General features: G+C 43.1%; 5 protein-coding genes across 13 annotated transcripts; 2 read left to right on the top strand and 3 right to left on the bottom strand.

The window, feature by feature from the left end:
* The first annotated feature begins 35,257 nt into the window (after positions 1 to 35,257).
* On the top strand, positions 35,258 to 48,723 carry LOC118119941 (insulin-like growth factor-binding protein 5). The gene is made up of 4 exons (XM_035174439.2): positions 35,258 to 36,078; positions 44,531 to 44,745; positions 44,921 to 45,040; positions 45,320 to 48,723. Exons 1-4 carry the CDS (start codon positions 35,745 to 35,747, stop codon positions 45,452 to 45,454), a joined length of 804 nt encoding a protein of 267 aa, XP_035030330.1. The 5' UTR covers positions 35,258 to 35,744; the 3' UTR covers positions 45,455 to 48,723.
* A 3,980-nt stretch (positions 48,724 to 52,703) lies between these two features.
* LOC118120091 (insulin-like growth factor-binding protein 2-B) lies at positions 52,704 to 67,968 on the bottom strand. Its single transcript, XM_035174785.2, has 4 exons — positions 67,541 to 67,968; positions 58,916 to 59,067; positions 56,077 to 56,217; positions 52,704 to 52,966 (listed from the first exon to the last, which is right to left on the bottom strand). The coding sequence occupies exons 1-4, from the start codon at positions 67,902 to 67,904 to the stop codon at positions 52,805 to 52,807; spliced, it is 819 nt and encodes a 272-aa protein (XP_035030676.1). The 5' UTR covers positions 67,905 to 67,968; the 3' UTR covers positions 52,704 to 52,804.
* A 7,416-nt stretch (positions 67,969 to 75,384) lies between these two features.
* On the bottom strand, positions 75,385 to 107,833 carry slc4a3 (solute carrier family 4 member 3). 3 transcript variants are annotated; one of them, XR_004698207.2, is made up of 24 exons: positions 107,724 to 107,833; positions 102,693 to 103,028; positions 98,031 to 98,199; positions 97,269 to 97,525; positions 96,907 to 97,097; positions 94,350 to 94,576; positions 88,854 to 88,999; positions 88,554 to 88,734; positions 88,320 to 88,455; positions 85,376 to 85,559; positions 84,561 to 84,666; positions 84,166 to 84,350; positions 83,865 to 84,084; positions 83,364 to 83,579; positions 83,129 to 83,277; positions 82,847 to 83,041; positions 82,521 to 82,712; positions 81,930 to 82,019; positions 81,675 to 81,841; positions 81,302 to 81,555; positions 80,806 to 80,975; positions 79,999 to 80,172; positions 78,705 to 78,892; positions 75,385 to 78,429 (listed from the first exon to the last, which is right to left on the bottom strand). XR_004698207.2 is itself a non-coding variant. In XM_035175231.2 (23 exons), the coding sequence occupies exons 2-23, from the start codon at positions 102,744 to 102,746 to the stop codon at positions 78,815 to 78,817; spliced, it is 3,741 nt and encodes a 1,246-aa protein (XP_035031122.1). In that variant the 5' UTR covers positions 102,747 to 103,028; positions 107,724 to 107,833; the 3' UTR covers positions 75,385 to 78,814. The 3 variants fall into 3 exon arrangements, 2 of the variants coding, with proteins under 2 accessions (XP_035031122.1, XP_035031125.1); XM_035175231.2 differs by having other exon boundaries at positions 75,385 to 78,892; XM_035175234.2 differs by lacking the exons at positions 94,350 to 94,576; positions 96,907 to 97,097; positions 97,269 to 97,525; ... (1 more) ...; positions 102,693 to 103,028; positions 107,724 to 107,833 and adding an exon at positions 92,320 to 92,992 and having other exon boundaries at positions 75,385 to 78,892.
* Positions 107,834 to 128,502: 20,669 nt separating this feature from the next.
* Positions 128,503 to 164,602, top strand: col5a2a (collagen, type V, alpha 2a). Its single transcript, XM_035175186.2, has 54 exons — positions 128,503 to 128,765; positions 145,569 to 145,805; positions 146,250 to 146,269; positions 146,394 to 146,426; positions 146,535 to 146,567; positions 146,760 to 146,813; positions 147,637 to 147,729; positions 148,134 to 148,205; positions 149,651 to 149,695; positions 149,807 to 149,860; positions 149,940 to 149,993; positions 150,525 to 150,578; positions 150,690 to 150,743; positions 150,872 to 150,925; positions 151,044 to 151,088; positions 151,373 to 151,426; positions 151,581 to 151,625; positions 151,827 to 151,880; positions 152,105 to 152,203; positions 152,342 to 152,386; positions 152,466 to 152,564; positions 152,661 to 152,714; positions 152,885 to 152,992; positions 153,561 to 153,614; positions 153,730 to 153,828; positions 153,936 to 153,989; positions 154,127 to 154,225; positions 154,320 to 154,373; positions 154,561 to 154,614; positions 154,706 to 154,759; positions 154,870 to 154,923; positions 155,073 to 155,117; positions 155,202 to 155,300; positions 155,390 to 155,497; positions 155,623 to 155,676; positions 155,900 to 155,953; positions 156,210 to 156,263; positions 156,370 to 156,423; positions 156,520 to 156,627; positions 156,779 to 156,832; positions 156,919 to 156,972; positions 157,711 to 157,872; positions 158,590 to 158,697; positions 158,809 to 158,916; positions 159,005 to 159,058; positions 159,134 to 159,241; positions 159,492 to 159,545; positions 159,730 to 159,837; positions 160,480 to 160,533; positions 160,658 to 160,765; positions 160,945 to 161,251; positions 161,557 to 161,738; positions 161,835 to 162,077; positions 163,338 to 164,602. The coding sequence occupies exons 1-54, from the start codon at positions 128,678 to 128,680 to the stop codon at positions 163,482 to 163,484; spliced, it is 4,497 nt and encodes a 1,498-aa protein (XP_035031077.2). The 5' UTR covers positions 128,503 to 128,677; the 3' UTR covers positions 163,485 to 164,602.
* An 873-nt stretch (positions 164,603 to 165,475) lies between these two features.
* On the bottom strand, positions 165,476 to 224,495 carry gulp1a (GULP PTB domain containing engulfment adaptor 1a). Of its 7 annotated transcripts, XM_035175191.2 has the most exons (14): positions 224,290 to 224,495; positions 200,503 to 200,589; positions 185,294 to 185,375; positions 177,698 to 177,759; positions 173,464 to 173,535; positions 171,093 to 171,191; positions 170,863 to 171,000; positions 170,586 to 170,702; positions 169,544 to 169,630; positions 168,622 to 168,852; positions 168,290 to 168,431; positions 168,093 to 168,187; positions 166,800 to 166,810; positions 165,476 to 166,321 (listed from the first exon to the last, which is right to left on the bottom strand). In XM_035175191.2, the coding sequence occupies exons 3-14, from the start codon at positions 185,319 to 185,321 to the stop codon at positions 166,300 to 166,302; spliced, it is 1,104 nt and encodes a 367-aa protein (XP_035031082.1). In that variant the 5' UTR covers positions 185,322 to 185,375; positions 200,503 to 200,589; positions 224,290 to 224,495; the 3' UTR covers positions 165,476 to 166,299. The 7 variants fall into 7 exon arrangements, with proteins under 7 accessions (XP_035031082.1, XP_035031078.1, XP_035031084.1 ...); XM_035175187.2 differs by lacking the exon at positions 166,800 to 166,810; XM_035175193.2 differs by lacking the exon at positions 168,622 to 168,852 and having other exon boundaries at positions 224,290 to 224,492.
* Positions 224,496 to 270,227: the final 45,732 nt, after the last annotated feature.

Genomic DNA, 270,227 nt, shown 5'->3' on the forward strand with positions numbered 1-270,227 from the left:
TATCGAGCACCTGAATAGTTTCCTATGAGAGAAAAAAGAAAAAGTCTGTACAGTCACATATGATATTTGTCATGTTTTTAAGGGCTCTGGTGTGAAACGTATCAACAGGCGTGTGCATTTATTTAAACTTTATTAACTTTCGAGTGCACCTTCATCTGAAATGACGTAACTGTGAAGTGCAATCAGAGCTGAAGTAGAAACCACATCAGTTCAAAGTCAAAAAGGTCACTTGTGTTTTGCAGTTTGTTTAATTCAGTGCAACTAAAACCCAAAGCGGGACTGAAATGCAGCATCAGAATAAATCAAATGTTAAACAAAGCCAAACACTTCATATATAACTTAATTCTGAAGCTTTTCACTTCCTACAAACCTGTATATTTACAGTTTTCTAGCAATCAAGCCTGCGTGCCTCCAGTCACAAGAGGCGCCCGGTCCCGAGGGGAGATTTCTGATTTAATCCAGGTGAGACTGCGAGTGAACATCCACAGTACATCTGTCTCGGTGTGAGTTTCTGTGTCCAAACGTGGGGGGAGAATGAGATGGAGAGATGGAGGGGAAGAGACCAGCATGAGGTTCCTATTACCGCGCACCTCTTAGCACGGAGTGGCCGCGCCACGTCACGGAGCCGTTGTCGTGCAGCGGGTCAGGATCCCTGGCCCGTCTCCAGCCTCCTGACAGCCCGTCTCCAGGCCTGCACTGGCTCCCTGCCCACCAGCTCACTTTTAATTATCTCTTAAGTCAAACACACTCTGAGGAAGTCCAGGAGCACACCACCAAAATCTCGTGGAGGTTTTGTCCCTTAACACATTCCCCCCCGTCGGTCCCTTCACACGAATCCCACAAGCCGTCTTTCTGACACTCTGCTCCGCGTTAAGTTCAGGATTAAGAGACAGTTTTTCATCCTCATGGCCTCTCAGCTGTCTGAAGTTGGATGGACATTATGTGGCTGTGGAAGAAGAATGTTGGAGTTAAACTTGTACGTTGATTTACGAGGTGATATGAAAGTTGACATTTTTACCATAGTGCTACTGTCAGGACGCCACGGTCATTAGGCAACAAATTCAGTTCAGTCAGGCAGGCTTGCGACACTCCTCTGTCTCCCTCTGCTATCGAGCTACGTCAAACAGACAACGCCATCTGTTGTGTTTTATGTAGCCCGGGCAAGATCCAAGTTCGTAGAATCTGTAGGTGATTAAAAACATTTTGAATCGGGGGCAAACACGTCTGCGTTCGGGGCGAAGCTGTGCAGATGCTCTACGTTGGAGGAGTATTTGTTTTGTTATGTGTCTGTGGCTTCAATCTAGGTGACAGAATAAATTCTTGGGATTAATACCTTTCAGAGAGACACCTCTAATGAGGCCTGACACAGGAGGAGAGGCAGGGCTGCTGAAATACTGACAGCACGAAACCAGAAATGACTGCGGGTAAATCCACAAGACTTTGTGTTGACTCAGGATTATGGCCTATTGCTTACTGAGTCAGACACTTTGTCGTGCCATTAGTAAATATTTCTTTCCACTCGCTTCCAGACATACAAACACATACACACACTCTTTACCTCATTTGTAAAAATGATGAGATTATAAGCGAGTCTTGACATGCGAGAGGGTTTTTTTTTTTTTTAACAACAGGAGACAAAAAGGCAAAACACTAACAACCTCCAGGGCAGAGAGTTCTCTATTGTTAGTACATGCTTCCAATCGAGAGAAAAACACATTATTAATAACTCCCCATATAGTTTTGTTGACAGCAAAGAGCCCTGAGAAGCGAACACTATTTAAAGTGCTTTGGTATGCGGTCGGAAGGCCAATTGGACTGCATGTATCATATGCTGAAATCAAGCAGCTGCAAAATTACAGTAGCGTGCCCTCACCGCAACCGACTGGAGCTGTGCAATTAATCAGAGGTTAACCCCACAACCCCACAAAACTTGTGCATAATCTCTAATTTACGTACCTTCTCCCCTTCCATGCACAAACGCACGCACACGCACACACAAACACGACAAAGATTGAGACAGTTAAGCCTCAAATGTACACACAGACTGGAAGTTCCTCCAGAGCGAGTGTGGGTAAACATGTCCCATAAGTAGATGTCATATATCCTATAAGTAGACGTCAGTGCACCGAGACATCTGATAAACATGTTTTGGAGTACGTCATGCAAACGATAATAACTCTGAGGAGGATGCTACATTCTCCCACAACTCATATTGACTAAAGAAACGCTAAGAAAGAGATTTTCAGTTTCCCAAAAGCAGGGTTAGAATCATAGCGTCTTCTCCCTGCGTCGCTCCTCAGACTCCCCTCACGACGCATCCCACCATTAATCATTCCTAAATGCTTCGTCATCTTAGTCTCACCTTCCTGTTTTCTTAGCCCCCGTCACTAAGAGGCAGGAAAATACCACATCGCTGCAAACAAAGCCTCTGAAATTACCATTAACACGTGTGGAGTGCGCTGCGAGGAGGGAGCCGGGCACTGGGAACGGATCCCGGTTCAGGTCTGGGTCAAAAGCCGCGCTAGCTATTAATAATGAGAGGTGATTAAAAGGGCCCTCGCAGGGAGACAAGGTTTTAATCATAAAGATTAGAATTCAGATGTGCGTGTCTGGAAATCAAGCTAGCACTTGCAGGAGACTTGACAGCGCTCCAGTCCGCCCTGCCCTTCAATTACATCCCTGTTGTGTTTGCTGTCTCAGCTAACACAGGAGTCAGGGGGTGTGCGGCACCTCGACAAATCAAAAAAGGAGCTCGGTATCGAATAGGATTCCCCCCGATGTGAGGGACAACTGAATTATTAATACCCTGAAGACTTATCACAGGACTATCTGTGTCTCTCTCCTTGTTCACGCTTTCTCTCGGGTCGGCCGCCGGCGCCAACGCAACAGGTGCAGCGCAGCAGCCTAAATGCATCACAGGCAGCGTTTCCTGTGGCTTCGGGAGGTTGTTTCATTACTTTTATTTATTCTCTGTAAATCGGGATGTTTGCTGAAGCGAGGATCCTTCTTCATTTTCCTCTGACATCTCTGTCTTTCGGCTCAGCTCGCTCTGGGACAGGATCTGTGTGCCTACATGAGTATTTACCTAATTTCCCCTTGCTTCTCTCCTGTTGCCATGGTTTCATTTGCTTTTAGCGATTCCACTTATTTGACCAATTCATGAAAGCTGAAAAGAATGGTTTGAATTGCATGGTTTGACTTGTTTGTCTAGTTCAGATCATTGTGTTGTTGGTTTGCTTATTTGTGCAGAACAGAGCATTCCATTATAATCTGCTGTAGGAATAACTTACTACTATTAAAGTTTTAGTCATAGCTGAAAATCTGACGTGACGTTGGAGCAGGATGAAATGTCAGGTGTCCAAAGTGGTGGAATTCCTGCAGTAAATCTACAGTCTTATGGTAATAAATACTAATGGACTGGTTAGTGAGCAGGGCTTTTCTAGTAAATGCCTGCTGGGCCACCAGGCTGACAGGAGTCCCTGCCAGGCCAAATAAAGTTTTTTAATGACAAAACCAAAAATAACACCAGTGATATGACGAGAAAATGCCAAATATCCATTAGTTTAGAGGTAATGATAATAATCACGAGTGCAGCGCTGTGTGGGGCTGTTCCAAGAGGTGAGTCAACATCTGTGCCGTTGTCTGGACGACTTCTGACAAGTTACCAGTGTTTCCCATTAATTACCTCGACTGTGGAGGCCCACAGTAGTTTTATAATGAACTATATATATATTTGTGCACGCTCATAATAACATATACACTAATACTTAGTGTTTTGCATGTGTGTCTTCCATGTGGAGCATGTGTGACGTGCTTGTTGCCTCACCCTCTCCCTGTCTGTCTCGGTCTCTCACTCACCCTGACCTTCCCTCTCGCCCTTCGCAGCACTGGGAGAAATCCTCCTGTGTTGGTGGGATGTGAAAACATCCACAACGTTTTCCCCATCCTCGCAGGCAGGTTTCACCTGAAGACATTCTAGTCACTTTTGGAGGAACTGCCTTTAATTAAAGAACGTAAAAACAGACCCCAGTATTAGATGCGAGGAGAGCACTTGGCGATTTGCGTGAAGATTTCGATTAATGGGCCTCTAGTGGCAACTTTTCTATTTCATGAGGCCATGTTGAAATTTTTCTCCGAGCCAAGGAAGATAAAATGCAGCAATGAATCGTGCTCGCTGTGTTCATCATGTGCCATTTTTGCAAAGGTCCTTAGTTACACGGCTTATTTCTTTTCCACAATAAAATATTTCTGTTATTTTGTTTTCAATTAGTCTGAAGTTTTTTGTTTGCTGCTTTTGCGTTTCTGGGCAACTTGGATTTTTCCACACTGTGCGCCTCAATATTTGGTAACACCGGGCCCCCGAAAAACTTCTAGAGGTGAAACACCGGTGAGCAATAAGCTTGTATTGTTTGAAGAAACTTTGATTGAGGTGCTCGGTGCTACGCGGCTGTGTTTGTATGGAATTCAGTCCTTGTCCTCAGAAGTAACCTTGTTTGAGTCGAGGATCCTCGGAGCAGTTCGTTTCAGTTCATCCTGCTCTGAAGAAATCTTAATCTCTCGGTTTCAGTGATGGCTCCTGATCGTTGTATTCTATTGCAGAGGCAGGAGGAGGGGAAGATCCTTCAACATCCTGGTCATGGATTAGCTTCAAAGTGGATGACATCATCTTCTGGGGCTTTACCCTGCTATATAGTATTGTGCTGCCCCTGAATAAGGGGGGAGCTCTGGCAGGGACACATGCAGGGACACATGCAGTTCACGAACAATATCAGTCTGGAACAGAGAATGCCACCTCTCAAATTTTCCTTTCAACCTAGGGGGACTGGCCAGCAGGTTGTAAAAGCATATTAATTTTCCTCAAATGACTTTTTCTCCTGAAACTAATAGAGTTTCCTGATGTTTTTTTAGTATACGCTATATTTTTCACCGCATCACTATTCAGGGTGGTGACCGTTTGAGTTTTCGTGGGTTTCTTGATTACCAGAGGATTAGTTCCAAGGTGGATGATGCATTCAAAGACCTCTGAGATGAAACTCAGAGGTTAACGTACAAGAGGTTAAAAGAGCAATCACCTATCCATCACTGAATAGAGCAAGTGTAGGGACGTCATCAGTGAGAAGATAAATGAGTAGAAGATGAAATGAGCATATTGGGTAAGGTTTGCATATTTCTTCTTTGTACAATTTCAGACCTTAGTTACCTTGTTAGGTTTCAAACATTGTTAGGAAAGACCAATTGATGCAAAGTTTAAAAAATACTCTAAAACCTTGGGTCAACAATGAGGCTCCTGTAACCAGCTGCCTAGCACTGGTGGCCACAAAGGAGGAGAAGGGGCCCCGAGAAGATAACAAAGCAATTTCCTCAGTTCGTAAGGAAATAAAGAAAATGGCAGGTAACAGGAACAGTGGAGGTCAGGTTGAGGTCTTCAGAGAACGTTCGGGGAGAACTGCTCGTAGGATTCCTAGAAATACAAATCAAACCTCCTGGTTGACTGCAGTGGCCCTTCAGGAAGATTTATCAGACTCTGGAGTTCCACTGTGAAGCTACACCTGCACAAATATGGCCTTCATGGAAGAGTCATCAGAGGAGAAGCTCTCCTGTGTCCCCACCACCAACGTCTGTGTTTCAGACGTTTGCAAAGAGACGTCCTAACAAAACTTTTTGCAGGACGAATGGGTAGAAATCTCTCAATCTAGAACTGAGACTGCAGCTACAAAAAGAGCTTAACTGCTGTGATACTTGCCAAAGACAGGGGGACTCCTGTCCAGGGCCATTTTCCCTTTTGCTATTTTAAAACTATTAAAGATGGAAAAGAAAAGTAATCTTACTTAAAATATTGAATAAACGTGTCACCTTTTAGAGATTCATATATATGTGTGTGTGTGTGTGTGAGGGAGAAACCGGTAACTGGTTTCACGCAGCACCTGTGACATGCCTGTGCACATGCATCACAGACACGGAGATCTACTGACTTCTGCTTTCTCACTTCAGGGAGCGCATGGATTTCACCGGAGGAAGAGCAAAATCAGGATATCTGCAATTGCAGGATTACTTTTAAGCCGTTAGTGAAATCCAGTTGGCCGGAGCCCTGCGTGTTTCCCTGTGAGTGCAGCAAGAAGTAGCTAATGAGATAACACTCCCATGTGAAATTAACTTCTCAACCTGCAGATGGTGAGTCAGGAGTTGGACTTGGAGTTTGAGCCACTGGTCGATGATGTCATTTCAAAGTTTACGTTACTTTGGGTTTGCATTTAGTCGCACGATCTAATGCTGTATGCGTACATATATGTCATCTTCACAACATTAAAACCATTATATTAAGAAGTGCATTCATAAAGATACGGTGCCAACACCAAATTAGGAATGAACAGTCTCATATCAGCAATATCTTTCCTTCATGTTTACTTTTCAATTTTCACTCTAAACATGAAGCAGATGGAGAAACTCTGACTTTGAACAGGGACATGTCGAGTTGTGCAGAAGCCCCTTAAGCCTCCGCTGAGTCTGAGTGATACTGTTTGAAATCAGTGGAGGAGGCAGAGACCAAGGTGGAAAATAATAAGTGTCAGAGGCAGAGCCAAAGGACTTAGTGAGCTCCGATGCCCACGTAGCTCAGCCTCAGCCTCTGTTCTGTTGCACATGAGGCTCCAGCCTTCGACTGGATACAGGATCGTGGTTGTGCGGCAGCAGATCAGCTCCCAGCCTACATACTGGTTCATGTTAGTTTGCCCATTGTAGACCTGGTGAAGCCTGATGACTGTTTCAGTGGCCTCTGCTAGTTCCAATCACATGGTTAAGAAAGTCCGCTGCAGGTCGGAGCTGCTCCGGCCGAGCTGTGGTTCCTCCCTGACATGACACTTGAGCTATGAGTCAAAACCACAAGATCTGCGGTTGTATTTCTTTTCCCTATTGTTTATTTTTTGGGGTCAGATTTTCTTTACAGAGCTGATTAGACGTCAGCCTGATATTCAAACTTCAAATTAAAACATTGAATTTATCTTTTATTAAATGCCGTATCATGCAGATCCCGGTGAGTACAGAACTCCCGGCAGCTGTAATAATGAATTCTGCATATGTTAAAAAAGAATGTCAAAGTGAATCAAATCAGAAGTTTCAAGAGTTTTCGGAAATGAAGGTTTAATATGAGGTATCAGACTTGCCCCCAGTTAAAGTGGAACTTTTTTCAAGCCCAGAAGTGCAACACTGCCATATTTTAAAGGAGCCAAGTCAAACCGCAAAGCTCGTGGTCGAAAACATCTGCATTCGTTTGCATACGGGTGCTATTTATAACCATTTATTTGATACACTGCAGTATACTTAAGGATTTACATTCAGCCAATTCTGGATTAATCTCTGTTGCAAAAAAAGCACTGAGTGAGGCTCATTCAAACAAGGGGGGGGGGAGAGACTCCTGGACTTGTAATTGCATGTGTGCTGCGCCTGAGCGAACACATAGGAACGCGTATATACATTTGAAAATGAAGCCCAACACGTGGCAGACGGAGAACTTCCAAATCCACCTTCATTACACAAATGATCGCCGTGTTTGATTCCGGGCAGGAACACGACAACGTGACTCTTCCAGGCTCTCGCCGCTGCATTTGGCAAAAAGCTCCTGAGCTGGAAAACGCTGCCCTGGAGACTCGTATGTAACAGGTTAGAGTCCAGGCCGCTGTGGTAGAGCGGGGACGGGGACGGGAGGAGCAAGTTTTGAGGTTGAGGAGAGAGGAGTGCATCTGTGTTTTTGTGCAAGGGGGAGGCTGTGCAGAAAGCAGTGTGTGTGTCTGCATGTGTGCTCCTGTTTGTGCCTGCGTGTACATGTGTGTGCCTGCGTGTGTGCGTCTGTGTGAGACGGAGACAGAAAGAACAGACAACGCTCGCTGAGGTCACAGATGTGAGGGGAGAAAGTGCACATTCAACAGTTCCCAGTGAGGAGGGGGATGAGCGGTGAGACAGTGGGAGAGTCAGAAGATGCAGGTGGTGCTGCCCGAATGTGCTGGTGAGCAGCAAACCTGACAAGTCTAATCAGGTCTTATCTGTCTCTCGTACAATTTCATGGCTGTTTGAACCAAGTGGGCCATGTTCCTCAAATCTTCGGTGGAGGATTTTTATCTCACGCGGAAAAAAAAAGGTTTCGACAGAGCATCTTCAAGCTATGTGGAGAGAATGGGTGATTATCATTTCTCCAACAATGAGAACAGAGCAGAGCAGTGATTTAAAACAAAGTCTAAACACCAGAGACACTGACTGTGTGATAAAGTGGATGTGTGATGTGAAGTGACGTCAGGAGGGCACATTGCTTTTATTCTTAAAAGATAATTTAACACTTAATCTTTTCAGTTTTTGTAAAATTCTTGGAAGTGGGCGACTGTAAACTGTCAGTTACATCTGTGTGAAAGAGGTTTCATAGTTTCACAATGAGATTGGTTCAAGAGTTTGGATGGAAATGTATTATTGTAAAAAATACGACTTTATTCGCGTTTCATCTCAAAATCTCTTTCTTCATTAACGTGACCCTAACACTCTGCTGTAGGTTTAACGCATTGCATTTTAAAACTGATCAACAAAAATCCAAACACTCAACCGAAGGCTGAACTTATCCATCGTCTCCAGCTCTGGAGGCACCAAATAGAACCCCCCTTCGAGACCACCGATGAAATAACAATCTCAGCGTTTTCAACTTATTCAATTTCTTACCACTGCAAGAAAGAAACTGCACTTAACACAACATATAGTTCTCTTCTGTTTGTTTTTTCAAACCAAATTCGAACCTCCGAATGATAACTTCTTGGAACAATCTGCGTCCGTCCACACACAAAGTCCGATTCCTGGTATCGTGCGGTCGGCAGAGGGTCACAAGCCTCTGCATTGTGAGCTCTAAAGAGACCTGAATGATGAGCTCTGCATGTTTGCTGTTATTAACTTGATTCGACCACTTTGGATTATTGTTGTGGTTTATCTGCTCATTTTTCAAGTGGAGTGTGCGCACAAACCAACCCCCCCCGACAACATGAACCGGTTGACTTCCACTCTTCAAGAGGCCTTTTGTTTTGTCTGACAAGCCACATTCATATCTGGAGGTCAGCTTAATAAATATTACACACATTCAGATACTCCCTGAATTTCGGCGAACCAGACGAGGGAATTTATCCGTCTGCTTGTGCAGCACTCGCCTTGCTATAAAATATTCCGAGTCTCTGATGAGTGCATAAGTGAGTGCATAAGTCCTCTCCTCATGTGTTTGCACTAAAGTTTCATGACCTCGCCTCCCCCATGTAATCTGCTGACAACCTTCTGACAACCTTGATAAAACAAGTTCACGTGGGATTGAATGTGTCTGGACTCCGAGGCCCTGCTTTCATTGCTGCCTCCTCCAAGCGGGACTCGTATCCACGCCCCAGATCCACAACGCTGTGAACATTACGTTCGTGGAGACTAAGTGAAATAGAGGTGCAAGTAGCAGGTGCTTCTCGAGAGAAGCATTGGGCTCCTTCTTGGGGAAATAGTTTAGCAATCTTGCAATATTTTCCTGACGTGTCGAATAATGATGCTCACACAACGTAGCTAAGAGCTCACAGGAGGCTCGTAGTAAAGGTACGCTGTGCTCTCGGATAAATCCTGATCTCAATAACAAATAACTCTCTCCCTGTAGATGTTCTGCCAGAGAAAGGTTTGCTATGATGTCACAAATCGGGGTTTGGGAGAACATTCGAGCTATTAGAAGAAACAACTACAGCGGACACATTATTCATGAGAATCGCAGCCTTGTCCGTGTTGATGAGTTTCTATCCATCACCAGACTTTGTGTTCTTAGTCTGAACCGAAGAACGTGACCTGATTAATCGACCTGCAGGTTCCACGCCTGTTTCCAAGTTTTAACTTGGATGCTCTGTTAATGTCACGGTTGCAAACACCGAGCCTTTCAGATGCTTGGCTATGAGGTCACGTTGGGGGATTGGAGGTAATGTGGCCTTATGTGACTCCTCCCTGAAACACTGTTAGAACAGAACCAGCTGTGAAATGGTACAAATGATTCATTTGGTTTTAAATAATCAGGATTCTTGGCAACCTAATGATATCAATAAGGTAGTTTATTTGATTGGCTAGAGGCGATTTTGGAATATGACACATTCCCACAGGTTAGCTCGGTTGCACTCCTCTAAATCACAGCCCATATCTTCAGTTTAGAAATTGGCAGCTTATTTACCTGGAGAAACAAATTCCCACATCGCTATAGCTACCTCGATAAATCCACGACCTATGGTGACGTGACACTGGCCCCGACGAAGGTGAAAAACCAGACTGACTCTGCCGGTGAGGTGAACAGAACGCAGCTCGTCTGTGCTGTTTTGTTTCCTCACTTGCTTTTGTCTGTTGTGCTGTCTGTGTTTTCTTTGAACCACCACATCCTATAAAATTTGATGACACAGCTGCGTAATCCTGGATCTCGGGCTCACGGCTCCAATTAAACCGAAAAACAGAACGACGTCTGCTATGGGAGAGTAACAATAAATAATACACCGCGTCGGTGGTCTCCTTTCAATCCAAATTTGTGTGATCTTTGCTTTGTGTAAAAAAAAAACTTCAAACCTCCAACAGTCAGTGCTGCGGCTGAAGGTGACATCATTATGTAAAGAGCTGCAGGAAGTTACTCATTAATGTCGGAGAAACCGCACGATGCTCCAAAAAGGATGGGACTTGTTTTACAAGGCAGAGGAGGGAGCCTGTTAAAATGTGACTCGTCCAGATAAGTAATCGCTGCTGATTTTGCCAAAAGACATAACATCATAAAAACAGCATCCATTTAAAATTCACACACACACACTCCCTAATGTGAACAATATGAACAAGTCAAATCTGGTTTATCAGCGCTTTAATATATAGACCTGTGGGTCTCTTTAAAATCAGAACGAGAATAATAAATGGATGTGTGCAGCCAGGCCGTTCTCTTCAACATGCGTGGAGATTACACAATGTTTACACGCTTACGCATGACAGGGCCTTCAGGCGTTCAGGATCTTTAAAACATTTTCCCAAATTAATTTGTTTAATCGTGATATCACACGGCAGGTCTGGTGCGTTGTCATGTCACAAAAAACATATATTTGAGTAGGAGTTGATGAAGTAATGCAAAGTTTTGAATGAACCTCTGTCTGTCAGAACACTAATAACCTCTGTGTGAACACTGATACTCTGCTGCCTCCAGCACAGAGATAAGATATTTAATGGGGCAATAAATTTCTGTTACACTGGGGGGGATTTTTTTTTACTTGTAGTTTTGATATGATGAGGAATCTTCCATTTGTTTTTTTTTGCAGAGCTCAGAAAAAGATAGATTTACCGTCTCGTTTATTTCGCTTTCACGCTCGTTTCTCATCCACGTGACTCCAGAGCTGTCACGGAGCAAGGTCACGTTGTTATCTGCTGCCAGCGATCTGTCAGGGGCTTCATGTTCTGTCACATCCATCCAGCCTTCCTGAAGGGGCCGATGATGGATGGGAGCTAACAGCATAAACGGACAGAACACCTCACGCAGTCTGTATCTAGTAAAAGCTTTATGATCCTCTCCGCCCCCTCCTGTTGATGTTCTGTCCAGTGACTCAATACAGAAAAAAAAGCAGAAATCAGTCATGTGACACCTACGCAGGAAAGCGGGCCTGGGCTATAAAGCTGACAGGTTTGATACATATGCAAAAATTTGAAGTAAGAAAATCACGGTGGAGATTGATGCTACACAGATTACATTTTACGAGCAGTCTGGGATATATCATTTGGGTTCTTCCTTCCAAGTAAGAAAAAAAGAAAAGCACAAATAAAATGAGTCACATCTGACAGCGTCGTGTTACACGAACAGCTGGAGGAAAGGAAAACCAACCAGCAGCTCCAGAGATGAAACTAAATTGTCTCTGTTCAGTAAACATTTCAATGGAAAAATGTTGACCTCGGTATTAGTGAGGACTTAACGACTAGAAAACAAGAGTACAGTCACAGCTGACGATTATGTGGAAATCATACAGCGCTCCTGTAATGAAGGGTTGTTTGGTAAAGCGGGAGGCCTTTGATTCGGTTTTGCCTTTTTGTTGCCGGGGATTAGAAAAGAATGACTGTGGAATTTGAGGAACTTTAACTGCTTTTCAATGAGCTGGTTCAACGTTCAAACGCCCTGTCCATGTGTGTTTTAAGTCTGATTCCAAAATGAGTGGGTAGCTGTCTATTAACACAGAAAGGGTGGATCAGAAGACACTGCACAGCCGTGTCCTCACCACACAGCAAACCAGACTTTTTAACTGGGACACCACTGTTTCACTGAAGAGGAGCCGTCAGAGTCCAAGGGGTCTTAACATGGTCCCCGGTTCACAACGATGGGACACATGCAGAATATTTGACTTCGGCCGCTCCCCTGCTGTCCCCCGAGCTTTGTGTCCCCCGAACTCCTCCCTCGGCGAGAGCTTGTTAATTCCTGCAGGCTGGTTCCACATTGCCACACCGCCGGTCCGGCATAAAAACAGCCGGGGGTTTTGTTCAATCTGAGGGACATGATGTTCTGTGTGTGGCCCGGTGAGCCATCACACTGCTTTCTCTCTCCAGCCATTTACAAATGATCAGCAGCATTTTACAACCGACCGTCACCGTGTTCATTAATCATTTGTTTTGTAGCTCCGAAAAAGAAAAGCGAGGCCATGACGTTTGTCTTAATGACCAAACTGTAGCCATGACGTTTGTCTTAATGACCAAACTGTAGCCATGGCGTTTGCCGGTGGCTTTGTCAGGCTCCATTGCCACATTGTGGTGAGGCAGAAGTGTCTAACAATAGCCCCTTTTTTTCAATCGCATCCCCAGAATTGTAAACCTATGAATCACTGTGGCTTTGCCTTGTGCTTGGAGGCGTCATTCGGGCACAAGGAATCCACTTCTTGGCAGCTCATGGTTCCCTTTTTTTTCCCTCTTTCTTAACAAAAGCTGACGGGTTTTAGTTTAGGTCTGCATTACCATTTGTGGTCGTCACAATGCCACCTTCCCAAACGCACACTCAGACCTTTGTGGACGCTTGATAGTGATGATCCTGTCTTCACCTGTTTATCTTTGCTCCATCACTTGATTTTGCTCTCGGTCTGGAATGCACAATGCGTCGTTGTGCGCACAGCGGGCCCGGCAATCAGGACACAGCCTCTATCCAGCGGATGCCAAGACAAATTCCCACTCAAAGATGTCAGCTCTAAATTTTATTTACTGCCTGTTATTCTAATGACACATACTCTTACCTTTTTTTGGCTTCTTTTCAAGGACTTGCCGTATAGGCAGTCGACCCAGAAATAAAGGAACGCCTTATTCATACTTACAGTTATTAGCTTGAAGAGTGAATATAAACTCTCCAAACTGAACAGTCATTTAAGAAATACGCTGACACCCTAACAGATAATTGAGCAGAAGCTTTAAACTGATTCTACTGAGAAATATTATCCGTGTGTAGACGAAGCCTGATCTTATATCTTACATCAGCTAGTTTGAGTAACTTTTGCTGGAAAGTACAGTGACATCTAAGTTTATTTGGGACCTATTCTTTTGGACAAATATCCCTAAGGCATTTATTCAAGTGAGCAGACTGTGATTCTCATCAAATCCACTCTCACGTTTCCATATTTAGTGAGTCTATATGAGTTCCAACACGGACCCATACAGACAGGATAACTACATCAAGTACCTGCCAGTGTTTTAGAAGAAATGGTCTAACATTACATTACTTCTGTTTGTTTACTGCCAGGATTCATTCATCATACAGTTACTATGTACTCTTGTGTTTTTCTGTGAAATGTGATTGTAGCAGAATGAAGTAAATCACGTTTGCTGAATTCCTAAAGGGAGACGATGGGCCTTGGCTGTGTGTTTCGCAGCAGTTTATCCCCCAACCCCCCCCAGGGAAGAGATGTGAGAACGCCCAACTTGACTTCAAGGAAAGACAACATGGCTTCTCGCACCGCTTCGGCGGGTCGCACACGCGTGCTCTCCTAAAACAATACCGAGGAGCCGTCAGCTTCATTTACCGTGATAAAGAAAAACACAGCTTTTTCTCTTGAGCTCCGGTGGGTGAGCACGTCTCAGAGAACGTGGTAGTAGATGTTTCCACTCAGTGTTTCCATTACTAGTTCTAATGACTAACAGTGGTTCGAGGGTGTCGGTGCTGTCATCTGCTTGGAGCTGACAGAGAACTGCGGCTTATCAATGCACGACTCTGACTCCGTGTTGTCCAAGTATCCATTCCTCTCCTACTACCTCTCGTTGTTTTTATTCGCTCGTAATGTTTCCTCGTTTTGCCGTCCGCCTTCCTCATCTCCGGCACGGTGTCTCTGCTCGTCATCACGCCCACGGGGAGTATCGAGCTTCTAACCTCATTGAGGTGTAACTTCTCCCTTAACCGAGAAAAACCCTGGGTCCTGTCAGGAGGAAGCAAAAGTGTTAGTGTCATAAACAAGAGAGCCATTAAGGGAAGTGCTGTTTAACAGTGAGTAAGCCCTTGGATCAGGGTGGTGGAATGTGCGGCCTCTGGACAGCATATGGATCCAGCCCGCGAGAATATGAAGTATAGAAGTAGAAAGGAAAGAAACTCTGAAATACAAAAATTAAAGAAATAAAACAGAAAATCTGATGATAGCAATTTTCTTTTTTGTGTGATGATGTTTTTCCTATTGTCAACAAATCCCCTTGATCCACAAGTATTTCCTGCAAAGCCTGATACCTCGGAGCTTCATTGTTACCTATTCAAAACACATCAGTGAGACACTATTTACACAACTTAGTGAAGTTTGCTAAAAAATCCACTGTGTAAACTTACTGTATTTGTTTTAAAAATGTCCGTATACAAACTAAAGAGCAGCTTTTAAAGACTAATGTCTCCAAATTGAATAAATGGACTTAGTGCGGAGTTTTGCAGATAAGGTGGAGGTTAGGAAGTAGTGAAAGACTGAACACCACTGTTGTCTGAACAATGGCTTTCTTCTCTCTCCATTGGAATTGTTGACAATAACAAAAGTCTAGAATAGCGCCAGTCTTGTCGTTTAAGGTTAGTGGGACAGCGAAGCCAAGGACCGTGACGCTGCACGCTGACACAATATTTCTCTGAACAGCCCAGAGGATATAATAAAACCCAAAACAACTGTGGCTACTAAGAGCTCTCGTTGCTTTTTCATAGGAGAAGTCTCCCTTTCAAACATACATGGAACTAATCAGAATACTTTCATGATTTGAATATATACAAACAACAAAATTGTTTAAAAGAGCCGGTGCACTTTTACGCAATTCAGTTTTTTTGTACTTTTGTTGTGTTTCCGAGCTTCTGAGAGGGTTTCACAGATCGGTACATGTGTCACATAAAATACTATAAAAGGTCCTAATGTGTCTGAGAAGTATTTCAGGCTTTTAGTTCGTTTTGAGAACTCAGACAGTTTGGGGAGTTACAGCATCTGTCTAACCCCAAGTTTGATGTGATGTGCTAATGAAAAATGTGGACTGAAAAACATGTGTAATATATATATATCCATGTGCATAATAAAGTCTGCATGCAGCCCCTCACTGGTTCACTGCTCTCCAGTTTGTAATTGTCACTTGCATCGATCAGACACAACATTAAAACCACTTATAATGTAATGACCCTGAATGCAAATTAAAATAAAAAAACATTCTGTATATTTGAAGCTGTTTATTGATGATTTCCAATGCAATAGCTTTTATTGCAGAGGAGGAGAAATACTGAAGATTAGTTGAGATATAGAAATAAAGTGTAAATAAATGAGTGCAGTGTATCGCATGTCTTTCAATGACCTCTACCTTCTAGTAACTTTCAAATGACACGTCAGTCCTGACTTGTGATGACTTGAAAACCCCTGCATTGTTTTCATAAATCTGTCGATGTGTGTGACACGATAAAACAATAATGAGTGGGGGAGAAACAAGGAAAAAGAAAACCTTTGTCTTGCAGCGTTGTGTTCCCCGCTCTCTTGAATACAATGTGTATCATGTTCTTGCATGATTGTGACATTTAGCGCCGCACAATGAGAGACTGGTGTGCGCAGACAGATTCGCCTTCAGACACAGAAACATAATCCTGGAATGTCTGACCAGGAGAAAGGAGCAGAGAGACAGAACATGTACGTATTGTGTTCAACTTCAGGTTTCTACTACCACTAATGTTTGCTCTTTTCCAAGAATCTGCAGCAGCTTCTCTGTATTAACAATAAAAGACGTGACGATAAACATGATTTTTCTCTTCTGGGTGTGTTCGTGTATGACCATACTCTGCATGTCAGGGAAGCGTACAGTGTGAGGGCAGGCAATGAAAACCAGATATGGAAAAAGGGAGTGGAGTCCTTGGCATCACGTTTTACCTTTGTGTGCACAGTTGCACGGTGCATGTGCATTATCAGATGGGAGATTATCATCCACCCCCAACTGTTCCCTTTCACACTGGCCCCGCACTCCACTTACTATCAACCTTACTGCAACCGACCATCCCGTTCCTCTCTGTTCTTTACCTTAACTGAGAAGCAGAACGGGCCAGTGTTGTCATGTGTTGACTTCTCCTCATGGCTCAATCACAGCGTCCTCACAACACAGCACACCGATGGTATCCAGAGCATGTTTTGGCCTGTTTTCACACACTGTTCTACTTCCTCGAATCATTTGAGCTCTCACTACTTTGTATCGTACAGCATAGAGGGAACTGCTGACCTCGCACGTGAGCTCTCTCCTCCACAATGTTATGGTACCCCTGCGTCGATGATATGTCGAAGAAAGCAGCTGTGTTTGTGTTTCTCAAATCAAGGACAAATGGTTGTTTCTGGGTTGTTTCCCCGATGTTTTTCGGGGGGCATTTTCATTTGAAGAACTTTGGAGTCTTGAATCGTCTGAACACAGGATGACTCTCTGGTCCCAAGACGACAGTTACATCTCACTCTGAGACCGTTGGAAACCTGGAAAACTGTGGATTAGCCCCATTTCCTTCCCCATGTGAGGAGGAGTTCTGGAGGTCGTTGCAAGGATCGTGGTAGAAAAAGGCAAAGAGGGAGCTGAGCATGGAGAAGACGCTCATGATTTACCAGTTGATTTTCCCCAAGGACCATGAGCATTAAATAATGAACAAAAGAATGACATATCAGATACAACCACAGTGTTTGGGTATGTTGGACATACAGAGGGACCCTGGAGCAGAATTGTTGCTCGCTCACACCGAATGGAGCCGATTGAGGTGGTTTGAAGTTTTGTTTTGAAAACCCCATCGATGCTTCTCTGTGAAGTTATTTCAGGCATCTCCAACTGTACAGAGACCCTGGGGGGGTCAGATTACTCATGATGAACTCCATTAAACTCCCATCACATGGAAACTTCTTACCATACAGACGCCCACATTCAAAATGGTGTAATATGCTTTTATATTTTGCAGGCATACAATACTAGTATTACCTCATGCAGGTTTTCACACACACACACACTTCAACCCTCACACAGACACCAGTTGTAGTTATTAATACAAGTTACAGTATTTGACGTTATCAATGAAATACACTTTTATTTTAATTTTTCCCCCTATACTGCAATACTGTTTTCTTCAAAGAACAAAAACATTTACAATTTATATGTATTTCTTCTTGTTTCGTGTCCTCTGTGAAAAAACAGAAGCTGAAGCAATTTAAAAACAATATAATTTCCTGAATAAACATCAGGAAACGGCGAAATGAACAGTCAACACAAAGTAACTCGTAGAAAAAAAGTCTATTTCGTCTTCTCGAACGAACTCAGGCTGGGATAAGTAAGCGTGTCAGCACTTTTTGTTAGAGTGGCTCATCACTTCTTGTCGTGGCTTGCCAACAGCGCAGCGCCTGAGGTGCCTGAGGTGCTGCGAGTCTGTCACGAGAGGAGCGGATCGCGGCTCACATGTGTAAATGGATCTGCGTGGCACAGAATCGGCATAGTGCTGCTGCTGCTGCTGCTCGGGGGAAAACATGCATCTGCAGCAGCGTGTTTGTTAACACGGACTAAATAATAGCTTGATGCCCAGAAACTATCAATACATTAAGAGTTTAAACAGGTTGAACAACTCGTACCTGTTGTTTTGAATGCAGCATTTGCTTAACATCTGTTTGCTGTATGTGAGGGGTGCAATTTGTGACCTACTTCATACATACCACTGCTTCTTTTGCTTCACCCACCAAATATATGTCAATATCTGTTAAAATATTATGACAAGACCCGAAGATTTGTAGACCGGAGCTCTGTATCGACTTAGGCATGGCACGTAGAAACATCTGGATCATATACAACAACAGTAACTCTACATTTGAAGATTGCATTAAGTGCAAACTCACAAACGTCACTCCTTTTTAAATGCACGGCAAAGAAAAAAATGGAAAAAACCTTACCTCACTCAACCATGCGGGCCGAGGCCCGGAGCCAACTTTGTGACTCTGCAGGACCGAGCTGCCGTATATCATCCAGATCTCAGGGTTCTCAAAAGCAGAACAATAGTTTAATGGTGCGTGCAGGGCAGCCCTCGTCCACTCGTAAAGTTGGAAAAACATCACATGACAGAGTTGAGGTGGTCGTCGGTCACTGGTAAATACATCACATTAACTGGACCAATGAAAACACCACTGCAAGACGTTAATAACGCAGCTTGGATGTGCTGTTAAATGCTAAATAGAATAAACGTTGTAGTCACTAACAAGAAACTTTGACAGCTGTGTATTATACTGTACGTTGAAGTGAGTGTAGAAACTAGGCACATAAACCGGACTATCGCAGAGCGTGTCTCAGCTCACCACTTAACACTTTTACCAGATGTTTTTGGGCACAGTCCAAGAGAGCTTGAGAGTTTTTTTTAGACTTGTCAAGGACCTGCAGGATTAGCTTTTTGTTTCCGTGTGGCTCAATTCAGGCTCGAAGGATAATTATACGGGGAATCCTCTTATTTAGACATATCGTACAGGTCCGAGGCCTCGTGGGTTTGTTGGCGGGTTCGTCCTGATCCAGCAGGAAAAAAAAAGCACAGATTTTTCTTTGCCAGAATCAGTGAAGTCCCAGCAGTATTTTACTGAGGAAGAAGGTACATAACCACTGAGGAATGCACTAAATATTTACTGTTAAATCCTCCGCACACCCACACGTGTGCTTTTAATTACTCTGGCTGATTAGAACCTGGTCGGGTGGGAAATACTTGGAAACCTGATGGGAAATATATATGATGTTATAAAACTCTACGCACCAATAACAACAATACGGGGTCAATACAAGTCATTCCAGCCAATCGGGTGCTACAAGATTAACACGAGAGCGGATCCAGTTTTTCCACACGCACACACAGTCCTGAGAAGAGGTGTGTGATCGGAGAACGCCTCTGAGGCGGGAACATAGGTGTGCAGAGGCTTTCACCGAATTAGAGCACAATGCTCCTCGGGCACAATCAAATCATGACTAATACAACTGTCAAACGAGCGCGTGCCCGTCAATTCGATTCCACCACAGAACAAGAGGAATTAAATAAAGCAGGACAACGTAAATATGAAATTGTTGAGTTCGGCAAGAGATAAATCAAAACGAAAAGCCACCAGGTTATTTTCATTATGATTATTGATAAGTTATTACTGAGGTAACCTTCTGTCTCTCTGTGAAACACAAGACCCCAACATCATATTATCAGTGCTCAGTTGTTAATAAGAAATATTTGATGAATATGAAGTAGTGTCCTTCTGCCACCATGATTACAGAGCGCTCAGGTTTTCAATGTAACAAGAGAAAATTCTTATCTTGGCAAAATCTTTTTCTCATTATCACAAAATACAAGACACACTCTTCTACATAAAACTTGTAAAGAAAACATAAAACATTTACAGCAGTGTTTACATCAATTGTAATAACTGAACACAGTACATGGCATTATACTGGAGGTGAACTTCCTTTTGTTCATCCGAGAGGAATGCAGAAAAGTACTATCTTACAGCTGCTCATCATCATCATCATCATCATCATCATCATCATCATCATCATCATCATCATCTTCACTACTTTCTGACACCTTGCCAGAGAACCATTTCCAGCCATTGTGAAATAGAGGTTAGTGTAATATATGAGTTTAATGATTTAGTTTGGCTCTTGGATGTTATAAGATATACAAACATCCAAATGGTGCTCGTGGGAAAACAGTTTATAGTAAATACATACATTATGTACAAATATATTGTGAGTTTTTCAACATAAAGAAAGGAAAAAACTGATTCCAAATTTTCATCATATGCATTGCGCCTCAGGCCGAGGCTCCATTAAACCATTTATTGGTCAAATAACTTTTCTAACAGATGGAAAAATACAAAGATGATCCAAAGCTTGGAAAAAAGGTTTCTCCTGAACTGACTTATGTCCACATCTTCAGTTCATGTACATATCAGATATCAATCATGTGTACAAACAGCATGGGAATAAACACTATGTGCACAGTGTTGGACATGAATCACATTCAAATTTACATTTTGAACATTTTACACCTCAAACTCAACGTCCTCAACGTCTGGTCCTTTTTCCCATCAGCCTAAAGAAAAGATAAATGTTTCTGATAAAGCAGCTTCTCCTGCCAACTCGCTCCCGAGCTGCTGATCTGTGGTCGGCTCCAGACCCCAGAAACAGATGTTCTACAGGTTGCCCGGCTCTGAATGCCTCCTATTGTTGGGGATTAAAACCGAGCAAGTGTCCACACCGGGTCAAAGGTCGGGCCGGGCAAAAGGCTCCAAGTTCCATGAGTCTCGACCTTTTTTAAATGAGTGCAGTGTGATGAAATGCGTGGGTCAGCAGTCACATGCTGAAAGCAGGCCCACATGTTGACGGAGACCCTCTGACCCCGCCGCCTCAGTCCGGCTCCTGCCACGGCCGTGACGTGTGGCCACCGGGTCTCTGCAGGGAATACAAACCCCCGAGGCTTCTGGGTAATTAGGAGACCCAATCACGCAAGCCGGGGACCTGGAATGAGGATTGTGAGGAGGCTAATTTGAGCCAGGGACTTCTAATTAATCTCTGAAACTGGACTTGCTGTAGTTCTACTTTTGAGACATAAAGGAGGATAGAAACTAGACCAATCCAGTCCTCATTACGTTTGACAAATAGTTAAAGAGCCAAAACCACTTCCCAGCAAACATAACTTCATAATAGACGTACTCTGGATGCCTCATGATATTTCAATAGAGAAATCACTTTGGCTTCCACACATTAAAACTTGTCGTAATACTCTATTCCCAGTTGTAATTCCTTTCGTTGTTTGGTTGACAATATAAAACTTCCTTTCTCATTTGCATCCCTTAAAGTGGAAATTAGATTTACCACTAATTTGGGGCCTGTGAGCTGACGTATGGTAAATGGTTCGGTATCCTGGGATAGATCCATTGCGTTGGTTTAAGGCTGAAGTAGAGCAGATGCACCGCGGACAGTCCAGAATAGCCACACCACACTGGAGGCTTTTCTGACTTAATAATGTCAACACCAGAGTCCTCACAAAACCAGATGGAGCCACTTTATTTGTTGGACTGATTGCAACCTACTCGAGTTTATCTGCAGCCGTTCACATGCTGGAGAGAGTACGAGGGGAGAGATGTCTGGTCCAGTCAGCGCTGCAATTTATGAAGTGCTGTTAAACCCGGGGTTGCCACAACGCTGTGAGTAACAAAGCGCATAAACGCATGATAACAACATCAGAGGACACCGGGTAAATTTCAACACACGAGGCCAGATCGCTCCCTCCTCCTCCTCCTCCTCCTCCTCCTCCTCCCCCTCCTCCTCCTCTCCCTCTGAGTGGAAACACGTGAAAGAATAACGATTAACATGCACAGAGATCAAGGCGAGGTTGAAACGGTGAGATTCACTAAGAATAAAGGTCGGGGCCGTATCAACCTGCAGTATAACTCTGAACTGAAGACTTTTTGAATCAGCTGCATTTGTCTCTCAGGCTGTTCCAGTTACTTTTCAATTTAACATTGTGCATAAAAAAAACAAGCTTTTTAAAATGCAATGCGGCTCTGACATTATTTAGGTTTCACATGTCTAATGATCTTGTAATAGCTCGACCAAAAGAGACGTTTTCCAACTCCTCTCATGTGATTTCATTTAAACAGTTTACAGCACAAAAGAAGTAAAACTATACAGTATTTCACAAAAAGCACAGATTTGAGTTTACCTTCAACGTGGAGCTTGTGTTTTAACTCCTGTCCATTGGTTTGTATGTTTTTTGTAAACAAGATCACACAAAAACAACACAACAGATTTCCATGAAACGTGGTAGAAGGGTGTGAGATGGGTCAGTGAAGAACCAGTTAAATGTCGGAGCGGATCTGGATCAGGGGGCAGATCCAGGTTTTTTTTTTTTTCTCTTTCTTTAACATTGCAAAATCTGGTGTTTTTCAACATTTCCACAGTTTTCCCAGAGAGTAACTGACGGAGCTTGATAAAAAAAAAATCTGACACGTTGAGGGAACTGAATATCTGTGAGTGTGTGAAGTGTAGTGCAGCTTGACAGCTGGGCCTTGGCGGAGGTAGACGATCTACCAAGAGCCATCGTAGCTTTTTACAGTGATAGCTGATGTTTGTTTGGCCCAGGTTCTCCAGCTACATCGATGCTAACGATTTAATAATGAAGTAAATGATTATTTATAACGTAATAGTTTATTATTTATTGGTCACTGGAGCCAAGGGCATTTACTTTTGATGCTTTAAGTAAATTTATCTGACTGACATTCTGTACTTACTTTACAAAGTACACATGCTTACTCATAGTGGAGAAGTTTTATGTTGCAACTCTGGTGCTGAACTTTGAGATAACTGAAGTTTTTCAGTTCTTTCCGATAAGTGAGTTCTGAGAAACGGAGCGACGTGGCCCCTCAAGGAGCAATATACACATTTTTTGATGAATCTAAGCTGACTCAAATAAAGACCATGAAAATACTCCAGTCAATCGTAAAGCTAATGAGAGCGTGATATCATGCAACGCTGAGGGGAGAGTGGGACTCACTTTCAGCTCGTAAAACAAATTTAGACAGGCCTGTCAACGGAGGGGGGTCAGGGAAAGGATTTGGGTGCGGTAGGAGGGGCCGGCCTGTGATACAACGGACACTTCCTCTCTATACTTTAGATGCAAGCACAAACAATATATTGTATTTAATACGACTGAAGATGAATTCACGATTGAAATCAGTCTCAGAACAAGGAGCCTGTCGAGCTGTCTCTGATCTGAGGTCTCGATAAACAGAAACTCCGATATTTAAAACACGACTTGTTACAATACCAAAGTCAAAAAGGTGATAAAAACCACCTTGTACTGAACATTTCTTTAATTTACAGATGTGTGTGTGTGTGTGTTTATCTGACAGACAGAGAGCGCAGAGCAAACCGATGCAGTGGTGGCCACAAATAATCCCATGTATGTGAAACACTGGGATGTGTAACAATACTTTGGGTTCATTATGAAACTGTAGCCGCTCTGACGACATCCGCTGACGTCCATCTCCTGTTGAAGAAGCTTCTTATATCCACAGACAGCCGACCTGGCTCGTTGACTTCGCTTGCAAGCTTCGCTCAGATGCAAACTCAGACTCGTAATTGCTGCCTCTCTCTCTCTCTCTCTGTGTGTGATTGAATGACAGACAGAGAAGCCAAAAGCTACTTGTATTGTTATATTATTTTCCAAGATCTTTAATGCATGACTGAAATGGCTAGATGAATAGATCCAGGGCTGTTCATAAAGAATTCAGGGCCGGAGCCTTTAATGCTCAGGGCTAACGACGCTGATGCTGCTCATCCACCACATGTGCGTTTGTTTGTGCACTTTTGTGCAATAGATGGATCATATTAGCAGGAAGGACACAAACAGCTTAATGGCTCCATACTTCATTGTTCACCGAGACACATGGTCAGCAAACTCTCCACAGAAGCATTACAAGGGACATTAAGAGCCCCATGCAGGCAAAAGGGACCCGTGGCCCCGACATCAAACCAAACCAAATCCAAGATACATATGAATACCACATCATTCTAATCTTCAAATGTTTCTGAACACTAGTGCAGTGTCCACTCTAAACGTGCCTGTTTGGAATGGACTGTTTGCTCAGCCTGTGGTGATGCTGGGTGCGGCTTTCTTTCTGAAACTGTGAAAGTGATCTGCACTGATTGAGCCGCTGCAGATGAAGACCTCCTGCTGTAGTTTACATGAGGACATGTTCAATCTGGTCCTCAGACCGACTGTGTAGGTCCCACCCCCACTGACGACAAGGGACCGTTTGGCTTTTTGTTCAACGTTTATTGATATTGAACGTGTAGCATGTCATTATCAATAAGATGTAATGGTTCGTGATATATGCGTCCCACAGAAAGACAGACGTGTGGAATTCGTAGACAGATGGACAGAGCCAGGTAGTTGTTTCCCCAATCTACACACTTTATGTTATGCTAAGCTAACAATCTGATTCCTGATCAGTACCTTTCACACCATCAGTGGATAATCTTCACTTTTCACACTATCACTCTTACATATAAATAACCTGAACTATACAGTAACTTTCCTCTTTCCACACCATCACCATTCATACCCAGTCCACAGGCCCGAGTGAATAATGCATCGAGGAGGAATCTAACTGAGCAGCAGAGGTCGTCTCAGAAATCCTAAGTACAACCACAGACCCTGAAGTATCAAATGTGATATGATGAACTTATTTTTGCTGACTTTGAAGAAAATCCCAAACTTGTGCATCATATTTCAGCAGTGGGCCTCGAGAACCAGTAATTCCATCATGCCTTAATTATTGCAAGAGGAAGAGGATGTTCCACTTGAAGAGGAATGCTCAACTCTTCACAGCAGTCAATTATGCTCTGTATTACGTCCGTAAGACACAAGATCCATCGGATATTTTCTGCCTGTTCAAACACACCAGTTGGATACGGTTGCAGCAAATCAAAGTCATGGCCAAAGCCTTCAGAATCATGTGTCTCCTTCTTCCTCCCTCCCTCTCTCTCTCTCTCTCCTGTCATCACGGAGTTTGTTCTGTCACTTCTATGGTGAGTTTCTGACTGTGTGAAAATCAACTCGGCTCAGACATTAATCAGGAGTGCGATTGCAGGGCAGGAGATCCTCTGCACAGATGCGTTCACACCAGCGTCGGCCCTTATCACCCAAAACTCTCTCCACATCTTCGTCAGTGTCATCATCATCATCATCATCTGCGAAGACAGTCCAGAGGCTCCCACACATTTTCGTTCTGATTGTCTGAACGCAGCTCAAGTGAGGTTCAAACAGGCAACAACTTTTCATTTAAAAAATGTATTGCTACACACGTCTAACAAACAAGAACACAACACATGTGTGATTCAGTACAGCGGTGTCCGGAAATGAGGATTTCTGTGGAGCTAGAAGTAAGAGCAATGAAGAGTGGGACACCTGTGGGACTGCACTTCTGCATTTTCATCTTTCTTTATGACCAGTCTATGGTTGCAAGTCATAATTTAATAAGAATCTTTCATACAGAATACTTGAGGACATATTTAACACTTTCATAATAAAGTAATTTTCCGTCTCTGTTTGGCGAAAGGGTGAAGAGAAGAGTGGAAATCATTTGGCGGCGGGGAGTTCTGGGAGGAAATGGTTATGAGTCAACACATGTTCCGGATATAAATGACAGTTCCTTCCTTGATTATATCTGTTTACATGTAAAGTTGCATTTCCTTTCCTCTTCACATCAGTCTATGAGCTGTGATCCAGACTCGTTCCAAGTAGGTTAAAAGAGAGTCAGGAGGTTGCATCAGGGCAGGAACCGTCTTCAAGGCTGCGATCTGCTCGTTCGGTCTTATCGTCCCGCGTCCTTCACGAGGTCTTTGAACGTGAACGTGAGTCAAGGCCTCGTGTGAGTGTCGTCCTGTCTAACGTCCTTCACAGCGGATGTAAAGCTGCGGGAATGCATCTCACCTCAAGTGTCTCCTGTCTGTGCCAGAGCGACTGATTGATACACACTCGTTTTTTTTATACTTTAAAACCAAGATATAACTGCCTTCCTATTTGTTGACAGTGCTTGACTGGGGCCACGTAAAAAAAAAAAAGAATGCAAACCTTCATCCTTCTTTACAAAAACAATAAACCACTTCCAGGTTTCAGCATCGAGAGTCTCCGTTAAAAAAAAAACGGTTTGGCCCTGTGCTGCCAGAGGCTTCCTTGTAAGCTGGTTTTGAAAATGAATGCCTTTATGTTTTGGTTTGGACCCACTGAATAATTTACTATGTAATTACATACTCTGCAAAAGCCTCTGTGTCCACTCGGGCCCGTTTGGGATTCTCTGCAGCATTGCAGTCACAACCAGAGCCTTGACCAAATCAAAATTCAAACCCACCCTCTAATCAAAAAACTGGAAAACTCACATCCAGAGGCAAAGTTTTATGTCTGCAGTTTGCTAAATACCCTTACACCAACAAATGGGGTGTAATTTCTGATTTGCCGCTTGGCCAAATGTTTTTTTTTTTTTGTTTCATTCGAGCCACTGCAAAACAGCACTCGGCTGAGACGCGGCTCTCTCTCTGCAGTACTCGTGGAAAACATGTCCCGTCGTTACGGGTTGGCAGACGCTCACTGAGAAAAATGACAGCGAGGACCCCACTGGGGCTGATGGGAAGCATCTGTAGAAAACACAAAGAAATACTACTCTCCAAATTATCTAAATAATGTCTGTGGCTCACATATCTCGAGCGCCAATCATCTTGTCAGCTTCCAACTTGCACTGTTCAGGTCACCAGGAGGTGCCGTGTCCAATGTGATGCAGTTTGGACGCGTGATAATTTAATATTAATCAATATTAAACGTAGGTACTGAGGTTCTGTGCACTGAGTCGAGCTCTTTGTGCAGCAGCGGTGGCTTCGGGGTTCTGCGGACGGACTGAGCCGCAGCCGCTCTTTACTTCATTACTCCAGGTCACTTTTTACAGTTAAGTTAACCAGCGACACCACAGGCCGAGATCAAGGCACAACAAAGATCATGAGTGTGACTGAAGCTCCTTCTGCATTTAAAGCATCGGTATATGAATAATTCAGCTTCTGCTATCACTTGGTGCTAGTAGATGTCACTTCCCCAAATTTATTACCTATATTAAAACAAATCATTTTATTTTTAATATACAAATGATACACTATCTGATTAAAGATTGCACTGGATTTCATATTTCCAAACCAGAAAGCTGAACATTGGAACAAGGCAAGGTTCAAATTTCCTCTTTTATCTTGTTGACACATTAAAGCCAAGAGTTTTTACAGATGGGATTTTGGATGTCACTTTTTATCACCCCATAAATCAGACAAAACTGTAAACAGACTTAAAAATATCCAATTGCGTCATGTTTTTAGCAATAAAATATTGACTGTGGTGTCAAATGTTGGATTTTTTTCAAATCCTGAGCTCACATCAGTTCTAGTGCTGCAGGAAGTGAATTAGTGAATTAGTGAATTAGTGAATATGAATATGTGATGCAAAAAAAAATGATTTAAATAGATCTCTTAATTACAGCTCTGACAGTGAAGAGGGTTAACGTGTAGTGATGAACCTCCTGACCTCTCTACCCCTTCCTCTGCTGTGCAAACCACTGGGCTGATGTATTCTACTCTCTGTGCTGCACTTGGCCTGCAGCTCCCCGATCCAACCACAAGAACTGTGAGTGTAACAATTAACCATTTTGCACAGCAAGCACCTGATTCTACTTTGACCGATGGTATGACACTGGACATTGCTGTGGCTGTGTTATATATTCACCACAGATGATGACTGCTGACAGGTGGGTTAAATAAAACTGGGCATTTGTAACCTCTCAAACCCGCTGACCTGGTGCCGGGTCAATCATTACAGACTCCTGCCGTGCAGCCAAACCTGGTTCCAACCCACAAAACCTTTTATTTTCAATTCAAGCGTGAATTCCCAAAGTTCACAAAGATACCAAATATGTCAGGCTGAATTTTAGTGTAGTGTGAATAAATCGATGGAGACGACATCGTGATTATTTTTCATTTGACGGAACAGTGCAGCCATCAGCCAACATCCCGGGGTCTCGGGGTTAAAATGATTCCCCCGGTGTAAACAATACACATCTTCAGTGGAGAGTTGGGACAGGCTGATACTGAATATATAAATACTGTAGTATTATGTTGTATAAATCATTTATCCAACCTAATATCTGCGTGAGGGAGATAAATGAGCACAAGGAAGGTTCAGGGGTCAAATCACGTAGTTACCTTGTTCCCTCTCTGGTGATGTCATTGTCTCCTCATATCTCAACAATGAAACTATCAAGTAAAAGTGATCGTGCTTCTGAAGTCGGTGGTGCAGTAGCTCAACATTATTTTAAAGCACATTATCTAAATGGTGCGTGTACAATGTGAACATACACTCTGATTGTTACGCATACAAATGATCTGATCGTGCACAAAGTGAAACTGTTGCATCTGCAGAGGAGGTGCAGGAGACATCTATGTTTATAGTTGGCATGTCATTATTATTATGGTTAGATAACCTGCAGTATTATTTTTATATATTATATATTATATTGCCATTACAGGAGGGTTTTTGCTACCTTTACAATCTGTAAAGATGCAAGTGCACTGAAAGGTAATGACAGATTACACTGTGATTGGTTTGTTTTATGCTAAACACACAAAACATTCCCTATTTATGTCCCGACACGGTGCTGGTGCTGGACCTGGTGCTGGACCTGGTGCTGGACCTGGTGCTGGACCTGGACCTGGTGAATCCAGCAAACATGGATCCGTGCGCGCCCTGCGGACCCGATGCACCTCATTATCATTACGTTACAGTGGAGCACTGGGTTTTGTTTAAATTGTTCAGTAACATCATTTAGATTTGGTTTCTTTCTGGCTCGAACTCACACACGGGGCCGGGGAATATCAAGCTAGTATGGCGATGTGTTTGATGTGCTCTCCAGCAGAGGCTTGGCACTGCGCGGTTCAGCCTCCGGCACATTGTCTCTGAGTGTCCAAGACGCCATTCAAACACAGAGATTGGCACAAACTGTACCTGAGCTGCCCAGGATCACAGTTTCATCCCTGGAGCTGTTACTGGACCACTGGGAGTGTTGGCATGGCCTCGATGAAAGTGGTAGATGTTAGCTTTGGCCTTTTTTACCTGTTTATTCAAATGAATTTATGTAAATTTGTGAAGGCATCCGACTATTTCCTTGATATTATTTAATTATCTGTCGCTTTATTCTGTACTTCTTTACGTTTTACTGTGTGTAGCTGCTTTCCGTGCTTTCTTGAAATGTGGACAGCGAAGGAATTTACTTTTGATTAATAGCAAAAGAAGTATAATGTTGATCTTAGTGTAAGACCCCGTGGATCTGGAGCTAAATACCTCAACTGACAAATCGAAGACATTGTTTGAAAGTGTTTAAAGAAAACTCGAGGCGTACTTGTGTCGTAAAAATTCAAATATTTGTGAGCATATTTACAAGACACTCGAGTCTGGCCTGCTGCCCTGAATGCACAAACAAACACACACACACACATATAATAAAAAAACACACATTTCTTTTGTGGGGTTGATTGCGTAAGGTGGCCTGTCACTGACCAGCATGAGGAATGGGATTAGTGAAATATGCAGGAGGTGAAGAGAAAGACAGCTTTGCAGTGAATCATCCTTCGGGCTGAGGGGGTGAAACAACATGGAGGAGAAACAACAAATAAATCACCTTTTAAACAAAAACACAGCGTTAGCCAGTTCAAGCCACGAGGCGAAACCATCCCATGGTGCCTCCTCTCAGTCTCCGGCTCCGTGTTTTGTTTTGGAAACGCTTTAGGCCGACCGTACCTTGGGCGACTATAAAAAGACTGCCACTTGTGTTCGGTTTTACACTTAACAGCCAGCTTATCTTGATCTGCGGAGTTTCCATCGCCATCTCGCACCGTCTCGCATTACAAGATCATGCAGGTTTTCCTCATGGTCACATTGAGCCAATTCAACGCTCGTGGAAAACCCACAGGGTGCTCGACGCCCCGCAAAGTTCACCCCCTGTTGACGAGGCCGCCATGGCAACACTGGCGAGACGCGACCCAAGCGAGGAGCGGGCTTTAGACCTCTCAGTGTTCAGTGAGTTAAAAAGCTGCGTGTGTATTTCCAAGTGATCTGGTGTTTTAGAAAATAAACCCTGTATGTGAGATTTATTCATTTCTTCCTGCGAGCCAACGCACATATACAGATAAAACCACCGACTTTTCTTTTCAGTCATTTTGCAGAATGAGATTTAGTCTGGTAATGTGGACTTCAAATGTTGCAACGCTGATATTGATATCAGTGTTTTTCTTCTGGAGCTATCAATGCCTCATATTTTGCACGGATATCCAATACGGTTCATTAAAATGTGACCATATCGATGCAGTAAAAAGTCAATATTTTTATTCCTGACCACAGACAGCATTTCTACCATAATAACATATTCAAGCTCTCCAGTGAAACCCAGACAAATGTAATAATTTCACGTTAAGGAGCTGTTCGCAGCACGAGGATCCACAGAGAAAGAAAACCACCTTTGCCCTTATTTCTGTTCGCTCTTTGTGCCCATGGCTTGTTCCGATCTCTGCTCTCCTCTGCGTCTTCCTTCCTTTGTATCGCGCGCACTCACAATTGCACATCCTCGCTTCTTTCTCACACTTCTACAGACATCACTGACTCTGCAGCCTGGCGTTTTTATTCCACAGTTTAAATGACACAATGCAGGACGCCAACAGGTTTATTCCTGGAGCTGTCTGGTCCGCTGTCTGGCCTCAACAGATATACACAACAACACCTTTCTGTATGTCCTTGGAAATGGGACTGTTTGTGTGCCCGGGAGTGTTTGTGTATAAGGCACTCCTCGAGTGTATATGTAAAGGGACGACTTGACAAAGTGGAACAGGAAAAATTACAAGCTGCATTCTCTGGCATTCGTAATTTTCCATCTGTTGGGGTAACGCAAGGGCATGAAACACAAAAAACACCTGAACACACAAACGCACACACACACACACAAAAACATTTACAACATATTGGAGCACCTAAACACAAAAGTGCCATTTGTTTCCACACACACACATAAACATGCAATTAAACACATACCTATGGATTCAGTAAGTGTTGTACTTCACACATAGTTTGCTTTCTGAGCACATGGAGTCTGAGAGTTTTGCATTTCTGGCGGTTGATAGTTTAAATTCAGTTGAGTTTGTGCTCAACGTGTTGGTCGTTAGCGCTGCAGAACCTGTGGCTCACACCCGGACCCGTCAAAAAACTGTACCCTCTGCCATTTGGAAAAACTCTCCATGATCCTATAAGCAGTTTGTTGCATTAGCCAATGAGTAACCTTCTTTTCAGGGAGAAGGTGGAGCCATTGATTTGTGAGATTGGCATAAAACCCCCCGCTGATTAACCACTTGACGGCTGAATCAACCAATCAGAAGCATCTTTTAAACAAAAAGTCATCACAAACCAGCAGCCCCACTATCTTTGGAGTTGTGTTCCCATTGGACAAAGTGTGCAGGTTGTGATTTATGTCCAGTAGCAGCGTTCAGTGCCGTGGCAGGAAGCCGGTGCCCTTTAAACATCACAGGGGGATTAAGCTTGTTGACAGTGGGGTCGTGAATGGGCGTGTGGGGCAGGATTCAAATGTCAGACTGGAGACCGGAGTGTGTGCCCGGTCTCAGACCAACTGTTGATATCTGCCAGTTGTTATGTACATTTACCTTAATACTTGAGGTACTTTACTCATTTGAGCCCATGTTTAGTTTCTGTACACGATGTAAAACTGTTTAAATTAGCTCATCCTGATCAATTACAAAACTTCAAATCAAGAAATATCAAAGTTGAGTCTGAATCTAGAGCTGAGGGGGATGGACGACGATGGATATGACCGACAACGGCCAATTATTCAAACTGTCAACTTTTATAGTATTTGACTATTTGAATTTTCCACCAGGCTCATAGATGCTGATAGATTTAAGGTTGCTGTGCTCGCAACTCCTCCCACCAGTGATGTCACACTGACTGAACCAGGGCACAACCCTACATCACTTTGTTAATGTGAAAAATTCAACCTCTAGATGGCGACATATTTAGGATTTTTTCAGAAATCTGTGATCTCCATTGACCTTTGTTTGTTTCCAGTTGTAAGTTCAACAGTAATGATCGCACACAGGCGCTGGAGTTGGGAGATCCTCCAGGAGTTTTCTCAGCGGGGCTGCATGTGTGAACACAGTTGTCCCAGCGAGAGCCTCCAGAGTTTCTGCGGACTTTCTTCTCCTGGTCCCCTAAAGTCTGCAGAAACTCCGAATGAGCCAATGTGAGAACGCAGTAGGATCCTTCGTGCTTCTAACACACAGCAGATGCAAAAATAAAAGCACAAAAGCAATACAAATATCTCAGGAGCCCCACACAGAAGACACTGACGACGATGTCCAGAGAGTTTGTGGTGATACGAGCCGACACCGGTGTTGATGTGATATCTCTGCAGCATGATGAAAAGGTTTCATCGTGCTCATAGGGAGAATGTTTCCTCTTTCATTCCCACTCGGCGCCTCAAACGTCTTTATAGTTCTATGAATCATTAGCCGCCGGGTACGATCTCCGGTGACAAAAAGCATTAGTCAGCGGCTTAACTGTAATCAGGCCCAGCAAGTTCAAGAGTAGACTGTAGGTAAGTTTAAAAAACAGACTTAAACGTCATTGAGTATCAGCATTCATCTCTCAGATTCATTGGGGAAACTTTGTGTGTCACAAACTGTTGACAGACTTTATTTTCTGTACATTGAAACCACTTGACTGCTTCTAATCTGAGCTCAGAATTATTTACCACTTGTGGCTGCAGAGGCCAAATGCCCCAAAACGTCCAAGTAAGGTCACTCAATCGTTAAGTTTTAGCGCTTGCCCTTAAGGCCATCGAAAATATGTTGTTTTTCCTTTAAATCCGACCGATGCATGGACAGAGGGAGGAGCAGACCTTCGGGGGAATGTTATTTTGCATTCAAGGAGAAAAACATATGAAAAAAACATATATAATACTGTACATCCTCAAGTGAACCTTGTTCTGGGAGCGTATTCTCCTCGTCGTTTGTCATCCTGTCTCGTCGTCCGTCGTCTCATGCCCAGCTGAGATCTGCTGGATGCACCATTAATCCGCGCCGCTTTACTGTCTTAATCCCATTCATTATCGCTGCTCGGGTTTGGCCAAAGGAGGCCAGATTTATGTCTTAGCTCGCTCTTTGCAGGGTTTTGCCGCTCCTGTTGGTTTTGGAGGGAACACTGACTCACCGCAGCGCTTCGCTCTGGAGCTGGCTGCTGAGGACTTTAGCCATCACTGTTCGCTCTGTGCATTTTCTGTGGCTGCTGAATTAATGTATGACCCCACTTTTTTTTTTGTGTGTGTTTTTTTTTTTTCTTCATAATTTGTCCCCGTGTGTAAAAACTTTCAGCCCGTTCCAGATGTTTACAGTCAAATGCAGAAGATGGGAAGTGATAGCATGGACGGAGGCATGTAAAGGGAAACCAGAGGGAAAAAAGCCATGGGGAAAGAAAACAGTCCAGATATGTAAACAGCGGTTATGGAAGCCTTCAACATCCTCCGTAAACCAAGTTTTAAACAATCATGGCTGAATTGAAGTAAAGGAAACACTAAACATGTGCCATACTAATGTTGTGGTGAATCACAATTTTAGAGGGGCGCTGCCAAAGTAAATTAGAAATGCCCATGTGAATTTGATTTACATATAAATGGGATTATGTAATTATCCAGTCATCGATTCCATGGAGAATATTTTGCTTTCGGTACGAAATAAACACTTCAGCCGCTCTATTTTTAGACTCCTGTGTACTCATCCAAAAGCTGCATATGCTCCGTGCACAATCAAGCTCTGTGCCAGTGCCAGTTTGCAGCAGAGGTGTCATTAATGTGTTAATTTCTCTGATTTCTAAGGTGCACACACACACACACAGAGGACGTGAAGACGAGCTCCTCCACACTTTACCGTTGTTAACAGCGCCTTCTAGTGGTCGAGTGCTAAACCGGCGGGAGTAAATCCCCTCCACTGGACACGGGCAAAGCAAACTGCTGGGTTACTGGATGGCCAGGTTAAAGAAATGAGCTTTTGCAGTTTATCAAGAAGAAGAGTGAATACAGTAAGGGAAGCTGACACCACTTTCAGACACTCTGCTGTTACAGAGAGGAAAGGAGGAGAATAATAAAAAAAAACCTTCAAACCTGCAGAGATGGAAAGAACAGCCCTGACTGATTTAGAGCACATATGTGGAGCAAGAAGAAGAAGAAGAAGAAGAAGAAGCACACGCTGAAACAATCAGGCGTTATTCTGCGTGCAGGCTATAAAATAATAGAGCCCAGTTGCACTTAAGTTGTCAGGCTGTTGCCTCAAATCCCAGAGTTCGTGACATCTTTGCCTCCTTTCTTTTTTATTCTTTTTGTCTCTCTTTCCCTGCACATGACTTTCTATTTTTCCCTGCATGTGTGTGTGTGAGAGAAGAAGAAGGGTGGTGTGTGCAGGCGGTGGTGGATTCCCCTCATCCGGCTCCATGTGCAGCATCCATGGTGTCCAATGGAAGCAGCAGGTGCAACAGGTGAACCGGAGCAGGCATCAACCGCCGGTGTGAGCCTGTGACGTCTAAACACCCCCCAACGTGCCAAGCTGAGAACTGCACCAACTGTGCGTCCTTGTCGTTGTCCCGCGATGGAGGGGAGGCGTATTACTTTGTGTGTGCGTCCAAGGATGTTCCGTTCAACCTTGTGACGAAGATGAGGCACTTGTGACTCAAGTATGATGATTAATATTCTGTCTTTTTTAGGGCCAAGGAAGAATGTAAGTAAGGGATGTACATGGTTTTTCTTTTCATCCCTTAGACCTGAATACAACTTTCAGAAAGAGTGTGATCCATAAAGGAAGTTGTTTGACTCAGATGTCAGATTGAATATGAGCTCGAATGACTTGTTGATCGTGTTTTTAAAAAAAAAAAAGTATTATTTATTTATTTGTGCAGTAAAACAAATAAAAGACGTGCATGACTGTTTCTGATTGGGGCTGCGTCGCTCTGCGCTGCTGCCTCTTGCACCTCGGCATCAGTTCAGCATTCAGGGTGAAAGAGCGATCCTCCTCCTCCTCCTCCTCCTCCTCCTCCTCCTGCTGCTGCCGCTGCCGCCTGCCAAGCCGTGGTGCGCCTCCTTTCCCTGCTGCTTCGCGTATACATAGTTAGGGGTTTGGGCTCGGCTGTTTTTAAAAAGGCAAGGCAGCTCTCAAGTTGATCAGTCTGCTCAGGAAAACCTCTGGTGGTGGAGAAAGTATTGGGAGTCCAAAGCTGAAGCGGGAGAGAAGTTGAGATTTCCTGCAAAGAAAATTGTTTTGCTCCTGCAGAGGACCACATATATCTCGTTTGGGGGGGGGAAAGAAGCTGCACACATATTTAAAATTTGCTCATTTTTTGTTTTTTTTTGCACGGTGCACAGATCATTATTTTTTTTAATTTTTTTTATTTTTCTTTTATAGATAGCAACACTCCTGGATAAAGACTCCTGGCTTTAGCTTTAAAAATCGGATTATCTGACTTGAGGCATTGTGTTCATTAGACCAGTCTACTTTTTTTTTTTCCCACCCACCCCCCCTCCTCCTCTTCGCATTTCAGCTTTATGCTATAACTGCAGAGAACACCAACAATGATTCTGAGTTTTTGCCTCCTGGTGACATTTATCTTGGGGCTGTCCGGCTGCTTGGGCTCGTACGTGCCGTGCGAGCCCTGTGACCAGAAGGCGCTGTCCATGTGCCCCCCGGTGCCGATCGGCTGCCAGCTGGTCAAGGAGCCCGGCTGCGGCTGCTGCCTAACGTGCGCCCTGTCCGAGGGGCAGGCGTGCGGCGTGTACACCGGGACGTGCACCCAGGGCCTCCGCTGCCTGCCGAGGAGCGGGGAGGAGAAGCCCCTGCACGCCCTGCTCCACGGCAGGGGAGTGTGCACCAACGAGAAAGGATACAAACCCGGTCACCCGCCCATAGGTAAGACCCGCACCGGCCGCCCGGCTGGCTGAACGCATGCACGGGGGGTGGGGTGGGGGGGATACGAACCAAGTGCTACTTAAAGACGCACCAGCGGCTCCCATTGCGCGCGGGGCGGCTGTGGATCAGTGTTTAATAACATCTCGTCCCACGCGGGGGGAATCTGCTGCTGTGTGGTCATGCAACCAGTCAAACAGCTTCAAGACCAGTAGAATACACATCAACCAACCAGCTCCAATACTTGAAATATTCTTTTTTATATATTCTCTATTTTTATATATATATATGCATGTGTGTGATGTGATATTCGGGGAGCGTGTGTGGTTCCCTCACTGTTGTGGAGCGTGTGTCCGCTGCTCCCTGACACAGCGTGTGTTTGACAGATGGTTTGAGGAGCCATCTGATTAACTTCTATCCACCGCCGCGATTAAACAGGCTGCAGGAGCTTACTCCTCCTCTCACCTCGGCTCTTTGTGGAGATATCAAGTCCACGCACCTTGGTGGCCGCACGCATCCAGCTTTTTACGCCACACCGTGCCGTGCTCAGCTTTATTTTATATCTTGTATCATCTCTATAGCGGGTTAATAACAAGAGGCACCGGTGGTTTGTTGCCCTCGGTTGCTGGAGAATGTCGTTCTGCGGTGCGGCTCGACGCTGCGCTGCGGTGAACGCGTAAAAGGCGCATGGCGTGTCCCGCGGGTTGGAGCCGTGCCTGTCGGTGCGGGGACAGCCGCTGTCAAGCTGCGGTTGAGCAGCGCCCAGGGGTGGTTGACAAGGGTCCAGGCAGCCCCACCTCCACCCTGTTTTAAAAATATTTACATTTCTCGTTCAGGATTTTCACCGTCTTGGCACAAAAAAGACGTTCCCAAGTGGGACCAGAACTTTTATCAGAAAGTGGTCTGCGGGCAGGAGCGGGGCTTATTTGTGTGAGGTGCATGGGGGGAGAGGGGAGACGTGGGTCTGAGTCTGCAAACTGCCGCCTTTAATATCCTGCGCTTTAACAAGTGTCTGTCAAACGCCGCGATTTTCCAGCCTCGCAGCAGCGCGCATTAGTCCTCTGCGCCGCTCAGCTCCAGCCCCAGTCGCACCTAACCATACTGGAGATGTGAAATCGATCCGTGCGCAGGGAGAAAGCGCAGCCCCGGGTTTTATAGACTGCATGGGAACGGATGAGGTGCCGCTCCACTTACTTTGCCTCCAGTTAAAGCAGAATTTAGATAGATTTAGGTCTTCGGGCTGCCCCTAGGGTGGTGTTTAGAGTCGGATTACCACTAAATCTGTAGCCTCTGCCTGTGTGTGTGAGAGAGAGAGAGAGAGAGGCAGGGAACAGAGACAGAGGGAGAGAGAGAGAGGCAGAGAGACAGACTGACGGAGGGTAGAGAGCTCAGCCAGAAGCCCTGAATGATTTAAGACATTTCTCGGTGCAGCAGAGAGGTCCACTGTCACTCAGGGGTTTTAGCAGCTTGTCAACAACTGGATAAGTAGGTGGCAACCACAAAGGTTTTGGCCACACGCCTCATTCTGTAAAACAGGCTACCACTGGGCTCATTTTTGGCTGCTGACAGAATCATTAGGCTCTTTGCACCCGGTGGACCAACCCTCACCTCTCCTCCCAATGATGTAGGAACAGAATGTGTGTCTAAAAATACACAACACAACCTGAAGCATTGATCAGTGACTGGTGTAAAGGTAGACTGTGCTCTCTGTGTGTGCGTGTGTGAGGGTGGATGTGTTTGCTCTCACGTATGCTTGGGCGGGGCTATGTGTGTGTCTGGGTGTGCATTGTGTGTGATTGTTGTGACACCTCAGGCAGTTGTGTCTCACTCTGACTCTGCACACGCACACACACGTTGGTGCTTCTATCTTAGTGAGGGCACTCATTGGCATAATGCATTCCCTATATCCCCTGACCCTGACCCTAACCATCCAAACAAAATGCCTAACCCTAATTCTAACCCTAACCCTAAAACCAAGTCTTAACCCTTTGAAGAAGTGAGGACCGGCCAAAATGTCCTCACTTTCCAGAAAATGTCCTCATTCTGTAGGGGCTATGCCTGGTCCTCACTAGGATATGAGTTCAGGAACACACACACGCACACACACACTCTGAGCCTAACTTCTTTGTTGGCCCACGGAGGTAATCAGAGCATCTTTCCCTGCCGCTGGCAGTGCACTCACTGCATGGGCGCTCAGTCACAACGCAGTGATTCAGCAGAATGCCTCCGGCTGCCTCTTTCCTCTGAAGGGCCTTCTGTCAAACGGGGCTCGGCTGATGGGAACTGTTGAGGCAAACTCGCTGGCTTCCTGCGGTGTGGGGTTGCAGCTGTCTGTGTGCTCTACCAGCTGAGCAAGGCAAACACAGGGAGGAGGAGCTCCAGTGTCCGCCACACTCAGGAGGCCATGAGAGCTGCAGCCTACTAAATATTGACTGGTGCAGCCAAACAATGGGAGAGAGGAATCTTTGCTACCCTCCGCTCCCCCCCCTCCTCCTACTGCTCATGTAAAAAAAATAAAAGGACCGTGGCCGTCACTCTGCGTCGGGCTTCGTGTCCCAGCAGTGCATTAATTCATGTTTTGCCTGCGCTGTGCTCCCAGGAGCTGCGTGGATTGTGAGGCACAGGAGGTGGTACGTGCTTTGGGGGCACTTAGATTTTTTTGCAAGCGAGTGAATCAGACCCTGGAAAGCTTGCCAACAGATATGACTTCATGGCAGCAGGCCCCTCGTCCTTCAAGCTTCTGAAGGGGCCTTATGTTTGAACAGATTGCTCTTTGCCAAGAAACAAAAGATGATTAGGGAGTGGCTCCAAATCCAGAAATACTCCACTCTCACATGGACAGAAACGCTGTGCCCCTTATTAGCATAGCAACAGGAAACCTGGTGCCTTTACCGATGATGTGCATGCTTTACATTTGTCTTGGCTCTTTAGAGGCAGTTTTAACCTGTTGCCAGACGGTTTCTGAGCCATTTCAAGCTGCATTGACATTCCGAACACTTAGTGGTTTTTTTCACACATCGCATGTATTTGTTCATGAATACTTACAATCATCAGTAGGTCAAGCAAACGCAGGCATCGGATGCTTAACGCTTGCCAGAGAACTTCACATAGGCCTACACCATCTATGGTAACACCGTTGCTTTCACATACAGAATTGCTTTGTCATCGCGTACTTCTAGAAAAGCAATTCAACTTTGAGAATCACCATCTGCTTTTTCCATGTCCACAGCTGGTTACTGGGTCGCGGCTGAGAAACCGAGGCTCCGTCCATACACTCGGACTAATGACAACCAGCCACCGTACTCTGTCTTGCTGCTGCCGCCGCCGCCGCGTGCTCGTACAGACATGCCACGTTCGATATAGCTCCGGTCACGTGTGTCTGTTCCCGGCTGCCTGACAGCTTCATGATGGGCTCATGTGAAAGGAAAGAGCGTATGTGGCTTTCCACCCCGTCTCACCTTGAACATCTGAGACAGCGCAGTGAAAGCTTAGCATGCTGCAACTGATCTGTTGCAGGTGCTGCGGAGAATTATCGCAAAGGTCACTTCGCCAACGTATCACACGAAGGACTTTGAGAAAAACCACACAATTCATGGAAAATAAGATCCTGGGGAAAAAGGATAGATTACCTGTTTCTTAGATACGACACAGAGGCTTTTATCTGAAGCATATTTCCCCGTGTAAAACTTTAAAGAGGGATATTCGTACAGCTTATTGGTCGCTGACACCTAACCTGCTGGTGTCGACAGCTGTGACAGAAATCAACACTGTGGTCTCAAGCATGCGATACAAAAGGCAAGGATGGCTGCACGCTGGGCCCTGAAGTGATGTCACATGTGTTTAGACCTGACCGGTGATCTCACCACTGACACCTGGTTACAGGCCAGCACGGCACAAGAGAGCACTCCACAGGGGAGCTGTTGAAAACTAAAATCACCAGTAGGGCTAAAAACACAGTCCTCTTAAGTTTCTGAGACAATGGAGGCTCCGGTGACGGCTCTGCAAACGTCGGTGTTGCCCTGAATGTGCGACAGGTGAAACTTTAACTGTGTGTCCCAGCTGCTTAATCCCATCTTTTGCCTCGTGTCCTCCTAAAGTGCTTCACGGCTATTGACATCGTGTCATTCTTGATTCTTATGGTCACGTAGAAGCATGTTGAAAAAGTTACTTCAAATGGTCTCTGTGTGGTTGCGTAAACCTTTTGGGGCGCGCTGGGTCTCACACCGTCGAGCTGCAGATCCCACAGAAAAAAAGAAGAAGTGTCAAACGCAAATTAAACATGAAGCCGGTTTTTCACCCACTGTGATGTTTCTCTTTCTGCTGCTTGGAGACCTGCCCTGTACAGTACGCTCGACACTCGCCAAAATAGCTGCTTCAGCCGCCTCGGGGTAAGAACGTCGTCACACCCAACAATTGTGCTGTGGTGACGGTGACCCAAAAAGAGATTGTGTCCGTCCATGTGGCTCGTTAAAAAAACCAAACTCAGATGTGGGACGAGACCTCAGACCAAAATTAGGAATGTACAGTAGAAGGGCCGTGCGCCTCACTCTGATATTGTCCTGTTCACATGAGCACTTGCAGCCCGGGCTGAGCCTCTGTTTACACTGTGGAAGCTGTAAACAGGTCAGAAAGTTTGCTTACCTATAGGAGCATTTCCCACTGGGAGCGATTTTCTATCCCCTTCACAAGTCCTGTTTTGTGAGTTATTATCCTTGAATTGTTCTTGCTGCTATTTATACCATGCATTCAGAAAAGCAGGAAACTTTTTGATTGCAATGAACATATTCTGCGTGCACAATACCATGGGAAGAGTGATTTCCTGCATGTTCAGGAGCTGATTGAGAGCATGCACGGGGCCAAACAACTGAATTCCCTCTGAAACAACAGGATATAAGGGTCAAAACATAATTCCTTTACTCTTGCGGTGAAAACAAAATCACGGACCGAACATTTGATAAAGTCTGTATTTTATGGAGCCTTTGTCAGTGTCATGTGACCGGGACTTAAAGCTGTCAACTCTGTGCAGATGATGTAACCTGATTATGACCGTGCATTCATTCTAGTTTGACACTTATTTTGTCACCAACATGTTCCAGCAGACTCGTTTCTTTGGGTCGTCAGGACCTGAGTGGTGACTGGGCTGTTCACACCTCCCTTTCTGCTCCAGAAACTGCAGGGTTATCGGGCCGTGGCCTTCCTTCAAATATTAAGTAGCTGAGGCTGAAGGATGGTTTACTAATGTTGTGCGTTATACGGCGCGGGCCCTCAGGCTCATTTATCCTCACAATTATCTTGTCATACCCCCTGTTGAGATTACACAGCACCCCTATTCACTAGCCTCTTACATCGTGTAAAGATGTAATTTCAGATGCTGCACAGAGACTGACTTAATCGAAGGCAAGGGCGAAACAAACGTGGCTGTAATGCGGCGAAATCCAATGAAAGGTGGGAGAATCTATTGTCCATTCTTATTTCCCTATCTAAATGGTATGATTATAGTCTTTAAGATCCAGTGGAGAGAGAAAATCCAAAAGAAGGAGTAGCTTATCTCTAATGCTTTGGACGGCCGCCCGTAAGGAACTTGGGATATTCATGAAGCATAATTGTGCGCAGATGTTAATTTTTAAACAGAGAAGTATCAGGTGCACCTCCTTTGGCTTCTCTGCTCCTCTCGTCCTAATGAAATCTTTAGCTCGGGCACAGGGAGAGAGAGATAGCGGCGCAGCTGAATGGAAGAGCTGCACATGACTTGGCTCACTTGGCGGCTGGCCAGTGTCTTGGCTGAGTTTCAGGAGTTAAACACAGACCCTCTAAGCCTCCTTTACAAGCTGGGTACCCTGAGCATGGAAAAACTGAGTTTCTGTGGCCGCACTGAAGAGCCCACTTCAGAAGAGATGAATTTAGTGATTTTGCAAAGTAAAGGAGAAAAGGAGTCAGACACTATTGTGTTAGGGAGAAGCTGCGTGAATGTCAAAAAGCAGATCACAAACCTTTTTTTTTCGAGTCCACGTTTCTAACACTGGTCTCTGATATTTCCTGTGACTTGTCACTGGCTTGTAAGGTGAGAATAACTGATGTCGTCTGGGCCCGGGCCTGTACTCTGACCATTTGTTTGCTCGATTGATATTACACACGAAACAAGAATGCATTAAAAAGGTCTGTTTTTTTCAACAGCATATATCCTTTGCCAAATATGTGGCATTTTAATTAAGTGCCCTGAGAAATCATTGGACTGTCGAGTAAAAAACGAAGAGTTTTTCCACAGCGGTCACATGCGTGGTGTACATAGGAATGCTTGTTTGACGTATTTATTTATAGCAAGTAATAGCTTCGTAGTCTGAGCGGAGAGACACAAGGACATATCTAAACACAAACCAAGGCCTGCCAAGTCATGAGTTGTGAGATTAATTTCAAAGAGACGGCAGAGCAGCACAGAAGCCAAAGACCCAATTCTGGTAATCACCCTGCCCCCACCTCGCTTCCCTCCCAGAGACTCCAGACGCTCATGCTGTGTCAGGCTCTTTGAACATCAGTTTCTTGGAGCTCGCGTCCTTGTTACATCTCGGTGCCTTTCTCCACGGTGGCTGTGTACTAACAGGGCCAGTCAGCGGAGTTATGGCAACTCGTTAAATCATATTTTCCAACGCACCCTGTATACAAGCACACAAGTATGGAAGTCGATTTGGCTTCCAACAGCAGCCGGCCTACGGTCCACAGCCAACATTCCTCTCTGGTTCAGTGCGTCTGGCCCTGTGCACCACGGCGGGTTTCCTTGTCAGATAAATATAACCAGGGTCATCCACTGGCACCAGCGCTTCAGCCAGTTGGGGCCTGGCAAAGTCCCCACAATAACTCTGTACTTATGGTACAGCTAAGCCAAAGGGGGGGAGCAGAGGGCTTCTTTCTGTGGCCTCAAAGAACCTCTGGCTGGGGGTCCGGGCTTAAGAGGCTGAGCCCCACAGATAGGAGAGTGGGGGTTGGGGAGGGGCAAGGTTGAGGATAAAGGACCTCAACCTGTGAATATCCTATCAAGAGGGACATCCAGATCTCTGAGACTACAGTGCCCTCTGGGGGAGCTGGAATCACGTCTGAGGGCTGCATGAAATGTGACAGAAATGCACCAGCGTTTATGAGTCCACAGAGCAACTGGATTTTCCTCTGCTTGACATTTGAATCAGTTTAATGTGGGACACGTCGCTATAAAAACCCAGCGCTCTCAGTCCCTGTTGCAGTTAAGCGGTCCAGATAATGTGTTTGCACATTTTCCAGGAACGCGTGATGCCGTTTTCCCCCCAAGTCGAGGAGCACGCTGACACACATGTACGGCCCTGTATCTGTGCATCTGTGGATGTGAGTGATTTTTCAAGTGGTCAACATTTGTCACAAAAAAACTGAGAATCTTTAAAGACATTGGAGGAGGTGTTTGTAGATTACTGGGCAAATCTCTGCTCGTGTTCTCATGGATGCAGATCAGCTGTAATTCGTCTCACGCGATTGGATGTCTGCGTATCACTTCCCAGGAAGTGATATAAGCGAATTTGGGCGTTGGAAAGCGGTGGTGGGTGAGAAAAGCCCAGTTAAGCCACAGTTTTACCGTAGCTGTTCCATCAGCTGTTGATCTAAGCTCCTGCCTCCCCTCCCCTGTAAACAAATGTTAGGCAACATTTGGTGGCACGAACCCTGGGAAAGGCACCTGGTATTGTATTTATGCTGCTGCGGCGAATGAGCTGCGGGACTTTGCGATTTACGATCATAGGTCAACAATGAGTGTTTTTGGATGAAACATTAAACCTATGTGGTGATGTTTTACATTCTTAAATCCTAAATCTGTTTCAAAACAAAGTTAAACGAAGAGCAGTTTTTTATGTAACAAGACGCAAATACGTTTTTGTGACTTATATATATATATATATGTTTTACGCATGCAGAGATGGTGGCATTTCTATTGAAGCTATACAACTGATCAAGTAAAATACATAAATATCAAAACTTTGCTGTTCCTTCAGCTCCGTGGGTCATTAAGCGTCTTCCAGTTCCCTGTGTTGGTTTTACCTAATTGTTTAGTTTCAGTCACACGTTGTTTCACAGTTCTCAGTGGAAATGCTCCGATGAAATACAGTATATTGCAAACTGCGCCAGAACCAAGCGACAACAACAAAGATAGATACTAGCTAGTTATAATCAGTTATAACAAAAGAAAATCGATCATTAGATTTAAACTCGCCAAGTGCTAATGTCAATGTTTAGTTGGATTGTGATAAAAGTTCGTTGGGTTGGCAGTTTTTGAGTTTGGGCTTTAAGTGAATTTACATTATTTACATTTCCCTTAATATTCAGCAGAGGGCAGGCACAACACACCAGCCTGAAGTATACAGAAAACTCCAGAGCTGCATATGTTAAACTGTAGATATAAGTGTGTGACATTAATTGACCGTCTTGTGTTCATTCGGTGCAGATCGCGAGTCCCGGGAGCACGACGACACCATGACCACAGACATTACAGAGGAGTTCCAGCCCGCGAAAGTGCTGCTCCATCCTAAAGACATTGTGAACAGTAAAAAAGTCCACGCGATGCGCAAGGAGCAGAAGAGGAAGCAGGGCAAGCAGCGCTCCATGGGCTCCCCCATGGACTACTCCCCTCTGCCCATCGACAAGCATGAGCCGGAATTTGTAAGTATTCAATCTTCCTGTGTGTAGAAAATGAACGTTTATGACTCTGGTAACTCCAAGTAGTGATAAAAGACACTGTGACAGACAGCTGGTGCCTTGTAACCACTTCCTACATCTTAATTGGAGAGTAACGTGAGTGATGATTGTGACCCTGTTGCTGTCTTTGCCTACAAAGGGTCCATGCAGAAGAAAACTGGATGGGATCATTCAGGGGATGAAGGACACTTCTCGTGTCATGGCTCTGTCCTTGTACCTCCCCAACTGTGACAGAAAAGGATTCTTCAAGCGCAAGCAGGTGAGTGAGCGCTTTAATGTGAGATGTCACGTTCTTCCACATGTTGCATCTTGCCTTTAGACTCTTTTCCTCCACCACCAGGAACTTAACCCTTACGCCAGAATTAGAAATTGATAAAAACAGTTAATATGTGATGTAATATGACATTCAAGTAGTCACGGTGTATATATAATTATATATTTTTTCACAGAGACAGGCAAACGGATTTACTTGCTGTGGTTAACCCGCCTGTGCCCTCACCACCTTCTCTAACCCATTTATCCGTCCTCTGACCCGCAGTGCAAACCATCTCGCGGCCGCAAACGAGGCATCTGCTGGTGCGTGGACAAGTACGGCGTCCAGCTCCCGGGCACAGACTACAGCGGCGGGGACATTCAGTGTAAAGACCTGGAGAGCAGCAACAACAACGAGTGAAAAAAAGGAGAGGACCAACCCACGACCCCCTTTATCCCCCCTTGTCCCCCTAAACCACCACGTGACCCAGGGTCCACGCCTCCTCTCTGAATCACACCTGTATGCTCCGCCCTCCGTTCACCTCAAGATTTTTGTTTTTTCAAATTGGAGAAAAAAGAGGAAGAAGATCCAAACGAAAGAACAGGCTGAAAAAAGGACACCTGTATTTTTTTTTTCTCGTTTTCTTTTCTGTTGTTGACCAAGCACTCATCTTCGAAATGAGGGGGAAAAGTCCCAGGAGATTGAAATAGATCCCTTGACTATTGCAAGCGGGACCCCCTTGAGCCGGGGCGACTCCCTGACTGCAGATCCATGAAAATATATGCACACAATGGATATATTTTTATAGAAGCTGGGGGTTTCAGTACAACACTTTGTTATGATGTAAAAAAAAAAAATTAACACAAAAAATCCTATTGAAGATAGACAAAGCATCAGGCACATTGATTGAAAACAGATCACGACACGATGCTTCCCGTGGAACTGACAAATTGGCCGTTGAGAAACAAGCGATAGGGATTTGCTGTAACAGTTGACTCTATCTGGGTTTGTGGTTCTGTCAGAGCACTTATGAATAGGGGAACCTGCTTAGATGTGTGTGTGTTAGATAACTTCACAAAAACGATGCATGCATGAATGTGTGTATGTGTGTATACAGTGCGAGTGCGTGGCGTGTATCGGCCTATATGTTGGCGTATGACGGAGTGAGCCTATTACAAAAAAAAAACAAAAAAAAAAGGGAATGTCCTAATTTCTCTCTCTCTCTCTCGCTCTCTCTTTCGTTTTGTCACGAGTATCGGTAGCGCTTGAAGTGGTCTTGGGGGCTGGCCTTCTCTTTATTGTAAAAGTATGTCTCGGGACACGGAGGCGTTCACTGAACAAAACGAGTGCGCGGATCGTCACGGGATGAACCTATGTAAGTGGCTCTTCGACAATGTAGCTAGCCTGATATGCCAACTGTGCCTATTAGAACAGACAATGCCATGCAGGGCGACACAGAGCTCAGAGAGCGCTGACTCTGCTGGTGAAATCAAGATTTTTTTCAGCCGAGGCGACGACGGGGACTCAAGTTTGACTTTCGATTCCTCTTTGGGGAAGTTCAGTGCGCAAAAAAAATCAAACTTGCCAGTCAGGCCGGTTGCTTCTCTGACCCAGTTGTGTGAAGTGTAGTTTTGTATGGTTTTTGTTTGTGCTGTTTTCTTTGCCTTCAGTGAAGTAAAGACCGCCCACTTTTGAGCCATGTTCCTTTATCAAGTGGTTTCCCCCCCAGTACTGCTACTACAGTGTAACCATGGTGTATTACGTTACCTTTAAATATAGTTATTGAATGTTGTTTTGTTTTTTTCCTGTAGAAACAAAGTATGACAACGATGTAATTGTGCTTGGAAAAAAAAACAAAACAGATTTTTAGCCTGTAAAGAATTTGAATAGGACCTTGTAGCCTGTCAGGAGAGTGGCCCAGAGTCATTCGACGACAGGACAGTCAAAGAAGCTAACCCTCTGGAACCCTTCTGCTCACATGCCTCCAGGAAACAGGTCGTCCACCTTCGTCCGAGGAGGAGCATGAGGAAAACAAACAAAAAAAACGTTACAGGTTATTACAGGGTCATTTAAGTAGAGTTGTTCTCTCTCTGTGTGCAAATCACAGTGCCTTCCTACATGCAAATACATTAAATAGTGACGTGAAAGTGACATGGATACGACACGGGGCAATTCAGTTCGTCAGACTGCCCCCCGCCAGGGCTGATACTTGACACGACGATAAAGAGGTCGAGGGTTAGTTCTGCTTAAGAGAACAACAAATGAATGTGGTGGGTCTTTGTAAATGGTGTCAGCGACGCATTGCAAATCCGTGTGTGATCTCTGCCTGTACCTCGGGGCAACTCTGGACAAGAACGACGTGTGAGGAACCGCCGCGTACCCCCCCCCCCCCTCTTTCTTTGACAACCAATAAGCTAGGATTCTCGCGTTTTTTCATGTGAATGCCAATGTATATGATTGCCAGAGAGGGGAAGCCTGTTCGGAGGGCAGATCAACCATTTCCTTTGCTGCAACAAAAGGGAAAAAAACGATATGTGCATCCTAAATGGCATCCGGTTGTGAATACATTGTCAAGGTTCCTCGCCCCTCTTCCAACACCAAATCCCCACTACCACTTTCGAAAAAAAAAAAAAAGCAGCTTGCACTTATTTCAGTTACTCACTATTGATATTGACACACAACTAAGATGTGGTATAATGAAGTTAGTGGAACAAATTAAAAAAAAAATGAAAAAAATATACAGCCACAAAAGCTAAATGTTGTGTTATCTTGTGCTGACCTTGTAAAGGTGGTGCTTTGAGGTAATATTTGTTGACAGGGGCTGTGCAGCCCATGCCTGGGACCTCCAATACACAAGCATCATTTTAGGGAAACTTAGATTAAAAGTAACATGCAGCTAGAGATGTTCTCGTGGCGCCTTGAGACGAGAGAGGAGAGACGAGAGGAGAGGAGGAGGAGCGAGCGCCATGGGCGGTGGTCATGATCAGGGCATTGCCACTTCTCCGACACGGGGTCACCGACTGCATGATATTAGATACAGCTAGCAAGACGGTTATCAGGTCTCAGAGGCACTGAAATCTGGGGAACACAATACTGCAACCAGGAGTAGAATGATCAAGTACCCTCTTTGACTGGGATACTCTCAGGTTTTAAAACAATGACATATCTGATATCTGGGATCATTCGATGTCCGGATCAGTCAAGGGTGTGAATACTTCAATGTTCCAAATGAATTCTTCATTGTGTCAGCACCTCCTGTTCCCCCCCCCCACACACACACTCACACACCTGCTTGCGAGTAGTGACTTCCTCAGTTTTCTTGTCTCCTACTTGGTTTGAACTCATATTCACATTTCATACTTCAGTAGTACAGTAATGACAGAACAGCTTTTTTCTGAATACATAACACTTTTATGGATGTAACGAGTCAACACAATTGGTTTTCATAATTTGGTGTTCACTGGCTTGTGACATAGACCCATCGGTGGCAGGAGGATAGTGGGAAATAAAATGGTCAGTATTTGGAAACTACATAAGGCAAATAAAAAATAAAGACAAAAAATCTCAAATTATTAAGTGAATATCACTGTGTAATATTTATTCAACTTGTAATTTATGTACTCTTTTAACCTTTGTCTTTTTTGTTATGACAAAGCATTTATTTAAATAAAGTTATGTATTCATTTAAACATGTTGGTGAGGTTTTTTTTCATTTCCCGTGTTTCTCCGTGTTTAAAAGGACTGAGTCGACTCAAAGTTTGCTTGAAACGTGCAGTTTGAAGTGGAATCACCGTGATAGTAAACACCGACTAATCTCCAGGGCACGAGCTGATAAACCTCTTAGACATAAGTCTGAGACATCCAGGGATCTCATGCAGCATGCAGGATGTGACTGTATAATGCCTGGCCCCGAGGGCAAGTCACCTGGTTGTCAGCACCGTAGTCAGAGAGATTGCACAGGAACAAGGGAGTCATTTACCATGAGCTTGAACTTCAAGGGTGGGGTGGGGGGGGGATAACACCGTCTGAGGGGATTCGTCGCCTGGAGGAAGCTTCATCGTGTTATGGAAAACCTACATTTATTACCACTTGAAGGCAGAATGGACTCCTCTGAGAAACACGTACTAACGATGAGACACACACATGCTGCGAAACACAAGTGCCTACAAGAATACAAGTGGAAGAAGAGCTGGGGAGAACAAGTAGGTGATGTCGACAAGTCAAAGGTGAAATATAATCAAACCAGGTTCAAATTCACTGATACAACTTCTGATGAGCTAGTTGCTCTCAGTTTCTGCAGCAAACACACACGAGGACTGAATATTAAAGGGATCCAAGGGATGTTTGCATGCTTCCCCACCGAGCGGTGTCTGGTCATTTTTATTCCCTCGTGGATTCCAGGAAGCGACAGAATGGGACTTTTTCATTTTTGGGGGGGGCCACCAAAATCTCTCCCTGGGGACCTCGGGGCTTTGACCAACTGCAGATGTCGGTGATTTGAAGCAGGGCATGAAAGGGTGGAGGGCCCAGCAGTTCCTGTATGGCAGATCAAGGCCGCCGTAAAGGTTGTGGTATGTTTCAGTGTGTGTGCGCGTGTGTGTGTGTGTGCGTATGTGTGCGTGTCTCTGTGTGTGTGCGTGCATGCATGTGGCAGGGACAGCACAGACTTTGACTTCAGGGAGGAGGGAACACGTGTTCGAGATTTGATTTGTGAGGCAGTGAACATGACAATTACTTTTTGCCTTCAAAGAAACTGACAACTGCACTTAGGACTTCAAAGCATTTATGCCCCTTTTATTACATAATTAGGCCAACATCGTTGGATGGCTTCATCTAACGTCAACTCACGCACCTCACCCCGTCCCCAAACAGTCCAACTGCTGTGCAGAGCCCTTTTCTAATCCCCCGACCTCCACACTCCGCAGAGAGGTACGATCCTCGTCCCCTCTGCACGTCTGTGTACACAATAATTTGATTAAACCAACGATCAGTGTTGTACAGTCACAAACAAAAGCCCTGGAGACGCTCTTACTTGCCTGTACATCGATTTGCCGACGGCTGATTATCATTAAAAGCGACTTTCAGAAATAATGGGGGTTATTTCAAGACAAAAGCTTACAAATAGCATGCAGATGTTTACACTGCATAATTGGGATCTTTGCAAATCACTGCTTGTGCTCTTGTATAATACCATCTCTTCGAGCGGTGATGGCGGTTCTCTTCATCACTGGGACGGAGATTAAAGGAGATACAAAAGAATTTACAGCAGTTGAGAGTAAATCACACGACTTTCTCGGGGAATCCTCCGATGCTGGTGGTAGAAGACGGCAGACAAGTGTCTGCTGGTTTTCGTCCAAGCCCTTTCATCAAAGATGGACTTAGACCCGTAATCCCAAATGGAGGGTTCTTCAGCGCGGATCGGATGTGACTGTGAGAATCACAACTGCATGTTGAGTAAACTAACTTAGAGAGACTGTTACTTTACGTCCTACGAGCCATAAGAAGAGCATCTTCAGGTACTGAACTCTGTTGTTGGTCTTTTCTGGCTTCTATTCAATTTGTACTCATCTAATTAACTGTAAAACATAACTTTGGGGTATTATGAGTAATTAAAATGCAGCTATGTCACTGCAAATAGTTAAGCCTGGATTAGAAACCGCACATTGTAAATAAATACAAGACGAGGGAAACTTATTCGGAAGAGAAAACGAGGCTGAGCAGTAAACTTACAACTGAAGTAACTTTGAGCCACATCTATGCTACAGTCCTCTGAGATCCCTGCAATTACTTTGATGGGTAAAACAGTATTTTAACCAATTAGAATAAAAGTCAAATCATAATAACCTGTGATTTGAATATAGAATAAAGGTTTTTATCTTTGAATCAGCCTCTGGTTCAGTGTCAGTGCACTTGCAGTGAAAGTGTTAACGAGCACATGTGCACTTATTGCCTGCACTGTTTCACTCTCATTATATAAAGCTGAAGTCTTACCTCCTGGTTTGCTTGTGTCCCATCACATCCGTTACAGTGTGTTTTTTGAATTGAAGGTTTTCTTCAGCCTTTCTACGTCGGTGAAACACAGTAATCTGCTTTTTTCGTTTTCAATGAATCTATTGTCTCGCTTCCTGCTGACATTGGAGCACCTTGTCATTTCAACAAAGATAAAACAACAATTATTTTGTTAACATTCAACAAGTAGAGCTTCCGTGAGTCTTAGACACAGACCGACCATCAACATATCAACGGAAGCTGTTGAATGCTAACTGAAGAAATAGTAGTCGGGAAAGTAGGGCGAATCAACACAAATATACACGTGAGTGCTTTTGCACACATGCACGCACACAAACACACACACACACACACACAGAGCGAGAGAGAGAGAGGAAAGAGAGGCGAGACAATCACTCAAGCACAGATACTAACCCATACTGTTCCAACTGCTAAACTCTCCTCAGTCCATTGTGCCTGATCTACTAAACCCAAGACAAAAGACACTTGTTTTGATTTGTTCTCAGTAGAAGGCCAGCCTCAAATTACCAAGCACAACCAAGATAAATGTGTGCAACCAGGCCAGGCTGTCAAAAATTCAAACAAACTTCTCGCCAAAAAAAAAAACAAGCCATTAATAAGACAAAAAAATATATTAAAAAAAAACTCTGTGTGTGTCACAAAAAGTGGACAAAGCTGTTGGAGCGTTCGTGTTTTGCACGGAATGATTAATTGCACCCTTGGACTGGTGCTCGGCTAACTGGTGCACTGGCATGTCTAATGGGTTGCATGGCCAAGGCCAGTCAGGAGCGGTCTCATATGATGCGCTTCCTGGTCAGATCCTTGAAAAGGGTCCTGAACAAAGTGTTGTTTTTAGTCGGGGCTCAGCACAGAACGTTCTCAGCCTGCATCACGTAAAGACTTCACACGTGCCCTCCCTGAATTATGCAGAATCTCAGTCAGAACAACAATCCACTGATTTATTATTTTCTATTTTTAAAGGGGTAGTTCTGGAGTCTCAGGGGTAAACAGTGCTACAGCCAAGGTGAGTCCTTCTTCAGATGCAATAAAACAACAGAAAGAAAAAACCACAACATGCCTCCATGCTGCTCGTGTGGTGTCATCCAAGTGTCCGCAGGCCCCGACATTCATGTTCAACTCGAAACTACATCATTTTCATCGTGTTTTAAGTCTTGCGGACACTCGGGATACGTAGTAAAAAAATCTACAGTCCAGACAAAATACATTTGAACGTTAAGCTGACGTTAATATGACACATTCATATTGCGTATGTTTGTGTGTGTATTTGTGGGTGTGTGTGAGGTTGGTTGGTTTATTCATAGACACCTTTACCTACTTAGTGTCACATTTGTCAATGTCATCCCCCCCCCACCCACCCATCCTATTCCCTCCTCATGTCAACACTTCATTAGTAACCCCGGCAACATAAACAAACACACACACACACACACAAACACACACACCAGTGTCAGCACACAAAGCAGTGATAAATAATGGTGATTGCCCCGCAGCAGTTTCCAGTGTTATAACTGTAATGTGTAATTCATCTTGAGTGACACAGGTAGGTGTGGGTTCATGGGAACACTTTTATATTAGTTAAATTAACACTGTGACATTGAAATGTCATAAAAAAAACAAAACATCGAGAGACAAAACGTGCTGCTGGTTTGGCGTCTTTTCACTTTATTTACATGTTGATAGAACCACGCTGGCAATAACAAAGATCCTGACAGAGTTTTGAAGGAAACATCGTCACATGGTTTATAAGTGGGAGGTGGCTGCGGTGGGCATTTCTCTGATCTCCTCCTGGAACTGGTAACAGTTGGGGTCCCCTCTGACTTTAGGCGTCGTCGGTATCTGGACCCCGGTTAAAGGGTTAACACACCAGCACTCACCCCGCTGGCCGTGGGTGGACATGTTGCACTGGGGAGAGGGGAAGAAAAACACAAACTAGACAAGTTGGAAAACACTGGAAAAAAGGAGGGAGGGGTAAGGATGCACAGTGGGAAGCAGGGGGGTGCACTAATGAAGCATGGCGTATGGTGGCTCAAGATGTGTGTGTGTGTGTGTAGCTACCGATGGCGGGGGGCCATTGGATGAGAGCGAGGGCCATGGTTTGGGTGGGACAACACTCACCCAATAACAGCCCATCCTCAGTTCATGCCCCCAAACCACAACCCATCCACAGCCACACACATGCCATCACAGACACTCACACAGACACATTCACACACACAAACACACACAGAGGCATGCCAGTAGACCGGCCCCCCCGCAGAGCCCCCCTCCACTCAGAAATGAGGTCGTAATTGAAGTGGACACAGTTTACGCTGCGCACGCGGGGCGGCTGAGAAGGGGACGGCGGAAAGAACGAAGAGCCGGGGGCGAAGAAAAGACTTTCCATTTTCTTCCTTCGCTGCAAAAGAACAAAAAAAGTGACAGTTACAGTAATTACCGCGCGACAAGGAGGGACAACTCCAAAAGGGAGCCGAGTGTTGAGGAGGTACAGTGTTCCTCCCTGGGAACCGAGGACTCCGGTCCGAAACAATGCTGTTGTTTGTGACCAGTGATGAAAATTGGCCGAGTGGTTGAGAGCCCTGCTTTAAGAAACTGTGGCTCCTTTTCAAGTCTTCTCTTCTGCTCTACTATCCTCGTAAGACTAAACGCTGGATATGTGACCTTGTTTGTCCTCCACTGTCTGATTTCTATGGATGAGCAGAGTTCAGACTCTAGCCCCCGGTCGGAAGCTGGGCTCATTCCTCAGCTTAACGAAAGTCTTCCCATGATGTACGCCAAACAGTTTTATTGCCTTGTAACCTTGAGCTCAGAAGCTTGTTGCCTCATTCTCGATGACAACATCTCTCACACATTTGTGTGTGTGTGTGTGTGTGTGCGTGCGTGCGCGTGTGTGTGTGTGTCTAAGAACAGGCTGCAAGGGATGATGATGATGAGGAGGGTGTGAAAGTTTATGAAAAAAAAAGAGGGAGGGGTGGCTGTGTGCAGAGTGGTGGCAGGAGGGAGGGGTGGCCGTGCATATTTTGCCAGGAAGATTTTGCCAGGGCGATACAAGAGAATTCAGAGTGTGTGTGTGTGTACTTGTGCGTGTGTGTGTGTGTGTGTACATGTACGTGTGTGTGTGTGTGTGAGAGTGACTCAGACTGAAAGAACAGAGGGGAAATCCAAGGAAGAGCTGCACCTAATGATATGTACAGTGTGTGTCAGAGTGTGGGTGAGACGAGCGCAGAGAGAGGTCAAGAGAGGAAAAAGAAAGAGGAATAACATGACGCATGGAGCCGGGGCCAACTTTAAATGTGTTACACGTGTAGGCAACGATAATCCTCGACGCTACTGCTCGCAAAACAAAACCGTTTTTTTCCTTTTCATCAAAAGTCACTGGTCACAATAATTCTACTCACAACAACTACCAGAACAACCTGATGACATCTGCAACCACTCCAGCGTCTGTGGGCTCTTGTTTCACTTCATCATGAAACAGTAAGTCGCCAGTGAGTTTCCGCGGCGCCGCTCTCCACGGGCCCACGAAGCCGTCGACCACGGGGGCGACCGGGGCCAAATCCTAATGAGTGATGTCACAGCAGGTGCTTTGTCTTGGACAGTGGATGGAAAACACCTGCTGTGACATCACGGGCTAGGGGTGTGGCCAGCACCGTGACATATGTGGAAGTTCCCACCCTCAGAGAGCAGCCAATAGTTTTTTGCCGTGTGATTCGTGAAAAACATGAAAAATTCATTTTGCAAAAGGATGTGATACGGATCATCCATCATCTGGAGCTGGATCTGAATTACAAGTTTCCAGTGGCCTGCAACATTCAGGTTCAGAAGCCAAATGTTTCTAGATTATTAGATGTGCTCTGGCTGCCATATTGCAAAAAGGTCCACTGCTGATATCGGGGAATTCTGAACAGTTTGGTGGATTTGTCACGGTAGCAGCATTTCTGTTTCAGGAAGCTGGGGGTGTAAGTGTGGGACAATGTAGTCAGAGCTCTGGTTAAGAAATTGATAGGCTTTGTTTTTTCTCTACTCATTTGCTTTGTGTATTTGCTCAGTAGTTACGCGGTGTTGCTTTAGGGTTTCTCTGGAAACACTGGGCATAAAAGTTCTGAAGGTCTCCATGATGCACATCTGCACAACAAGTGCTGGGAATAACCTTTTTTTTTTTATACATGAATTGGTCATGAAATGTCTTCTGATCTTCATCTTAGTCACAAGTATAGACAAACAAGCAACACAATTATAATCTGTGGTGTGTTGTATCCCAGTCTCGTCTTCCCTGGCAACAGTAACTTCAATTTAGCTCCTCGACTATAGCTGCTGGTCAGACCCAAACCTTCAGGGGGAATTCTTCCTACGGTTTCAGCACAGTGACGTTTTCAGGACGTCTCTCCAGGTCGTCCAACAGATTCTGTATCAATGCTGAGTTCGGGCTCTAAAGGATTTTCTTACTTTGCAGTCATCCTGTAGTAGAATCACTTCAGTGTTTAGAGTCGCTGTCCGACTGAGCCTCAGCTGGCTGAAGGCCACCCGGATGTTATCCTGTGTGATACCTTGACAGACTCTGGAAGTCATTTCCCCCTCAGAGCTGTTCAGACCAAGAGAAGCAGCTCCAGCACACGATGCTCCCTCCACCCTGCTTCGCTGCTGGGATGATGTTTTCACATCGGTATGCGTTGCCCTTTTCACACCATGTGCCGCATGTTCTTCCCAAACACTTCAGTTTCAGCCAGTCATCGTTTCAGTCCAAAAAACATTTTCCCAGATTCTATTTCAATTTGTTAAGTCTTCCTCTTGCAGCTCAGGAAAAGTTTCGTACTTATTATATTTTAATTTAATGGCGTATTTCCCAATGTTAGGTTAACACACTAAATACTAAATGGTTCTCTGTTTCAGGGGTGAATTGTGTTTACCTTGGACTCACTGGGGTCTATTGTCTCTGATGCCGCTCCCTCTAAACAGCTGACTCGACAAACAGAGCTGGTTTGTGTGGTGGGACCAGTGCACGGTCCGGGGCTCACCTGTTTGAGGTTGTACAATCCATGTCTGTCGCAGTTTGGAAACTTGAGCCCGTACAGGTCCTCCAGTGGGCCTCTGTTGTCCTCAGAGGTCATTTTGGAGATCTCCTCTAAGACCATGTCCAGCTCCTGCTGACAGGCACTCTGAGGGGACGGGACAGAGAAGGTGACGGTTATTCAAACGGACGCCAACTCTTCACACTGATGACGACAGGGCACTAGAGGCAGATTCACAAACACGGTCAGAGGGGAAAAGAACTAAAAGTCATAAAGAGGAGGCAAGAAATACGCTAAGAAAAAAGAACGGCAGAATAAAATGCTTCTGTGTGTCCTGTTGAAATGTCACAAATATGCACATTTACAGCTAACTTGTTTTATGAGGTGCAGTGAGGCAAGTTCAGCCGATATTATGGATGTGAGGAGTGAAGTGGAACATGAGTGGCTATACTGTGTAACTCAGCAGGTGGGCACGGCCACACACACACACACACACACACACACACACACACACACACACACACACACACACACACACACACACACTGCACCAGTCTGCCAGTGGGATCAAAGGGGTCCAGTCTTATGATTAGTTGGCTGAGGATGAGAAAGAGGAGCAGGAGGAGGCGCAGTCTGCCACAAACCTTATCAGACATCTGAACATATGGATGAATAGTATTCTCTCCTTCTCACTGGGACTCTCTCTCTCTCTCTCTCTCTCTCTCTCTCTCTCTCTCTCTCTCTCTCTCTCTCTCTCTCTCTCTTACACTCTCTCTCTCTCTCAGTTTTTGTCTCCTTGCTTCTCTCTGTCTCTAATAATAAAGACCCACATCAATCCACACCTCAGTATCTGCTTCCTGGCTCCAATACATGTGAGGTATCTGTTTTTTGCAAGAACAGCACTTTCAGAAACAAAACTGCAAGGCTCTGGATCCAGTTTGAGGCGTTTAAGGATATAAATCAAATACTGTGTGAAAATATTTATCTGCATGGTTCAATAGTACAAGAAGCTGCTTGGCTGAGATGATGGAACAGGCCACAGAGGTCTGGTGACATCACTTCTTCTCAAACAGAGACACAAAGTGCTGTCCAAGACAAAACAATAAAAGGAGTCAAGTCTTAATTTACTAAAGGAAGCAAATTAAAAGCACAGAAAAGTACAACAAACAAAATAAACTGTAATATAGAAGTTACAAAATGGGCTTAACAATACCATTGTTTCAAAAATTGAAGTTGCAGTGACCTAAAAAGTTAGAGTGACCTAAAAAATAAAAGTAAATTCACTTTGTCGTAACATAAAACAGTTTTTGGCTGTTATATTAATGTTTGACATCTTGAATATGGAACATTTACTGTTTTCTACTTTAATGACACTTCTACTACAATGAAAACGTTATGTCTGCAGAGCCTGTTGTCCATGAACAGAGATTTGTTTTTTTGTTGCTTGATTACACAGATCATACTTTAGTGTCAGAGTTAAGTTTTAAAAAAAGGGTGCGATGGTTCAACTTCCGACGAGACGGCGTGTTTGCATGAAAACATCAACGTAAAGCAAAAAGAGGCTCTATCTGAAAACCAATCTGTACGTATTAAAGGTATTCGTGTTGCAAAAGTGACACGACCCCGGCTCTGACAGCGAGGTATGCGCTCGACAGTGTTTGACCTCACATGGCCACCCACAACGAGGTGCATCCATGCTTGACACCAGCTGTCTGAACCCCCCCCCCGCCTGCCCAGCTGCACAACTCCTTCCACTGCATTCTCTCTTTTGTTGCTTCTAATGATCTTTACTATTGTTTTGTGCTCGACGGCTTATGATTTCTCCTTGTTTTGTTTGGGTTTGTTTTGCTGCAAACCGAGGGAGTTAAGTGAGGGAGAAAATGAGCAAATGCATATCATTGTTTGTCCACGTTGAGACGTACGTGGGCCTCCTCGGCGCGGCCCTGCGCGTCCAAGCTCATTTGCATGAAACAGAAAGAATATCTGTGTTTCTACGCCGACCCATTAAGGAGGTTCCAGGAACTGTTATTATTTTTTGCGACGCTGCCTTTGAGACTGTGAAATTGTTTGGGTGAATGTGAGAGAATGGGGCTGGAATCTACTGTATAGATTGCACCGAACTGCCAACACACATTCCATTGTGGAGCGCGCAAAACAACAACACTTCTCATTATGAAGATGCTCATTATGTGCAGCTACTCAAGCTAAGACTCCAGCTGAATGCGGCTTGTCCTCCCAGAGGTCGACATAATTAGAAAGATGTCAATAAATTCTCAGAAGTATTATATATGTGTGTGTGTGTGTGTAGTTAGTATTTCAGATTCTGACTTTTATTGCCAAATGATCTGATTTCAGTGTATTCTCATCAATTCTTGAATTACTGACAATATTCTGCTCAACAATTGGATGCAACAATTACATTAAACACAACAGTTGCACAAATGTGTTCTGTTAACCTTGGCTTTTGCTAAAATCAGGGTAAAGTCGTGGAGTTGGGTGAATAGTGGGCATCAGTACGGTTAAATTAAGTCTCCAAGGATGAATTCAAGGCCATAAGAAGTGATAAGAAGTGATGAGAAGTGCGTATCTGTGCACATAAACATGTTTGTCTGAATGGAAGGGTGCCCAGAGGAGGGCAGTGTTGCACCACCGCTGCTCACACAGCTCGTAGGAGGAACTGAGGGTTTTACTGCACTTTGCCATGTACTGTAAAACTGGGGCCAAAAGTTCATGCAACATCATATTCCACGAAACCTTTCAGTGCCTACGATATCTGATGTGTAATTTGTGAGAAGATTATTCCCTGCAGTGTCCCTCATTGAGGTCTGAAGGCCTGAGTCCTGACCTGAGACACTCTCGGGGGCCGCGGGTCCTCCAGCTGGTTTATCCTCATCTTGGATTTGCGCTCGTTCAAGTGCTGCTTCCTGGCCGACTCCTGCCAGTACCAGGCGTCTATGGCGGGTCTCTTGGTGAGTGGGTTCTCAGTCCCGTGCACCTCTGCAACGAATAAACACACAAATAAAAGTCAGGCGTACGAAAACATCTGCCTCCGTGGAAACAGACCGGGTCCGAAGCTTTTCAAAGCTATGTCAGCGTTTCTGCTTTTAATCCCTGTGTGACATTCGATAATTGCAGGTTCTTGGAAATCCTCCTTCAGAGTCTGTTTTCTGAGCATGACAGTAATCTGTATCCTGCTTCTAGGTATGTATTTAATTGGCAGATGTTTTACACACCCACACCCACACACACACCCACACACACCCACACACACACACACCCACACACCCACACAGACACATTCTCTACATTTACCTATTCTTTAATCACAAGCTTGCTATTAAAAGTAAAATATTTTTCTAATAACAGGCCTTTTTCCTTTTATAAGCCATTTTAATCCTGGAATTAGAAGACAAAGACACACTGTGTCCTCAAGGCATCCTGTGTCCCTCATACCTCATATCACACTGGACAGTCAGGCGTTGCAATGGCTGTAATTACCGTAGTGACTGTGTGAACAGACCTGCTGAGACCTCTTCTACATCCAGATCATTTAGGTTTATAACATTATGAGATCCAGCCACTTGTTCAGCAGCATGTGGTGCGGAGGGAAGAGACACAGACAACAGGCCAACAGGTTCATTCAGAGCAGAAGCAGGCAGAGCACGATGCACGTGGACTCAGAAGGTCACGGAGGATTGTAATTGTGACACAGGATTCACATTAAACAGGCTGATCTTAGTTGTTACAAGTCCTGGTCCTGGGGCCAACACTACGAAAGCAGGAACTGTGGTTGTTGAGGTTACTTGAGGTTGAACTCTGAGGCTCAAACACAGACCTTGAAAGCTGGAGCACTTGTAAATCACCATGGCAACTCATGCTGAACCCTTCCATTCTCAGCAAACCTATCAAATACAAATTACAAAATACTGATTTGTATTTCAAGTACGTATTTTAAATACATGTATCATAAGTACCGCCCATCCCCATGTGTTTCATAACAGTTTGTCTCTTTCAGGACCTTGACTGGGAGGAGCAAATGGGAATCATTCTAACTGGGAGCACCTGGCCAGTGTTGCTGGTTATAAAAGCAGATCCTTCAGTTGTCAGAGTGTCTCTCTCTCTCCCTCTCTCACCACGCGACCACTGCTGCCTGCACTGTTTGTTTTTGTTACTTCATTTCCACACCACAACAACGCACCGTACATCAGTCAACACACCGTCACACACCACTGATGCTGATCAACCCCCCCCCCCATGATTACACTGATTGTTGAAACCGCTTGATTTCTATTTCTTTACTTGAAATAAACCTTAGTGATTAATTTGTGCTTCTAACAATGTCGTTTATAATTAATGATGATAATGCCCTCAAAGGTTGGAAGGAAACCCCAGGGTTGACAGAGACAGTTGATTTCCAGCTTCGTGCTTCAGGTTATCAGAAAGGACCAAAGTTATAAAACAATAATATCCTGGGTGAAGTTAAACTTGCTTCAAAGAACAAGTTCCAGGTCTTTACTCAGTTCCAGACTCATGATGAAACGTGTCAGATGAAGATTTTCTTGCTGAGTAAAGTTTTTTTTTTTTGTGGAGGGGGTGGGGAAATAACCTAGGGTGTGTGTGTGTGTGTGTGTGTGTGTGTGTGTGTGTGTGTGTGTGTGTGTGTGTGTGTGTAATTAGCACTGTCAAAACCTGGGGATGTAAATCATTCCCGAGAGAGAAAGGCCCCCCCCAGCAAATCTCCAGAGCTGCCTACACAAACTATGACTCTGACACTTCTGTGCGTGTTGCTGTTCACCTGTGCACACGAGTTTCAGTTCACATTCTGCCACGTGTTTAAGCTTCAACAAAAAAACTGTCTTTGCCAGTGAGTTGAGAAAATGTCATTTGTTTTCAGTGCAGTTTAAATATCCACAATTTAGAAACGTCTGCACTGGTAGAAATTACTTGTGCTTAAAAATCTTTCGTGTTATAATCGTGTTCATGAAACATCCTTCAAAATTCTCTTCAAACTTTAAGAGAAAGACATTTTAGACCCAATCAAACTGTCCTTTCTTTTACCTGGTGCAGACTTGTTGACACCTAGAGGTCAATACGTCAATATGTTCAACTTTCAATAATGTAATTGCTTTTAACAGTTGCTTTTTATTTTCATTATATTTCTGGCCACTGATTCCTCTGTAGGTTTCTGTGTGTGTTCTGTGCTCGAGTCTGTGATGTCACAATGTGTCCAGAGCTGCGTTTACACACACTGTGGCACCAACTGAAATGATTCTGTGCATGTTCTCGCGTGTCTGTGCACGTAGACTTCAGTGCACATTCTGCCCGGTGTCAAAAAGGTTAAACTAAGTAATTGTAGTTTAACACAAAAACTGTCGTACATGTCACGTTAAGCCTTTAGCCCTTATTGTGGCAACTTTCCTGGTGAGTTTGGAAAATGTTTTTCGTTTTTTCAGTGCAGTTTTGGATTGTTTCAAGAAATGTGGCCACAAAGACTTCTGCACGAGTAGAAATTACTTAATGTTGCCGGCAGCAAAGTCACAGTGAAGACACCACAGTTGAAGCCATCTTGGGGCGGCTGTGGCTCAGGGGGTAAGAGTGAGAGTTGTCCTCTAACCAGAAGAATTATTCTCATAATTTTACAAATCAAAAAGCAGCTGTAGACATATAAACTGGTTTATTCAGGTGATATCCAGGTTTAGTAGGAGACATTGTGCTTGATTAAGTGTTTGATGAGATATTTCTCTGTGGGAAGAAAACACTGGACAGTCTGATCGTCAAGGCAGATTTCAAGCTGACTGAAAATCATAACATCCTTGTTGATACCTTGTTTAAGACTTGAGGATTTAAGCAAATTGACTATAATCACTACAGATTGTCAGCTATGGTTAAAAGTCATAAAGTCCAAACTCTGTTTGAGCTTGCAAGCCTAGAATTATGGTTAAGTTGTGTTAAGATGTTCACTCGTCCATAAACAGTGATAGAATCTCCCATATAGTCTGATGCAATAGACAGAGTTAGAGCTTTTCATTTTATCCTGGTTGTATATCGGATTAAAACCTGTTTGTATGATGAGGCAACAGAAAGCGCTGTATTGTTGTCAAGCTAACCGCGATGTAAATATAGACGGATTGTAAAGGTTTTTCTATAGTTGTCTTTAAGACCTTGTTTTCTATAGACACCTAGAAAAACTCATGACAGCATGTTTCACGGAGAAGAGAAAACACGTCTTAAGCCAACAGCTGTCATCCACATAGTGTGTTGTTGATTCTCTCTTCAGCACCATAGAAACTACCTGTCTCGAGCTGCTGGGAGCGCTGGCGCTAAGTGTTGCCTTTTGAGCAATGCTTTCACAGTTCTCTCACAGCGCCGGCATGAGTAATGTCTTTCCACAGTTGCGTAGCATTAATGTATTTGCCCTGTTATCTTATACGCTGGAGCCGGGCCTCAAACAATTCACCGAGCCCCCGTGGCCGAGGAAAGTGGCCTCGGAGTACTTCAAGCCATTGTCAGTGCAAAGGGTTCCTCTCACAAGGCTCGACCACTTCAAACGCCGCGCTGCTGGCAACTGTACACACAGAAATTGAATAATGCAGATTTTAGCCAGAGATTCCCCTCAAACCTTTTTCACTGTTAGCGATTTCTTTCAACTCTTCATGTTTCTATGCTTCCATGTGGCCGTGTGTGTGTGTGTGTCTGTGTGTGTGTGTGTGTCTGTGAACAAAATGAAGTTGCCTTTGTAGTTTAAAGGGACAACTGTTGCCAAGTGGCACCACTACAGCATTCGTCAGACTTGAGAGACAGTAAGTTTACTCTAAAGTCAAGGTGACGAACTTTTACAAAATCTATATGAGTTTTATTTCTCCATAAATGAATATATATATATATATATGTAATTATATATACATTTCCATTCTTTGTAAATCGTAATCTGAACTTTTAAAACTAATGTGTCGAGTCAAAGTATAAGTACCTTAGAATTGTACAGAGTAATTGAGTAAATGTACTTCAGCCATTCTTTACTCATGTATCTGTTCTGACAGTAAATTGTTATCATATCATAAATCATGTGACTTTTCAACACAAACTGTTAGGTTTCCTATTTACACCTCAGCGGGACTACAGGCGCCAGCATGCAGTCCCCCGAGTGACCTCTAATAGCTTCACCATTTCCTGTGGATGTGCACACATCCATGTGCCCACATACTATGTGCACTCACATCTACATAAAGTAATTAACGACTCCAGTCGGTGAATAAAGGAGGAAGAGGACGTCTCAGTGGAGGATGAGCTGCAGGGCAACAGAGACAGTTGGACCATGGACATCAGGTGGAAAGGTGACAGACAGGGGCATGTACAGAAGTACAAATAGGATTATACAGGGGAGAGTTATGGTATGTTACATAAGAATAGACAACATTTCATACGTGTTACTGAGGATGAATGGCTTTTTCTTGTTGTGCTACAACCTAATAAGGCCCATAATAACCAAAAAGTATTCACATAGTAAGTCATGTAACTTTTTCATTAGAAATGATTAGAAATAGCTGCTTTATAACGACTAATTGAGAGCCAACATGCTGATAAGCAACTAGTTAATGTTGAATACCGTTTCAATGTAAATCATAAGTTCTGGACAGGCCAATTCTCCAGTCATGATGTGGAGCTCCACCTCAGCTGCTGTTGGTTTGTCCTTGAGCAGCCGTTTAACCCAGAGTCAGGAAACACAATATGAGCATCCAACAGGACAACATACTAAAGTCATTCTGTGGCTGTAACAGCATCGAGCATCACAGGAAGTGAAGTGTGGACAGGACAACAAGAAGTTAGCTGAGAGCAGGAAGGGAGAACATTTGTATTTCAGTGGCCACATCCCTACAGACAAGTGAGAGAGCTGCTTCACCAAGACAACCAACGGACCCCACAAGAGAGCGCTCATGCTCCACAGATAGCAGAGCATCCAGCAGCCGGAACGGGCCCAGGGCACGACGAGAGCCCGGAGCCAGCACTGAGCTCAGAGAGTGGCTACAGGCAGTCGGACCTTTAGGAGGAGAGGTCAGAGGTGGACAGATTAATACCACCTAGTCCACCACCAGACCTCCACACCCTCCGTACACAAGGGGCAGACTACCTCCTCTATCGGTTCTCAATATAGGCAACTGGATTGGTATGGAATTCCCCGAAAGACCAGTCGTACTTCTGTACTTTATCCAAACTTTAAATCATTCCAGTTGTTTGAAATCTGCTGTCACTTCAGACTGCACCACTCCCCACTCACCTGCTGACGTTTCCCATTCCCTCATTACCTCTCCAGTATACTGAACGTTTCGATCACGATCGTGACCTCGCCTGTGTCTTCTGGATTTTGCCTCAGCTCTGCCCTTTGACCTTTGTTTCCCTGCTTGCTTGGGTTTTTTCGTCGCCCTGTAGAAGCACAAGTTCAGACTCTTGACTTTTCCTCCTGCCTCTTGGCTGCCTTCTCGGAGACCCGTGACACATTTGGATAAAATGCCAGATTGGTTTTGGACTCTGCACTTTTAACGTGTCAACTCGCCAAAGTCACTGTCAAACAGCTTCCAGGTCTGGATTCCATGGCAACATTACATGGTCAACATCATAAATAATAATCATTTGAGACTAGAAGTACTGAGCTGGAGATTTTTACCTTAAATCTGGCTTCTAGGTTTTTTAACTCACTCACACATTAACACTTTCAGGGAATACATTTTTAAACAAGCTTATTACTGCTCTCTCCCGTCTGAGGTTTTGTTTCAGCTTCCTCTGGCAGTTGTGTAGTGTACTTGGATATAATTTAAAACATCTAAAAGAAGAAGTGAGGGAAGTCATATCCAGTGGAGATCCCTGAGACAGACATGGATCAGAGTCCCTGATATTCAAACCATTACAAGTGCAATTTCTATTTCCCCTCTCTCACTAACAGTGCCTCTACCCCAAATATGTAAATGGATAATAACGTATTTGTTAATACAAACATATTTTTTGCTTACTTTTCAAGTGGTAGATTTAAAGACACCCGATGACATTCACACTTACTGATAGACGGACAGAGACAGGCAATTTGGGGTTCAGTATCTTGCCCAAGGACACTAAGGCAAGCGGAATGGGGAAAGACTGGGATCTAACCGCCAAACCTCTGGTAAGAGGACAACCCGCTCTACCCCCTGAGCCACAGCTACAGTATGGACTCAGAGTGACTGATGAACTGTTCATGGCAAATACATATGTTGATTAATGACACATCCATGTCACTGACAGATGCTCCACACCACTGATCTCATGAGAGGTTCATTTTCAGTTCATCCTCTTTGTCCAGGACATGAAGGAAGAGAAACATTTAGATTATTTGGGGGATTTCAGCTCACACTTGTCACCAGGCTGAAACCTCCCTGAACCATGACTGAGAGTCCACTCCCATTACAAAAATAGCTGAACTGGAAACACTGCAGATGATGTGCCACATGTTCAGATTGGAAGAACCAAAGCCATGGATTTCAAACATCAGCGTTGCCGTTCTCTGTCACATTTGCCATGTGGAAATTGGTAAAAGCACGGGAGGTGGAGCGGGAGCGGAGGTGGTAAATGCTACGTCTATGAGATCAGCAGTGTAGAAGCACAAAACGATGTCAAAATGTGAAAGACGATGTGATGTGTGCGAGCTGCGGTGGTTTATGTGAACTCTGGACTGTTTTCTCAGGCTTCAGTGTTGTTTACTTCAGTTTAGTGAGGATCTTTCCATCTGAACTCGGCATCACACCGAATAACCACAACAGAACTCCAGAAAATGAAAGTCAAAATGTGCATTTTAATAGGTACAAAGGAGGCAGATGTTGACATCTGACGGCCAGCAGTTACTCATGCTCGAAAAGCCAAGCACAACACAGCGAACTGAGGGCAAACCGCACTTTCGACTGACACTCACTTTCAGCTTTTTCTTCATGTGCTCGAACTGGTTTGAACACCAGAGACGGTAAATCTGAGCGGAGAGCACAGACGGGTCCGTCGGGCTTAGCTTAATATACTGAGGATGGAATCAGGTCTGTTGTTACAAGCCTCTCCCACCAAAACCCTCGAAGTCTGTGGTTACTTAAACCAAATGAAGATTCGTGCAGGGGGAAACAAAAATCACCTCTGCTCTTTTTCAAGTCAGGAAATATTTCAAGCACATTCCTTATGGAGGAAAGGAGAAGAAATCAGGTTGCCATGGTCACCTGCAGCTTTTCCCCAACACCTTTCTGAGGAGAATCTGTTGTGGAGTTCATCTTCCATACACTGCTTGTAAGTTATTTTATCTATTGTGCCATTAATCCTCCTATTGGCCCCCCCAATAGCAGAGCTCTGAGGATACGTGGGTCACAAACATGCTACGGGTTCATTGTAAGGATACTACTTGTTTGCGCCGACAGATGTGGGCCTCCCCCGCCTGCCAAACACATCGCATATGTCAACATTCATTTTCAGGGAATCAATAGAGACCTTTTCACCCTAATATAACTATAACGTGGGAGAGCGAAGCAGAAACAGGTCTATGTCCCCTGCAGGATTCCTGGGTCATTTCTGTCGAGTCCTTGTTGTGAATGAATGTGTTTGATGTAGAAGACATAAAAAGAGTCCAGCAGTGAGAAATATTGTTTAGACTCAGTGGGAAGCTTTCTGTGTAACTCCCTTATTCTAAGGTTATTGATTGACCGTCATAACCAAATATGATGACGGGTCAAAACTGGCTTGTCTGTGTTAAATTACAGAATAAAAGCACCTGGCAGAGGACCAGTCGTACAATCTATTAAAGAGGCTTCCACATATTCAGTACTGTAGTCTAACATCACACACTTTTAAAGAGTAACACAATATCATGACCTCAAACACACTTTGATGTTCATCCTTTCATCAACAGTTACAGACTTGCATTGTAACTGAAAGAGTGAAGACGGAGTCATAACAGGTTTGACATCACTTTACGTTATTTTTTGGGGTTATATTAACGATAAAGGCCTAAACGTACTTTGACCCTGACAGTGAGTGAGAGTGTTTTATTTATGGAAACCATATGAGTTCCATTTGGTTTATTTTAGGGGGGGGGGAAGAAAGAAAACATTAAAATCAATACAAAGACTTAAAGCTGCAGTGTGTAGAATGTAGTGACATCTAGTGGTGAAGTGTCATGTTGCAGCTGAACACCCCTTATGGGCGGGGACAAGATGCTGAAAGCCGATCATGTGACTTATAATGTTGCTGTTGCAAACATGTTAGCAATTTGTTAGTCCCATTTTTGCACTGTCCTTCTAGCTCCGTTTCGATCTCCACCAACTCCTGAGGGAAACATCTGGCTCTACAGTAACGCACACAACATGTGTCAGAGCTTGTGGGTCATGAGGCCTAAACAGTGAACTAAAAGACACTTAGTAGAGCTGATGCAGAATCGGGTGAATATACAACACGAAGGAAGAGAACTTACCATTTGTTGCTTCCTGGTGGTTCAGACATGGTGTGACATCTAATTCCACCTTCTGTCCACATCGACCTAAACCCTGGATGAGCTGCTGCAAAGGTAAGTCGGCCCCTGAGCTCGGGTAGCACCTCAGGCCACTGGAGCACCGCGTTGTGTAGACCCCGCACAGCTCCCCCTCCACTCTGGCACACATTGGACAGCAGCCACAGCCGGGCTCCCTCACTATTTCTGCACATAGCGCCGTGACTTTGGGGCACGCCGCCAAGCGCTCCGCGGTGCAACTCGGACATCGGAAAGCTAAATCCCCGAGTAAGATCCCGGGCAAGGCCAAGTATGTAAACAGCAGCCCGTATGTGACATATATCACCATTCTAACAACAGCTCTGTTTGTTGACCAGTGAAATCCAAAATGACCCTTGGAAGGAGACAGCTTGAAGCATCAGAACCTGGATGTCAGTGGGTAAACATTCTGATGCCACTGACAGGGTCCTATCTGCTCCCATGTTACCTGCTGACTGACAAACAACAGAGTCCACAGCTGGAGTCTCCCGGGACGATTGATTGTGGTTTTGGTTTATTTGTGTGTTTCAGATAAAAAACATTTTAATGCAGATATGCAGTGGAGTTGCAACAAGCTATTTTCTGCACTAGATTTATCATCACACCCACAAGCATCCAATTTTTTATTGATAGAAGATGGATTGCATTTAAGTTCATTTCAGCGCTGAGCTTATATGACAAACACAATTACAACTGACTCGGCATCACAGGCTTAACTCGAAGCAGATCTATAGAAAAACCAGATCTTTCCTTCGGAATTTTAAAGTCAGTGCCGAGTGTCAGTGATGTGGCCCAACCGGGCTCTGGAGGAACAGCAGGAACAAATTACTCTGCTTCTCTATGCAGCCTAATTATGTTTTTTTTCGAGTGGTGGGTCGTCAACATAATTGTGTCACCGACTTGGAGAACCGAAGTTATTATGGCCTGGATGAACCGCAGCTCCGAAACAAGTGAGTGTTGACTTAGACCCTGTGGAGCTATGTTGTGATGTCAGGCTGACCTTGACCTTTGACTTGTTCAGTTCACCTTTCTGTTTTTAATTATTTAAACATTCTTTCCACATCCACAACAGTAACATTTTCTAAGAAATATACCTAAATTGCAGAGTTACTTTGGCAGGTACAACGTGGTTGAATGCAACTGTAGTCTGAGACCATGAAGTAATGTCTGTCAGGGCCATCAATCCTCACTTTGCCTGATTCTGCCATTTGGTCTCTGGACAGAACAGAGAACCGCCTGCTGTACAGGACCGATGGGGGAAAAAGAAAAGCTTCTGAATGGTTGTTTTTGTAACGACTGAACTGACGGAATTCTAAGGTTCAGATTCAGGAGATTAGTGTCTGACAAATGAACTGAAGTCCCCACGTCTAGAAAACAGAGTTTAAAAAAGCCTTTTATGTCAGTAAATAATTACTGGCATGAAATCAAGTGTAACATTGTAAGTTTACTTGAAATATTTAATTATGAAGGCCCCTATTTGTAGTGTGTCTCTACTCTGTTGTTTGTTTAGGGATTCATACACATTTAATTGAATCAAATAGATGAATGTGGTCAATTATTTTTTGAAAGATGCATTTTTATCTATTTATTTTAAGATATGTAAGATTCCCAGACTCTAACATTAACATTACAAGATGGTGGCATCCATATCCAGGATATTTAGGCTTCATTTCTGTAGAAAACCAGGAAGTGGAGAAAATGTGTCCATCTTTATTCACAGTCTATAGTTAAGATACACCCCTTAGGTCTTTTATTTACCATGACAGTATATTTTAAATCTCTATTCTAATGTTTGTGTGCTATCCCAGTTAAATCAATATATATATATATATATTTATTAATTAAGTCTTAGTCTCTGGATGATCATATCGTATCCATACTGGGCCTTATTGTCTGTCGTCATAGCAACTAACTAGATTAGTAAATTACAGAACCTTGTACAGACGTAACATGAGTAAAGAGCTAATGTGATGTAACAAAGCAGTATTACCTTTTACAGTGTACATTTCTGACTGTACGTTTCAACTGTGCTCCTGAAACATCCGTCTTTCAGAGAGTCATTAGTCGGGACAGATGCAAAACCACAGAGTGGCGGTTACATTTTCCACAGGAAATACATCCATATGGAGGAAGTGAAACGAGAGGCTACATTCGGGAGGATTCTGCGATTTGTAACGAGCAGGATTCGTTCAAAAAATGACTTTATGTGATTGTGAAAGGAAAAGGTTTGTAAATGCCTATAAAACAATTAGTATTAGGAACATTTTTGCAATATCATTAATAACTAGCCACACTGATGGATGTAGATAGATTCAAGATATACAATACATTCTGTAAAACCTCAGAGCAAATTGTTCTCCAGAGCTTTTGTATGTATGTTTGCATAAACTTGAAAGATTCAGCAGCTTCAGTAGTATTTTCAATATCCTGACACAAATAACAAACACATGAAACCATGGTAACGCCAGTGGTGTTGTTGGTGCTAAGATAAAAAAATCAAAGAAGCTTAAAGTACTAATACAACTTTAAATTAAATCATTGTTAACATCCTGCCCAGCAACAAAGGGAGACGTTTCTCTCAGGAGTTGTTAGAGAACAAAACCGAGCGAAGAGAAGAGTGAATACGAGTTATACAGAAACACGACTTGTGATTGTTGATGCTGAGCTGCATCTGCTGAATGTTTAAAAAGCCAAGAGATTGCTAACACATGGGTTAAATAAACAACATTTTAATTTGATAATATGTCAGTGTTTTTGTTTCCAGCTTGTTCTGCTGACCCCAAGCAGCCAAAGTATGAATTAGTGAAGCTTTAAGTTATGAGGGTGCATTGATCAATACTCATTAGGTGATTTTGATTCCATCTTGTACACAAGTGAATCTCAGCGTCTATTAGCTTCATGGCAAATGTATGTTTTCACGATTATGAATTTCAAAGCAACAGAGTTTTATTTTTATTTTTCAGTGGATTAAGTTGTTAACCTTGGCCTTCAGGAAATTAAGTAATTAAAAAATGATTCCCTGAAATGCAAGTTGACCCAAAAAGTGCCTTTTGGTTGTAGACGTTTTCTGTTTGTGTGTTTTCTGTGTTCTGGTTTTGTAAATAAGAAAAAAACAGCCTGGCAACCTGTCGAAGGTATTTCTCCACCTTCCGCTCGGATGGCAGAACACAGTCCTGACCCTGAACGAGAATATTAACAAAACACTGATGTATTTGAGATACCAGCATACGCGCATGTTGACATTGAGGCCTCTCAGTTCCAGTGTCCCTCGGGGGGACTGTGTGTGGAACATGTCTGAGTGTAGCATGGGAACCGCCATCATCGGTCTGGGAAAGGAAGCAGGCTGTCTGTTGCACGATCCAATTATCTCCGGGTTGCACCAATGGGGAAAGTGGATGAGATAACCGCAGAAGCTCTTTGTGAACATGCTAGTTGGCTGCTTCCATTCACGGCTTCAACCGGGGATCTAAAAGGGAAAATAATAACAGCAGCGGGAAAAATCTCAGGTATGTCCACGCAGAGCATTTTCCTCTCTGTCACTTTTAACATTCAATATCTGTATTAGACTATTGATAAATGTATTGAGTTCAATATCTCATGGTTTTGACTAGTTTAGATAATGTGGAAAACATTAAACCCATTTATTTCACAGTTTGATACATTTCTTAAATATCTGGTAATGGATCTGGCAGTGTCATCATATTTTCTTCATACAAGCAGCAAAAGAGTGTGTGTGTGTGTGTGTGTGTGTGTGTGTGTGTGTGTGTGTGTGTGTGTGTGTGTGTGTGTAGAAGGGGAGGCAATCTCTCATCTCATCTGTTTTCCAGCCACGAGATAAATGCATTAATTTGTGGGAATGTCCAGGAAGCAGATGGCTGTCACGTCTGCTTCATGCAGAACTTAATGTTATTGTTTGAAATATTGATTGTCTTTCTAAGCGTGGTGATGAACTTGCAGTGGAAACTGTTTCAAGATGCAGCTTGGGATAAAAATGGTCAAATGTAAATATCATATTTTACATTCAAGGAGAATCAGTATGAGTCTGAACATGGGAGTTTTTGCTCTGTGTATAAAACATGCATTGCCTTGGTAATGTGGTTATTCAGTCAATGTTCTATCAGGTGCTTGATCTCTCCAGTGTGGAGGAGGACTCAGAGAACATGGATTCTCACGCTGGACAGAGTGAGCCCACATGACAGATATACTCCCAAACTAAGATGACAAATATTCTGCAAGATTAGGTTGTTTACAGAGGAAGCAGAGAATCCATCCCTCACATAGTTATTTGGGGAAAAACACAGATTGAACTCTACATATAGAAATGATCCCTGGTTTGTTCCAGACTTGTCTGTTTATTTTCTTTATTGTAGAACAAGTCCTTCACCATGTTTTTCTCTGACAGATGGAGTTGACTGTGTGTTTTCTGGCTCTTGGCTTCATAAGGACAGGTGAGCAGTCCACCGATAAGAAGTCCGGTGGTTCGAACCCCTTGAAAACTGTGCATTGCAAAGAAGCTCTGTATGGATTTGTGCTTTGAGTGATTGATAAGACTAAAAGCTCGACATAAATACAGTTCAGATATCGTTCACCATTCAGGCAAAATCATCTCTGGCAAAAAATATCAAATGTGGAACTGGACTACGGGGGGAACGGCAGTTAGAGAACCACACTGTTCTAAAGGACAAAGCCATGTAGTCACATTATACTAATTCTAACAACACATAATATCAATGACAAATGTGGATGATTTAAATTGTTTATATACTATTTTCTATAAAGTATTTGCCACCAAAACATGAACGCCGATGTAATTTTGTAACTAAAGTGAATTCTGTCATTTTTTTTAGTTTGATTACTTTGCTCATTTGATGTTTATCCATCACACATCAGACGATCAACGTCTCGGACCGACTCTGACTCTGTCTCTGATGCTGAGTTTCCTTTTCTTCAGGATTGGCTGCCAAAAGAATTGCTCCGCCATGTGACCAGCACATGTTCCACAGTGATGTTGACATCTGTCTGTCGGCATTCAACAACAGCATGGAGACAAGCGGCTTTCAGGACACGTGTACATGGCCTTCAGTAAATGGGTAAATTACATTTTTTATTTATTCATCATTTAGCTTAAGAACTGTTCTTTCCCTAAATACAAATATCATACAAAACTAGACAACACTACAACACTGACATGATTAATTGTGTGTGATCAGCAAACACATGCAGCTGCTTTGTAAAAAGGCTCCTGGCAGCCGTGAGCCTGTGTTCTGTTCGGTCCCTGCGATGCACGTGTGGCTCGGAGCCGCTCCTGAGCTCAACATGCGGCCCAGAGGGTGAAGACTCTGGAAGGCTGCGCCACAGAGGCACATTACACTCTTTTTATGGCATTCTCAGTCAAGATATATGACCCCCAGTCATGGGAAAGTCAGGTACTTTGCTGTTTCCTGGCTTCATTTGGCGCAGGTCAAAGTTTCAGCTAATTAGTCATCATTTAATGAAAAAAGTGCGAGACTGGTGCTCCCGGGCTCATATTCCCAGACAGCAGCTGTTTCACTCTTGCTGTTCTGCCGACGTTGGGGTTTAATTATGGCTGTAATAATCCATATTTTACTGCTAACATGGTTGGAGGCTGTACTCCCATAGAGCTCAAATGGCGTGCGAGGGCGGAGCATCCGTCATCACGAAGAGCCAAGCTTGTTGATCAGGCTTCCAGCTGCAAGGCTCGAATTGAATCTGTTTCGTGTTTTCCACCCTTAAAATCTCTTGGTGAGAACTGCTTGCAAAATTTATGCCGCTGCAGTGAGACTGTGGTCGATTACTCGCCCATTAGACGAGACAAAGTGAAATGTAAGCTGCCTCCTCAACATCGGTGGGGGACTGTTACATCCATAATGAGCTGGGAGTCTCCATCGCTCCATGATTTGTCTCAGAGGATTTAATACATCTCAGTTTTCGTCTTCTGAAGCTGCCCAAAATCAAAGACGCTGTGTGGGGTTGAATTGATTGAGAGCCAAAGGCAAACAACAGGCCAGCAGGGATATGTTTTCACAGCTTCATGCAACTGGAAAGGTCATCAACAGAATGACCAAATCCTTAAAATCCAAACTTGTAGAGCAAGTGTGAGCCGTTTAACGTTGTCCTCTGACTTGTTCTCAATCTCTGCAGCGTCTACAACCAGCTGATGATGTGTGTGAACGACACGGCCGTAATGTCTCGGTGCAAGGGATACGGGTCTCTGGTGGACGAGGTCTACTTGGCTGTCCACAGGACGTGCTTTTCACTCTGTGGACAGGTCCGCGACCCCCCCCTCTTCACTCTGATGATGTTAATATCACCTTTCATCATTATCACCCTCCTGATGCCTTTTCTGTGTCTTCCTCTCACCACCAAGGGACACAATAAATATTTGATCAGGGGTCTGATGAGTTGAGCTGACGTAAATACTCAACAGCACATGTTGTGTGTTCTCATCAGCACATGGACGTGCACCGACTGCCCTCTGCCAGAAGCCGACTTTACCACGACTCTTGCTAACTTGTGGCTTATGAAGAAACTGTTCATGCGCACTGAGTTGTTTTTTATTTATTGATTTCAGATAAATGAACTCTCCAACCTTTAACCTTGTTGGCTTAACAAACTTGCCACTTAGATAGATATTTGTCTTTGCTACTACTGTGTAATTTTAGATTTACTATGTGACTTTCATCGTATCGAATTACAAATACACAAAATAACTAGTTTGGTTTGCTAAAAAGTTACTATGAGTAACAATAGTTAATCCAGAAAGTCCCTTAGTTCAAATCTGCCCCACAATTTAATGAGTTATTTCTTGGTCCTCGTCTCAACGATGTATGTTTTGTGGAAATCGGTACTCGTTGTTTTGGCATAATCCGGTTGACAATCCGATTGTTCACTGCAAACAAACCACTAGCTTTTCTTTTCAAAGTGCCCATTTATATGCAATATTTTCTATTAGTATTCAACGTGATCGAGTCTTCATTGTTATAGTCGAACATTACTTTGCCTAATATCCGAGCAGCACCGTGTGGTATTTACTTTAACTGTCAAACTATTTATTGTTGAAACACATCATCGTGTGTCATGATGTGTTTCTCTACGGCTGGGTGGGTTCTGTAAATCACTATATGCCCCTATAGCATATGGATTTATTCTGTAGACATAGAAAACGGATATTTGACTGTGTGAGTACTCTGCTGTGAATGTATTAACTTTCTGAGACTCATTATTTTGTTTTCCGTGGTTAATCCCACCCGTCTGGCCCCTACAGCACGTATACAAAAACAAAAGGCTCCAAGATTTACTGCACTGTTTCACACCAACTGCACTTCTGAATGTGATATGTAAAAAAAAATAATTAAGGATTCCGTTTGTATTTGAAACACATAATAAATATTTATTTCAGACAAAAAAATAACATTTGACAGTCTTTTGAAAACCTCTTTACAGAAATAGCAAGATGGAGCTGCTCTTCAAGACCTGTGTGTCACGAGCAAACCGCATTGTGTAACTCGTCACGTTACGATGCATCGATGTATTGTTGTGTCGTGTTGTGTAGCGCTAACATTCCTCGACAAGTAGCAGATCAGGGCTTGTCGCTGTGAGTTTGGTGAAGAATGGCCGTCTGTGCTCTTGAGGTTCCAAAATGCCTATTGCAGCTTTGGAGATGATATTTTATGGAAACTAAGATAGGTGTTAAAACTGGAAAAAATACTATTGTGGCATCATCCGAATTCTGTCACAACAATAATAATATAATAATAAAATATATACCATTTATAAGGACAGCATTTTATTTACAGGAAAGGATATCACCAACAATATGAAAAAAAATAATGGCATTCTGTAGCTTTAATTCTTTAGAGCTTGAGAAAATCAGCATGACGTCTGATTTCTAGTTAAATAACGGTTAAATAAAACATGATTAAATATCGGAGAACTCAAAAAGCGTCAATGTTTTTCACTCGAACCAATAGAGATGAATCAAAAGAGGTTCAAGACCTAACACATGCTTATATTTGGGTGGGTCGTCTGTTGCTGCTACTGTGGTCGAAACAGATGAAACATATCGAGGGGTCACGTTGTAACATCCAGCGCCCAGACAGGACCAAGGGGCAGCATCCCACCTTCTATAATCCTAAATAATACCGGCGATTTCATTTCCCCCCCCATGTGTAAACACTGAAAGGATGTTTTGCTGAGTAGGACTCTGGTCGGGTGAGTCTGGGCTGCTGCCTCCTCCAATACAACAAGTCTTGTCATAATAAAAGCATGTGCATGTGTTGAACAGTCTTAGCAGATTTGTGTGACGTACAAAGACACACGGCTGTTAGTGTGCTACTTTGGATTCAATCAACCTTTTATTTAAATAAGATTTAAATCGAATGGCTTGATCCTTATCAGGTCAAAGCTATTTGATCAAGTCCATCAAATGGTTTGCATTTAATTACCTGAACAGAAGTTAGCTATGGAAGTTAACATTAGGTTCACAGTTTTAATTTTAATCATATAACTTAATTATATTCCAGGTTGATTCCAATATAAAGTGCCGAAACGCAGGAGCCTGAGGTCATGTCCTTTCTATTGTTCTCTGGTAGTTTGTGGACCTGAAGTGTAGATAATAATTTTAAATACTGCATAGTAGTAGTAGTCTTTTTTTGGGGGGGGGGGCAAAATCTAAATGAAATACATGTTCAAGGGGGGAAAACAGCTTTTAGAAAATCATACAGGGATAAGGTGAAAGAAATGTTTTGAGTTAAATAAAACAACAAACAAAATAAATAAATGAAACTCGGGATAATATTCACATTAATAGAAATTTTGAAATTCGAGCCTCTTCATTGACACTGACTCATAATCCCTTTTGAGTCCTGAATGCATCTCTAACCCTGAACAGTAGCTTCAACTTGTTGCTGGTCACCCAGTAGCTCTAAAGACTTCCATGAATTGGTATCAGCTGAATCTGACCAGGTCGATCATGTGCCTGAAAACACCGGCAGCCAAGCATCAGCATTTAAAATGTCATGAGCACAGTGGGGCCAAATCTAATGGAGACACAAATTCCTGTCCTTGCAATAAGCGGAACACACGATCACGTGGTTGAAAAAGGTCCATTACCAGCACAGCAGTGGAGTGAAGCTGCGACAGAGCGCTAATGCAAAGCACATTGAGTAACTCATTAACTCCGTGAGCAGCCGAGGGAAACGCCGACTCCAGCAGGTGGATGCTTCACGTCAAAGTGGAGGCCTCGTTCACAGTCCGATCCCAGGTCACCTCGATGGAGTCGACACGTTATTCTCTCTCCTCTGTCGTGTGACACAAAATCCTGCTGTATATATATTTTGCATTGCACATGTTAGATTGCCTTGACCGCTTTATGTACAAAGGACGACAACAAACTAAAAAGGCTGGGAACCAATATTTACAGATCGAAGGTCAGTTTCCCCTGAGACAGGATTCTTGCATGGCTTATAATTTAGGACATGGTTGTGTGAAATGAACTTGTGGCTGTGACATACATACATTTAAACACACTGCTGACCCTTAACAATATTTAAGCTCAATATTTTGAATGCCACTATCTGTGCCTTCACTTTTAAGCAGCGTTTTTTAACCAGAAACCCCTTCAGCTGCCTCACAGTGTCTGTGCACTGTTTGTCCTGTGTTCCTGTGCAGTGCGTTTAAATATGACCGGTGTTTGGAGATGACGGAATCCTGCACACAGCTTCTTCTGAACATTTTTGTTTGGTGACGAAGATGTGCAGGAGCCATCTCCCAGTTTGACCTGCGTCCATCATACTGGCTTTTTCTTGGTTATTCTCCGACTTAGGCAAAGGTGCAAAGATGATATTGTGAGTGTTGGGAATGTACAGAACATCCCAACACTCCGGTCTCATCTGTTTCTAAATGCCTTATGCAATTTGGTGCCATTTTTCCAAACAGTATAGCTCTGGCAGTGTTGTCTGTGCGGCAGAAGTCAGGTTTCTGAGAAGCGTTTCCAATTATGTAATGGGTTTCGCAGTATGGGAGGTGAAAACTAAATCTCTCTGTATTTTTAAAACCACTCGGAGCACAGATGGTTCATTATAATTCCAAGTTCACAGTCTTACTGTACAAAGCATCATTCATACATTCCGCCAAACACTCAACTGTTCCCCGGCAATTTTAGCACTTGTATGTTTGCTTAGTTTCCAGTCAAGTGTGTCATTAAAAAAACGCACAACACTGCGAAAAAATCGTGAAGGGACGGATGAATCATTGTTTTAGTGCGTCAACCTACATAGTGTTATTTTTTGTATCTCATCTTAAATCTGAAGCTGTTGAAGAGTCTCTGAGGATCTGGACACAAAATAAAGTAGAAAAATAAGGTTGAGACCATGTTCGCTATTTAGTTATACATCCGAGGTCACAGTAATAGGCCCAGTGGACTGGTATGTTGGGCATCGAACACCTAACAAAGTACAGTAACACCCCTTGAAGGCTCGGTGGAGATTTTACTATCAGGAGGAGGCTTTGTGCCCCTGGGACTCGACAACAGACAGGAACACTACTTCACTCCTTGTCCGCACATCGTTGCAACCTACAGGAAATGTCAGTAGTAAAGGCCGCTAAACTATGACGGCAGTGGAATTCTCTCGGGGCTTAAGGGTCACGTCACCTGCACAAAAATACATTTTGATGAATGTCCGCTTCCTGAATGAAATGAGAGGAAATTGACCAGATTTCCCACTTTTCGCTGCCAAAATCAGCCTAAATCATCATCATCACCACCAGCTGTCGTCCGGGAGGTCACCATCATCATTGCACTCATGCCCAGAAACCTGCGTGGTAGTTAAAGGGATAGACGGGATAAAAAAAGTTGGATTAAGTGTTTGTGTGGTTTGCAGCTTCCACTTCAGACAGGGTGCGCAGAGCTGTTCGCCTCTGACAGAACATCTTCAGGGAGGTTAACACAACACCAGTACCACCACTACCACCACCACCACCACCACCACCACAGAGATCTAACACGAGGTGTGCTCTTTTGAAAAACTGGAATAAACAAAGCTAAGTAAGTAATTATCCAGCTACAGCTTTGTGTATATTTTACAAACACCATTATGGTAGCTCCTCTCGCTCTGCTGAGGTGTTCCAGAGAGGCCTCCTCTGATTGGTCAGAGCTGCAGGAACGGAGGAGGTGCGGTCGGCCGGGCCCCATTTTGAGATTTACACAAGCATGTGGATCTCGTTGTACTCGTCCCGTCCGTCTTCATCGAAGTTGGGAGTATCTTCGTCACAGTCCAGCTGCGGAAAGACGAATGAACTTCAGTCAGTTTCATTCAAAGTTTGCTCAGGTCCTGTTTGGATTTAGATTTTTTGGGCTTTCAACCGAACTCTGTGGACTGAATATCCAATCAACAACATTCAGTGTTTCCTCATAATTATCTAGACGGTGGCAGCTCTAACTCGGTATCTCTAACTTGGTGTGTTCAGCCGTGTGACCATGCTATGATCCATAAAGTTTTTACTCTCCACGCAGACAGTCAGAGCTCGTAGTTTCATCTGGTAACTGTCACCGGGATCCTGACGGTGACCTTTGTGCGCGATTAAATTAAGTCTGTAGGAAATGCTGACAGAAGAAAAATTGGGTCTATGTTCTCTGATATCTTATTTAAGTATTCATTTAAAAGCTAAACTACTGATAGGTCCATTACTTATTAAAGGCAAAGATAAACATTTTGAGAAATACACTTAGTGATATCTTTAGACTTCAGAAGTAAAAGGCCACAGCCAGCACACGAAAAGCTTAGGTTCAAAATAACTAAATAACAAACCAAGAAATATAAATAAAAACTGACGTGCACAGAGCAATGTGTATATAAGAATGAAGGCTGGAGGGATCTAACATCATGGAGGTCGAATTCTAATAACTTTTCAAGTTTAACTTAATTTTCTGGTGGTTTAGGGAAATTCTCTAGTGCCTCAAGTTCATGAGGTCGTTTGGATGAACACAGCTCACACGGTGGTCAAGCTAAGAACAAATCTGTTTATCCAAGCTCCTGAAAAAGTCGACATTTTGGAAATAGAAGGTTTGAATCCGACAGCGATGACACGTATGGGTTGAGGGGATCAGACCAAGAAAACATGAAGTGCGACCTCACGGTGGGTCGCAGATCTTCGTCTGGTTAGAACCGACGGCAAAAAGAAATATTTGCATATCATTCGAAAATATTTGGATGAGAACACTGTCCATAATCACACAGGAGAAAATCAAGAAGAATGTCGAGCTCATGCCAACATCCATCTCAAGTTTAATTCAATGTAAAATAAGTTTAGGTTCCAGTACATCAGAGCAGATGATTGTGGCCCAGGTTCAAACTTCCCTGGAAGGTCTCTGCTGCCCAACTCACCGCTTGGAGCTCACGCTCCTGAAAGATCCTGGAGAGGACGAGGCGGCGCAGCGGCACCGTCATGATGAGGACGAAGGGGAACGCCAGCGAGGCCACAGTGGACTTCACTACCCACAGAGCCACGATGCACGCCAACTGGATGATGGTGAACATGTTCATCCGCCATGTCTTCACCTGAAGCGACACACGTGTGGTTGGTTAATGGGTAAGAAAACCAAAAGACAATAAACCGCAGTACACACACACAGAGGCGTGCACACACAGAGGCGTGCACACACAGAGGCGTGCACACACAGAGGCGTGCACACACACAGAGGCGTACACACACACAGAGGCGTGCACACACACAGAGGCGTACACACACACAGAGGCGTACACACACACAGAACTGTACACACACAGAGACACACACACAGGCCCTCAAAGACACATGAATCACACATTCCCACACTGCTCCCCTGCAGAATGAAACTCTCACAGGGTTTTAGCTCCACCTAGTGGATCAGTAAATTAATGAGACAAATTAATGTTATGGATTTTTTATTATTACTATTGAGGAATAAACCTTAAATCATCAACCAGTAATTTAAACTTCGAACCCAAAATGGAAGCAATAATTACCTGTTGTATCTTATTTGTATTTAAATAAACCCTTTTCTCTAGTTTGCATACATATAACAGTGACTGGATTATGATTATAAGTTATTATAAGATGCATATCAACACTTGCAGAGCTGCAGACATCTGGATAATGCTCATGGAATCATAAAGGTGTTTTTATATGGTTGTGGCTGCTGTTGTTTTTACCTTGGTGACGTAGATGTGGTCGGGGTGGTGCTTGGCGGGCGTGACCATCAGGGTGATGCGCTCATACAGCTGGATGCCCGTCAGAGAGGTGACCCCCATGTACAGGAAGATACCGAAGAGCACGGCCAGGGGGATGAGGCGCAGCACGTCCGTCATCACTATGGACATGCCTGATGGGCGGAGACGGGTTAACAGGGACGTTTTTATATAATGAAATTGCTGTTGTTGACCTGATCCACCAGCATCATCACAGGCCAAGGAAACAGGTCATTCCAAATAGGTGGGTTAAGAATGTGTACTGCACTAGCATTAGACATTTCAAACTGTACGCTTTACTTTGAAGAGAGAAATGCATTGAGGATGAAGACAGTTTTGACTGCAGTTCCTTGCACGCCGCCTTTCCAGCGTGTCGGCCTGTATGCTGGACGTTTATAATGGTCAACAAGCCCCCCCCCCACCCCACCCCATCCTTCCCATGCCCCTCGTTTCCTCTTACCGACAAGCACAGCCACAAGAAGCCCGGTCAGCCTCTGCTCTTTCACCTCCTGGATCATGGGCTTCTCGCCAGGCGCCGTGGCCTTGCTCATGACCGTGAGTGCGTTGACATGAGTGACAGAGCGGACAGTGGCCGCGGTGAGCCACGGCAGGCCGAAGAGGGGACAGAAGGCCCCCAGGATGACGATGAGCAGCAGGTCCAGGTGGAAACCGGAGCCTTTCACCAGACGACGCTCCTTCTTACTCACTATCAATCTGAGGCATTGAAAGAGGGATGAGACGATGTTTAAAAAGGTGGAAACTTCATATAGCGCAGTTTGTAAAGAGTATAAATGACTATGTATTACCACTGTGGATAATCACACTGTACGTACGAAGTAATCTGAGTTTCCATGAAGATGAGGATGAAGACGAGAAGCGCAGGTACAATACTTGCTGCCATCATCCAGGCTGGAAAAGGCTGCTTATCACCGAAGGGACTGATGAACCATCCTCTCTTTTCAGGGGACGTGACTGAAAAGCCCGACGGCACGTTGAGTTTCTGAAATCAGAATAAAGCGGTTATGTTTAAATAGAAACGTAGAGACTTATACAGCTGTAAAAAAACGATGTGACTGAAGTGCACTGACCTGTGTGTAAGTGTCAGTAATGGCGTAGTCCAACAACACTGAGACCAGAATTGAAATAGGGATGCCAAAGTCCCCGATGATTCTTCTGGCCTGAGGACATTGAGAAACCAAACATAAATACAAGGTGTCATGGTTTCCCAAGAGCTTCGGCTACTGTTGAGTTTACGCTGAGTTTACAAGACGTGGTTATAATGCTCCCTCTGTGAGCTACAGTGAATTCTATCAGAAAGAGACAATATGGGCTGACGAAGTATAATTTATCCATGTTTACGAGCAAAACTAGTGAAAAACATTAGCATTGTTTTCCACAGCTGGAGACAGATCTTCGTGAGGAATAAAGTTTGATACTAAACTTTTCTGCAAATCTAATGATTGCAAAAACTTACTTGTAGCCTTTAAAATAAGGCAAAGTTTATGATCATTAGAATGTATAAAACAAGACTCATCAACATGATCAGTTTAAATAGCGACATCAACACAAACTGTAAATTATATATTTTTCCTCTACACAGCTTCATCTTTTCACAAGAAAGTATAATGGGTATAATTCAATGTTCACACAGTTTAAATTAAAGGTGTTTAAATGATTACCTTGCCACCTAAGAATCGACTGTTTCTGAATTTCCTGAGGAAGAAAGCAACAAAGAAGGTGCCGAGCATAAGGACCATAGAGAGGAGAGCGGTGTTGGGCTGGTTGAAGACGGGGATGTCGTCATCGTGCAGCACAGTAGCTGGGGTCAAATCACTGGTGTACAAGGACATCAGAGGATGTTCCTTAAACACCTGGAAACAAGACGGGAGCCACAACTCATCATCCAGCGACTGTAAACTGTAACTTGAGCTTTTTGCAGTAAAGACCAGGGAAGGATGTTATAAACATGAACTTATAAACACTGCGGTGTCTAAATTCAGTTCACCTTGATGAGCTTGGAGAAGGTCTCATAGATGAAGATGAGGGAGATGAGGAAAGCAAAGATCTCCTGGGTAAAGGGCGAAATGTAGCGGACGAGGAAGCTGCCCTCCGCCGCCACCATCACCAGCACGATGACGATGAGCCAGAAACCGATCCACACCCGGCCCGTCAGGTACTCATAGTCGTGAGCTTGACAGAACTGAGTGAGAAGACGCAGACATTAGTGCATGTGGGTGATTGATAAACTCTGGGGGTGCTCCTGGGGGTGAAAACATCTCTCAGGTACCTTGTAGTAGGCCTCTTCAAACACCAACAAGGGTCCTGAGAAGCCAATGATGAGGAGCGGCTGACCAGCAAGCAGCGAGAATATGACCCCGAGAGTTGCAGTGGAAACGATAAGCTCAGTAACTCCCATCAGCCCCTCTGTTTTCTCTCCTGCGTGCAAAATAAACACAATGGAAAACATGCAGCAGATCAAAGTGGCAAATTCAATTGTCCTCATGTTGAGAGGTTCAGGTTACCCAGCAGGCCTCCGAAGGTTATAGTGGGCGACAGGGCCGCGAAGTAGATGAAGATGACGGCGGCGATGCACTGCATGTCCAGGGAATCTTTCAAGTCACTGACGTAGTGCGGGTAGCGGCGGCGGATGTCGTGGATCAGGCCTCCGAACGGGATCCCAGAGCGCATCAACGGATCCACCTCCTGGTCGCCCTCGCCCTCCTCCTCCGGGCTCACCTCTAGGAGGTAATAGATAATAATAGTAAAATGATAGCGATGATAATAATAATAATGATAACACAACAATATAAAAGTCAACAGTAACATTAAAGGGATATACTCATGAAAATGCAAACACCAAAATCGAAAGTTGACACATATCTTAAGAGTTCATTTATGCAGCATGTGTATTAGATCCATGGTTGATGTGAAGAATGCAGGAACGCACCACATTCTCACTTTTGAGAACATGGAACCAACATTTTTTGGGTATTCTTGATTGAAAAAGATGTATTGATTCAAACCATTGTTCTCCTGCACCACCCCGAATGAGGAGTGTTGCTTTTTGAGCTCGCGCTCCTTCCTCTTGCGCAGCATCTGCTTCTGGAAGTCAGCCACCGTTTTCAGGAGGTCTTTGCCCTCCACGTCCGAGGGCGGGATGACGATGCTGCAGTCCAAGAACTCGTTGATACCGTTCAGGAGGTCCTGTCTGTCGTCCGCAAAGTAGGCCACCTCGTGGAAGTTCTACGGCAAAACATAACCGGATGTCAGCACCAGAATGAGGAAGAAAGGAAATTCAGGACAACTACCGTACTTACAAATTACCTTGTCGGACATGAGGGTGGAGAAGGAGCGTCCGATCTCATGATAGTCCATGTTGGACTGACTGGGACCAAGCAGGACAAAAATGAAGCGAACGGGGACGGGGACCTCGAGCACGGACTCCAGAAGCACAGCCTCGTTCAGCCGGACGAACGCCATGGCCGGCTGCTCCAGAAACTCCACACAGCCTGACGGTGAAGAAACACAAACACAAAACTAGTAGAGATCGTCCACAGCTCCACATTAGGAGCACACTTTGTGATTTGACTTGGCGAACAGGAATTTACACATGGAACATTTACGACAAGCAGATTCATCTCTCGGTAGTTTATAAAAAGGAATAAATAATCATTCGTTTTATATTAATCGACTTTGTCCAAACTCCCTTTTTCGCTTACCGACTAAAACAATGACAGCTTCTGCGTCTTTGGGAATCTTGGCGAGCAGCTTCATGGATCTGGCTGCAGCTGGATGGCTCTCGGGAGGCAGAGGGTGGAGAGATTTCTTGGAGGGAGACAAGCACGGAGATGATCCACATGATTGTTCCAGTGTGATGTGACATCATATGGGACAAGCACACAGACATTATTGTGCAGATAGCGATGTACAGTACGTCTGAACCATAACACGTTAATGCGATTCATTTAACACCACGCAGCCACATGACTGCCTCTTCGTGTTTGAGGAGAATTTTGACCGTTTGGCTGTTTTAACATTTTAAGCCATGGGGAATATTAACTTTTCACAGCTAATGCATCAGGAGGCTTTAAGTAGAAACACCTGTAAGCTGACTGAAGACATAAGTCAACACATGTGACCCAGAGAGGCTTTTCTCTCCGACTTCAAGAGCTACCTACGCCACCTCTGACCTCATGGAAGGGTGTTTCAAAGGACAATGCCAGAGCCGCAGGTCTCACATCACAACTTTAGGGTAATCACGCTCAAATCTGTGCTTACTGCCGATCCTCAGAACTTAATGCAAACCATGAAGTCAGACAAGACGGCTTTTATCTCCGCTCGTTCAGATAGCTGAGCTCAATTATCCAAGTGGGTTCTTGTCAAAACTGGTTAATCGCTTCGGCTTTGGGGAACTGCATCGGCTGTGGTGTCTGCCTGCGTGGTTACATCACATCTGCTTCCATCCACGTCTCTCAGGACTGCTTTACAGTTCAGAACCAAAAAGAAATGTCCATAAAAAAACAAGCACACTTACAAAGAGGCTGACAAACACGTCTTGTTTGGGGTCATACACCGGCCCCTTGTTATCCTGGTGTTCATCGTGCTCCTCGGTCACTAGCGGCAGGTTGGTTTCAGGGGCGTGGTTGTGATTGAGGCTGCCATGCAGACTGCTGGATGAGTGGTGGCGGTGAAAGCGATGTTTGAAATCACTCGGATGGCTGCGGGGGAGAAACAGAAAGAAAGAAAATACGCTCACATCGATAATGTTCACAAATTGTGTATTGCAGGATTTAGCACTGGGTGGAGTGGCACAGCCAAGGTGGATGGGAATGTCAGTGGTTTATGAACTAAAGTAGTAAAAGTACATTTAAAAGTTTCGTCTCATGATTTGATAAATCTGCCTTAACTTGGACTTGCAGGATGATTTGGATTCTACAGAGACTCAGCTGTGATTCTTGTTCAACCATTTCTATTCTGAGAAGCTTCACTTCATGCAGCAGCAACACAGCTCGTTAATTTAGCAAAGTCATCATCGCAAAATCCTTCCCGACTCTAAACCACTTCTCAGGTCCAGCTAATGAGGAGAGCTGTGGGGAAGTTGCATTAAAACATCAGAGACACAGCTGGTGACTGATCTGTGGAGCTTTACAATCAGCACGTGCAAGAGAAGAAGAGTCTCACACAAGCAAAGGTTTCCAACATGGCTCTTTATCAACTGATCATCTCACTCATTACCTCACTCCAACTGGAAATGACAGCACCCCCCAAGACAAGAGAACGAGGTGTGACGCCAAAGTGGAATGTGATCGACGTGTTGAGAGAGCGATGAGCTAAATATTAGCTGCACCTCCGCGTGTTCACCCCATGAATCTGTTTTCTCTGACTGGTGATGACTCTTGTGTCTTGTATTTTCTTTCCAGTAGAAGCTGCTGGTAACATGCTGGGAATTTATAAGGAAAGGCTGTGAAAGATGGAATGAATGCATGAAGGCCTGCTGCTAAGAAGCTGGGCAGCTCAGCTAGGGAATCTTGTCACCATAATATTAGCAAAATCAGTGGAAGAAGGGGAAGTTCATTTTCCATCTTACTCTGAAGTCATTTCATAGCCTGTTTACTCTCAATCTTACCGCACTATAAAGGTGAGGAAACTTTCAAGTAGACATTCAAGCTCTCAGACAAATGGAAATCTGATAATATGCATAATTACATGACAACTGGACAAACTCTGTCTGCTGAGGAAATGCGATGAAAAGCTCCAACGCAGAAAGAAGCTTGTGTCTGAGGCTACGCTGCATGGTTACACATCTGAAATGACAATATTGTAGTAAGACATTAAATATTATTTACAGTGACTTCTGAAGTGGAACAAAGTCCAGATCAGGGGCCGGATCCAGGTATTTTCTTTTCACTTTCTTTAACATTGTGACATATTTATGGGCCTGATATCTGTGAGCGTGTGAAATGTGGTGCAGCCTGATTCGAGGGGACTGTTCGCCCTCGACAGGCGTATGCGCTCTAATGAGAGCTACTCTAGTTGTATTCCTAACAGGCCTGGTTTATCTCTCCTCCGGTAATTCAGTCTGGCAGCCGACATTTAGTGAACTTGTTTTTTTTCATTATGTAACTCTGCAGAATCCATAAAGCTGGGTGTGTAGCGCAGGATTCCATTGGCCGTGTGTTAGGTCAGTTTAGCTGTTGTGTCAATACAAGTGCCAATCAATAAGCTGAAAGAGCTGGAGATAGAGAGCAGGGTATGGGTTTGATGTATGTTCGCCAGTGCACAGGATCTGATGGAACTGTTTCCTCTGGTGTTGTGTGGGAATGAAAGGGATCAACTGTGAGGTTTTGTGTCTGTGCAGTTTTCAGGTGGACGAGTTGCAGCAGAATCTGCTTCCGCTTCCAGTGGATTAAATCCTCACACCCGATACTTTTCCCCACTGACCTTGATAGTGTGGTTGTCTGGAAAGAACCTGCTCATGTAGAAAAAAAACAAAGCACCAAAACACTCCCTGTCTGCACTGAATAAACAATGGAAGTGGATCGTTAGTGTAGTCGAGTCGAATCCTGGGTTTTTACGTCCGCATCATTTAAAATTTCAGATGTGTAATGAACCTGGATTTATGAAAAGCTGCAGTTGCTTTGAGAAAGTCTGGTCTCAAGCTTTTAAAGTTAATTTATTATAATCTCAGGACAGAGGGGACAGAGATTTTGATAAAGGCAGAGGTCAAAGGTCAAAACAGTTGTAGTACCTGAATTTCTAAATCTAAAGGTCCAGGCTATTAATGTGACACAAGTACTTACTCAAGCATGGTTGAGTTTAGACCAGATGAGATCCGATTTTTTTAAATTCTCCTCTAAACCAGACAAATCGTTTACTGAACTGAAGCATTAAATCTACACTGGCATTGGGACGGCCTGAGGAGCATAACTGTGTTTCACCAGTAACTGATGTTTGCTCCCCAAGACCAGATCTACAGGAAACCCCCTTATTGAACCCTTATTGTGGATTGATCAGCATCATGCAATGGTAACTGCACATGATATTTTGAAAGCAGAACCATTAACATGTACATTCTCTGCACAAGCTGCTGAGTTACTAGCACTAGCTGATCTGCGTTTGGAATTGTGCAAGATTTTGACACTTAATAGGCGAAACCTATTGCACATCATACGCTTGTCTCTGCACTAGATGTTGTCCTCCTACTGTTTGCAAACGTGAAGCACACACTAACAGCTGAGATCCAATATCTCAAGGTAATGCAAGAGCAGATGCAGCCGCAAAACAGGAGCGAATCTGAATCTCACAACACAAGCTTAATGATTCTCCATCTACTTCCACAGCAGTTGAAGGGAGCCTGTGTTTTCACCTCTGAGCGTCTGAGACGAGCAAAAATGCTGTTTTTCACCCCTTCCTAAAAGCTTAGTCATAAATATTCTCCATTAGGTTGGTTCCAGACTGGTTCCTGACTGGTTCCTGACCTGTGTTTGAGCAGCAGCGCCCGCAGAACGCTGGGTCTGTCCTCGGCTCTGATCTGATCAGAGATGATCATAGTCTCCACCACCAGGTGAGCGATTCCAGGAAGAGAGTTCTGCTCAAGGTCCAGAAGGATGGCACCTAATGAAGGGAAATGTACAGGAGGGACAAGAGTGGATGCTGAGACTGTTTTTTCTAACAAGTATTTCAGTGCTTGATCGTCATCTTCATCTTTTTACCGTGCGTGATGGTGCGACGAAGCTCCAGCAAGCTGCGGAAGGAGAGCGAGGCCACGTGAGGTTTTCCCCAGCGGTCGGTCTCCTCCTCCACATCCTCTTCGAACTTGATCCAGCGAGCTCGCTCCTTCCAACGCATTTCATGATCCTTCTCCACGATCAGCTCGTTGAGCTCCACGAACACCTGGAGAGGAAACAGGACAACAAACACAAGACACATGGTGTTTCATACCAAACTGGAATATGAGATGGGATATGTTTGCCAGAGACAAATAACGTCCAATGGAAGAGGGATCATCAGACCTCATGTGTCTTCTTCTCGGCAGCTCTCTTCCTCTTCTTCAGGCTGGAGAGCGGCGTGGAGCTGTTGCTGGTCCGGGTCAGCTGACATCGGGACGACTTCTTCACCAGGTGGCGTCTCACCCCGGGGTTGTCCTCAAATCTGTGGCCTGAGAGCAGAAGGTCAACATGGAGATGTGATGCGTCAGAGACCACGGCAGTAGAGCGAGGATATTCAGGACTGTGAAGTTTCTAAGTCAGAAAATGTGCTGCACGTTAAGAGTATTCGAAAAAACACATTTCCAGGTCTGTCCAGGTTTCCAGCCGACAGAATCATCCACCCAGCAACAAAAGCTTCATGGGTGAGTGAGAATCCGTTCACCACAGGAAACTGTTACAGAGGTGGAGCGATTCCATTTTCAAATCCCTTGACCTGCAAATCATTTTATATTGAATTTAATATAATGAGGAGATTGATTGAGAAGAAGTAAAAAAGACTGGGAAACTTAGGTGGTCACTTATTTTGGAGAAAACAACTGGAAAATGAAAAAGTAAGAGGCGTGTGTGGAAATGTGTTTAGAAAATTACTTTTGGTGATGAAAACAATTTGGCAAAATTATAACTTATTCAGTATTTATTCGTATTTGTTTTTGTACTGAAAGAACAAATTATAATATTCGGTGACATTTAGGGATATGAAGTATAATTGAACATTTACATTTGAGATTCTTGTGGAAAATACACAACCAGTGTATGATATTTATATTGTTTTTAACTGTGTTTAGATTAATTTCCTACTTTCCAGGCTCGTCCTACACCTCAGTCTATAAAACTGACTTGTAAGGACGATACAAACATTAACATATGCACAAATATTTTCCATTCATCCATCTATTATCTGCAGTGCTCATACTTATAGGGTTGTTGGGGGAGCTGGAGCTAACATTGGGTGAGAGGCAGGGTACAGGTCACCAGCATATTGCAAACATACAGAGACAAAGCATTCACGTTCACATTGACACCTACTGAGTCTCATAGGGAACCTGAACCCAGTCTGCATGTCTTTGGACTGTGGGAGAAACCCAGACAGGCCCCAGCAGAACCAGGATCCAGCCCGAGAACCTTCCTTCAGTGAGGAGACAGCACCACTGTGCAGCCCAATACATCATCTTGGTCCGAATGTGATGCTAATGCACAGGGAACTAGTCTGAAATCTCTTTCTAACGGTTCCAGGGAGGCACTCATCCTCCAGATGTGAGAGTAGAAGTGTTTGCAGGACATGATTTGTCATTATTACACCGCAGCATGCACAGGCACACAGGTGGTTGGTGTTCAGTGTGGAGCGGCTGCCAACCAGTCCGACTGGCCAAGGACTGAATATGATTGATTTCCTACTAAATAAAGACTGTCTTATTCAATCTTACACACAAGAACCCAGAGCGCAACCAATGTTTGTTGTGTGTGTGTGTGTGTGTGCGTGGGTGTGTGTGTGTGTCGCTCGGCTGCGTCATGCCTTCCTCGGGGGAAGCAGAGAGAAATGGAAATGGAGATTAAATCTGGCTGTGTTTCATTTTGTCGAGTATCCCAGGGGGGAGAAGCTTTACAGGTCGTCCTTGTGTGAACTTCAGCTGATTCGGACGCCCTTGTTTGTTTTCACCACTGGCAATGACAGGGTAAATAACCGTGGGTGAAAAGGACACAGATGCAGCCTTTAAAAGGTGAAGCCAAGGCCTTTTACAATTTCTTGTTCACATTAGACATTTCTGGCTTTCGAGCACATTCATAAACTTGTGACTTTTACTTCTCCAGCAGTGAGCTGGACGTGTGCAGCATCTTGATTGCTCACTGGGGCCAATGATAAGACCCACATGTACATGATTATAGCCATTTTTAAGAGGGAAACGTCCCCGTGTGAGCAACCATGTCATGTTTATAATACTCATCTCTGTGTACTTTAGAAATTAGATGAGAAGCCAAGATTGAAAAACCAAAATCCAGTAAATGTCAGAATCGTTAAGCAATATATCTTTTTGGCAGGTACCATGATGTCCACATATCTGATTTAGGATTTGTTTGTGCTTTTAGCCTGGACGAAATTCAATTTTTGCACAAATCTGATATGCAGCACATCTATAACCAAATAATCTAAAATCTAGTTTTACTCAAAACAACAGGGGAACATTTTTTGACGTATTCAGGAATAGGAATCTGCAAGAGCCCACAAATCTGGATTTACGATGTCAGTCAGGCAGCAGACATGCCATGAACCTCTGAAATGAGTGTTTCCACATTTAAGTGATCAATATATGCATGAAATATAGAAAACAGGAGAGTCATGGTCACATATTTCCCCATAAAAAAACAGTATCCGCCCTTTCCCATATGCATTTATCCTGGCAAAGCAGTGTTTATCTAAATGCTAATTTAGCTAATTTAAACGCTCAGGCTAATCAGGTGTTTATCTTTGTTGTGTGTGATATCAGGCTGATATTGGTTATTCAGAATTAAAGTATAGCTGAGACTCATGGGCCGTTCATTAGTATTGTCAGTAATTGTCATTTCATACAAAAACCACAACTAGCAACCTCATGGTGGCTATAAAGAAAATGTCAGAGGGTCAACAAAGTCATGATGATTCCTCCCCTGGGGACCAGCAATCTATGTAGTAGTTATCAAAAGGGTTCAGTATTGACTCGTGGATCAATGGATCCTCTCCATGAGAGTGATGAAAAATAAACCTCAAATATCACTATCATGCTATTAGCTTGATATGCTGTGAGACAACTATAAGAGAAACAACCATATGTTATTCAAAATGTGAGACAGAGTCAAGTTATAGTTAAATCCCTGTGTCACATTTTTATAAATACAGGAACTAGGTGTCCATGTTTTCAGCTACAACTGAACCCCACAATCAATCAGTACTTAAACGTCCTCAGAAACCTCAGGTTGCTCTCTTCTCTTCGTTCGTGTTGGAATCTAACTTCTCCGGCCTCACAGGACTAATGTGCTGTTTCCAGATGGGAATACAAAGAGCAGAACCACACACAGTTTGTCAATGAAATGTCTTTCTGCTCTAGCTGTGGCTGAGCCCAAAGCCAAATGGGCGCCACTGGATCAATAGGGAAGCAGGAAGCAGCACCAGTCGAGCACCGCGTCAATTCGCTCGATACTGTGGACAACCGTGTTCTGGTTGTGGCCATGAATAAGCTCCGTATTACCATTAATCAAGCTAGCAGTGGGCTCCGATCAATGGAAACACATGAACTTCCATTCATTGATCTACATGTAAAAATAGTATAAAATGCTGATGCAAATGAGTTTCCCATCGCGTTGTGATTGCATCACGAGCTCAGACGCTTGACGTAACTTTCACTACCTTCCTACGAGTGTGATTTAAAACCCTTTCACCGAATGGACAGAAATGTAATGCTACTAAAGCAAGAGGTGGAGGTGAATCTCCACAGACACACAACCGCACAGAACTTACGGGTGGGCTCGACAGGCGACCCCAGCTGAGTGTGGATCGACTCAAGCAAGTCATAATCATCAAAATCCAAAACGAACTCCTCCAAGTCCTCAAGCCCAGCCACATTGGACAGAGAGTTGTGGTGCTCGCGCTGGTGCTGCTTCGGCGTGCCCTTCTGGACACTGCTCTGATGGTCCGCTGGTCCGTGGTGGTCTGCGTCAAGCTGGTTTTCACAGTTCTCCTGCCCCTGGTTCTCCTTTCCCTCAATGTCTGTCATCTCCACGGTCGGTACCTCCTCCTATCCTCCTCTCTCTGAGTGGACACGCTGCTCATCCAGGGCTTCCAGCTGTCAGACGCCGTTGCTCGCCCTGGGTCCCCGTTCCAAAGAGCCTGGGTCCACCAGCCTGCCTCTTCGTACTGGCTGTGCAATACGACGTATGTCCGAAATAACCAAGAAAAACGAAAAGCTCGGGGTCTTCAACTTCTGAATACTCAATTCTGAAGCAGAAAATCTGAACTTTGAGAGGATTTGAAAATATCCTCCTCCACCAAGACCAAACAAAAATACAAAATTGGAGCTAGACCCTCGGGCAGAATTCCTCTGTTGGATCCACGATCAGAAAGATGCATAAATGGTTCAAACACTCACTGCCTGAAACCCCGAGAGCGAGTTTTGAGAAGGGACGGTCTACTTTGTGGGACACGCCTGTCAACTGAACGGTGGTGCCGCCCTTTTTTAATGATGTCCACATCCCATTGATCCACTGGGAGAGTAACATGAAGTGGGGTTGATGCCTCTCGTCTCGATGGGGCCACCATCACTTTCCAACCACGTGATGCATCGGGGGGTTAAAGTCAGGATCCAATGGTTGACAAAGCAAATTTCATTAATCCGAAAAAGGGCACACGAACACCACACAGATACATGCATGGAAATATGTACTGAGAAACCATAATAGAATAATGTGATAACACCTATAGGGAGTCAGCTCCCCCACTCTGCCTTTGCGAGATATCACGTTGGTAATTATCACAGCGGGCTGCACCATCCCTGTCCCTGCGTTTCCATAGAAACCCTGTGTGGCCTGAGGAGTCGAGGTCTGACTGGACTCCAACAGGTGTGAGTCAAACATTAAGCTGGGATCTGGATACAGTGTCTGTGTTTGTATGCATACATTCAATTTATGTGTGTGTGTCGCTTCAAGACAGTTTTTACGCATGATATATAAAAGGGTCTACGTCATTCAGCCTTTTCTTTTTCGCCAGGTGAAACATTCACCTCCTACTTCAAGCTTAAGCTTTCGATAACAAAATCTCTAAAGATCCAGACAGATACTGTGATGAAGACCAAACCCTCATTCACATCAGGACTTCACACCGAAGAGGAAGACCCCCTGTTTTAAACTGAGAGCACGGAAAGAACCAAAAATAGCCAGAGTGGAACAGAGAGACATAAAGTGGTTGATACACGCGGCCTGTCAATGTTCCCTCCCTGCAAATCCGATAGCTTGTTTTGAGCGACTCTGGTTGCCCTGTTTTGTGTTTCCAGATCCTAAACAGTCAATGATTACTGTGCTCTGGTAAAGCAGGAAAGGCCAGGGGCAGGGTCGCTGCTGAAGGGGAATCGACTGCAGCCTCTGTTAATTAAAGCCCCTGGATGCTGGGAGAGAGAGTTTCTCTCCGGCCACACGAGCTCCTGACTCCTCGTCAACCTCCTCTTCTCTGTTTTTCAGATTTTACTCTTTTCTTTCCTGCTCATTCTTTCTTTTTTAACTCGTATAAAAAGCAGATACATCTTATTCTTTATGTTTTATGAACCATTTAAAGTGTTGTGTAGGCAAACAAGACAAGTGTGTAGTGATACGTGTCATCGCCAGTAGAGGGAACTGAACTGTACAAAAATGCTCCAACAAAAGCATCTTGTGTTATATCTGGACCTTTAGCCACAAAGTGTGTGTAGTTTTATTTCCCTTGGTCCGATTTAATGTCTAAATAAATCTGTCTGCTTCTGTTACTGTTCGTTTTCACATCTCTCACTACACCTTCCTTACTTTTCATGTCGTCCAGATCAGCACTGGCCAACATCTGGGCCTCCGCCTCATCAGTGGGCACCTGCTGGTAGACAGCGGTCTCCAGAGCGGTCATGCTCCCGATGCAGATTCGCTCCCGCAGGTCGTAGTTGCTCCGCTGGGCGCCCGCCAGGCGATGGTGGACGGGCTTCCTGCGGAACCAGCCGCAGGCCGTGGTGGACGTTGAGGGGTCCAATCCCGGGGGAACACTGACAAGGAGCAAAGAGAGAGAGAGAGAGATGGATGAGAGGCATTAACAACACATGATTATTAAATGTTTAAATGATTAGCTTTGAAAGGGAAATGTACTCGGCCTGATTACTGTGACTAATGCAGACATCAAATCCCCAACATCTCAGTCAATGTCCAGGGACAAGATAAGATGATCTTGAAGATGCCCGGATGCATCTTAGATATTATAAACATGTGACCCAACCAGCATGCTAATTCCATTTCCTTGGGCTCGTTTGCACATGTCATGTATTTGAATGTGCAGGGGCTGAATTAAAGCACCACTTTGCCCATTATTCAACATTTGCCACCTCAAACTTGGCGTTTCCGGCAGGATCACGTGGGAGAGAGGAATTCTGGAACTCAGGGCTGAAGGTAAAGACCGTGCAAGTCTAAAGTTTGGAACACTAAAGTCAACCACTCCGTCAGAGAGGCCAGAGAAGTGACGGCCTGACGCCTGAGAATCAGTGCCTGTTCACCGCTGTGATCCAGAGAACCAGATGGCTGAATATGGCACAATAAGGAACCACAGCTTCAGGTGACATTAGAACATTTCGCCAAAGTAGCAAACAAAGTTTCTCTATGATGTGCCGCTCTGTTGTATTTCTACGAGTCCACCAGCAGGGGGCTTCCCCACACAGCAGCAGGCCAGGATCTCCTCATGGAGCCTCTGAGTCATCCCCCGGCTGCGTTCATCCACACACAGCATCACACAGCACAGGCATGATGGGGTTTATGCGTTTTTAACAACCAGGCATTAGCAGAAAAAAAAAATACCTGAATCACCATGGAGACCCTGACCTCCCAGGAGCAAACAGCATGCATAATTCAAGGCGTCACCAAATAATTCATATTGTGATGGTTCTGCATGCTTCCTGAACAGATGGGTCTTCTCTTGACCATTAGTGGATCACAAGTAGCTTAAGAACGGTATCGATTGTCTGTTTGAAGCTGCTCCTGTTCACAAGGAAACACTCGAGCTGCTAATGTAAAGTCCACATGCATCTAAAAGGTAAAGAATATGATTGTGATAGGAACAGATACAACTGGGTGTTTACTTCAGGTTTGTGCTGCTTGTGGCTCAGAGACGCACGTGCCTCAGTGAATGTGATGGACGCGTTCAGTTCCAAATTTAGAAGGAACAAAATATTAAATAAATCATCTTTAATCCAGCTTTGCTATCCGTGTCTTCTTCTATTATACAATTAGCTGACAAAACACTTATTTCTGACTCAATATAAGCATCCCCCTCTCTCTCTCCCCCCACACACACACACACACACACACATACACACACACACACTCAAATATTTAATCTAAAGTGTTGATGAGCTGGGCGCACTGGGCAATGTGGATGAATATTTCTAAGTAAATAACAACCACCAAGTGTTTAGCCGAGCCTCAGTATAATTAGTACTTTATATGTAAAAATGTATCACGTGGGGGGGGGGGCCAGTGTGAATGGGCCTGATGCTGCTGATAGAATCAATAGTGAAGCCGCAGCCGCAGCCTATAAACTTGTGTTTACATCAAATAACCAAAGCTAATTGTTTAAGAGTAGGATGTCTCATATAATCACGAGGCTCAGTTATGATTTGATCATCTTCTGCATTTTAAACTTTCAACAACAGCGTATTTGTGTTGATATTCCCTTTTATTATGATTCTATGAGAAGACATTCCATCATAAATCAATAGTTGTGCATTGCAGTGTGCCTACTTTGTTCCCCCCCCCTCAGGAAATCAATCAGGAATCACTATGCAAATCAATAAAGACTCCGTCTGATGAGCAGCACAGCTGTTGTATCTATTAAATCTTATCAGCTCCAACAATCATCCAGCACTGTACAGCTCTACAGAGGGTTTCACCATCTCTAACTCATGTGTTCGGTCATATTGGCCACAGCTGTGCTTCACTGCTCACACCCACCTGTTCCCAGCCACAACAGGAAGCAGCTCTAGCTTTCTATTAAACCCACTGAGCAGCCCAGCACAGACAGAAACACTTAGCCACGAACCAATCTCACAGCCCATTGGCTCCTGTACATTCAAAACCTGTTCGTAGAGACAAGCCACTGGCTACTGTTCACTTAGCAGCTACAGACCCAGGCATTTTCCTGGAAAGTTGATGAAGAGAAAGAGAAAGAGTCTGAAGAAAAGTGAATATTAGATTTCACACACAACTGCAGATTAATGCTGATGCTGCAGCAAACATAATAAGGTGTTTATAGCTGTGTTCTGTTGGCCAAAACTTTCAATTATAACAGATTAAACCTGTTTTCAACTCCTGAGATGTTGTGATACCGTACCTGTTGCAATCCACCTCCTCCCCATCCAGCTCCTCATCCTGTCTAGGAGCAGCACTCCCCCCGTTGTGAGCCGCCCCCTCTATCGGCGTGACTTCAGCTTTCCCCGACGACGACGACCGCTCTTCATTTTCCGTGTGGACGGTAGAGAGTGGAAGGGGCTCCTCCAAGTCCTCTTGGCTCCCCAAACTAAACTGAGAGGAAAAGGAAGATCAGTGAGAGGAGTGGAATGTGCTAACGTGTAGCTAAGAGTAGGCTGTTGAAACCACTGGTGTTAGTGGTACCATTAAGCCTAAGCACTCAATTCCACACAGGTTACCACCTTAATACCCTAAAGAAACCACAGCCCTTCAGTCTTATTTTACCTGTGGCTGCATGCCAGGTAGCTCTGTGGGCGTGGCGGCCGCCCCCAGTCCGTCGGTCTCAGACTCCGCCTCCTCCTCGTCTACCTCCTGGATTGTGGGCGTAACATCGGAGGGGGGCAGGGACGTCTTTCTTTTCTTCCGTTTCTTTTTGCGTCTTCTGTCCGCGCTGTGCACCCGCTTGCGTAGCCGCTGGGGCAGGGGCAGGGGCAGGTGGGCGGACAGGGGGTGGTGCGTGTGGTGGAATGTGTGTCTGTGATCTGCGTTGAAAACATCACACACAAGGTCAGAAATACATCACGATATACGTTCAGTGTCCTTTTAGAAATGTGTATTACAGCTGCAGAGCTTTGAGTTTGACGTGTAGACACCGACCTCGACAGCATCTTACGTAAATTAATTCAAGTCTTTTTAAGCACACATTGCCGTATAGGTTTAAAAAAGGAACAAGTGGTCTGAGATGCTCCCTCTCCTCCTGACTTTCCATTTTGTTTCTTGTCATGATTCATTTCAGATTTAATTGTCGATTAAAAATGATTCTGATCCAATAAAGAGAAATGGGGCTGTGTATTTTCAGTGTGAATAATTGACTGCAGTGCTTTTCAAATTGAGCAGAATCATTCCAATAATGGACAAACAGTAAAAAAGAGGATAAAGGTGCATAGCAGATATTTTTCTCCGCCCTCTTTTTGAATTAGAAAACCTATTTTTATAGAAACTGGATGCATGATTGCAGGTAAGATATGGAAACGGTGCTTTTCTTACTCTCAAAGTCTTTCTCAGTGTAGTGTCGGCCCATCTTGTCTCCACTGGTAGAAGCAGAGTCACCAAAAATGTCCCCAAAGCGCTCCACAGACAGCGCCTTCTCCCAGTTCTCCTCCTCCTCCTCCTCGTCCTCCAGAGATCCTTCCTCATCTTCCTCCTCCACTTTCACCTGGAGAAGAATGGTGGAAAGGAAAAAGACTTTTACAATTTGACAGAAATCAGGGAGAACTCAGGAGAATTTGCCTTTTTACAAATAAGTAAGACCTGTTCATCAAACCGCAAAAGGAGCAGATTCATGCTATGTGAAAGTAAAATGTAAATCCCTCAAGAACACAGAACAACATTGTGTCCACAATATAGAGACTTTGTTTAAACACACTGAATCAAACTACTTCAAATTGAAATATGTGGATGGCCACAAAATCAGATTCTAACAATGCTTTTTATTGTTACCACCCACATTTAAGTGGTTTTGCTTCGTGTGTAAATGTCAAAAATGTATTTTGAGATGATTCCACGGTACAACAGGCACAACATGTCTGTATTTCCTGAGCTTCATGAAGGGAGGACATCAAATCAATACGACAAAGTGCTAAGCAGAACAGAGCTAATGCACTAGACGGCCCCTGGAGACAGTTGAGGCTGAAGGGAGTGTCCTGCCGGAGCCATGTGGGGCCTCTGATAGGTCAGATCACTGGGACAGGACGATTCCTCTGCCTCACATTGGTGCTGGCACGGTGAGCACGCCGGCTACAGCTCTGTGGTCTCAGATGTCTCTGTGCCAGGGCTCCATTACCTCCTAATTACCAGTGGGTTGAAGGGACAGGACACGTTTAATGATCGGAGCTACCTATCTGCACAGGGCCGAAGGCAGATATAAAGCCAGACCTGATATAAAAGAGGGAATTTTAAATTGATTGAGCTGTAAAAGACTGTTTTTCGCACAAACCAAACCAATTTTCTGATTAATTCCAGCCTCTCACATCGTGACATCCTGTCCTTTTCAGAGTAAAACCGTGACTTCATGAGAGGGAACGCTACTCCCCACCTGAAACAGCTATGAGTCGTGGAAACCTGCTTGTGCTTTGCTCACGCTCCAACTGGAGCAAATGGCTCGATGCTCTTTCATGTCAGCTTTGAAGTCGGGCGGAGTGGAGGGGCCACAGGAGGAGGGCACCCCCCCCCAGCCCAGGTGGTGGAGGAACTATGTGAATAGTGAACTTATCGTGCCTGAAAGTCCAGATCAAGGTCAGGTGTCCGTCTGACCTCGTGTTGTTAATTCGGCGAGCAGTAGTCTGCAGTAGTCTCTCTGTTCGGATGGAGAAACTGAATGAAGTGGTTTATTTTGAGAGTTGCCACTGGTCTGTGTCTGGAGGCTTCAGTAAGAACGAGAACAGTCCGGTGGTCTGAGCTGAGCTGCAGGTAAAACCAGGCTGTCTTAGCTTTTCTCATCAACTGTCCAGCTCATACTACAACATTAATATTTCATATTTAAAGGAATTGCTGAGCCAGATAGACACATTCAAATATTTATTAGCTGCTGACTCTTTATGTGTGTGTGTGTGTGAGAGAGAGATCAAAGACCCTCACTTTAGTGATCAAGAAGTCTGGTATATTTAGATTATTTCTGTCCATGATCAGGTTTATTCAAAGGGTAAGAATTACTGTTACTGTCAGGATCTCGGCTCTCTCTCTCTCTCTCTCTCTCTCTCTCTCTCTCTCTCTCTCTCTCTCTCTCTCTCTCTCTCTCTCTCTCTCTCTCTCTCTCTCTCTCGTTTGTTGAGTGTGTGTGTGTGTGTGTGTGTGAGTGGCAGGTATCTAAAGGGGCGTGGCTGACCCAATTCTCCACTGTAAACCTGTGAAGCATCAAGCAGAGATATCAACAGGGCTCCAAGAATCAAGAGACACAGACACAGTCTGACTTTGCTCCTCTGTTTCTCACCTGCAACCACTCCTGGCTGCACTGCTGTGTCCTGCCTGCCTCAAAACTCACCTGCCACTCAGCCCTGCAGCGCTTTGTGTCACCTCTCCACCCCCCCTCTTCTAAACTCAACTCTCAGGATTATGATAAATATGATCCAGATTCAGACGTTATAACCTACAGTGTGTATCGTGTCACCTGTGAGCACTGAGCTCCAATGCAACACCAATATAGTTTCCAGTTAAACCCCAGACCTCTCAATTTAAAACAAATGATCTGCAGACATGACCAAAACCGCCGGCACCCGGGAAGCGTCTCCTCACAAACTGCAGCTGATGCGAGCCGGTCATAGCTGCTGATGTTTCTGTGGCAACCAGAGGAGAGTTTAATATCCTCCTCACACATTTTCCTCCACCTCAGTCTGTCATCGTCCCGAGTGGCATCGTTAACCTATAGGCGGTAATGGTGCAAAGATGCTGACGTGTCTCTATGGATGCAGTGTATGTGTGTGGTTATTCTAAGTACAGAGTAATTGAGGGGGGGGGACATTTAAGGGTCCACTCATGTAACGTTGAGCCCTTTTTATTTCCTTCAGCAGTGGCACAATATGCTTTGCACTGCGGATAACATGGTCCCCACTGCGCATCATGACACATCAGCTACTTAGCTGGCGGAGCTCGTTATCCCTGAGAACACAAGCTAATCTGTTTCACTTGAATAACAGATAGAACGCACTCGGCAGGACGAGAGCATTTCTCACGGATCCACGTGTGACTCACGGCTGTGCTGAGACACTGGAGGGAACAATTCGGTTTTTAATTGACAAGTCATTGCACTTTTCAGTCCAGATAATCATCTTGTCTTCGCATGACAAAATTCTCTCACTATATCGTTTCTGCAGAGACAAATACCATCGTCGTACCAGTGTTGACACATTTTAAAGACTAAAGTAAATCATCTTTTTGGAATCTCTGCTGTTTTGCTTAAAGTGGTAAAATAAATCTGTGAAGAATTTGAATTTGAGTTCATCTCCTTCTTCAGAGGAAGAATTAGGATTATATCAAACTGGTCAGTAAAATCTGATAAAACTGAATTTTATATATATATGTATGTTTATTTCATTCATAAACCAAATAAAGCAATTTAAATGCAAAAACAAAATCTCAAATCTTTAATGAAAAGGAGCAGAAAGAAGAATAATCTAATATAATCTGCCCCTCTTATTGTTTTATCGGGAATTATGTTTAAACCTTAAGCACATCTTACTGAAATTCATTTTTCAACCATAGTGCAACAATATAAAATGTCAATAGAAACATAAACATGTTCTTTGTTCTTGACATTTATGATACACAGGCTGTTTCAAAGAGCAGGATTCGCCTGAGGGTTAGAATACTATTATAGCCAAATGCTTCCTTTTGAAAAACCGTCTCTATCTGGAAAGATGCACAACTTGGCAACACCAAATCCAACACATTCTCAGCTCCCAGTAGCCTCCAGCATGCATGTGATCCACAGGAATTGCTCACTGGTCGATGATAAAGAAGCTGCTTGGCAGCTGATTGGTGTGAAGATTGTGAAAATGTGTCACAGTATCTGCTCCTGCAGCTGAGGGCCGAGTTAACACTGGATCCAAAACCATTTCAAAGCTTTGTGTCAAACAAGCATTTGAAGACTTGTTTTCTCGCTTCACTTTCTAGTCTGAAGCTTTCAGCCAAGCTGCCACCGTTAATGTTCCGAGTGGAATCTGCAGCTCGAAATGACCCTTTTACAGGCTCACTGAGAATTATTCCATTGTACAAACTGACACAGTCGCGTCTGCTACACACTCATACTCCAGATATCTCTGTGTTCGCAAAGGTCTGGGAATCTTTTTGTAAAATCTTCTGCGTAAGACATCAGCTGCAGCCTGAGATCTCCTTTCACCAGCTTCCAGAAAACGTCCATAACACACCTTAGCACCTTAGCATGTCCATATTCCCATCCTAAAGACTTCACAGTCACAGTGCTTTGCAAGAGGAAACCTTAACATCTCTTACCATCACATCCCACATTGCAAACCAGCACTGCTGCTAGTGTGTATACTGTTGTATTTGTATTATTCATATTGCAAATAGACCAGACAGTTAAATCCAGTCCAGGAAAATATGCCTCGAATGCTGTTGTTGCCAATAGAGCATAAGATTACTCTTCTATTCCTTTTTCGTATACTTTACACATTATATTAAAGTATTTGCATAAAATAAATGAGAAAAAATCTGTGTGTTTTCCAATTTGAAACCTTTTTCCTTTGCCTTTCCCCCAAGTCCAGTTTTTATGTTATAAACTCATCTCACAGAATATGCGACTATAAACACACAGAACTGTAAGAACCTGCGTCACTTTGCTTGCTCATGGGACTCATGGGTCGTTTGTGAGAGCTCTCGGGTTTAATGAGGTCAATTCAAATCAAACGGAAAGCTGTTGCCTTTTTTCACAAGGGGAGGACAGTGAACCTCCTGAGGGAGCTGCTGGAGAAAAGACAGCAGAATCCTCCCAGGGCAGCACTAACTGGCTCCGGAGGAAATAAAGCACAAGTGGTTTTCTTTGTTTTCAAAAGTTACGTTTGAGAAATTTTGATTTAAGACTTCTTAAATTCTTCCAAATGGAAAGAAGCCACAACCCTTGTGTCTGTTTCACGTGTTTTAAATCATTTTTACTACATTCATCTTTTAAAAAACATTAAAAAAAAAGAAATGTACCTGTTGTAGATTGATCAGCACGTCTATCTCAGGGGCATGACCTCCTGTCGCCATGGGGCCTGGCGTGCAGCTAGTCGGTAAAGAGTAGATCGCAAGGGACTGGCAGGGTAAGTCTTAGTGGGAGAGAAGGAACGAAGTAAGGTGTTGCTGTGGAGGATGGCGGGGGTGGCAGGGGGTCAGGTGTAGGAGTCGGGGGGCTAGTGAGGTTGGGCGAGGGGACTTATCATAAGAGGGAAGAAGGGGAAGGTGCTAAGCAGCAGGAACTTGGGGGGGGGGTGGAGCTCAGCCCTTCTCTTTCACGGCTGGAGATCCAGGACGCCCTTGGGGTGGCATAACCTGCAGAAAGGACAGGAAACACTGAATTACTATAGTATGAATACAAATATGGAACATATTGACAGTAACCAAACACAATGTACTTCAAACCCTATTAAACGATCTATGTATTCTGTTGGAAATTAGTTCAACACATATAAAGACACTAGATGATGTAATAAATCAAGCAGCTAACTCTGATGCATCGTGACATTTCACATCTGCTTCCACCCACAAGATGGTATTTGAGTTGATTTTATGAATAAACGTATGATCCTCGTGTCTGTGTGATGTTTTTATCAGTTGCTATGGCGATAAAGCCGGGTGACAAGCAGCAAGAGTATCTGGAAAACCTTAAAAATAAAGAAGACAGTTTGCTTTTCTACGGGGTTGATGTCATACAATGGATCATTAAAAAAACTTTTACGGATTAAACAAACATCACGATTACAGAGATTTTAGAGGTGCTGGCATGCAGACTTTGAAAAGCACACACACACACACACACACACACACACACACACACACACACACACACACACACACACACACACACACACACACACACACACACACACACACACACACAGACACAAACAAACAAGAGAGGGCACCTTAGGTCTGCTTCATTATCCTGATGATGCCAAAATAGACGCCACTGATTATTCTGGTTTTAATGTGGAGGACAACACGCCGTCTGTCATTTGTCTGGGCAGTGGGAGAGGTCACCATTTACCAAAGATCTACAGAGTTTCTGCTTCTTCTGCTTGTTGAGTGAATTAAATCAATTTGTGGTTAAGTGGCAAATTGACCAGAACATAATGAAGAGTTATTCCATTCAACTGGCTGCATGAAGAAGTTAAAAGTGTGGAGTTTGTGTGAGTCATTGTGTGCAAGCAGGTGGCAACAAAATTGTATATATTAGACTGAGTGAAGCACCCAAACAGCATTTGAATAATAGGTGGTCTGCACATGAATAAGTCATGGAAACTGACGTGATATAACTGACGAATCCCAAATGGCCGGCTCGGGTTTGGGAGCTGCTGTTTTCCCACTGTCACAAAAAAAAAGAAAAAAAGAAGAGAGGCTTGGACATCTGTCTCGGTTTTATTCCGCTGACTCATTCGCTCCCTCTGAGAGATTTGCAGCTGTCTCATCGCCGGCATGCTGCACAAAGCACTGCACACATAAAGGTGCTGTGGTGAGATGCAGCACAGTTTGGGGAGTTACCTCTTTACTGTGCACAAAATGTCACGGTTACAAGGCAGCTACAGAGATGAGCTACAGTGAGCTACTGGGTCCGTTAATGCAGCAAGAATGTTGATTGTTTAATTGTGCAGAATCATCTTAGTGCACAAGCGCAATTGGTGACACATACTACAAAGTAAATCAGGTTTGTATCGACAGCTCAATAAACAGCATTGACTTGTATCCTAACCCTGCGTAGAGTTGCCCCCAGAGACTCAACTATTCTGAGCATCTCCCACATCGCGTGTCGTTTCTGTCGACTCACTAGCATTTCATCTAGAGGGAAATATGCTCTGCTCACATTGCAGGGCCCGGGTGTCATCCTGACTGCCCACCAGTGGAGTGTGTGATCACCTCGGTCAGAGCTGAGCAAGCTCATTCCCACCCTAACACCACTTGAATCACTGCTACGGTGATATCGAATGTCCCGGCCCGCTCGTACCAGCAGGTAATCGGAGAGGCTCTTTGAGTGTGTGAAGGGGACGCTGACATGCATAGGTGACGCACGTTAATAATGTTCTGGTGGGAGGTCGGGAGCAGCTGAGGATGTCGACACAAAACAGACCCAAAAAAAAGGTAACACAACGAGAAACAACACTTTCCTGAGATGGAAAGTACAAATATTTGAACTGTATTTTACCTTTATGTTAGTATTTACATTTTACAGTGCATTATGTTATTATGTTATCTGTAAATTAATTCAATATATATATTTGTGGCTGTCCACACGTCTGCAACACATGAGGTCTGTGTCCATGTGAATATGATGGGTTGGGATGATGAGCACTAAAACGTGTGTGTGTGTGTGTGTGTGTGTGTGTGTGTGTGTGTGTGTGTGTGTGTGTGTGTGTGTGTGTGTGTGTGTGTGTGTGTGTGTGTGTGTGTGTGTGTGTGTGTGTGTGTGTGTGTGTGTGTGTGATAAGATGTTGTAATCAAAAAGCTGCTATAGAAAAAAAGTGCATAATAAGTGGTGAGGTGACTTTTTCACCAGCAGCCCTGAATCAACAGCAAATATGTATTTCCATGTAACTAGTATCATCTGTACTGCATCAAAGAAAGTGGAGAATCATTACTTAGATCAGAAACCGAACTAGAATGAGTCTTGGCCTCAGAGCACAGACATCTTGCAGAGTTTCACAGTACATACTGAGTAACGTTGACACAATTTCACTCACAGAGCAGCGGGAGAGTGTGAGATCTGCTGCAAACCACAATTAACCTGTTACACCACACAGATCCGCCTGTAGCACGACGAAGACCAACAACTCCCAGGCAGCTCTGCTGATGGTCAGAAAGCGTAGACTGTATTTTAAGATGTATGACATGAGAGCTCCCCAAAAGTGAAGCCACAGCATCTTGATCGCCACCTAGTGGTTGGCTGCAGTATGAAACCTGCGTCCTTCTTGTTAGTGGATGGGACATGGACTAAAACTAAAAAGTCAAAAGTCAAAAGTCAAAGTTCTGGTCAAATATATGGTTTATAATATTTTAGGTTGTTCTTATCACACTGTTTGTTCAACTCCTCATTTTTGCAGTAGGTTTGGTTTTAATTAGTTATTTGATGCTATAATGACGGGAGGAAGCATCATGACACTGAATCACATTTGGTCTCAGTCTCCAAAAGATGGCAGCGTTCGTAGGGGGAATATTTTGGCTTCATTTCCGAGTAGTGGGAGGAGGTGATAACGCATCCATCTTTATATATTGTCAGAAAGTCCAGCCAGATCAAACCCAGTGTTCCCAACATCTGGCTGGAGCCATTACCATTCTGCTGTACTGGCTTGTTTGTATTTCTTCAAACAAATCCCCATCATCTTGAAAAGCGCTAATCCCAAGATGCAGCAGCAGTGTCCCTGAGTAACAGTGTCAAATGATAACATGTAAAAAGCGTAACGGGAGGAAAATGCCGCATGAAATACGCAGCCAGTGGCAGGTTTATACTCTCAGGCACAGCTGGCAGCTATTTTTGATGTGTCACTATATTTAGAGACAAGTGGGCAGCAAACAGAAGCTCGTAGTTTTACAAAGGCCTCAAACTTCCACACTGTGATGCTGCTGAAGATATAGACCATCTCTAAAATAAGCTTCAAAGAAAGAGTTGAATGTAGATGAAGAAGAAATATCTCTGTATGTCAATGAGTCGTTCAGTCAGACACCAGGGAATAAAAGAGTGTTTGATGAGACTCAAACCCCAAGTTCTTTATCTATCAGCTAAAATATGTATTATAGTATCATAACTCTGAATAATAAATTAAGTAATAAAAAAAATACCGAAGCTATGCCTAGCTTACGTTAAGCTAGCTGTTGATAGCATATTTCTAAGATGTCGGCCGGCAGCAGAAAACAAAAAGTCTTGTTTTATTTTGCTGATCGACCTAAAAACATCCATAATATTTTGTTACCATCCTTTAACTTGAAATCCTCATCTTTGTTGTCTCTCCTCATGTGACAGACTCTAAGATATAACTGCTGCTAATCGGAGGAGACAGAGAAATGATAAACTATAGAGATTTATATATATATGTATATGTATACACACTTAATTTGATAAACGTCGACACTGCAACGCTGTTTAACCCTGAAACTCCAGTGCGTAGGTTGGACGACAAGATTATGTTCTGTACATATACTTATTATTAACATGGCCTTTAATTACTTAATGAATTGGTTTTACCTTGAGCTACAGAGGTTAGTGCAAAACAATAATGCTAAATATTGACAGGGTCAAACATATCACAAGGGGTCTTTACCCTTCAATCGATTTACCTGGATTCCTACTCTTCCTTCTCATGGGTTTTCCGACCCCACGGTCTGCAGCCTCCGCTTCAGACCTGAGTGGTGCAGTGATCGATGCTCACACTCACTTCTGTAATTCCTTCTTTATAAAACATTGAGGCCGGAGCGTGTCACGTTACCAGAACCATCTGGTTTCCTCCAGAACACAAACAAGTATGAATATGAGCAGCTGCCAGGGGGGGAATCCAGTGAAGCACCTTCCCTCTCCTCAGTGGACGACGGCTGCTGAGTCATTACTATACATGTGAGTGACCTTACATCCACCTCCACCCCCAGCCTCTGCATGTGTGCACTCTGCATCACCTGCAGAGCTGCTGGTCTCAGGACGATGTGCACATGCAACGACCACTATCAACACACTATGAGTACAGACACCGCCTCCGGAGCAGTGATGCTCCACCTGCACGACGGAGACGTGTGAGCCTCTCGGTGCAGCTCTGCACGGAGGCTCTCCTGCAGCATCTATTTACATGGATGCAAAAAAACTTCAGCTCACGTCCCCGCACGGTCACATGTCCTCGGCTCGGCCACATGCATGTCTTTGTTGCGTGTCCAGTGACCGTACACCGACTCTGCATCGATTTTTTTCCCCTTCTCGACGCCTCCAAGACGCGTGCGCGCGCTTCAACATGTATTAAAAACACAGATAAACAACGTGTTCGCCGAACCTACCTGCGGTGTCGTAGAGCAGCGCCGCGGAGGAAGAGGAGGCGGAGTGAGAGCAGGAGCTGCTGCGGTGAAGCTGGTCCATGGAACCTGGAGAGGACGCGACGCGCAGCCGCTGCATCCGCGAAGGATGCTCAGCGTGACCACGTGACTCCGGAGGACAACCTGCCCATGTGAAGTCACTGGTGGACAACAACAACAACAACAACAACAACAACAACAACACGTCCACACAGGTGGAGCACAGGGAGCTGCACACACACACACACACACACACACACACACACACACGCACACACACACACACACACACACACACACACACACACACACACACACACGAGAAAAGATCAGAAAGAGCTAATTGTATAATGTATATTCATGAGTCACTCAGACAATCAGACTTGATTCAGGGCAGTTTTATTGCAGACAATGCAACACAAAGCGCTTCACAGGATAAAAACAATAAAACCATTTACACCCCTCCACCCACCCCCATCCACACACACAGCAAAACAATATTAACAGTAACATGAAACGCTACTGTAAATTTCATAAATATGTAGATGGGGAAACACAAAAGGCACGTAAACAAAGAGATAAAGGGATGAATATAATATAATAAAATACTAAAAGAGATGAGAATAAGATAAAGATTCGATAATAAATAAGAGATGAGAAAAACATAAAGATATAATATAAAAATACTAAGAGAGATTAGAGAAAGTTGATTCAATAAAATAGTAAAATATGATGATAATAAATAAAAAAGAATAGCCCTACTATGATATGAATAACGAGCAAAAATCCAAGCCTGCTCATAAAAATGACAGATCTTCTTCTTTCACCTTTGTACATCCACTCCCACACATTCACAACAGAGAATTTTTTAAAGCATTAAAAAAAACTGTCTCCCTGCTGGTAAACAAGTCAGTAAATATAACATTGAGATAATCATGGCATGAATATTTGGGATAAAAATGATTTCCTGGAAACATGTCTCTGCAGCCAATGATTCCAAATCTTGATGATTTTCAGGTGATTATAAAGTCACCACAGATGCAGCGTCATTCAAATAAATCAAATATAGTTAAGAGTGACATCTTTCTCATCTTATGAAGGTGATGAATTGTTTGTAAAGTTCCAAAAAGTGGAAAAACAGAATGTAATGTCTGATAAAACTACATGAAACATTGTGTGAACGTGAGAGAGACACTGGAACATCTTCATCAACTGGAACATCTTCATCAACAGATCATCAACCATGTTTGAATGTCTGAAGAAAAAGTCTGTGGGTCCACATGAACCTTTCCAGATGCTGATTCAAACATGTAACGGGAGGAAGCAGATGTTGTATCGACTGCACTCACTCTCTCAGTCTCTGCTCAGATCATCAGGCTGTGCTGATGATCTGAGCATGCACGTGTAGGCATGCGTCTGCCAATGTGCAATATGGATCTGCTCCACTGGAGGGTGCACTCACCTTAAAGATTAAGAGTCACTTGTACATGATGCACTGAATCTCACATGATTACAACAAAGGTGATTCAAAGCTAAAGGAATCTATCAACCTGTCCATCTTTGTTTTGATCTTTGTCACAATCCTTCCTCCCTGTGAGTCCTGGTTAGTTTAACACGTTTAACGACCACAGCAACAGAGAGCTGTGCACAAAATAAATACAAATGTGTAAAAGTACATTTTGCGAGGCCGTGTTTTCCAAGATAAAATAAAAAAACCATTGAAACAGAGGGAGGACGATTTGTGCATTCATGCATTTTCCAATATACATTATGGATTCTGTCCACTAGAGGGGGCCCTAACTTTAAAGATTAAAACTTGTGTTTGATGCACAGAATCTTTACATAATTACAAAAAAGTTGACAAAAGGATGCTATAGAATGTATAGTATATAAAATTAAACACCATAGGATTTTATATGACAATCGTAAAGCTCCCTATTGCATAGAAAACACATTGTAATGCATTTTTACTTTAAATAAGATGTGTTAAATTAAAATCTATTGCCTTATCCTTCTCGTGCATTTGACAAGTGGTTGAAACACACCATCCTCCAGACAGGAAAAGACTGACTATATGACAGACTTTATACAGCTGGCAGGAAACCATGTTAATGTTTAAATATTAAAACTGTTTAAAACCTGCAACACAGACGTTTCACAGCTGGAGGGAGGGGCGGGGGTCATCCAGATGGAACAGTTTCCACTCTCATTGTTTAATAAAGGAAAGTAGGCGGGGATCTGACTTATTGTGCTCATTTGTGTTCATGTGACGGAGATAATTTAATTTCCCTCTCATGTGCAGGTTAAACCAGGTGAGCAGAACCTGAACACTGTTCCCTGAACGCATCACGTCAGCAGAGGTTACAAGAGGAGATCAGCTGTTGCTTAGGAGACGGATCAGCTTTGCAAAATGCTGAATGTGCAAAGAAACAGGTCTGTCTCATATTGTAACGAACTTCCAGGGGACACTTGCTCTGAGCTCGTCTCCGGATGTGACCTCACAGAGACGTCTGCTCTCACTACCTGACGCTTGGGTCCCACGGCCCTGAGGCAGATCTGTTGGTCAAGTGATTACAGGTCTCGCACTGGAAGAACTGGTGATTTTATTTCCCTCTGTTCAAACACTTTTCTTCTTTTGTCATACAGTGACAACTCATTCTCCATGATGTACCGCAACACACTGCCGTATCTTTTCCATTTGTTTGCCTGAAGCTGCACAAATCAATGTTTGTATAATAAGCTTAGTTGTCAGATGCACAGTAAAAGAAATACCATGGAATTTCTTTTTTAAAACCAGTCCTCCAATGACACTGAAATAAAGACTAAACAGGAAATTATAGGTTAAACACAAAAGGTACAGATCAAACATAAGAATACAGTCCTACTAAATAAAAAAAAATATATAAATATCAAAAATACAAGTGGCATAAGTAATTTGATCCTTTGCTCAAGCGAACGTGTCAGTACCGAAGTTAAAATTAGAATTACAAGTATTAGTCTTTAATAAGTTTAATTATCTGTAAGAGTACATCAGTAAAATGTACTTAAAAAATAGAATGGTCAGTGTTACATTATATTAAATACTCAAGTACAAGTATCTCAATATCTACTTTGTGGTGGAAACAGATCAAAACCAGGCAAAGAACTTTTAAATATTAATTTCAAAGAAGAAATATCAAGGAAGCCAAACAGCTTCTTCAGTGGACATCATCCAACACCTTGGACTTCCCTGTTTCCTGGAATTCGATTCCTCGTCTGATAATCCAGTCGGAGCCTGTCGCTCCGTTTCCCTTTGTGCCAACTGCCAAACCACATCTTCACGTGCCTCTGCGTCTCATCTGCATAAAGCAAAGAGCAGGACCAGGCTAATGTGCTAATGCTAGCATGGTTCCTCTTTTAAAAGTAGTAGGAATACAAATACTTACCTAGTTTTTAAAATGTTACATAACTTATAATACTCTAATTACATAATACTGTTTGATGCTTGTGCAGGCTGATTGAATTGAGGCCATTGTATTGTTAGTGGCATGGCTCTCTTCTTACTGATATTAAAACCATTCCAGTCATTAAACTGGTCTTTAAATGGGTATTATTATTTTGTTATTTAGGGTATTAACTCTAACAGGGGGAGAACATGATCAGAACAAAGCACTGAATCGTTCCTTCAGGAGCACATTGCCCAAACATTTAAATAAAGTGCAAGCGGGGATTGGCCGAGACGAGCGATGCCAGTAGATGTCTGCGCTGGAAAATGGCGTTCAGCGAGGCCAAAGCAGACATTTTGAAAGGAAGTTGGCAGGATTGTGACGCTGCTACAGTGCGGATGATGAAAAACATGCCCCTCGAGAGCAGAGCCGAACATCTTAAAGAAACAGTCCGACAGTTGAGATGTGATCTAGAAAGAATGATGTTGAGAAAAGAAGAGTGTCAAGAGTGTATTAGAAACAGACAGTATGTTTAGAAGTTTGTCGAAAGGAGTCGACCCACAGCAGCAGAGGACTGTGAGAGGTAGAGGAAGAGGAAGAGGAAGAGGAACACTGTGGTGAGCCCCACAATGAGAGGAGCCGAACAGCAGAGGAGCCATTACCCCACTTACGACATCTGTGTTGCTGCAGCTCCCACAAAGACACAAAGGGTCTGAAGTTTAACAACACAACAACTGGGTCTTGTTGAATTCTACGTGCTACCCAAAACGCAACCCAACATTTCTCTCAAGATTTTCCTGAGTCATGAAACAATAGGAAATCTTTATTCTTAGTTCCGCATTTTTTTTATCCCACGACAATAACTTCCTCCCAAACTAAAGTGACAAAGTGAAAAAGCGACACTGTTTTAAAATGATGTGTGCAAGGATTACATTGACATTATAACAGCTGAACAGGACTTTTGCATGTAATATTTGCAGCTGCAACCTCTTACCAATGTTATTGCTTGTACAAATATTATTTGCAATTTTGATCCAGATGCACATGGTGCAGAAAATTGCCCAAAACCATTACTCAAAGGAAGTCAACATGAAAAATTGTTTTTTTATTCCAAGAAACTGCACAAATCTCAAAAGTTAAGAGTGGTGGAAAGAAGAATGTTCTATCAACCTTTTCCTCAGACACATTATAAACATGTGAAGAAAACCTATAAGTGTTAAATCACTTTATATTAACTCTCCATTCAATAAAAACAAGATCTTCCTCGGCCTCTATTTCTGAAAATGTTAGCACACACATCACAACTCGTGAATTTGAATCTTTCAAACTTGTAGGTCCAAGGTCATGAAAAACGCTGAGGGGGGGGGGCACTCCTCACGAACCACCAGCTTCTGCAGCTCATATAACTTTTCTTTCATCAGCCTATCTGACAAAAAAATGTAGTGTAGTGTTCCCGGTGGTTGTATTGTGTGTTTTCACAGACGTGACTGAACTCGCCACAGCCCCTCAACACTCGTTAATTCTTGAGCCGTGATGTGTAACCTGTAAACGTCAAGACCTGATTGGACATCATGTACAGTAAAGGCCACTAAAACAGGAATATTGCATTAAAAGCAAAAGATTGCTTAAAATAAATACATAATAAATAATCATAGTACCCTGAAACCACATAAGGAAGATACATTTACAAACACAAAATTAAACTTATTCTTGTATGTTCGTTTCACTTATTGTTGTAACCAGCCTTTAGCTGCCTTCTCTTGATGGTAGGGTTCAGTTTAAATACTAAATTTGACTTTTTATAATAATTTATATGGTCTTTCAAAGTGCACATTTTATCTTTAAAGTCTCTCTTTAAATTCCTACAGGCTGAGACAGAAACATTCTTCGACCTTTTGTGTATTTTATGATTGAGCTCAAATTGTAGGGGCACGTCGATGAGAAATGCCCGCTGCCACTTTAAAGTGCCACTTTCTGCCCACATGTGAGCCGTGCGTCAAACGGCGTCTGCTGGATTCTGACAGTTTTTATTGGGATGGCAGCATAAACGCTAACTCCTGCGTAAACACAAACCCAGGCACATCTACACAGAGGACAACACGGCCGGCCGCCTGACAAGAACTGTGTAAACAAGGAGTTTGAATTACTAGCCTGTCTGGCATCCACAGAACAGAACAGAAGGGAAGACACATATAATGTTGCTCATAGGCCGCAGTCTGCAGGAAGCACCGCTGCCAGTGGACTTCATATTACATCCTGCACATGCATCACACGTGCCACTAACCACTGGGGCAGCACATGTTGTGGTTCTGCCTGTGTCCTCTATTCCTTTTGTTCCATCATCGCCTCTAGAGAATGTGACTCAGCAGTTAAATATCACTGTATAGAGGGCACAGGGATTCAAGCTTCACCAGAGGGGGGGGAGGCAGTCCAGCTCGGGCCCCTGCACCAGGAAGCAAGCGTCATTAGCTCCGAGCCTCCAGTCGAATGTGGTGAACAGATCTGAGCACTGAGGTCATCCTCTAGCCTTCGTATCAGATTGGTGCGAAGGCTCCTCCCCCCTCGCTCTGTGCAAGTACTTTCAAAACTCAAAGTACTTAAAAAAGTTTAAATATGATCTTCATTTTTAACAACGACATAAAAACCTCTGAAGGGTTGGAAGCAACAGCATCGAGATAATTTACAAGTTTGATTTATACAAAGAAATAAAGTTTCTGATGATCACTGAGAAGCAAGAACCAAACACAGTGGAGCTCATCAGTTTAAGGGAGAAACAGAAAAAAGGGATATGCCTGTAAAGGGATATTAAAACATGACTCATCTTGGAAAACTAAAGAAATCCCAGCGTTGATTTTGAAGGCATGGGAATATGTAATACTTTCAGATAATAAGGGAGATACTCCCGGCTTACGGTCTAATTGGATTAGAGGAGCAGTGGACGTCTGAGAGGAAAGACGGCCTTCAGATATAATGAGGCGCACATATCAAACTATTCTGAAGGAGCAAACTGGATTTATGGTTTTGTAAACGGCAAATTATGTGTTAATTTCTCACTTGTGATTATGAACAGTACGTGAATCACAGTGTTCAAGTCGAGCTGTATGATTTCATTTTTTTAAGTACAGTCTTAAAGAATAGAAAGATTATTTTATGTGTTTGAGTTTACTTTATCACCTATAGCACTATTCTTCATCCTCTGGTTCTAGCTCTTTATTGAAGCAGCATTTATACTGAGAAGAAGAGTCAAATTCCATACGCCATGTTTTATAATATTTTTTGGCTGCACTATTTCATCAAATGGAAATAGTGCAGCCAAAAAATACATGTTTTTTATGTCTTGTTCCTGTCCATTAGTTTCGACACGTTTCCTAATCATTCAATCTGACATATTTGGAATCCTTAGGGAACTTTGGGAACAATGAAGCTCTGTGGGTTTGATCAATTGTTGGCTGCACAATATGACAGTGGAGGAGGATAAGGCTGATTTACCTTTGCACCAGGGCTCCTCTGTAGTGCATGCCCATGTGCATGTGCATGTATGCATGTACTGTACATGTGTAGATTACTGCGGGTGTATTGGTACATGCAGTTCTCATGCTGGACAACTCACAACACGTCCAAATCACTGCAGCAGAAGTCGTATCACTATGTACACTGACAATTCATCTGTTGGCTGACATAACAACACGAGTTTAAAAAGAACACTCTGGATTGTAATGCAGAAACAAACTTTGAAGTTAAAAACTCAACAGGTCCATTGTTCACATGAGGCCAAACAGGAAGCAAACATTTACATTTAAACATATAAATCTAATTGATTTGCTCACAAGACAAAGCGACTCGCTGAGCTCCACTCAGCACAAGTCAGTACAAGACGAGGAAGGTGTAGCCCATGAGTTATTGGAGAGGAAACTCAACACACTGTCAAAGCCTCGCAGCTGAAGGAAGACAGGAGACACACAGGCCGATCGCTGTGGGCGGAGTCGAGCGGCGCCGCTACCTGTACCGACCGCAGCCCGACATGGTTGACTAAATAACTTCTTGAGGAGCTGCCATTACTCAGCCATCAGCTATTTGTAGCATTACCTGCCTGAGGTCAGTCTTCCTGCTCCATCACTCAGCTCTGTAGCGAGTCTTTCTGCTTTAAGGCCTCTGAATACATTACGGGAGTGTCTGCTCAGGCAAACAGATACTGTTGTTACAGGAGTCCAGGGAGGCTGAGGTGATAACTTTCCTCGCTGCTGCTATTCAGAATAGCTTGAGGTCTTTTACAACCGTGGTTTTCTTACAGGCTGTGGCTAAGTGGTGTCAGGTTTCCAGTCAATTCTCTCTTATTAGTAACAAATCAGATTCGTTGCTCCTGTTTTTCTCTCGATGGCTCTTTTGTTGTACAATGGAAGCTTCTCTTTGAGAGATGCTTCACGTAGATTTCCGTGGTTCTCTTTTCTTTTCCAAGAGGAATTAGACTTCTTCTTTCCTCTTGACTCACAGACCTCAGAGTGATAAATTACCCTGGTACATTCCAGTTTGGGCTGGAGGAGACCCCCACTCACCAGACACACATGGGTGGTTTACCCATCTGTAGAAGCGACTGGAATATGAGGGCCATGATTTTTCTCTCCCCCCCTCGGCCGTGGAAAGAAAAGGCTCACACACACACACATCCTAATAAAAGTATGACATCACCAGGGTATGCGCATTTGTTTTATACCCAGTGATTATGCCTGTGTAATGGACTATAACTTCCTCATAAGAAACTAGGCTCCGCTGTCTTTGCCTTGAATATAACTTTTCTTTCTTGAAATATTTAGTTGCAATTTACAACCATGTTTCAAACACTCACACACACTTATTCGAATGTTTTTGCACACAAACGTCAATAGATCGTACGTAGAGAAATGTGTAGATGTCTTTGTTGCATGCAACTATTAACAGTGATTTTTACACATCACCAGGGACTATGGAGTTCGTTGAACCTCTTCCTCAGTGCGATGTAAAGAGCGATGGATCCAGTTCACCCAAACCCTAAGAAGCCTGGATGTTTTCTGCGTCCGTGTGCAGAATTGTTCCCCATGCAGCTTGTGGTCACACGGGCTCGGATGAAAACTGCTTCTGCTATTTCACCACAGCTTTGAGCAAACTGTGGTTTAAAATGGACGTGAAGGAATCAAGAAGCTCATATTGCTACGAGACGAAATGGAAAGTATGATCACGTAAAACCAGATCTTGTGGTTTAAGAAAGCTGGTCTCAGGTTATAGCATCTTTTTTTTACATTATGATTCTGCTTTAAAGGGCATCATGCTGTGTCTCCTGGAGATAATCGTGTGATCCATGATATGTAGCTGTACCGTGAGTCTGGAATGTAATGAAACACAACAGATTAAGCTCATCCACACATCCAGAGGGAGCTCAGTGTGGAACCACTCCTCCTTCGCATTGACAGGGGGGAGGTGCTAAGATAATACTAATTCTAGCAGCTGACAGATTCATGAGGTCATAGACGTGGGCAGTGAGTTCATGAGTCGAGCAAAGGTTCAATTATAGCTTTGATTAAAGCCACGTTTTGATCAAAAGTGTTTTGAACTTTTAGACCCAGGAATTTAAACTAAAAGTTTCCATCATGGTCTAAAGATGAGGGGGAGATTAGCAAATTAGCATGCTGATGTGTGTAGCCTACAACTAATAGCTACAACAAGATGTTCCTCTCCAGGCCATCAGGGGGCAGTAATGCAGCAGACTACACAATAACGACTCTAAATGACTCTATATAACAGGAGCAACACTACAAAAAAATGCATATAGGATAATTGAGTCGTCCCTGGAAAAGAGACGATTACTAATAACAAGTACTCGATCAATTAGTCATCTTTAGCGCCGCAAGTCCAAAGGTTCCTGTACCTACGTAAAGTCATACCCCTGAGAACTTTTTGGAGGGTTAAAAGATTTCCCCGGAACTTGTAGAAAGGCACATTTAGGGAAAATAGCATAGTAACTAATAATTGAAATAAGAAAATGCAGAAACAGTTCAATAAAGTACAATACCTCTTGCAGATGTCTTTCTATACAATGACATATCTGCTAATAATATGCCTCAAACATCCTGACATGTTGTTTTTTGATTTGATTTGCTGATATCTGATAGCAACTGGTTACTTCTGGGTGAAGAGAACATACATCTATTCGATAGCTTGATGAGAACTGCTGAGAAGACGAGGGAACTGCCGGGAGTGCCACACTTTCTCTAGTCCTCTGGTAGCTTCTCTCGTCGTTGAAACTCTCGCTGCACGACTTACGCCGTGATGCCTCTGGGACATCTGGGACATAGTGCGTCAGATTGAGCTCAAGTATTTCTTCGTCTCCTCAAGTCCAGTCTGAGCTCCCATCAAACATCAGCGCACGGCCAAGTTCCTGCCAGTTTCCAAACATTTTGACAACAGAGCTCCAAACCCCCGAGGCCATGCAAAGAGCGTTAGGACTATATAAAGCCTCGGCTGCGCTCACAAACATTCAAGTTCAGTCCTGCTCCTCGGCAAAGGCTTCAAGTGGGATACTTTGGCTGGAAAAGTTAAGGCTTCACATTTTCTGATTTAGCTTTTAAAACTTCATATGCTTAGGTGGACAGGTCACAAAAAAACAAAACTAAGTAAAAAAACACAAAGAGTGATTATTCGGGGATCATGAAAATCCAAATCCAATTTCATGTAACTCCTGCCAGTAGTTCCCAAGACAAGTTATCTTAATGGTCAAGATGCAACGCACTGGTCCTGCTAACTAATGGTCATTTAACATCTATCACCAGCAGGTCAATAGTATATATTACACTTAAATGGTAAAAGTCTTTATTATGATTAAGATATAGTAAAGAACAAGTAGGTGAACCATTTGGATTTACCTGCATTTAGATCTTCATCTAAGTATCAATACAAACCCAATCTATATTGATCATGTTGAATAAATCATTGGAAATGCAAACTCCTCGGCTAATCACACCAACAAAAGATCGAGTTAATGAACCTGGAGTTTAACTGGGACTCAGACGCTACACTTTCAGTCCTGTGAGACCAGAATAGAAGTTAGATGGCAGTTGATTCAAGACATTTCCCATTTTCACCCACATTCCCCCACTGGATGGATCCTCCAGGGCCTCGGAGCAGATGCTTTCCATGTGATGGTTGCTGTTGATGCTAAAGGTGAAGTGAGGGGGGGGTCACCCACCAAACAGGCGAATACATGATTCTTCACAAGAATTCCATGGTAATCCATCCAATAGTTGTTTAGGATGACAGAGGTGGACTGACACCAGAATGATTCATTAATGACTTAAAAGAAAAAAACTTTTAACCCTTTTCTAAAAAATGCGAATAAAGCAGATATACACAAATGTGCAGCAATAAATGCTTTTGTTGTTTTTTATTAAAATAAAAAAATCCCACAATATTTGCCCATACCTTTTTAAAAATAAAGTTAGAAAGAAGAATCATTAGTTGCATGATTAAATCCACATCTGAGTTGAGGGGGAGGCTTGGGAGGAGCTGAGGAGGAGCTGAGGAGGAGCTGAGGAGGAGATGTTCTGTAGGCAGGAACAAGTAAACAAACTTATGACAGGCCAACAACTCATTCTTGTTGGGAGTAAAACTTCAAACTACACAGTCAGAATCCAGCTCAGGGCTTTAGTGAATTCAAACTGCTTGGTCCTTGTGAATCTCTGCGGTGGCTGGTCACGGGGAGCAGTCCACACATTTCACCAAAGATTTGGATGAGCTATTGAGACATTGTCATAATTTCCCCAGTCGCTTGCATCTTGCCTCCTCTGAGCGAGCAGCCGTGACCTCATGGGAAATCAGTCAACAGAGGCAAAAAAACACCAAATTAATGGTTACTTCACTAACCTCCCATTTGCACCAGAACAATTTACTTTGAATTTTTGTCTGGTTACGATCATGTGCAGAATTTCAGCTCCTTTTAAAACATTGTGCAAATACAAAAAGAACAACGTCTACAATGTCGCTAATCCTAAGACATTTCAACGTAGGAATCACTTGCACCAGTGAAATGTGTGAAGTTATATCTCGACCCACCAGTTTCCCCTTCTGGTGCCTCTCAAGTGCTGCGTCTGGAAAGTAAACAAATGTCTGAGTCCGGCGCTCGGAGGCAGGACTTCCATCCCCCTCAGAGATAGCTGGCCAATGACTCATGCTCAGTGGCCTCAGTCCTCCTCACATTTTCCACAAGGTGCAAATCATTTCCCCACAACCATGTAAACCCAAATGTACATGTACACTTATTTGCTCTGGCCGTTCCAGTTCCCTGGTTGATCCTAGAGGAGACAACCACCGAGTGGCTGAGGGCCTCCAGCAGGAGTGCAGCTTCCCAGCTTCCCATTTGCCTTCAGCAGAGTGAGAACATTTATATGTGTAGGCAGACGTATGTGTTTCTACTGTATCAGGTTTTAATCAGAGCCTGCTGAACAAAGATCGTCTTCTTTTCACATTTATTTTAGCAGATTTAGTTAACATCAACATTCCTGCAAGCTCACCTAAGCTGTTTTCAGACATGAACTTAGGAGAATGTCCTCACACTTGGGTGTAGAGCTTCTTTGCAGTTTGTCTTTCACATATGAACAACGCAGCAAGAGATGCTGCTCACAACAACACAGACATCTCTGGAGTGTTCAGGTGACGGGCATATCGCATGGATTTGTCTACAGCAGAGCTCTCAGCATCCTTATTGGTGTCTTCTTTGCTTTTTCCTCCTGAGGTATTTGTATTCTTTAGAAACGTCACCAACACACCTACTTGTTGGCGTTGAATCCTCCAGGGGCTCATCCAGAGGAGTAGCTTGGAGGCTCACAGCCCCCTCCGCAGAATGTCAGGAGATTATCTGGAGTTCAGTGCATGTCTGGAAGCAGCTCTAACGGCTGCGGGGTCGGTTCCTTGCAAACTGTCCTGTCGATAAAAGGCAAAATGCTGAAAGAAATATCCTCTTTTTTGATAATAATCTCTGATCAAATTTATCATTTTCACTTACTTAGCATTTTAGTCCTGCCACATTATTGAGGAAATCCCTCAGTTTACCTGCTATCTGCCTGTGAGCCTGTGAGACTGTGATTGATGACTGTTGTGTTGTGGCTTTCTCACTTCATTTGTCTCCAACATTCCTCCTGGGTGTTCGGTTTGAGAAGTTTGTGGAGACTTGTTCCAACAGCTCCTGGACCGTCTCCTATTTAAGAGCTTTCATTGCCATTATAAAGTCAGCACCACTGTTGTGAGCAGAAACAAGCAGTGGGAGGTAAATAGACACAAGACACTTGGCTTCTTCAGCCAGTTCACAAATCTGCAAGAAGCGGTTAACAATGCTGCCCACTCTCTTCAAGCTCCACTTCACTAACTAAAATCCTTTCATAAACATAGGTTCTATCTGTGCTTTATGTGGAAAGTGTCACTGCTTTCTTTTTAAACGTAAAGAAAAGGCTTTACCTGTTGCTCCATTTGTTCAAAACAACAGTTTAATGAGATGATTTTACAGGGAAAATGTGACAAGACTCATAACAGGTGAGGCCCCAAATACAGATGTCATCCAAAGAAAGTTTTCTTCCACTTATCCCCGGCTCGAGTTGCACAGGTATCCGGCCAAGTAGGGTATCCCTGATGTACCTCTCCCTCGCCAGGAGTTTCAGCTCCTCGTCAAGGAATCCTGAGGAGTTCCCGGGCCGGATGGGAGATGTAATCCCTCCAGGGATCTTCTCCAGGTTGAGCGTGCACAGTAAAAACCTCCAACGTCCAACTGCCCCAGGAGGACTCTTGATTTAATACCTGAACAACCTCAATTGTTCCCTTTTGATTAATGTCTGAACTCCTCACCCCATCTTCAAGGCTGAGCCCAGACACCTGAGGGAGGAACCGGCTGCTTGTATCACAAGATGCTGATGGACTCACTGAAGAACTGAACTGAACAAAGGAAAACAAACTAAATACACGAGTAGCATTAATCAAGGTGCGGCAGCTAATCAGCTAAGGGCGGCAAGGCAGAGAAAGACAGGAAGTGAAGTGATCTGAAATGATAAACAACAGTAATTACCAAAGTAAAGCAGGAAATAAACTCAAATAGTCCAGGCCAAAGTCCGTAAACACAATATGAGTCCTTCAAAAGATCCACTTAAACAAACCAAAAGTCCACAACACAGGCATATAGAAGAGTTTATACGAATTGCAGAAACAGATTTAGAGTTTGACAACATATTAAACAGCTAGAGCACATGAAGGAGAACTGTTTTAATAGGAAGTACTAGCTCCGCCTACAGATCTTTAGTGGTTGTCTGTAAATTTATTTTGGATTTTATGTCACAAAACTTCAACGTTCACTTTCACTCTTAGCAACTTCATTTCAAGACACAGAGGACAGCAGAAGAAGAAAATAAAACTTATATACTGACTACATGCTAATTGTCTAACACCAGAATACAGACATGCAGTAAGATGCTAGCTGGTGAGTAGTCAGTAGCTATAGAGTCAGAACATTCCCTCAGATAAAGCCAAACAGTTGTTCCAAAAAGAAAAGTTAATGTTGTGCTACATGTCTGCTTTTACCTTCAACATGTGAATTCCATAGGATGATAATTCTGCCGTCCAAAAGTGAGTTGTATGCTGTGTAATATCTAGATGAACATTGTAATAAGTGAATATATCCTCTATATGAAACATGTGTCATGGCTGAGGATTCCTTTGGCCTGTGTTCTCGTTCTCTTGAGGGTTAAACAGGAAGTCGGAGGAAACAATTAATTTCTCTTTGGGGTATAGTACGTTGACCCGGGGTCGACTGCAGCACGCGGTGTTCATACGTTGGCACCGAGGAGGGGCCCCCGGTGTAGGTTACTAAGTTTCCTGCATTTAGACTCGACGGAAATGTGCTACATGCTAAGAACAACAAACCCCCGCAGGTCAGAAGACTCGTGGAATTACATGATCAAAGAAGCACTTGAGGGTGAGAAGAGTTTAATCCTCAATTACGGGACCTCGCAGGCATTGGCTAAACCAAACAGGGGGGGTGTGAAATAGTAAAAAAACCTGCAATGCAAACATTCATAGTGTTTTTACATGAGAGTAGTTATGTAACTTTGCTAATACGTTATTTATTCAGCCCTTGTGGTTCATTATTCCCAATTAAAAACAGAGAATATGTCCGAATCTGTTGATTGATACAATAAGTATATTATATAATGTCTAGTTTCACCAGAACAAATCTGCCTTCATATGTTTTTCTTGGACATTTTGTACAATTGATGCATTTCCCTTTTAGGAAAAAAACATTTTCTTGTTTAAAGTTGTCTCCTGTTATTAACTCTATTTTATTGGCCTCAAAAGTCTTCTGGGTTAGTGGGGTGGGGGGGGGGGGCTGGGGGTTTGGTCGAGATGACTTTTGCAGATGAGCCAGGATCGTGAAAATACATGTTGGGAGGAAGGGGGGAGTCATCACAGCCTTGGCAGCGGTGGATCCAGGCGTCAGTACAAGCAGGAGATATCACGGGGGAGATTGTTCCGCTCACGCTGCAGAGGAGCTTTCTGCTGGAGCTGCTTCGGTTTCACTGTGATTCATGTAAAACTGCCACCATGTGGATCCCAATACAAAACAAAAAGCCTCAGAGTCAACATACAAACTCACATCCGTGATAATCAACTGTTTCCACAATTCAACTGTGTCTTTGTTTTGCAAACAGAAAAAAAAGGTAATTAATGTTTTTATCTGTTTACAGCCGCCCCCCAAAACACACAGCAGCCCGGCTCAAATGTCCAAGACACACAGGTTTCCAGATAGATTTGATTTGATCACATTCTAATCACATTCATCGTGGTTCATGGCTCAGCTCCAACCTCCGTTTTAGACTTGTTATAGGCAGGAATGTACCATTAACTCTGCCAATAACTTTCTTCTTGAACTTCTCAAACACACAGTATTTATACGTTTGTGGTCAGAGCTTCCAGACTCTGGAAAAGTCTGCATGAAGCAATAACTATAACCAGTCCAGTGTTTGATTATTATTTATAGAGCATTTTACACCTTTACTAGACAGCCAACAGAGCGAGAGATGACAGGACATGGGGGAGGAAGATGGGGGGATTACTTCGCCACACACAAACTGGGAATGTAAGGGGCGGGCTGAGACGAACTGGGTCTTACAAGGTGTTACCGAACCACGTCAGTAGCCAACAGGGACACTGGAAGGTGTGGTGAAAAGCTTGTCATCCCAGAGAAGGAGGGCTGTGATATTTGAATATGGGTACAACCGCACACATTTCTTTGGACACACTCTCCTGGAAGACTTTGAACTCATGTTGCTCGAATTACAAGCGACAGAAATAGTTGTGGAGTCACTGGATCCTGTCTCACCTCCGCACAGCTGGCCACTCCTGATGTCCAGTGGGTGGGAACCCTGGACTGGAAGCTGTAGAGTCGCTGGACACTGCCCCCCTGTCCTAATTCCAATGAGGGGGGGGGGAGGTTTCTGAACCTATCTGATAAGACGTTCTGATGAGACTTTACAGTTAGTTGTCTCAGCTTAGTATCTACATTCGTCCATAATGGTCAGTGGCAGTGAACTAAATGAGGGGGGGAAAGTTTGGCCTTATTGTTCTTCTTATCCGGCTCCACTGTTAATGGTCTGTCCCTCGACCACCAGGGCTCCTTCCACATTCCCCTTTAAATCTCCCTTGAAACTTCACTTTGTAAATGTATTTTTATTGTTTTCACAAATCTTGCTGTCTACTTTATTGTGTCCAGCAGTGTTGCATAAATAAAGTTAGTATAGATGATTGTTATTGTGCAGCTGAACGTCCTCTAGGTCTCTTTTCATCTCTGACAGGATCATATACTGTTATATATATATACAACACAGAGGTCTGCATTTTACAATAGGCCCCATGTGCGTCCCATCTGCTCCACATTCTTCCTGTCCGGTCCGTTTACAAGACAGCAACAAGAGTAAGAGTCTGTGGATTCAAATGGGATCTTTGAAAAAAATCCCAGGTGGAAATGATACCAGTTCTTGGTAATGGGCAGATAGTGAGCTGCTGGTGTGCGAGCTCCGTCTGCAGAGGCTGTGTATTGCCGATATTTTGTCAAGCGTAGCCTTGGTGACTTATTGCTGCAAATTATTTCCATTCTGTGGTCAAATCCAAAGCCAGAGTTACAGTAGATTGTATCAGAGAAGCCTCCTCGTCTACTGCGTCTTTCAATACCATCAGATCCATGTGCACCGAGCACGTCACACCACAAAATACTGATGACACATATCAAGGTGTTTTGGGGTAATTAAAATGCTCAAGTTCCTACTCAGCACCACAGAGTCAGATGAATACAGTATTAGTGGAGGAGAATGTGTGACGTGTTAAAGCAGAGTTATAGAAGCGAGGGCTTGGGTTGGCAGTCCTGGGAAAACCAGCCACTCTGCAGACGCTCCTCCTCATTACAAGGAAATAAAAAGTCTTACCAGGAGGAGTTCATTAGTCAGGGAGGAGACGCTGGAGTGAAATGGAGGATGAAGCCAGTTTTTCTCAACTACTTCCTTCTACTGGAGCCTCGTCCCAAATTGTGTTCTTGGATGAAAATCTAATCCTGAGCACTTGGAAAGCTGCACATCTTGCGTACACAACAGCTTGCGTACATGCAACGCAAACTGCAGCTCAGACTCACACCAGAGCAACAGCAGAGGTTGTGTACTTCTTGCTTGTATGGTTTTAAGATGTAACCAGTAGAAAACAGAACCAGTTGTACAACTCCCAGTCTAACAAACTACAGATCAGTTCTTTTGTCTAATCAACAGTATGAGCAAATCTCTACTTGACTACATTTCATAAAATGTGTGTGAATCAAACTATACTTTTAAGTTCATATAGAAAGTTCTGTGGTCAAGCATATAACTTGAATAAAACCAAGTGAACAAGGAACCTTTCCGTGTTATGCAGAGTTACATCTGGGTTGAGAAAAACATAAATATCTGCTCTACAACAGGCATCAGGTTACAGGGAAGCAGGTGGTTCCTGCTTCAAGTTGCAGGGAATAAAGCCTGAGTCAACACAACTCGGACTTTAGTAATCTGAAGTCACATTTACCTGCAAGTGACAGAAACACAAAGGAAAAACAAAACATGGAGATTTTAACGGCAGTCGACAAAATGTATTAAGAACTATTTTCATGTCTTAGATACATGAAGCATCAGTCCTCCTCCAACTGAGCTTTTAGTCTAAAACAAATGATACAAGAAACTTGAATAAATTGTTTTTAACTTGGTTGAAAACAACTCAGTTAATCAGCTGAATGAAAGTGAATAAATCAGTACACATAAAAAGACAGTTTACACTGAGGTGTGTCTGTGTGTCTTTTATCTACAGCAAAAAAAGTTGTGCTAAAGTTGTGCAACAACTGATGACTGCAGCAGATAATCAGTTTATGCTTGACTGATGTAAAATATGTAAACTCTGTAGTCTGCTGTGTCTCCTGCATTATGCACGTTTTATTTAATGTTTTTTTTTACCACACAGATACGGTATGTTAACGAGGTACTAATCAGAAGTAGAATGGATATAGCAACAAAACTGCAACCTCAAACCCAGTATATTATAGTAGTCACTGGGATAAATCAGTTATTTTTCCATGCTCTGTGTGGAAATACACAGATATACATTTACACTCACCAATGCTCAGTCTCCGCTCCGGCCACATTATTCATAACCTTGACCCGATACGCTGCACCGTTTCATCCAGTCCGAACAAAAGAGGAGAAAGGTCACGATCTTAAGGCAGGAAGCGGATAATGATCTCCAAAATCTGAAAATGTAATAATCCTTCTTTTTCATGTTACTGTTCGTGGCGACAGGATAATGACAGCACCTGACATTTGTTCATAACTTCGTGCCTTTTATGTAAAAAGAAACCGGAATTTGTAGATTGATGCCTGTTGGACAGGAAGCGGATCACACAAGGAGCACGTTGCAACATGCAAGCAAAACTTTCATAGTTTAAAAGTATATAACATAAGTATCTACAGGTGAGGTTTGCAGCAAGTATTAATACCAAATGTTCATACCCTCTGCTATTAATCTATGACTTTGCAATATGCAGTGTAATAATGGCAAGAAAAGAACACAACGTTCAGGCGGAATAGTTAGAATATCATGTTTCTTCTTCACGTGATAATAATCCACTGAGAAATCCAAGAAGTTTGCAGCAAAGCAGCTTTTCATTCCACAGAAGTAGAGATAATTGTTTTTCTGGTTTAGCTTGCAGAGGCGAAATCGATATAAAAGTACCTTTGTCAGTAGGTTAAATTTAACGTTTTAGCATTTTTTCATGTGGTAGAGTTTATTTTCCAGTTTCTTATTTACAAACTCTCTGGTGTCTCTGTTTGCTTTAGCACAATGGCGAGTGTTACTTAGCGGATGTTCACTCCTTCAACTCAAATCACAAATGGCGTCGAGTCAGCCGGAAATACGATGCTACCGAGCGGACCAATCACAGCTGGATGCAGCTTAATGTTGTTTACTTTAGAAGAAATCACTTGCACAGCAATCTTGTGTTGAGACCACAGGGGACTGGCCATGATTTACACGAACCGATTCCCAGAGCACCTACACTCCCTTTGGCAACGGTCTCGGTAATGACAACATTTTTTGGGCAACAACTGGGTGTCAGTGTCAGCTCTGCCCTGATGTTTCCTTTACCCGTCGGTTCTCTGAGAAAATACTGATGCTTCTTGTGAGTCCTGAAGCTGAGGGACCTTCAATTGGCCGACCTGCGGAGGGGCAGGGCCGGCGAGAAAACAGCTGTCTTTCTCATTAGCCCTCCTCTAGGCTCTTAAACACCTCCCCCATCTCCCCCCCCCCCACCCCCTCTTTCTATACACTCACTCACACACACATGCACACACACACCCTGTCTGATGGAAAGTCAATCACCTGATGCTTTTAGCGCCTTGTGAACACGACACACAGCTGTTTCCTGTCGTACAGTTCAGAGTGTGTGGCAAAGCTTGGGTGAGAAACTTTGGTGTCATTTCAAAAAGTGATGTTTCATTTTTCAAATGGCTCCAAGTGTGTATGTGAGGTTTATGAATTCAGACTTGTGAGTTTGACTTGCTGTAATTTACATCTCAAAATAAGAACTAGCCGATACTATTACATGACTTCGTGGCTTCTATAAGGTTTTCAAAGTCAACATAATTTATTTGTGTAGATGGTAACATCATGTTTGTGTTCAGAGCCCGTTGTTCCGAAAACCAGGATTCACCATATGTGGATGAGCCGGTGAAAAATTGTCCCACAGAGAATCATTCATCTGTTATTTCTCCATGTTTCTACATTTTGCCAAAGACGAATTGTTGTCAATTCCTCGTGAGCAGTTTCACTGACGTACGGAGCTGAACTACAACAGATCTCTCTCTATGTGGGAAGAGGAGCAGCTCATCATTCAGTATAGTGTCATCTGAATTCAAATGTCCCAACAACATGTTTAATATTGTACCTTTATAATTTTGCTTTATGTCAGGGGCAAGATTAAGGACTTTAAAACCTCGTTGGTGCCTCACAATGAAAGTTTACACTATTCTTGGTTTGGTGTAATCAGACGTAGTGGCTCAGTGGCTGGAGTCCATGTTCTCGGCATAAGTCAAGAGGTGCTGACCTCAGATTTCTGTCTAAATTTACATTCTCAGGGATGACCACCTACGACCACGACCACCCATCGTGACTCACGGTCTCAGTTTGCCTCTTATCTCTCTTTCCCACTCAGGACAGTTTTAATTTAAAACGATCGCCTCCGATTCTACAAGCAAACGAATCGACGAGCAATCTCGTGTGCTACAATATCCTAACTGCAAATTTCTCATCAAAAAAACAATAGAGTGATAAAACTCTATTCTTGCTTTTAATTGCCCCGTCTCGGCTTTCTGCGCGTCTCGTTCAGTGTCTCACAGACGGCAGTAAAACGTCCCTTTTTATGATCTCACTTAGCAACCACTTCTGAAGAGAGGCAGAGAAATCAGTGACATCTTGGGACAAGCAAAGTCATGTTTTCCTTTTTTCTTCTTCTTCCTTCCTTATCTCCTCACCGGCATCTTTGTTTGTCCTGTGGCTCCGAGGTTTAAGACGGATCACGTTTGGAGGGGAGCGACTCGAGACCGCTGAAGGAATCGCTGGAAACTATGAGAAACTTGTGAACATGGGTGTAGTTCTCCCTCAGCCACAAAGCCTGTGAGAGGATGGTTATGGGAGAGGGCTGACAAAAGAGGGGAGGGGAGGGCGGGGGGAGGAAAATTAGGCCCGCCAGCATTCTTCTCATTTAAAGCTGTAACTACACAAAAAAGAAGCCACTCACGCAGTCTGGGCTGGGTCTGCTTGCTGCTTACAAGGAGAGGCACTCTCGTACTCATGGTGGTGCAGTGATAACCTGGGCACTTTTTTTTTTTTTGGGGGCTTTTTTTCTTTGCACACACGGGACTGGCTCATGTCTTTCTTCTAGACACGATGAGCTCTGTGCGTTTAAGGACTTTCCTTTTTCTGGTGGTCTCCGTAGCTCAGGTTTTGATTGTTACATGTCAAGAAGGGAACAGTGGTAAGTGGAACCCCCCCCCCATTCTCTGCTGTTTGGTTGCTGTTTGGTTGTAATGTGTGAAGTTGGCTGAAACCTCAATCGTTGACTTTTTTGTTTGTGCAAACTGTGAAGAAGTTGTGTTTTAGTTGTAGCAGTTTATTTTTGTCTCTGTGGTTTAAAGTCATTTATAGCAGCGACTCCTAAAAGTGTGTTTTTTATTGATTTAGGGAAAAGTTACTTCGGATAAGTCTTATCCTGTTAATTTCCTACACTGTGTATTGGTTTTATTTTGCCAAACTTAATTCTCCTGGTTCATGACGACCTTATTTTCCAATGTCTTGTTTTCTACTGGACGGCAGTGAATTCATGTAGAAACAACACAGAACATGAGAAGTTGCATCTCTATTGTCGGTGTTTGAGACGGACCCTACTTGGTCAGTGAAGAGCAGTTTACAGAAGAAGAAGATGAGAGTAGCTCTGCTGTGATTATCTACGATTTGGCAAACGTCCTGTGCGTCAGGAAACAGTCCTGTGGACATCTGTCAGTGATTGCAGGTGATGTCACCGTCGGGCACAGAGAAGGGGAAACGAGCACCTTTGTGGTTTTCACATGCGCTCCAGCTCCGCTCCAGCACTGGAAACATTCATTAAGTGTTACCCCAACCCCCCCCACCTCCCCCCCTCCTCCTCGTTCAGTCTACATTGTACATCTGCTAAAAGAATTCGAGCAGCGGAGCCCGTGCGCCTCTGAGGGAACACAGCCTGCACGCTAATGCAGGGCAGATGTGAGGAGACATGAGATGCTGTTGGACGCTCTGAGTTCCTGAGAGTGTGCTGATGTCTTCAGCTGGAAACACGGAGCGCTGGAACACCTGAGTGTTCTTGTTTTACTTGAACTGTGCTTTCTTTTTCCTCAACTGGAGCGTTTGATGTCCTGTGTCGTCACAGGGACTGTGTTGTTTCTACATGTATGATGTCATGGCCCACACTGAGCACGGGGGAGTTTATTGGATGGGGGCCCCTGATGGAGTTTGGCGTTGAGCAGTGCAGCAAAGACAGAGTTTGTTATTCTAAGACATTGTTCCCTCTGGATAATTTAACTTCTTTCATTATTTCATTAACTAAAATGAGTTGGCTTTACTCTTTAAGTTCAACGTGCAGAGACAGCTGTGTGATAGAGGGGACCGGATATAGCACCACCTTGTGGCGAATGAAACACAGAGCCCATAATGTGTCTCGTGCTGTGAGTGTGAACTCAAACTGTGCTGAAGAAATTATTCAACTCTATTCTTGCTGCTTCCATTTGAGGAGCACGGGAACAGACACTGAATTAAACATGTTTTACATTTCCTGGAAACAAGCTACAGCTCCACCGACCTCGACATCATTCTGCTGCTCTGACATGAGCAGGGGGAATTAACTCATGTTGGTGTTGAGTAGAACAAGAGTGGTTAGTGGCTGAGTTAAAATCTGCTCCTCCGCCCTTGTTGGGAAACAGTCTGAGTCCATGTTTGTTCAAGTGGAGCAGCGCAGTGATCGTGCTTCTTTCCATGGAATAGTGGTGGGTGAGGTGATTGCATTTCGACCAAATACAAACAGTGGAAAGTTGGTGGATTTCGTAGAGTCAGGGAAAATGTGGTTCACCAGAGTTTTTCGAGACAATGTTCTTGTGTGTGTGTGTGTGTGTGTGTGTGTGTGTGTGTGTGTGTGTGTGTGTGTGTGTGTGTGTGTGTGTGGGTGTGTTACTGGAATGGTTTTTGATGTGCAGACTTCTTGGCATTTTACACTCCAACTTTTTGGCAATTGGTGTAGTTGTGTGAATAAAATGTATCCAGAACCCCCCAGAATAACCAATAAAACTTAAAGCACTTAGAGTTTGACGAACACTGACCCGAGGTGCAGTGTTGTACGTGATCATGGCTACAATTACCAGTGGAGACGCCATTTAACTTTTTACAGGGAACTCGAATGGACTATTGCTGAATCTTAATGAAACCAAATTGTAAGCAGACATTGAACTCTGAGAAAAGTCTGAACCCAACATTTTTCAGTCTGATCCCAAATGGAAAAGGTCTATGCTGAGGTCACTGAGACCATTGGACAGATTTCTGAGGGCTTTGGAATTCGAATAAAATCAAATATGCAGCCTCGAGACCGAAAACATGTTTAAAGCAAATGTTGCAAATTTCTGGTCAATGCAATGCTACGGGTCTCGATTGGAGCCACATGCCTGCACATGTGCGGAAAGTTTGCTCGCAGAAGAACACAAGTTGGCAAATGAGATCAAGCAGCAGACTTTGAAGCTCACAATTGGAAATGGTGACGCCAGCACAGATTACGGGATAAAAATACAGTACAGCCCCTCGAACAAAACCTGCAGCTCGCGGTACATTGGAAGAAGCCGAGGTGTGGAGTGAGGGTTGGGGATATGAACATGGAAAAAGGAAAAAAAAAGTTGCAATAGAGAACTGACGCCAATAACATAAAAAAAGTGTTTAAGAGTTTAAACAGAGATTCAGGCCTGTGTGTGTGTGTGTGTGTTTGTGTGTGTTTAAACATTATTCCTCGCAGACGCTGACATGGCTGTAAAACATCTTCAAAGATGCCTCTTAGCGCCTGACATCAAAGCCACCAAACGCTCAGTCTTTGTGAAACCAGCAGCTTACTGGGATTCGTTACATTGGTCCCATCGTCACACAGGGGTATTTGATAGCCATCGCAAATCTACTCGTGAAAAGTTTTCCCTCACTGAGAGAGAAACGCTGAAGCTGAGAGCGCAGAAGAACCCAAATCAACAAAAGCTATGTTAGCTCACTCTGTCTCTCCTAAATTGCTTCCAGTTGTTGTTGCCACATCACTGACATTGCAACAAATGGGCTGTTTTCTACCAAAGCCGAAATGTCCAAACATGTGAATTCAACCAGGTCCACAGACGGCTTTGATTGGAAACACATGCTGCATTTTTGAGCTATGACTTGATTACACGCCTCTTTCCCTTCCACAGTTAAAAGGGGGGTCGTGCAGCTCACGAGATCGCACACGGTCCTGGACTTTGAGGAAGACCCAGATCCTGATCAGTTGTCTGATGTGTAGCGTCTGGACCTGGGACGTCCTGGTCTGCACAGACGATGGAGCCGATAGATTTCTTTTAATGCAGCTTGTGTGAGGACTGCTCCATGGGAACTACTTACAAACCAAATTATTGCAGTCAGCAAATGGAGGCGCGGGGGTGGGGGTGGGGGATGACTTCCAGATGTTAAAATAGTCGCTTTGGCAGTATTTGGAAAATATATTGAGAAAAAAAAAAGAATAAAAGCTTTGGCCTTCAAGATAATTGGAAAGAGGAGGATGGCTGATGTAAGACATAACGTGTCAATATTCCTTCAAGGGGACTGGAGCATGGATAGATGTGGTGCTCATTGGCTCTTGGTTCTTCCTCAACAGCCTGAGAGCTCACAATCCCCCCCCATCCTTATCTTGAACACCTCCACAGGTTCAAGTTAAAGTAACTGTTTGTTCCAAAAGCCGTGCAATTACAGGCTCCTCCTGTCAGGTTTCCCACTGCTTGATTGGCACTTACCCACCGGTCTTCCCCTGTGATCCTCTCGGCCTTGTCCATGTGGGAGGATGACAGGGCCACGTAAACACACGAGGGGCCGGGTCCCCCAAGCGCTGTAATTGTCTTAATTTCATTCTGACTGAAAACGTGCCAGCGCTCCTACGCGTACACCGATAAGTCTGCATGTGACGATTTGTAATCGAATAGATTAAACTAATTCCAGTTGATTTAGAGTTAAATGTGTTGTGTCCCATGTTGAGATGAAAAAGTTCAAAATGTCCTACACATAAGGTTCAATTTACTTGTCAGGAGGAGAAACTGGGCCTGTGAAGGGAGTGGAAAAATGTTACAATCTGAAAAAACTTTATTGACAGCCGCAGGGACATTGCTTTGTTACAGCTGCACAACACACAGTCGGGGAAAAAGGAAGTTAATATTCATAAAAAAGTAAATACTACTACAACAAAATACCAATAGCTGCACAGTAAGAATATAAGATACACATGTGCACAGGGGTGCAGGGTCTGAGGTCCCCTAGTATCCAAGTGGATGATGTCACATGTAGTTGCCAGGTTACCGGAGGGCAGTGTAAACAGTGTAATGTATTACGGATGCAGCTCAGCCAATAGGGTTCATGTCTGAGCTGCAGAAACGTCCCATCTTGTCCGTCTGGAAGCAGATGATGGTCGCTTGTAGCCATGTCTCCCTGAGGTCCCTCTGTCTCCTCACTCAGGCGGCTGCCTCATCCATCTTATTGTCCGGCAGTCTCAGGTTACTCATGATGATCGAGAAGTGATGCACGACTCTCCATCCTTCTGTTTTCCTTCTTCGCTTCATTCCTCCTCCTCCTGGAGTTTCTGCTCAAGGGTCGCCCAGGGAAAATAAAGCTTATGACATCATCAGGGTTATATTACAGACTCAAGTCAGCATATATCAGGCAGGGAGGGTCTAAAGGTGATATTCAGTTGCATTATGGGACATATAGGATCCAGTGTTTTAGTAGCTGGACTGATACTGAAGCCTAAAATGGTATTTCATCATGAGCTACCTCAGTTTCCACCACTCTTTCTTTATTCTGTCTCCTGTCAGTCGTCTCTCTTCATTGAAGTGCTATAAACTTTAGTCATCCCTAAAGTCACTGATTGTTTCTTGTCATCGGAGGAAGGCTCACATGATTTCTCTCAACAATTAAAAAGTAATATTGTCCATCACTGAGTGCCAGGAAAGCAAACATGACTGTCATCATGTTCCTGCTTCCAGGAGCTGCACACAAACGTTTGCCTGAACACTGAGTGTTTGTGCAGCTGCTTGTAGTTTTATTCCAGGTTGACTTTTGCCCTCTGGAGCTTTCTGTAGGTTGGCAGGTCTGAGTCTAATGTGGCACCACCTCCGCACATGTTCCCAGTCGCTCCCCCGGTGACAGTTTCAAAGAGCGCTGTGATTGCTTTAAAATCGTCCAATTTTCACGAGACGTCGTGTCCCGTCTGGGAGCCGGTTCCTCGCCGTGGGGACGAGGTTAAGACCAGGTAATGATTCAGTAAATTAGATTACACTGGCTGCTGAGTGGATTTTCTAATTAAGCAAAGAAGAGTTTTGTCATCAGTAATTAAAAATGACGAATGTATGAGTGACCTCTACATTCTTTTAGATGCAGCTTTCTTATTGGTGTATCACCTCATAAACCCTGTGACAACACCGTGTGTCCGACTCTCCAACACCTACTTGTTTATACACCACAGTATGGTGACCGGCGGCCATAATTGCAGGTTGGGCTGCAGCCTAAATTCTACGTTGTGGACTCGGTCGTTGTATTACGACTTGTGAGGGTGAACCAGCGGAGCTACATGGGTGTTGGTGGGTGACAGGGGTTAGCAATGTGGTGCGGGATTATGTTTAGGCCCTTAACAACTTGTTGGACAGCTGATTGACTTAACAGGGAAATGCCTGAAGTGCAGCAAAGGGCCTTGAGCTGCTTTTTGAATCCAGGTGGTCCTCCGCTGGCAGTAATCAGATTACTGCAGTGTGTTGCATGGCATGATCTTATATTTTTCTGGTTCTTTGGGAAGGCTTGTTTATGTGCTGAATATTCCTTGTACCAAGGTCTCCCATAGAACATGGATGTTCACCAAGAGGCTCATGTTCAGAGGGAAAAATATGAAGCTGAGTGGAGACTCAGCAGACGCAGGGCTGGCGTCTCCACTCTGCATCACTGCCAACATCTCAGCAGCGAGTATGATGTTTCTTGAAAAGTCGTCTCCAATCACGCTCATCGCGTTCGCAAGGCCGATATGTGTATGAGCTCGAAAAGCAGAGAAATCACATGTGATGAATGAGCTGAGGAGATTCTAGGCATTAAAGAGACTTTTGTTTAATTGGATCATCGTCTGTTAAATGAAAATGGCCGTCATGCACATTTCATAGAGGTTGCTACGCGACGGCTTTAAAAACATCCCGTAGGAAAGTCAGTTATTCGGTGAATTCCTTTCGACACAATGTGAGTCTGTGCTGCCCCTGACCCACTGGCTGCACCGTCCACTCACTGTTCCCCAAAACAGACACTTCTCACATCTACCGCGACCAATGACATGTGGAAACGTCTGCCTGCAGCCGGTGACTCATGGCTGCCAGTGGATAAACGGCTGCTGCAGCAGAGAAGTGTCTGAAAGAGCCCGACTGAGTGAGAACGAATTGGAAAAAAGCTTTAGTTGGAATTCAAGCGTCTGTACTTCTCCAACCTTTCGTTGTTTGTACACCGTGTAATGTTATGAGCATTTCAACCAAGAGAGCAACAAATCCAAATTCCTGCACGGTGACTTACTGCTCACTTACTTTGAAACTATCCACATGCAGGACTTCAACTGAAAGCACTCATTAAACATACTTCAGAATAAAAGCGGAGCCACGTTCGTTTACCTAACGAAAAAGCTTCCGGCAGAATAACCGTGTATTACTGTTCATACCAGGCTTCAGTTCCACATCAGGTTTACACAGCTTTAACTGGGGTGTGCAACATGCCAGTCTTTATTTACCTGGGCTAAGTTACAGCTCTAAGTACAGGCTGTGAGTCGTGATTTGTATTTAACCTTCTCCTCTTATTGTTTGGAGCCACTGATGTGACCTGGTATTAGCTTTTAACACGCAAGGCTGGAAAGGAGAAAAATATGATCCTGGTTTTTTAACTACTGGTTTGAGGGATGAAACTCTGGTGAGGAGGAGGAGGAGGAGGAGGAGGAGGAGGAGGAGGAGGAGGAGAGGAGTCACAGCAGGAACAGTGGATAAGAGCTGGAATCCATAATGGGAGAAAAAACAAGAGTGAGAATGTGAAAGGGAGTGGACGAAGTGAGGGAAGCCCACAGGGCAGATTGGTACATGTCTACCAGGGAAAATATCCCCTCACTCTGTGCACGGCAACACACACTGGTCCCACTCCAGCACAGGAAGTCATGTCAAAGTGGAATTTCCTCTGAAAGAGCGCATGTTTTGGCTCTGGTCGCTGTGTTATCCAAAAGATAAGACAGACACCGCATCAAAACATAGGAACAAAGCATTATTTGATGTTAGTCACGCCTTTTGTGCAGCCACAGAATTAAGAAAACTCTCAGGCATTGGTATTTCAGTGTAGAAACCCATTTGCTCCTCTTCAGCGTTGCAAACCAGTGAGACTGCTCTGAGGCTCTCACAGCTGTTGATGACATGTTGAATAAAGAATGCAGCTGTTACTGATAGAAGGAGGAGTTAGTGCAAACAAACTGCGACACATCTGCAAGAAATAACCCCCCGCTTGGCACTCGGGACATTATAAGAATGCTCTCAGTGGTGTTTCACTGCTTTCCTGCCACAATGTCAAGTCGTGGGTTGGAATATATTCTCCTCGTTAGAGCCTGAACGATACGTGATCACTGGGCAGATATGAGACAGATACTATCTGATTAGACAACAACAAAGTGTGTGTGTGTGTGTGTGTGTGTGTGTGTGTGTGTGTGTGTGTGTGTGTGTGTGTGTGTGTGTGTGTGTGTGTTGTGTACTGAAGTAACTTTGGGAATACAAATACATTTGATCACATATTCGCTTTTTACTATTTCTATTTCTAAACTTCCAACTTCTTTGGCTGCAATATCGAGCTGCACACATCACACTTCTCTCATTAGAGAAATCTAGGTCCGTCTGTGTGTGTGTGTGTGTGTGTGTGTGTGTGTGTGTGTGTGTGTGTGTGTGTGTGTGTGTGTGTGTGTGTGTGTGTGTGTGTGTGTGTGTGTGTGTGAGTGTGTGAGAGAGAGAGAGAGGGAGAGAGAGAGACTTTGAAGTAGATTTTATTACAATTAACTTTGGACTTTATTTACTTCAAAACATGAAGCTTGATTAAGTAATATGTCGTTTCATGGGCGGATCTTTTCCAAAGTCCCTAACAAGTGGCCCAGACTCTGCCTGTGACACATACACTTTAACAGTTTCTTTTGAGGAGACATTTATTTGAGACACACCTAAATTGGAAGCAGCTGCATCCCAGCCTTTATGATGAAGACTTTGTTGATCCACCCTTGAAGGAATAAAATCACTGCAGCAAAACTTAACTCAGTAGAGATCAGAAAGTGATAAACTGAAGCTTAAGTCCAGTAAAACGTGCTCTTAAAGTGACAGTGTACCGTCTGGGTTAATAATATGGGCTTTATACTGAGACTTATATCACATTAGGAAAGATAAAGGAACTTTTCTCCTGCAACATGGACTTTATTTGTAGTTTTTACTTTGTTGGTCACAGATATTAATAAGTTGTCTGCTGTTTGGATCGTCTGGATTTTACTGATAAACATTATTTGAGAGATTTAAAATAAAAAAAAGGATGAGAAATGTTTATCTTTGCTAAGTTTTAATATATTATATAAATAAACAATTGTGATACAAAGCACGTTCTGAGCAAATGTAAATTTGTCACTGCTCTCTAGTGGACAGTTTATGTAATGGAGAAGCTGTTTCTAAACTACCTCAACTATCTTTGTGCGTCATTGGCATTAAAATAAAGCAATTTCTGTCAAATTTAACACAATATATCTTTGATTATCTAATAATTAATCTGCAATCAGTGATTTTCAGAGGGTTAAACCTCGTCCACTCATTATCCAGGCCCGACTGACCTCACAAGACTGAACAGAGCCCGACCTCTGACCTCATCCCCTCTGTCTCTGTCCCCAGCATTTACAAAATGCAGGTTGCAGAAAACTTCAATGGCTTCATTTAGCATTTAAAGGGAAAGTGATATATTGCGTGTGTCCCCTGAGGCTTCAGGCCTGACTGAGGTCACCACAGGGGCCCACACAGGCAGTGTCGCCTTTCAGGCTCTCCCCCCTGCTCAGATATCTGCAGTGTTCACCACAGATAATATTAATAGCCTCTGTTTGGCTTCAGATACGAGTGAGTGATGCAGAGTCCTCAGTGCTTTGTACCTGCAGTCACTGGAAACTACCCGAGCGTCTATCCATCCATGTTTTTAGTCGAGCTCAGTAATAATGAATAACTCTGGCAAGTAGGAGACGAGCTGATGTGGTTCACCTGGAGTTAAGTCATGGTTTCCATTTTACAGATGATACTGGGCTTACTCCAAATCAAGCAAACATCTGCCCAGACACGTTTTTTCTTCACAGATTCGGTCTCTGCTCACAGAAGCGTCTCTACAACGTGAGCTCTGTGTTTGAGCTTCAGGACGGCAACACAGCTGCATTTCTGCAAATCAATTTTCAAACATGAAAGTGTGTTGGATGAATCAAGGGGTTTATTTTCTGCTTTGGAAATGTTTTGTAGGATGTTGTGGCGCCGAGCCCTGAATCCACTCCCTCACCTGTTTTTATTCCCTCAAACCTCTTTTGATGAAGAGGTTTTGAAATGTAATGTCGAATAAATTCTATTATTTTAAGGAATATAACAGTGAATGAGTTAAAAACAGGTTTAACCTTTAAAGAACTCAAGGGACATGATTGAATGGACCTGTAGATTATCTATTACCTTTAACAGAATAGGAGAACTGGCTAAATCTCACCACTTAATGCAAGTACAGATAATGTAAAGCTTATGGCCTCGTAATGTGCAGTCCAGTTGAAAATGTAAATATTTATGGGAAACATCCTCTGCCTGATCTGCGGTTCATAGAACACAGCGTAAGTCGGTGTCATGGCCGAGCAGCTGCATCATTTCCCCGAGCCTTTAAAATAACAAAAGAGAGGCAGCGACATAATTGCTGTTGATCATGTATAAGCACACGAGAAGAGGAAAAGCAGAAAGGAGAACAAGGAAGGGAGGAGCGAGAGGAGCGAGAGGAGCGTGAGGGCGAAGTCGAGAAGGGTGACCGCGTGCTTTGATAGGGATCAGGACAAAAGGAAGGAGGATGGAAGGAGCTTTGACGAGGATATGAGAAGACACAGGCTAACGTGAAAGAAAAAAAGTGGGATCTAGAAAAAAGCGCCTCCGGCCGCCATCTGGTTCGAGGAGAGGATTGCAGAATCCTTAAACTGCTGTAGCAACGCAGGTCACACAAAATGTGGAGGCAATAAATCTCCTGCCTTTGGGGCTTTCTCCTCGCCACCGATACAGGACGCCTCATAAAACCACTCCGAGACCTTCCCCACCTCAGGAATGACAATGGCTGAACATGTGCCGTCCATTCTTTGACTTGTGCAGGTCAGCAAAGTCAGTGGTTAGGAATATTCCCAAACCTTTAAACTGTGACCATATGCTACTACGTTTATACAGTGTGTTGTGTTGTGTGTTGCTTGGTGCACGATAGTGTGTTTGTCAGACGAGTGTGATGTTGATTTACAGACAGCAAAAAAGCCACAAACCCTGCTCCGAGGAAACGATGATCACTTTGTGTTGATGCAACAACCTTCATCATCAAGCATCTGTGATTATGCTCGTGTTCTCCCACATGATCACAGAGAGACGGTGGAACTAGTGGGAGGCGGTGGAGGTAGGGGGGGGGGCGGCAATCAAAAAGGCAAACAGATGACTTCAGCATTAACTGATTCAATTTTCTGTCTGAGATTTGAAAGTTTAGTGGAACTTTATTAGCTGTCTGGTGGGTTTTTATTTTTTCAGAAAAGCGTCCTTGCTTCTCTGGATAATCCACAGAAAACACTGGCAGCAGTTTTCTGAGGACTTTCTGATTCTATAGAATTATATTAGTTCCTTTCTGATCTTACACCATGAATGTAATGTGTCCACAGAGGCAGGGACAAGCTTCCCCCTGCACCCTGAGCTTGATTAAAACCCTTTTAATTACAGATTTGCGTTTTATTCATAATTAACCTTTTTAATGTATAAACGTATAAATAAATGTATCTGTTGCAGCAGCAGAGTCTAAGTGAAACACACTAATGCTTGTGCAGAATCTCTCCTTTGTCATTTTCCGATCGAGCAGCTCGAACACATTGTGCTGGAAGAGACTTTAACTCCCAGTTCCTCTGTGAACAGAGAATCCACAGTTTATCTTCCACATCTGGCCGTGCGCTCTGTTGATGTCAAACCCCAGGGAGCTCTGACCCCTTGTATACGTTACTGCTCTGCTCTGGTAAACTGGAACATCTGACGTCACCCATTTTCCATCGCTGCATACCTGCTATTACATGAACCAGCCAAACGCGATGCGGTTAATCAACACATTTAACAGGTTTACAGGAACGGGGGATATTATCAGGGGTGATTAGAGAATGAGGGGAAATCCTACGATGCATATTTTGGTTGCACTGATTATGTGCATGGATTTTTTTTTGTGGTAACACCGTCTTCTCCTGTGATGACAGTCAGGTTCCAGCTCTAGTTTTTGTGGAATGTGTGAAGAGAGGACAGCTGCTGAAGTACGCTGTTCACATCTGGTGAAGTGTCTTTCTTTTTTATTTAGCTTGATTGATGTCATCAATCAATCAGATTTTATTTGAATGGCCCAAATTACAGTTTGTCTCATCGGGCATGTGCACTGGACCCATCCTGAGGGGATAAGTGAAAAGCACATGTTTGACCAGGAACTTGTTTCAAATCGAAAAAGCTCCAGCTGCTGAAAAGTGAAACAGTCGTTCACACAAACACATAAACAGGAAGTTCACCTGCTTTGTGTCGGTTGTGTTGTCGCAGATGAAGCTGGCGACTTCACTGTGGATGTTCAAGGTTTTAAGAAGTGGAACATCAAACTGGATTGTGATGATACAAACATCAGTGTTTACAGTCCAGGTGAATTGTGATTCAATCTGGAGATGAGCTTTGTCTCTTTGCCGTCAGATTTCTGCTGCGATCCAGAAAACTAAATAAATCCAAAGAGCGTATGTGTTGTCACAGAGTAACATGAACACAACTGGAAATCCAGCCACAGAGTTGAGTATAAGACAAACCAGAAACATATTCCTCATGAAGACAGATCCTGTTCTGTCCTGCAGCCGAGCACAGATCTTGTCTCAGCGGTTTCATGCCTGAGCAGGACGAGGCCGCCCTGGTGTTGAACTTTGACCCTCAGCTTGGTGCCAGCCTCAGGCAGAACCAGCGAGGGTCAAGCTTTTGGCATTTATACCAAAGACCCCCCTTCGCTGTGCAGTAGCTCACGTTTCCATTGCAACAGCTTATGTTTTTTCTCATTCTGTAATCACAGCATATTATTCAGTTGGGATCTTGCCGTCTGTCCAGCAGCATCACCACCACACTCCGTATGGTGAGAAGACGCAAAACCTGTGAGGTTGATACAAGGAAGGTCTGGATTTATAAAGAGCTTTTCTAGTCTTCTCACGTGCACATTCGTAAACTGCATCTATTTGCAGCACTTTATCATAAATCACTCTTAAACTGTTGCCTCAGCCATTAAGGGGTAATACAGGGTCCAGTACCTTGAATTTGGGGGAGACTGGTATCGAACCGCCGACCCTCTGGTTAGTGGACGACCTGAACTTGATGCTTGAGAAAATGTGGCAGCATACATTATCTTTTAGATTATTTTTTAATGCTGTTCTGCCAAGTTCCTTCCTACAGCTAATTTAACTTAAAAAAAGATAATTCTCAGATGGGGATTTTTACCATGTAGGTTTGTACGGCCACATTTACCAGCTCTTCTCTCAAATATCCATGCACACAGATGGAAATGAATCAGATCCAAAGCGAGAGGAAGCAGAGAGTCCGTCAGCAGAATAGATGGAGGCGAGAGGGGGGCTGGGGGTGCAGGGTGAGGGGGGGTGTAATTTAGCAGGACCACAATCCTCCCCGGGCTGATCATGTGATGGGAACAGATCATAACTGTGGTTTAGCCTCTGTAGAGGACGACCCGTTGGAGATGGGGCCTGTTGCTGGAAAAGCCTCGACATGCAATCAGAGAGCTGCTTATTCAGTTTTCCTGGCCTGAGCTTCCTACCCCCTTTCCCTGGAGATACTGAGCTGTGCAAGTGGCAGCCAAGGTGAAGAGCGTGTTCAAACTAGATCGCTCTTTCTGATTTCAAGCCCTGTCAACATAACACAGCAGATCCTGCACGCTGCGGAGTATTGAACAGACAGGGTGCTTTATTCTGACATATTAAGATCCTCACTGGAGACGCCAGCAGGGCGACGGCTAACAGGAGGGAGTCGACTCCCTTTTGAAGGAAGACGCCGTGTTGACGTGTTGAGCCCGGGAGGTGACCGTCCTCACTGTTGACCCAATACAACTCACGCTCGGGGGCTAATAGGGCGAAGGCGACGACTGATGTTTGTGTGGCGCGGCCGGTTTATGGACGGCTTCATCAGCGGACCTGTCAGGTTGAGCTGAAGGGGGGAAGATTTACTTTTGGCCGCCACACCGAGCGGTTTAGAGCAGGAAAGAGCAGCAGCTGCAGAGCCCACCCCCTCAGCAGCTGTAACTCATCTGGACAAGGTCTCAGGCCTGCGCTCTTCACGCCATTAACCATGTTGTTGTGGCCAGTTGCTCTCAGTGAAATGAAGAGAATGGAAGCACAGTGATCTGAGCTCTCGATGGCCACTATCTTCTCTGAATATGAGTCAAATGGAGGCTGTGAGTTTTGGGCTCGCACAGGAAATGAGAGATCCAGTTTAAAATGACTCATTGTTTCCATAAGGTCATTTTCTAACCCCCCGACTTCTGGCTGCAATTGATTCTCCCCAAACACTCTGTGAGTATTTCCATATTAGCCAAGGAAAATCCATAAACTACCCACTTTTTTTTTTACCTCCTCACATCTGCCAGCTACATCACATCTGTGGCAATGTCCCCCCCCCCCCGGTTGAGTTCTCGATGACCTCAGCGAGGAGGCTGGCTTCTCCGTTATCTGTCTGATGAAGTGATCGGTGCGGAGCAGACACATGAGTCATGTTGAAGAGCTCCAGACTCCGTGTTTTTAAACCAGGGGAGGAAACCGTCTGCCCACTTCGCTGACTGGTGGAAAGTCGGGAGGGAGAATGCCTTTTCGCCGCTGTCACGATTTGAACTGTGGCTCTTACGGCGTCTGTGGAAAAGTGTTGGGGCCTGCGATGAATTAGCCCGAGAGGAGGGGAAAAAGTGAGCGTCCCTCTCCTCCACCCCCTCAAGGCTTGCGGTGGGGTTTTTAAGGCTGCTCCAAAAAAAAATAAACCCACACTTCACTTCCAGTAAATTTCAAACTCTCGCAAACAAGCAGCGTCTGAAATCCCCTTAAAAATCCGTCAAGGGAAAAAAATCGCCCTGCAGCCAAAGAGGTGCGAAGTGTCGAGAGGTGTGAAGTGTTTCAAAATGGCCTCACAAATCTCGTGAATACTCTTGTTACTCAGAGTTCTGGATCTGATTTTTAAAAATAAAAAGGCCACAACTCAGTCAGTCGGACGTTTGAAAGGCAGGAAACTTCCCTGCTGGAATATGTCGTGTTTTTTAAGAGTAGTAAAATACTTTGAGGCGGACAGAACAAGAGCGACTGAGAACCTCCAGGTTGATCTTCTAAAGTACACACAGATAAAGGCTGCGCTCCTCAGCCAACAGAGCTGCAGGATAATAAAGAGCCTCTGTTGTGGGTCCAGGGGCGTTTACAGTTGCATCAACAACTCTGTGTGAATGTTATTTTGTTTTGCTTATTTTTTTTATAATGAGAGTCCAAACCCGAGGCCAGATAAAAAACACCAGGAAGCTTTGAACTTCAATATGTGGAGACTTTTCTTTTTGATGATAATTTGATGAAGATTTTATGTCGATTAGGAAACAGGATATTTAAACGACTTACTTCTTAAGTTGAGAGATTTTTGAATGAACTAAAAATGATGTGAAAGAGAAATGTGGTCTGTGGGTTTGACCTCAATAGTCGAACATTTTTGTGGGATCAGATGTAATGAGCGTAAAGTGTCTGATCACATGATGCAGCCAGTGGAAATCCAAACCTTGAGTTTCCTCTTTTAATTAGATGACGTCCCAATGTCTTGTCTTGTTAAGGAGAGTTCAAATGTGATTTAACATTCATCCTCACTTTGTCTGATCTTGTACCAGGAGTCTCCTCTTTTATAAAGTTTCACACAGGGTTCATTACGTCATCACTGCATATTAGACCTGTGCAAAGTAGTGGAATTAAAAGACCTGGTGTCCTTCTTTTATTTATCTTTCATTTTTGAATCAGTCACTCAATCAGATTCAGTGGGCATTTAGGGTGAATTACTCTCTACCACATAGTGTCTTTGTTATTTCCAATGGAGGAAGCCAAAGTAAAAACTCTTTCACATGTAAATTACTATCGATCGTGAAAATATTCTGGCGTTATGACATTTTTTTTTCATGCTGCAACTCCTTGATAATCAATTTTGGGAATTTTTATGCAAAGTTTTGCGCACACCAACTTTTTCTCGTTGAACTAATCAGCCTTGAACCCACACATAGTGCTCTGTAGGAGATTAGTAGAGTATGAACATAATGTTTCAGATATGTTTTATGAACACTTGTTTGTGTTTGCTTAGTCGCCTTTGTCGAGTTGTATACGTGTGTATCTTCCACATTTCTCACGTACGACTATTCTTAGTGATCTGTTTAATTTCCCTGAGAGCCGCTCAATCAAGTGCATCAACAGCTTCAGCAGTCTTAAAGTTCATGTCACAGGTTAAAGCTACTTTCTGTCCAATGCTTGTCTAAATTAAACAAGTCGTCTTTTTGCATGAGGCCTCACTATAAGCAGACCTTGTCCACAGTGTAGACTGAGGTGAGTGAGGTTTTCACCACAGGTTTGAGTCTGTGTTCTCCTCAATGTGGCTTTTCTCTGTGGATAAAACCCACTTCTATGAACCGTCAGCTGTCAGGTTTCCACTCTGCAGCTTCTGGTTGAGTGGCTGGACACCAACCTGCCTCACCTGTCTGAAGCTCGGAGCTGCCACCTGCTGTTTGCAATGGGAACAGGTAAAGGCCTCGGAGCCTCCTGTCTGCAGATGTGACAGATGTGGGCTCGGATCCTGTTTAAAGTCAGACCCCCCCCCCCACCAACTGGAGGTCTCCCTCTACTCTCACTAATTTCTTTATATATAAAAAGGAGTGAACAAATAAGCATGAATTTCCTATTTGTGAATATCTTTAATTTTGTTTAGCATATTTGTTCTGCCAGGTCCAGGTACCAGGGGCCACGTGTTCAGTTTTCCTCGGTGCACATTGAGGGTACACAGTTCATTTTAAACACAAACTGGTGAATGAGATGTCTGGCAGAGACAGTCGGTGGTTGCAGGGTTTGTCTTTTGAACATGTCTCAAGTTCTTTGGAGACGCTGCCTCTGGAGGAAATGATCTCATGTCTAACCACTGGAGACTTACAGTAAATTCCAGATCTGGATTGTCTCGGTCTTTGTGCGGAATATCACTCTCTGAAATGCACGGTGCACACAGAATATACATGTTGTATCATATTTATCTTATAAAACCCTGCAGTGTTAACACAGAGGACAGTGACTCAGTGACTGGTCCCCTTGAGGCAGCTGCTGGGAGGAGGATTAAATAGTTTAATTACCATACCATTACCCATACCCCTGAACAGAAAGCAGAGCTAATGGGAGGAGGCCGGATGATTGTTTACTCTTTGTTTGCCTTTTTAAAGGATTCAGACACGTGTGGTTTATTCTCTGCATGTGGACACTCGGACTAAAGGTGCATGTCCTCCTGTCTCAGTTAATGTCCTGGTTTATTGGTTTAAGCCTTAAAAGGATCATAATCGAAAACAGGTTTTCTTGGCAAACCCCTTTTTTTTTGTTGTTGCTTTTAATTAACTGACACAAATCTGATAAACTAAGAGAGTGTCCCACCCCCCCGTCTGTTCACAGGAGATGACTTGAGCTGCACGGCCGACGGCCAGGTGTACACAAACAGGGACATCTGGAAGCCCGAGCCATGCCGGATCTGCGTGTGCGACAGCGGCCAGGTCCTGTGCGATGAAATCCAGTGCGATGAGCTGACGAACTGTGAGAAGGTGGTGATCCCGGACGGCGAGTGCTGCCCCGTGTGTGGGACCGACTCAACCAGCACCGGCGGAACCAGCACCGGCGGAACCAGCACTTTCGGTGGGTGAGCAGTCGCCCGCTGTGGTTGTTCGTCACCTGAAGGAAACAAACACTGTTCAAGGGAACGGATTCTAGTTGGAGGGGGGAGGTCACATTAAATGTCCTCACAAACACAAACACAAAGTTTAAAAGCTAAAAAAGAGATAAAGCTATAACAACAATAACAGCATCCTGACCCTGACAGAAGCTTTTGACGGGTTGTCAGTGACTGGGTCAGAACCAGTGAACAAATGTCGGCCATTATCAGGCCGCTGCCCTCACTCGCTCAGAATGAGTGACATCAGATCGATGGTGTTAATTGACTGGTTAGCCTTTGTTTACCTTGTCTGACCTGCTTACTGATGGAAAAGGATTCTCTCTGTAACTGGGTCACTATGCAGTCACGATGTAAACGTGGTTGAATGAATAATGAGATTTATTTTGTTGCTTCTTCCCTTAATGCAGGTGGAGACCGGGTCTATAAGGTTGGTCACAGCTTCATCACTTTGGATAGTTCTGCTTTCTGAACAACTTTAGTGATGTTATTACAACTGTGTGATGTAAGTTTTAAAAAGTTTCTTCCTTTCTGTTCTGCTTCTGCTTATTCAGGGTCAGAAGGGTGAACCCGGAGATGTCCCACTCGTGAGTGTTTGCGTATTCTACACCTTTTACACAGGCTTTTTAATCAATCTCCTAAACAATCCAAATGCAGGATCTAACTGTTTTCTTTTCTTTTATAATTCCCTGCAGGTCACTGGCATCAGAGGTCGTCCTGGAGCGATGGTGAGAATATCTCTCGGTTTTGCCAGTGAATGCTCAACTACCTGAATAGACACTAGATGGCATGAGAGGACAGTTTCCTCCTGCATAACTTCACCTTAAAAGGAAAAAAGTCACTGTGACATGTAAAGCTGCACCTACAATGACGTACGGTGACATTGTTGTGATGTGATCGCTTTGTGTTTTTGTTGACAGGGACCTCCCGGCTCTCCAGGAGACAGAGGACAACGAGGAAACAAAGGAAGGCCCGTATGTCACATCCACATTATATATCTTTCAAATTGTATCTAGGCATTTTTAGAACGGATATATTACAGTACAGAACATAATATAATATAATTTAAAACACGATGTAATATAGTATAACAAATGCAATGTAATATTTTAGAGAGTTTGTTTGTTTGCAGTTCGTTTTGCATTGAATCTCTCGGCCTTGTCAATATGCCGACTGACATAATGACGATTGTTTATTACCAACAAACACATGAAAAGGTTAAATGAAGCGTCTTGTCCTTAAAGTCCATCTGAGTGTCCCTTAAGGAGTCTCAGTCCTTCACATGACATCTGTCCTCCGATCACACTGAGGTCATGAGAATGACTCTGTTGCTCTTCACTCAAAGTGAAAATAAAAACACTGCTCTATTAAAAAAGGTTTTTTTCAGCTCAAGGGCAAGAGACTAAGAGTCAGAATGTAATGTAAAGTGGAAAGTTTGATGTATTATGTGCTTACCAAGCACAAGCGTAGCAGGGTGATGAATGAATGGGCCCCTCCGGAGCTGCATTCCGGTTGAGGGCAGCATTTTAGGTTGATTTATTGGTACATAACCAATGGTTTCCTTTTCTGCACGGCTACAGAAATTAATCTGCATCATTTCTATCAAACTGGATCCACTCTGCATCGCGACCAAAAGCAAAGTATCCTAGCAACGCTGATTGATTCATCAAATCTATATTTCAATTTTAAATAAAATAGATTGTTTTTTCATAGCCACAAAATAATAATGTGAGACTGAGAACGGCAGAGCAATAAAACAAGTGACTCAGCAGCGATTGTGTCTTTTCTGCTTCACAGGGCCTGCGGGGCTCTGGGGGTTACGATGGAGAGCCCGGTGTGCCTGGTCAGCCAGGTGAAGCTGGACCTCCGGGACCGCCCTCGCACCCGGGAGTGAGTCGAGCAGGCAGCACACACACACGTGTACATTCGACAGATTCATGCACGGGCCAGCCAGCGCAGGGAGAGCAAACACAGCACCGATGATCTCAGAGGCTGTGGCGGCCATCAGAATTATTGTTCCCACCACAGAATTAAATATATGAGGTCTACACACATGATTAAATGCTCATAAGATGTCAGCCCCCACCACTGTGCATGTTGGGATGTTAAATCATATTTATGCAGAGAACAGGCACAATACACACGTGGCAATATTAATGCACCAGATGATTAATTTTGCACACTTACATGTTTGGTTTACATCATTTACTCCCACTTGTCTCACTTATAAATGGCAAATTCATTGTGATTAAATACAGTTAAACTAAGACAAAGTGTGTGTGCTTCACCTGCAGGGTCTGGGATCCCAGATGGCCTCAGGGTTCGATGGGAAGTCGGCCCCCCAGGGCATGATGACCGGCTCGAGGGTAAGAAGACGTCAGCGTATTATGAGCCAGCCTCGTCTGTCTGTGTTTTATAAGCCGCTTATCCAGAAAAAAGGAGACATCTTTTTAAAAACTAGCTTTGATTGTGTGTCGGAAAAACTGTTTTTTTTCTCCGTGTGTAGCTTTGGCAGAGAACAGCGACAGACTGGTGATTAAGAACAGCCCAATGGGACAGTGTCATATTTGTGCACTGGCTGCCAATACCTGTTTAATCTGTTTTTAACCAGGGCTCTAAGGAGAAGGGGGTTCAATATGTTTTTTTAGATTGTAAATTTCACATTTCTACTTTTACTTGATGTAGTGATTTCGACTTGAGGAGATACTCCATCAATTTATTGTTTCACTTTCATAAAGTTGGAGAACTTGAGAGAAACAGATGTGAAACAGTCACTGACACAACCTCAGATAACCTGTTAGTCAAGTTACTAAACTCATTGGATCCTACATTTCCCATGATGCATTTCTCTGTTAAAACATCCCTGTCCACTAAACCCTCTCTAAGCAGGTTGATACCAACACCCCAGGTTGTTTATATCATCTGTAATACAACCATTTAGAGAGATGTCTCCAGAGCTGCATAAAACGTATAATACAACATTGTACAGCTTTGTGTGGAACTTGTGAATAACACCTGAAGTGTTTCTTTAAACATGCATATTGGGTTGTTTTCCCACATGTAGCTTGTTGCAGTAAAACCTCTGCTTAATATTCAGTATATACCTTATATATAAACTTATACAAACACATCCTCCTCCAGATTTCTGGATCTAATGCAGGAAGTGATTAATGTTGTAAAACATTATCCTTGAAAACTTCAAAATGCCGCCTGCTGAGGAATGGGAAATGTTGTCCTGTGCAATAATTTAAGAGCATGTATTGATTGAACTTAACACAATTTAAAGTCATGTCTGTGGAAGAACATAAACCATATTTTTTGAGTTTCATAGCTTGTCAGCTACTGATTTCAGATTGAGATAATTTTACTCTTAAGTTAGAAAGTAAAGTGCACTACACTTTATATTTACATCAGCAGGAAACAGCGATTGGCTGATGTCTTATCAACATTGGACGATGGGATAACGCACATTTTTCTGTGTTTACCTGAATAGTATATTAGTGTAAAACTAATAATTATTTACAGTTCAAAAATGTTGTCTCATAGAATGTTTTATCAGCTGCAACAGCATAATAAAATATCTACATTGGAAACTGACAAAACCCATCGATCGACCACTAATACACAACAACACAAGTTTGTCAAACTTTAGAAGTCAATCCATGTCCCTGTGTAACTGAATCACTATGAAGTGGAGTAGTTCGGAGTATATATGTGTGTGTATATGTACACGTGCACACACGTTTATTTCCGTTGTGAGGATAAGGTTAAATTCTGTCCATTGTCTGATGTTGCGTCGTGTTGGTTTCAGGGAGAAGCCGGAGCACGAGGACCTCCTGGACCCCACGGAACGCCTGTGAGTCCAAAAGATCTTCTACACATGTAGATGGACGCTGCACAGTAACCACTGATAACACTTCAGTGCTGATTCGCTCCATGTTTATATTTAAATGTTTTATTCTTATAGGGTCATGCTGGACCCCAGGGGCCTCATGGAGATGTTGGAGATCCAGGACATATGGTACAACATAAATCTTCTTGTGATTTGCATGATTTAAAGCATTCATGTGAGTGTTAGTAACTGTGTTGTTGTGTCTCAGGGTCCATCTGGCCAAAGGGGACCTGAGGGCCCTCCAGGGAAAGCAGGTGAAGATGTAAGTATGACACGTGAAACTCAGGGAAACTAAACCATCTTCCATCTTACTTTAAACAAACCACAGCATTTTTTAAAATAACAATCGGCTAATTCATATTTCCCACAGTTTGAAAGAGCTACAAACAGGATCTGAGCTGTCAAAGTTTAGTGTTGATGTAACTACGCCTTTAAATCCAAACACTTTCCATGGATCCATTTCATGCTTTGTCTTTCATGGGTTAGTGAATGAAAATAAAAGACTTCACGTCAGTGACAGTGTCATGAAAACTGTGCAATGAAAGGATTTGGTTTCCACAAGAAGTCAGTAACTGTGCCTGTGTTTCCAAACAAAACACAAGCAGAGGCAGATTGCATTAAGAGCGGTGTAACAAAAACCCATCTGCAGCATTAAGCTCCAGTTCCTCACATCCTGGATTCCAAGTGCATTATGTCGTTAAAAACACTTTTTCACTAACATTAAACCGGAGAGAATAAATCTGACGTGTGTTTCAGTGACATTCATTTCAATCCGTCTAATTTCCTCACACAGGGAGAAGCTGGCAAATCAGGAAATTCTGGAGAAATGGGATTCACTGGATCAGCAGTAAGCTTCTCCGCCACATGCATCACGCAAACTGTTGTAACCTCCTGTTTCTGGTCTATGAAGAGATCTCTGGATATAACTGATAATGGCTTTCATGTGCACACATTGTAGGGTGGCAGAGGATTTCCTGGTACTCCAGGGCCTCCTGGACTGAAGGGTCACAGAGTGAGTACAAGTTGTCCAGCACATTTCTTATGAAACAAGCTTGAATGGTACATGTGCTTCATTTTGCTGGTTTTCCTCTGCTCTGTCTCATTAAACACAACAATGACGTTTTTTCTCCTTGTCACCAGGGTCACGGTGGTATTATTGGCCAAAAAGGTGAAACTGGAACTGTTGGATCCAAGGTAACAGCCTGTCCCTTTGATTGATGGGTTGAATGATTGACTGCTTAGTTCAATGATCTGAAATATGTTGTGTATCATCGCTGTAACCACAACAAATCTGTTGTCTCTGGTTTTCTAGGGTGCCAACGGACCCTCTGGTCCATTGGGAGGACCTGGACCCATGGTAAGTTATATTATGAGAGTTGAAGTTGCTTTCTTTTTTAAAGATATCCAAAGAGCTGAAGCTCGAAGTTTGAGTGGGGCAGCCCAAACAAATGATAACAGTTTATCATGAATGTGTGGACTACAGCACTCTGTAGTTTACCTTCTGCTCTTATCTAGAATTGAGACGAGGTTGTATCTAAATACTAAATACAAAAAACCCTCTGAACTTACTCACCTTAAACATAAGCATTGAATCATGGACAGCTGTAATTGATCACTGTGTGTGTGTGTGTGTCACTACAGGGTCCTGCTGGGATGCCGGGGGAGAGAGGGCGCTCTGGACCCGGCGGTATCGCTGTAAGATGATATCACCGTGTTACTTCTGTTCTCTAACGCCTCTAATGTCCCTGTTGTTGTCCAGTATTGTCTCTTTCTAGAGCTCGTCTAGAGAGGGCGACTGTCCAACATCACAGTGATTTATGCATCCGAGTGAACAGTCTTTGTCTTTTAGGGCAAACGTGGGACTCCTGGTAACGTTGGAAAAATTGGTCCGATGGTAAGTCAGCGTTCACACTGTTGCAGATTGATTTTATACTTAAATATGTAGCATGACATCATCATGATCAGAACAAACACACATGTGGAGGTACATCAGCCAGCTGCACTCTCCTCCTCTCTTATCACTGGACTACCAGTTTGTTTGCAGACTTTTTGGTTCTTTATTAAATTCTGGTTTTGACCGCTGTTTATTTCCCAGGGTCCCCTGGGTCTCAGTGGCCCCCCTGGATATCCAGGAACCCCAGGAATGAAGGCAAGTACAGAGAAAGCTCTCGTCTTTCATCTGCAGTAAACACTCAGCCTCATGCTAATGCTCTCCTTTAATTATTGAACGATTAAGAGTGAATATTTGGTTTTCTTAATTGTATAACTTGTATGACTTATTACCGAAAGCATATAGAAAGACTGTAGCCAATATATTCCAAGCCAGACGTGTCATTGTGATGTTTAATTGTGATACGTGATTGTTTTCCGTAGGGACAACCTGGTCCCACTGGAGTCCGGGGTCCCGAGGGCCCACAGGGACAGAGAGGAGAGACAGGTCATCTGGGTAGAGCTGGACCAGTCGGCATCGGGGTAAATTTCTTGCTTTACTTACACTGACACATCACATACAGCAACTAAGACACCTTTTAGATCTGCTGTGATGGGAAACATCACCATAGCTAGTGCTCTGAATTGATGATCTAATCAGAGCACTTTTGTTTCTCCAAGGGACCCTTGGGTACAGATGGTGGCCCCGGTGCCAAAGGACCAGTGGTATGTAAAAAGTTACTTAAATCACAGTCTCTATATATTCATGGAGGTCACATGCAACATGACTGATTACTCTTCACAGGGAAATCTTGGTCCACAAGGTCCTGGCGGCCATCTTGGACCTTCTGGCCCACCAGGACCTCAGGGAAGCACCGGTCAGCCTGGTATCAAAGGACAACTGGTAATGTGGATTTAAGTCTGGAAAGTGTTGAAAGTTCTGGTCACTGTAGTTTAAAAAAAAATCCTAACTAAACATTTTTGAATGATTGTGTTACAGGGAGATGTTGGTGTTGGAGGATTTAAAGGAGAATCTGGACCCAAAGGAGAATCTGTAAGTTTCAAATGTCATTCTGCTATTTAAGACAATAAGAATAATTTGGATGAGTTAAACATACAAGTAAAAGTCGAACTAGTTAACTTTCCACAACGTCATGCAAGATAAGGAAGGGGACTCGCCTCTTGGTTTCATGTGTAATCTGGTCTTGTGTGTCATGTTTCCAGGGTCCATCAGGCTCCCAGGGTGTGATCGGACCTCAGGGTGAGGAAGGAAAGCGAGGACAACGTGGAGATTCCGGGTCTGTCGGCCCTGGTGGTCCTGTTGGCGAGAGGGTGAGTCAGCGTGTTGCCTCCTGCTGTTACAGTGACCGAGCTGCACTTTGGGTCAGGGGTCATTGGGGGGGGTAATGAAGTAAATACAGAACAGTAATCTGGCAGACAGTGGAAAAAGATTAGTGTGGGACATTGGAAATTATACCAATTATAAGGGGGGGGTGTATATGGACTCATGGATATTGGCAAACATGGTGGTTAACACACTCACTTTACTGCAAGGAGGTCCCGGGTTAAAATCCCAGGCAGCTGTGGCCTTGCACTGCAAAGTTTGCGTGTGCGTGTAGTTTCCTCCTGGAGCTCTGGCTTCTTTCCACAGTCCAGAAATTAGAACAACTGGAGAGTCTGAATCTCCCATAGACGAGCGACTGCCCTCACAATTACCCAAATGAAAAAAGACAGATGAACGATGGTTTTCCAAGAAAACATTTGGTCTTAAGGGTCTAGATGCAGCTTTTCAGCTTAGGGAACAATGTGTTCTTTACTTCAGCGATCCTGTTAAACACAGTTGTAACCAGCTTTCTGTGTGACTATGATGCAGTGTGTAACTGGTTGACGTGTTTCCTAGGGAGGTCCTGGTAACAGAGGATTCCCTGGCGCTGATGGGCTCCCAGGACCTAAGGTACAATATATTTTATTTACACTTACTGTTTCTATAGGTTGGTTTACTGCAGTATAACAAACATGTAAATACTAACGTCAGCATGGATTAATCATCTTTGTACTTTTTTCTGAAGGGTGCTCTAGGAGATCGTGGCACATCTGGACCCCCAGGACCCAAAGCCTCTGTAGGAGACCCTGGTCGTACAGGAGAACCTGGTCTGCCAGGAGCAAGGGTAACACTGGAGCTTGACATTTTACCTTTGAGCTGGACAGTCTGTTCATCCATGATTTCTGTCTCCACAACATACTTGAATTACATATTTGATCTTTTTTTCCAAAGGGTCTTACTGGCACTCCTGGAGTCCAGGGGGCAGAGGGCAAGCCAGGACCGCTGGTAGGTCGCAGTGCTCAATAACAAATGAGTCATTGGACATAGTGTAAAATGTGTTATATTAATTATAATCACTCCAAGTTAGCTTGAAGGTGATGACAAATTCAGTTAAGTCACAGTGATGCTTGCTTCTTTCTTAGGGGGCCGCAGGTGAGGATGGTCGTCCAGGCCCCGCAGGGTCCATTGGAAACAGAGGCCCAGCAGGAACTATGGGAGTTCCAGGCCCTAAGGGCTTCAATGTAAGGCTGCTGAGTCACTCAACACTTTACATTAACAGATAATCTGATCAGTCACTTTATCGTCCTCATTCTGAAATATGTTTTACTTTGAAAGGGTGATCCAGGAAAGACAGGTGAACAGGGATCTGCTGGAGTGTCCGGGCAAAGAGTGAGTATTGTGCATCACTTCATTTTTCTCCCATATGGACAATTATAGATCCGTCAGTAGTGAGCAGATCATGAAAACTGTTAATATGTATCTGCAGCTGACACGTTCAGTCACTTGAACTGGTTTTGATGAATGTGTATTTATCACATCTCTGTGGGCAGGTTTTTAACAGTCACTTTGTTTTCAGGGTCCTCCAGGAAAAGATGGAGAAGTTGGCCCTGCTGGTCCCCCCGGGCCGGCTGTAAGTGTTTGCTTTCTCTTTTAAATTGATTATATGTTTATATCCCTGCTTTAAAAAAAAATAACTGTGACATTAATGTGCTTTCTCACAGGGTGTTGCAGGAGAAAGAGGAGAGCAAGGACCTCCAGGTGTGAATGGATTCCAGGTATGAGATTGTGTTTTGCTGGTGATGAAATATAAGAAACCTGCAGACATCAGACTCTGCTGCAGACGTGCTCCTATGGCCCTGGTTAAATGTTCCTTTGTGTTCTTCAGGGTCTTCCTGGAAACCAAGGCCCTCCTGGAGAATCTGGAAAACCAGGTGATGAAGTAAGTGTAACAGAAGCTTTTAATCCTGCTTTGAGCATTATCACATATCACTGCATTAACACATTAATGGTGTTTAGTGTCCCAACCCATGTTTAATCATTCAAAGTGACACAAATGACTGAGATAATACGGATGTTTGTGATTTTCAGGGTATTCCTGGAGAGCTTGGCTCTGTGGGTCAAACTGGACCAAGGGTGAGTGACTTTCTTCAATTTGAATTACTCTGAAATTCATAGTGACTCTGAACTGTCTGAGACTGATGATATTTATTTCTCCAGGGGGAGCGTGGAATTCCTGGTGAGAGAGGAGACCTGGGGCCAAACGGTCTGCAGGGACCTAAAGGAATCCCCGGTGCACCCGGTCCAGATGGACCAAAGGTACTGTTGCAGTAGCAAAACCATTGACGGATAAAAAAAAACAAAACAAACAAAAACAAAACCTCAACCTTTGGTGTTTCTCATTGAAGGGAAGCCCTGGTCCTGCTGGTGCACTTGGTGATGTGGGTCCTCCAGGTCTTCAGGGGATGCCAGGAGAGAGAGGCATCTCTGGCCCTCCAGGACCTAAAGGGGACAGAGTAAGTTTGTCATCGTGTTCTTCTCATATTAATTCTTACTCTTGATATTTGTTTCATAGCATTTACTCCAAATAACAGCACAAATGTACCTTGAAGTTAATATGTTTATTTTGCTGTCTGTATAGGGAGCAATTGGCGAGAAAGGATCAGAGGGCACAGCTGGAAATGACGGAGCAAGAGTAAGGAACACATCTTTCACTCAAACACACACAGTCACAGCTCAACCAACAAACACACAAGTTCAATATACATCTGTGAGGCTAAAGAAAATCTGCAACGGATGATGTGTCAGAGCAAACCTGAGACTTGTCTCAGCTTGTTCAAAGAAATGTGTCCGCTGACATGACAGCACAGGTTCAGCGATGAGCCACATCTCCAACCACATTTCTTTTCTGTCGACAGGGGGCCCCAGGTCCTGTCGGCCCCGTAGGATCTTCAGGACCCAGTGGTGAGAAGGTACAGTATTCTTTTGTTTTTTGCTGCTATTCACATCACAATGACTCAAGTTTATAGCTGCAGGAAGTGAAGTTGTTTTTAGGAAAGTGTCAGTTCCCAGGATGCCCACTAAGCTGTTCATCCCTCTTATGTTATTGGCTGCATCTGCCAGCTTGTGAAGGACGGTCATTTTTTAAAATATCGGATTCACGGAACGGCACAGACTCAAGAAATGATCGTAGAAACTATTGTCATTAAAACCGTGACATCTTTGCAGGGCGAACCTGGACCCAAAGGACCAGCTGGACCTCCAGGATCCAGAGGAGTGCCTGTGAGTTGACCGGTCCTGTGTCTTCAACTCGTACATCAAGTCTGGTTTGGGCTTGTTTATTGTTCTGCCGTATATGTAAATAATATATATACACCTCCTACCACAGGGATCAAGAGGTGACGCAGGCCCAATTGGAGCTGTTGGTTTTGCTGGACCCCCTGTAAGTAGCTAAAAACACTCCCCACACACTAGACATTAGTTTAGTCACATTTTTATTGTTTAATCGACTTTTCCCATCATTATTTACACTTTACAGGGTCCTGATGGTCAACCTGGAGTCAAGGGAGAGCCTGGAGAGCCAGGCCAGAAAGGAGATGCTGGATCACCAGGACCTCAAGGCTTGTCCGGAGCTCACGGACCTCCTGTGAGTTGAAAATATAAAAAACAATACATGGAGAATGCTGTCAGCTGATTAATTTAAAAGCAGAACATGATATTCTAGACAGTTAGTTTTCATGATTTCCATACATGCTGATGATAAGTGCTTCTCTAATCACGTGTTGTTGTTGTTTCAGGGGCCAGTCGGTGTTGCTGGACTGAAGGGTGGCAGAGGAACACAGGGTGCACCAGTAAGATCAATTCATAATTATTATTATTCATATTATTACTTGAATGATTGTCCAACAGCATCTGAGCACCTTGTGTCATTTCTCAGGGTCCCACTGGTTTCCCTGGATCTGCAGGAAGAGTCGGACCACCAGGCCCAACTGTAAGTTCTCACTGTCACTGAAAACACATTCAGGGAACCAGGGGGAATTTATTTCTTATATAAACTATAATATGATTGTAACAGACTCCAGTAGCTGATCACAAATCTGAGGTTTGATCAAACTGCTCCAAATATTAATAGATATTTGTCCACGTACTGCACTAAAACTGTAAGTGATATAAAACCTTGTGTGGAAGTAGATTGTCAGTATAATATGTAGGATATGAAACAGAAAGCTCCTGTAGAAATGACTTATGAATACACTGATTACAATAAGGACACAAACACAATGATGGGTTGAATTATGAACTATTAATTATAAACGGTATAACAGGAGACAGATGCCTCACAGGAGTCAAAAAGACCCGTCTCACACTACAGGTGTTCCACAAACAATAGACTCAATTGACCAATTGGAAAAGTCCTTATTGAAGTGTGCACACTCTGCTGCATGTCATGTTGCACATCGGATCCTGGTCTGTAAGAGAAGTGGGCCTCTTCACAACATCTGTGACGCATTAGCATGATGCTTCTCATTCCTCAGCCACTCACATTCCAACACACACAGCTACAGACTGTTTATCACAAAGAAGAACTCATGATAAGACAAAGAAGATTTCTGAAAACCACTAAAAACAAACAAACAAATAAATAGTTAGAAACTGTAGCTACTTTCAAGCACAGAGCTATCAGTGCTTATGTCTTTGTGCTGAATGCGCTGTGACTGACTCCTGCCAGGGTCCACTTGGAGAACCAGGACCCCTCGGGCCTCCAGGAAAAGAGGGACCTCATGGTATTCGTGGAGACAACGGACCCCCTGGAAGACAAGGAGAGCGAGGTCCAGCGGGACCAACTGGCAGCCCAGGAGACAAAGGGGACTCTGGAGAGGACGGACCCACGGTAAAACCAATGAGACGATAAATTAGAATCTACTAATAGGAATATTGTGAGAAAAAACATCAGCTCAAACTACCAGAGAGGATTTGAATTGATGAAACCCACATTTCTCTCTGTGCTGCTGCAGTAAAATAGTTGTAAAGTAAAAGGCCTTTTTATTGATCACAGCACACGGGTTTAATTTGAATTGCCTGATCATTACTGCAGGGTTTATCGATTGCTCCTAAACTCAAATTCATTTTAGAAATTAGAATGGCACTCGGTGGAGTGAACATCTTTGCCTGTCTAGCTCTTATCACAGATAGATGAGTAAATAAAGGAACAAAGGAAATTCTCCACCAAATTATACAAAATAGGATCTTAAAACCATTAATACGTCTCATTACTTAAATCAAGATCCTCATTGTTTCCTGAGAAATTGTTGAAAATGTGGAAAATGTGCTCAATTCACAATTTAAAAAGTGATAAATGACGAAGTAAAGTTTTCTGCCCGGGTCCACGTCTCATCCCTCCATCATGTTTGGTGCTGATTGGTTCAGGATTTTAATTCTATTGTCCAATTAACAAACAAACAAACTAGAATGACGCCCAACAGTCTCCTTATGAAACCACATTTAAATCCTCTATCTCCAGATTTTTCTACAACCTGTAGTTTTTGTGTAATACTGCTAGTAGGTCTGTGTTTAATCTAAATATTCTGTGTGATGATCTTGTCTTCAGGGTCCTGATGGTCCTCCTGGCCCAGCTGGAACCACAGGGCAGAGAGGCATTGTGGGTCTCCCTGGTCAGAGAGGAGAGCGAGGGATGCCCGGCCTTCCAGGACCAGGGGTCTGTATCACTCATGTTCTGATTGAACTGCACACGAGCTTCTGTCTTCATGTCATTCACAAGAGTTTCCTTTAAGGGCTGCGTCATGACGTCCATGTTTGTTTTTCTCAGGGTCCACCAGGGAAACAAGGATCCACAGGATCCTCTGGAGAGAAAGGTCCCCCAGGTCCAGTCGGTTCTCCTGGTGCTAATGGACCTCGTGGTGATCCAGGTCCTGATGTAAGTTTAAAATCTGTCTTGGTCACAAGTAGAAAGTGTTTTCTCTCGTGTTGTCATATGTCTTATTGTGTTTCTGTGTGCTCTTCAGGGCCCTGCAGGATCTGATGGTCCACCAGGCAAGGAAGGCAGTCTCGGACAAAGAGTAAGAGACGATTAAAATTGTGCACTACATGTTGTTTTATGTATTTGTAGTGAATAACGGTTGTTACTTCTCTAGGGAGGCCGAGGAGATTCTGGTCCAGAGGGTATGGTCGGTGCACAGGGACTCCCTGGCACCCCAGGTCCTGTGGGTACCCCGGGTGATGCTGGAAGACGAGGAGACGCTGTAAGTGGACGTTTTCTCCACCTGTGTGTTAATGAGCTTGTGTCTCTGCACATTAACAGGAGAGTAATAAAAGATTAACGCACATGAGCACGCTCTTGATTCCAGCCCTGGAGGCATGTTGGATCCTGACTGGACTTAATATGAAGTGATAGGAATGATGTGTTTGGGTATAATGAGGCGTCGGAGTTCCTCGGTGCTGGCAGAGCTCTGTGCTCCCTGAGGGTCTGATCATGATCTCACTCATTTGCAGGGCTCGAGAGGACCTGTTGGTCCACCTGGCTCCGCTGGAAAGAGAGGATTAGTGGTGAGTGTCCAATATCCAGCTTATAACATCTTGACATTCTGTGAAATAGGATCACGGCAAAAGAGACGACATTACTCTAGATTCTTTGTAGGTTTTTGTAAATGATAAACAGCTGATGGAACCGAAAGGATAACGTCCCTGTTTCGAAGCAAATATCACATGTGTCACATCTTTCCTAATTCAGGGACCACAAGGACCAAGAGGAGATAAGGGTGACCTGGGTGATCACGGAGAGAGAGGACAGAAGGGACATCGAGGGTTCACTGGTTTACAGGGTCTCCCCGGACCTCCGGTGAGTCACAGTGATGCTCAGTGATGAGAGTCTGTTGTCAGGAGCTTCTCCGTGGGTCAGGTTCAGTAAGATGGTTGATTTAAAGTCTCCTCCTCACTTCTAGTGCTTCCTGGTTCTATGTTTTTAACACACGAGCACCATCGGAGGAACAGGAACTGACTGATATCAGCCAAGTCTTCTGCCAACACTGTCCCCAGAGATCTGTCTCTGCTGTGTCGGCCCATTGTCTCTGTGCTAGAACACAGAACAAAATACTTTGTAAAGAAAATGCGTATCAGTGTATCACACTAGAAAATGACCAGACTACAGTTCAATAGTTACAGAAAGGCCCAAGAGTGACAGATACTTTGTTCACTTATTTCAATACAATACAAAACATAACATTGAAAACCATTCAGAAGTTATTGTACATTAAAGATTTAATCCTCAAAACACCAGGAAACTTAAAATCTGCTGTAATCATTCTCTCTCTCAAATTAGAAAGCAGTTGTTTGTCACATCTTCCCATAACCTGGTCTTTTGGTAGGAAAAATACATCTGAACAGTGGAAACAAAATGCTATGAGCTGAATAAAAACCTATAGATAGACCTACTGTTGTATTTACAGCAGAAACAGATTAATGAACATTTATTTCTTTAAAGGGAACCACAGGTGAACAAGGAGCTCCAGGAATCGTTGGACCAAGCGGCTCCAGGGTAAACGACATCTTCTGTAATATTCAGATTTATGATAATAAAATGTAATCATATCTTAGTTTCATGCCAACATTCAATTTGAAATCAAAATCCTGAACACGGTCTTATCTTCCACGTGACTCAGGGGCCTCCTGGACCTATTGGACCTCCTGGAAAGGAAGGATACCTCGGACAGTCGGGGCCCATGGGACCTCCTGGAACTCGTGGACTCGGCGGAGAAATCGGACCAGAGGTATCGTCTCATTATACAGTTCACAGAGGAACGTATTACTATATGTACAGTGTGTTGACTCAGCAAACCTGGTGAAACAGAAAGACTTTGTGTGAGGTAGAAACAAACAAAAGGCTGAACATGCTTTAAACAAGTGTCTTAGTGTTGTTAGACACAGAAATGACTCTCTCAATCCACAGGGCCCTCCAGGAGAGGACGGACCCCCAGGTCCTCCCGGTCCCCCAGGACCTCCCACGGCTGCACTGGACGAACTCTTCGGCCCTCAGGATTATGATTTCGGCCCTCCTCCTCCTCCTGAGTTCAACGAGGATGAGGCTCTGCCCAACAGCAACTCCTCAGCCAGCGTGGTCGTGGACCCCAGCGTCCAGGCCACGCTGAAGGCCCTCAGCAGCCAGATCGACAACATGAAGAGCCCGGACGGCAGCAGGAAGCATCCCGCCAGGACCTGCGACGACCTGAAGAGATGCTACCCCATGAAGATGAGTGGTGAGTGCCGGCAACCATCGTGTTTACAGGACTGTTGTGAACTGAAGTACACACAGGATGTCTCACAGGATGTCTCACAGGATGTGGAATATCAAATTTCAACCTATTCCTCTGTCCTTTTCCTCTAGTTTATATGCAGTTTGTGCAGTTATTTTTCATCTCCATCTTCTTGGTGTTTCTTTCTTACATAATAAATCTTGTCCAGGCACAAGCCAGCATGTGATATCACGGCTTTATTTGACCACAGCAGCTGTAGAATAACTCAGTGCAGACTCTTACCACCTCCTGATGGTTTTCTCGTGTAGGTGAGTACTGGGTGGATCCAAACCAGGGCAGTGCCGAGGACGCCATCAAAGTGCACTGCAACATGGACACCGGGGAGACCTGCATTTCCGCCAACCCGGACAGCATTCCTCGTAAATCGTGGTGGAGCTCTTCCAGGAACAAGCCTGTGTGGTTCGGAGCCGACATCAACAGGGGAACACATGTAAGCGCTCGTATCTCTGATGGTGTGAGCAGGGCTGTGAACGCCACACACACAGGAAAGTACTTACTGACTTTACTATTGTCTTTGTTTCTCCAGTTTACGTACGGCAACAAAGAACAGCCAGCCAACTCCGTCACAGTTCAGATGACCTTCATCCGCCTCCTCTCCAAAGAAGCATCCCAGACCATCACCTACCACTGCAAGAACTCCGTGGGCTACAAGGACGAGAAGACGGGCAACTTGAAGAAGGCTGTGATCCTCAAAGGCTCCAACGACCTGGAGCTCAAAGCCGAGGGAAACAACCGCTTCAGATACACGGTGGTGCAGGACTCCTGCTCTGTAAGTTCCCACCGCTCAGTCACGGCTTCGCTCCTTTTGCACACTTCTTCAGTATTCAATGTATCTCCGGTACTGTAAAGCCATATTTTATGTTCCTCTTATTTTCAAATAAGCTATGAAACGACCAAATATGTCTCAATAAGGCATCAGAGATAAGATTTAAGTTTTTCAGTGAGGAAATAAGTAAATCTCGAAAATATCTGGGAACTGTAGTTATCAGATTTTACCTAAAGCTTCTGTAATCAATAGTTTTATACTATCAAATATATATAAATATATGTGCTGTTAAAGAGGTCACTCATAGAAATGATCCCCCAACTCTTCAGTTCTATGAAGCACGTCGGTGTCTGTCAGCTCATTGTTTCAGTTTCACAAACTCTGACTCTCAGTGTAGAAAGATGGACGACATGACAGCTCAGCAAAAGTGAAGCCAAAACCTCTCGATTGCCCCCTGGTGGCTGACTGGAGCATAGATCATAAATCTCACCTCCTCCAAATTACATGATAAATAATGTTTCGTTTCAAAATGGCCTCTTATCAAACAAAAGTTTGTCCAAGCATATTTTTTTCCAGCAAGTGTAACTTTTATTTAGTTATTTGAAAAATGGGGTGAAACATTATGATGGACAGCTGAGAGTGACCTTAATAATAAATTCCATCCGCCAATTGATACTGAACAAGCTCTGATTCCAAATATTCCATTCATATCTATTTTGGCTTTATTTCTGGGTTCTGGGAAGAAGTAGAGATGCGTCGTCCATCTTTATAAATAGTTTTACTGCTCTCAGCAGTGATGGTCACAGACTGAAAAGTATGTGTGAAACATTTATCATTGAGGAACCAGATGTTTTCCTCTGAAGTCAGTGATCAAAGTATAATATAATAAAATATGATATAATATATCTTAATAAATCTTCAGTGAAATGTATGCTAAAACAAATTCATATTACAATATGTCTGTGTTGAGCTGACAGCTTGTTGGGCTGCCCCCTAGTGGCCAGGAAGCTGATTCATTCAGACATTTTTAGACACAGTTGTGCTGCATTAATGAGATGTTTCAGGCAGGAGGATTGAATATAAATAAATTAAATGTGTCCACGTTAATGAAGGAACATCAGTCAGCCAGTGCATCAGAACGTATTGGTTTTTAGTTTTTTGACTCTAGTGGAGAACTGTGGTCAACTGGTCCAGATGAGATTAACCCGTGTTGTTCACTGAAGAAAGACGCTGACCGAGCTTCTGTTTGTCTCCTCTCCACAGCAAGCGAACGGCAACTGGGGCAAGACGGTGTTTGAGTACAGGACACAGAAAACAGCAAGACTTCCTATTGTGGATCTCGCCCCTGTGGACATTGGTGGCTCGGATCAGGAGTTCGGCATCGACATCGGGCCCGTGTGCTTCTTGTAAGAACGATAGCTGGGAGGCGTGGAGGACAATCCTGAGACTATTGAACTGACCGCTGACGCGTTCAGCCACGTTGTACATACAAGTACTGAGAACTACTCTGGCCCTGCGGCAAAGATATTTATTGTGCCTTTTCGACCCGGTTCAAGACATCGACGATTTGTAAGTTAGAAGAATGTTTGGGAATTTACATAAAAAACCTTTTTTGGGGTAAAAATCTGAATCATTCCTCTGTCTTCTTGTGTATGTTTGACTTCAAGCTTTGGTCACTGTGGTCTAGTTTGGTACAAAGATCTTTAACCCCTATAATTTTATTTCACAAATCCACTTCGCCAAAGAGTCATGAATATAAAAGCTTTAACATTTTTTTTATAGTAACTGCTGTTTACAGGCCCAGAAACCCCCCCCCACTGGAGTTACGTCAAATCTCACTCCCCGACAATTTTTTTTAACAGATTTGTTTTTCTCTCTCTCTCAATGTTTTCATTGTCTGAATATTGAAACTCGATTGTGGTGCTATTGAGGAAACAAATACAGCTGAGGACGAGCTCACCAGCTCCGGTATTTTTCTCAAGTTTCAGTTTTGATGGAGCCGTGTCTGTATCCAGTTGTTTTAAACTCTGTACCGATCACGTAGAAAAACACCAAAGACACATTAAGACTGTCTATTTCCTCAGTGTCAGCTACCTCGTCACCGAAACTGAGAAAAAAACGATGACACTATGTGTATTATTATTATTTTCTTTTTGATTTCCACCGGTGCTGTTTTGTAAGTAGTGTGATCTTTGTGCTCTTCTCCTGGCTACGTGGCACAGGGCAGGGTTTTGGGGGGGAAGCCAATAAAGACCTTTCTGTCGAAGATGGAGAGATGAATGAGGTTGTCGTGTGACTGGTGTGTGGTAATTTGTGACACTTTTCTTTCCCTACAACTTTAATATCGTTCAGTATAAGGTAGCACAGAAAATATCCTATTTTTATGCATGTCGGTTCCCCCTTTGCAGTATCCTGGACTTATATGCTCTTTTTTTATAATCGGTTTTGTAGAATAAGGTGGCTGTGTGTGCCTGTTTGCTTTGTATTTCTTGCTATGCAACAAATTAAACACAATGCTTGTAAATCCCCCCAAGCTCTTGTCACGTTACTTCAGGTACAGTCAGGTCCTTCGACTTTGTTATTTTGCACACAGACTCGATTTTTCGACATATTTCTGTTCAGCAAATGTATCAAAGTCAAAACAGTTGTTTTCTAATGTAAACGCTTTGTTTTTCCAATTTTCATGAATGTGCCTTCAAGTAATTCCATTGTGACGGTTCATGTTTAAGTATATTTATTCTAGATTAGAACACTTAGCGAGGCTCGACTGCCGGCTAGCACCCGAGAGGCAGAGCTCACCAGGGGGAGGAAGAGGAGGGAGACTTCCACACTGGAGGCAGATGCGTTTCCTTCCTTTGAAAAAATAAATATTGAAAATAATTTCTCTCTGCCTATTCTTGTTTGAGGAAAGAGTTTATCTGGTCCTTTAAATCAAACTTTGTGCCATCTTAGAATAGTCTCGGCCTCGGGATGGTTTGAAAACAAGCCAGAGGAACTCTTATTGAGATTAAATATAATATTAGACTGAAGAGTTAACTGCACCGAGCTAAATGCTAACGTGTTGATGTTTAAGGTTTTATTTCCTTGTTCACCACAGTAGTGTAGTAGGTTCGCATGCTAACAGGAAACCATATCTTATGCTGATCCGTCCTGAGTTTTTTTAATGACAAGCACCATTCACACCCATGTATCTTCATCAATTAACCTAAAACCAGTCTGGATGTGTCTGGAACATTGGGAGAAACAGGAAGACCGCAGCTGAACCAGGATTCAAACCTTGTCCTGTGAGGCCACAGTGCTAATCACTGCACCACCGTGCCACCACCGCTAGAGTCCGATGATAAAAACCATGAAATTCAAACAAGCTGAATTAAGTCAAACAATCATTCAAAAAGACAGAATTTTTTCAGTAAGATTTTCTTTAATAAGTGTAACAGCAAAGTCAATGCAACCAAAAGTAAAATAATGGGAATAAGAACTGCATGAATGGACAGTCTCTGTCCCAAAAAGTGCCTTCTGGTGCAAGAGAAGAGAGGAGAGTAAAAATGACGATGCGTAAATATGGAACTGACGTCTCATACTTTTAAAAAAAACAAACAAACAAACAAAAAAAAACAGCAACAACAAAATTATCCTGAAATATCAAAACCAAAAGGTGGGAATGTAAGTAAGCAACATACATGTACATATCCAACTGGGTTAATGAGCTACATCATGTGTAAAATAACAGTATGTGATGTTAGGGGGCGGGAGGAAGGTTTTAAAGATACAGGTTCCATTTATTTAATTCTTGCCAGCTTGTGTTCGGCGTACAAACAGGAATGTGTCACAAATACACAATTCAAATGGTGCATACACACAAAATGGTCTCATATGAAAATCCTGCCACGGAGCGTACCATTCAACATGTCCCACTATTTACATCTCTCATTGCCTTGTGCAATCAAAGGTACTCAAAACGACTCCTTCCTTTTTTATTCTTCATACAAAAATAGTTCTTTTCTATAATGGATCTAAGTTCACCTTGATATATCGAAAAAACCAATCTAAATGCAAATGCATATAAACCTCAAGATGAACAGTGTGACATCTTGACTCGGCCGTGGAGTGGAGTTTGGCACTTCTTCATACAAACGGGTTCAAAGTACGCGGCGGCGAGGAGCGTCTTCGAGGCATCAGCAGCGGCTGTCGAGCGGGTCCAGGGAGAAGACGGTGCCCTCCAGGGTCAGTCCCATTTTGAACCCCTCCTGGAAGACAAGTCAGTCAACAGCTGTGAGAGACGCGGCGGCCCGCCAGCACCGACGGGAGGTGACATGTCGCTGATCAACAGTCAAAACGTGAGTGACGGTCGGACTGAGACGGAGCCGTGGGAACAAAGTGTCTAAAAGCTCTGAGAGGTTAAGAGAAGAATGAAAAAGTTCAACATGCACTTTATTCACACGCATAAACTCGAGCACAAGCAACAGGACAAGAGTTTCCATGAAAGCAAAACAAAAGCATGCTTTTATCAACACAATGAAAAGTTATGTAATGATGCACCTCGTTTTTTTGTATGTGTTTTCTCACATTAGTTCATAAAACACAGACTCAAAAGATGCTCATCCGCTGCAGAGCAAGACAGCTGATGAATGACACAACCACACGTGCACTGTGCACATGAGAACATGCATGCAAAGTGAGTCACAGCACACACACACACACACACACAGAGCAAAGAGTACAAACCATCTCTGACGCTGCGAGTATAAGAGGACGAGAGATAAGAGATGAATTCAGATGTTAATAACAGTTCAGGAGAGAAGGAAGGAGAAGCTTGCACCGAAAAGGAAACAAAGTGGGAATCGGAGCAACAGCACCTCCTACTGGCAACACGCAGATCGAACTCAGCTGTTTGAGTTCAAACGGTGTCTTTACTAAATGTCCCTGTGGAGGTGACGGGGCTGGGACAGCACTCACGGAGGAACTCAGGGACTCAGACACTGGAGAGACGCCCGGACTGAGCTGCAAAGCTAGTCTGCTTTAAATTGAGGTCTATTTATGTTTGCTGAAGTGTGTGTCTGATTCAATAAAGTATGTTAAAAAGCGAATGGTTCATCTCTGGTTGTTGTGGTTCGAGCCCCGTGGCGAGGTCCACTGCCACAGTCCCGTCTCTTCTGATGATGAATGAAAACAGTCTCCAGCCTCCTGAGACGTCTTGCAACAGACCAGTCAGGTTTAACCCACTTATGTCAGAGTGGGAGAATTGAACATGATTTTTTTAGTGTAGAACATTTTTTATTTTTTTCTTGTGCATGAATCAAGATTAATCTCTGAAGCTTTGCTCGTGTAAACCACTCTTGTTTGTTTGATGTGACTCCATGAATCAGATGATCTAACTCAAGTCCCTTTGCCTCATTCTCCACGTCCTCAGTGCGATAACAACTATGAAACTATCTCAAAGGAAAAAATTGTTGATGTGGAATCTGAGTTATTAGTTTGGTTCAAATCCCATCCACTGACATGGAGGAGGTGAGGTTCATGACTTATGCTGCAGCTGGCCACCAGGGGTCGATCGAGACGCTTCAGTTTCAGGGAGCAGAGAAATCTGACACCTCCACTGTTCCTGGTTTTTAATTCCTACCTCCAGGCAGCAGGGGGGGTGAGGGAGCTGCTGCTGCGTCTGACGAGCCACATTATTTCTGAAGAATGAATCCAATGTCAAACATTTGAGCTTCTGCTCACGTTGAAGGAAACAGAGCAGAGGGATCTAAAGTTTTCATAAACACTCCACCGCTCTCTTAATAAAGTGGAGGCACTTCATTAACCAACTGTTGAACCACAGTTTGAAAACCATGATCTATTTCGAAATGAATTATTTTAGTACAAAGGGAACTGCTCGCTTACAGTTCACAGTGCACACAGGGTGGTGGCGCTCACTGCTGTTGGAGAACTTAGAGGCTTTGTTCATATAAACAAGAGGAAACGTTTGAATCTTCTAAGTGCTGACAGTGATAATAAGAGAGGACAGGAGACCCTCACCTGCATCTCATCCAGCTTCGACTGGATGTCCGGAGGGAAGTCGGCCGACCCGCAGGTGAACGGATCGAAAGGCTCTGAACCAAACAAGTCCTTCCCTACAAACACACACAGCACACACACATTTGGCTCAGACTGCAAAGGAAACACTCTTACAAGCCCGAGAACTGATTAAAAGACGTCAGAGAGTTATCACTCACTTATATCTGGTGGCAATGTGGTCGGCGGTGGTGGCGGGCAGCCGTTACTGGCCACTACGGGCACCAGCGGTGTCACAGGGGAGAAGGGAACCATGTCGAAAACGTCTGTGGACGACTGCGGTTTCATGGAGATACTGCCTCCCTGTATTTAAGGAGGAATGATCTTACTTGTGCGAAAAATGCACATAAACAAACTCCAAAGATATAGGAACAGCAGAAAATGCAAAAAAAAACTAATAAACAAGAAAGCAGACAGAGGTGAAAGATAATAAAGCTTCAGGGACAGCAACAAAGCACAGAGCAGAGAGAAGGAGAAAGCGTAGGATGTTTACGCGAGGCCGCGGGATGCTGCATCCCTCAGCAGGCTTAGGAGGAAGAGGAGCAGGTTTGGCAGGCGGAGGAGTTAGTAGCCCGCTGGACAAGTTGGACTCCGGCGAGCTCATAGGGGTGAGTGTGACAGAGGAGATTTCCAGACAGGACAGTGACTTGATGCTGTGACACCAGAAGAGAGACGAGGGCCTCTGCAGCATGTACGCTTCGTTGGAGGCGTTAATGTGCAGCGGCTGGGAGGAAAAAGAAGAGGTCGCAGAGAGAACATGAGCAGAGAGAGAGACGGTGTTATTCAGTGTGTGTGTGTGTGTGTGTGTGGCCGCGCTCGCAGGAGGCTGTCACAAGCGCCGGCGTTTGAGCCGCTGAGGTGGTGGACGCATCACATCCCTCATCAGACCAATCAGGTGTGAGATTACTTTGCCTCAGACTCGGCTCGGACCCCCCGCGGAGTCCCTCCTGGTGGGTCATATCAAACCTGAGCCTGAGGCGCAGCGACCAATCAGAGGAGCAACATCAGCACAACCGGCCGTCCTCTAAAATACTTTGGAAACTTGCATAGTCACATTTTGTTAACTTTTTATAATTAAAGTTGGTCGTGCAGGTTTAGCTGATGGGGAACATTAAAAATAAATTGACAGATTAGAGGTGAAGCTGTAGTTTACACTGCAGACTGTGGAACCATGGACACAAGCCACTGTGCTGCTTAATGTCTCTAATGTCTTTAATGTCTCTAATGTTAGCTAGTGTTAACCAGATCGATGTCTTTACGACTCTACTTATGCTACAGTTAGCTCACACTTTAGCATTTACAGTACAGCCCTCCCTCTATCTTCACATATGGAAATATCTGACCTGGGCTCGTTCTAATATTTAAGAACCCCATTTTGTTCCGGGTCTAAACTGAAGAGGCTGTTGTGTCCTCACCGGTGGAGAATGAGTGATCATCAGCTGCTCTTCAAGATCCTGAAGCTGCTTCTTCAGCTCAGAGTTTTCTGATTCCAGTTCTTGAATCTACAAATGAAACAAGAGCAGTCGAGCTGGTTTAGTAGATGTTTAGTTTCTCATCCAATCTTTTTGTAAGGAACGGATTAAAATATTGATAAACTGTTTTCATTATATAGACAATATTAAATCTGATAATGTGAAATTAATATACATATAGTGAATTTCAGCAGACATCTGCTATTGATTGAATTAAATACAGAATCAAATGCATTTCATCCAAATCTTTCTATCAAACTTTAAACATCTAATTTGACAAAACAATCCCAACTCCAGAGCCACTTATTAACTTTCCTCAGGGCTTTCAACTTCAGTAGATGGTCTTCATCATATTTGTAAGTGCTTGTCTGTTGTGCTGGACGTCCTCAAAGTGCGATGGCTGAAACCACAGCAGCTTCTGAGCTTGCAAAAGTTTAATCTCCATGACAACTGAGCAAACCTGATTCACTGCTCAGAACTGTGTGACGCAGTTTGAAAGCTCTGGAAAAGTTAGTCAGGGAACCTCGAGTTGGGGTTTTAGTTTTTCCAAGATCAAGATAAATGTTCAGTAAAAGCTGAGTTCACACGGATGACAATACCTAAAACCATTTTAGAAACTAAACTTCAAATGAACCTTTAAGTACAGAACACATGACACTGGTGTTTAAATACAACATCACTAATGCAGATTCATACAAATGTCTTAATAATTGTAATAAACAACCATTTAAATAGAACCCACTGCAGTTTATCAGCAGGGTGCACATTACACTCCTACTCTTCATCAACAGAACATTAATGTTCATTACTGTCACTTTCCAATCAACACAGTGTGACCGTCCACACTGAAAAACAATTAATACAAACCAGCTCTGTGTAAATTCATAAAGACATCGATGTGTCAGCATGACGGTACGAGTCCATTAAAGTCTATGTGAGAACAAACGAGCTGAGCCAACGGGATGTGACTGGATGTGAGACGTACTCTTTTTTGAAGGGTCCCGATCTGTTTCCTGGTTTCCACGTCTTTGCCTCCAGACTCCAGGAACTTCTTGTAGGCCAAGTCAAAGGCCTGGCCGATGGTTAGAGTGATCTCCTCTGCCTGCAGCGGGACGGGAACAAAGACTGTGAGGACGTCACTGCAGCTTATTCACACAAATCACCGATATAGAGAGAGAGCAATTTAAGAACACGAGATTTGAAACACAACACATGCGCAAGGATTCTGCAACCTGTCGTTAAAAAGACGAGGAAACACTTACACACTTTTCACTGTCAAACACGAAGCAGAGGTGTTTGTTGGACTCGGAGTCTTTGCAGATGAAAGTGAATATCCTTTTATCCGTCTTGTCGTCTGCACAGAAGGATATCCTGTGTAGCTGACAGTTATGCTGCACATCCTGGAACACAAGAGCAATATGTTTACCATCGACACGTTTCAAAGCATCAATGCACAAATCAAGAGCACTGACACTGAATTACTTGGACTCACTTTTGACTTGAGATCTAGTACTTTCACGCCATAAATGGAAATCTGCAATTCCACTTTGGGAGTCTTCTGTCCCTCCGACTTCTTGATGTGCCTCTGGAACTGCACATTAGACAAATTCAAAATGGGGGGGAACAACTGATTAGTTCACACTATTAATGCAACAATATTCATCACATCTGCCACTGGGGGGGAAACAGAACAAGCTGAAACCACAACAACAACACAACAGTTGTTATGATCAATATGCTATAGCAACCATTCGCTTATTTACACATTCGGCAGACACGGAAAAGAATCACCACTGATCCCGAGTCAGGTTTCTGGCCACGAAATCCAGGATTCCATGACATTTTAGCTCAGTTTGAGTCACCACCAATTCCCAGAAATGTTTTTGGGGCTGTGTTTATTATGTGCTTGCTTTATTTGTCTGTTAGCTGCTGGGTAGGTATTAGACAGAGGTTTGTTTTCCACAGACAACATTTGAAAATATTGGCTAACGAGAGTTTTGAGACCATAAAACCAAAAACGATTAACAAGATGAATAAAAAAACCTGTTCAATAGTTAAACGGTGATGAAACTGTGTTTAGGAAAAGTTAATCATCAAGGTGAAGTGTTTTGTAGAAGTCGCCAGAAGAAATCCATCCAATGGGTCACTCGCTCTTTTAAGCACATTTTAAGTCTTTCCCAGTTTGGTTGCCAAAATGGTTTTAAAGGCCAACTGCAGCTGGCAGAGAGTTCAGCTCAATAACCAATGAAATAGTCTGTTAGAGGGGGAGTGAGCTCTTGCATGTGAGCAAACCCACAGCAAGCCGATGACAGCTTATGATTATTTAGGATTTGATCATATGCATTCAGACAAATCTTCATGAAGCCAGTGTGGCCTTCAAATTTAAAACCATTAAATCCTGCAGCTCTAATTTCTCTTTTTCAGTTTGAGAGGAGACAAAGTGTGTTCATGTGAGCGTGTGCCAAAACAGATAAAGCAGCAGTTTAACCGTCTGTACTCGAACACTTTGGCTTATGGAGAAACGATATGTTCAAGCTGCAATCAAGCCCTTGTGCCACCTTGAGTTCAGCCTCAGTAAATTGAGGACATTTCCTTTTTTACGCTCTGCAGATGTAAACATGGACAGAACCGCAGAGGGAAACACGTTTTACAACCAGATTTATCCCGAGCAAGGACACACATCTTCTAACTTTCCAAGGCCGTCTCTCAATTCTTATTTTTCTAACACATTTTTCCCCCCCCCTCCGCGTGCACTTTGGAAATATAACCGAGCTTGTCCAGATTCTCAGAGTAACCTTGGTCTCCAAAACAGGCTTTCAGGATCAAATGTAACAATAGAGGTGTGGGTTTGGGAAAACAAGGCTCCCCGACGAGTGGCCTCACAGATTCTACACTTGGCAGGAGGAGACTGAGGGGGGGGGGGGCAGTTCCCATGCTTACAGGCTAACACTGTTAGTTTTACTTTATCTTCCTGATGTTGAGTGGTCTGTGTCCTGAAAGGAACTCGGGCTAAGTTCAGTGAAACCGAGCCCTAATTACATCGGGGAAATTCCCTAAATGACAAATAAGAGTTTAGTCAGTGGAGTGAAAACGATAAACTGAGCAGCTTCTTGGGTATTTTCCCGGTTTGTGGAAACTCAGATACTCAGTTCCGGGAAGTTCTGTCCTGATTAAAGAAAACTAACATTTTAACACTGAATCAGTTTAACATGTGTAATGTTAAAGAGGTGACTTGCAATGACAAACCACAGAAGATGTTCCACATGAAAGCTTCTCCATGTTAGTGGATGGGACATGGACCAAACTGAAAAGTACCTACTAGATACATTTTAAATGGTTCTTTCTGTTCTTTAGTGACATGTTCCTATTGATTTAGCTTTTAATTAGTTGTTGATGGTATAAAAACAGGGTGAAACATCATGATCATTGTGATTGGTCGTGTGTCAGAGGCTCCAAATTGCGTTAAAAGCACAAGATGGCAGCACCAACATCCATAATCCATAATAGTTTGGCTTCATTTCTGTACAACAGGGGAGGAGCTTATAAGTACCTGCACTGAAGTGATTTATTAAGAACACCAGTGTCCTTATATCAAGAACATGTTGAAGGGGGATTCATGCTACGGATCTTTTAACAACAGGTTTTAATGGCAGATACATTTTTATATCTCTTCCTTTATACCTGAGGGAGGTTTACATAGCGAGGTGCTGTGCTTATCGAGCCGTTAAAAGCATCCGCACTGGGGAGCTGAACAACTCCAAGGGCACCTTGATGGTACGAGGGAGGGGAGCTTTTGTCACCCCCTCCTGAAAAACACTGGGTCTGTGCTTTGGGCTGCAGTTTATCCGGAGGACAGACTTTACCTTGAGCTTTCTGACCGCATCCTTTACAACTTCTGTGCCTTTCGGGGCTTCAACCTCGGTGTTTCCAAGGAACTAGACAAAGAGAAGAGAGAGAGATGCAACATTAGAGAGATGACAGAAGTAAAAACTAAATGTGGAAAGAATGAAAAGAAAGGAAATCACTGTGGAAAAGTCTTTCAAGTCCTTGTCCTGTAGCAGAGCAAATATCTATCTACAATAAGATTGACCTTCTTTATATCATCATAACACACACACACACACACACACACACACACACACACACACACACACACACACACACACACACACACACACACACACACACACACACACACACACACACACACACACACACACACACGGGAGCGCACACTGAGGTGCAGCACTTCTGCCGCCCTCCAACAGATGGAGCCATTAACCTTTGTGCCTGAACATGGTGCGTTCCATCTGGCAGGCACAGCAGCAATTGTTGCAGTTACAAAAACACACACACACACACACAGACAGACACACACACAAACAGAGCGTGCTTCAGTGCCTCCTGAGCTTAACGTGTGGAGCCTGTTCCAATATCAGACTTCATAAACACTGGTGTCGGCCCCTCAAAGGTTGAGGAAAACAAAATAACAATGTCTCCCAGCGGAACGGAGCAAACAGGCGCAGACAGACGTGGACTGTCTTTACAGCGAAATAAAAATCTGTGTGAAGCTTTCCATGACTTGGCTCTGCTAACGTCCATGTGACTGGTGCAGGCTGGTATCTTTATGCTGCAGGTGGATTGATGCTGTGGTTCATTCTGTCTTGTTGCTTCTATAAAAAAATATATTTCTGTTAATTGAATCAGTTATTCACAGTTATTTTTGCTGACGCCTGACAGCAATAAAAAAAAAAAAGAAGGGGGATTAAGCTTCAGAATTATGTAACTAATTAAACCTGCAGTATTTGTTGGGAGTATTTGTTCTGTGTCTACAATTTTTCTAAATCCAGTGAGACACAGTGTCACCTATCAATGCAGCCAGAAAAACAGATTGCAGCTTATAATACACAAAAAGTGTCAGCACTCACACACACGCTCCTGTTTGACAAATGTACTCCGCACAGACGTAAGGGACATTGTGTGAGCGCCGCTGACAGATGCCCAGAATAGAGTGGAGAAAGCAGTTGTTCCTGACCAGTGCATTCTGGGGTGCGGCTGGGGACGTTTCACAAGGCAGGCCAAGCCCGGAGGCTCATCCATCAACCGGTGCACGTGGTGGAAAAAAACACAACCCTACCCCCCCCTGCCCTCCCCCCCTCATTCCCTACGGTGAGGATTCACACCTCAGCTGTGCAATCTCGAATAACAATATTAGACAAAATGTCCAGGGACAAAACATAGATGTCAAATGTTCCCTGGGACCAACGATGAGTTGAAAACACAGCTCAACCCGATCTGTGTCATGTGCGGCCGAAGTGGGTGTGAAGTGATTGTTGATGTCAGATCTCAAAAGCTCAGATATTCACCTCTTGTGAAACAGTGAAAACACATGAAGACGTCTCGGGAAGAGGCGGCACAGGGAAACAGGCGGGCTGCAGAAGTAGGTGCTTGTCCCTGAAGGCACCACGAGAGAAAATAAAGTGAACAGAATTCGAATCAGGAAAATACCACGAGCACCGACGCCACATTCTGAGATCCGTCTTGCTTTGGTGTGGAACGTGGGAACATTGAAGAGACATGGAAGTGGGTGGTGGTGCCGCAGGGTTTATTGATATGTGGCTCCTTCAGTGTCCATAAGGGAAAAAAAGATTTTCTTGACATTGATGAATTGAAAAATGGAAAAATAAAGATTCCTGTCCTTCAGCTCTTGATTGATTGATTTTTCATATTGAATTAATTTAGTTTGCAGTTCAATAAGACGTTTCTACGAGTCTTAATTAAAATGAAGCTGTCCTTTCAAACGTCTCTTCAACAGCTTCAATTAATTCCAACAACTGCATCTCTATTTCCTCTGTTATCAACTCAGAATTACATGTTTCTCTCCAGGAAACGTACTGAAAAAGGACAGAGCTGTAAGACATTTGATTAGGGATGGGTTTGTCATGTGCTTCCCCCTTTTCTCCTCCTCCTCTTCCTCACTCGTTTTCTCCCTCTCAGGTGAACGTAATGACCGTGATTACACAGACGGTGATTTAAGGGAGGCTGGAGGAGCAGGAGCGCTCTGCTTCAGTTGAGACGCAGACATTTTGAGATTGTGGCTGTAAAATAGTGTTAAAACTCATCAGGAACTATTTTTTGCTGTTTTAATTTATTAATCGTTTCATTAATTTCTTAAGCACACATGTCAATCACTCCGTTCTGGTTGCAGCTTCTTTGGTGGGAGGATTTCTTTAAGTTCTGAGAGTAGATCGACTACTTTGAACTTCCCAGAAAAGTTTAATGGACGTAGTTCACGTCTTTCTGAAACTTTACTAACAACAAAGAATAATTAAGCTATTAATTGACTATTCAGAAAATGAAACTAGTTATTAATTGCAGCCCTAAAACCATTAACATTTTAACTCCCAACATTAAAGTCTAAATAGCGTTAGTAGAAGTAAAGTGAAACTCCAAAAATACTTTGTATATAAAATGAAATACCCACCGTATATTACTTTTATCTGTAGATTGTAATTACCAAAAACTACAGAAAATGTGAGCTAAGATTTCTCATGAATAGCTGAAGCTCTGCCAACACTCGTGTCAGGTTTAGTGTCAGAGGGAAACCCAAGAAGAAATGATGTAGGTCATTTGGTAGCCTTAACAAATCAAAGACTTTCATGACCTTGTTGAATCAATAGCTGGAAACATTGAGAGCTTTTTCTCGAGGCCGAACGAGGATCCACCCTCTGCTAACTGGGCCTTTTCTCAACTTTTCTAAGGGCTTTAAACAGCGAGAACTGGCCAAACACTTAGTCAGCACCATCTCATTCCCTCCAATTCCTGCACCGACGGCTGGTGTCCTCAGATCTGAGCGGAACGTATCCCGACAGGCGGCTCGTCAGGGAAAGCTGACGATAGATTTCAGAGATGTGTCTTCTGCCAGTTCACGCAGTTTGGGTGGACGTGGTAGTTTCAGAGTTCCACCTCAGGTCCGTCATAAGATCTATGAGGTGGGCTGACAGGGTCTGAGCCTCTTGGGGGCGGGGGAGTACTCTTTGTCTAAATGAGGCAGAAAAGCAGCCTGACAGACGAGAGCGCTCCCCGAGTGAAACATGCTGGTCTGTGTTTTGTAAGAGACCAGTGTTTCCAGTCAGAACAGAGTGTGCCATTTCATTCAAAGTTCAACTTCTTGCATCAGGGGTTCTGGCTGGTTTTTCGACAGACGCATGAGTCACTTCACGTAAACAACACCCCAGCCCCCAACCGACACACTCATTAAAAACTAAAACAAAACAGGAAGGCTGAAACACAGAGCGACTCTTTCAAATTAAAGTTTGACGAGAATTTCCCCCTCCCATCGCAGCACCGAGGGAAAACAGCTGCTCTGGAAGATAAATGAGAGCAAATCCACTTTTTGACAATTCATACTCGCGGTGTGGTGGAAAGAAAATCCAAATGATCATTGCTGTGTGTGTGTGTGTTTTACATGAGAAGTCAAATGGGTTAAGGATGTTGAGCTGTGCTTGTGACTTCATCCTGCGCCGACTCTAACTCCACAACTCAAACTTTACGCAGCTTCAATCTGAGACAATAAATCCACAAACAGGCAAACTCATTTAGCCGGACATTATCACACAATGTGAGCTGCTGTCCTCAGTGAAAGGCCTGGTGGTGTCAGGAGAAATGCATCATGCAACACGTGGACTAGAGGGTGTCAGTTTGACGGGTCTGAATAAAGACGGCAAACACAACAAATGGTGGAGGCTACAAAAAGGATTTGGTTTTACTTCATCATACCACGTCTACACTCCTGGGAATAAAACTCTCCCTCCACACGACCATCGTTTGATAAAATATCTCCTTCCAGTAAGAACTACAAAACTCAAAAAGGCATAACAGGCCAGTAGGTGGCGATAAAGTCAAGTTCAACGATTATCACAGCTGAATCATAAAAATCCAAAACCTGCATTAGTGTGGACAGGATGTTTCTCTGTCCCTTTCAATGTAAAAGCCCCCAATCATTGCTTAATGTCTGCCCCCCCCATGCCTTTTTCTATTTGATTATAATACAGTTAAAGTGCTCAGCAAAGGAGTCAGTCCCACAGTGACACATACCTTGACATTGTAGGGTATGTAATGCTTGGCCAGTGCGTCCGGGGTGTGCATCCAGGATTTATCTGAAACGATACAACAAGCTCTCTCAGTCTCGTTCAATATATCACAACCTGCCACACAAGAGAGTAGATTCTCACACAAGTGACAGAAGGTGTGAGGAAGGATATTACACAACAAACACAAAAAGCAGTGGATGAACCAAACATGTTTTAAAGCTTCTGTTTCAGTTGGTGCTTCTCCTCTTTCCCCTGGAAGTTGCCCAGTATGGCCACAATTCACCACAGCAGATTTGTTGGTGAGGAATCAGCTCTGCTGGAACAGTTTGGGGGGGGCGAAGGACTCAAGGGCAAACCAATGGTGGCAATTAGGAATGGGCGAACGCTGATCCCCCCCCTCTCCCACCCTGATGAACTGAGAGTCAGGAAACTGAAAGTGGCCGCGAGCCCATTTCTCTGGTGTGCTCAGACTGAACTGATGTCTATTTAATAGGCAGTGCTTTGCATTCAGAGTAACACGGATGTGACCAGGTGAACGTGTCTATAGGTGGAAGGAATTAAAGTGAGGACGTATCCTTGCAAGTTGAACATTGAAGATGACAAGATGACAACGCAGGGAAGCTTCGGTTGTGGGGGGAACCAACGGAACTTAGAATATTCATTCATATTCTATTTTGCATGCTACAAAACATGGTCTGATTATGATGCCAAGAAGCTAACTGTTGCGTGTCAGTGTTGCAAAATGCTGTGAAAACTCTATAAAGCCGTTTATAATGCGTCTAAGGTCAGAAAACTCCACATGTCTTTGATTATTGTTTATTCTGAGTGTTCAGGTTGAGATAATCAGAAAATGCTGTTTGCATGAGAGTCTTATTTGGACTGTTGTGTTAATCTGTTTACTATCCGGTGTCCAGGAAACAGATGCACTTTGTTTTCTCTTGAAAGCACATTAAAAATCACTTAGTTACCAGAGTGAGTAAAGGTATGTTCTGCTTTGGAGCCCTTTTGAAGCTGCTCCGTCTCATTTACACTTTAAGTGTGTCAACAACTTCTTGATATTCACATCAGGTCTAAGAATTAAACAAATATAGTTCTTTCTATAAACAAACAAAACACATGAATCTATTTTGTGGCTTTCCAAGTCGATTCAATTTCCAGGGTAGCATTAACTTCTTGTTTAAATAAGAGTGTTTTAGTACCAGTTTGACTTCTGACACATCCTCACACTGGGTTAATGAGCCACTTGCCCTGCAGACGCTCTTTGAAGATCAAACCGAGGTTCAGGGATCATCACAGGTCACTGATGAAACAATTCAAACTGTCCCGTTCTGCCGTTTTCAACATTTCCTAATCATCTGCTGATTAGAGATCCTTCTCATTGTTTCATTTCCCCATTCATAAATGGCTTATCGCCCCCGTTAATGAATGTTGTGACAGGAGATGCATGACTGTGACCTTGGGGGCGCTCAATTACTGTGGGTGGATTGTGTTAATCAAGACATTGCAAGGTGGAAATTGTGTGAAGCAAATTTATGATGTTCTTTACAAAAGTCTGTAATCGCTTTGTTTGCATTGTTGTTGTTGACTGAGTGGCTTGATGGATTCTAAGTCTATTATAATTAGAGTTAAATCAGTGGCCCACATTTGCTATTTTTGATTGCTTATGTTTGTTAATCGTATTATTTCCAAGGAAACAACAGGAAAAATCCTGACTTGTAAAGGAGATTGTGTTTTATTTTTCTGAAAATCTTTCTGATGGCAACAAATAAAGAGGCAAACCAGAACTAACCCACACAGAGTGATGCTCTCTGTAAAGTTTGTTTCACTGCTCAGACTCTGCAGTGTGAACCGGGAGCCTTTCCTCTACTTAACTTGTCCTCCTCCTAAAGCGTTGCTAACAGCTGTGCAATGAGATTATCCCCGCTCGTACCTTGCAACGGCCTCCTTCCAAAGTGCAATCAATTTCCTAGTGGGGAGCCTTCAATGACAGTTGATAGAGGGATGATGTATCTCCTCCTCTCGTGCGCAGCTAAGGAGGTTAAGAAACTGTAAAGTCCAGGAAAGAGTACGCAGGACTTTCAAGCCTTCAGCACACACCGTTCTGATTAAAGGAGGGAAGGTGTGCGTGTGGGGTGGGGGGGGGGGCTTGTCTTCTTTCCAAGTCCTTTGCTGCATAAAATGGCAACCGGGAGAACACAGCAGAAGTAGGAAGAGTCCTTCTCTTTGTGTCCAGGTTGCCACAAAGTAAGATTGACTGCTGGGGCTCAAAGGAGAGGTCGTGGTGTCTGAAGGTCGCTCTGTGAGGTTCAGTTGTCAGATGCTGAGAGGAGATGGGAGAAGAACTCACCGAAAAGTGCCAATTCATCACTGTCACGCTGTAGTGAACTTTCTCTAGAGACAAGAGGCTGCGTCACTTCTCTCTCTACTCTGCTTCGCTCTCCTGCAGAACCCGGTTGGGATTTGTGAAAGGATAAAAGGTCACAAGTCCGTCATGCTGGTTACACTCGAGTAACTACTGCTATTAGCAACAGATGCCCTCATGTTACTTCATGCTGGGAAATCACACAGTAAGGTTATTATGACAATACTCAAATGACTGTTCGCAGATCGGCTCTGACGACAAACGAATCCCAACTTGACTCATCCGCCCATCAACCCACCCGACGGAATTATTTTCTATAATCTATTCTATAATCCACACATCACTACAATGGTCATCTTACTTGAACTACTGGCAACGCTGCCCCCTTATGATTCCTTGCACGAATACGGATGAATTGAACACACAGACTTATCTTACTTTGAGCATAAATGAGCCTTAATACTGTGCATCACTGAGAATGTTCTGTAATTTGCTGTAGAACAAACCGGTCAAGGAGAATCTAACCTGAACCCTGAGACCCTGCGATAGATGAAAATAGTTTAAGAAGGTAAATAAAGCGTATACTAGTATTTTCAGTACCAATACACTGCCCAAACAATGGCTACTTAGTCTTGCATTAGCCTTATTTAAATTATTTGAAAAGTTTGCTTTCACCGCAGAGGTATAAAAACAAGCATTTGTAAAGTCACTTGGGAGGAACAGATTCCTGCACACTGTGGATTGACTGGTGGTTTGATCTATTAGACCTTTATCACAAGGAATCTCTTCTTATCTCCAACCTAACAGCAGCATTTGGTTTTATCTCACATCTCTTTATCTCATGTTTTACTGTGAATCCCGGCATTGGTAAGATAGTTCTTCACCTCAATGAGATGTGCTTCCAAAGATAACAAAAATCACTCCACTTTTCTAAAGTCCTCCACTTGAAAAACCATGTATTAATATATGTGATTTTTCATCTTTTACTGTAGACTGTACATATATGAGTTCAGGGAAGATATTTGACTGAAACGAAAACAACTGGCTAACGAGCACAGCTCAGATACTCTGCAGGACACGTACAAGTACATTTGCTCTCAGAGTTTTGCCGAAGTACAGGTGGGTGATATCCTTCAGGGGATCATCAAAAGTTCTACACCTCTGTCTATTGTCCATGTAAGAGCTGTCTCCTCACAATGAACGAAAAGTTCCTATTAATATTTGTATTAACGATACCACTTGGAAACAACAGTAACAGTACCTAGTCATCACATATTCTTTAGTGTTGGGCTCTCCCCTCTTTAACATTCTCTGGGCTTAGCTCTTTACTTCTAGAGCTTTTAAATGCAGCGTGTTTCCAATGCGTCCGCAAGAAGTGGGCAGGCAATAGCCTAATTCACTGCAGTGCTCAATCACTGCCACGCTGACATCTTGCTGGGTTTGCACTGTTCTCCATCATGCAGGGGTACAACCTCCATGCGGCGAGGAGCTACACCACCACGCTGCTGAGGCCCAGTAGGTTGTGTTTTTACATTTAAGATGAAGCACTTTAAACTGTATGACCGCTGTAGGTACCGACGTTGTGTATGAAGCAAACGTAAAAGTGCAAGACACAGAAATATTGACAGTATCTCCTTTGAGAAAATCTCTCTAGAGCCTCATAAATGTACTGTCTGACAGTAACAGAGGTTTCAAAATGGCTAATGTGCTGCATGTATCTTTATTGTAAAGGTGTTTATGGTTTTTGAAATAAAGCCCCTAGATGGATATAAAACCACGTCTCCATTCTGCTTGAAAGGTGCGTTAAGAGTTTGTTCAATTTAAAAAAACAAAACAAAACAACATCAAGTGCTGAGAATATTGCTGGTAGAAAGAAATCTGGGAGCCATTCCAGGCTAAAACGGATTACACAGAGCCAGAGAAGGAAATGCTTATGGATCATATGTCTCGTCAGATGGCTTTATGAACCAGCTAGAGGATGGGATCAGGCTCATACAGCACCAGACTTCACATCAGTGTCCGTCCCTTCACTACGTGGCAATCAGACGTGCACAAATTAAACTTAGAGCAGCATTTATATTTGGTATTTATATTTCCCAGTTATTCAGTTAGCATGGCCACGGGGAAATCAAAGCCCCATGTATCCCCCTCCATCTCATTTTCTGTATGAATGCTTTGTTGATTCCATCATAATGATGAATAGAGGACTTCTGACCTTAGTAACAATAAAAAACGCAGCGTAACAATGACGTGGATATCACAGTTCTGACGACTGTGTGATGCTGATTCTTTAATTTCACCAGCGATCATTTAGACCATGCGGGGGTGGGGGGGACCTTTATTCATATTGAGGGCCATTTCAATTTTTCTAACATCCTTCCTTAGGGCCGTAATAAATCCCAGAGCACATTTATCACACTAACGTCTCTAATGCGATGTCTGGAACTGCTTCTCTTTTGGCTGGTTGTCCAAAGTTTTCTTGTTTAGCTTAAAGTAACATCAGCTCATAATGTGATGAATGTCATTACGTTCAGCCCGTCAAAATAAAACGCGGACCTTTTTTAAAAAAATAAATGTTTTTTAACATTATTGATCCGTCACTCAGTCAGTCAATTTTAATTACACCTTGCACAGTACACTACAGTCAGATATCTGCTATTGAGTGTACAAAATATGCATGTATGGATTTCCACCAGGAGAGAAGGTCCACATGAGCTGATGGGTCAAAGCTACAACAAGAGTATGGCCAGAAAAAAACATTTTCCGAGATACCTCTGCAACTCTGCTGAGACAATTTAAAGCTTTATCGATCAGAAGATTATTCCCATATATCCCATAATGAGTGACACCATGAAGATGTCAGAAAATGCCTTCATGTATAGTTTAAAAAGTCCATTCTTCACGGTTGTCTCTGCATCATAGAGGACTATAGACACTACCCAAGGCTTATATAGATCGAACAATTCATTATGATCATATAAATTATGTCATCGTGACATCACTATAAAATCTGAAATTGACGTCATAAAATGTAATAAAACATTATCTCAAGCAACCAGTGAAATTAGATCTACATAGGTGTAGATGAAACTGTACGACTACAAAATGTATAAGATTGAGGTGTATACACTTCACACAGGGTTTGCTTCGCTCCTCTGATTCCTTTCATATAAATCTATATTTTACAACTCTGTTACTTACAAGAAGGTCCACATGATCCCCCCGTCAGAGTCAAACTACTCAATCCACGTCACGTCCAAGAGCACGGGGCAATAAACATGGGAGATAAAAATGATCAAGATCCCTGCTGGCATTACCTGCTAGACGGGATCAGGTCCAAAAACACAGCCAGACGCAGAGATAAAGGGGGCGAGGTAAATCAGTGGAGTGGATCTGATGCCAGTGCCAGCCTTCACTCTCAGCCAAAAAGCAGCAGCAGCAAGGTGCACAGAAACACACATTAATAAAATCTGTTGGACATTTATGTACATGTGGGCCTGTATGATGTCTGCTCTGAAGGCTTTTCAAGTACAACTCCAACCAGAGGCGTGAACAGACACAACAAGAGAGACGAGTTTGACTCTATTGTGAAATCCTTGGCGAACAAACCTTGTGGGAGGTCGTGAGAGACGCAAATGTAAAGTCCCGTATCTGACGGGGAGTACGGTGGGAATGAGAATCCACAACTGTCGTCAAGTGTGATGAAACAAATCGATTTGTTGCATGATGACACAAGACACAAATCTCTTAAATCCATTACAGTCCAGAGTCCTCCGCCGAGGAGCGACTGCACCAATGCGTCATCTCATCTTCCTCATCATTGGATTTTCATTATGAAACACGTTGAGATTCCAGCTCATTCAAACACCAATTTAAACCACCATGTGAAAAATCTTTGAAGGATAAACATCCATCACCAGTTTGCTCAGCCACAGTGAAAAACTGGGACTATCAAAGAAACGCCAAGAAGCAAAATAGACTGTGCACACACATGGTTCCAGGTATTTCTGTACGTTGTGGTTCATGCTCTGAAAGAAAGAAAGGTCTCATCTCTCAAAGCGGGGGAAGCTTTTACTACACTACCTGTCAGGGATGTTTTGGCATCACTCACTGCAGATTGATTTGAACAAAAGTTGCAGGAATTAAATCAAGAGAGGAGCTTAAAGGTTATGCATCTGTTGGTGTTCAGAGGTATGAGCAGTATTGCAGAGGCCAGGGAACTTCTGTCCTTCGCTTGGAGAAAAGGGCTTTGAAACTCTATCGTGACAGATGGATGAATGGATGCACGCTTAACAGCTTCCAACGAGTGCAGAGAGCTGGACGGTACATGTTCGACCTTTCTGGGGCAGCAGCTGGAATTCACAGAAATAGAATCCCAGGTAAAAATGGGATATTTCTATCACACGCAATCAAACAGAAGTGGAATGTGAGCAGAATGCCTGCCCCGCCTGATTACCATCTTTAAAATGGAGGACCCAAAGTGAAGAAGTGAATTATAACGCCCAAAATATCATTAAATCCTGGTGCACCACCTGGGGCCCTGGACACCTTCCACCAACACTGTCCACTGCTTCTCCAGGAGTGTTGATTCCCACCAGAGGGAGTGGGACAGATGGTGGTAAACACATCAAACTGTTTCGCAATCCCCCCCCCCCCCTCTACGTTTGGCCAGGGTCACCTCAAGACACACAAGTGTTGCACAACCCCCCCCTTGGCTGAGGCCAGAGCTTGGTAGATTTTTGTTGTTGTTCTGACCGTTTGTATTCTTGCATTAACAGCTTTGTGGAATGAATAAAGTTCAGTCTGGATTGGATCATTTCCAGCCTCGGTCGGTCATCCACACTTTGAAGTTGCATCGTGCCTGGTTTGTAATCAGATGAAATAATAAACACATCACTCAGGATGTCACTTTCATGTTTTTAAAACTTCACAGTCCTGCAGATTTAATGAGCTGCACAGGGCGAAAGTTGAGAAAACGTTCAAAACAGAAACTTTTTTCGGTGCATGATTGACAAATGAGTAACTGCATCTTAATGAACTTGAAACGGGAACAGTCAGGGTTTGATCCAGATGAATCTTTTTCCCCGACATGGACAGAAATCCTTATTATTTCAGAGGAAAAACATTGTAAATGAGATGAAGCTGAGGATGATTCAGCTTCAACCGAACCCAGCAGAGAAATAGAAGCATCTGACACAACGGCTCTGTGTTCGGCTGGAGGAGTTATTTTCTGCTCACCTTTTTTCCTGTTGAAGGCGCGGTTCATAGTGGAAAAATGTGCGTCTCTGAGTTCCCTCTTGGGTTACTGCCAATACTCCACCTGGAAAAGCAGCAGGAAGAAGGGGTTTAAAAATGGCTTTGACCTTAAGAAAAGGCTACAAAACAAAGTCTGACGTTTTCTTCTGGTGGTGAGGCAATATTTAGCTGTCAGAAAGTCCCCGGCCTCATCAGCTCGGGAGTCGGGTTCTCCCGACCTTGTAGTGCTGATAATAAAGTGCTCGCTGCCCTTTCCTGTTTTTAAAGCACTGGACCGGCCTGAGACTGGTGATTTCTATCATAGAAGTAATAAGGCTGCACAGTAAAATCTAACATTGTTTCCCATCCTCCGTTTACAGTCTGTTGCCTTATGTTCTAATCTTTATACAAAGGAAAAAAGAGCAGTTGTTTCTGTCAAAGTGCAACTTGTTCAATCCACCAAAACACATTCAGCTACACACTCAGCATTAAAGTCTACAGAGCTGGAATCCAATATAATCTCTATAAGCTAATGACGAGAGATGCTCAACTTCTAATGATCTTCAGATTCACGAGGAATAAAATTGTCTCGCAAAAACAACCATAGGGCAACATGTTGAAAAGGTCAGATGTTTTAAATACTCCGATGGATGTGCAGAAGTTATAATTAATCCCGAAAGTTTAAATATACTTTGGGTAGAGTCAGAAGATTCATGTAATTCATGGACTCTGGTGGAAAGCATCTTATCTTGTAACGTGGTTGCTTGGTGCGGACAGTTCAACGTTAAGTGTAACGCGACAAACTGTCAAGAGGGATTAACACGGTGAGCAGAAATCAAAGGGAAACCACAGATACCAGTAAGCGACAGGTTTACGCTGAATGGTAAAAATAAAAAGCTCTTGACATTACAAGCAATCAGTTCTATCCTTTGCGTACAAAATCTGAACTGTTTCCTTTGAGAAGGAGTTTTAAAAAGCCACGAGCTTCCAAAAGAACTCAGACCTTTTTTTATTAGTGATCTATTTTGTTGTTTTCCTGTGGAGCCAAAGACGATTTCCCCACATTGTGGACAGTATAGTTTAACCCGACCTACCCCGAACAGCCCCAGTACTATACATCATTACTCCACTCCCACACAGCCAGGATGAAGTCAGTGATAAACGTGGTGCTCAGTGTTTCTCTGTCTGAGTCTCACTGTACAGTAGCAGCGCAGCCTTGACGTGCCCTAACACAGAAACTGGTACACTCGACCCACACTGCGTTGCATCACAGGAAAAAAAAGGAGCAATTTCTTTATACAAATGCAAAGTGTCCGCCTCCGCAGCGTGTCGAAAAAATGTGACTCCTCGCTTTGACTGTTTTCAGGCCTTTGCATCAGTTCCTCATGAGAGCTCGGCAATCTCACGGACCTCAAGGACAGAGTGTCCAGGGCGAGGAAGCTGTCAGCGAGCTCCACGATCAATATCCTTTCTGCTCTTATACTGTGGGGGGAAATATACAACAGCTACTTCAATCTGTGCCCTTTGCAAACAAACTTAAGACTGCATGGGGCAATTTAGGAAATGAATTGAAGTTTCCCCGTCGCTGGTGTTTTAAATATATCAAGAAAAAGTCACTCTACATTTTCAGTGAATGAAAAAAACAATCCCAACTAATGTCAGAGAACCAAATTGATAAGATGTCGTATCCTCCAAAACATTTTTCTTTTGTTTGTTAAAAAAAACCTGTTTGCTCTCTTCACCGGATCGGAAAAGTCAAAATAAGTTTTTCATTTTTATACTGAAATATTTCTGCAGGCTTTAGCTGATGCAGAACTGACTGGTTTTCAAACAGCTTCACAGAAAAGCAAACAGGGATCTCGATGGGCTCAACACATTCAGACCTGATTCAGTCACACATGTAGATAATTAGACCTCACCCCAAAAACAAGCTGTGGACCTGAATGGATCCAGAATCGTACCGAGTTAAGAGCAAAGTGTTGAAAGAGTAGAAATGTGACTCATGTTTTCTGAGCTTTAAAGTTCAACCCCCATCGTCTTGCATCAGAAGACACATTTTTCTCTGGTGATGATAAAAACATTATGACTTAATCATCAAATCTATTTGTCTTACTCGGATATAACCACTTTAGATTTATTTTTCCTCTTCTCAAAATGAGTTCCTGCTCTGTATCGTCTCGTATGTTACACGGACTCCAACGACGGGTTTGACGGAGATGATGCCGTTCAGACAACAGGCTTCTATGTATCAGGCACCATCGTCCAATCGGCCCCTCGGGGCTGAGAAATAAAACACAAAGTTAAGTATGAGAAAACAAATTGATCACTGTGGTACTGGAGGGTAATGGGTCATTAGTTTTGACTGAGTAGCAGCACGGTGCCAGTAGGAAGTGATGGATTCAGGCTATCGAGTCAGATACATTACTGCTGGGAGGAGCTGATGATGAACAAACCATCCTTAAAACTACACCTCGCACACAGCTCCAATTATTTCTTAATTCAGATAAAACTGTCTCCGTAACGATTTTTAAAAAACTGTCTTCTTAGACTGGGAAATGAAAAGTAATGAGCCTGGTTTTCTCCAGATGCTCAGAATTGAGGCCAAACAGTTCAATCTTGATTTCGTCAGACCAGAGAATCGTGTTTCTCCCGGTCTGAGGGTCCTTCAGGCTCTTTCATGTGTCTTTCCCTGATGAGGGGCTCCTCTCTGGCCACTCTGCCACGAAGCCCAGATCCGTGGAGTGCCATAGTGAGAGCAGCCTTTCACAACGTTTCTCCCATCTTCACATACGATAGACAGATTGCTAATTAGGTTCTTGGTCACCTCCCTTATGGCGGTCCTCTGATTGCTCAGTTCGGAAAGGTGGACATCGATAAGAAGAGTAATTTTGTTCGTTATGATGTTGTTTTTGTCCAGTTTAAGTTTATAGATCAATCAATCAAATGTTATTTGTATATAAAGATGTGTTTGTCATTGTGATAAAGAGATTTAGAGAGTGAGAATGGCTAAATGCGTTATCATTATGTGATGGTCAATGTTTATATTGTGGTGGTGACTACAAATATATCATCATATGGACTCTTACAAGTGTAAAAAATATGTTTTAACTGTGTTAGATCAGAGGACGTCAGCTGAGAGGGAAACCTGAAAGTGTCTTTGAAAAGTGTAAGAATATTTCAGTTTTCATTTTTAATATATTGGTATAAATGTCTTTAATTGTGGTTTCACATAAAGATTAAAGGATATTGAGTGTAGACTGAAGAGGGGAAAATTACTTTAAATCAACATCAGGCTGCAACATAAGTAAATGTGAAAAGGAAAAGTGAAGTGAATACATTTTAAATGCTCTGTCATAAGGCTCAAACTAATGTGGCATAAAGCTGAGGGAAAATGCAGTTTGCAGATACAAACACAATGTAAGTGGGTTTCTACTGTAAGGGGATATTTTCCTGTAACTCGGGCCCTGGAAAGGGCAGCAGCACATTCTAAATGGAACAAGCTTCAGGGTGGAGACTGGGACATTCCTCAGTCTGCCAAATCCTAGTATCTCTGCTGCTGGGAAATTGGGTTCCTGATGTACAGGTCTAACGTGCTGCTGCTCAAAAGCATCGCACGAGGAACAAGGACAGTATTGTTTACACTTCACCAAATACAGTGCGATAGAGAGGATTCTGCACATCTCAGCACCAAAGTACTCTAAAGTATCTACGCTGCCAAATTAAGAACTTGGCAGCGACGGCCTTGGTACTTAACTACAGCTTTTTTTGAGAAGCAGCTTTTTGGATTTAAGTGCCTTCATCCTGAAAGCAAGTTTGACATATTTTTGTATAATACAATGTGCCTTTTAATAGTTTGTGGTGTTTTTATGTTTATGTTGTAAAAAAACAAAACAGATCTAGGGATAGAGGACAGCGTGGATCTTTTGTGACATGAGATATAGAAAAAAGGATTTCGACAGCCTCTCTTCATTTCAATTATGAACACAAAAAACAAATATGTAAAACCAGAAGCAGCCCACCAGGGGTGTGGTGCACCTGAGGAATGCAGCCTATTCAAAAACAGAGGAGAAATATTAAATACGCTCCCACTGGAGCTGTGTACCAGTGTTTCTAAAAAGCACTACGAGGCGAGTTTGACAGCCGGCATCTTCAGAGTAAAACGGGCAAAGACCTGGACTTTGATCTCCAATACAGATTGATAAAAGACAGACCTTGATTGGCTCCTGTCCTAATCCTATTTGGTACTCGTCTAAAAATCCCAATTAAGAGTTTTTAAGTTCATGAAGGATTCACAACATGCAGCAAAGTCAGGCCACATACTTGCTTGTGGGAGACTGTGATATAACACGAAGCCACGCCTAACACCTGACTGTGATGTCACTCACTTGTGATAGACAGCCCCAGTGTTCAGCCTGTTTTAATAGCTTCCTGTCTGGTGCTTCAACAGCACCCCCTTGGGAGAAACGTCGATCCCGAGACACACACACACACACACACACACACACACACACACACACACACACACACACACACACACACACACACACACACACACACACACACACACACACACACAGAGATACACACAGATACACACAGTAACTTAACACTGAGCTGCAAACTTCCTCAGTCTCTGTCAGTGTTTACTCGCCGCAGTGGGAGCAGCAGGTTAGGTCTGTTCATTTCCAAACAGAGTCCTCACCGGGCTCTCGGTACACTCAGCAGACCTAACAGCACATTTATCCTCCATCATTATGAATAATGCAACTTTATGAGGTCCAATAACCAAAGTAAACGGACACTAAAAACCCTACAAAGCACAATTACACTGTAATTAAAACCCACAACAAACAGCTACAGTATATGAACGTCTAACGTGATACAGAAAACACACAAACTCATTTAAAACCACACAAGAAAACTTGAAAGATCCCTAAATAATACATACACACTCAACAGTCTGAACTGAAGAGTAGTTTTTCTCTTTCTTAAGTTTTAATGATGTATAAAATAAGTAAAAACATATAAGCCTGCTCTACATTTACTAACGTTCACTGCCAAAGGCAAAGCAATCTCAAAGCCCAGAGTCAGAACAACTCACCTTCAGTGACTCAAACAATCGGAATTTGGGAAATAAACTTTCTGGAAGTGAGCGCGACCTACTTTGACCCTGTGAAGTCGACTCCTCGTACCCCTACAACCATTTAACAAAGAAAATGAATCCAAAGGCAGAAGGTTGACGGAAGTTAACGTTTAAAAAGTCTGATTTGGAGAAAGAAAGAAGGCAAAGTTAACATCCCATTTACAAATGCCTTTCAGCCACACACTAATCTGACCCATATGCACTGAGAAGGCAGCAGGCTTTTAACATGGGACAGACGCACTCCAACATAATGCCTCAGAAAGGAAAATCAACAAAGATCCTTTGTTTGCTTCTCTTTACTCTCCCCAGCTCTGGAATCTTGCTGGATACGCGCAACACACAACAACAACACATCGCAAACTACAATCTGTTTGTGAATTTTTCGTCCCACAATTCCTCGGCCGAATCAACCCGTGGTGTCCTGGTGTTTAATCTAAAAGCCAGGCTTGCTCTCTCTATCACAGCCTGGCACTGAGAACTGCCGTGGATCAAATGCAGCACCCTGACGTACTTTCAAGGAAAAAGCACCGCTTGCCTTTTTAGAGGGAGAAGCAAGAAGAAGAAAGACACAGAAAATGATCCATGGAGAGAAACATGCAAATCAAAGACAACAGAGCTGAGATAAAAGCTACTTACTCGCCTTCCAACTGGGGAGGAATAGAGAGGAGGAAGTTCCAGCAGATCCTAATAGTTTTCAGCTGTGGGCCAGATGGTGGTACACTAAGGACTGCAGCGAGCAGAGATGATGGGGTCTGCAAACTCAACAAGAAGCTTTTTGCCTCGACACATGATACTTGACATTCAAACCCAACCTCCTCCGCCCACAGTTTGTCTAAAATGGATTCTTTTGGAGTTCTGCATGTGCAAAAAAAAAAAAGTAAGAGAGACCCCCGTTTGCCAGGAACTGTTTCCCCTGCGATGCACCGTTACATACCAGAGGTGACCTATAAAGCCAACACGCCAGAGGTTGCAGTCTGACGACCCGGTTCCTGCTGCGTGTGATTCGTGATCACAAAAACGTAAACTGGCCCAAAGCCTCAGCACAACAGGAAAAGTAATAAAAAATCTGCTTCTCAGTGAGATTATATCAATTAAATAATGTAATTATCCTTTCTCCTGTACTCCAGAAACAGAAACAGGCAAAAAAAACAACATGTGTCCTGAGAGTTGAGAGGAAATGATCTGTTGCTTTTCCAGTCTTGACGACCACTCACAGTTCTTCACAGTACAGTTTTCCGTTCACCCATTCACACTCGTTCATACAGAGCATCTTAATCCATCATCCCTCACTCACACACCCTGCAGGCACAGCCGTCAGGGGCAATTTGGTGCCGAGTGTATTGCCCAAGGACACTTTGGCACGCAGAATGGAAGAGACCAGGGAAGGAACCGCTGGTGCTTTTGGTTAGTGGACAACCCGCTGTACCTCCTGAGCCACAGCCTCCCACGGTGCGTACCACTTTTAAAATCTGTCACTTGATTGTTCTTTCTATCTGTCAAAGAGAGGAGCAGAGGACAAACACCGAGAGCCTGATGTCCCCCTTTGACAACTTCATGCAAAGCGTCTCTCCCTCGGGGTCTGTCTGACTCCTTCACAGCCGTTTGAGTGTCTCTCAGGGAAGTACAACTGCTTCAGGATCTGACCATTTTTCAAGAAAAGAATTCTTGAAAGTTGTATTATGTAAATTGTCATCAAATAAGAGCAACCTTGGGAAAGAGGTCAAAAACAAAATCCAGATCACAAACAGGTTTCCAGCAAGTCACTCAAAGTACGAAGGGGCATTCCTTCTTCTGCTTATTCAGCTTGGTCAGGGCAGAGGCTGGTGGAGGTGGAGGTGGAGGTGGTGGGGGTGGAGGTGGAGGTGGTGGTGGTGTGTTCATGCTGGCCAGCAGAAGTTTGGGTTTGTGCCTCAGAGGCCATTTAAAACAGGCAGTTCTCACAGGATCTGGGCTGTTCACACTTTATTTTTCTAGGGTTTTTCTTTGCTCTGGCCTGTATCATTTCATGTTTGCGTCTTGTATGAACAGCTGTGGTGGGGTAGAGGAAGTGGCTGGACCAGACACTTTCCGGGAAAGTGGGGGCCCTTTATGCACGCACACACACACACACACACACACACACACACACACACACACACACACACACACACACACACACACACACACAACACACACACACACAGTAAAAGGTTGAGAATTCTTTTAACAAATGAAGTGGAAAAATGTGAAGTTGTAATCGATGACATGTGTGACACATTTTATCTTATTTGTGCCCGTATACACATTTTTATGTAAACGTGTAAGTTGCCTCTGCTACAGCGCACACAGATAACAACTTGTCCATTCTCCGAGAAGCAACACAACATTCAAAGCAGTGGAAAACAGACACAACAACTCCAACGCAACTAGGTCAACATTTGAAAACAATATCAATGAGTCATCTGTTCATACTTTGTTTAATAACTAGGCTACGGCAACTTCTCCCCCGTATCCCAGCATTAAAATGTATGGGGAGAGAAATCAAGTTGGACAAACCAAATAACAAATACGCAGAGGATTCGACGCGTCTCCATCCCACCAGTAACTCTTTCCGCACTAATGATTTAGCAATTCTTATGGTTTACAGATTTACACAAGTTCAGAGTCCAATTATCTCATCTTTCAGTCGGGAAATGAGTGTGTGTGTGTGTGTGGGAGTGGGGGAGTGGGTGGAGAGGCAGGAATGTGCATCTCAATGAGAAGCATCTCGGAGGATTCTCACTCAGATTTGCAGCCTCAACATGATTTGTGTTTCCTCCAAGCAGTAATGTGTTCTACCTGCGATGTTATTTCGTGCAGGCACGGCGGGAAAAAACGTCCCAGTGCCAGACACCGAGCCAACAATGATGATGACTACAGCCAAGGGTGCAAGGAATCATTTCCAGTGGCTGCTGCTCTACATTACACGACAACATAACACAGGCAAGTGTTGTGTGAGGTGATTTACACACAGCCTACTTTTAACATGAAATCCAGCACTTCTTAAAAATCCATTTGATTCAGACTCAAGAGGTTCAGAGGCACCGTCCTCTGACGTGAATCAGTGTAAACGCAGCCGCTCTCTCTTTGTAATAAGACGGTGTCGAAAACAACAACACACTGTAATCCCCCAGGATGAAAGTTGTCACTAAGCTCTTTTGTTCAATCATTCTGCAAAAACCCAAGGGGTTTTCAAACTCAAATATTAATAGCAGGGTTTGTGACGAACTGTCTTCCACGTGCAACACAAACAAAGAGTAACGTGCTGGAGATGATATTAAAACCAGACTGTCTGAAGCCATTATACCTTTTATCGGGCTATGAAGCTGTTGGGGTATTATTGGACAATTAAAAATGTTAACATGGCGACACATAAGGGATCAGTAAAAGTACTGAAACTCGTTCAAAATACTAAAATTCAACAATTCATTGGATTGATTTGTCAGAATTTTGAATATGTCTGCCAAATTTTAGGCTGCATCAACACAACTACTATTTAGTTTTATAACACATCCCTGTTGTTACGCTTACGTCTGCTTTCCAGTTTCTAATCAGGAGAAGTTTTATATCCCTGTTGTAGTTTGAAAACTCCTGGATGTTGTATGAACAGGCAAAAACAGAGACGTCCCCCATGGTCTCATCCTGATTGGTTCTTAATCAGTCACTACTCGACTACCTGCAGTGAAGGTTCAGCTTTGTAAACCTGTCCCCCCCCCCATCGTCCGTCCAAGACAGGAAACCCCTGCTCTTACTTTTCACCACTGCTGTTTCTCATCACTGTGTTTTCTGTATACGTAAGCCACTGGTTGCATATAGTAGACGTTCTTTTGTTTTTCCTTTGCAAAATGATTTGTAAAGCACTTTGGCTCAACTCCTGATGTTTTCAATGTGCTGTTTGAATAAATCGAACTTGACTGGACTATTAAAATGTAAACAGAGATGCCTATAAAGTCTTACAGGAAAAAACAAAAGTCAAGCTAGTAAAGGATAAATGTATAATAGGTTTCCCTCTGATACTACGTGCAGTCACCCTCAGGCTCTGTGGAAGTATTTAAGTTCACCAACTTTACTGTAGTAAATAACATTCATCATTTGTTATTACACTCATCTCATCTCAGCTGCCTGCTGCTGACGGCTTTATGGGCAAACAGCAAACGACCAACATTACCTCTCTGCAGAATATAACTTCTCACATGAACAGTTTGATAACTTTATGTGGCTTAATCTCACGGTGCAGCGATAAATGCAGACAGTCCTCAAAGCTGCGTTTTGGCTTTCGGCCTGAAAAAGGAAAATACCTCAAATTAATCAAATTATATTTTAGTAGCTCAGTTTTCTTTACTTTCTTGCTTTTTTCAGTGTTTGTCAGTTTCATACCAGCACAGAGGGGGGGGGCTCAACTCAAAACAGGAAGTGACAGCTTCTACCCAGTTAATCTAATTATCTAGACTGTGGTGACCCACCATATTCTAATTTGTCCTGCCGCAGTTTCGTAATGAGTCAAAGTTATTCAGAAACACTGTTGTCTCACTCACATACTTCCCAGAATGCATTGTATTGTGGTTAAAATTCCCCAGAATCTTTCTTTTTTTTTTCCTCATATGAAAGATTTAACATGACGGAGGCTGTTTTCCTGTGTTTATTCAAGATGTCAAAGGATCAACTCTTTGATTAGAAGTTGTGCAAACCATAAAAATAATATGTCCCTGCACCCGTCTAACAACAAACTTTAAATTATTAAAAAAATATATATAACAGGAAGCCATTTCTAGTGACTTAAACGATCATATATAGCCCAGATTAAATACAAAATTTGGGCTATATATATATATATATATATATATGGAGCTTATCACACTGTTCAATCAGTTATATGATGCTATAAAAATGGTCTGACAACTTGGGGACCTATCAAGGATCCACCCAGGATCCATCATTATTCAGTCCATGATTATAAAATATTGTCACGTAAGCTTTGCAGGTGGCCGTCACTACAAATTCAGCCCCTGAGAAAACTTTACTATTCATTTTATAGAACTCTTCTCCTTGGAATGTTTCAGTCTTTTCAACACACAGCTGCTTATTGCATGTGGTCCCTCAGGTAGTCGCTAGCTGGATCCCAAAAACCCACTAACACACAACAAAAGACTGAACTGAAGTTAATGGGAGAGAACGGCCCAATTATATCCAGAAAAACAAAGTTAAAAAAAACAACAAATGTTTCTACATCACATGAACGTCTCAGCTGGTACCTCACTGAACAGGCTCCAGACCATAATTATGAACCAGGCTGGAGCTTAAATGTGCTAAAAAAAGGATTTGATGTGGGTTGCAGACCAACATGGCCACCAGGGAGCTGTCAGTCCAAACACTTGCATGGTATAGTTTCATACTCGGTGAAATTTGAGTTCAAACTAAAAACATTTTAAATATAAATACTCAGCATTCAGTCTTACTTGCTTGAACACAATGTTTTATTAGCTAACAATGACACACTACAGTCTGTGATCCTATAACTGTAAACTCTGTCTAGAGCAGTTAGTCGTTAGCACAAACATTCACTTTGGGATAAGTTACACATCTCACACTTGATAAATGTACCTCACCGAAATGTGCGGCAGGAAACTCAACAGGTCACGAACCAGTGCTTTTTGCTGGATTCTACAATTGGAAGTTAATTAGAATAGAGCGGCCGTGCAATATCAGGAAGTACAAGGTTAAAGCAGAGGGGGTCTCTTCTGTTAATGTTCCTCTCGTCAGCCGCGTGTTTGCTCTCGACAGCTCGATAGGTCACGTTACGTTTGCTGTTATGCTGTAATATGAATGAATAAATTAACTTTTATTCCTCTGGGTTCTTCCTTCACCTGTTTCACCTGCAGCAGGTACAAGACGACCTCCACTGACTCGTGTCACCAGCACTGACATGTTGGCATTTAATTTGGTATCTAACCTGATTTATTCTGTATCATTAGTGACAGAGATGTGAAACCGTGTTTTACGTACTGAACACTGTTTCTTTTATGAAGAGTCATGTCCAGCTTAGTGTCCCATATGGAGGATTGTTTCCCCATCATTAGGAATTTCAAACTTGACTGGTCAATTGTTAACCGTCCAGTTCTGCCGTGACTCAGGGTTTTACGTGTGTCTGTCCTTTGTGTGTTTTCCCCTTGTTCCCTCGTTCTGTGTCCGTCTGTCCCTGTCTCCCGTGTGTGTGTCCTGGGCGTGGCGATGACTCCTCCCTCCACCTGGATCATCCAGCACCTGATCATCGTCCGCCTGCCTTCCCACCTGTTCACTCTTCACCTCCAAGGACTCGATCTCTGTACTCTCCACGTGGTCATCGCTACGCGTCATTCCAGCAATATTTCTGAACTGTACTAAATAAAACCCTTTTTCTCTGTGTATAGTCGTGTCTGTTTTTGCGTCAAGCCAAAACAAAAGTGTAACTAGTTATTTCCACGTGGTTGTACACCTCCACAAACCAGTCCAGTGGCGGTTCACATCCAGACTCGCATGCAGTTAGGATTCTCTTGCGTTATGGCAAAACAATTTTGTTTTATGAGGTCATAGTGACCCTTGACCTTTCTAATCAGTTCATCCTTTGACAACGTTTGTGCCAAATCTGAAGAAACTCCCTCAAGAGATAAAATGTTCACAACAACAAAGACAGATGGAGAAGCGCAAAACACAATTCATAATCCCCCAAACATTGCAAAATGTGAAGCAATTTTCAGAGAATTAAAATACCAAAAGTCAGGAAAAAATACTCCTCTCAATAATTCATGCGTCACTGTGCAAGAGAGGCTGCGGTCCATATAACGAGATATCACCAAATTAAGCCGTTAGAGGTTAATGAGTTGTGCCAAATATGCCTTAATTGGATCACTGCTTTCTCTAACTGTGTAATCCATGATGATAAATGAGGTGGAGAAAATAACGAACACTGTAAAAAGGATTTGAGCGAGACCAGACCCTCAGTTGGCAGTGATTCACCTGTATGCAACACACTGATCAGGATTTCAAGACATGTTGCCTGATAAATGTCTGTGTTGTTTCACAGGGAAACAAAGTGTCATGACACAGAGTGTGGATGCTGTTTGAATTCAGACGTGTGGCAATATCACATCTTTTTCCTTCAAGCGTTTGAGAACTGCAGATCTCATGAAGAAAACATCTTGCTAGTCTGATATTTCCAAAAGAAAGATCAGGAGAAGTAAAAGTAAAGTTTCTGTCTGTTCTGACTCCAACACATCTCTTTGGAAAGTCTGTGAATAGCAACTGACGGTAGACTCACTTCTTTGCAGGTTCCTATTTTTTTACAGAATGTGTTGTATAAACTCTTTGCGTACAAGGATTAAATCAAAAAATAACGATGAAGTCTTCTGACCCGGTGGTGTTGGGGGTTGGTGAGGTTGACAGCTCTCCTGCAGGCCACCTTCCAAACCAGGGCAAATTCCAGTTAGCTCACACCGAGCAACAAATCACGGCGAAGAGATGATTTACGCGCTCGAGGGCCGGTTCTGGGTATTGCCCCCTCAAGGTAAAATCATATTTTATATACACCGATCTCATTAATGGCCTCTCTGGAATCTAATTGACAGAAATTTGTCAAAGTGATTGGACAACTTTAATGTCCCAGTGTGTGTGTGTGTGTGTGATGTCTACCAAACGGCAGCAGCTGTCCCACTTGCCTGTCACAGTGAAGGTCCCGCACAAATCTTCATGTGAAACCATGATAATTACAATGTGCAAGAACTGCATATCTCTATCTTTGAATCTACATTGAAAAATCATGTGAAAAATGTTTAGTAATGCAACACATTCATATTTTCCCCATCCGAACTGTTTTACTGATAAATGTTTGCTAGTTAAAAGACAATACAGAAATGTGCTGTTTCATTTCAAAGTCACAAAGTGAAGTGGGGCTTTAAGAGGTCTTGTTAAGTTAAATGGAGCTTTTTTAAAACATTAACATTAAACAAAAGAAAATCATAAATGGAAACACAAGGTTTGTGGTCAGCTCATTACAACAAAACAAGTCAAATGGAACTTCCTCCAGTGTGCCTCTCCTTCCCCTCCCTTTGGAGCACTTCCCCCTGAGGACCACTAGGGCCTGGCTCCTTCTAGCTCTTATTCCCTGACTGAACCTCATCTGTACAAGTTAGTTCCCTCAATGGATTTAATGGTGCGCCTCGTTATAAAATGCACTCGCGCTGTCTCCAAAAATAGTCACAAAATGCGATTAAATGTAGTCACAGTCTGAAACCCAAGGTTGTAAGTTGTAAGTCAGGGTTTATTTATCGGAGCTTTGCTATTAGTAGAAACAGTCAAGATGTGAAATCCTTTTTAAAAAGTACATGCTCAGTGAACGAGTGTAAAGTGGTGCAGTGTTGTATTCATTCACCCAGGGATCCCCGAGCTGAATGAGCACAACATCGGTTAATGGATACCTTCCTGGCTAATGGAAGCCAGAGCAGCCACCTGAAAGCTCGGCCTCACACTGACAGTGAAAGTCCCAGGTGGCGGCTGCACAGAGGCATTCGGTGGATAACTCTCATGTTGTTTATTAGGGAAGTTGTTTTAACACACTCCTCCCTCCCCCCCGAAAAACCAAAGGCCATGAGTTAACATTTCTTTAGTCATACAGAAGCAGTCAGCATTAGAGGTATTGGTGAAACTCGTTGTTTCGCTCTGATTCCAGACTTTATGCTACACTAAGCTAACCACATCCTGACCCCATCTCTGGAAACAGCTGACCGAGCGGAGCATATCTGAAAGGGGCAGCTCCTCCGAAGTGTTTGGATAAAGATTGAACACATCTGTCGAGGACCTTCGTCTGAGGCCACGATGAATGGACGCGTACGCTGCTTCCCGTACAGCTACAAGTTCAACATCCACCAGCTAATTCTCTCCCCGTTCATCTCACCTTTCATCCACCATATTTGACTTCTCATGACTATTTAAAGAACATTAGAGTTCACTTTGTAAACAAGGTCATTTTGAGAGAAAGATCTTGTCGGTTAGGCGATGGAATATCGTAGCATGTTGCCAATAACACTTGAAATGACCTGAGGATTGTGGTTTTGTTTCATAGAGAACGAAAATAGCACTTTAACCGATGTGACACACTCATAAATCTAAAAGACGGATTACAGTGGACCATTTATGACCCAAATCTACCTCAATAATTTACTTCTAATCTACACCCCTGTTCCTGCGTGATAAGACATCCCCCCAGCTTCCACACAAAGTCATTCATACACGGCCATATTTTACTGTCAGCCACTGTTTTGAATGTGCTGACTGCAGTGGGGAGTCAGGCAAACTCTATTCTCAAACTATACATGAAAAGACTTTCCAGGCTCACTTCGCTGACAGTCAAACTGTCTATGAGGAGAAGACGAGGCACTCAGCAACAGCCGAGAGGTCATCTGAAGCTGAGATAGGAGGAACACGATAAAAGACCTTCTGCAAACTGTCCTCCTTTAAATGGTAAGCGAGGTGCTGCTGCAGAAGGAAAACTATTCACGAGGTGGGTAAGAAAATCTTTGATCACATTTTCTATAACGCAGCCATTGTGAATAAAAGAAAAATCTCAAAGGTTCAACTTGGTGGCACGACACTCTCCTTTCCTGGGCCTCTGTGTAAACTCTCTATCCCGACTGTGCCTCGGGAATCAGCGCCTCAAAGTGAAGAAGACGCAGGAGACTGTTTTCAGGTTTAAGGTACGAAGTGCGTGGCTCTTCACTTATTTACTAATCAAATGCTCATTGCAAATGTACAAGGATTCTGCATCATACTTGTACTTGGGTCTCACCATCTTTGCCTCTTCTCATAGGAGCTTTTCTTTTGCCAAGTGAAGTTTCTAATGATACTCCAGCTGTTCCACTGTTTATCATTCAAACTACTGAAGTAAAGCAACCAATAACTACAGGGAAAACAAAAGAACAGCCATCTTTCTGTTCTGGATCCAGTGGCAGGAGCACTTCCACCAAACATTAGCATAGAATGATAACGATCATTTCTGAAGGGAGCAGATAAGGAGTCTTACTGTTACTGTGGACTCTTGATGTTCAGGTTTCTTTGTTTGTGCCTCACACATCTAAAGGCTGATGGGTGTTCAGTGGTGCTGCATCTTCTGCAGGCGGGAGGAGACAAGAGACAACAATTAAATATCCAGTTTTCAAATAGAGAAACAAGGTCGGTGCCACTTCTGGAGCGATTACGTTAAATCTATGTAATTATTTCTCTGTTAATAAGGTATTTATTAATTACATTTTATGTAAGAAGGGGAATATGTTAATTAAAAAGAAGAAATACATGCATTTCTTCTCAAATTAAGACACTGAAAAGCTATTTATTATTTAATTGACAAATAGAGGAAGTGCAAGAACGATGAAAGCCAATGCACATCTCGCATCAATCCTGTAAACAACATTATAAAGTACCAACGTGTACGGATCAGACAGCACAAAGTACAAATGACTGGGGACACAGAACAGGTCTGCATGCATAAGAATATAAATTACATTCATAAACATGAATGTAATGTTTGCCCACAGTTATTATTTTAGTGTGTGCTTGAAGACGGAGGTGCTGACTCACCTCTTTCCTGCTGGTGGCACAGAAAAAAAAATGTTTTTGTTCAGGCACCATAAACTTTACCTTCTGTCTAAGATAATAAAGCTTTTTTTATTCATTTAGGCTAATGAATTTACAGCACAGTGTCAGCAATGGAGAGTTGTGAGCTCTCAGTGTTTATTAATGGTTTAAAAGAAAAACACATTGATCAATCACTCTCAAAAATGCCAAGTTGAAAGAACAGAATAAAACTCTGAAATGCTTCCCTTGCAAATCTGAAATCAAAAGCCATGACACAACCGGGACAATTCCCAAGAGTGATATATGTTGTGTCTCCAGTCCTCCTACATAACCCGATTTTAACGAGTTTAACGATTTTGAGTATGTCCAAGTTCACATGAGTAATTTATAAAAGAACACGGTCGTCTTAAGATTAAACTTGGTTGTTTATGCACTTCACGAATGAGCAGCAGAAGTTTTGTAACCCCGCAGCGCAGCAGGTCTGTGGAATTATAAGGAACGGCCCCCACGGATGTAAAGGGCAGCTGAGTGATTAGGTTTAGGAATATTTGTTCTGGTTTTCGCTGCTGCAGATCATCCCTGTGCACAGAGCTGTTGAGTTTTATTACAAAGATTTTGAGTTCATCATATTTATTGCTTTGCTCTGCAAGTTCATGATCCGGTCACTGTCAAATGCATCAGACATCTGATCCAGGGGAAGAAAAATAGCTTGTTACTACCACCGACAGTGAAAAGATGCAGTTAAGTCCAAAACCTGCATATACTGTATATATGGAACAAGGAATTTGTATAAACTGTTTAATTAAACTTAGCATACCTTTATTATATATTTTGCCTTTATTTAGATAAACATAAGGAAGGAGAGGCAGGAAAATGGGTCAGAGAGAGAAACATTAGACAAACTGAGTATCTGCTGCTCGAAGCATATGTCACCATGTGGTAGGTTATGCTCCATAATCATTTGGCTATTGCATCGCCCCCAAACTGAACCTACTTCTCCTCCTTCCCTTCCCATATAATCAGTTCCAATGCAACAAAAACAAATTCGACAAGATGGAATATCTCCAATAATTTCCAGTTGAGCAAATATGCAAAATGTATTTTTCTACAGCATTTCCCTCTGTGTTCGAGCTGATGCCTTTTTCCATCCCACAGTATAAATTACCAGTGGGATGTTTTCCAACAACCCCATTTTCCAACTTTTTAAAAAATGTCAGTCGAGTCAATCATCTCAAACGGAAAACAAAGATCAAAAGTAAAATGTTTAGGTAATTTAAAACTGAAAATGATGTACGTAACATTGAAAGTGATGAACAATGGAAGTACGTGAAGCCTTGTTAAAGGTTGCCCACTTTTGTTAATGACTCTGACAGTGTTGGACCATTGTGTGTTTTTACCATAGACTTTAAATCCTCCCACTATTCAGAAAGAAAGACAAAATAAAGTGCATTTGGAGCCAGAGTGTGTGTTCATTAAAAACTGGTATAAAGTGACAGTTCACAGTTACATATCAACTGAAATTAATTTACCCTGCTCCTCCTCATTAGAAGCAAATTCCCCAAACATCAGAGCAAAAATGTCCCGGCAGTGAGAAGGTTAAAGTCCAGAGGGCAGTGTGTGTGTGTGGGGGGGGGGTGCTGTACTTGTTACAAGGGAGGAATGTTTAGTGGATTAATCCTCTTAGGCAAGTTTTGATAGCTAGACAGAAAGTCAATTTGAGAAAACAAACGTGAAAAAAAAACAAGCCTTGATATATTATTCTAAGTGAAGTTGCATGACTGGAAAACATCAGCGCAGCCCAGGGCGTCGAAGAATGACACGACTTGTCAGACTGGGAGTGGAGCAAACATCCTAATTACAAAATAAGATAGTTGCTGGAGAAAATAGGATTACGATCCAAAAGGAGGGTTATATATTATGTCTAATACCAATATTAGCAAATCCAATACAGTGCATGGCGTCTAATATTGTCAGGCCAAGGAACATGTGTATGTATAATAGCGTAAAAATAATTCTCGTTAAAAAAACAGCTTGATAAATATCTCGTTGTTGTCCCTCTGGGCTCTGAAGCGTGCGTTTTGTGATAACGAGACACCATGATGAGGGCAGCAGCACAGATCCAGTTCGCATGAGGCTAGAAGGGGTAGATAAGAGACGGGGGGGGGGGACATACTGATAGCACCATACTGTCTCCGGCCCATCTTACTTCCTGAGGTGCAGAACTCTGCCTGCACCGGGCAGACGTCAGGTTATCAGAGAACCTGCAGCGTTCTGACCTGCTCTCAGACACGAATCGCTGTCAAGATGCAGCCGCGGCTTTGGAACACTTGAGAAAAATGTTGTTGCTCAAAAATAACGGTGCACAGATTTTCGTGACTTCTTCCCAAAGAGCTCATCCTTCATGGCACATTAGTGCTCCCACAGCATTAAAGGACAATGGGGGAAAAAGATTATGACTGTGTGCTTTAAATAAGACCACCGTGAAATATGAAGTGTATCAAGTAGCCGCTTTAGATGGAATCTCATAATGGAAATTTCCACCTTATTATAACTTTAATTTAAAAACTTTGACTACGAGATCACTGATAATCCGGGTAATGGAAAAGTCCCTATTTTACAACCTGGATCTTATTTCTGTAAACTGGGCCGTGATTCATTTTTGGTTATGATGACAGGATTTAATTTAGGGGCTTTATAGCTGAGATCTGGGCACAAGGTGACTACTGGAGGCAGATACTCCCGGGTTGACTCTAGTTTTTTGCTTTCAAATTGGTGGCGTAAATAATAAAGTAAAAAACTCCGGAAATGATGACAAGAGCTGTCTGTGCAATAGGTCAAGGTTTTTGTTTTGATGCAACACCCACAGCTTCTTATTAGCAGCTTTCAAACATGCCCAAGATCTTAAGTTGCTCTGAGGGAAAAGGTTCATATCCGAACTGTAATTACCTGTTTGAATTTAAATATTCGTGGGTAAAAGGGCATCAGAGCGTTTGAAGTAGTTTGCCTTGTAATCCAGCAGACGGCACTCACTGTCAGCTTGACCCATCAGTAAAGTATAAACCAGTAAGGTTATGTTGTTTAGCTTCGAAAAAAAAGGAGGACGCCAGCAAGCAAAGCGAATAATCACGAAGCCAAAGCATCTAAGAAGCTGAGTTTGGAAGTTTCTCAATTTCTACACCAACCATTATACCACTTATTCCTTGAGGGTTGCGGGGGGGGGGACTAGAGCCAATCCCAGCTAACCTCGGATGAGAGGCAGGGTACAGCCTGGAGGGTCGCCAGTCAATCATAGGCCCAACATAGAGACAAACAGGCTTTCACTCTCACATCTACTGTCAATTTATAGTTGGTTGTCACCTTTTTGCTGTGGTTCAAAACAATCTCTCTCACTTTTATGTATAACCACCTAAACATCTAAGGAATAAACTGGCAAGCAAAATATTCCCAGAAAAATGGAAAACTTCAGAAATGAGATGAAGGAGGTGAAGAAACAAATATCACAAAGGAGGAGAAAAGTGAGGAGGAGTTCTAATGAACAAATAAAGTGTGAATAAGTCTATTGAAAAGCTGAGAAATGTGCAAGAGGTGCGAACACTATTTACGCTCACGTCAAACACTGGATCTCCCGGGAACACTGGAGAGCTTGGCAGCAACACACACACGAGAGACTGTTGAAGTAAGGGAGCTTACAGCGGCTTTAATGTACAACCTGACCCAGTTAAGAGACTAACTGATATTCCATGTCAACTCCAGTCAAGCTAGGTTGAACTTTAATTCCATCCGAGGCAGAGCAGACTCAATCAGGTTCTCTCCTGGTGAGCACACAGTCAGACAGCCGGCTGACAAGCAACAGCAACGAGGGGGATTTGTATTATTGATGAAACGTTTCTTAGTGCACCTCCTGGATTTGAAATAAATATTGAAGAACTCCGCATCTCTGGTTCCGCTGAGGTTTTTTTTTTCTAGATGTCTAAGTGAATTCCAGTGTTTTCTCTTAAGATTTCAGGGATGTGAAAAGATAATAAATGGCCCCGGCTGAGCAGCACACGGAAAGCAGACGGCAGATTCTCTCCCAACTACAGACCATGTAAAACAAACTGGGTTTCTCACCTGAATATAAAATTAGGTTAGTTGAGTTAATTTATAAATGTCCTACCTTTGGATACATGTATTGAAATAAATAAATAATAGAAAATAATATATTTATTGACAGACACAGGGGAGACAGCTCAGCTAGATTATCTTTTACTCAACACAATCACACAAACACAAAAACGACCAAACATCCTGCTTGGTGGTCTGATTGTTAATTTGCTCGCTGCTCTTATTCATTCCTTATCCTTTTTTCCTTGAGACAGCTCCTTCTGAGAATATTCATGAGCAGTGGGAAGTGAATAGAGAGTCAAAGACCTTCAAGACCCAAATATCTGGAGACTATAAATGTTTTTACCAGCCTTGATGGGGCTGCAGGCAAACACGGCCATCTACAGCGAGGACAAGCGATGAACAACAACTTCTCCACGAATGGAAATTCCTGCCAACCTCTCGAGGATATGTGTAATAAAATCTTGAAGGGGGGTTGATCATATACCAGTTCTTTAAAAAGGCCTCACAGCCAGGTTCTGCAGCTTTTTTAATTCAATTCCTTTTCTTTCAGACACTGAAATAGGTCTCACTGTGTGCTCATTGACAGCTGCCTACCTTGTTGGCAAAGAAGCAGAGTCGACTGGAATTTTGTAGGCGGTACTGAGAATGGGCTCATCGTGTCTCTGTGCCAGAGTTAAGACAAACGATAAAAAGAAAACGCAAATGGCCACAAACATGAGCCAAAGCATGGGTGGATACAGGTAAGCTTGCAGAAACAAATACAACTCTGAAATCGGCATATTCCTTCGATCAACACAGAAAATACTGATTCCTCCCAGCTCCCACTCCTGCTAACAACAAGTCATTCTCATCATCAGAATAGTCCCAATACTCTAAAGCCTTTCTCAGGCATGAACATAGAAAATGTCTACACAATGGGGGTTCAGATCAAAGCACACCGACACTAACAGATTTCCTTATCACCAGAAGCTTTTGAATCTCGTTGTGTTTACAAGTTGACATCTGAGATGTTTGTATTCTTTTTGTTTTGTTTTGTTCAGTTTTGCATCCGTCACAAACATGCTGTGAATGCTCGTTCGAACATTGTGCAGAATATTTACTACGGGGGTCGGCCAGAGGGGAACTGCGCAGCAAGTGACGGACATTTGCGTTCTCATATAACAGCCCCTCTGGATGGTTAAAAGGAGATTATCCGGAGTTCGGGGCATGTGTGAAAGCAGCTTAAAAACCCCAAATGCTCAGGGAATCAATTGAGGAAAAAGTCTGAAACCGACAGAGTAATTCTGAACCTCAAAAACCTCTTGAATTTTTACTATCGCAGGTCCGTCACAGAAAATGCTCTTCGGTGCAGTTTTGCTCGTCTTCTTTTGGTCACAGTCACATACAAACTGCAGGAAACACTGAACGGACTGAAAATAGTACACCTAGCCTGCTGTTACACTTTGTCTATCTTTAAGTCAGAGTGTCTCTACACCCCAGGGGGCGCAGTTGCCAATCCGGCATCGCAGGGGGTTCTACTCTGCTCATCCGTGCTTCCCCTTCTTGAAAACACTCTCATCTCAACTCAAACAGTCCTTAGTGGCGCTCTTCAACAACTCCAAGCCTCGCAAATGTGTTTCCAAATTTATTGGAAAGACATAACAGGTGTTTCTCCTCTTTAGCATAAATCTAACCGATATAAATGGACTGGTCAAGATAATAGAAAACACCTGTCGGTAGAAATGTAGTAGAGTTCCTACAGCACGACAAACCGCTGCCTCCACGATGACCATGAAGCTGAATCAATGCTCAACATTACAACTGTCACGACGGAGGATTTACTGCAGTTTTAGCAATAGGAGTGTGTATATATACCATATATAGAAATAGATTCATTATTTTCCTTTCAATTAAAAGCTCCAAGGACTCAAATCAGCGCTATAAACATGTCAGGGAAGTGAGAAATGCCCTTTGGTGAGTGAATCGGCACAGTGTCACAGGGAGGGTAAGCTGCATTTTATACACCCACATCATTCAGTCAGAAGACTTTCACTTGGAGACTCTTATCGAGGGTTAAACTCAGTTGTGCCTTTTTTTCTCCGAAGGTGTCTAAATCTATTCTGGGCAAAGGGTGACCTTTCCAATCTGTTGACCTTCGTCAGCATCACAGCGGTCCGTGATGTGTTGACAGCCGACTTCACTTTTGATTTTGAATTTGACAGGGACGTGTCGGATGAGAGGTCTGAGCCACTGTGATGGCGAATCATCGCTTTTCATTATCTCTATTGTCGCCTGCGGAAGCGAGTGTGTGACGCTGTTAACACCGTGTTCCGCTGTAAGGACGGACGGCAATGAGACAAAGCACATCTCATCCGACTGAACCTTGGCTGAGAAGAGGGTCTAAGTGAAGTTGCCCTTACATGTGGCACTTTGTAGTTTGGCTCTTTTGAAGCTAATGTACTTTCGTGATTCTTGCTGTTTTGAGTTTATACCCTCATGGCTGAATGCACTTATTGGAAGTCAGCTAAATGATATGTAATGTAAAGACAGTTAGGCTGAGCAATATGGCTGGACCTCATTATCCCCACATTGAAGAGGTAGTTGGAAACTGCTGCAATTACTTTTAATTGAAGGTAGCTAAAGCCCCCACTAATACTTGCTTAATGTTTCTAGATGAAGTAATTGACTGAGTAGCAAATTCCTGATGTTATTGTGTCAACCGGTTTCAGCCCTTTGTCTATGTGCTTCTCTCCTCCTCTCTGTGATCACATATACATAATATCAATGCAGACGATATCCCAATAAGGCTGTCGTCATTCACGTCTTTTAATCTTTCTGTTGTCAGACAAACAAACTCATAAAGACGACATGTTAACCATTCACTACCATGTAATTTCCTATATCTGCTGCTGTGCACTTCCTTAAACCCTGATCTTACAACCACGACACTGTTAAACAGCGACCAATCCAAGCGTAGCTGAAACCACAGCAGACAGAAAGTTAGAAGCTCATTCACATCAGTCATTCTGTCAACTGAATGAGATTCACTGAGACCAAGTTCAGCCACTGACGGCAATATTGGCAACTCTCTTCGAACTAAGGTGAGGCTATAAGGTGCTTTTTGGGGGGGAGAAGAATAATTTCGATATATTTTTTGTTCTGGTAGTGAACCTATTATGTATTAATTACACCTAATAGTACACAATAACACTTACATTACACTTGATACTACACAGCAAATATTGTTTTTTTGGAGTATGATGTAAATTCACTTTTAGTAAATGTATATATAAAAATGAAAACAAAACTTTCTCAGAGGATTCACAGAACATATTGACATCATTTTAATTGTATACTGTAGGTGAGACATGCATGTTGTGCATTTCAACACATTTCCTCTCAGCTCTACATGTTGGACTCATGAACTGAACTTCACTGGAGTGGATTCCTCTCACACAAAGAAGGAAAGACCTCATGCCAACTTTAAAGTTCATTGCATGTTTGGGCCAGTGGCCAAAACAATCTCCCCAGGGACTATCCCTCTCTGTCAGTGGACAGAGTGGCTGTGACAGGAAATGGCCTTGAGGGTAACTAAGCAAGCGGAACACAACTCCAGAATTCTCCCACCTCGTCTTGATTTAGACGTTCAACCCAAAAGTCAGGATTCTTATAGAGCTCAGACTCTATGTGAGGCCCGAACAACAGCATGTGAACCAAGTGAAAATGATTTTTTAATGTTGAACCATTAAGCCCCAACCTAGAAACAGATTGTTATCTCTTACATTATCATAATTAATCAATTTATTATATATAATATTCATCCCACTGCTGATAGTCTTGCCACAGCATTACAACAACAACTGTATGAACTGAAATTATCTATTTATACAAAACATAGATTGTGCCCTAGCATAAAGTCTAACCTCCCTGCTGGGCTTTTCGGGTTAGCACCTTTCTGAATGTACATATCGATCACTGTCATCGCAGCACAGCCGACAGTGTGTTGCTGGCAGCCGGTGGGGGTGCATGTCACCTGCCAAGAGGTTATAATAAAAGCAGCATTACTTCTTCAGGGCACACTGCACACTACAGTATTGCAAAGTGATGAGATGGACCACCGGGATTGAGGCTAGCTAATAAGCATGCTAATTTCCGTAGAATCAAAGTCATTGGAGAAATGGAAAGAGTTGTCACTGCCTTTGTTTTCCAGCGCTGACGAATTAAGGAATAACATTTGATGCTGAACCGTAGACTGCGTAAAGATGGGTGATGTGTCATTTCTGATCCACTTTCTGAAGACAATAACTTAACTGCAGGCTCCAGGCAATGTCCTTCATTTCCCAAACGTGTAGGACATAATAGCAGTATATTTCACAGCCCTTTGTATCCCATAATCCACTGTGGGCAGGTAACTTGTTTAGGGGAATGATGAGACTATTTCATAAGGCAGAGCTCTGTTTTTGACAACTTTATCATCCTTAGTTTCCCTCAATACAGGTTTTTTGTATTAACATGTTCCTGTGAGTCTGTCTTGTGGTGGAAAAATGATTTACTGTCCATGTTGTGATGCATCTTACCCTAAAATATTTTAATGTTAAGAGTAGTTTTCAGTAAACTTTATATCAATTAATTAATCTGTTAAATGAATTGTTAGGATTCCTATTATATTCTTCCAAAAGTCTGATTTTTGCTGCGTTTATTGTCTTATCTGATAGTAAAGTGAAAAGCATTGGATTTTAAACTATTGAGTTGAAAAAAGTTAGAGGTGTTTTTATTGTTTCTGGGAAATGTTTGGGGCAAATAATCAGCAAATTCAATTGAAAATGGTTATCAGATGCATTTTTGTATTTCAAAACACAAAACACAAAAAGTTAAAGGGCGTCTGGAAACCTACCATCACAAAGGAGAATTAATTTTGTCTTTGAGAACAAAAGTTCAGCTGCCGTGGATTTACTACTTTAATGCATCCATCCATTATCTATACCACTTATCCTCTGAGGGTCACAGGGGGCTAGAGCCAATCCCAGCTGACATTGGGCGAGAGGCGGGGCACAACCCTGATGGGTCGGCACTCTATCACAGGACTGACATCCATGCTCACAGTCACCAATATTTCAGAGTCAAAAAGATCTAATTACTCAACATATTCATGTAAAATAAAGATCACACACCCAGCTGCGTGTCAGGGTGTGGTGTCCATCTTGTTTGTAAGAGACTCTGGAGCGCTGGTCTGTATTACGAGTTAGCCTTTAGCCTTTAGCCTTTAGCCTAGTGCGTAGCCCGGCTTGCTTCTTCCCCAGTTTCCTCTCCCTCGGCCTAAACATTGGCTTTTCCTGCCAATTTTCATCCTGGTTGTCTCATTTGCTGTTCTAGGTCATAAAGAGGCAGCAAAATTAAAACAAGACCATTTCATAACCAGTAAAAATCTCCTAGTGGGGGTCTTTAATTTAACGCCTGTCTGTGTGCTGTGCAATGAAGCCAGGGAAACGCAGGCACAGGGAGAACATGCACACTCCACACCGGTCGGCCAGGAGGGTCAAACCCAGACAGTTCTTGCTGTGAGATGACACTGCCAACCGCTGCACCCCCCGTGCCCCCTTTAACACATGGGTCAATATTTCCACCAAGTTTCTGGAAGAACCTTATCAATCAGTATCAGTTCGACAGCTAATGTTCTCTATCCAATGCAGCCGTGAGTGATTCTCATCAATATTTAATTGCTCGAAATGTTTTCTGACAAAGGAAGTCAGCAGCTCAATTACTGGAAATGGATTTTTCAGAATTCCAATCCCCGCACTGCAGAGAAACACTCATTAAACCCAGTACACTGTCTGGGAGTCAGAAACCAGCCGGCTTCTGATTTCTGATAATAAACAACAAAGCTAATATTCAAATTCATTTCCAAGTTACCGAATATGATCCAGTCAGCAAATATGCTGAGACAAAATATATTTATGAGTTGAATTTCAAATGAAATAACAACTGCATCTGTTCAGAGGCAATTACACTGAGTACAGGTATATTACCAACGGGGACAAAGGTGTTAGGAATGAGGAGAGCGGCTCATTTATTCACAGGCTTAAGGAGGGAAGCCTGGGCTGAGCTTGTCGCAGAGGGCCGCGGGCTGGACGGGCACACAGGGAAAGTGATTAGCATCCATCACTGCCTGTTCCTCTCTGACAGCGAGACGGCCGTGACAGATGAAGGCGACACAATTAGGGGGCGAAACAGCAAAGTGTGGCAGAAGAAAAGGAGCCAGCGAGGGAAGAGGACGAGCCCGGTCCGCTGAAAACGAATGACAAAGTTGGGACATTGGCTTTTAAAGGTCGAGATAAGGTTGGGGAAAATGTGTGCTTTGAGAAAACGACAGTGACGGCTGAATGCCCATTGTTTGTGAGTGGGTGAGCTTGGGAAGGGGCATTAGTAAAACCTGTACACCGCACACTACAGGTAGAATATCAATACCTATTATTATGATAAACTGTCACGCAGATATAGTCTGTGGGGCATTCCCACAACTTAGCACAGGGCACATTGGATTAAAACTGACAGACGTCCAACAGCACCCACAGCAGATTTATCAAAGAATATGCCAAAGCAAATTTAACTGAAAGGCTTCAGAGCATAACCAAGCCCTGACATTTTGTTCCAACCCCCCCCTCGAAGTAGAATCACTCCTTTGGTCAAACCACTGTGACCAAAAGCCCACGGCTAAGTGTCTGAAACGTCTGACTTCCAATTTACCAAATGACAGGGAAAGTTTGAAAGCAGTGTTTGGTTTGTTTAATGAATAAAGAATCGAGGCCTCACTTTGTTATCGCTGCTTTTCCTTTCTGCCCTTGAACCCACTGCTCTGCCGCAAGAACAATTTGAAAATTCTAACTTCAAAAATGTATTTTGGCTGAAATACTACATTTCTCCTAAAGCTACAAGAAGAATAACTTGAGATTTCTTTATTCAATTTTCTTTCTTTCCTTCTTACTTATTATTTTCAACAGTTTTTCAGCAATCATCATAAAACCAGGTGCAACAAATATCTTCATGCTTCATGTGCTGTTTTTGTCTCTCAACTAGTCTGACAAACATTTTCATTAATCTGCAGAGAGAATGTTACTGTTTGTTTTGTATTAGCTGTGCCCAAACAGTGTGGTGTATGATTTACTCTAACATTATACAACGTTATGTTCTCCCTCAGTAGAGAGCAGACCTCTGCTGAGAGTCTCCTTAACACGCCAGATTTTATTCATCAAGATCCATGAATTATGATCTAAAAATTACTTTTGGACGGTTTGAGCAAGTGAAAAAGCCACAAACTGTCTCTATCACTGTTCTCTCTTTCCATCCATAAATGCAATCTGACTTTATCATAGTGAAATATATCAAACTAGTAAAACAGACTCTTAATAATTTCAGATAGTTAATCACGGAGCCTAGATTTTATTATTATGCCACATGTAAGTGTGAATTTCCCGCCCACAATTTTCTTCCTTCAATTGCTCGTATCTGTAGACATCCAGACTATTAGATTCTGCTGCGGTGTAGCGGTTGCCATGTTTTCCAATTATTAATAAGACGGTGGCATCTAATTTGTCCCAACACAATGATCTCAATTTCTTTACTCTTCTAATAGCATAATAGATCATTAACGCAACGTGTGTGCAGTGCTCTCTCTCTCTCTCTCTCTCTCTCTCTCTCTCTCTCTCTCTCTCTCTCTCTCTCTCTCTCTCTCTCTCTCTCTCTCTCTCTCTCAATATAGTGTTGTACAAATTGGAGTTTTTCATTCAATGAGTGAACCATAAACATAAATGAAATAACTCGTTACTCGTTGGATCGTCTCGTTACGATATAATGTTCTGATGGGAAATGAGCTCCTGGCATTCCACTGGATGTTACTCCGACATGTACCACCCACTGTGTCCACTCCCCGATGATCTCAGCTCCTGTGGCAGCGGGCCAACGAGACTCTACAGGATCCAACCCGAGCTTGCATCAACAGCCTCCGAGGAGTCTCCCTCCAGGTCTGTATCTCGGCCCCGGCACAGGGAGCTAACACCGGACGGCTGTCAGCGCTGCAATTACACACTGGATTTCCTCACTGGCCTCGTTTTTCATTTTTTTTGCCTTACTGCCAGACAAGCTTTCTAAACAACCACCAACCAAGCTGGTGAGCTAAGATAAAGCAAAGACACAACAAAGCAGGGGACTGAAAATAATCTACATTTACCACCTCGGGAATTTTGATGGGTTTTTATTTTTTAAGTTTTTATTTTTATTGAATTTCCCTGCCCGTCATCTTCGTTTATATGTTTACATCCGATTGAAGATTTAAATGCCACTAACAAAGTAATGAGAGGTCTTGTTCTTATGTTGTTTCAGGGATACACTGGACTTTTACTACCAATTTTCATTTTGTTTTTTGTTTTTACTGATATATCATGATACAGAATTGTTAAATATAAAGTTCTCAGCTATAAAATACAATGTGAAAGACAAAATCAAACATTTCCAGAACAAAAACGTTGCTAAGGCATATAGAAACTATGTGTTCATATTATCAATAGATCTAGAGAACTATGTGAACCCAGCTCTATAAAGCCTTGAAGCTCATTGTTAAAATGTTACAGCCCACAACCTTCAGTTCACAGCAACCAGACACATTTAGCAACTAGCTGGTGGACACACAGAAGCATTAACAGCTTCAGATAGATAGTAACATTGGTGGAGACCCCGAAACAGGGAATAATATATATATAAATTGATTTAAGGAATGTCAATTTTCAGTGAACATTTAACTATAAATCACGTGCGTCGTGTATTTCTCTATATATATTTTTTGTTAAGTTAAAACTGGCATTAACACAAGTGGATGGGAAACCACTTGATGTCTGTCATTCCTTACCAAACGGTGCCATCCCCTCTGGGTTTGTTATTCAATTACTGTGATTTCCATTGGCTGGAGGGAAGACGAGTTGGAAAGTTGACAGAACGTCAGATGCATGGGAAGTGGCTTTGGGTGCACGCCAGATTTAATACAGCAAATGAAAAAAGTGGTGTCTGGTTGGATTTCATCTAAAAATACTGGATAAATGGCAGAACTGAAGAAGCGTGTTCCAGAGACTGGTGTGTGTGTGTGTGTGTGTGTGTGTGTGTGTGTGTGTGTGTGTGTGTGTGTGTGTGTGGTGTGTGTGTGTGTGTGTGTGTGTGTGTGTGTGTGTGTGTGTGTGTGTGTGTGTGTGTGGCCCAAACAACAGTAATAGTAAATGTATGCACAGGGAGACAGAACTGTAATGAGCCCAAATAAATCTCATTACTTTTAATGTGAATGATGTTTTATGGGGGAAGCTTCCAGGCTGATAGTGTAGAAGTAAATAAATAATGCACTTGAGAAGTATAAGTATTTCCTCCAGACTGCCGCCCTGGCAAAACATCCACGGCACATAAATAGCCATTCAGGCCTGCGAGGATGAGATACGCAGTCTACTCAGAGAATGAACAGAGAAACCAGTCTCCCATCTAAAGTGCTAAACAATACTAATAAAAAACACATCATTCTGCCAAGTCATTACCAGCAGGAGGATAATGGTGGATTCCAAAAAAATGCCAGCTGCAAAGCACTGAGGCTTGCCCCCTTGAAAATGAATGGTACTCATCAAGAAATTTTTAAAAAAGCCATAAAAAACAGTCCTTTTTGCAAGGGGGGTGACTTCTTGAGTTAGCTGGGGAATCCGTGCATGGGCGCACGTGTCAGTCAGCTCTTCGGGGGCTGGATCGAGAAGACATGCGTTAAAAAGCCTAATTGAAACACCAGTGTTAGTCTGTCTGCTTGTCCAATTTGCTCAGAGCCATCAGATCTGAATGATGTTCGTCAGCTGCACAAACGCTGAGCAGAATCTGTGATGTAACATGAAATGTGGATATCAAAAGCCTTTGCAGTGCACAGTGCGTTTCATTAACAGACAAAGTGAAATACATGGAGGAGCCTAGTTGAGGCTAATGTCTGAAACCCAGATCTCCATGTTCTCCTCCAAATGTCTCAGTATATTATGCATCACATGCTTGTCACCTCTTCATCTAACCAGCTCATTAGTGGCTGTGTCTTATGTAAAACTGTCCGTATGATACAAGAGAAAGCAGAAGATCTATACATACTTTTATGTCAACTACTTAGATCCATTAATCAGATTAATCAGGAGTTATCTTAAAGCTGTTTTAGTTGCAAGCAGCTAAAAGGTTTTCCTTCACTTCTACTGTTCTTTAATATAGTTATTTTTATACTGGATTCAAGACTGTTTTTCTACGTTTTGGATTTTGGTTTTTGGTTTTAAATCCTCATATTGATTTTCACAAAAAAAAACATAAATGACAACATATTAGCAGATATTACATTTTTAAGATATGTTTCGGATAAGGATGTCTTAGATTTGTTTATACTTATTGCTACCAAGATATTTACTGAAAGGTCATTTTATCTTTTGACTGTTTAAAAAGTGAAACCTGTCAGACAGCTGGTAGATAGAATATGTGAAGGTGACACGGTTTCTAAAAACAAACAGTAATATTGTACATGCCCATAACAATATATCTGTGACCAGAGAGGGAAACAGAAAACACTGATGCATGTCTGTTACATGAAGGTGAGAACACAAACTCAGCAATGGAAAACAACCTCAAAACCACACAGTTAACTGTCTTGTCTTGGCAAAACAGTCTTCATATAAACAAATTGTACATTTTTATGCCTCTGCGTCGGCTATAGCCATTGGCCAGATGGTAATATCTCTGGAACGCCGTCAAGGATCCTTCCACTTGTTCCACAAACATTCACTTGGGCTCAAGGATAGCCAAAGGTCAAAGGTCAGGGTGGCTCTTGAATGTGATCTCAAGCTTGAGGGAATTTCTTCAATTTTTCATCAGTTGTCACTTGGACTCAAAGATGAAGTGATAACGTTTCAGTGAGCAAAGGTCACAGTGACTTTAAATGAATATGGAAAAAACTGTGGGAAATATGTTCACGGAAACTGCACTGGTTGGCAGAGAGATACAACCACAGTGCAGTAATTCAAGTTACATAACTTTCATTTGAGTAAGTATATAGAAATCCCACTACCACCACTGGGAACTTATTAAAACTATGCAACTGGTACTGCCCACATGTCCAGTCCAGTCCTGCATATGTTTCTGCCTAATTCCATACTCAATATGAGAAACTCAGTAAGACAAACAAAATCTTGAGTCACCCCAGCTTCTTAGTGGATGTCTCACAGTTGGGTCATTCACTCAGTAGAGTGCATACCCCGGGAAAACAGTCCCCTCTGCCACAGTTAAATCTACTTGACCCAGATCTTCAGTTGGATCTGCACCAAATTGCACATGCTCATAAATATCATGTCTTATTTTTTGTCATCAAGACCCATGAATTATTCGCTGAGAAATCAAGGGAATTGTTAAAAAAGCGCCCGCAAAGTTAAAGAAACCAAAAAATAAGTGACCCACAGTTTCACCAAGTTCCACGGTAATCAGTCCAATAGTTTGTACACACCAACAAACACACTGACAGGGATGGAAACTTAAGCCCCTTGGCAGAGGTAGCCAACTAAACACATTCGATTTGCTTATTGATTATATATTCATATCACAAACCAAACTAACCCATTATTTACCCAAGTAGTAGTTTGGACAATGTGTTGCTTGTATCTTCTGTAGTTTCTGAGACGAGAAACTTTAAAAAGTGGTTGTGACGCTAACAAACGGGTGTTGCTGATTTATCAGAAAGTTCCGTAGGTCATTAAGTTTCCTGCTACATGCTTGAAGTTTCCAGGGATTGTTCTCCATTATAAGGTGTCTTTAATGTCTTTGATGTCTTTGTCAAATTATAGCTCTCTGAAAACTGATTTAAAAACTATTTCATGCTCTGGAGTCCACTTCTGTATATCTTCACACTGATCCTCAGATCTTATAGTTTTTTTTTATATAATACTCACGTTATAATACTTTCTTAGGAACTTCAACATTTCAGAGTTATGCGGGAACAGCATTTTAATTAGAAAATGCACAAAATAATCACATACTACCCTAAAACCAAGGTGTCAGACATGGTGTTCATGGGTTTTGTCCGACTTTGTTTATCAGTTACTTGCTGTATTAAACGAAGAATGTTTCTCTGTTTGGTTTTCAATGAGCATTGAATAGTTTTGCTGCATTTTATCTGTTGATTTGACATAGAATCAGCCAGTTGTCCTTCAGATGCTTTGTGCAGCTGTTCTGTTTTTAATTGGATTTCCAAGACCTTCTTGGAAATGCATTTTATTTTAGCCACTAGGTTTTTTTTTTTCCATTGGATGTTTGAGCGAGGGGAATTGAGGCTTTCATGTCTGAGTGGATAACTAAATCTGCACCACACTGTGGGGAAGCCATGAGTTGAATGAGCTGCCGAAGGGTCTTGATCGTACACGGAGCAGTAGGAATACAAATGTACCACCAAACGAAAAATATGCATCACCCCTATGGATTGACACTGGAAATATTTCAGATTATTAACGGACGGTTAACAGCTTTGAGTTTAACAGCTTTGATTTGCACAGCAAATTAAAGGTCATCTCCTTTAAATGTGTTAGAGCTCACTGGTGTGATAAAGGACAGAGATGCAAAATGTCAAAACGGCCAGCTGATTTAGGATTCGGTCCGTGCCTGCTGACTCCATTCACACTGACCATCACTGTTAAATGTTGATAGCCATGAGCGCTAATTGCAAAAAGCCATGTCTCCCTTCCCATTGGCTCGTCCCCTACACAGGCAGACGCACGTTCATCAGGAAATTGCATTGCATAGAGACTTTCATTAATCAAAACGCACAACCTTATGTGTCCAATCTATGACAAGCAATCCTCATTCAGAAGAATAAAGAAAATTCATAATTAAATGAATAATCTGAAACTGTACAACTAAGCTAGAAAGTATGACATAGACAGAAACAGCAGCCAGCATGCAGGGCTGCTCAGGAAGCCATAGACCAGATCAAACAAAATTAGTGGCAGGGATTTGCCTCGAATCCCAGAAAGCCTGAAGTCCCATTTTGAAAGCAATAACGTAATGAGGCTGATGGGAGCTTTCTTCTCCAACGCTCGCCGGCTCATTTTTCTCCATCACTGCCTTCCCCTTGTCTGAGCCGTGATTTACTTACATTCTGGCATATCCCGCAGACAGTCCGAGATATTTCCTCCAAATGTCAATTGGCAACAGATGGTTATGAATACAGACACACATTTTATATTCATGCACCTTCTCTTGTCCACCTCACAAGATAAGGTTTAACGGGCTGTGGTTAAAGGTTAAAGACAAATAGGACCATATCTTAACACCTGGTGCAAAGAGGCAACAAGTATAATGCAAGTGACTGTGCAAGTTTCACACCGACACAGTTTTGGCATCAAACCCGCAGCCTTTTGAGCACCCATAAATGTGGTGGTTTTCAGAACAGGTGTGGTGAAGCACATCGGTGACACGTTGCTATCTTGAGACAGCGATTGACCATAAAAAACCTAGTCTGAATAAAATGTGTATAAATTCACGGAGTAGCCATAGTTACTGACATGGAGGCGAAGATAACGTCTGTTAATAAGCATTAAAAGATTAACTTTCAAACTTGATTTAATTAAGCTTTGATTGCAGGACCATTCGGGTTTCACACCACATTACACACAGAAGGTATTGTTTATGAATCATGGTAAAGGCACATCATCATTATCATTATATATCATTATCACAATTCTGTTTGCTCCCCAGGATATTTCAACTTTGACCATATGTACAGCTTACGGAGAACGGACTAATGAGACGGATCATTGGTACCACAGTCAGGGGCCGTGAGGAAACTAAGCTGCACAGAAAGTACTGAATTATGATCCTGTTTAGACCTTAATCCACTTCTGGTCTGTAGTGTGGCATCCAAGGAGCAAAGCGTAAAAAGATGGGTCATTTATCATGCTGAAGGTTGTCATCAGTACTTTGTTTCATTCGCTTGTTTAAAAGTTTTATTTACCCTCGAATGATTTGGCTTTTTTAAGCAGCTCCTGTCAACAGTCCACTTTCTGTTACTAGTCACGATTCTTTTAAAATCACCCTCATCCCGTCTTTTACTGACATATCAAGGTCCACGTAAACCCAACTGTTTTCACATGTAAATGTATTCAGAAGAAGTGTTTGAATAAACCAAGAAGAAGAAGAGACATTGTCACTACCTTTGACTTATGTATGACTTAAGTTTGGATTGGTCGATTCTGACCTGGCAGATAAAAACACCTCAGAAACCTACGACTAGACTAAACTACACTATAAACATGTGACTTCATTTGGTCTAAAAAGGAAGGAAACTAGTGAAATGAATCACATGTTTGCAGACCAGGGTAAAACCTTCATATTGCATGTTTTGTCAAACCCATGCCCTGAAACACACATACAGTCTATTCAGTGTACTGTTCTACTGTAGATCCTACCTGCTGGAAGTGGACTGACCCCCGACACACACAATGTTAACCAAACAATGTTAACCAAACATTAGAGTTATTTTATATTGCTGGATTTCAGTGTTCAGTTTCCATACGAACCTAAAACCTTCCTGTTGGGAATTATTATCATTTTAAGTGTCCCCCATAAACAAAGTCAACACCGAGAGAGAGGAGGGAGATGCTGGGTTGGCCCGTCTTGTGTGATGTCATTAATCTGTTGTGATGTGACATTGTAAATTATAAACTTGTTCGTCACTGCATGAAACAGGTTGTGTAATATTGGCAGCAAGCAAGTATTCTGTCTGTGAACGTATCCTGGATCCACGGGTATAAATGTCATCAATTCACTTGAAAACTCTTCAAAATCCGTCACAGTGTGAAATCCTGGCGCTGCACAGCCCTAATTTCTGCTGCAGGCACGAAAAAGTATTATTTTCAGCTCTAACATCAAAGCTCTGACAGTAAATTATACCTTTTTAAGTGTCTAGGACTTTTAATATTCTAATGTATTTTTTTTTCCTCTTTGTGGATCTTAATAAACGTACAGAGTGACACATCTTGGGAACCCAACAAAAAAAAAAGAAGACGCATTAGCACTTGAAAGGAGCCTCTAGTTAACGAGAGAACGCCAGTCTCATCCAAGACAAAATGACAAAGAAGAAACAGGACACGATTCTGAACAGGCAGCAGCATGGACGGACCCAAAGCTCCCTCAGCCGTCTCATTTGTCAATGCCCATGATTAATTGGGATGTATGAAAACGGCTGAGTAGATTAATTCAATCACAGAGATGGTGACACTGGAGGCTCTGACATTTTTCGAGTGTCAACACTTTCACCCAGGGAGACAAAAATATCAATTATCCTGACGCAGGCAAGTCACTGCTGTTGTTTTGGCCTATAAGGAGGATTTTGTTTTGACAGGGACTTGATTAGGTTAAAAACCCTGTAGTGTGCGATGAGGAGCATTGTGATCTTCCTGCTCTGTTGTGAATCCAGAGGTAACAGCTGCTATGGTCCTCGTGGATGAAAGATGGTTTCTGATGGTGAACGAGGCCGAAGTCACCTCTGCTCTCCAACAGCTAAGTGTGGAAAGGACTTTTCATACGAGACAGTGAGGAATCGAGAGCGAGGGCAGATAGTAATGATGTAATCAGTCACTGTGGGATCGTGGCACTGGTACATGAAGTGTCTGCTGAGCCCACTGAGTGCATGCAGGAGCGGTGAAATACGAGTGCTGTCAACATTACAGTAGCAGAGAAAGAGACTTAGAAATACAAAAAAATTAAAAATAAAATAACATAAAGCAGTAGATCAACATGTCCTTCAGGGTGGTCCGATCTGTCTGCCCGTCAGGTCCCAGTCAGGGGGGAGGGAAACTGTTGTAAACCATTGCTGACCAGTAACATTGTGACTGTCAAGACAAGACAAGCAGATATCTGTCCATTTACAAGACAATTGGACAATTACTTGTTACAGTAATTACTTGTTAAAGTCAAAGACGAGCCAGTGTGCCTAGTTTTCTGAGGAGGCACTTGCACCGATAGAAAAGGTCAAAGTCGAGCCTCATTATAGTCGGAAGCTTAATTGGATGAGTTACAAAGACAAATGTTCTTAGATAAAATGAACATTCTCCGTTGTCTTGTCTGGTCAACAAGTAGCTTTCACAGGACACAATCCAACTGAGACCATGTTAAACAATTACGTTTTGTAGTGAGTGAACCTTGTTAGTAATAAGAAACCAGGCAAAGTGAACTTTGTTTCAAAGAACCTTAACAGAGCAGATTATTTACATGGAACACGATGCCAAAAAAAACAACAGACATAATAAATACTGACCAACAAGATGTGTTTGTGCATGAACTCACTGCAGAGTTGGACACGAGGCAGGAAGTACTATCTGTGCAAAGCAAGCCAGTACTAATATTTATTTGAGAAAGTTGTTTTGGCTAAAATCCGCTGCGATTAGCATCATTATCAAAACTACCATTTGACATCAGACGACTCGCCAAAGACAAACAGTTCCAGTCATGACCTCGGAGATGTTAGTGTGATATATTTATGCTCACTCATTTATTATGGCCTGTGAAGGATGCTGTGAAAATTGATATTCATGTGGATTAGGTTTCCCACCTGTAGAGGAGCCTAAGCTTTGTCAAAGTCAGCTTCCCTGTTGTCATCTTAAAGCTTAAACTATTATTACAAAAAAACAAACACACATAACAGATACATCTGTTGGGCTATTCTAAATATAATATATCTATATTTATATAAATATACTTGATATGAAGTTTCATGTTGTCAAAAAACTCATAGTATAATTTTCACCCTGCAAACCAAACAGTGACAAATAATAATTCAGCCTGAGGAGTGAGTGCCACAGACAAAGACGAGCAGCAAACCCTCGAGGATTTTTTCATTTCTGTCTCAGAAAATGACTGAAACAATTAATCAATTATGAAAACGGGAGCAGATTGTATTTCCACTAATCATTTCTCCTCTTACGATTCAGGATATTAGGCTTCAGGGAGGAACAACACCGAGGAGAGGCACAGTGTCACACAGTTTGAGCCTCTCGTAGTAACAACACTGATAACAAGACTTGTCAGGAGAAGTCTGATTCAGCTCAGCGGGTGACTGATTGTGCCCCCCCACACACACACACACACACACACACACACACACACACACACACACACACTTTCACCCGCCCATTTCCTCGCTGATCTTCGGCGGCGAGTCTCTTAAAGCCAGTGTCTCTGCCAGGGTTCAACTTACTCAATCAACTGTATACTCATGATGTGATCTGTTTTAATAATACGTAAAAAACAAACTTACCTACAGAGGTAGATAACTAGAGTTCCCAAAGCATACATATACTCACAAAACAATAACAGTGATACAAAATAGAGAGAGAGCATACTATGAGCCATCAAATATTCATACATAGAAATGAACCGTGTGCTGAACATGAGAAAATGTTAATCTTGTGTTAAGCCAAAGTTCATCCAGCTCAATAAAAACAAAAGGTGGCATCACACTGGGTGCCCAGACTTCTCCAGCTGAACAAAGACTATTGTTTAATTTATGTGACCTTTATGTGATGCTTCTTAATTTCAGATCTCCATGACCACATTGTTTTAGTGCTGTAAAGCAGCGAGAGAAACTGAAAGCCGTCCCTTTGAATTCCAGTTAACAGAAGCCTACAGGCTAATTCATGCAGATTTTTCACAGCAGACACTACATGAGCCACTTGGAGAACAGCTATTCAATTACTGCCTCTAGTGGCTGGGAACGAAATAATCCACAGACCGTCCACTGGACGTTACACCATCAACCAGTTCAGAGGCAGACTGGGAAACTGCAAATGTGTCTACAAATGGCTGACTTCAACAGGTTTCCTCAATCCCTCTGTTTCACAACCAAAGGAAATCTGTGCCTCCTCTGCCCGAGAAAAGGAGAACTAAGGGAAAAACAGAAACTACAAGTGACAGATGCTCCTGAGTCCTCAAAGCACTGACTCGTGCAGCCATTAGAGAAGTTTTCAAAAAAACACACAGCACACAAGTTGCAAAACTGACACCAGACTGAAGCCTCTGGTTTTGCAAATTACACAGACAAAATATCATGACACGTGAAGATGAGAAGCGAAGAAGCACCGACCGAGCACACAGAGGGTCTCACCGAGTAAATAATACAAGAGATGCTCTCCAACAGCCTTGCCCTACATGCTCAGGGACACACACACGCGTGTGCATGCATGTATGCATGATCCATATGGAGGCTGCACACGGTCACAGCACATACGAGCCAAAGTGTAGAAAAAAAACCCGAGCCTCGGGAGATGTGTCATGTTTGGTCACAGAGCAGAACAGATGTGACTCCGGATCGGAAACAGTGTGAGATGTAGAGAGACTTTCTGCAGGAGAGGATTTAGGTTTAATTACTCATCCAAGGACCTTTTGCAAGATATAAAAAAAACACCCCACCTCATGTATTTTCATTATTTTCATTATTTTACATGTTCTGCTTGAGGGAACAACAACAAACACGTCTCAGAAATGCACCAGACGCGTATTAAAGATATTCCCACCATTTCATGATATTCTAACGGACGCATGAGGAAACTTTTCCACGCAGCCCCCCCGGCGGAGTGAGGGTCCGACACGTGAGGAGCACCGTTATTCCTCCATCAATAGCGAGTAGTGACCCAGCTCACGCACGCGACTGCCCAGTGAAAAGGGGGTCAGAATGAGGGGGGGGGGGGTGACGCACACGGATCCACGTAATCCCTCCATTGTTTTGTTGTGTGTTAACTTTAAAGTGTCGCCTGGGGGAGGATGGAAGATGTGTTTCCCTCCGTGAAGAGGAGACGGACTCGTCGCGGTAGCTCGGTCCACCTTGCGCGGACTTGCGCAACTAAAGTTTCCCGTTAGATCCGGAGTGGGAACACAGCAGCGGCGGCAGTAACACAACGCAGGAGAGGGATTCGAACTAAAGTCACAAACACACAACCCCCTGCAAACAACAGCAAGCAGCAAGCAGCAGCAGCGGAGGAAGTGCACAGCTAACTCCGTGTAGCAGCAGTGGAGGAATCTCAGGAGTCACAGAAAGACATGGAGGCAGGGAGAGGTTTACTTTACTCACTCTGAGGGAAGAAGAAGATGAAGAAGAAGAAGATGAAGAAGAAGAGGAAGAAGAAGAAGTCCGACCAGTCCCGAAGAGGAAGAAGAGAAAAAAAGCTCCACAGTCCGAGCTCCACATCCAGCGGCTCGCTCCCTCTCCTCCTCCTCCGACTCTCGGGCTCAGCGGCGGCGGCGGCTCGGCGACTTCTCTGACGTCACCGGGCTCTGTGCTCTCCACTTGAATAATACAAGGGGGGTGGGGGTGGGCGGGGAGTCTACCATCACCATCACCACCACCATGCTCATCATCATTAGAAAAGAAAGATTCAAAACACACATCCAGTACGTTTCTGCTGCAGTGCATGCCTTGCTCAAGGGGGTATAGGGTGGAGAAGGGTTTGTGGCAGGTGCTCACATCTGGGGAATTAAAAAATAAAAGTAAAGTAAAAGTGACACAAACAACCAAGTTATGTAGCTTAAAGGTTCAGGGTGTAGGATTTAGTGACATCTAGTGGTGAAGTGTCATGTTGCAGCTGAATACCCTATCTATCTAACTATACCTTTAAGTTATTTAAAGGTCATATATGGCAAAGTTTAAAGAGATGTCATACACTTAAATGTGTGCCCCCCCACCCCCCACCCCCCCCGTCCCAGCACTGTGATCTAAAGGCATTAAAAATATATATTTTCATGGAGCCAAAACTTAGGATAACTCTCACCTTACATACGTTAATATTTGAAAATACATATCAGTACGTCTGCCTTGCTAATGAAGAAGCTTTTTTGGCAGATGCTCACCTGGAGTTTCTGCATCAGCATCTAGAATAAAGAGCGTCCCCTCAAGTGACAAAAACAGCTAAGTTGCGTAGCTAAACCACAATGAAGAGACATTTGAATCACGGCCATTTGTGTGGATTCCTGTTTGTTGCAGACTTCTTCTTTCTTTAAATGTCCTACAAGGAACTTTTCATTTTCATTGATTTTCGCCGCCTCTGAGGACAAAAGTGTTCGTGTTTCCACTGAAAACCTTCAGTCTTCTAACAAGATTACAACTGATTTAACAAGAGTATTAAATACATTTATACAGGTACAAGGAATCCATACTTCCCCCTCCTCTTGTGGCCGAATGGAATATCCCACCTGAGACAATACCAAGACGCTCAATGTGTAGGGGCTTAAAGTTGGCTGGAACATCAAACCACACTATAACACACAGCTGTTTGCAGGATGCATGAGGTAATGCAGAGTAACTCTCTTTCTTATCTCATCCATCTTGTTTGTAAGAGACCTGGAGTTGGCGAGGAACAGAGAAGGGGACGCTGGTCTAGACGGGTTAACCTTTAGCATGGCCTGGCTCGCTTCCCCCTCTTCTCTTTCCTCTTCCTCCTCCTAAACATAGGCTTCTCCAGCCTGACTGTCGTGGAGTGTTGCTCTGACTTTGCGGGTAATCCGTCCCAGAGACAGACATTGTGAATAGTTTAAAGATAAAGCAAATGTTCTCCCTCGTTGTCTCATTTGCTCTTGTAGGTCATAAAGAGGCAGCAATATAAGACCGTTTCACCACCAGTTCAAATCTCCTTGTGAGGGCTTTAAGGATTTTGGAGGCTACTGTGACTCTGTGGGACCTTCAGTGCTGAAGATATCACAGGGCTTGGTTTGTGTGTGTCTTTCCTGCCCATGACCAATCAATTGAATTCCCCACAAGTGGACACCAGTCAAGGTCTACAAACATCAGACATCATCTGCAGACACCTGAGCTAAATCTGAAGAATTTGAATACTTATGTCAACGTGGTTTTTCAGATTATCCTGTTTAATACATTTGCAGACACACTGTGCTATTGAGTAGATCGATGAGAGGAAAAATACATTTAAATCATGAGCTGTAGCCTTGAGAAAAGCAAAATGTCAGCTTCTTGCAAGGATCAGTAACACGTTGCATTGTATTGAAATACAATAAAATATAACCATAACTAAAAAAATATAAATCCCTCTGATATAAATCCCCCTTTTCTCCAAAACAGAATCCAAATAGGTCAGTCCCTGCGTCCACGATAACAGAGGAAAGTGGCCACGTTTGTCAAATCCAGCCTCTTGTTTAAAGCATTTAAAAGAGAATTACTTTTTTTTTTTCATGGAAGCCCAAGTCTGGCTTTAGATATCTCTCATAGGATTATAGACCCTGGTGTCAGAGGAGCTGACAGTCGGGCTTCAAATGGCTTCCCCCTCATCTACAGCTAGCGTTTGCTAAAAAAAATGCATCAAGAAAATCAGCCCTTGTCACAATATTTAAATTCCCTCCAGCTGACCAACTTTAGAGACACTTTCTTGATGACGCTGCACAATCCTTTCCAGATTTGACAGTTTCTCTCCAGTGATGGATGTCCTCTGATGGATTTCAGTGTCAGTGATTATAAATAATAGGAATATCTGAATAATACCTTACAACAATCCTCAGTGTTGCATTTATGTTTGCTTTGTTAACGTGACATCACCAGACATATTCACTTTTTTCAAATGTGTCAGGGAATCGTGCGACGTAGCTCAGAGCGACAGAGAAATGGAACGAGACCACAGTGTGTAGTTGTTCCTTCTTCTGTTAGAGAAAATACACCGTCCAGTTTGTTTAAAACCTCGCAGCAGATTCAACTTTTTTCTTTGTGGAAACTTAATTTTAAAATTTCCTCAGTATAAAAGGTCGAGGTGGGTTTTCGGCAATAAAAGCTCTGATTTAAAAAAAAATAAGTGTGATGATATTTTGTGGACCTATTTTTCCAATTGTCAGGAAAAGACGAGCTAATTTTCTTCCGCCACGGGTACTGTAGATAATTTAGAGTCGTCCTATTCAAAAGAACCGAAATTGTAATAATCCAACTATTGCACTATTTTATCCTCTTTGAGTGATATTGTGTAAAAACTCCTGTGCTCTGTGGGAAATTGCAGACTTCTCCTTCTGGCTCCTCGTATTTTTTATATACTTTAAAAATAAATTGCCTGAAAACAGAACATGGGGCCAAACTAAATCAGGCACAAATAGAAAAATAGCAAGTGCTGAGGGAACCAAATAAAGTTTTATAAAGCAGACAACTAAAAGACTGATAGCAGTGAATTGGAAGGATGAGATTGCGGCTGCAAATTCTCTCAAAACTACCCGAGGGGCTGCAACAACTCTGGACATCGTTTGTCTGATGCCACACATGATCCATGCTTTCCCTGTATCTATTCATCTATGGGTTAAATGCCTTAAAATCAGACATAACATTATTCATCTTAATTTATACACCCACACATCACAAGCCACACATACTTATATTTTTCCTTTATTTATTAATTCAGTTTTATTTTGTGCCATTGTATTCTTTTCTTCTTTTATACGTATCTGCATTTAGCTAAAATATACAGCCTTGTTTTTTGTATTTGTTGGTCTATATAAAAAGAGGAGTGTCTGCAGTTTGCTCCGCTGGTGCATGGAGCCTCGCACATTATGCATCTGCCTCCTGAGCACAGCCTCAGGAGGCAGGAAGGAGCAGTACCACCGAGTGCTGCTGCCCCTGTTGCTGTCAGCCTGCTGGCACGGACCTGCAGGTGTCTCTCTTTCTGTCCCTCTCCTTCTCCCTCTCTCTCTCTTTGGTGCTTAAACTGGCTCTGAGGGAGATTTGGGGAAGGAATCAAATATCCGCTTTGGTGACATTGCCCCGAACCATCGAGCCCAGTACGACCTCGCCAAGTTTAAAATGAGAGAAATAAAAGTCAGGCAAGTAAAAAGCACAGATTCTTTATTTAAAAGAAACAACTGCATCCATGTCGATGGTTCAGGCCCATTCATGTCATTCCACACACAAAGTAACACAAAGGTATTGAGACTGGACACCCGGGCTATTGTTGCTCTTTCCTGGGATTTTGAACTGTGACAAAAGAGGTTGAGTCAGAAAAGGTTAGACAAAGTTTATGATAAAGGTCAAGATAATATTTTTACATGCATGTAGTGTTTGTCTTTCTGTTTCAAAGTGCTTCACAAGGAGGAATTAACACCAGGAAGGGAGATAAAACAAGAATGGAGCATGAGCAGAGAAAATATATCACGATTTAATTTGTAAAAGCTTTAATATAAAGAAAAGTTTAAAGAAGGGATTTAAAGAAGCTTGAGGTTAATAATAATAATAACGTGGGGGCTCTGATTGCAAAAGCTCAGTCCCCCTTTGTCCCAAGGTCGAGAGGCCACAGACCTGGTCCATAAATCTGAAAGATATTTGGGTACAAGGCTATTTTTAGGCCTTAAAAGTGAGCAATAAAGTTTTAGAATCAATATGAAAGTCTCAGGGAGCCAGTAAAGGGAGGGAAGCCTCCTCCAGTGATAAACAGGGCAGCAGCATTTTGTATCAGCTGAGAGACAGTGGAGGGAGCTCTGGCTGAAACCCGAGTAAAGTACATTAGTGTAATCAAGGGCGAGATGATATGAAAGCACGTAACGTTTTGCAAATCAGCAACTGATAAAAATGACTTAATTTTGGAGATTGCTTCGAGGTGGAAGGAGCAAGACTGACTGAGCAACGTTCTTCTAAACTGAGGTTTGAGGAAGTCTCCCTGATGTGGACAGGATGTGGATCAGGAAGATTTGCACCAACAATCCAATCACCAACTAATCCCATGACTTCAAGTCCTTGTTGTTCCATAGGCTACATAGTTTTCCACTGATTCCCCAGCCCATAACCAAGTACTCAGCGTTTAAACACAAGTAATAAAACATTTATTATGCTATAGTTGCTTTAAGAAAATGTTATATTGTCTACTTGAAGTAGTATTCCAGACAGGAAATGCCTAAGAAACTCTTTCTTACTTGTTATGATTGGTGGGTGGAGCTAAATGTTTGTTTGGATCATCAGATTGTTGTCAAGGACGAGTCCGTTGCAGTGAAGTGATTCCATTTGTGTGTCTGCGAGGAAATGTGAAGAAAAGTGAACACAACACAGATCACAATGACACCGGAGCAGCACAGATAGAGTCTTCATAACAATATGAACTCTGTGATCTCATACATATAAATAAGGCTTTCAGGATATTCTGCATGTTATGTCTACACATTTTAAGCCTTCTGCATATTATGTTTGGTTATGGTTAGAGTTAAGGGGGAATTATTGGCCAAATCACAAAGAGGAGGGTGGGAGCGTAGTGATAACACAGAAAATGGCTTAGGGATCATTCCATAAGATAAGACAAGATAAAACTTTATTGAAGGGAGGTAGACAAAGGAATAAAAAGGCAATAGAATAATAGTAATAGGATGTGGTGTAAGTAATGTATTTTATTTCTTCCCCTGTTTGCTGTTTCAAAGTGTCGGCACGGAGGTCCTGTGGACAACCACGGGGGTGCGAGCATTAAAGTTTCCACTGTCACGATGAGGCTACATTTTTGCGGCAGGCTCAGCATTGCTCAGCAGATCGATGAAGGCTGCAGGTTTGGCATTTAGTCTGTTCTGTTCTTTTCGTTGAAAAATATCTTTTCCCTGACTTTAAGACGACTGGACCTGTTGTTCTGCAGCTCAATAGTTCAACCTTCATTTTGTGTCTAACAGTGTGATCCTGTACACAAACCCCTGAGCCAGCTAAATACCCAAAATATCACTTCTTCTGTATGTACATTTATAATCCAGTTTATTTATATTAGTAAACGGTGGTTGCGCTTGTGGCCATATGTTTATACTGATGTAGAAAAAACCTCTTACTGCATTCGATTTTCCCACTTTGCTGTTCTTCTTGTGTGGGAGCTTGTGTGTTTCACAGTGCGTGGCACAGAAAAAATCTGCTTTATCCAAACAGCTCCCTGCATTACAGACGCTGTCTCCTCCGTGCGTCAACGCCTGCTGATTCTAGCTGGGAGCCGAAACCCGTCTCCTTTTAGAAATTCGCCCCATCTCCACCCTGATCATTAATTCTTATATAGACTCAGATATGGGACTGTGTATTTTTTTATCCATTTGCGCTGAAACTCCTGCTTTGTGCCTCAGCAGCTTGTTTGAGACCCATTTCATACCATTATTTCCAATCCCATTTTCAGTCCATAACACAGGCGCTCCTCCTTGGAAAACATCGCCCGCAGACCAAGTTCATCCGTTTCCATCTGCTGATATGAGGCTGCACATTAAGACACACATCTACAAATCCATCATTGTTGCAGCTCATCAGCACAGCCACCATTGCAAAGATTAATGTAAAAAAAAAAAAAAAAAGGGTGCACAAGCAGAGAATTACCATGCTTCTCCTCTCGACGCTCCCCAAGCAGAGACGATAAGGGCATCATTGTCTCTTTCTGGAATTAAACCGAGAAAATGAGGCAGATAATTGGCAATATACACGTTATCAGCCACTGCAAGTTCAGTGGCACAGCAGTTTGAGATTCCCCACCTTGTTTCTATCTAGTCTGCACGCAGGTTCTATTTCTGCCTCTTCACTTCTGTCCCTTTGTAGAGGGATCATGCTTTTGTTTACTATGTTCCTATATTGCTTGGATCCTTAAGCTTAAGTGCTTCCTTTGGAGAGACACTTTCTCCATTATTATATAGTGGAAAGAGACTTGACATAGATATGCACAAGAAAAAAAAAGACATATGAGTCAGTGGAAATATACGGTAAAAACCCCTCTGAAAATAATAATAGGGGCAAAATGGATTTGAAGCAAACAAAAACACTAACCCATGTACAGTGTATTTTTGTTCCAAGGTGTATATATCAAGTCAACCCTTCATTTCATGCGCCGGCTTATTTCAAAATTCAGCGGCCCTGTGATCTGCTGCGGCAGTAATTGGATTCGAAATCCATGCAGCAGCTTTGTGAGCTCGGTTTTGTTTCAAAAGTCGAGCATTATACCCTGAATATCCAATCTCAGCAGCAGATGAGAGCCCTGATGTCACATGAAGGGGCCATTAGGGATCTGCCTTCACCCGCTTTGTATTGGCAGAAACAGAAAATTCACCGTGACTGCATGCATTGTCACGCCTAACTCGCATCAATTCCTCCTCCCTCACTAGGTGTCCAGGATGCTGGCAGAGGGGGGGGGTGACACCGAAACAGAAGCAAGCTCCCAATGAGGTCATTTTTAAAATATGTCTCGAAATGTAAAATTAGCCCCTGCAAGAAACGCAAGTGCACCATTATTGGGGATTTATATCACGCTCTCTTGCAAAGATGCCGCTGCTTCACCTTGAGTTTTAAATTTGCTGATCCGACTTATTAAAACTAGATCTGGTAATGTCTCTCAAAAGGAGCAGGACAGGTGCAAAGCTACACGCCCAGCAAGCCGAGCGCGGTGGCGAGATCCTAAAAGCTTCACGAGGTAAAAGGTACGGCCGCTCGTGAATCATTGAAGAATGTAGAGTTATAGCGCGGTGGCAGCGGCAGAATAAAACGCTGAGGAGATCTGGTGGAAGCGAAGACACCAGGATACATCTGGACACAACCCATCCTCAGAGCTTCTCGCATTTGGGTCACAATCAATCACACCGACGTGAGGCTTTGTGACATAATGCCGTCATGTGTCATCATCATTACGGGCTGTTTTCAGTTCTGTTTGCGTGACTGACTCTAACTGAAAATGTCGTTTTTTTTTTCTTTCCATCAAAAAGACACAATCTGACAAAAAAAAAAGAGGAAGCGAGGGCACGAAGGCTGCTGCACGGGGCCCGGAAATTAACTGACAGAAGCATAAAATTGGTAACTGGCCTCCAGAAGGAGAAATGGACTCATTTTCTGATCCATCTCAAATCTAAACATGGAGAAGTCACTGTGCAGCAGAGCACTGGAAGCAACTGCCTGATGATCACCGGCCATTGCAATTTAAAAAACCCTGTTTATAACTTAATTCATTTTTTTCTCAATTTTGTCCCTGTATTTTTTTGGGGGGGGGTTTTATGTCCCTGTACATATACCTTGAATCTACCTCTGTGTATGGAAGGTGCTTTATAAATTACATTGCCTTGCCTAGAACAAATCATTATGTGGCATGTTGATGCTTTTGAATAGCAGCTTACTTTAGTTACTGATTGTGGCCACATGTAGTCTAAGTGTTACGGTGGATGTTCAGATTGTCACTGTAACTACACAAAATGAAGTGAGGTTGTCGTGCGGTTGCATAAAAAAGACTTTTCTTTCATATACTCACTGAATTGATGTGATTCAGAGTTCCAAGTGTCCCTGAATCCTCACAACAGAGGACATGACTCATTTTCCACCACTTGGTTTTCATTTGGGATCATCGTCAGCAGGAAGCCGTAAGAAGGAGAGCGTGTATTCTGTGGAGGTTGGTCTGAGGTTTGAATGCACGGTCAATTTTACAAAACATTGTTATGGTTTGTAAATAGGCCCCATCTCTCTCTCTCTCTGTTTGTCCCTGGTCACTCCAAGTACAAGTGATTGCTGTGGCCTCGTGGGAATCCTCAGTGTGAATGCTGGTGTTCAATTGTGATAGTTATGCTAAACATTTTCGAGCTCAGGAAGCAGCAGGAAACTCCCACAGTGAACTTCTCAGCGACTGTAATTGCCTCTCAGCATCTTTGTTGAATGTGCCAGTGCTGAAGTCCTTCGGTTGTTTTCACACTGAGGACAAAGGATTATTTACCTTCATTCGTGAAGCCGAAGCAGCCTTTGCTGTATGGAGTCATATGTTTCTGATAGCCCTGTTCTGAACCTGCCTGTTTGGAATGGGCTGTTCTCTTGGCTTGTGTCAATGCTCCAGAGCTACTTCAGAATAATGCCTTGTCATCAGAGAAAGTGTTGCACATACAGTAGATGCACTGTGTGAATGTAAAACGTCCCTGTAAAGTGCTTTGAGTGGTCATCAGAACTATAAAAGAATTTTGTAAAAAATTACCTTTTACTATTAGTGAGTTCTACAATATACTGTTTTATTGTTTGTGTGCTGGACGCTGTGTGCAGAGCTTTTCATGCACAAAATAATCTATAATGCGAATCAAGTTAGAAAACGTTTGGTTCATCCTACCTGGTTTATCTGCAATGAAGATTTTATAATCCAATACCAGTCGGCTATTTCAGAAGATCTGTTAAGAAAGTGACCCGAGTTCACAACCTTTTAAAAACTTTGCTTCAACACAACGAACGTTGTGCTTTTACTTGGTGATTCTACGAATGTTGTCCTGACAGAGAACTGCTCCATTTGCCTGGTCGCCTGTTTATTCAATTTCTATTAATATTGAAAGTACAGCTTGTCTGAATCACACTGGATTTACTTTACAGATAACAAGTGTGAAACCGATTAGATGAACGATTTACAAGATGTGCGTTCCACATCCAGACGTTTGTGGAATGAGACACAGACTAATATTCTAAAAATGAACCTTTACTCTTATTGACTCCCATTGATCTCACAGATAACGACTTAATTGCTCTCACTGTACGTACTCCTGTTTTATTAAGAGACAATTAAAACACAGTCAAACACAACAAAGGAGCCTTTTGGAACTGGGCATGAAAGCGTGTGAATTCAGCCTCAGGCAACTCAGACCCAGTGGGCAGATACAACTACATCAAATCTCCATTACTGAGCTGAGCCGTCTGTGTGTTTCAGACATTATTACCCTCATTACTGTGATCCTCGGCGGAACACAAAAGAGAACGGACTGGATCTGAGGTAATAGCCACAGACTATTACCTCGTAAGACGTGGGAAAATTGCCCTGCACCCGAAAAACGGAAAGTGTCTGTAGACTTCAATTTAAAATCCCGAGCAGCGATGTCCCACTCCACTATCCTATAGTTAAACCTCACCTTGTTAGTATTTGTTTCAGAGGATATCAGACAGGCAGACAAGTTGTGTTTATCTCTCTCTTGCACCCACTGTCCCTTTCTGTCACTTTAAAGAAAAGACGTGCCCGTGTGTTCCTGCTTTCTTTCATTTGGACGTGCTCAGTTTCTCTTCAGACGACAGATTACGTCATTCGTATAGAGGTCGTCAATTTTACATATTTCCCAAACCCCATCAATCAAATTACAAGAGACCGATGCCCCCTTTAATCTTACGTGACCCTATTTAAAAACTTTGCCAATTAGTGCTCTTGTTCTAAGAGGCCTGCGGGGCGTGATACCCCCCCCCCCAGCAAACTTACACCATTCTCCGTCAGCCAGCAGGACCATCATGGGGATACAAGCCTTGAATGTAATAAGTAAATCTCACACCATGTCAGACATCACAGCAGAGATTGAAAACAGATTAACTTCCTCACGCATGCTAAACAGAAAATACATAGAAATCGATATAAAAACATTAAAATTCAGTTATATAAGAATAAACAACGTGATAAAACACTAAACGCGTGACAGAAATTTATGCACCACCTCCCAGTGCAATGGTATCAACTAGTACAAGTATGTAAGCTTTGATTTTAAGGGGGCTACTGACTCCGCCTACAGCATGTCCTCAGGCACATGGGCACATATGTTACATATTACAGCAAGAGAGGGGATGGAGAGTAAAATAATGTGAAACTGGATCACTGGTTTTGAGACTTAATGTCTTTTACTAGTTTATTCCTTCACATAAAAATATAAAACACACTTTGTGTCCTTTTTTAGTATTGCATAAAGCCCGTATAGTGTTTCACCTATTCACATCTAGTCTATTCTCCTTCACCACAGAGAGAATTCCGTAGAACATATCCGAGATATCATAAATAGTTGAACGCCAACAAAGCCGTCACTGAACACGGTGCACGTCTCCAAATTCCTCTCTCTCTCTCTCTCTCTCTCTCTCTCTCTCTCTTATCGCATTATGATAACAGGATGTTCTTCCACTTGTGTGCAGTAGATTTCAGCCATTTGGCGAGCGCGCCTGCTGATTCAGGTGTTCTGGCGAGCGATGCACCTCGGCTAAAAGCAGGCGAGTTGCCTTTGGAGGAGGTGGATTAGAGCGGTGGATTAGTGAGCGGCTCACTGTCATTTTTGCTTCAGTGCCTGTACCGGGTTCTGTTCTCGATCCTGACGGCAGCGGATTCGAGTCCTCGCGGCTCTGTGTGACCACGCGACGCCGTTCTATTGTGGGACTAAACCATTGTGCTGTGACAGCAAAACTAAAATAAGAAAGAATATGTTTTGAGAAACCTTTGTCTTTGTGTGGGAACTATTCTTTGGAGAAATATGGTGTAAAAATAAACGAAAAGCAGAAGGCAGGAAATGTGCTGATAACTGAAAAACCTGCAGTGTCAAGTAAAAACATTCAAATCCCTGTCGTGAAACAGTTTTTCCGCGGTGTCTTCTACATCAGCCACGACCTTGAGGTTCCTTCTCTTGACCTTTCAATGTCTGACAAGCATTTGCTGTTGTCAGATTAAATGAATTCAACATTAATAATTATTCACAGTGGCTAAGCTAATCACATCCTGGCTTAAGCTCCATACTTGCTGCATTCTTATATTCTTAAGATCGAGAGAAACATGAAAAAAAGCTCAATCACCACCTGGTCCCACCTCCTCCGTGTTAGTGGGTGGGACATCAGCCAAACAATAAAAATCAAACTACACGTCAAAGAAATGTTTCTCAAAGTGACTCGCGATTGGTCGAGCGCGTGGCTCCATCCTCCAATAGCTGCTGCGTACTCTGGGCAACTGGATTATATAAGTGTCACCAACTGGAAAACCAAAGGTCGTACACGCATTTATTTCTCTTGACGAGTGTAATGTACTGTAAAGTGGCAACAGTCAAAGCTGCTCTGATGCAAGCAAGCACCAAGAGATATGAAGACGTAACTCCAAATGGTACTGGTTGCCTGTTACATTCAACATTGATTTCATTCTGATTTCAAGTTGGCCATTCACTCAGGTCTGTGAATGGAGCTCTGCTGGTTATTTAGATCTTGGTTGGTGACTAACGGCCACCAGGCCTTTGCTGTTAGAAATGAATATGTCAATTTCCAAAGTTGACTTATGTCACAGTCACAGGTCAGATGCTTGTCACAGCCTGTCCCTTTAACTCGGCAGTGAACTATGTTATGTCCTTTTATTCTCAGTGAAATGGTAAAACTCATGGTTCATGGCTGCAGGATAATAACTGCTGTGGCCGCTATCAGAGGTTTCAAAATAAAACCCTGCTCCGGGCCTTTCAGAGGTTCAAGGTAACTTTGAGCACGACATAGCAGACTCTTAATAAAGTGAGCAGAACCATTGCGACAGTGTTAATTTTGGTTTTGTATGATGGTGTTTTATGGATTTAATAATATGAAAAATGTATAGGATGAAAAAGCTGATCCTTCTCTACCTCTCTTGAGTTTTTCTGCTGTGTAATGCTCCTTGACTGTGTTATACAGATCGTTGCAGAGGATGAAGAACTCCAGTGTGATCCCCCTGGAGGCCATCATGGTTCACTGCCTTATGACAGGCTCGGAGATACCAGGGCACTGCTCAGTCTTTCAATGTCCATCTTTGGCATCACTCGTTATGTAAACAGCTATTTTAACTTTGACTTTCTCGGTGAACTGAATCATCTCAACCTTAGTGTATAAATGTGTTTCTGCACGGCTTGATTCCACTAACAAGTCGTATGTGGAGCCCAGAGGTTGATTTACAGTCTCACATCCATTGGTCAGACCTTTAGGTCTGCTTTGTTGCTTTGTTTCAGCTCAGCTGCTGCAGCTCGTTGTTGATGTGACAAGGCCAAAGCCGTGCTTTGAAATAAAATGACTGCATCCAAGCAGAGATATATTATTCAGGAGCGTCAACGCTGATTCATTATCCAGCTCTGTGCCACAACAGGATGTAGAGAAACAGAGGATCAAAGGCCACAAAGAGATGACTTTTCATCTGGGTACTGGTGAGTGGTTGCTACACACTCAGGGTGTGTGTGTGTGTGTGTGTGTGTGTGTGTGTGTGTGTGTGTGTGTGTGTGTGTGTGTGTGTGTGTGTGTGTGTGTGTGTGTGTGTGTGTGTGTGTTGTCTCACTACAGGCTCCTGCATGGTTTATTTCTGCCCTGGAAGGTCTTGAATAAAAAATGAGAGTATGGAGTTTACAGGCAACCACAGAATCAAAGATTTAAGATGCAACATTCAGCAGCTCAGTTCATCACTGAGGAGACGTTAATATATGACATGTGTAAGTGGTTATGCATCATCCATCAAACCATATAGATATACCTCTTATCCTGTGAGGGCAGGGGCAGGTCACCAGTCCATCACATGCAAACTTCATGTGGTGACATGGACAGTCAGTGGCTCGTTTGAAAGGCCACAGTGCTGACCACTGCACCACCGTGCCACAGTGTGTGTCTGTATACAATGTGTGAGGAACTTCATTTGAAGCTTTCAATGAGGTGCGTCTTCTAGAGGGAACTCACAGTGTCAGCAGTCTAAGAAACAATAAAAGACTTAATAAGTGTTGCATTGGAGGCTCACACACAATAAACACAGTAGATATCAGTACATATAAACTGTAAATCACTAGTTCATGATGCTGCCGAGCACCTAAAAGTCTAAAATAATGTCCATGAGTTAGTAATAGATTTTCATTACTAAATACAATATCAGCAATGTTCCTTTTTGTCTCAGGCAGCCTAAGACATTGTGTTGGACTGACGGCAGCAGCAGGCAGGCGGCCGAGCACCACTGTTACACTGTGGGGAACAAGACACAGTAAACAAACTCACTGCCGGCAGGTCACTGGCCGGTTTACTGCTGTTTAGGAGTGAGGAGCACACCAGCACCTAAACCACACCTAAGTGACATTTAAAGATTAGTTCACATCCTCTTGAATGTGCTGCAGCTGAGCAGATACTTAGCTAACTCACCTGCACACTGACGTTAGCCTTGAATTCTCTTCTCCAACGAGCTGAGGTGCAGGAGGACAAGATAGATTTGTAGGTTAGATAAGGAGGAGACACTAACAGGAGGGTTAATGACGGTTGTTGTACAGAATCTGTGGCTCTTGTGGTGTGTATAGCAGGTCTCTCTCTGGGACCAGTGCGACCAGCCTCTGCCCATGACGGAGCACCAGTGTTACCACTTTCTGCATGTTTTGAACGGCTGTATCCAAATTATGTCTCCAGCTATGTAAGGTAAGGTAACAGGAAGTCCAGCCATCCAGGTAAAGGGGGCAGAGTCTTGACTTTGGAAGTAAAACTGTGGAACATGATGACATCTTCTTCCTGAGAGTCTTGTGTTTGGCCGGGGACTAAAACTTGGAATGATTGATTAAATAGATTTTAGTCTCTTTAATATACTATTAACTTTATAAATATAAATATGATGCATTATTGTGCAGCATTTGTTCTCATACATCATTCACACACTAGGGTCAAAGCTTTCGAGGACAATTTGGGGTTCAGTGTCTTGCCCAAGGGCACTTTGGCCCAGGACGGGGGGCGACTGGGTTCTAGCTGTCGACCCTGATTAGTGGACGATCTCCTGAGCCACAGTCTTAAGTACTCAAACGTTTTATTTAAGTTAAAGTACAAATAAATAATAGGATTTACTCTAAGTACAGGATTAATTTTCTACTTAAGTAAAAGTTAGTACTTGCGTCTCAATAAAATTAAAGAAATAAAGGTAAAATACTTAAATATCAATTTATGTAGTGGAGTAGAAAGTACAGATAGTTGCTGATATATGTAGTGAAGTAAAAGTGAGAAGTACCTGAAAATAATCTTCATTTTTCATGTATCTGAACTTCACAGTAATGTAGTGCAGTGATGAAGTGAATGTACTTTTAAACATCTTGTGTATGATATTTAAAAGGTCACTTCTCTGGATGAACTCAAAGCGATTTATCACCAGACTCTGCAGCTCCTCTCTGTTTTATATGGAACCATCGTGGGCTGTGTTCGCTCACTGTTCTTTGGTCCATTACTTGTTTCTTCAGTCTCAGGGATAAAGCTTTGCAGCCAGACACGGTCTGATAAACCCACTGAACAGCAGCCGGCAAACACCAGCCTGCCGATAAACACAGTTAGTGACCAATCAGCGAACACAGTGGAGCAGTGTACATTTCTATGGATCCTATACCGGTGAAAAATAAAACTTCTACTTGATTAAGCAGCTAAAGAGCCAGACATGTTTTCTCTTTGGACAGTATATCTAGTTTTGATGTATTTTCGTCAACAGAGCTAAAGAAAGGTGAATGCAAATGCTGGAGGTACATTTTTTATATTTTACGAATATTTTATTTCGTGGTCCTGTTCTCTCCAGGCAAATTTTGGCTTTATTTAACCTGTTAAAAAGTTGTTGTTTAAAAAAGTCACGCAACACTGGCATCCTGCAGCGGTGCCAGGCAGACACACCCTGACAACGCCCCGGAGATTCAATTCCTCATTTCCACTCTGAGCTGAGAGGACACAACACCGGCCATGTTCAATGTAGTGACAGTATGTTGCAGTCTCATAATATGATGTGTTAGGATAATAAACATCACTGCTCATAATGCATGTTAATTAAAGTTAGAACGTAGATATTTGTGTGTGTTTGTGTTGTCAAGGTTTTACTCATTTCGTTGGGACCTGTATCTGTTCACATGGTCACATTACAGGGACTTGACGTCCTTACAGGGACAAGAGGCAAGTCCACATTCCACAAATCATTAAGTGTAAGATGAAGACACGCTTTAAGGTTTCGGTTAAAGTACGTGTTCGGCAAGTTGTGAATATAGTTATGGTTGGAGTAATGATCCAGGAAATCATTGTGAGTCCTCTGAAGCTGTGGAGATATGACTGTGTGTACGTGCGTGCGTGCGTGTGTGTGTGTGTGTGTGTGTGTGCATTTGTGTTACCTCTGTCAGACCTTTCTCAGTATAAACTCTGACCGTGTCAGGGCCGGTAGACCTCATGGGGACCAAAGCTCAAACATCATTTCAGAGGTCCTGTAGAGTTTGTGGTGAGATGAGACGTGTGGTTAGGGTTAATGTTGGAGTTAATTAAGATGGAGGATAAGGTTTTGGTTAAGTCCACAACTAATGGAAGTCAATGCAAAGTGCTAGTGTGTGTGTGTGTGTCATTTTAAAAGCTGCTGAATTTACTCATGCACATAATGGTGACAATTTGCTTCAGGCACATTTATTAATTAACTTGTTTTCTGAGTGTGTAAGACGGTGTCAGCTAGTGTGACACAGGTATAAGTGTGTGTGTGTTTTGGCTGGTGGTGTGTACATGTTTATACTGTAAATGAATGTGTGTGTGTGTGGACAGGAGGCTGACAGGAGCCCTAATTCTCTCTTACCGGTGGGCGATGACCAAATGTGTTCACCACACAAGATTGCGCCCACAAGCGCAGAACACACAGAGCTGGAAATCCCATTAAAAATGGGTCAGCTGATAAGAGAGGAGAACACATGGCGCTCCGAGTGATTCCTAATTTCACACCTCAACATTTTTCCCAGTTTGTGGCGAGCATGGCGGTGCAGTGTTGGAAAGTCAGGAGGAGTGCACACGCAACGCCACATATCCTACTTTGTTAAAAAGCAAAGTGCATGTGTTGAAACTCCAAAACAGTCCGACAAAATGAAACGCTGACAATATTCCACCTCCTCTACTCCGAGTGATGTTTCAGGCAAAGTGGGAGCAGATTGTTTTGTTCCTCAGTTGTTCTCAACAAACTTCCCAGACTGAACTTTCCCAGCCAGGACACACCCCTGTCTCCATAAATAGCTTCCTGTGAGCTGATGCCGCCTTTTGGCTCCGTGTCCTGTGGACAAGCTGCAAGTCAGATAATCTATACTTGGAATTCATTATTTTGTGTTCTTGCTTCCTTGTCACAGTTTATGGATCCATCAGCTGGAAATCCAACGAGTGTGTTGTCCACATTCTGTTTACTCTTGTTTATGGAAAATGATAGATTCAAAATCGATCACAACTGCAGTAACAGCATGTGGCATGTAAAAATATATGTAGTAGTTGGTACAGCGTTGTGACCGTTAAGAAAGAAAAGAGAACCAGGTCATAAAATATCTCCAGTGTGTTAAAAGATTTCAAATGAAATGTGCTGAGGGCCGGAGGTCTGTCATGTTGAAATATGTGTTTCATCACAACGAAGAGACGGTTAAGACTAATTTCGACGTTGCAGTTTCATCATAGAAATGGTGCAACAGTCTGGAAAAATGGCTTTCACACAGCTTAAAGGGAGAGTTCACAGAAAAATGAAAATTCACTCAGTATCTACTCTCTGCTATGCTGATGGAGGTGTTTGAGTCCACAAAGCACTCCTGGAGTTTCAGGGGTAAACAGCGTTGCAGCCACATAGAATACAATTGAAGTAAATGGCGACCACTTCTTCAAACCTAAATAAAACAACCACACAAGCCCCGACTGGAAATGGCATCATTTACACCATGTTCTTAACCTAAATATCTGTTATCTATAGGCTAATATTATAGGCTAATATATTACATTAGCCTGTAATATATTTGAGGACTAATGTCGTCTGTATGAATATGAGAATGAAAGAACAAGGAAATGTTTTGGACAATCTGAAGTGGTACATAGCTGTTAATATTGAGGTGATATAATAAATAGTCATTGTTGATTTTCAATCATGAATACTGACGTCTGTAAATACACACTTAAATACATTTCCCATATTATAACACTCATTCTTGCCAGAAGTGCCTTTTGAGTACTTCAAGCTTTATGTACTCATTTCTAGATTTCTAGCCTGTTGTCATCCTCCTAGTTACTGCTGCAGTAATTGCATCTATCCCGAGTTCTCGCGGTACAATTTTCATTTTGGTGTGAACTATCCCTTTAAACAACATCTCAGACAAACTTCAGGCCAACACCCTCTAGTTTTTCACATCCTCTTCTGATATGTGAGAGTCACGCAGAGTAAACAAAGCAGCAGAAAAGAGCAGTTGAGGATCTATCGTGGAAAAAAAATTCGCTCCTCTTGTCGGTTACGTAACTTTCCTCGTGACGGTACAGGGGGGAAATGATGAACTGCGCTGAAACAAAAAAACACAATACATTTTCAGACTTCAATCACCAGGCAGTAGCCGGGGGGGCGGGGGGGGCACGCGGTGCTGATAAGGATGTCATGGTGAGAGCAGCCTTTAAAGGGTGAATTATGGCTCATCTGTCAGGAGTGAAATTGTTTTCCAGCACATTATCTGGAGCCGCTATCTGGACCCTCACTGCCAGAGGATGCACAGCTGGTGGTGCCAGTGCTCGCCGCTGCAGGCCAGTAGGAATTCATCACTCAGCTCACACATCGATTTTCCTCCTGCCTTCAAAGATGCGTGAGAGAAATCACGAACGCAAACAGAAACAGAAACGCCGCTGGTCTTAATACGCTGCACTATCAGGCTGCTCCTATTTGCTTTGAGCAAATGTTTCTTCACCTCGATTGTAAAGAGTGCAATCAAATCCTGTTAATAAAGAGCTCGTACCTCGTAGTGTAGATTAAGAACCTGCATAGAGCCAACTTTCAAAATGTATCACAGTTTAATCCATCAAAACCTGACCCGAATTCTAAAGAGCCACACGAAGGCTCCTCGAGGAGCTATAATATTTTAGTGTGGTCTCTAACCAGGCGAGAGGCAATGTGGTCTCACATTAGTGCACATTAACACCATCAACGGCAAGATTTTACAGCAGGGTGCCAGCAGATTGGCTCATTAAGAGTAATCACACCGTATATGAGATTTCATCGGAAAAGAAATTTGCACTTCGACCGTTAAGAGTCCCTCAGGGAGGAAGGTGCATAAAAACACAGAGTGGATTTCCAGAGGCAACTGTTTAGAGTCGGACCTGTTGCTCGCACCTGCTGCTTATAGACAAAGACAGAAAGTGAGTTTTACTGCATCGTACTTCTCAGCCACACATTATTGACTATGCACGTGTATATTAGTACATGTACTGTAAACCTGCCTGTTTGGAATGTGCTGTTCTCTTGTGCTGTGTTTATTTTTGCATACATTTAATTTTGGCTATTTCTGAGTTCACAATATTTAAAAATAAAAGCTCTGTAATTCAGTTTTCCAGCAACAAAACAAACGTGCTGTAACTTTGAAGGCAGTTTCCTAAAGAGGAAGTGATACCATGACTGTTTTTGACATGATGGAGATCAACAGCAGCGACTCACGTGAATGTCTGTGTTCCGCTTTGGTGGAATAAAAAGAATCAGATTATCACAATGACTTTGCTGTGATTCTGACCCGGGGTTTGACCCCAGTGGTCGACCGCTGCTGTAGTTTATCAGAGGACGTAGAAGAAGACATGCTGAGCTGTCCACAGTATTGATGGTAAGTATTTATTTTTTGAAAAGACTACTAACAGGACAGGGGCCAATCAGATTCCAGCTGAAGGTGAGTGCCCCCCTGGCCCCACCCCTGGATCCGCTCCTGTCTTGCCTGTCACCGAGTGTGTAAGCATTTCAATTCAGTGAGCATGTATGACATATGTGTGCTGTAGCATAATTGTCTGGTTGTGTAATAATGAATGACTCACATGTATAATCACATGTAACTAGCACATGTACCACTCTCTGAGAACAGAGAAGAAGACCAGAGTGGATAATGTGTTTTTTTTCTGTTACTGTTAAATGCTTTGTGAAGGACAAAAGAACCAACTGCTGTGTTGGCTACACGACGTACTGCCCAGTTTACAGCTCTATTATAGTGACAGCCTCCCGACAGCTCACAGACTGGTGGAGGACAGCCCGTGTGTGTGTGTGTGTGTGTGTGTGTGTGTGTGTGTGTGTGTGTGTGTGTGTGTGTGTGTGTGTGTGTGTGTGTGTGTGTGTGTGTGTGTGTGTGTGTGTGTGTGTGTGTGTGTGTGTGTGGGAATGCCTCGCAGCAATATTACCCTGGCTAGCAGAAACTCCTCTTTGGGGAAATGAAATGACAATGCAGCGGGTGAGGAATGCGTCTGCAGATATCTTTCAACATGTATCCTCACTCAGGCTCCCCCCCCCGATGGCTATTCTCGCTCTAAATGCCAAAAAATGAAAAACAGAAAATGGTTGAACAAACAAACACACCGGTTTGGCCCGGTGCTTAGCCCGAGTCCGAATGCATTTAGATTTTCTTTTATCAGGAGGTAGGGCTCAGACTGCCTGAGAAGCAGTGGTCGATGGTTGCCCAGTGTGGTAAAGTGCTAAGTGGAGCCTCTGCGGCGGCTACGGAGGTATATCACCACGGCTATCTAATTTCCCAGCCTCACTTCGGGGACCAACAAGGGCAATTTTCTGCTCTATCAACACTTCCTTCGCTTTTCAATGTGCTGAGACCACATCCTTTGGCCTATAGGTGTCACAGAGCGTGTTAGCTGCAGCGACACACGGACAGAGGGCCTTTGAAAGACGGAGAGAGAGGCAGAGGACGACAAAAGAGAAATAAAACAATTGTGCAGAACAACCGGGGGGAAAAAAAGCTGCCTACGTCCAAGAGGCCACGCAAAGAACGTTTAATGAATCTTGGCAGTCCACCAGGCAAGCATGTCCCCAGTGGAGCAGCCCACTAAACAAACAAAACAGTTGTGATTTGTTCATTTCCTCCTCTGCAAAGCCAAATGGCCCCGGCGAAGGGCCCCGGCTTTGAGGCCAACGTGGTTCACGTGAATGGAGCATTCAGGGCTCCGGCGTGGGCCAGCAAACAGCCCCTCTCCACGCCTCAAGTGAGAAGCACAGTGCTTATTATTAGTGTGCATGGCCGGAAATGATACACAGTGCGGGCATTCTCAGCCGGGGCCACGGTGGGAAGCCTCTCATTAGGAGCTCGACGTGGAGGAGAGTTTCATCTCATGGCCTCGCAGGGCGTGATTAATGTGACTCACGATGCACTCTCAATAATCCTTTTATTATCACACCGCTCGATTAAATCTCAGTTCAGCTCCATCAAGCAAGATCTCTACATCCATTATGAATTCTTCCTGTGCAGCTTAAGTCAGACAATATGTTTAAGTACAAATGTAAGTCCGGTGGCAGCTATATATCTTTTTCATTTTAGTTTAAATAAGTATCACTCGCTCTAAATCCTGATATGCGTTGTTCCTCGGTGTCACACACATCAATCAGCCTTACTGTTACAGTGTCACATGGTGTCCACAGAAAAATGCAGTATCTTCTCCTGTTTTAAGAACATTTGCTAAAAAAATACTACGGAAGCTTCACTCGCTGGAAATATTCAAATATTTGAACTTGAGCATCTGCAATGTCACAAAAGCACAATCAACATTTAGAATGAATCTCACTGTAGAGAAATCCTGGCAACAAACTGAGCTAACGGGTCATCAAACTGGCCTCTGGTCAGTTTGTTGACCTGTTAGCTCAGGCAGCCTGCAGTCATCCAGACACGGCTCCTGGAGAAGACAGTGTCCTGCGTCTTGTGGACACACACGGGTCAATTCAGCCAGTTGTCCTCTCCTCATCTCCAGAAGAGAACGGTTGAATATTTGCAGATTGTGTTTACTCGCATTTCTTACACTTGATCCTCACAACAGTTCCACAACGTAGAAATCAGCTTTGTGTTTGGTGTGAATGCAGCAGGAGAGAGTTTAATGCATTCAGTTTTATGATATTTTAGTTAATGGTAAATGTCCAATATGCACATTGATGGTTTAAATTATTCGATTTGATAAATCTAATACTTTGTGCATGTTAAAAAGAAAAACAATGTTCTACCTGTTTCCTACAACTAATTAGCTAATACCTATCAGAATAACTCATTTTAAAGCCATGGGGAATAGTACAGTATAAACTACACTGCAGTTCAATGTACCTGACATCATTCAAAATAAATATATATAGTGCCAGAAACACTGCCTCCCAGCAGCCCACATGCAGAGCCGACTGACACTTCCCCACTGTGCCAGAGCATCTGTTAAGATCTCCATGCCAAGTGCTGTTCTCCCCCTCTCCCCCCTGCATCTCTATCTCGCCCTGGGCAGAGGGTTTGCTGGCGTACTACGCTACACACAGGGAGCGTGTGCTGCGACATCTTCTATTGTTTATCTCTTTGACAAGGATGCATTATGTCCTGAGCTGAAGGGTGGGCATCGAAAGCTGTCCCCGTGAATCCTCCGGGGCAGACCCCTGGTTCCAGACACTTTCTTTTGAGGGAATAAAGTCGACTTTGTTGTTGCAGACAAGCTTGAGACAGCAAAGATCTGGATTAATGATGAATCAATGGAACAAGTCACACAGCCAATAACTATATTCCTGGAGGACCTTCAGTTCTACTGCGTGGGCCGTCACACTGTGGCGTTGGTACACAGGGCACTTTGCTGCCATTCACTATCACAACACAAATAAGTGTGTTTTGTATGTTTTAATCGGCAGGTCTTAGGAGTGTGTGTGAGGATTTTGTGTTAATGTACAGAGAAGCTAAATGAAACTGAGTGTGTGGTCGTGCTGGACCCATCAGGATTTAATAATTGAACTATGAGACTCTAGTGGCTGCATCACAATTCCTCTTTTCTTTTCAACACACACACACACACACACACACACAAACATACACACACACTGCAGATTGCAGATGCCCGACATAATCCAGCAGGAGTTTGACTGGAATAACAAACAGTGAGGGGTGAATTGAAAACCTGGCAGGAGGTTAAAATGTAGGAGGCAGATTTAAACTCGTGAGAGTCATCGTTTCAACGCGTCTCCGTTTCTGTCGGTCCAGACTAAAACTCAGCCACGGACTTTTCAAACTAAAACTAAAATATGGGATTATCATGCAAAAAAAAACATTGCTAGCATGCTAACGCTAGATACATTTGTGGGGCTCTCTCCCAGCTTGCCGGTGATTCGCAAAGTATTCTGGGAAACTCTCACAGCCTTCTCATAAAGTGTAGGTCTGAAAAATCTCCATTTTCGAGGCTTGTACAGCCCGAACACTTGGCCCCTCCCCCTCCATCCTACATGTGAACGCGCCAAACGGAGGGGAGGGGCTAAGGGGTGAAATGGCATTGGACCTAAACACACCTGTTGCAGCTCATGCAAATTTGACCTTTTTTGTGTGTACTGTAATTTAGCAAATAGACACATCTTGACCTTAATCTGCTTTCACATCTGTCGCTTCTGAAGGTCAAACTGTGGGGAAAGGAGGAGGGGCGAGAGAGAGAGAGAGAGAGAGAGAGAGAGAGAGAGAGAGAGAGAGAGAGAGAGAGAGAGAGAGAAGGGGGATGCTTGTTTCACCAATTAAGCCTCAAATCGTTCATCACGCCTCATGAATTTAAAAGAGCGAGACCCGGGGAAATTAATGAGTATGATGATCAATCAAACGGGAGCAGTGAACTTTTAAACAGAGGCTCCACAGCTTCACTCTGGCGCCTCGTGCACGGTGGTTTCATGGTTCAGATCCAGAGCTTCCAGGTGAGACGGAGATACAGGAACGTCTGTGTTTCACTGAAAATTCATTCATTTTACTCTGTGTTTTATTTTTGATGTTTCTGAATGTAGCTGGAACGAGATATGTCCTCCAGGATGTGATCATCCTACCTGGTTTATCTGCAATGAATATTTAGTAGTTATTGTTTTTCATGAAATGTAATTGAATTTGCTTTATTACTTTTGTATGTGATTTACTGCTGTTGTGTTTTCGTACATTACATGTCGGCTATTTCAGACTCTGTTTTAGCAATTAACTAAATTATTTAATCTTCAGACACAAGTTCACAACTTTTCAAAACAAAATATCCGTATTACGCTCAGTATGCAGGATGAGGCATTGCAGCAACAAAAATAATGTTGTGCTTTTAGTTTGAAGACAAATAGGACACAAACAGGAAGTAATTATGTGAATGTGATTACCATGACTGCCATTGTGGGTCAGTCCGTCTGCGTCAGTGTTTGATACTGTGAAATAAAAATAGATTCAGAATCATCTGGAGGTGATTCTGACCCGCAGACTGACAGCTAGACACATTTGGGCAATTATACTCGTAGAAGTAGTATTAGTAAGTAAAAGGTCTGTCAGACTAGATTAGTAATACAAATTAATGTAAGTAAATTCAAAACCCTTCTCTTAAAATAAAACATGAGAGAATGTCTAATAGAACACATCGCAGCAGTGCCTGAGGCTCAGCTTGTGGAAGAACTCGTGAACCTTTAAATTACGCTCGGTTAATACCATCTGACGTGTGACGTGTTCACATCCTCAACCGCTCAACCAGCTGTGATGCAGAGTCGCAGACTGAGTTGACAAATCAAGTTCTGGGCGCAGAGTAAAAGTTTCCCAAGGTCAAAGCACTTGACAGGATGCATTCACGAGTGTGGAGGAGCCGGAGACAAGCAATTTGGACTCGAACTGACACCTATCACTTCTCTGCCGTTCTCTAAATTACCTTTTGAGAAGGAAGCGGGACGGGAACTGAGACGCGTCCTTGAGGAGACGGGGGGAGGGGGAGAGCAGGTGTGGGGCAGTGGCTTTCAGTCGCATGAGAGGGTTTCTAACACCGGAGTACAGTAAGACCTGACCTGGGGTTCAACAATCAGCAGACCCTGTAAAGCTCACTGTGGCATGGCAGCATGTGAAGTGCATAAAGTCTATAATTGGAAAGAAATCTAGCAGCAGGGCCTCGAGCGCTGAGGCTGGGAATCAAAGAGGCTTCTCCAGGGACACTGGCTGTTGTTAATTTATGTCCACATCTATTACCAGCTTGCTCAATACAGAAGAATTAGTCTTATGGAGAGTAGAGGGATATATTAAAATCAAACCTGACTGGTACTCATCGTTGAATCATGAGGTCGCCACATGATGCCGGGACATGTAGAAGAAACCACAGACTGGAGACCAGCGAGGGGAGAAGATCTCATGGATCAGGGATGGTTGATGGCCACAGAAACTGATTTGACTCGTACATTTTGCTGATGTAGTTACTATAGATCAAGATTTGTTCCCAGGAGTCTCCAGCCGTGCTCCATATTTCCACTCTGCTTTAATCATGATTTTATTGAGCGCACTGTTAAAGGGAAACTCAGTTTGAGCACACAACGCTCCTACGTGTTCTCCTGCATGTAGAGAGAAGTTCAAACTTAACATGTGCCTTCATGTGCCCACGAGTTTTAGAACACCTTGGTCATCATGTGTAGAAAGAGACAACTTACTTTGATACAGTTAATTCAAAGTTTCTTTTATAATAATAATAATCACAATATAATTAACAGTAGGCTACATTTACCAAACATGCTGATATTATTTCCGAGTATAAAAGGGTATGATTGTAATTGTTAAATATTCAGAAGGGTTCAGTGAGGCCGTGCTTTTCATTTTGTTTTTGTTTGAGTTATCTCCTTTTGTTTTTAATCGTATTCGTTCTGCCTGCACGACTGTTGTTTGTCTGGTAAACTGACAATTGAGTCTGATTGGATTAGATATTTAGATTTTGATGTGAAAGTGTTTTGTTGAAGCTCTAACTGACTTTATTCACCTGTATTTCTGTATTTGAATATTGACCTTATTCAGAATTAGTCGTTATTTTCACACTGGTAATATAATATTCAGTTTATATTCCCTGTTCACATGTTGCAGAGCATAGTCTTGTTATGACTCACGGCGTTGTGTCCACTTCGCCATTGATTTACGATGCTAACATATACCATTTAAGTTGTTGTCTTTCTAATTTAGCTTAATATTTTTCCATATTTGTTTACACCCACTGACAGTTGCAGCTTTTAGACGAAAACATCTATGAGAAAAATAAAATCAGATGGAAAAGAGGCAAATCTGTCTTTGACCTGATTGTTTACAGCTGCACACAACACTTCATTATCTCTATATTTACATAAGGATAAAACCGCATGGGGGCTCATTTCTGATAGGATTTACAATGTATAAGAATATTATAATGAATAAGTACTTACAGCGGTACGAGGAGTATTCTGCCTGTAACCAACACTGTTATTAGCCTCATTTCATTCAAATTAAGCTTTTCAAGTTTTAATACGTCGCCAGTTCAACATGTATTTCATAACATAGACAGATTATATTTAAAAAACAACAACAACAGCCTAGTTTTCTATATGTTTTTAGTGAAGCATTAGTTAAAATGTAAATGTGGCTTATAGACCAAAACAATACGTGGAGGCAGCCTGGCAGATCAGAAGCCTGTTGTTATTATTATTTCAGCAGCACGCTGACATTTGAATGTGCCTTCACTCGGTGTTTCAATGAAATGCGTGGAAGAGGAATAACAAAAAAATCAAAGAGTCGGGGCTCGGCTATGTCAGCAGCAATAACATTGATGTCACTGCTGGAGCGCTGAGGGGGAAACTGGCTTCGTCGGCTCCCAGGTGCTCATCAACACACGTGGGCTCTCGGAGGCCGGAGACATCTCGACCAAGCAGCTGTAGTCTGTTCGCTGTCGGCTGTGCAAACCCCTGGAAGCCACAACTCAGGTCAAAGCTGACTCTGTTATTTATTTTTCATTAACACCTATTTAACTTGTTTGCATTCAACCTGATGAGGCAGGACTGGAGAATAAAAACACAACGCTTGTTGTATAACTTCCCAACAACAGGAAGAAGTATCGGCCTGAGACAGTGAGCTGCTGTTTTTCCTGCTCCCATTAACCAAATCACATCAAAGTTCAAGCTGGAAGATGCTGTTCTTTTTTTAACATCACAGAACTTTGAGCGTAGACAAAAACAGAAGAAACAAAGGAAACACTAATCAAAAGAGCTCCCCCTTCATGGAGCTGCTGCCATGACAATAAACATACAGAGAGAAATAAGGAAAAGGTCTCACAGGGACGTCCTGGGGGCACGAGGTGTTTGATACTGACCGTATACGAATGCAAATTTAAAAGTAAAAAATCCCACAATATTCAGAGGCAGTAGCGAGGGGAGCAGTGTTTTATAAGATGAGGATACAAAACTAAAAACATGGATATGATAGTTTATAAAATACATTTTGAGACCAATGAATGCATCTGGATCAGCACCGTTCTGCCTCTGTCGTCTTCTTCACTGGCATGTTCTGCTCCACTTAGAGGCAGAAAGCACATGATTACACGACAACAACATAAAAGTGCTGTAACTAGTGTGTTTCAGTGCTTTAAAATACCTTCACCCCGAGTGGACGCGTGCTGTAGAACCCTCCCACTGTCTGCAGCTATAACCGCCCATCACTTAGCACTATACCTCCCCGTTATTCAGTGACTTTGATATCATAGCTTTAAGATTAATCAATATCACATTAGTTTATGTTATGTTACAGTTGTTCATGTTCAAATTTGTGTATTTTCAGTCGTTAATACAGTTTGAAATCCATTTTGTCACCTGCTTCATTGCAGAGGATCTGTGGTTGTTTTAAATGGTTTGAGTATTTTTGGATTTAATTCAACCTAAAGTTTAACCAGAGCCAGCGTGAGCCCGACCACATTCACAATGACAGTGATTCAAATGAATAACAAAACTGAGAGAGGGGAGAATCATGGTGATTAAACCACAGATCGTTCATTATGTGAATCTGCTGCTACCTGCGGCTTTTGTTTTGCAAAACTCTCTGATTGGATTTCCAAAAAAATTAGGTGGAAGGGCGGGACATGGAAGATTTAATATTGCGAGACCGGGCGTATTCACCAACTTCCCAGAAAATAACACATGGATTGAATATATAACGTATTTAGGGAACTAACCTCGATGAGTGTGTGCAATTTGTCACAGCTTGATTGAATTAAAGGGGACAGTTGTGGCTTGGCAGTGGCAAGAGCTCTGCTGAGGCTGTGTTTCATGCATTGTGTGTGTGTGTGTGTGTGTGTGTGTGTGTGTGTGTGTGTCTGTGTGTGTGTGTGTGTGTGTGTGTGCGGGGCGTGGCAATCTAGCCTTCATCCTGTTCCCAATCATCCCGGGAAAAGCCACCTGGAGCTCATCCAGCAATCAACACTGCTCTATAAAGACCCCCCCGACTCATCACTGCATCCGCTCACCGGAACGCTGCCTGGTCACCGTCGAGGTAACGAAACCGCCGGCAGAATTCCAAGAGTGGCCGAAGACACACGATGTCTGAGCAGGTGACACGTGACTACAGCACTGCTGACACAACAATAACCATGAACAAGGCTTCAGGGTTGTAGCAACAGTTATATAAACAAAGATGATAGCTTAATTTTCCAAAAACCCTTATAAAGAAAACACACACACACACACACACACACACACACACACACACACACAGACTGGAGTCATACATATGGAACAGTACATCCATGCATACAGATGCTGCTCTTCCCTCCAGTGGAGTTCAGGGTAGTGCTGTGGATATAGGAAATCGATACGAGTGAGACACCGCCTTGTGCTGATGCGTTGGAATTTAAGCTTTTCATTTACATACAATACAAAAATGTATGGATTTCTATGTGAATTTCTCATTGTTTTAGTTTCCGATGACCAAGCAGTTACTGTGTGTGCTTCTGTTTGTGAGGCACAAGGCATGAAATAGAGGTAATTAACATTTTAGCAACAATAAATGAATAAAAAATACCACCAATATTATCATTTCTGTAAAAAAACGAACAAAAAAAACTCTGTGTCTCTGTTTATCTGCTGCTTCTCCTCAGAGATGATTTAAGAAACTTCAGATGTGAGTGCAACTTGGCCTCTCTTTAAAAAAAAAAAAAGGCCATTGCAAATATGGCGTGACCCGGGAGATTTACATAATGAGAAGAGAATCCTTTCAACAGTTGCCATCAACAATCATAAGTATGGCAGCAAAGCGGGCGTGTGCTTGTTATTCAAAGGAAAGCACACGACCGGACACAGATGTAAAACAGTCCCGGCATCTGGCTGCCAAAACCCAACACTCAAGGCAACAAAGACGCTTTATTTTATTTACACGCTGTCATGTGGTGTCGCAACATGTTTGTGATATTAAGACGAGTCCAGATTTCCCCATCGCGGCAGCTCAAGGTCAAATAAAATCCAGAGAGAAACCTGCCATTGATTGAAGAGATGGAAGCAACGGTTTGTTTGCCAAGAACAAAATGTTCAGTACAAACTCTGCATCGGTAATTCAAGACCTCCCCGAGTAACAAACACAAACGTAGCGGCAAATCCCAGAATGCAAATTATTTTTCCGCTTAATGTGCAACTTTGATCTCTCAAGTTTCTCCAACATATTGTGTGTGTGGGCTTGGATTAGATTACTCTCTCTCTCTGGGTGTTTCGCTTGCTTTGACGTTTGGGAACCAGAAGCTTTAACGGATGGAAGCTGGTTTTCTCGAATGAAGACCGACAGCTTTGAGGGAAGTAAAGAAAAACATCTTCACGTGATTTTCACTGAGACATCAAAAGAGAAACCTACTAATAAGTGAATGTAAATTGAAAAAATTCCATTACACACGACCTGACAGATACTGGTGGATGAAAAACAGGCGGGTGGACGATGGAATGTCTGGAGGCGAGGACGATCTGAAGGTCATTGTCAATGGTTGTGAAATACTTACTGAAGGGATTTATAATTAAATTATCCAACGGATCATGGGACGTAGGTATAAGGACGACTGGCCAGGAAGACTTGGTAATAAGAGGGGATCTGTCTGTGTGGCTAAATAGAAATGATAGAGGATATGAAATATTAAAGTTATTCCCTTTTCTCCTCAGAATAAATGCAGCTTATGTTTTTTTATCAGCACTGAAAATGAAATCCGGTTACACAGTGAACAGCTCGTTCAAAGAGGCAGGAGGCAGAGTTTTCCCCACTGTAACTTTTCTTTCAATAATATCCTCAACTTTCCTCAACATAGGAAAATAGAAAAGTACATTAAGTTGACTGGAGAGCAGTAATACTTCGTATTACTACGTTTTTTGTTAATATTGTCAGTTGTTTGCTGATGAGGACCATGTTATTTGGACAAAAGCTGCAGGACATGCAGGTAAGTGGACTGTTTCAACCATAGACTGGAAATAAACGACACGAAAGAACTTGATCACCACCTGGTGGCTGGCTGCAGTATAGTTCATAAACCCCGCCTCCTCCGTGTTAGTGGATGGGACATCTCTAAGATCGTTTTTTTGTCATATTAGATATTTCTGCTATGTTAGGTTTTAATTACTTATTTCATCATCTCTATAAACAGATTTTGCATGTGAACGTAGAGAATCTGTCAGGTGATGGACAAGACTTTGTTTTTGAATGATCACAGAGACGAGTTATTTTTCTATTTAACTCCCTTCCTCTGTTTTAGTTTGTTTTATACATCACATGTTTGGGTTTGATGTAAATCTACTGGTTCTGTTATAATGAATTCTGTGTTAAAAATCCAGTCTCTCACGGATCTCAGGAAAGATGAATCTAAGTGTGAGCAGTTTAATGAAATACGTGCGATTAGTGTGTTCTGTCCCGTTATCTGTTACTAATCATAAACCAGGGAGACGCCTGCACATCAGCTCTTCCTGCTCATGTGTTAATCACGTGCATTATCTCAGACTCTGATAAAAAAAAAAGCCATTGCACTCGTGGGACTGAGGTCATCGGTTTGCTCGTGTGTCATCTGCATTCAGTCACATGCCTCTCACTGGAATCTCAAAGTCTGACTCATGTCGTGGTCACTGGTTTTGAAATAACCAGTGTGTTGGTGCGGCCACAGCGACAGGCGGAAGCTGGACGACTCACCACCGGTCAGAAAGGGAAGCAGAGGAAAATCATCGGGAGTAACTTTCAGAGACTGGATATGATTCTTGTCTGGAAAGAGTCAAAAGAGTCAAACTGTCCCTTTTTCTCTCAGCATTTCAAACCGAGACTTTACAACTTAATATATGAACTTTAATGAAAGAAAATGAAGCCAATCCCCAACAAACGAGCCACAACACCAACCTTGACCATTGCCCAACCCTAACTCTAACCTTAACCTAACCTCAGAACATTTCTACACCTTAAAATTGAATGATTTACATTATGTTGGTCTGATTTTTATCCCAACAAGGAAGACAAGTCCTCATAATGTGACTGTGGAAACAGATTCAGGTCCTCTCTGCAAAGACAACCTGAAAACATCTCGTTAAGGTTTGTTGAACATTTCCTGTGATTGTGGCCTGAGCTGTAGAATGATCAAAGCTCTGTAGCTCCACAGCTTTGTGTCCTGCTGTCAACTAATTAATTCCCCTTGATTATATAACTGTTTCCCACTATTCAAGGATCAATCTGACTGGGTTTCATTCTGTTGCTTTTGTGTGTTCAGACGATTACGTCCAATTCCAATTTTCAGAATCTTTTTGTGTGGTCATAATCACGTTCTTTTCTGGCTCTTAGCCAATTGTTGTGAATGCAAAAGTTTAACAAAACATCCAAACACAGCGTTTACAGCAGACTGTGGTAGACTAATGCATAATTTTGTTGGGGATCTGATTCCATCTAGTCATCTTAGAGTCACACACAATGTTGTCATCACCAGCAGAATGGATGGCCAGAGTTATGGGCGTGAGACTGGAGCTGTAAACCACGATCATCATTTAGAAAAGAGTCCAGGAATCAGTGACACAGCAACAGTAAACTTTGTTTCACACGTAAGACGATGTCCTCACAACACGATGCACTTGTCCCTGAACATATTCCTCATGGAAACTCTTGGGCTGTTCCCGTGTTTATAGCTTCCACGTGCTGTCAAACACATTCATTACACACTGCCAACAAAATGTTTCCATCAGTGGTGGCCCAGCATCTGTCTGGAGTAACGTCAGAGGCAGCGGCGGCGGGGAAGCTGGTGTCGGAGGCGCTGGGAGGTTAACACAGAGGCGCCGGCCCCGCGTTCATCACTGAAAGGTCAGGCAGGGAAAAGGCCACGCACGGCAAATTACTACTGGCTGGACTTCATGTGATCTGAATACCCATGAACCGCATCAGTGGCAAAATGCAATCGCTGTGATGAACAGTGTGACGCTGCGGATTCATTAGTTTGCTCATTACGCTGATTTACAGCGATGATCTGCAAGTGTGTTTAATTACGTCGCAGATTATTTATGTTTGTGTAAATCTCCTCATGACTCTGTTGTTTGTTCCAAAGTTAAAAAACGACCCTGTTTATCTTTTCAAATCAAGGTGTTCGGTCCACGTGAGGGAACGACTGTGTTCTCGGTCGGATATTAAAGAAGTCAGACAGGACATTTAGTTTTCTATAATTAATTCTGGTCTTGAATTATTTACGGCCGTCACGCACCTTGAACATCTTCCCTGCACGGAATAGTTTCTGGACTGGAAAAAACACTTTTCCCAGTGGGAGTTTTCCACTGGTGCCTACATTGTCCATTAAGTGCTGCTGCTGCTCAAAAACATGAGCTAAAGTTGAATATGAGGCTTTATTTAGTTTTTTTCTTTAAATGTAAAGAATGTGTAGACTTTTGGGATTTCTCCCCTTTGGTTTGTTGACTGTGTTTTTGAGTTTTAGAGTTTTTTTCCACTGCAACCAGAATCCATAAATCAAATCGAAGACTTTCCTGTTCGTGTTTCATCTGCATTTGGGTCCTTACCTGTTCCCTGGGGGGGGGTTGTTCTGTTGGTGGATGAACTGTAGCCGCACACTTAATCTTCATAGTTTGATTTATGAAGTTGTTCAGTGTTAAATCTCAACTCATACTCAAGCTCCTGTATTTGGTGTGTGTGTGGGGGGCAGGTGGCAACATTAATAAAGCTGAGGTGTCCCTCAGTCAATGTTTGGAATAAGACACAGATGTAAAGTCATAAACACACAAGACTGTCTTATAATGTCGATCATGGTGCCAGATATCAGCTGGACATGTTTTTAAAATTGCCCTGAGCCCTCGAGCAATGCGGCTCTTCATGAAAAACAATCCACTTTTTCTTTTTCTCATCGTTCTTTTCAAAGATGAAGAAAGAAAACTGCTGTTGACATTGAAGTGATTCGTGAAAATTGGAGTTCACTTAATTGTCGAGCACAGAAATCCGATGACTTCAGTTCGTTGTTGTTTCCCCGTGACCAAGAACCTTCTCTGACCTTGACCAGGCAATCTAATTAATGGCTGGTTTACACGTCGCAGCCAAATGACCTGTTTTGTTATTAAAGTTTCAGGCCTTGTTGTTCCAGACTGTTACGGGCTTCAGCGATTTGTGTTAATCCATCAGAAGCTTTCGGAAATTCTTTGACAGATTTAGAGACCGGTCAGTGGCGCACAAGGTCAAAGTCTGTCCACAAGTCAGTCGGCGGCTCGCAGAAGAAAAAAGCTTTGCAATAAGTGTATTTGGAGAGGAAATGTTCATAATACTGAAAGAGCCATATCAGAAATGGCTGTTTAATATCTACCATCAGTTTATATCTAATACAAAACATCGACCAGTTTGGAAAGTCGAAGCTAAAAGAAAAACACCTTCTGTTGAAGAGGAAAAACAAGATCTTATTGACAAGGGAAACGGTTCCTCTGGGAAACGGAGCAGATGCGCTGATTAAGTCCCTGAATAAGAAAGAAAGCAGAAACTACTTCTCCCTGCGAAAAAATAACTTCACAGCTCACAAGTGCGGCTTTATCGAGCAGCAAAGCCGGGGCGGAGCGGCGTGCAGCCTCCGAGAGAAGTACGAGCTGTAAAAACCCAGATCCCTCTGACATTTCCTCCCTCTGCACCGTTCATGGGCGATTGAAGTCTACAGCTGTATAGTGAAGTGCTGACAGGGAGATCTGTATTTGGCAGTCGTCTTTTTCCTATTGTTTTAAAATGTCACTGTGTGAGAGAGTATGATCAAGGATACCTGAGGATGTTGCCATAAGGTTAACAAATCTGTATCTGTCGGCGCGGGAGGTGAAAAGGAGATGTCTGTATTCCAAGCTCATATATATATATATATATATATATCCAGATGTTTGTGGAATTCGTAGACAAACATCTGTTGAACGCATATGTTGTGAATCTATCATCTTTTTCTCACCCTTGGCAGATATGTATTCTTAAGGGTCCAGGGAAGTGCAGTGTCAATTTTGGTGCAATTTGGACATGTTCAATATGAATAGAAATTGAATAAACACAGGTGTCCAGCGTTCTGCAGGAGACAGTGGGGACTGGGCAGTGTGTCTTCTGTCTGTGGAGGAGAACGTGTCTTCTCATACGTCCTCGGCTGAACTACGGCTGTGGTCGGCAACTGGGTCAAACCGTGGGTCAAAATCATCACCGCTGACTGGTGCAAATCTCTGTCAGGGCAACGACTTTCACTTCCAGTTGGCAATTTGTCTTCAAAGTAAAAGCACAACGTTTGTTCTGTCGCTGCAGAGCTTTTTGTTTTTGGAAAGTTTTGAAGTTGGGTCGGACGATTTTGTCAAATGATCAACAGACAGACAGAACAGACAGTGTATCAGAAAATAACAGCAGTAAATCATTCAAACATTTATATAAACTACAGACAATACAGTCACCTTAAAATCCTCACTGCAGATACACCAGGTAGGATGAACGCAAAGTTTCACCCTGCACCATAGACTGTTTTAAAAAGTGACAGTGTATTGAGCTCTTTGAGGAGGACTCACTAATGAAAACACTGCACCAGTATATTCTAATTCACATCACTTTCAATTTGTTCTCCTGTATGTTCGGCCTCTTTGTGAGTATAAAACCCGTTATCCATCCAGGGAGTGAGTGAGTGTTGCGCTGCATCCAGATCGGACTCAAACTGCCCGAGAAGACGAAGTGCACAGTGTTTCACGGAAAGATAAATAAATTGAATAAAATTCAATTCCCTCCCAGTTGCTTTCACACAAACAAACAAGTAAGAGGCTTCTCTAATCACTGTGGACGGACGATACTATCTTTCTGCCCGGTCGTCTCTGTGTGTCTCTATCTGTGTTTGTGTCTGTAGACAACTGCTGTGTGTCTGTTTCACTCCGTCTCGTGTTAACTTCGCTGTCTCAGGCTTGTTTTTTCCTTAAAAAAAGAGAAAGTAACAGAGCTGGCTATAAATCGGTCACTATCACTGAAGAAGACATCACACAGGAGGCCCAGATGTCAGATGAGACATCTCATTCAGGGAGATAAATGGATTCCCACTACGTAGAGGTAGAGGTTTTTTTTTTTCTCCTTTGAGTTTACACCTCAGGATCTTTGATCAGCTCAAGGACAAATGTCGGAACAAAGTGTGAGTTCACCAGGAGCTGAATCACAAAATGACTCTCAGTTCACCCTGAGGTGCAGTTTCCAGTTAAGGTCCTGTTAGCTTTACAGAATCAAATAACCAACGTCCTTCGAGAGAACCTGTAACTTTATTTGCCAGAAGCTGCTTCTGCACTCCATTTGTGTGTTTAATATTTCAAAACTAGTTTTATTTATTGAAGGATTTATTGCTCGGGTATTTTCTGGACACAGGAGCAGAGACGGGAGAAGGTTGAAGATATTGTAAAACTTGAAAAATGATCGAGGTGAGGTAAGTGAGGCAGCTAAGAGGGACAGAGGTTCACTCAGACATGAGTAGCACATGCACACTCGACACAGAAAGAGTCTGAACCAGAACCCACTGAACTCCATAGTTTGTCCTTCTGAACATCCACAAGTTGTGTTCCTTGGAGAATCGACCCTTTTGGACGATATCGATCTGATAGACTTTCCTCTTACAGTTTTCTTGTTTTTATCTCTGTGGGTTCTAGTGCTGATACTAACATGTTTTCTTCATATGTCACCTCTTGGCATTAATGTGCTGCTTGGATGTTTCCATATCCCAATTTGGGAAGTCGTTCTTCCGGTGTGTGTGTGTGGTGTGTTTATTAGTTTTTAACTCATTACGTGGTAACAACATGGACGTAGCTCAGACATGACCATAACTGTTTCAGCCCCCCCCCATCCCTTATGCGAGAGCTGCGTGTGCACATCCTATAGTTAATGTTGCTAATTAATTTATTAGTAAATGTAGGCCAGGGCGTCTCTCTCTCTCTCTCTCTCTCTCTCTCTCTCTCTCTCTCTCCTCGTCCTCGGGAGGCAGGCAGGATTCAGCATAAACTTGGTCGATACCACTTCTGCCGTGTGCAGTCATGCAACAAGCTTGTAGTTCTCTAGAGACACTCCCAAGTATTATTAATTCCGAGTTGTTGAGATATTTTAAGTGTGTGTTGGTGGAGTTCCTATTGAATGAGAAATTGGTCAGGAGCCACCTCTGACTTTCTAGTTCCAAATCCAGAGCATCAATAACAGTAAGGTTTACGGATGATGCACCTGAGCGCGGACAGACAGAATATTAGCGAAGCCCGCCCAGCGAGAGACTTTTCAAAAACTGCACAGGCAGAGCTCGACCGCAGCGTTTCACAGTGAATGAACAATCAGAGTCTGGAGGACTGAACCGGGGTTATGTGCTGCATCAGACTTGTTGAGTTCATTTGAAGGATGAGTCTCTGGTGTGCGGACGCCACATCCAGCCCACAAGACACAAACACAGACAACAAAAGGACCAACAACAGACAAAAGGGAAGGGGGGGAAACCCAGAGAAACATGTGAGACACAGACCAGTGCCCAACGGTTTGAGACAAAAGTCAAGCAGGAACTAATTAGTGTTTGTTCATTTGACAATGGCTCATCAGAGGGGATTTGTTGTGTTGTGCTGTGGGCTGTGTTGGTGTGTTAAGTGTTTTGTTTACTACAGAGCTATAGAAATCACCAGGTCCCATTTAAACAGCCCAGGATCCAGAGGGAGGAGGTGCATATTTTCTGCTGTGCACTGTTTGCATCCAGGGCCATTGTTCTGTGCCCTTTCAGAGCTGGTGATGTCTGTGGTCTGTACTTTCACAACAGGGCTGCACCAGTGAACTGGTAATTTCCTGCAACACATGGAGGTTATTTCCTCCCCTGCACTGGACTGGTATCTTGGTGTTTCGCTTGCTGGCCGAAGTGGGAGTGGATTTTAACCTTGGCAGCAGCTATATTGTGTACAGTCACTTGTTGGTTGCTTCATTTAATTTGTGCAGGATGACAATGCTCACCCCAAAGCATTTAGCACTTGATTCATTTGCACAACTCTCCCTTAACATCAAGTGTGGACGTGTTTTTTGTGATGCAATGAAAAGTAAAAGGGGGAAAGAGGAGAAAGCTGCGAAGGAGAACAAGCCACAGCCGCTCATCCACAGGCTGGAGAAGGTTTAAAGCCGTAATCCCCGGCTCTCTTCATGCTGTTTAGTGCTGCTGATGTGGATGAGAGACAGGGCCCCTGAGAATCTTATTACCCCCACTGTCACTTCCCTCAGGTGGAGTGAGTAACAACGCCACACAATCTGACACTGCACAATCCGCCGCTGCCGATTAAAACCGGGCAGATTTGGAAATTGGTTCCTCGGCTCAGGTTTCGCAGCCGTTGTCGCCTTAATTGAGTTACAGGACGGGGCATCAGCTTCCTGCCTCGCGGCGCCGCTGATACCCAAACTCATCAGCTTGTTCGACTCGAAACTTTCCTCCTACGACACATCTGACAGCCACAGAGACGTGTGGGCGAGGTGGTTAATAATGTAACACCGCACTGTTGTGGTTAAATGCTGCCATTTCATTTAGTTAAAATGGTTGACAAGTGCAACCCAAATAATACATGAGTTTTTCATTTGTTAGTTCTCATCATTTATCATTTTTATTAAATCGTTAACTATTGATTATCTGACTTCCCTTATGATTTAGTGCTTTTCCTAATTCTTGACCTTCATAGTTACTGTGCAAACCTTTTTCGAGCTTTTCATGATTCATACAGTTCACAATGACAGATCCAGATTTGCCATATGAAATTCATAGCTGGCAGACATGTAAGCAAAATGTTAAGTAAATCTGGAATCATTACTGCCTTGCTCTTGTCTATGTCAGCTGCAATATGTGGGATTGCGGGAAAATATGATCCCAATCTTCCCTCCTGTGTCTGAGCGATATTCGGGAAATGATTAAATGACAGTGAGAGGAACTAATAAAAACAGACCCAAGTTGAATTTGAGGTCTTTATGGCCCTGAAGTGCAAATCAAAACAACAAAAGGAAAAGCACAAACAATAGAAAGATGATAAAAATAAAAAAGACAAACCACACAAAAAAGAGACAAAATCAGACAAAAATGAACAAACAATAGTTTGGTTGTTGTGGTTTTTATTTGCTGTTGTATTTTCTCGTTTCTCCTTTTGTTGTTTTGATTTGTTGTTGACTTTTGAGATGCGTCGTTTGTGTTTTCCCGTTTGTCTTTGTGACACCGTACTGGTCATCATTTTGTGAGCCATGTAGAGGACATGGAAATCAATGGAAATTAAGGCACAAAAAAAAACAAGACACGGACCTTCGAGCACCTCTTATTACAGCCCCGTGCACAACACTTCAGCATGAGGAGGACTCCACAGCTTAACAAGCTCCCTGTGCTTAGTAACAGTTGCTAAGCAGTGATTGGACACTGGCTGTTCTGGGGGAAAGGGTTTAGAGAAGGGTCAGTTACATTAGGGTTTTTTCCATTAGCCCACTTTAGCCACGCTGTGCCGAGCCGAGCCGAGCTGTGACGACATGCGTTTCCCGCTCCAGACTCACAGCAGGGGCGGGGGGCGGCCGTGCTTAGCCCCGCTAATCTGAATGTACAGAAACCGATATGTGAGGATGAATGTGAAGATTATGGGTTATTGTAAGGTCACTGTTAGAAAACAGCAACTGCAATGAAAGTAGAGATGCAGGTTGCTTCAGAACACACAGTGCTTCAACTGAATTTAAAGATATTGATAAATAAACATGAAATCTAACTGTGTATGTTTGCTTGCCAGTGAGCGGCTCTCCTGGTTGGAGAACAATGGCAGAGCAGAGGAGCTGAGGTCGATCCTCAGTGCTGCATCTCATCCTGGACGCCTGCCAGAGGCCCCTTGAGCAACATTTCAACCCGCTGCCCCGGCTCCGGCCCTGATCCCCACCTGTGTTTGAGTGCGAGTCGGAGTAATGGACAGAGACTCACGCTGAAAGAATGAAAACCATAATGGAACATTTGTTTTGCCGTCCTTGGGGAAAATCGCTGTATTAAAAAAAAGATGAAAAGAATTTCTTTTCAAACAGGAATTTGCTTTTCAGTCAAACTTGTTTGCAAAAGACGGGCAAAGGAGAAAAACCTCGAGTGGTGAGTTGCATCACACTCTCACGTTGCTAGGAAATGTGAATAAATGAGATAATGTAAGGAAGCTCCGGCAGCTAATTAACAGGAACAAAGGACGCTTTCGCGAACGCCACAATTCCGTCAACTTCACATTTCCACTGGCTCTTTGATGTGGAGACGTGAAGACCCTGATGTGCTTCTCACATCATACTCTTCACACCACGTGAAAAGCAAACGTGCCCCTTTCCTTCTGAATGTGATTTGCCAATAAGTCTAAATATGAAGACGAACACAAGCAAAGGGATCAGTCGCATCTCAAGTTCACAGAAGGAGAAGGGGATCATCGAGTCAAAGGCCAGAGATAAACTGACTTTTAACTTTCTTCAATTTCAATTCCATCGGGGTTAAGGTTTTTAAAAATAGCTAAAAATACAAATACTTCAAAGACCCAGTGTGTAGGATTTAGAAGGATCTCTATGCAAAATGGAATATAAAGAGTATGGAGGATATGAGATATATTCATAATTAGGATTTCATTCGTAAATAATCACCTGAAACCAAAAGTGCTTTTCATTACCTTCCAATGAGTCCCTCATATTTACATTGGGAGCAGGTCCACTTCCACTAGGTTGCCTTGTTTCTACAGTAGCCCAGAATGGACAAACCAAGAGACGGTCCATTGCATTTTTATGATACCTGGAGGCCACCTGAAGGGGGGGGAGTAAGTTGTATTATGCAGCTTCAACACTAGATGTCACTAAACCGCACATACTGCTGTATTTTCAGCTGCTTGTAGCTATTCGCTTCAGGCTGGGCTTTGCTGAATCTGGGAGGAAACAGAAAATGAGATGATTGGGCTCATCTATCACTTATTCATTATTTTCTTGTCGAAATCGTTTTCAGATGTCTGCAGCCTTTGTCAAAGTCACTACGTCATCTTTTTGTTGATGTTTAAAAACATGTTCAGGTTAAAACAATTCGACTTTAAAAAAAATTGCCAAAGTTGTCCATTTGAAAATATTCTACTTTGATTCCTAAACCCACTGGCAACGTTATATCAGCAGCTGATATTTATTGATTTGTCTGTGACAAAGGTAAAAATTGTCAGTAATCAATGCTGTAAGAATATTAAGATCATCTACTTAAAAAAATGCATATCATTATATATTATCTGTATAATCAGCAGCCATATTGGGTCAAAACGTGGATTTTCTCACTCTGGGGACTAAGAATGGAACAACCAATAAACCTGATACAATCCTGGGTCCACATTTGTTGTTCTATTTCATTCTCTATCCCACTTATCATGTGAAGATCACGGGGGGAGTTGAGCAGCTCACCAGCAAATCACAAGGTCGATAGACAAACAACCAGTCACACTCACACTTACAGTCAAGAGTCTCCAATCAACCAAATCCCAACATGCACGTATTCAGACTTCAGGAGGGAGCTGGAGTACTTAACCACACCCGAGCCAGGATTCAAACCAGCAACCTTCTTACTGCACCACATATGTAATATTATCTTATATAAAATACAACAATAGGATTTTGAGCAGAGTTGCTGCGACTGTGGGAAGAGAAGTTGTCAGATGTGAGCTGGAAGTGATCTCGTCAAATTCAAAGTTTTCAAGTTTTGTGTGGAAACAAAGCAAAGAACCTGAAGTGAGTTGAAGAGAATTCTTATTATATTATATTTATTATATGTATAGCAGTAGTATCTGGAACGTGCGTAACCACAGTTGACAAGCAGATTATTGTTGCTTGATAATAATCAAAGATTTTGATTGTATACATATCAGCTGTGTCAATACAGGGTCGGTTCAGGCAGCTGTTTTTAATGCTCGAACACCTTTCATCCTAAAAAACTGAGCCACACTTCATACGCTGCTCTGATTATGATAGAATCTCTTCTCCCTCTTCCTCTCCAGCAGAGCGTTTCCTTCCTAATGCTGCTTGATGAAGCCTGGCAGACGCATCAAGGAAGTGTAACCTCAGAATAGAGCTCAGAGCGACTGGGCGGCTTTTCATTTAGTTGAAAGGACTCGGAGGGGGAGAGATTTATTTATTTACTTCATTAGTCATGTTGCTGAAGCCCCGTGACAGGTAGCAAATGAGGGATCTGGCCGAGCATTGACGGCTCACATGCACGAGGTCCCGGCTGAATACTTCCAGAGCAAATACAAGGAACCTGTCAAAAAGGCAGAGAGGATGAAGCCCCCGGGCAGATTTACATGATTCAAGAATGCAACGCCGCTCACTCGAAGTGCTACAAGCAACTGTCTAAGAATCACCAAATTAAATATTCCACCCTGGCAAATTATTAACATTTCCCCCCGTCTTTGCTCATCTTGTCTCTGTTTACATCATGTCTGGTATATTCCCGGTGTCTTGTTTCCTCGTCACACTTCTTACGTGTTTCTTTATTTTCTTCCTTCCACTAAACTGTCAGGACGGACAGCAGGGAGCAGCGGTTATTACTCCGTGTCGCTGCATCGCATCCAACTATCGGACGTCTAGTTTGATTTAATAAAAGATTGCCCTCAAAAGGCAAAGTCCACAACGTTGAGCCAAGTAATGTATCTTCCAGGTCGCTCTCTCCCTCTCGAAGGAAAATGCGTTACTGATATACAACAAGCTCAAATAACAGTTGCTCTCCATGCAGCGTGAGAGGTTCCTCTTTAAACGACTGGTCACCTGAAAGGTTAGAAACTGAGATGTTTGATCCATTTGCTTTGAGGAGAGAGTTATTGATCAGACTCGTTCCAGATACACTCAGACATCAAGTGTCTGTGCAGAAAACACTATCTGTCTATTTAGAGACTTCATCAGTCACTGTCTGGACATCTGTAGAGAATATTAATGTCATTGTTCAGTCATTTTGACAACTGAAGACTTTGTTTGAAGGCTATAATGTTTTTAAATTGATTGACAGTTCCATTTATATTGTATCCGTCTGTATTTATACATTTATATATTTATTTCATGTTTATTTACCACATATCACAGCATTTATAGCCAAGTCCAACCCAGATGACCCAGATGAGCAAAATACAACTTTGTGATAAGAAAACAAAATGACTCAGTGTGTTTTGACTTTTTATTTTAAATGCTAAATTGTGGATTGACATGTTATGTAAAAGGTTTCACTCATAACTGTACATAAAGATGACAGAAACCATCTTTGAGATTTCTCAAAGATGGTTTCTGTCACTGGAGGTACAGCTCTGATCACATTGATGCATGTTCCAAGTGATGTTATTTCCCCGGCAAGTTTGCCTCTAATTAATTATTTGGTGCCATAAAAATGTGGTCAAACGTCATGATTGACAGTCGGCACCGGCTCACGATTGAGTGTCAAACCAACAGTGAATCATTTTCCAGTTTCCAGCAGCTAAACAGCTCTGACAAACTCACAGTATCGAACCTTTCTAGCACCAAATGTCAAAGAGACAAAGTCAGCAGCTAGCCGGTGAACGAAGTGGAGCATTTAACAGATTAACAGCCTGATATTCGTCTCATGGAGTTGACGCATCGGGCGACGAGAACAAGACCACAACTCCTCATCAGCGCTGGTGTTGCTGCGAGTCGGCTGCATGTGTTGTTAGGTAACACCTTGTTAAAGCAACACTGATTAAATTGTAAGAAACATAAGTAAACAATTTAATTGATAAAGAAACGTGAACCAGCTGCACAGCCGTCACACCCTTGTTGTGACAGCAGCTCTGCCTCACTGTGATTTTAAAACAAGGACAGGTTATTCATGCCGACACAAGATTAATATCTTTACACGTACTTATAAATAGCTGTGTTTAGAGCACAAGCAGCACAGCACTTCCCTTGTTATCGCCAGCAGCTCTCGGGCCAGTGCATTTGAATTACAGTCACATCCCACCTCCGTTTTAACCTCCAAGCAAGAGGAGACATGATCTCTGTTGTAAGATAATATACTGGAAATTAAATTATCTACACAAAAAGAAGATTTCAAATGCAGCGCACCGCCCTAATGTCTTCCTGCCAAACACAGAGCACACTGCACACAACCTTTTCTCAATGATAGCATCTATTTTTATTCTGCGGAGTTGTTTGTTCGGCTCATTGGTTTCATCAGCAGTCTCCGAGATTCCTAACTTCCGTAATTACTTTGTGCAGTGGGGGGGTTGTTGGCACAGAACGTCCCTGTTACTGACATTTCAAGCCACCTCTGGATTTGGAGAACTCCGTGACGATGCTGTTTGTGGCTCGGCCCCTAATTGGCAAGGTGTGCTGCACCGAACGGGAGCCAGCAGCAGTCAAACCCTATTGACGCTGATAAGTGCTTCACCCAGGAAGCTGCCACCGCAGGAAATTATATGCATATTGAACGTTGATGGTGCAAATTCAATCCAGTGGATGGGTCACAGCCCAATTCATCTCCTCGCTTTGGGTCCGTGCGGGGGAAAGCGTCAGCGGTCAAGGAGGAGACGATTTAAAATGGGTTTAGAGAGCTGGCTTTGCATCGCCTGACGTGAGCGCAGCACCTCTCGGAGGAAGCCCATTATTTGTGCAGCGGAGGGGAATAGCCTGCAGAGGTGAAGCCCCTGTCGTCTGGCAAAATGGATCGAGGGGATGGCCTCTAATTTCAGATGGTAAAGTAATTATTTCAGCAAAGGGCTTATCAGCATGTCGCTCTCTGACTGCAAGGCAGGCTGGGTAACGGGCATCCCCAGATTAACCGAACAACAAGTTTGTCGTTTAAGAATCTGTTGTCAGGGAACGGTCCAAAAAAAAAGACTTTGTGCTTCACGACTTCCAAACAAGGAAAAGAAAAGTTCAGCCGTCAGAAATGTTCAAGGTTTTCTTTTCATCGCACATTCATTAAGAGAGAAAATACAAATTATATTCAAAGACACATTCACTACGTGCGTCATCTTGTGAAATATGAGTATTTAATTGTGAGTAAACTCGGAGCACTTCAGGGAAACAACGTAACCGAGTCGTCTGCAACCGGAAAAACAAAACAGAAAGCTGTGAGGTTAATAAAAACAGAACCTGTTTTACAATCGTGTAACTTCCATATAATTCAACCGTACGGGCATGTGAGGTAAAAGAAGAAAGGAGATGTAATACAACCTCAATAATGTGCAAGAATTCAGAGTAGACAAGTAACAAAGATATCAAAAATCCAACGTAAGGTCTTGTTCATGATGAGCTGCCAGAACAGCTTAACATGCTATTTCATAATCCTCCATTCTCTACACTACAGTATCTGTTCAATAATGTTGAGATCTGAACACACACATCACACCAGTCTCTCAGATTTGGTTCCTTTGGTGCAGCATCCGATGTCAGATGGTAGTGATGATGTTCCTGTTTTGTGAGACCACTGTGACCTTGACCTTTGACCACTCAAATTTATTCAGTATATCCATGAGTCTAAATGAGGGAATGTGCCAAATTTAAATGATTCTTAAAATAATGCATTCACAAGGCAAAACAATTAGATTTCAGTGATGACACCAGACAGCTACATGTGTGTTTCATTCACCTTGAGCGTGACCTTGGAGGCAAACAGCCAGAGAGGACCACTGCCACATCTTTTAAGTTAAGTTTTTATCCTGCATGTTGGCTTGTTTCCTGTTTTATTTTGAAACTCACCCCTTGTCTCATTTCAGGTCACTTCACTTCCTGATCCTCCACTCCCCCTCTCTCCTGATGACCTCATCCCTCACCCCTGTGTCTCGACGTCTCTCCTCCTCTTCTAGTGTTTAGTCTCTGAGTTTCTCTTCAGTCTCACCGGTTCCTATCGACACCTCTGAGTTCACTGTTCCAGCACTTTGTTAAAAAAAAACACACAATCACATTCTCAAACGTTGGCACAGAACGTGAGCCTTTAATTTCAGAGCAAAGCCTTTATTCATCTATTTTCTAATTATATGAGCTTGAAAACCCTGTAGGCTCCTTTGTTTGACATAAGCCTCGTTCGTAATTCCAATTTAATCAAGTTCCAGTGGACTTGTTTTTTTGTTGAATGCACAATATGACCTATTCATGCTGAGAGGGAGAGATATGGTATCAGACAAAGTGAAATGGAGATGCCTCTGAAAACCTTATTGAAATCAATTAGAGAAGAGGTTCACGTTATATTTGTGTTTTTGCCGTAGAACTCTGGTAAATTCTTTACGCTGAAACAACAGTGAGAGAAGAGTTGTTGTTTTATTGTCAATAACAGATTTATAGGAAACTTTATTGGACATCTCATCTTCTCTCTGTGTGTTGGATTTAGCCTTTGCAAACCACTTTGTGGAGATGCCCCCTCTCAGATGGTGTCTGCTTTAATATGACTGTGATACTTAGTGACATTAAAATTATGTTTAATTTCTACTTGTTTCCATTTGCACGACCTAAATGTTAATTGCACCAGAGAAGAAATTAAAAAGTGCTGATCCGATAATGCACTTTAAATTTCCACCCTAAAGTGACTTTGAGCACAACAAGCATCAACACTGTTTTCTTCTGTACATATTCAGGAGTGTGGATATAATATCAGCTCGTCTCCCTGCAGATGTAAAAAAGACTCATCGCCTCCTGGAGATGCAATTAAACCATCTCATGTACGTAAGTGACACTTGAGATTAATGTAAGCTGCTTTCAGACGCTGCTGAAGGAACAGGTGTACGGGGCTATGAACAGTAATGTACAGTTTGATATGAAATTACCTCAGCACATCAAAGCAGTGGCTTGGTTTCCAGCTGTGTTGTGTGCCCCCCCCCACCCCCCCTCTCCCTCTGTTTGTATTGACGACTGACTCCAAGAGAGAAAGGAACAGTTGACACATTTTCTAACGCTGAGGTGGAGGATTTGTTTTGGGCTGTTGTCATGGCGCCAGTTTAACGTGTTCTCCGTGCCTCGAGAAGTTACTGAGATTCCACCGAGATGGATCATGACGTGCACCAGGTGGTTACAGGATCCAGCAGGGGGGTGGGGGGGGGGCAGGTCACATTAAAGCCAGCTGGAGTTGTAGCTCTGACTCACGCTCTGCACCTTGATTTATAAGTGGCCACA

This window comes from Hippoglossus stenolepis, chromosome 13 (genome assembly GCF_022539355.2).
Source record: "Hippoglossus stenolepis isolate QCI-W04-F060 chromosome 13, HSTE1.2, whole genome shotgun sequence".
NCBI lineage: Eukaryota > Metazoa > Chordata > Actinopteri > Pleuronectiformes > Pleuronectidae > Hippoglossus > Hippoglossus stenolepis.

Coding starts and splice junctions, on each gene's coding strand:
- LOC118119941 (XM_035174439.2), top strand. CDS start 35,745: ATGATTCTGAGTTTTTGCCTCCTGGTGACATTTATCTTGGGGCTGTCC. Junction 36,079..44,530: donor ACCCGGTCACCCGCCCATAG/GTAAGACCCGCA, acceptor CATTCGGTGCAG/ATCGCGAGTCCCGGGAGCAC. Junction 44,746..44,920: donor ACAAGCATGAGCCGGAATTT/GTAAGTATTCAA, acceptor TTGCCTACAAAG/GGTCCATGCAGAAGAAAACT.
- LOC118120091 (XM_035174785.2), bottom strand. CDS start 67,904: ATGGTGATATATGTCACATACGGGCTGCTGTTTACATACTTGGCCTTG. Junction 59,068..67,540: donor CCACCAGGAAGCAACAAATG/GTAAGTTCTCTT, acceptor TATTCGTTGCAG/AGGTGCACGGGACTGAGAAC. Junction 56,218..58,915: donor GGCCCCCGAGAGTGTCTCAG/GTCAGGACTCAG, acceptor CCGTCCCCTCAG/AGTGCCTGTCAGCAGGAGCT.
- slc4a3 (XM_035175231.2), bottom strand. CDS start 102,746: ATGGCGACAGGAGGTCATGCCCCTGAGATAGACGTGCTGATCAATCTA. Junction 98,200..102,692: donor TGCTGATCAATCTACAACAG/GTACATTTCTTT, acceptor ATTCTTCTCCAG/GTGAAAGTGGAGGAGGAAGA. Junction 83,042..83,128: donor TTGAAGAGGCCTACTACAAG/GTACCTGAGAGA, acceptor CTTCTCACTCAG/TTCTGTCAAGCTCACGACTA.
- col5a2a (XM_035175186.2), top strand. CDS start 128,678: ATGAGCTCTGTGCGTTTAAGGACTTTCCTTTTTCTGGTGGTCTCCGTA. Junction 157,873..158,589: donor CTGGAGAGGACGGACCCACG/GTAAAACCAATG, acceptor TCTTGTCTTCAG/GGTCCTGATGGTCCTCCTGG. Junction 159,838..160,479: donor AGGGTCTCCCCGGACCTCCG/GTGAGTCACAGT, acceptor ATTTCTTTAAAG/GGAACCACAGGTGAACAAGG.
- gulp1a (XM_035175190.2), bottom strand. CDS start 185,321: ATGAACCGCGCCTTCAACAGGAAAAAAG. Junction 173,536..177,697: donor ACATACCCTACAATGTCAAG/GTATGTGTCACT, acceptor CTCTTTGTCTAG/TTCCTTGGAAACACCGAGGT. Junction 171,001..171,092: donor TACTAGATCTCAAGTCAAAA/GTGAGTCCAAGT, acceptor CTTGTGTTCCAG/GATGTGCAGCATAACTGTCA.